This window comes from Bombina bombina, chromosome 2 (assembly GCF_027579735.1).
Source record: "Bombina bombina isolate aBomBom1 chromosome 2, aBomBom1.pri, whole genome shotgun sequence".
In the NCBI taxonomy this organism is placed as follows: Eukaryota; Metazoa; Chordata; class Amphibia; order Anura; family Bombinatoridae; genus Bombina; species Bombina bombina.
The window spans coordinates 417,119,757-417,408,114 of NC_069500.1; the positions used below are offsets into that span (position 1 = coordinate 417,119,757).

General features: G+C 40.6%; 1 protein-coding gene across 1 annotated transcript; it reads right to left on the reverse strand.

Moving 5' to 3' along the window:
* Positions 1-10,556: 10,556 nt before the first annotated feature.
* On the reverse strand, positions 10,557-200,357 carry TOP3B (DNA topoisomerase III beta). The gene is made up of 18 exons (XM_053701943.1): positions 200,240-200,357; positions 198,531-198,667; positions 194,172-194,303; positions 179,382-179,488; positions 133,375-133,449; positions 131,106-131,302; positions 130,815-130,971; positions 129,801-129,914; positions 103,008-103,098; positions 92,554-92,708; positions 85,996-86,101; positions 31,485-31,631; positions 26,009-26,182; positions 25,548-25,676; positions 12,773-12,922; positions 11,854-11,954; positions 11,319-11,520; positions 10,557-11,068 (listed from the first exon to the last, which is right to left on the reverse strand). The coding sequence occupies exons 2-18, from the start codon at positions 198,598-198,600 to the stop codon at positions 10,599-10,601; spliced, it is 2,577 nt and encodes an 858-aa protein (XP_053557918.1). The 5' UTR covers positions 198,601-198,667; positions 200,240-200,357; the 3' UTR covers positions 10,557-10,598.
* Positions 200,358-288,358: the final 88,001 nt, after the last annotated feature.

Genomic DNA, 288,358 nt, shown 5'->3' on the forward strand with positions numbered 1-288,358 from the left:
AGGAAGGCAAACCTTAGAAACAGATGATGATCCTTGTGGATAGGAATATGAAGGTAAGCATCCTTCAGATCCACGGTAGTCATATATTGACCCTCTTGGATCATTGGTAAGATTGCTCTTATAGTCTCCATTTTGATGGGACTCTGAGAAACTTGTTTAGACACGAGGTCTAAAATGGGTCTGAAAGTTCCCTCTTTTTTGGGAACCACGAATAGGTTTGAGTAAAATCCCTGTCCCGATCTTGGAACGGGACAAATTACTCCCATAGTAAAAAGGTCTTTTACACAGCGTAAGAACGCCTCGCTTTTTATCTGGTCTGCAGATAATCTTGAAAGATGAAATCGTCCTCTTGGGAGAAAATCTTTGAATTCCAATTGATAACCGTGGGTCACTATTTCCAGCGCCCAGGGGTCCTGAACATCTCTTATCCAAGCCTGGGCAAAGAAAGAGAGTCTGCCCCCTACTAGATCCGGTCCCGGATCGGGGGCGGCCCCTTCATGCTGTCTTTGTAGCAGCAGCGGGCTTCTTTGATTGTTTACCTTTATTCCAGTTCTGGCTGGGTCTGCAGACTGACTTAGATTGGGTAAAATTCCCTTCCTGCTTTGTGGAAGAAGAGGAAGCAGAGGGTCCTCCTTTAAAATTCCGAAAGGAGCGAAAATTATTTTGTTTACCCCTCATCTTAACAGACGTATCCTGAGGTAGGGCATGGTCTTTACCTCCTGTAATGTCAGAAATGATTTCCTTCAATTCAGGCCCGAAAAGGGTCTTACCTTTAAAGGGAAAAGCTAAAAGCTTAGTTTTTGATGACATGTCAGCAGACCAAGATTTGAGCCACAACGCTCTACACGCTAGAATAGCAAATCCTGCATTTTTCGCTGCTAATTTATCAATCTGAAAAGCGGCATCAGTAATAAAAGAATTGGCTAGCTTGAGAGTCTTAATTCTATCCAAAATGTCATCTAACGGGGTCTCAACTTTAAGAGACTCTTCCAGAGCCTCAAACCAAAAAGCTGCTGCAGTAGTTACTGAAACAATGCAAGCCGTAGGTTGTAAAAGAAAACCCTGATTAATAATTTATTTAGAAGACCCTCTAATTTTTTATCCATAGGGTCTTTGAAAGCACAACTGTCCTCAATGGGTATAGTTGTACGCTTAGCCAGGGTAGATATTGCTCCCTCTACCTTAGGGACCGTTTGCCACGAGTCCCAAATGGTGTCTGATATGAGAAACATTTTCTTAAAATTAGGAGGGGGAGAAAACGGTATACCTGGTCTATCCCACTCCTTTTTTATAATTTCCGAAATTCTTTTAGCAACCGGAAAAACATCAGTGTAAGTAGGTACTTCTAGATATTTATCCATCTTACACAACTTCTCTGGTGGTATTACAATAGGGTCACAATCATCCAGAGTCGCTAAAACCTCCCGAAGTAACAGGCGGAGGTGTTCAAGCTTAAATTTAAAGGACATAACGTCCGAATCTGTCAGAGGTAACACATTCCCTGAGTCTGAAATTTCTCCCTCAGACATCAATTCCCTGACCCCAAACTCAGAGCACTGTGAGGGTACATCGGAAATAGCTAATAAAGCATCAGAGGATTCAGTATTTACATTAATACCTGACCTACTGCGTTTACCCTGCAACACTGGTAATTTAGATAATACCTCTGTAAGGGTAGTTGACATGACTGCAGCCATCTCCTGCAGAGTAAAGGAATTAGACGCACTAGAGGTACTTGGCGTTGCTTGTGTGGGCGTTAAAGGTTGTGACACTTGGGGAGAATTGGATGGCATATCCTGATTCTCTTCAGACTGAGAATCATCCTTAGGCACACTTTCTTGACCTAAAATATGGTCTTTACAATGTAAGGCCCTTTCAGTACAAGAGGTACACAATGTTAGAGGGAGCTCCACAAAAGCTTCTAAACACATAGAACAATGAGATTCCTCAATGTCAAACATGTTGAACAGACTAGTAAAAACCACAGAAGTCGTTTAAACACTTTATTGCTTTAAATAAATTTTTGAAAAACGTGTACTGCGCCTTTAAGGAATAAAAAGTGAAATTTTTTTCCAAAACTGCTAAAATAACGTTAATTTGTCTCAAAAATTAACTTAAACTCGTTGGTTTATCCAAAAATTACTGCACCCCCGTAGTAAGGGGAGAAATAAGGCTCTGAAGTAACTTAAATCAGAAAAATGTCAGTTTATACCCAAAATACCCCCTGCCCCCAGGGTACTTCGAAACGACTTGCCAACACTCCGGACCAGAGATACCCAGTCCAGGAGCAACCCGAGTTACTGCTTGCTGCTTCTTAGAAGAAAGTGCGCATCGGAGCGCGCAAAACCAAGCCCCGCCCCTTATGGCCGATGCCGGAGTAGGCCCAAACACAACCGCATGGTGAAGCGGTTTTACACACAAGCTAAGTGAAACAATATACACCCCAAAACACATCCCAGCAAGTCATACTGGTTATATGCAAAAATAAAAACTCTATGAGCCGTTTTTCTTTGTGCCTCTCCCATAGTGTCATATAATGCCCTTATAATGTCAACTAGCAAAAAATAAAAAACAAGGGACTCCAGTAACACCCCTCTGTATAACAGGTCTACTGATTACCCCATTCCCATACAGGGAAATAAATGCCAGTCAGTTTTGATATATCAAGTCTCCTCAGAAATAAAGGGCTGCACATACCTTAAGGCTGCTAGTAGCATGAACCGGTCTCCACACTGAAGACGTCTCATGTGTTACCTTCAGAAGTCTTGTGGGAACCAGCGTGGATCTTAGTTACAGCTGCTAAGATCATCAACCTCAGGGCAGAAAACTTCTTCCATAACCCCCTGAGGAAAATAGTACACACCGGTACCATTTAAAAATAAAAAAACTTCTTGATTGAAGAAAATAAAACTAACACCTCACTTTATCTCTTCCTAGTATAACACAGGCAAAGAGAATGACTGGGGGTGGAGGGGAAGGGAGGAGCTATATATACAGCTCTGCTGTGGTGCTCTTTGCCACTTCCTGTTAGCAGGAGGATAATATCCCACAAGTAAGGATGAAATCCGTGGACTCGTATCTTGTAGAAGAAAACATGTAACTATACATCTGTTAAAACACCACATCTAACCCATAAGTAGTACAGAGGGACACCAAACCTATGAGTTAATAAAGCAGCCTAAAAAAACTACTTCATCCCCTCTTGTGCACAAACAATAAAAAAAATGACAAAACAAACCTTAATAATGGGATACGTCCTCTAGTAAGGGGTGTGGGAAGCCAATGGCACTTACTAAGTACAGATCCTTACAGCCTTAGGGATCTAAGGGCTTGAGTACTTACCCACCCCTCCATTCCTCTCCATTGCTCTGCATCAAGTTATTAATCCAACTTGCAGTGAAGATCCCTCCTGTGCTTTAACTTACAGTGTAGGACCTTGTTGGGAAAATACATATACATGGTCAGACAGCAGAATGCTAAGGAGCTGCTCTGTGACACCAGTGGCTTGCTTGTGACTAAGACTCCATAGAGGAGAATTACATTGCACTAGCAGTACCTGAATGCCTCTCTTCCAGGAACTATCCACTGAATGAAAACTTGATTGAAGATAACCATTATTATCCTAAAATTACATAAGGGGCTTCATACCCAAATGTTGAAGCACTTTGAAGTGATGCAGCATAACTGTAAAAATCTGACTAGAAAATCTCACCTGAACATCTCTATGTAAAAAAGGAAGATATTTTACTTCAAATTTCCTAAGTATTCTGTAAAGAGAAGCAGACATTTAGGATACTGGTCCCAGGAATTGCAAGGAAGTGTGCATCTGGCATGTGCAGATAGTCATGTTAGTTTCTTATTTAGTTTAAGAAAGTTTACTATGAAATCTCAGATCATCATAGCAAAGGCAAAGCATGACCTCAGCACTGCTGATTGGCTTTTTTTCTTCAACTTGCAGCTGGACAGCAGCTGAAGTATAATTGTTCACAGAGCAATTACCCTGGTGAGCTGAAGAAATTGAGGTAAAATATCTTCCCTTTTTACAAAGATATGTTCAGGTGATATTTTCACATCAGCTTTTTACAGTTATTCTGCCTAACTTTCAAGTGATTTAGCATACGAGTAGTATGTCCCTTTAACAGTAGAGATGTGCATTTGGCAGTTTCGTTCACTGCAGAATGCGTAAGTAAGAGGCTATTTTCGGTATTTGGCTCTTTCCGGAGCCGAATATTCTCTTGTGCAAGTGAAACACACCAAGATCTGTGTAAAACCAGGCAAAGAATGACTGGGAGGGAAGAGGAAGTAGGAGGGATACTTAAAGCTCTGGTGTGGGGTATCTTTGCTTACCCCTGGTGGCCAGGTGATGTAATTCCCAAGAGTAAGGGTCTTGTGGGCTCTCACAGCCATTAGAAATAAAGTTAGCTTTTAAAGCAATATATTTGGAACACTGCCACAATTATTTCTCCAGGTCATATATGAAAGATTTTATGCTTGGAAATAGCTGAAGATTTTGTTACTTACCCCCGAGAAGTGTTCAATGATGTTTAACCCTGTCCAGATTAAGTTGGTTTAAGTTCCAGCATTATTTGGCTTAAAATTGATTTGGATAATGCACTAAAAAATGCAAGTAGCAAACCAGATGCATTTTTTACATGCAGTGTACATCTTTGTCCTGAATATCAAATTTGAAATGTTTTACAAGGTTCAAGAAAATAACGTAAGTGTTCATATTTTTTTCTTATACTAAGGTACTGCAATTCCAAAACCTTTAAAGAAAACACAAAAGGAAAAAACACTGGGTATATCAGATACTGTCTAAAACGTAACTCATGGATAGCCTGTACTGCCTGTAACAGCTGCTTAGAATCATTTCATTACTTCTTACTGCATATAGAGCAGGCCAAGGCTCATTCTTGAGCTGTGGCTCTCAGATTCTAAGTAGCTCTCTGTTACAAGTAGCTCTCTGTTACAAGTAGCTCTCTGTTACAAGTAGCTCTCTGTTACAAGTAGCTCTCTGTTACAAGTAGCTCTCTGTTACAAGTAGCTCTCTGTTACAAGTAGCTCTCTGTTACAAGTAGCTCTCTGTTACAAGTAGCTCTCTGTTACAAGTAGCTCTCTGTTACAAGTAGCTCTCTGTTACAAGTAGCTCTCTGTTACAAGTAGCTCTCTGTTACAAGTAGCTCTCTGTTACAAGTAGCTCTCTGTTACAAGTAGCTCTCTGTTACAAGTAGCTCTCTGTTACAAGTAGCTCTCTGTTACAAGTAGCTCTCTGTTACAAGTAGCTCTCTGTTACAAGTAGCTCTCTGTTACAAGTAGCTCTCTGTTACAAGTAGCTCTCTGTTACAAGTAGCTCTCTGTTACAAGTAGCTCTCTGTTACAAGTAGCTCTGTTACAAGTAGCTCTCTGTTACAAGTAGCTCTCTGTTACAAGTAGCTCTCTGTTACAAGTAGCTCTCTGTTACAAGTAGCTCTCTGTTACAAGTAGCTCTCTGTTACAAGTAGCTCACTGTTACAAGTAGCTCTCTGTTACAAGTAGCTCTCTGTTACAAGTAGCTCTCTGTTACAAGTAGCTCTCTGTTACAAGTAGCTCTCTGTTACAAGTAGCTCTCTGTTACAAGTAGCTCTCTGTTACAAGTAGCTCTCTGTTACAAGTAGCTCTCTGTTACAAGTAGCTCTCTGTTACAAGTAGCTCTCTGTTACAAGTAGCTCTCTGTTACAAGTAGCTCTCTGTTACAAGTAGCTCTCTGTTACAAGTAGCTCTCTGTTACAAGTAGCTCTCTGTTACAAGTAGCTCTCTGTTACAAGTAGCTCTCTGTTACAAGTAGCTCTCTGTTACAAGTAGCTCTCTGTTACAAGTAGCTCTCTGTTACAAGTAGCTCTCTGTTACAAGTAGCTCACTGTTACAAGTAGCTCTCTGTTACAAGTAGCTCTCTGTTACAAGTAGCTCTCTGTTACAAGTAGCTCTCTGTTACAAGTAGCTCTCTGTTACAAGTAGCTCTCTGTTACAAGTAGCTCTCTGTTACAAGTAGCTCTCTGTTACAAGTAGCTCTCTGTTACAAGTAGCTCTCTGTTACAAGTAGCTCTCTGTTACAAGTAGCTCTCTGTTACAAGTAGCTCTCTGTTACAAGTAGCTCTCTGTTACAAGTAGCTCTCTGTTACAAGTAGCTCTCTGTTACAAGTAGCTCTCTGTTACAAGTAGCTCTCTGTTACAAGTAGCTCTCTGTTACAAGTAGCTCTCTGTTACAAGTAGCTCTCTGTTACAAGTAGCTCTCTGTTACAAGTAGCTCTCTGTTACAAGTAGCTCTCTGTTACAAGTAGCTCAGTTACTCACTGGAGTTAGAAACTGGAGGTGGAAACTGCAGTCCCAATAACAGGTAAACTTAATAACTATACTTCGAAACAATGCTCTCTATGACTTTTCTGCTCTCTCTGTCTTCCCTTCTCCTAAAAATCGCTACATGTCCCTATAACAACAATACCAACACTATCCATATCTCACCATCCCCTATGCTATCCTCTCATGAACTACTTTATTTCCTTAGAAACACTTCCCCCTCTAACTCTCCTGTTTATAATCATTCCCACTCCTACAAGTCTCACTCTCACCTTCTGTCACTCTCACTACTACTACTGCTTGCTGCAGGTGATGTCTCTCCTAACCCTGGCCCTGCAGCAATCACCACACTTCAACATTCTTGCTCCATCTCCCACTGCAAAAATTCTAGGTCACGCAATACCAACAATCTCATCTCCATTAGCACACAGCGCCTATCCCCTCCATTTTCTTGCGCCCTCTGGAATGCTCGCTCCGTCTAACAAACTTACAACTGTTCACGACCTGTTTGTTTCCAATGCTTTCAACCTTTTAGCAATCACTGAAACCTGGCTATCTTCCTCTGACACTGCTTCCATTGCTGTTCTCACACACGGTGGTCTCCACTTTAGCCACACACCTAGGCCAGGTGAGAGACACAGTGGCGGTGTTGGCTTCTTACTCTCCCCCTCCTGCTCCTATCAGTACCTATCCCCATTTCCATCTCTCTCCTTTTCTTCCTTTGAAGTCCACTGCATTCGTCTGTTCTCCCCTCTCTCTCTCTCTCTCTCTCTCTCTCTCAGAGTGGCAGTTATCTATCGCCCCCCTGGACCAACCTCCCAATTCCTTGACAACTTCGCTGCCTGGCTTCCTTACTTTCTCTCTACAAATACACCTGCTCTAATCCTAGGGGACTTCAACATCCCTATTGACAACCCATCTGCCCCTGCTGCCTCTAAACTCTCACTCACAAACTCCTTCGGCCTCTCACAATCCACCATATTCCCTACCCACCGCGATGGACACTTGATTGATCTCCTATCTCTGATCTCTTTCTGATGTTGCCTGTCGCCCATTTCCCATCTCAGACCACCATCTGCTCACCTTTAATCCTAATATAGATACTAAACCTACTTCCCCCTCTCGCCCCTGCACCAGTAGAAATCTACACACTGTGGACGCTCCCCAACTCTCCAATCTTATTCAACTTCGCCTCCCCCACACTTCCACGATATCCTGCCCTGACCTTGCTACAACCCACTATAACAATACTCTCTCCGCTGCACTTGACACTCTCGCTCTGCCCCAACCTTGCAAAGCCCCACGTTGTCAGCTCCAACCCTGGCACTCCCAACAAAACACGTCACCTACAAAAATGCTCCCGCACTGCTGAACGTGCCTGGAGGAAATCCCGCTCCGAACCTGATTTCATGCACTATAAGTTCATTCTTCACTCTTACACCTCTGCCCTTCGCTTAGCTAAGCAAACCTACTTCTCCTCTCTTATATCCTCTCACTCCTCAAACCCTAAAAGACTCTTCTCCATTTTCAACTCTCTCCTCCACCCACCTGCACCACCCCCCTCATCTGCATTCAGTGCTCAAGACCTTGCTATTTTTTCAATAAAACACTTGCAATCCGAGGAAACAAACCAACACAAACATGCAATCTCCCAACTCTGCTCTCAGTCACCCCCTCTCCCACTCTCTGCACCCTCCTCCCAACCACTGAGAGTGAAGTGGCTTCCCTTTTGTCTTCCTCACACCTCACTACCTGCCCACTTGACCCTATTCCTTCACATCTTATTCCTTCTCTGTCTCCCACCCTCACTCCGGCTCTTACTCACATATTTAACCTATACCTTTCTACCGGCTCATTCCCTGCCTCCTTCAAACATGCGAAGGTCACCCCCATCCTCAAAAAACCCTCCCTTGACCCTAACTCCCCTGCAAACTACCACCACATATCACTGCTCCCGCTAGCTTCAAAATTCCTTGAAAAACTAGTTTTCAATCGCCTAACCCACTTCCTGTACTCCAACTCATTGCTCGACCCCCTGAAATCTGGCTTCCGTCCCCAACACTCAACTGAGACTGCCCTCACCAAGGTTACTAACGATCTCCTTTCTGCTAAAAACAAAGGCTACTACTCTATACTCATCTTACTTGACCTCTCTGCTGCCTTTGACACTGTTGACCATCCCCTTCTCCTACAGACTCTCAGCTCTCTTGGTCTCTGTGACACTGCCCTCTCCTGGATTCCCTCTTATCTCTCTAACAGATCCTTCTCCGTCTCCTTTGCTGGTGACTCCTCCTCTCTATTGCCCCTGTCTGTTGGAGTACCTCAAGGCTCCATCCTGGGTCCTCTACTCTTCTCTATTTACACTTCTTCACTGGGTAAACTCATTAACAGCTATGGCCTCAGCTATCACCTCTATGCTGATGATACCTAGATCTACCTTTCCACCCCTGCACTCTCCCCCTTCTGCCAACTGTCACATCAGCGACTGCTTATCTGGCATTTCCTCCTGGATGTCCTCTCACCACCTAAAAATAAATATGTCCAAGACTGAACTACTTCTTATTCCCCCCCTCTAACTCTACTCCAGTTTCTAATTTTTTTATCACTGTTGGCGGCACCACTATCTCCCCATCACCCCAAGTCCGCTGCCTCGGAGTCACGCTCGACTCAAATCTGTCCTTCATTCCCCACATCCAACTGCTCTCTTCATCCTGCCACAACCACTTACGCAATATCTCTAAAATTCGTCCATTTCTGAGTGCTGAAACTACTAAACAGCTAATCCACTCCCTGGTAATTTCCCGACTAGACTACTGTAACAACTTACTAACTGGCCTCCATCTCTCCCGCCTCTCTTCCCTCCAATCCATCCTAAATGCATCTGTCAGGCTAATCCACCTCTCTCGACCCTTTGTTTCTGCTGCGCCTCTCTGTGAGTCCCTTCACTGGCTCCCCATTCACAACAGAGTTAAATTCAAAATTCTCACCCTGATCTACAAAGCCCTTACCAATGCTGCCCCACCCTACCTGTCCTTACTCATCAACAAATATACTCCTGCCCGTCCCCTAAGATCCAACAACGACCCGCTTCTTGCGTCCTCTACCATCACTTCCTCTCATGCCAGACTACAGGACTTCTCTCGTGCGGCACCAACCCTCTGGAACTCACTTCCTCGAGCTGCCCCTAACCTCGCCTCTTTTAAACGTTCCCTAAAGACCTTTCTGTTCAGGGAAGCTTATCACACGACTTACTAACAAACTAACTTCACTTAACTAACAGTTGCCCTCTATCTCCTCACTAATATCATTCTCACCTCTGCAGCCCCCACCTCCTGTTTCCCATCCTCCTACCCATCTAGATTGTAAGTTCCCACGGGAATAGGGCCCTCAATTCCCCCTGTATTTGTCTGTAAAATGTTGTCTTTTATCGTATTGTTTATCCATTGTACTGTTATCCTTGTACCCATGGACAGCACTACGGAATCTGTCGGCGCTTTACAAATAAAGAATAACAATATCAAAACTGATGTATTGTGTTGTACTCTAATTCATGACTTTTCTTAGAGAAAGTGTTGTTGTTAAAGAGACCATCTACTCCAAAATTTGTATTGTTTAAAAAGATAGACAACACCTTTACTACCCATTCCCCAGCTTTGCACGACCAACATTGTTATATTAATATACTTTATAACCTTTAAATCTCTGCCTATTTCTAAGTCTCTGCAGGCCCCATTTTTTAGCTTTTCCCAGCAAGACAGTGCTAGTTAATGTGTGCCATAAAAATAACACTGTGCTCACTCCTGTGGAGTTAGCATTGATTGGCTAAAATGCAAGTCTGTAAATAGCACTGAGATAAGGGGGGCAGTTTGCAGAGACTTTGATACAAGGTAATCACAGAGGTAAAAAGAATATTAATATAACCGTGTTGGTTATGCAAAACTGGGGGTAAAAGTATTATTTGTCTTTTTAAATAATAACAATTCCGTCCCTTTAAGGCATGAAACACATTAGATAGTTATATGTGACACCTGTATCTTGACGTTGGCATTATATAAATTATGATTTCAACGGAAAAACAGTTTCAATATCACTATTTTAGGATTTAATCTTATTTAAATTAAAAAAGGTACATTTTAGTATATAATCTTAATAATCACTTTGACTAAATACTATTAGGCTCAAGTTATTTTGCTTCAGTCGCAGGACACGGTGGACTCACACACTTTATAATAAGAAGCTTTATTAAACAAGCTTAAAAGTGCACATCATACAAAGTATGCAGCCAGTGCAGCCATTTTGTCCTTAGGTTTTTTAGGGTTTCCACGCCGACCCCTACCCCTCCCTCTTCCCTGCCTCCTCCCCTGTCCGCCTTTATGCATGGGGTGTCTCATGGTGGCATGTTTGAGTTCCACCAAATCTTGGAAAACTGGGTCACAAAACACACAGCCTGAATGTTGTGTGTGGTCTGCAGGCAAGGGGCTTTTGGCCTTGTTAAAGTCTACATGCACCAGGGCAGCATCGCACACATCACACATCTCTCCAGATACTCGGACACGATGTGCATTCTCAAAGAAGTGGACAATGACATTACACTTGTTGCAGGACATCTTCCACTTGGGACCTGATGTGGAGTCTAGTACCATCACTCCGTTGTCACACTCTACACACTGAGCAATACCCAGCATGCTCAGCGAGTGCTGGCAAGTGGGATGAGTACACTCATTGCAGCCCATCCCTGCAAAAAAAAAACATAAGAAAAAAAAACATTAATACGCCTTCTGCCCCTGATTATATAAAGAAAGGAGGCAAATAAAGGCTTGGTTAAATTGTTAAGGTCATGAATGAAAAAAAGGCAAAGCAAAGTAAGAAGGCTGAATGATATACTTGAAAAATGTATGAGAAAACAAAATAAAACAGCATAACAAGAAAAAAGGTGGAGAATGAGTAGTAGGAATTCACATGCTATAAAGATTTTTTAGACATACCTTTCTTCATATCTCTAAAAGGAGCATGGTTATAACAGTATGGGCATAATGGATAGCTCTTCCCTCGAGACCCTGATGACCATAGAACCAGTTCAAAATCATCAAGAGGGCAGCGTAACTCCTTGTACAGTTTGATGGTGCCATTCTGTGGCAGGCTGTATGTATCATCACAGTGGGAACAGTGAAGGCGGCTGGGCTTAGCCTGGAGCAGGTGAAAGATAATTTAGTGTTTATATACAAAGTGTACCAATGGAACTTCTCTCCAGAATATGCAATAGATTCATTCTACAGTTTTTCAAAAGTATAAAAAAATGGATTAGAATGAGCGAGTGAATATTATCATCCAGTTTCCCTCTTTGTGTTTACTCAATAAAATGATTTATATAAAAAAGTATTTGAAAAATAAATCTCCACAACTCATAGCATACAGTAACCAACCATCTATACATACAGTAATTCAGAATATATAATCTATTACTGACTGGCTTCTGATTTTTTCCCCCACAATAATTATTCTAAGACCCAAGAATTTTACCTGGATATATTTCATGAACCGGTGACACTTGCCACATCGAGACAGAGGTTTTCCGGTGGCAGCCAAAGGTGAGAATGACACTTCCATCAACTCGTCCATACCTAGGTGGCAAGTAAAGGTGAGAGATCAGGCTAATGTAGCAATCAAAATCACACTAATAAGGATAAAAAAACAACCTGTTGTTAGATTGCTCTAACTGTTCTCCTATTTTTAGCTTGTGGCAACTGCCTAGATGCAGAGTTAAAGAGATATACAGAATAACGGTTCATTCTATTTGCAGAGTAAAAGTATAAGGTAATAAACAAAACTGCAGTAAAAAAGTACACTAAGTATAGTGTGGGCATAAACTCCAGGTAAAAAATCCAGTAGCCCAAGATGCTGCAGCACCTAAGAGCATTCCTTTTGTCTACACCCACAAAACAAATGTCCCACAAAGTAGCCATATTGAGAGTCACAATCATATATTCAAAAGCTAAAAAATAAAAAAGCATGCGCTGCCTTATTCTAACAAAGTTTTGCCAGCAAAGGCATCTATAGAAGACGTCTGATACGCTTCTACCTACTGGCACAAGTTTAGTGCTAAATAGGATAGAGATTACAGGAGAAATAAAGTTAGCAAAAATATAATAAAATTATCTAAACTAACTTGGCCTTACAATAATACATACTATTTAATTATTAAGATTCTTTCATACTTATGACTTAAACAAGTTTCTGTTAAAAAGTATATTTATATACGTATGTGATACATTAGTGTTACTGCATCAGGTCTGTGTACCTATAAAATGTTCAAATTTAATGGCATTAATTGTGCCTTTACATTTCTTTTCAATTATCAAACACCCTACATGCAAAGTATTAAAATGTTAAATGTCAAACAGTGCAGTATGTGTAGAGGACTTCATGTACATGGTCTAACCTGCAATGGAATCCACAAAGTAGTGGAACTTCCGCTTGAAGATATCGAGAGTGTGATCAAGAACCTGTTGGAAATTAGCTTTTCCCAGAGCAATCAGATTTAGTTGTTTCTCCACTGCACTGCGGATGGTCGGCAGCACAAGCTCAGAATCTGAGTTACAAAGACATAAGCAGGACAGCAATACATGTTAGAAGGATAAGTAAAAATTTGCTTTAATTGTAAGCAACCCTAAAAAACTGTATTAGTAAATGATTATGACAGATCTGTCTCTTATAGCAATATGAATGTGCCTGGTTTACACTTAGGTACATGTATAAAAGAAACACAATACTTACAAATGAAATCAGACAGTCCTAGTGATAGCTAAAATGTTTAAGAGATATCTATTTAAAGGAAAACTAAACACAAATTATAACAGTCACATAGTAGATGAGGTTGAAAAAAGACAGGAGTCCATCATGTTCAACCTATACAAATCTTAATATACTTACAATAAAAGCTCGGGTTGAGCTTAAATTAGTCCCATTTAAAAAATAAAATAAAAAAGGGACCCATTTAACACAAGCAATCATATCCCTAAATTCTGTTTCTAGCCAGAAATGTATACAAACCGTTTTTCAAATGTGTCTATGGTATTGGCATTTACTACCTCCTTAGGTAATGAGGTCCACAATTTTATTGCTCTTACAGTGAAAGAAAGTTTACGTTACTGGAGATTATATATCCTTTCCTCCAGCCTTAAATTGCTACCTCTTGTCACAAACTATTTTATTGGAATAAATAGAGCTTCTCCTATCTCTGTATATGGGCCTTGAATATATTCATATAAAAGTAATCTTGTCATAGCTCAAAGGCCTGTTTTCTAGACAAAACAGACCCAGTTTGTCTAACCTCTCCTCATAGCTTAAATTCTGCATTCTCACTAGTTTTGTGGCCCTTCTCTGAACTTATTCTATCTGCAATGAATTTTTTTGAGATTGGTCCCCAGAACTGCACATCATACTCAAGGTGAGGTCTTACCAGGGATTTATATAGTGACAGAATAATGCTCTGCTTCCTTGCATCAATTCCTCTTAATACATCCTAGTATCTTATTAGCCTTAGAAGCCACCGCCCTGCATTGAGCATCCATCTTTAGCTTGTTATCTATAAGTACTCCCAAATCCCCTTTCTCCTTTGTTTTGCCAAGTCTATTCCCATTTAAATAATAGGTTGGCTGCGTATTTTTACTTCCAAAATGTAGAACCTTGCATTTTCCAGTATTAAATCTCATTTTCCATTTACCTGCCCACTCATCTAATTTTTGTAAATCCCACTGTAAAGCAATTTCATCCTGCACTGACCTAATGACCTTACACAACTTTGTATCATCTGCAAAAATAGAGATGTTGCTATTTATTCCTTGCTCCAAGTCATTAATAAAAAATATTAAAAAGAACAGGGCCCAGTACTGATCCGTTTACCACTACTCATTGCTCCCGTTCTTTTATCCAGTTATTTATCGATGAGCTAACATTTTCAGCTATTCCCAGTCCCTTAGTTTTAACCTCTCATGTAGGACAGTATCAAACGCCTTTGCAAAATCCAAGTATATCACATCAACTGATTCCCCTTTATCTATATTTATACTAACTTCCTCGTAGAATCTAATTATATTAGTTTGACATGATCTATTTCTCAATAATCCAACACAGTGAAAGATGAACAGCAACCAAAGGCTCCAAGAAGCTGTAGCACCTGGGTGTGACGTATAGTGGGTCACATTAACACAGCTCCCAAGATTCAAACCGGCTACTCCCTGCTGTATGTTTTGTCCGTTGGAGACAAGGATAAATAACAGGACTCTACACTAATGCAGGGAGCATCATCGGACCATGAACCGCAAGTTACTGACTTCACTACCTCCGCTCCCATTTTTCTAGAGTGCGAACACAGATTTCTGCGAGGATCCTGAGTTGATTGAGCTAAAAATTGGGGTAGCGGAGGAGCAGTGAAACTGCTGTGATACTAATCGTTAATTGTGGGGCCAGAGAAGGGAGATTCTCTGTGCTCCGATTGAGGATGTTAGTATATGCATTTGTTGCACGTACGATCCAATTATTATGTCTTAATTTACACATACTCAGAGCGAGTGATTGAACCAGGTTACCAGCTGCAGAAATTACATAAACTTTATGTGGGCCGGGACTTTATTGAGCCGATAAAAATACATCTATATTTCTTCTTTGGTAACTATTTCTCATTAAACCATGCTGATTTTAACTCATAATCTTGTTTGGACAAATATACTCATTAATATAATCCCTTCAAGTATCTTCCCCACTATTGATAACAGACTAACTGGTCTATAGCTTCCTGGATCAGCCCTGCTTCACTTTTCCTGGATCAGCCCTGCCACTTTGAAATGGCTGCCAAGCTCCGCCCACTGATGACATCAGGATCTGGGCTGCATATGGCATCCATTCTCAAAAGGCTCACTAGTTGGATTCAACCGACTGTCAATGCTATTCAGGAGAGTGCTTAGATGTAGCCCAGATCATGAAAAGATGCAGGAGCATATTTGCAGCTTACTCTAAGGTAAGACGTTAAACGGACAGTCTATACCGTCATCTTAAATTCTTATCTTAGATGAAGCTGCAAATAGCCTGCTGCACCCTTTCTATATCATGCAGCAGGAACAGTAAAAAAAAGTTATTTTAAAATGAATATTGTTTCTGGACACTTTGAAATGGCTGCCAAGCTCAGCCCACTGAGGACATCACGATCTGAGTTGCATATAGACACTCTGCTGAATAGAATTGACAGTCTGTTGAATCCAACTAGTGAGCCTTTTGTGATTGGATGCCATATGCAGATCATGCTAATATCAGTGGGCTGAGATTGGCAGCCATTTCAAAGTGGCCAGAAACATTATTCATTCCTCCCCTCAGTTAAATTCTTTATTTATAATCTAACTGTGTAGACAAATTAAACAACTCACATTTACATTGGGGTATTTTTAAATAAAATAAAACAATCACAACAACAAAAATATATATAAATAAATAAAAATGCATCAATCATCAAGTACATCAGAAGCAGATATGAAGTAAATACAAGATAAAATGCAGCTAGTGCACAAGGCATGTTATGAGGAAAAATAACATTCAAAACAGTTGTACAATTATCTGAAGACGCAGCTCCCTTATTACAGTTCAAATTCACTGTTATAATGCACAAAGCATAATTAAGTTTCTATCCCCTTTTTGTTGCTCTTTCTTTGGGACCAAACACACATATAAACAAAACAAAACAAAAAAAAAAGGGGGAGTCACTAGAGAGGGAGGGATAAAAATAAAAAAAGCCATTTTTCGCTGAAAAATTAATCCACAACCTAAAATATAAGTTTATTCTCATGAATGAAAACTTAAACAGCTGCCTGAAAAATTTTTCAACCAAAAACTGCTTCCGAAGAAGCGAATACATCAAAATGGAAGAAATTAGTAAATGTATGCAAAGAAGACCAGGTTGAGGCTCTGCAAATCTGATCAACCAAAGCTTCATTCTTAAAGGCCCACGAAGTGGAGACTGATCTAATAGAATGAGCTGTAATTCTCTGAGGTGGGTCTTGACCCGACCCCAAATAAGCTGAATGAAACAAAAGCTGTAATCACGAAGCCAAGGAAACGGCAGAGGCCTTCTGACCTTCCCTAGAACCAGAAAAGATAACAAATAGACTAAAAGTCTTCCTGAAATCTTTAGTAGCTTCAACATAATATTTCAAACTCTTACCATATCCAAAGACTATAAGGATTTCTCCAAAGAATTCTTAGGATTAGGACACAAGAAAAGGACAACAATTTCTCTATTAATGTTAGAAGTCACAACCTTCGGTAAGAATTTAAATGTAGTCCGCAAAACCACCTAATCCTGATGAAAAATCAGAAAAGGAGATATACAAGAAAGAGCAGATAATTCAGAAACTCTTCTAGTAGAAGAGATGGCCAAAAGGAACAACACTTTCCAAGAAAGTAGTTTAATGTCCAAAGAAAGCATAGGCTCAAATGGAAGCGCCTGAAACGCCCTCAAAACAAAATTAAGACTCCAAGGAGGAGAAAATGAATTAATGACAGGTTTAATACAAACCAAAGTCTGTATAAAACAGTAAATATCAGGAAGCTTTAGCAATCTTTCTGTAAAATGAGACAGAAAGAGCAGAGATCCAAACCATCCTGAAGAAACTGCAAAATTCTAAAAGAATGTCCAAATTAATTTATTTGAAAGACACCATGAATATAAGTCTTCCAAACTCGATAATAAATCTTCCTAGAAACAGATTTACCAGCCTGTAACATAGTATTAATCACTGAGCCAGAGAAACTTCTATGACTAAGCACTAGGCGTTCAATTTCCATACCTTCAAATTTAATGATTTGAAATCCTGATGGAAAAACAGACCTTGAGACAGAAGATCTGACCTTAAAGGGACACTGAACCCAAATTTTTTCTTTTGTGATTCAGATAGAGCATGCAATGTTAAGCAACTTTCTAATTTACTCCTATTATCAAATTTTCTTTATTTTTTGGTATCTTTATTTGAAATGCAAGAATGTAAGTTTAGATGCCGGCCCATTTTTGGTGAACAACCTGGGTTGTTCTTGCTGATTGGTGCATAAATTCACCCACCAATGAATAAGTGCTTTCCAGGGTTCTGAACTAAACAAATAGCTTAGATACCTGCCTGAAGAACCCTGGACCTGGACAGGTACTTGGGAAGTTTCTTGTTTAGATGAGAAAACACATCTGGATAGAGAGACCACTCCCCCGGATGTAAAGTCTGATGGCTGAGATAATCCGCTTCCCAATTGTCTACACCTGGGATATGTACCACAGAAATTAAGAGCTGGATTCCGCCCAAAAAAGTATTCAGGATACTTCTTTCATAGCTAGGAGACTGTGAGTCCCACCCTGATGATTGACATATGCCACAGCTGTGATATTGTCTGTCTGAGAACAAATGAACGGTTCTCTCTTCAACAGAGGCCAAGCCTGAAGAGCCCTGAAAATTACACGGAGTTCCAAAATATTGATTGGTAATCTCGCCTCTTGAGATTTCCAAACCCCTTGTGCGGTCAGAGATCCCCAAACAGCTCCCCAACTTGAAAAGACTCGCATTTGATGTGATCACAGTCCAGGTTGGACGAACCAAAGAGGCCCCTAGAACTATACAATGGTGATCTAACCACCGAGTCAGAGATAATCGAACGTTGGGATTTAAGGATATTAATTGTGATATCTTTGCATAATCCCAGCACCATTGATTCAGCATACAAAGCTGGAGAGGTCTCACATGAAAACGAGCAAAGGGAAGTACGTTCAATGCTGCAGTCATGAAAACCTAAAACTTCCATGCACATAGCTACTGAAGGAAAAAATAGAGACTGAAGGTTCCGACAAGCTGAAACCAATTTAAATTGTCTCTTGTCTGTTAAGACAGAATCATGGATATTGAATCTACCTGGAAACCTAAAAAGGTGACCCTTGTCTGAGGAATCAAGGAACTTTTTAGTAAATTGATCCTCCAACCATGTCTATGAAGAAACAACAGTAGTTAATTTGTGTTAGATTCTGCAGAACTTAATGACTGAGCAAGTACCAAGATATCGTCCAAATAAGGAAACACCACAAAACCTCACTCTCTGATAACAGAGAGTAGGACACGTAGAACCTAGAAAAGATTCCTAGAGCTGTCGCTAGGCCAAAAAGGAAGAGCAATAAATTGGTAATGCTTGTCTAAAAGAGAGAATCTCAGAAACTGATAGCAATCTGGATGAATCAGAATATGAAGATATGCATCCTGTAAGTCTATTGTGGACACATAATGCCCTTGCTGAACAAAAGGCAGAATAGACCTTATAATAACCATTTTGAAAATTGGTACTCTACATATTGATTCAAAATTTTTAGATCCAAACTGGTTGGAATGAATCTTTTTCTTTGGGACAATGAATAGATTTGAATAAAACCCCAGACCCTGTTCCAGAAATGGAACTGGCATGATTACCCCAGATAACTCCAGGCCTGAAACACACTTCAGGAAAGTCTGAGCCTTTACTGGGTTTGCTGGAATATGTAAAAGAAAAATCTTCTCACAAGCGGTCTTACCATGAATCCTATTCTGTACCCCTGAGAGACAATATTCTGAATCCAATGATTTTGGACCGAATTGACCCAAACATCTTAGAAAAATCGGCTGAGCTGGAAAAGAGTCGCACCTTCATGCGGACTTGGGGGCTGGCTTTGATCTTTTAAATGGCTTGGAATTATTCAAATTTGACGAAGGCTTCCAAATGCAAATAGATTCCTTGGGGAAGAATAAGATTTCTGTTCCTTATTTAAAGGGACACTGAACCCAAAAAAAAATATTTTGTGATTCAGATAGAGCATGCAATTTTAAGCACCTTTCTAATTTACCCCTATTAGCAATGTTTCTTCGTTCTCTTGCTATCTTTATTTGAAAAAGAAGGCATCTAAGCTTTTTTCTTTGTTCAGAACTCTGGACAGCAGTTTCTGATTGGTGGATGAATTTATCCAGCAATCAGCAAGGACAACCTAGGTTGTTCACCAAAAATGGGCCGGCATCTAAACTTACATTCTTGTATTTCAAATAAAGATACCAAGAGAATGAAGAAAATATGATAATAGGAGTAAATTAGAAAGTTGCTTAAAATTGCATGCTCTATCTGAATCACGAAAGAAAAAATTTGGGTTCAGTGTCCCTTTAAGAACAAAAACGGTTAGAAGCTTTAGATTTACCCTTAGATCCTAATCTTGAGGCAAAAAAACTCCCTTCCCCCCAGTGACAGTTGAAATTATTGAATCCAACTGTGAACCAAATAATTTATTACCTTGGAAGAAAAGAAATAGCAATCTCGACTTAAAAGTCATATCAGCATTTCCAAGATTTAAGCCACAAATCTCTTCTAGCTAAAATAGCTAAAGACCTAGATTTAACGTCAATTATGATAATATTAAAAAAATGGCATCACAAATGAAATTATTAGCATGTTGAATCAAGTTAACAATGCTAGACAAATCATGAACCGATACTTGTTGCGCTAAAGTTTCCAACCAAAAGGTTGAAACAGCTGCAACAATAGCCAAAGTCATTGCAGGCCTAAGAAAAAGACCTGAAAATAAATAAACTTTCCTTAGATAAGTTACAAGTTTCCTATCTAAAGGATCTTAAAATAAATACTATTTTCCATAGGAATAGAAGTACGTTTAGCAAGAGTAGAGAGAACCCCAACTTTGGGGATTTTTAAACTCCAATCTAACTGCTGGCAAAGGATACAATTTTTAAAACCTTAAAGAAGGAATAAAAGAAGTACCAGGCCTATTCCATTCCTTAGAAATCATATTAGAAATAGCATCAGGAACTGGAAAAACCTCTGGAACAACCACAGGAGGTTTATAAACAGAATTTAAACATTTACTAGTTTTAATATCAAGAGGACTAGTCTCCTCAATATCCAATAATCAACACTTCTTCAACAAAGAACGAATGTACTCCATTTTAAATAAATAAGTAGATTTGTCAGTGTTACTATCCGAGGAAGGATCTTCTGAATCAGACAGATCCTCATCAGAGGAGGATAATTCAGTATGTCGTCGGTCATTTGAAATTTCATCAACTCTATGAGAAGTTTTAAAAGACCTTTGCATTTATTAGAAGGCGGGATGGCAGACAAAGCCTTCTGAATAGAAACAGCACAATTTTTTTATAAATTCACAGGTATGTTTTGTACATTAGATGTTAAAAGAACAACAACAGGCAATGTACTATTACTGATGGACACATTCTCTGCATGTAAAAGTTTATCAAGACAACTTATTACAAACCACAGCTGGAGATATAATCTCCACAAAATTACAACAAATGTACTTAGCTTTGGTAGGACTGATATCAGTCAGCAGGAATCCAACAGTGACTTCTGAAACAGGATCAGATTGAGACATCTTGCAAATGTAAGAGAAAAAACAACATATAAAGCAAAATGATCAATTTCCTTATATAGCTGAGGTGTCTTAAGTAATAAAAACATACTTACCAAAAGACAGCCATCCACATATAGCAGATAGCCAAACCAGTACTGAAACGGTTATCAGTAGAGGTAATGGAATATGAGAGTATATCGTCGATCTGAAAAGGGAGGTAGGAGATGAATCTATACGACCGATAACAGAGAACCTATGAAATAGATCTTCCGTGAGGAAAACCATTGCATTCAATAGGTGATACTCCCTTCACATCCCTCTGACATTCACTGTACTCTGAGAGGAACCGGGCTTCAAAATGCTGAGAAGCGCATATCAACGTAAAAATCTTAAGCACAAACTTACTTCACCGCCTCCATAGGAGGCAAAGTTTGTAAAACTGAATTGTGGGTGCGGTGAGGGGTGTATTTATAGGCATTTTGAGGTTTGGGAAACTTTGCCTCTCCTGGTAGGATTATATATCCCATACGTCACTAGCTCATGGACTCTTGCCAATTACATGAAATAAATATAGTACTTAGCAATAGGCACCCTATTACTGGAGGAATAGGGTAGGAAGCCAAACCATTACTTAAACATAAAAGCAGAGGATCTGGAATAGGAGTATATTGAAGACCCAACAGGAAGAAGTAAAGGACAAGTCCCTGGAACACCTGTCAAAAGTTTGTGACTAAATCCCAACAGGTGAAAAATATGCCACTACACATACTCCAAAATGCATCCCTCCTCCAAAAAAAGCTGTACTCTAAGGGGAAATGGGCCTTTCTCAATGAAGAATCAAACTGCATATATTCATTCTTCACATTCCTCTAGCAGTGGCAAAGACAAGACTGAGTTGCCAGTGAGGTGGGTGGGGTTGTATAGAGCTTTTGGGGTTTGGGAATCTTTGCCTCCTCCTAGTAGCAGGGAAGGGTAATTACCGGCAGTAATGGATTGTGGACTCTCGCCACCTGTATGAAATAAATAAATAGTCTCATTATTACAGAATCTATGATTTCCAGGAAGGAAACCATTGGGAGGTTGATTTTCCAACCATGAATATGAAGGAACTGAAGAACAACTTGTTTGCATATTCCTGAGTTATCTGGGGAGAAGTAGCCTGTGCCATCTAGGTAAGTAACTATTGCTATTCCTTAAAAGGACCACTCAATGCAGTAGTATTAAATAAGTATTAAGTGCATAATAAAAATACAATACAATAAAACTTACACTGAATTTCAACTAAGCAGTAGATTTTTTTTCTGACATTTTTTTCTCCTCCTATTTTCCGGCCCCAGTATACGTATACCCTGTGAGCTTGTGCACATGCTCAGTAGGATCATGTTGCCCAGAAAGTGTAAATATAGAAAGACAGTGCAACATTTAACAATGGAAGTAAATTGGAAAGATTCTTAAAACTGCTGCTCTATCTGAATCATAAAAGTTTATTTTGAGTTGAGTGTCCTTTTAAGCTCTCGCTACTGACAAAATAGCACAAAGAAACTTTGGGAATATTCTTGGTGCTGTTACCAGACCAAAAGGGAGCACCACAAATTGGTAATACTTGTTTATAAAAGCAAATCTGAGGAATTGTGTATGTTCCCTGTGGATTAGGGATATGGCAGACAAAAAATGACCCTCTTGCTCTAAAGGAAATAAATATATTGAGTGTTTTGAGATTCAAAATGGGCCTGAAAGTCCCTTCTTTCTCTGGAACAATGAAGAGGTTTGAATAGAACACTTGATTCTGTTAATCTAAGGGGACCAGAGTAATCACTCCCATAACTTCTAGGTCTGCTACACATGCAAAGAAAGTTTTGGCCTTTAAAGGATCTTTGGGAATATGAGACAGGGAATTATTTTTATTACCCAAGGATCTTAAATGGAAGATTTCCAAGCCTCCTGAAAAGGGTCCAGTTTGCCACCCACCAGAAATTTGTCTAAATTGTGGGCTACACTTTTATGCAGATTTGAAGGAAGGGAAAGGCTTACACTGCCTTCCAGGTGTCTGACTTTTGAGACACAGAAAATGAAGATAATTGTGTATCGGAGTGTCTAAAGGAGCGAAAACATCCAGCGGATTTAACCCTGCCTTAGCTTTTTGTTTTGTTGCAGGAAAGCTCATTTTCCTTCAGTGACTGTTGCAATAATAGCATCCAGTCCAGTTCCAAACAAAATATTTTCTCTGGAAAGGAAGGGAGAAAAGCAGACCATTACTTCAGCCAGAACAGTCTAGCAGCAATCTTTGCATTAATGCAACTTATTTTGACAGCTGCATCACAAATTAAACTGTTTGCAGTCTTCACCAACCTCAAGTGATCCTGAATTTCTGAAAGGAAAAACCTCTTGGGAAATAAGATCAGACTGCAGTAGCTGCAGATACACATGCTACATTGACAGCTAGACAAAACATATAGCCTGCGAGCTGAAAGGATCATCTGTAAAGAAAAAAGCTCTGTCCATAGGATCCTTTAAAGCGGTACTATATAGTAGCCTGCCTAGCCAAAGCAGAGATAGCACTGTCAACTTTTGGAATAATCGCTCATACCTTAAGTTTTTCGGAGGGTATATGAAGCATGATTTTGAATTTGGTGGAGAGAACAAAATGAAACTAAATCAGGAAGAGGGAAGGTAAATTGCTTTTTTTGGGGCTGCCTCAAAGAGCTTATTAATCTTTTCAACAGACTGGCTGCAGATGGAGGGTTCTTAACTTTCAAGGCAATTACATTTTTCTGTCAAAAGGACACATCATCTACCACTTAATAAGCAGGAGGTCTGGGTTTCTGAATAATTGTCCTCAGCATAGGACGAGAAATCTTTTTAAATTGTACTCTGGGAAGGTACAGGTTACCTATATGGGTTGCTCCTTAGGAATGTCTCAGATGAGCTTAGGGCCTACAAAGGGTTCTCTTCTGCCCTTTGCATGCATTTGTGCTTATCTGGTGGAGACATGACAGCTATAAGCTTTTAAATTACAGTAGAGCTGCCCTGGGAATGACCCTGGTGGGTAGTAAATCCCTGAGCAATCTGCTACAAATGCAATGCTGCATGACCCTGTCTAGCATACAAGCTAGTATGCTATTGTTCGTTCCCAAGTTGAGCGCTTCTCTCTTTTTATTTATGCAAATTATGACTCTTAGGGAAGTCTCCCTAAGCGTGATGTGGAAATCTAGACGTGAACCCGTTGCTCAGTGTGCCTAGAGGGATATGGCTGCACCTTACTGACGAGGCCTACAATAGGCCGAAACGTACGTCTGGGGTTTTGTCGTTTCTCTCATTCAGAGAGGGATTGCATGGTATTTCGTGGCTGGACTGTACTGATAAGTCAGGATCAGACTTATATGCTACAGGAAAGTTATTCTCTGTGAAAGGCACATGTTGAGCAAAAAGAGGCTGCAACTCGGGTGGTAACTAGCCATAGAACAAGCTATTATGCTATTGTTCGTTCCCAGGTTGAGCGCTTCTCTCTTTTTATTCCTGTCTAGCATTCAACATAGACTCAGAGTACAAGTGGCTTAACTGAGCGAGAGCGCACACCAACACATCCTTACATAGCAAACACTGTTGAGAAGGGGTTAAATTATCAGTAGATCACCCTTCTAAGGCATTAGCATTATATCCTAAGACATAAGCTGCACCAGTTTACTCCACAGGAACATGAAGGGTTAACCACTTAAAGGGAACACACAATGTAATACTAAAGTCCCTAGAATTGAATCAGAAGACAGGACAAAGATACCGTCTCTTTAAAAAGAAAATGTGTTTTACAATGTAAAAGTGTAAGGGTTACAGTAACCGTGTATCTGTCACTTTAAACGGTAAGACATGTTATTAAAATAGCTATTTTAAGCTGCATTTAATGAAGCCCAGCAAATAAGGGGTTAAAATAATTACATTTGCACCAGTTCTTTTAAAGGGACATGAAACCCATTTTTCTTTCTTTCATGATCTAGAAAGAGCATGCAATGTTAAACAACTTTCCAATTTACTTTTATTATCTAATTTGCTTTATTTTCCTGATATCCTTGGTTGAAAAGCATATCTTAATAGGCTCAATAGCTGCTGAACTGGTTCTAACTACCCGCTCTCAACTTCAATTTTTACCATTAGACAGAAGATGATCAAAAGAGCGCAGACCCGAAGGTAAGACAACACAATGCTACAAGCACAGAAATAGCCAAATATGCCTCGTATGATTGGCTCACCCATGTGCATTGATATTTCTTCAACAAAGGATATCTAAAGAATGAAGAAAATTAGATAGAAGTAACTTGGAATGTTGTTTAAAACTGTATTCTCTATCTGAATCATGAAAGAAATATTTGGGTTTTCATGTCCCTTTAAGATTGGGTGTGTAACTGGCCTTTCCCCTGAGAGCTCATGCTATGATTTACCAGTGGAACAAATAAAGGGGACTTTCAGTCATGAAGTATAAAATACTTCATGCTGAAAGTTCTTTTATTTGTCTAAAGCATTCGACGTGCTAAGCACCTCAGGCCGCCCGCAGCAGAATGCTATTTTTCAGTGAGGTGACGTTTTCACCTCTTAGCCAATAGCCGTGTGGGTCAGCTGGCATTATGCCGGATAGTTAGCAAGCTATTGGCTAAGATCACCTCACTGAAAAATATTGTATTTTATACTTTCATGACTGAAAGTCCCCTTGATTTGTTGCACTGGTAAATCCTAGCGTTTCAAAACCGCTAGGATTTACAATCACTTTAGGTCGTGTTTGTTTGTACTATGTATATTGTCAACTCACCTATCTTGTGATATCCATGCACCAACACAATGCCTAGACTAGTAGGTTTGAGTCTACGCCCACTCTCCACTGTCACGTAGTTACGCTGACAAATGTTATTAATGTGCACGGGAATGCTAGCATCCGTTCCTATGGAAGACATTAGCAGATAGTTATTGGTATACATACATATACTTTATTATGAACAGTATATGGGTAGGATTTCAACATAAACTAATCCAAAGTTTTGAGAACACAAGTGTTCAAAATGTCACCTTTCAAGCATATTTATATATTGAACCAGTATATTTCTCATGCTACACAATATGTATGATAGATAAGAATGTATTATATGATTATCCAAAATATACAAGAAGTAAAATAGAAAGTGAACTTTTTCCTTTACTAATGAGACAAACGTTGCCATGTACAGAGGCCATTTGTCACTGTGTATATGTAGCTTTCATGTGATTATCCCTCACCAATCCCATGCTTCTCCATCAGGGAGATGAGTTCTGCCTCTGTCAGATAATCTGGGGGGCAAGTCTGTTTCTCTAGCAGCTTCACTTCATCCACACTGAACTTATCTCCCTTCTGACAAGGCTTGAAACTCTCCTCTCGTGGAATACCCTGCCAAGGCATGATCTCTGTGTATCCTGAAGGATAAATAAAAAAATAAACATAAGGCAGTTACCGAATTTCACATAGCAATGCATGTTTCATGCATGTTGTTCCTTTATAAGTACAATTCTTAGGTTAATACTTCCATGATCTACTATAGGTAATAAATTGAAGCAGCAAAATATAAATCACATTAGCTCATACAAGGACATAGGGCTCTATTTATCAAGGTCTGTCGGACCTGATCCGACAGTGCGGATCAGGTCCGACAGACCTCACTGAATAAGGTGAGCAATACGCTCGCCGTATTCAGCATTGCAACAGCAGCTCACAAGAGCTGCTGGTGCAACGCCGCCCCCTGCAGACTCGCAGCCAATAGGCCGCCAGCAGGGGGGTGTCAATCAACCCAATCGTACTCGATTGAGTTGATTTCCGGCGATGTCTGTCCGCCTGCTCAGAGCAGGCGGACAGGTTATGGAGCAGCGGTCTTTGTGACCGCTGCTTCATAACTGCTGTTTCTGGCGAGCCTGCAGGCTCACCAGAAACACAGGGCATCAAGCTCCAATCAGAGCTTGATAAATATGCCCCATAGTATTAGCATAAAACAGAACTTAATATTACCTTTTGTTTATATTCAGAGTGGCAGCATATGATGGCAACATTCCATACTCGTGTGAACGCTCACACACACAATGGAAGATACAGAAATTTGGAGACAACAGCTGTCCAAGTCATAGAGGAACAGCCTATGTCTCCTCTATATTAAAGCACATGGGCATTGCTGGCTATGCTTTGCAAAAACTGGCTGATACTCAAATGACCCAATGTCCGTTATAGTTACAGTGCAGATAATGTACAAATCAGATTTGTGTATATTTTATTCAATTCTTTAATATACTTTTCTATACAGATGATTTAGTAGTTCAGTATCAAAGATGGTAAAGTTGCATCCAAATGAACCTTTTAAATAACTTGTTCTAACTACCCGCTCTCAACTTCAGTTTTTACCATAGACAGAAGATGATCAAAAGAGCGCAGACCCATAGGTAAGACAACACAATGCTACAAGCACAGAAATAGCCAAAGTAGTGGGCCTTGTTGTGCTAATGGTAAGCACAAAATCTAATTTCCATTATGTTCCTTCATCAAAGAACACGTAAGATAAAGAATAGAATACATAGCTAGGCTACTCCAGAGACTGATGGCTAAGTCCCAAATCCAAACTTTGGGAAAAGGGTACAATCATAGTTAGATAATTAATTACAGAAGTGGGGAAACAATTGCCACACTAACGCTTAACAAAGCATGAAAAGCTGTTTAGCAAAAGTGTACAGAGGGGGCACAAAACTTAGTGAAAATGCCCAAATGACAACTATGCACCCCCCACATTCCATACACACATTGAAGTGGTCATCCATGAAGCTTAACAGAATCAGCAGAGTGAAATTTCTTTGATAGCCTGAACAAAGGAACTTTGCCTGCTACAACGGTAATAAGCAAGGGAAGCTAGAGATGCAGGCAGACATTTCTTAGGGTCATATGTTACAGTAAGTCAGTTGCACATCGTAAATAGTCACCCATACAATATCAAATGTATACAAAAAAGCAACTTTCTAATTTACTCCTTTTATCAATTTGTCTTCGTTCTCGGTATTCTTATTTTTTCTTGGGTAGCGCTTGCTGATTGGTGGCTACATTTAGACACCAATCAGCAAGCAAAAACAAAGGGGAAAGGCAAAAGCACTACACTGATATTGGTGGGAATGCCCTTTAATTGAAAGTCTTATCTACTATTTATGTTAGGGCTAGAGTGTTGTGCCTTAAAGGACCAGTCAACACAGTAGGTTTGCATAATCAACAAATGCAAGATAACAAGACAATGCAATAGCACTTAGTCTGAACTTCAAATGAGTAGATTTTTTTTCTGACAATTTTAGCCATCAGCCATTCACAAATGCATACACACTTATTCTTGCACATGCTCAGTAGGAGCTGGTGACTCAAAAAGTTTAAATATAAAAAGACTGTGCACATTTAGTTAATGGAAGTAAATTGGAAAGTTTTTTTAAAATGGCATGCTCTATCTGAATAATGAAAGTTTAATTTTGATTGAGTGTCCCTTTAACAGAAAATGTGCACAAGAAAAAAAGAGGTCAGACAATACTGACCCAAAGTATGCACTATTAGCGCTTCTGTTTCCCAGTTATATAATCTGTCACATAGACAATAAGTTACACAAGACCTGCTGTGTTATAATTATCCACTAGTCTATCAGAGACTTATTATAACAAGGTCTGTAAGTATGCCAATAAAGAAGAGTCACTTACTATTGGAATAGGAAACTACGGAGTTACTGGTGATAAAAATTCAGAATTATAACTTTGTGTGAAATCTATACACACACATTATATTTGCATCAAATAATGCACTATGTTAGGAGTGCTAGAAAGTGAGACTGATATTTGTAGATCTCTATGCTTGAGATGTTTGAATCATGAAATTTTGTCTAGAATATCCCTTATTTTAAGATTGTAAAATAAAATATTGAATTAGCAGTGTAGTAAAACAATTGCAGTTTACTTTCATTATTTAGTAAATATGAAACTGTAGATATTATTTTAACAAAATAACATTTACAATCCTTGTTAACTTCAGTAACAAATCAAATTGGGTCTGTTCGTCACCACTTAGTAATTGTGCCTAGTAGACATCATAAGGTCATTATCTAGTGGGTACCTATGATTAGCTTGCACAATATGGACTCACTGAATTACAAAAAAGAGTCAGCATTCATCCCAGAACTCAAGTGTATTAAGCACTGTATTAAATAAAAAGAAGGCAAATATATAACCACTAATGCACATAAGGTGAGGATGATGATCAGTATGAATCAAGCACAGTAACCTGGTCAGGCAATTGAAAAAGTAAGAACTCTACCACACTATAAGCAGATTCTTTCAGGGAATTCCCTGTGTCATCCACCATCTTGGTGGGAAGATGTAGGAGATAGGAGGGTGTGTTTACTGTAAATGGGAATCAGAAAAAGCCTGGCAATTGCCAACATTGTGAATGTACTTGCAAACTATTGTACAATGCAACAGTTTAGCTGAAGCAACATGTTAGCCTTAGGATTAGGGTGTTGATTAGAGGGTTTCCCCCTTGGCTGCTGGAGAGGGCTGCTATCAGTTAAAGGGGAAGTTTACCCAAAAATGTTTTCACTTTTAATGTGTTCCCAATGGTCCATTTGAACTGCTGGAGTGTATTAAATTGTTTACAAGTAGCTTGTTTACCCTTATTTTGGTATCCCAAATAGCTGATTAAGCCTGCTGTATCCCCAACTATACTGAAAGTTTATATACTCATGTCCAGGCTATTGACAGGCAATGTAAACACAGCCAGCAGAAGAAATTACATGCCCAGTGGGATGTAGGATAACTAATAAAATCATAACTTTCCATTGTCCTCTCTAAGTATTGAGCTTTGGTTTACAGACAGATATAAGTTGAGAAAGCATGTGTGTGTACACAAAGTGATAGCATAATAGAATATGATATTATCTACAAGCTCAACCCTATGTAATAGGCTGTGGTTTCAAAGCACAAAACCAGATAATTCATATACACAAATAAACATGAAAATGCAATTTCTCATACATTTTATACTCTGCAGCTGGTATAACAAGTCATTGGAACTACATTAAGGGGAACATAATTTTACAGTATACCGTCCCTTTAATACAATATGACTGCGTCACTCATGCTGAAGCAATATTATTGATGAGAACCAGAAACACCAGTCCAAAGCTCTTTTGAAGAGAGATACTCCATAAAATATTTGCACCCACAGTCCAGCTATTTGTGAAAACACTCCCAAACACAAATCTCATCATTTATTCTGTTTTCAAGTTATTCCCCATTAGATTGCAAGCTTGGCAAACCAGTCTATTGTGCACTTTGTATAAAGGTGCATGTTTTCATTAATGGGATAGAAAGGTCAAAATTGAAATGTCCATGAATGCATTTACATATTAAATAACATATTTACAATATATTTCCATTAGCAAAAATACTTCCAGAAAAGGTTATCGCTGTTTCAGAGGCATATACATATACTCAGAGAGCTGGCGGGTTGTTTATGGCATCAGTGAAAACTTCATTTGTGTCATACAAGCCACTGCGGACTCTCTTAAAAGGTGTGATGTTCAAATGCTACTGCATGGGGCTCTCATAGCATATGTGCGTATGCTGCTAAAACCCCCCCCCCCAGAAATCTTTACTAGAAGCATTTTTGCAAAGAATACTTTAATTTCCAATTTAAATACACCCATGCACATTTTCATCTTTTTAAGCATGTATTGTCATTACAGCATGTATAACACTGTGTACATTTGATGGCATTGTGTGTGTGTATATATATATATATAATGGTAATATAAAACTTGTATTTACACATTCATATTTTTTGTTTTTGAAATCTGAAGGTTTGCCCAATATGAGCCATTCATGCTCTTCACAAGAACAAGTATTAACTCTACCAGATGGTAAGTGTAGTGACTTAAAATAGGCACAACACATTAGCCTTAATTACTCTATAAAAAAAGTGCCAGATCGGCGTAAAAAGTGTAAGACAACTTTCTGGATTTCATGTATGTACCTACAACTCCTCTCATAATGCCTTTTAAATCTATTACATAACTATATTGTTTTATGAAGCTTCTTCCGACACATGGCTATTTATAATCCATTGATTTGCATTTTAGCCAATTAGTGCAGTGACAGCCACAACCCCACAGGAGAGAGCACAATGTTTTCAATATGGCTCACATGGATTAGCAGTCTCTTGTTGTGAAAAGCTAATAAAAAGTATGTGATAAAAGGCTGTCAGTAGTGGCATACAAACAGGCAGAAATTTAGAGGTTTAAATGTTATAAAGTATATTAATATAACAATGTTGGTTGTGCAAAGCTGGGGAATGGGTAGTAAAGGCGTAATCTATCTTTTTAAGCAATAACAATTTTGGTGTAGACTGTCCCTTTAAGCCACTAACACTTAACGTTTGCGTGGAGTTTATACTTTTTTTTATTGTTTTATTGTGGTTTATGTGAGTTGCTCATATTGTGGAAACCTTCTTTTAGTTTGTTAAACATAGTTGGGTGGGTCTGGCTTGCTCACGGTCAGTGCTTGTTTTTGGCTGTGTTTGGACTACAGCGGTCTCTACTGAGCATAAGTTATGCTCTCCCTATTCTATTTATCTGGATATTGATTCAGGGTCTTGTTTATTTGTATAAAACAATATCTAGTTTCCTTTCAGCAACTAATCCAAAATCATGCTGCTTACCTTGAGATATCACCTCCTTGCAGGTGGCCGTGAATTGCTCCCGACCCACACTGAATGCAATAGTGGTCTGGAGGTATTTGCAGTCATGGCTGATGGTGGCAATAAAATGCCTAGTAATGTAGTCATACAGCCTCCATGCGTCACCACCTAGGGAGAAATGGACAGGATGCTGTTACATACAAGCAATATAGTTATCAAACTTGGATGCAATACATGGTATATCTTGCTTAGTAGTGTAGAATAAGAAACAAAATAAGGTTTGAGTGACTGACCCACTTTGTTAGGATGGAAACAATGTCACCTTGTGAGGAAAAAAGGGAAGGGGGGATGACGACATAATTTATACTTAAATGATAAATTCCTTTCTTTCATGGTGGTGAGAGTCCACGAGCCTTGATGTGTGGGATTGAATTGCAGATATGTGCATAATGATTTATTTGACACATGCAACACTACTTTATGTGTATTCATTTTTATGGCAGCACTGATTTCACGCATCATTTTTGCCAATTCCTTTCCATAATTTTCTCTGTAAACTAAAATCATATACTTTCTATTTGATAAATAACATAATTTATGTAAGAACTTACCTGATAAATTCATTTCTTTCATATTAGCAAGAGTCCATGAGCTAGTGACGTATGGGATATACATTCCTACCAGGAGGGGCAAAGTTTCCCAAACCTTAAAATGCCTATAAATACACCCCTCACCACACCCACAATTCAGTTTAACGAATAGCCAAGAAGTGGGGTGATAAGAAAAAAGTGCGAAAGCATATAAAATAAGGAATTGGAATAATTGTGCTTTATATAAAAAAATCATAACCACCACAAAAAAGGGCGGGCCTCATGGACTCTTGCCAATATGAAAGAAATGAATTTATCAGGTAAGTTCTTACATAAATTATGTTTTCTTTCATGTAATTAGCAAGAGTCCATGAGCTAGTGACGTATGGGATAATGACTACCCAAGATGTGGATCTTCCACACAAGAGTCACTAGAGAGGGAGGGATAAAATAAAGACAGCCAATTCCTGCTGAAAATAATCCACACCCAAAATAAAGTTTAATGAAAAACATAAGCAGAAGATTCAAACTGAAACCACTGCCTGAAGTACTTTTCTACCAAAAACTGCTTCAGAAGAAGAAAACACATCAAAATGGTAGAATTCAGAAAAAATATGCAAAGAGGACCAAGTTGCTGCTTTGCAAATCTGATCAATCGAAGCTTCATTCCTAAATGCCCAGGAAGTAGAAACTTACCTAGTAGAATGAACTGTAATCCTTCGAGGCGGAATTTTACCCGACTCGACATAGGCATGATGAAATAAAGATTTCAACCAAGATGCCAAAGAAATGGCAGAAGCTTTCTGGCCTTTTCTAGAACCGGAAAAGATGACAAATAGACTAGAAGTCTTTCGGAAAGACTTAGTAGCTTAAACATAATAATACAAAGCTCTAACAGCATCCAAAGAATGCAATGATTTCTCCTTAGAATTCATAGGATTAGGATATAATGAAGGAACCACAATTTCTCCACTAAGGTTGTTAGAATTCACAACCTTAGGTAAAAAAATTCAAAAGAAGTTCGCAGCACCGCCCTATCCTGATGAAAAATCAGAAAAGGAGACTCACAAGAAAGAGCAGATAATTCAGAGACTCTTCTGGCAGAAGAGATGGCCAAAAGAAACAAAAAACTTTCCAAGAAAGTAAAATAACGACCAAAGAATGCATGGGTTCAAAAGGAGGAGCTTGAAAAGCCCCCAGAACCAAATTCAAACTCCAAGGAGGAGAAATTGACTTAATGACAGGTTTTATACGAACCAAAGCTTGTACAAAACAATGAAATATCAGGAAGATTAGCAATCCTTCTGTGAAAAAGGAACAGAAAGAGCAGAGATTTGTCCTTTCAAGGAACTTGCGGACAAACCTTTATCTAAACCATCCTGAAGAAACTGAAAAATTCTCGGTATTCAAAAAGAATGCCAAGAAAAAATGATGAGAAAGACACTAAGAAATATAAGTCTTCCAGACTCTATAATATATCTCTCTAGATACAGATTTACGAGCCTGTCACATAGTATTAATCACAGAGTCAGAGAAACCTTCTTTGACCAAGAATCAAGCGTTCAAACTCCATACCTTAAAATTTAAGGATTTGAGATCCTGATGGAAAAAAGTACCTTGCGACAGAAAGTCTGGTCTTAACGGAAGAGTCCACAGCTGGCAAGAGGCCATCCGGACAAGATCCGCATACCAAAACCTGTGAGGCCATGCTGGAGCTACCAGCAGGACAAACGAGCATTCCTTTAGAATCTTGGAGAATACTCTTGGAAGAAGAACTAGAGGCGGAAAGATATAGGCAGGATGATACTTCCAAGGAAGTGATAATGTATCCACTGCTTCCGCCCGAGGATCCCGGGATCTGGACAGATACCAGGGAAGTTTCTTGTTTAGATGAGAAGCCATCAGATCTATTTCTGGGAGTTCCCACATTTGAACAATCTGAAGAAATACCTCTGGGTGAAGAGACCATTCGCCCGGATGCAACGTTTGGCGACTGAGATAATCCGCTTCCCAATTGTCTATACCTGGGATATGAACCGCAGAGATTAGACAGGAGCTGGATTCCGCCCAAACCAAAATTCGAGATACTTCTTTCATAGCCAGAGGACTGTGAGTCCCTCCTTGATGATTGATGTATGCCACAGCTGTGACATTGTCTATCTGAAAACAAATGAACAACTCTCTCTTCAGAAAAGGCCAAGACTGAAGAGCTCTGAAAATTGCACGGAGTTCAAAATATTGATCGGTAATCTCACCTCCTGAGATTCCCAAACCCCTTGTGCCGTCAGAGACCCCCACACAGCTCCCCAACCTGTAAGACTTGCATCTGTTGAGATTATAGGCCAGGTCGGAAGAACAAAGAAGCCCCCTGAACTAAACGATGGTGAACTGTCCACCATGTCAGAGAGTGTCGTATAATCGGTTTAAAGATATTAATTGAGATATCTTTGTGTAATCCCTGCACCACTGGTTCAGCATACAGAGCTGAAGAGGTCGCACGTGAAAACGAGCAAAGGAGATCGCATCCGATGCGGCAGTCCTAAGACCTAAAATTTCCATGCATAAGGCTACCAAAGGGAATGATTGTGACTGAAGGTTTTGACAAGCTGATATCAATGTTAAACTTCTCTTATCTGACAAGGACAGAGTCATAGACACTGAATCTATCTGGAAACCTAAAAAGGTTACCCTTGTCTGAGGAAACAATGAACTGAATGGTAAATTGATCCTCCAACCATGATCTTGAAGAAACAACACAAGTCGATTCGTATGAGATTCTGCGAAAATGTGAATAATGAGCAAGTACCAAGATATCGTCCAAATAAGGAAATACCAAAACCCTGTTCTCTGATTACAGACAGAAGGGCACCGAGAAACTTTGAAAAAAATTCTTGGAGCTGACGCTAGGCCAAACGGTAGAGCCACAAAACTGGTAATGCTTGTCTAAAAAGAGAATCTCAGAAACTAAAAGTGATCTGGATGAATCGGAATATGCAGATATACATCCTGTAAATCTATTGTTGACATATAATGCCCTTGCTAAACAAAAGGCAGGATAGTCCTACAGTTACCATCTTGAATGTTGGTATCCTTACATAACGATTCAATATAGATAGATCCGGAACTGGTCTGAAGGAATTGACCTTCTTTGGTACAATGAAGAGATAGAATAAAACCCCAGCCCCTGTTCCAGAACTGGAACTGGCATAATTACTCCAGCCAACTCTAGATCTGAAACACATTTCAGAAATGCTGAGCCTTTGCTGTGTTTACTGGGACACGGGAAAGAAAAAAAAAAAACATAATTTATGCTTACCTGATAAATTCCTTTCTTCTGTTGTGTGATCAGTCCACGGGTCATCATTACTTCTGGGATATAACTCCTCCCCAACAGGAAATGCAAGAGGATTCACCCAGCAGAGCTGCATATAGCTCCTCCCCTCTACGTCAGTCCCAGTCATTCGACCAAGAATCAACGAGAAAGGAGTAACCAAGGGTGAAGTGGTGACTGGAGTATAATTTAAAAGATATTTACCTGCCTTAAAACAGGGCGGGCCGTGGACTGATCACACAACAGAAGAAAGGAATTTATCAGGTAAGCATAAATTATGTTTTCTTCTGTTATGTGTGATCAGTCCACGGGTCATCATTACTTCTGGGATACCAATACCAAAGCAAAAGTACACGGATGACGGGAGGGATAGGCAGGCTCATTATACAGAAGGAACCACTGCCTGAAGAACCTTTCTCCCAAAAATAGCCTCCGAAGAAGCAAAAGTGTCAAATTTGTAAAATTTGGAAAAAGTATGAAGCGAAGACCAAGTTGCAGCCTTGCAAATCTGTTCAACAGAGGCCTCATTCTTAAAGGCCCAAGTGGAAGCCACAGCTCTAGTGGAGTGAGCTGTAATTCTTTCAGGAGGCTGCTGTCCAGCAGTCTCATAGGCTAAACGTATTATGCTACGAAGCCAAAAAGAGAGAGAGGTAGCAGAAGCTTTTTGACCTCTCCTCTGTCCAGAATAAACGACAAACAGGGAAGAAGTTTGGCGAAAATCTTTAGTTGCCTGCAAGTAGAACTTGAGGGCACGAACTACATCCAGATTGTGTAGAAGACGTTCCTTCTTTGAAGAAGGATTTGGACACAAGGATGGAACAACAATCTCTTGATTGATATTCCTGTTAGTGACTACCTTAGGTAAGAACCCAGGTTTAGTACGCAGAACTACCTTGTCTGAGTGAAAAATCAGATAAGGAGAATCACAATGTAAGGCTGATAACTCAGAGACTCTTCGAGCCGAGGCAATAGCCATTAAAAACAGAACTTTCCAAGATAACAATTTTATATCAATGGAATGAAGGGGTTCAAACGGAACACCCTGTAAAACGTTAAGAACTAAGTTTAAACTCCATGGCGGAGCAACAGCTTTAAACACAGGCTTCATCCTAGCTAAAGCCTGACAAAAGGCCTGGACGTCTGGATTTTCTGACAGACGCCTGTGAAACAAGATGGACAGAGCTGAAATCTGTCCCTTTAATGAACTAGCTGATAAACCCTTTTCTAAACCTTCTTGTAGAAAAGACAATATCCTAGGGATCCTAACCTTACTCCAGGAGTAACCCTTGGATTCGCACCAGTATAGGTATTTACGCCATATTTTATGGTAAATCCTTCTGGTAACAGGCTTCCTAGCCTGTATCAGGGTATCAATAACCGACTCAGAAAAACCACGTTTTGATAAAATCAAGCGTTCAATTTCCAAGCAGTCAGCTTCAGAGAAGTTAGATTTTGATGTTTGAATGGACCCTGTATCAGAAGGTCCTGTCTTAGAGGTAGAGACCAAGGCGGACAGGATGACATGTCCACTAGATCCGCATACCAAGTCCTGCGTGGCCATGCAGGCGCTATTAGAATCACTGATGCTCTCTCCTGTTTGATTTTGGCAATCAATCGAGGAAGCAGCGGGAAGGGTGGAAACACATAAGCCATCCCGAAGTTCCAAGGTGCTGTCAAAGCATCTATCAGAACCGCTCCCGGATCCCTGGATCTGGACCCGTAGTGAGGAAGTTTGGCGTTCTGGCGAGACGCCATGAGATCTATCTCTGGTTTGCCCCAACGTCGAAGTATTTGGGCAAAGACCTCCGGATGAAGTTCCCACTCCCCCGGATGAAAAGTCTGGCGACTCAAGAAATCCGCCTCCCAGTTCTCCACTCCCGGGATGTGGATTGCTGACAGGTGGCAAGAGTGAGACTCTGCCCAGCGAATTATCTTTGATACTTCCATCATTGCTAGGGAGCTTCTTGTCCCTCCCTGATGGTTGATGTAAGCTACAGTCGTGATGTTGTCCGACTGAAACCTGATGAACCCCCGAGTTGTTAATTGGGGCCAAGCCAGAAGGGCATTGAGAACTGCTCTCAATTCCAGAATGTTTATTGGAAGGAGACTCTCCTCCTGATTCCATAGTCCCTGAGCCTTCAGAGAATTCCAGACAGCGCCCCAACCTAGTAGGCTGGCGTCTGTTGTTACAATTGTCCAGTCTGGCCTGCTGAATGGCATCCCCCTGGACAGGTGTGGCCGATAAAGCCACCATAGAAGAGAATTTCTGGTCTCTTGATTCAGATTCAGAGTAGGGGACAAATCTGAGTAATCCCCATTCCACTGACTTAGCATGCACAATTGCAGCGGTCTGAGGTGTAGGCGTGCAAAAGGTACTATGTCCATTGCCGCTACCATTAAGCCGATCACCTCCATGCATTGAGCTACTGACGGGTGTTGAATGGAATGAAGGACACGGCATGCATTTTGAAGCTTTGTTAACCTGTCTTCTGTCAGGTAAATCTTCATTTCTACAGAATCTATAAGAGTCCCCAAGAATGGAACTCTTGTGAGAGGAAAAAGAGAACTCTTCTTTTCGTTCACTTTCCATCCATGCGACCTTAGAAATGCCAGAACTAACTCTGTATGAGACTTGGCAGTTTGAAAGCTTGAAGCTTGTATTAGAATGTCGTCTAGGTACGGAGCTACCGAAATCCCTCGCGGTCTTAGTACCGCCAGAAGGGCACCCAGAACCTTTGTGAAGATTCTTGGAGCCGTAGCCAATCCGAATGGAAGAGCTACAAACTGGTAGTGCCTGTCTAGGAAGGCAAACCGTAGATACCGGTGATGATCTTTGTGAATCGGTATGTGAAGGTAAGCATCTTTTAAATCCACTGTGGTCATGTACTGACCCTTTTGGATCATGGGTAAGATTGTCCGAATAGTTTCCATTTTGAACGATGGAACTCTTAGGAATTTGTTTAGAATCTTTAAATCTAAGATTGGCCTGAAAGTTCCCTCTTTTTTGGGAACCACAAACAGGTTTGAGTAGAATCCTTGTCCTTGTTCCGACCGCGGAACCGGATGGATCACTCCCATTAATAACAGATTTTGTACACAGCGTAGAAACGCTTCTTTCTTTATCTGGTTTGTTGACAACCTTGACAGATGAAATCTCCCTCTTGGGGGAGATAATTTGAAGTCTAGAAGGTATCCCTGAGATATGATCTCTAGCGCCCAGGGATCCTGAACATCTCTTGCCCAGGCCTGGGCGAAGAGAGAAAGTCTGCCCCCCACTAGATCCGGTCCCGGATCGGGGGCTCTCGGTTCATGCTGTCTTTGGGGCAGCAGCAGGTTTCCTGGCCTGCTTGCCCTTGTTCCAGGACTGGTTAGGCTTCCAGCCTTGCCTGTAACGAGCAACAGCTCCCTCCTGCTTTGGTGCAGTGGAGGTTGATGCTGCTCCTGTTTTGAAATTCCGAAAGGGACGAAAATTAGACTGTCTAGCCTTAGCTTTGGCTTTGTCTTGAGGTAGGGCGTGGCCCTTACCTCCTGTAATGTCAGCGATAATTTCTTTCAAACCGGGCCCAAATAAAGACTGCCCCTTGAAAGGTATATTAAGTAATTTGGACTTAGAAGTAACATCAGCTGACCAGGATTTTAGCCACAGCGCCCTACGTGCCTGGATGGCGAATCCTGAGTTCTTAGCCGTAAGTTTGGTTAAATGTACTACGGCCTCCGAAATGAATGAATTAGCTAGTTTAAGGACTCTAAGCCTGTCCGTAATGTCGTCTAGCGTAGATGAACTAAGGTTCTCTTCCAGAGACTCAATCCAAAATGCTGCCGCAGCCGTAATCGGCGCGAGACATGCAAGGGGTTGTAATATAAAACCTTGTTGAACAAACATTTTCTTAAGGTAACCCTCTAATTTTTTATCCATTGGATCTGAAAAAGCACAGCTATCCTCCACCGGGATAGTGGTACGCTTAGCTAAAGTAGAAACTGCTCCCTCCACCTTAGGGACCGTTTGCCATAAGTCCCGAGTGGTGGCGTCTATTGGAAACATCTTTCTAAATATTGGAGGGGGTGAGAACGGCACACCGGGTCTATCCCACTCCTTAGTAACAATTTCAGTTAGTCTCTTAGGTATAGGAAAAACGTCAGTACTCGCCGGTACCGCAAAGTATTTATCCAACCTACACAGTTTCTCTGGTATTGCAACGGTGTTACAATCATTGAGAGCTGCTAAAACCTCCCCTAGTAATACACGGAGGTTCTCCAATTTAAATTTAAAATTTGAAATATCTGAATCCAATCTGTTTGGATCAGAACCGTCACCCACAGAATGAAGCTCTCCGTCCTCATGCTCTGCAAGCTGTGACGCAGTATCAGACATGGCCCTAGTATTGTCAGCGCACTCTGTTCTCACCCCAGAGTGATCACGCTTGCCTCTTAGTTCTGGTAATTTAGACAAAACTTCAGTCATAACAGTAGCCATATCTTGTAATGTTATCTGTAATGGCCGCTCAGATGTACTAGGCGCCATAATATCACGCACCTCCCGGGCGGGAGATGCAGGTACTGCCGCGTGAGGCGAGTTAGTCGGCATAACTCTCCCCTCGCTGTTTGGTGAAATTTGTTCAAATTGTACAGATTGACTTTTATTTAAAGTAGCATCAATACAGTTAGTACATAAATTTCTATTGGGCTCCACCTTGGCATTGGAACAAATGACACAGATATCTTCCTCTGAGTCAGACATGTTTAACACACTAGCAATAAACTTGCAACTTGGTTATAATCTTTTTTAGCAAAAACGTACTGTGCCTCAAAGAGGTACTAAACGATTAAATGACAGTTGAAATAATGAACTGAAAAACAGTTATAGCATCAAACTTTAAAACAACACAACTTTTAGCAAAGGTTTGTTCCCATTAGCAAAATAACAATAATTAAATTTAACATAAAAATTACAGAGCAACGTTTTTATTCACAGTTAATATAAAATTCTCACAGCTCTGCTGAGAGAATCTACCTCCCTCTAAAGAAGTTTGAAGACCCCTGAGATCTGTCGGAGATGAACCGGATCATGCAGGAAATATAAGAGTAACTGACTGGAAATTTTTGATGCGTAGCAAAGAGCGCCAAAAACGGCCCCTCCCCCTCACACACAGCAGTGAAGAGAAACGAAACTGTCACAATTAAAACCAAACAACTGCCAAGTGGAAAATAATGCCCAAATATTTATTCACTCAGTACCTCAGAAATGTAAACGATTCTACATTCCAGCAAAAACGTTTAACATGTTAAATACTTATTAAAAGGATTAGTGACTTTAACAGAGTAGTTCCGGTGAAATACCATCCCCAGAATACTGAAGTGTATACATACATGTCATTATAACGGTATGGCAGGATTTTCTCATCAATTCCATTCAGAAAATAAAAACTGCTACATACCTCAATGCAGATTCATCTGCCCGCTGTCCCCTGATCTGAAGCTTTTACCTCCCTCAGATGGCCGAGAACAGCAATATGATCTTAACTACTCCGGTTAAAATCATAGTAAAAAACTCTGGTAGATTCTTCCTCAAACTCTGCCAGAGAAGTAATAACACGCTCCGGTGCTATTGTAAAATAACAAACTTTTGATTGAAGTCATAAAAACTAAGTATAATCACCATAGTCCTCTCACACATCCTATCTAGTCGTTGGGTGCAAGAGAATGACTGGGACTGACGTAGAGGGGAGGAGCTATATGCAGCTCTGCTGGGTGAATCCTCTTGCATTTCCTGTTGGGGAGGAGTTATATCCCAGAAGTAATGATGACCCGTGGACTGATCACACATAACAGAAGAAATCTCTTTGCAGGAGGCCTTAACTGAAGCCAATTCTGTACCTTTCTGAAACAATGTTCTGAAACTAGAGATTGTGAACGGAATTGATCCAAATTTCCTTGAAGAAAACGTAAACTGCCCCATACCAGCTGAGCTGGAATGAGGGCCGCACCTTCATGGGTATTTAGGAGCTGGCTATAGGTTTCTATAAGGCTTGGATATATTCCAAACTGGAAATGGTTTCCAAACTGAAACCGCTCCTGAGGATGAAGGATCAGGCTTTTGTTCCTTGTTGTGAGGAAAGGAACGAAAAATGATTATTAGACCTAAATTTACCTTAGATTTTTTATCCTTTGGTAAAACAGTTCCCTTCCCTCCAGTAACAGTTGAGATAATAGAATCCAACTGAAAATCGAATAATTTATTACCCTGGAAAGAAAGGGAAAGCAAAGTTGACTTAGAAGACATATCAGCATTCCAAGTTTTAAGCCATAAAGCTTTTCTAGCTAAAATAGCTAGAGACATATACCTGACATCATCTCTAATGATATCAAAAGATGGTATCACAAATAAAATTATTAGCATGTTATAGAAAAATAATAATGCTATAAAATTATGATATGTTACTTGTTGCGCTAAAGCTTCTAACCAAAAAGTTGAAGCTGCAGCAACATCCGCTAAGGAATAGTAGTACGTTTAGCAGGAGTAGAGACAGCCCCATTAACCTTAGAGATTTTGTCCCAAAACTCTAATCTGCCAGATGGCACAGGATATAATTGCTTAAACGTTTAGAAGGAGTAAATGAATTACCCAAATTATTCCATTCCCTGGAATTACTTCAGAAATAGCATCAGGGAGAGAAAACACTTCTGGAATAACTACAGGAGATTTAAAAACCTTATTTAAACGTTTAGATTTAGTATCAAGAGGACCAGAATCCTCTATTTCTAATGCAATTAATACTTCTTTAAGTAAAGAACGAATAAATTCCATCTTGAACAAATACAAAGATTTATCAGCATCAACCTCTGAGACAGAAACCTCTGAACCAGAAGAACCATTATTAGTATCAGAATGATGATGTTCATTTAAAAATTCATCTGAAAAAAGAGAAGTTTTAAAAGACTTTTATGTATACTAGAAGGAGAAATAACAGACATAGCCTTCTTAATGGATTTAAAAAATAAAATCTCTTATGTTATCAGGAACACTCTGAAAATTAGATGTTGACAGAACAGCAACAGGTAATGTAACAGTACTAAAGGAAATTTTATCTGCATTAATAAGTTTGTCATGACATGCAATACAAACAACGGCTGGAGAAACAGATACCAAAAGTTTATAGCAGATACACTTAGCTTGGTAGCTCCAGCACTGGGCAGCGATTTTCCTGAAGTATCTTCTGACTCAGTTGCAACGTGGAACATCTTGCAATGTGTAAAAGAAAAAACAACATATAAAGCAAAATTTATCAAATTCCTTAAATGACAGTTTCAGGAATGGGAAAAAAATGCCAGTGAACAAGCTTCTAGCAACCAGAAGCAATAAATGAGACTTAAATAATGTGGAGACAAAAATGACGCCCATATTTTTTAGCGCCAAAAAAGACGCCCACATTATTTGGCGCCTAAATGCTTTTGGCGCCAAAAATGACGCCACATCCGGAACGCCGACACTTTTGACGCAAAAAAACGTCAAAAAATGACGCAACTTCCGGCGACACGTATGACGCCGGAAACAGAAAAAAAATTTTGCGCCAAAAAAGTCCGCGCCAAGAATGACGCAATAAAATGAAGCATTTTCAGCCCCCGCGAGCCTAACAGCCCACAGGGAAAAAGGTAAGAAAAAATGATTGAAACAAATGCATTTATCCCAAGTATGAAACTGACTGTCTGAAAATAAGGAATGTTGAACATCCTGAGTCAAGGCAAATAAATGTTTGAATACATATATTTAGAACTTTATAAAAAAGTGCCTAACCATAGCTTAGAGTGTCACAGAAAATAAGCTTACTTACTTACCCCAGGACACTCATCTACATGTTGCAGAAAGCCAAACCAGTACTGAAACGAAAATCAGCAGAGGTAATGGTATATATATAAGAGTATATCGTCGATCTGAAAAGGGAGGTAAGAGATGAATCTCTACGACCGATAACAGAGAACCTATGAAATAGACCCCCGTAGAAGGAGATCATTGCAATACTCTCCTCACATCCCTCTGACATTCACTGCACGCTGAGAGGAAAACCGGGCTCCAACCTGCTGCGGAGCGCATATCAACATAGAATCTAGCACAAACTTACTTCACCACCTCCATAGGAGGCAAAGTTTGTAAAACTGAATTGTGGGTGTGGTGAGGGGTGTATTTATAGGCATTTTAAGGTTTGGGAAACTTTGCCCCTCCTGGTAGGAATGTATATCCCATACGTCACTAGCTCATGGACTCTTGCTAATTACATGAAAGAAATATATATATATATATATATATATATATACACATATACAAATACACACACACACACACATATACATTTTCAAATAGGTAAATACATTTTCGGCAGCTATCACAACAGGTATATGTCTATCACTACATAAACAGTAGATCACTATGCTGACACAGGAAATGGTATACTATGTGCATGTATAAACTGTGAGTGCGCTTGGAACAGGGCTCATAAAAAACAAACAAAAAAAAACAACAACCCAGTGCAACCAGATAGAGCGTGTGTGTTTAGCAATGGCAAGATATGTAGGTAGCATGCGGCCCACAGGACTTGCACTTGTATGGAAAATGGCCCGCGACTCAAAAGAGTTTGACACACCTGCTCTAAGTTGTTGACTGGAAACCTCGCCTCCTGAGGAGACCAAACTACTTGCACTCTCCGAATTCCTCAGACCATGCCTCAGCATGAAAGACTAGTGTCTTTAGACACTATTGTCCAAGATGGGCAAAGAAAGGAAGCACCAAGGTCCCAAGACTGTTTGTCCACCAGGAAAGAGATTGCCTTACTTCAGAATCTTGAGTTGTGAGAAATTACCAGGTGCAGAGAACGAAGCCTGAACAAGAATATCGTCCAGGTCGAGATCTGATTACAGCCATCAGAGCTCCCAAAATCTTCATGAATATTGGGGGGCAGCGGACAACCCAAAAGGTTGGGCAACAAATATGCTTGACTTGAAAAACAAAACTGAAGTATTGATAATGTTCACTTTGAATGGGGATATGAAGGTATGCATCTTTCAAATCTATGGTGGTCATGAGCTGACCTAGTTGTACTTAAAGGCAAAACGGTATAAATAGACTCCATTTTGAAAATGAGAACCCTCAAATATGTATTTATGGTTCTAAAATCCAGGATACGACAGAAATTAGCCTACTTTTAATTGGACCAATAAACAGAAGAAATAGTCTCAGAGGAAGCCCGGATCGAAACCTATTCTGTACTACTGGAATACAAAAAATAACACCCAGGTATTGAAACCAAGCCACCTGACAAAGGCGTGTCTGCCCAGAACCAGAACTGAATCTGGACTTGGGCCACACCTTCATGCCAACATAGCGACGAAGGCTCTTTGTTTTGTTTGGATTTTGACCAAGAGAACCTAGGTTTCCAAGATGACTTGGAGGAGACTAACTTCTGGAAAGTAAAGAAATTCCGATTCCTGTAGGAAAGAAAGGAATGAAATAGATTGCCAGATCTCTTCCTTTTCTTGACATTTCCTGAAACAGTGTAAATAATATAATCTAAATCCAAACCAATGATCTTTTTAAAAGAATCAACAATCCATTTTAGGAAACCATGACTGTGCACCAAGATTGGAGCCCAAAAGATCCTCTTCATAAAATGAATAGAGATATATTCTTTACATTAATTTAAACAATATCCATAACCACATCACAGGTAAAGGTGGCAGCGGATCAAAGGATTTAAATGCGTTGCTGTAATTCCTTTATCGCAAACTGATCTGCACAAAGTTCAGATAAGGTAACACACCCTGCTATGCACTCTATACCAACAGCTGGATTAAAAGTACAAACTTTGAAGGAACAACTTTCTGAGCAAGGATTCTATCTTGCGATCCATGGAATCCCTGAAAGAAGTACTATCCCCTAACGGAATGGTGTTACACTTAAGTCAGCTCAGATATCGTAAGATCAACCTTTGAAATAAACTCCCAAATCTAAAAAATCTTAACAGGTAGGTAAAGGATATATCTGAATCGGAAACTGATTCTGAATCCTTTGGTGATATCTTGCCATCTGATGAAAATTCTGAATCCTCAGACGAGAAATACTGTAAGAGAAATGGTATGACTATGTTGACTAGTCGCTTGAGCCACTGAAACATCCTATGATGTTAAAACTACGGATTTAAGATTACTATGTGTCTGCATAGATGCCAAAACATCAGTAATAAAAAAGAGCATAAATTATAAATTCTGGAGAAAGATTCATTGGAGATCCCTGTGCAAACACCCATGGTTAGGGCGAAACCCTCAAAAGATTAAATTAGGGACAGACTGACCAGAGTGTATGACTTGGGATAACACAGGTACTGCAATACAGCACTGGGGGACAAACTAAAAACAGTTTTGCTGAGCAAACAGAACTTGAAAGAAATTATGGTCAGGGGTTATTTCCACTTTAAGAGATCAGAAAAAGATACTGCTATGGCAGAAATTATTTGGTTATGAGGCAGTAAATGAGTATCACACACACAACAAATTCACAAATAAAAGTAAACAGTGCTAAGCTGTAATAAAATTTTAGAGGGTTATGATAACAGTATGGAGTGACCAACCCCTACATCTAAAATGTGCATAAACAGCGATAACATAATTTATGCTTACCTGATAAATTTATTTCTCTTGTAGTGTATCCAGTACACGGATCATCCATTACTTATGGGATATTAACTCCTCCCCAACAGGAAGTGCAAGAGGATTCACCCAGCAGAGCTGCTATATAGCTCCTCCCCTAACTGCCATTACCAGTCATTCGACCGAAAACATGCAGAGAAAGGAAAACCATAGGGTACAGTGGTGACTGTAGTTTAATGGAAAAATTACCTGCCTTAAAGTGACAGGGCGGGCCGTGGACTGGATACACTACAAGAGAAATAAATTTATCAGGTAAGCATAAATTATGTTTTCTCTTGTTAAGTGTATCCAGTCCACGGATCATCCATTACTTATGGGATACCAATACCAAAGCTAAAGTACACGGATGACGGGAGGGACAGGCAGGCTCTTTATACGGAAGGAACCACTGCCTGAAGAACCTTTCTCCCAAAAACAGCCTCCGAAGAAGCAAAAGTGTCAAATTTGTAAAATTTGGAAAAAGTATGAAGAGAAGACCAAGTTGCAGCCTTGCAAATCTGTTCAACAGAAGCCTCATTCTTAAAGGCCCAAGTGGAAGCCACAGCTCTAGTAGAATGTGCTGTAATTCTTTCAGGAGGCTGCTGTCCAGCAGTCTCATAGGCTAACCGTATTATGCTACGAAGCCAAAAGGAGAGGTAGCCGAAGCTTTTTGACCTCTCCTCTGACCAGAATAAACGACAAACAGGGAAGACGTTTGTCAAAAATCCTTAGTTGCCTGTAGATAAAATTTCAGGGCACGGACTACATCTAGATTGTGTAGCAGACGTTCCTTTTTCGAAGAAGGATTAGGACACAAAGATGTAACCACAATCTCTTGATTGATATTCCTGTTAGTGACCACCTTAGGTAGGAACCCAGGTTTAGTACGCAGAACTACCTTGTCTGAATGAAAAATCAGATAAGGAGAATCACAATGTAAGGCAGATAACTCAGAGACTCTTCGAGCCGAGGAAATCGCCATTAAAAACAGAACTTTCCAAGATAACAACTTGATATCAATGGAATGAAGGGGTTCAAACGGAACCCCCTGTAAAACATTAAGAACTAAGTTCAAACTCCATGGTGGAGCAACAGTTTTAAACACAGGCTTGATCCTAGCTAAAGCCTGACAAAAAGCTTGAACGTCCGGAACTTCTGACAGACGTTTGTGTAAAAGAATGGACAGAGCTGAAATCTGTCCCTTTAAGGAACTAGCGGATAAACCCTTTTCTAAACCTTCTTGTAGAAAAGACAATATCCTCGGAATCCTAACCTTACTCCATGAGTAACTCTTGGATTCGCACCAATATAAGTATTTGCGCCATATCTTATGGTAAATCTTTCTGGTAACAGGCTTCCTAGCCTGTATTAAGGTATCAATAACTGACTCAGAAAAACCACGTTTTGATAAAATCAAGCGTTCAATTTCCAAGCAGTCAGCTTCAGAGAAATTAGATTTTGATGTTTGAAGGGACCCTGGATCAGAAGGTCCTGTTTCAGAGGTAGCGACCAAGGTGGACAGGATGACATGTCCACTAGATCTGCATACCAAGTCCTGCGTGGCCATGCAGGCGTTATTAGAATCACTGATGCTCTCTCCTGTTTGATTCTGGCAATCAATCAAGGAAGCATCGGGAAGGGTGGAAACACATAAGCCATCCCGAAGGTCCAAGGTGCTGTCAAAGCATCTATCAGAACCGCTCCCGGATCCCTGGATCTGGACCCGTAACGAGGAAACTTGGCGTTCTGTCGAGACGCCATGAGATCTATCTCTGGTTTGCCCCAACGTCGAAGTATTTGGGCAAAGACCTCCGGATGAAGTTCCCACTCCCCCGGATGAAAAGTCTGACGACTTAAGAAATCCGCCTCCCAGTTCTCCACTCCCGGGATGTGGATTGCTGACAGGTGGCAAGAGTGAGACTCTGCCCAGCGAATTATCTTTGATACTTCCATCATTGCTAGGGAGCTTCTTGTCCCTCCCTGATGGTTGATGTAAGCTACAGTCGTGATGTTGTCCGACTGAAACCTGATGAACCCCCGAGTTGTTAACTGGGGCCAAGCCAGAAGGGCATTGAGAACTGCTCTCAATTCCAGAATGTTTATTGGTAGGAGACTCTCCTCCTGATTCCATTGTCCCTGAGCCTTCAGAGAATTCCAGACAGCGCCCCAACCTAGTAGGCTGGCGTCTGTTGTTACAATTGTCCAGTCCGGCCTGCTGAATGGCATCCCCCTGGACAGATGTGGCCGAGAAAGCCACCATAGAAGAGAATTTCTGGTCTCTTGATCCAGATTCAGAGTAGGGGACAAGTCTGAGTAATCCCCATTCCACTGACTTAGCATGCACAATTGCAGCGGTCTGAGATGTAGACGTGCAAAGGGTACTATGTCCATTGCTGCTACCATTAAGCCGATCACCTCCATGCATTGAGCTACTGACGGGTGTTGAATGGAATGAAGGACACGGCATGCATTTTGAAGCTTTGTTAACCTGTCTTCTGTCAGGTAAATCTTCATTTCTACAGTATCTATAAGAGTCCCCAAGAAGGGAACTCTTGTGAGTGGAAAGAGAGAACTCTTCTTTTCGTTCACCTTCCATCCATGCGACCTTAGAAATGCCAGTACTAACTCTGTATGAGACTTGGCAGTTTGAAAGCTTGAAGCTTGTATCAGAATGTCGTCTAGGTACGGCGCTACCGCAATTCCTCGCGGTCTTAGTACCGCCAGAAGAGCACACAGAACCTTTGTGAAGATTCTCGGAGCCGTAGCCAATCCGAATGGAAGAGCTACAAACTGGTAATGCCTGTCTAGAAAGGCAAACCTTAGATACCGGTAATGATCTTTGTGAATCGGTATGTGAAGGTAAGCATCCTTTAAATCCACTGTGGTCATGTACTGACCCTTTTGGATCATGGGTAAAATTGTCCGAATAGTTTCCATTTTGAACGATGGAACTCTTAGGAATTTGTTTAGGATCTTTAAATCCAAGATTGGCCTGAAAGTTCCCTCTTTTTTGGGAACCACAAACAGATTTGAGTAAAACCCTTGTCCTTGTTCCGACCGCGGAACCGGATGGATCACTCCCATTAATAAAAGATCTTGTACGCAGCGTAGAAACGCCTCTTTCTTTATTTGGTTTGTTGACAACCTTGACAGATGAAATCTCCCTCTTGGGGGAGAGAATTTGAAGTCTAGAAGGTATCCCTGAGATATGATCTCTAACGCCCAGGGATCCTGGACATCTCTTGCCCAAGCCTGGGCGAAGAGAGAAAGTCTGCCCCCCACTAGATCCGTTCCCGGATCGGGGGCCCTCGATTCATGCTGTCTTAGGGGCAGCAGCAGGTTTCCTGGCCTGCTTGCCCTTGTTCCAGGACTGGTTAGGTCTCCAGCCTTGTCTGTAGCGAGCAACAGCTCCTTCCTGTTTTGGTGCAGAGGAAGTTGATGCTGCTCCTGCTTTGAAATTACGAAAGGAACGAAAATTAGACTGTCTAGCCTTAGGTTTGGCTCTGTCTTGAGGCAGGGCATGGCCTTTACCTCCTGTAATGTCAGCGATAATTTCTTTCAACCCGGGCCCGAATAAGGTCTGCCCTTTGAAAGGTATATTAAGCAATTTAGATTTAGAAGTAACGTCAGCTGACCAGGATTTTAGCCACAGTGCTCTGCGTGTCTGAATGGCGAATCCGGAATTCTTAGCCGTAAGTTTAGTTAAATGTACTACGGCATCTGAAATAAATGAGTTAGCTAACTTAAGGGCTTTAAGCTTGTGTGTAATCTCATCTAATGGAGCTGATTCAAGTGTCTCTTCCAGAGACTCAAACCAAAATGCTGCTGCAGCCGTGACAGGCGCAATGCATGCAAGAGGTTGCAATATAAAACCTTGTTGAACAAACATTTTCTTAAGGTAACCCTCTAACTTTTTATCCATTGGATCTGAAAAGGCACAGCTATCCTCCACCGGGATAGTGGTACGCTTAGCTAAAGTAGAAACTGCTCCCTCCACCTTAGGGACCGTTTGCCATAAGTCCCGTGTGGTGGCGTCTATTGGAAACATCTTTCTAAATATCGGAGGGGGTGAGAACGGCACACCGGGTCTATCCCACTCCTTAGTAACAATTTCAGTAAGTCTCTTAGGTATAGGAAAAAACGTCAGTACTCGCCGGTACCGCAAAATATTTATCCAACCTACACATTTTCTCTGGTATTGCAACTGTGTTACAATCATTCAGAGCCGCTAACACCTCCCCTAGTAATACACGGAGGTTTTCCAGCTTAAATTTAAAATTTGAAATATCTGAATCCAGTTTGTTTGGATCAGAACCGTCACCCGCAGAATGAAGCTCTCCGTCCTCATGTTCTGCAAATTGTGACGCAGTGTCTGACATGGCCCTAATATTATCAGCGCACTCTGTTCTCACCCCAGAGTGATCACGCTTACCTCTTAGTTCTGGTAATTTAGCCAAAACTTCAGTCATAACAGTAGCCATATCCTGTAATGTGAATTGTAATGGCCGCCCAGATGTACTCGGCGCTACAATATCACGCACCTCCCGAGCGGGAGATGCAGGTACTGACACGTGAGGCGAGTTAGTCGGCATAACTCTCCCCTCGTTGTTTGGTGAAATATGTTCAATTTGTACAGATTGACTTTTATTTAAAGTAGCATCAATACAGTTAGTACATAAATTTCTATTGGGCTCCACTTTGGCTTTAGCACATATAGCACAGATATCTTCCTCTGAATCAGACATGTTTAACACACTAGCAAATAAACTAGCAACTTGGAAATACTTTTCAAGTAATTTACTATAATATGAAAACGTACAGTTGAAAATTAATAAACTGAAAAGTTATAGCATCAAATCTTTGTAAAAAACACAATTTTAGCAAAGGATTGCTCCCATTAGCAAAGGATAACTAACCCTGATAGCATAAAAAAAAAAAAAAAAAAATACAGAAACGTTTTTTTTTTTTTTTTATATCACAGTCAACTACAATCTCACAGCTCTGCTGTGAGTGATTACCTCCCTCAAAACAAGTTTTGAAGACCCCTGAGTTCTGTAGAGATGAACCGGATCATGCAGGGAAGACAATAAACTTCTGACTGAATTTTTTGATGCGTAGCAAAAGCACCAAAAAAGGTCCCTCCCCCTCACACATAACAGTGAGAGAGATCAGTAAACTGTCATAAATTAAATAAAACGACTGCCAAGTGGAAAAAAATAGTGCCCAAAACATTTTTTCACCCAGTACCTCAGAAAATTAAACGATTTTACATGCCAGCAAAAAACGTTTAACATTAATAAATTGAGTGTTATTAAAAAGCCTGTTGCTAGTCCCTGCAAATTAGGCTAAAGTTTTATGCATACAGTATAATTCCAGTGAAGTGCCATTCCCCAAAATACTGAAGTGTAAAATATACATATATGACAGCCTGATACCAGTTGCTGCTACTGCATTTAAGGCTGAGTTTACATTATATCGGTATGGCAGAATTTTCTCATCAATTCCATTGTCAGAAAATAATAAGCTGCTACATACCTCTTTGCAGATTAATCTGCCCGCTGTCCCCTGATCTGAAGTTTACCTCTCCTCAGATGGCCGAGAAACAGCAATATGATCTTAACTACTCCGGCTAAAATCATAGAAAAACTCAGGTAGATTCTTCTTCAAATTCTACCAGAGAAGGAATAACACACTCCGGTGCTATTATAAAATAACAAACTTTTGATTGAAGGTATGAAACTAAGTATAATCACCACAGTCCTCTCACACATCCTATCTATTCGTTGGGTGCAAGAGAATGACTGGTAATGGCAGTTAGGGGAGGAGCTATATAGCAGCTCTGCTGGGTGAATCCTCTTGCACTTCCTGTTGGGGAGGAGTTAATATCCCATAAGTAATGGATGATCCGTGGACTGGATACACTTAACAAGAGAAAAATACATTAAGAATTATAGCCCCTCGGCCAGAGCATGTACCATGTAGTGAGAATATACCTCGAGTTCACAATGTGTCTGGGAATCATCCTCTCCACATCAATAACAAGGTAGACTAAAGCAGCATCGTTCAGTCTAGACGCTAGGAAATTGTGACGTCTTCAGAGAAGAGCTTGCAAAGCAGAGGGTGGGAAAACTGGATTAACCCTTATGGTTCCACAGCACATCCCCACCGCACTAAACAGCTAATCGGCGCGCCTCCCTAACTGTAGCATGCTAACAGAGCTGTTGCATAGGGAGCACACTCCCACTCAGTATATCGCTCCTAAGATAATTAGGAAAATAGCGGGCTTTATCTCAAAGACGCAGCACATTGACAGCCAACTATGTTATGAATATCATGTAGAGAGAGCGCGCAATTCCACACAGTATTTTGCTCCTCAAGTCGCAGCATGCTGACAGGACTGCTGAAACACACATGGATCCATGTACGAAGCAGTGTAAGCTGCTCCGGAGCCCTTGCGGGGCAGGTTTGCACATGTGAGCCTGCTTCCCACAATTTAAGAAGCAGAGGTCATTAGACTGCAAAGAGAAATCACCCCAAACTTGCGTGCTCGGGGTGATTGACAGACCCTTCTCTCATAAGATAGAAGGGGCAGGCATTACACACTCATTGTGTAATTATGCATACGGGCCAGTGGATGAACAGATCTGCTGCCCGTATGCAGCGAAGGTGTGCAGACAACTTCTCAAGTTGAGAAGCTTGTCCACACGTCGCTTAATACATGGGACCCACAAAGTCTGCACTAACTGACATAAAAGCAAGCGCTGCTCTTAATTAAAGTGAAAAACACCCATAATTTACATTGTCACAAATTCTGCTTTATCATAATACACCCCAGCTGAGAGATCACAAAGCACTGAATAAATGTACAGCACCAAGTATGTACAATTAACCCCCATTACTACTAAATGTGTATGTGTGTAGAATAGTGATCTCCTGGCTAGGCTATACAAAATTGTATCTACAAATTGCCTGCGGGCTATGTGAGTGCAAACACTTACCTGAAAGGAACCCAATCCAATGAATTTACCGGCTGAAGAAAAAAGCTGATCCCATTAAGGAGCCAATCCAGTGCTGTGAAGAAACAGCAAAGGATCTTGAAGAGGAGTATAACTATGACACAGCAGGGGTAGGCTAAGGACAGGTCCCTGTGACACCTTTGGAAGAATTGTGACTTAAATCCCATAGGGAAATATTGTGCCACTACCAAGTACTACTCTACCTCTGTATCCAGGTTCATTAACAAAGAGTGGTAATGGGTGTCGCATAGGTCTGAGAACCCCTTTCCACGTAGAATCTGGAGCATCTCAAATCTTCACATATTTCTAGGAGGCAAAGCACAAAAACTGAGCAATATAGGGAGGCGGGAATTTAATTCCACACGTCAAGGCTCGTGGACTCTCATCACTGTGTGAAAGAAAAAACGCTTTTATCCAGATGGTCCAGTGTTAAACTGAAATCATCAACCAAAACCAATGTACTTGACCATGCTACTTATCTATTATTTAGAAGCTATTCTGTTGAATTACAGAAAGTCAAGGTGCGCATCAAAGGCATGAAAATGGATATATATATGCATCCATAAACACAGTCTAAACATGATGTGGAAATGCAGACATTATGTGAAGGGAAACTAGTTTAAAAGATGCATGTCAACATAGTTTTCTGTAGTGCTAAAAAAAATAATCATACATTGTACAATATATAATATACAATAAATAGTGGTGACTCAGCTCTGCAAAATTCCTTTCTACAAAAAAATCTCAAAAGCTCCAAAGAAATTTTTTGTGTAGCCCCTCTGAAGAATTGGCGAGAAAAATAAATAAATAATGGCAAACTGCTCTACTAATCCCCCTACTGGCTTCCGTATGCATGGAAGTTATTACCTAAGTCATAAAAACTGAACAGTTCACATATAACAAAGTAAGAACATATTGTAAAATTAGTATTAGAGCAGATTTTAAAGGAAAAACGAGACACATAGCAAAGGAAAGGACTTTATATGGTTTTGCTACCAGTCAATTGATTTATTCCTAAGTATGAACCTGGGTTTCTCACACAACCATATCCAGGACTGATGCATTAGTACCAAAGCTACACATACAGTGGCAAGGTGTGGTTAAAATAAACCAAAACCTCCACAAGGTCTACAGGAAGTAATGTCTGTAAGCCATTCCTACCAATTAATGCATGCAGTGGGCACATTGAATCGGTAGATATTTGTAAAATTATACAAGGAAGATCAAGCAGCTGCGTTCTACAACTGTTCGATGGAACCCTCTCAATGACAAGACCAAAAGTGAAGGCTTTATCTAACCTCATAAACCTGAAGGAATTTCCAGAATAAATTTAGCTAGTAACATAGTTTTGGAAGTTCTCTGAAACATGAAAGGAGGACAAAGCGATGATCCATTTTCTTGATAGCAATAGCAACCGACAGAACCAAATTAATGCTTGTCAGCAATCAATTTTTACACTCTAACAGTATCAATATAACTGGTATATGGCCTCTAAAGTAGGTAGGAACACCTCCCTAGAGTCTATGGAGAGGATACCTTACCTACATAAACATAACCATATTTGAGAAAAGATACTGAAGCCATAGGTTCAAACCATTAGTCTGTGCCAAGTAGGGCAGGCCTTAATATGGATCCACTATCAGCGTAAAGAAATTGATTTATCGGCAAAACCTGTTTTTTTTCCTTGTGGAACAAACTTTATAAAAGCAAGAGTAGGAAGAAAACCTCTGCATAGGTTTGACAAAGCATAGTCAAGATGACTTTTCTATCAAGTGCTGCTTGCAGTAATACAAGCACATTAAGAAGAATTTAGTGAATTTAAAAATAGGAAAACAAATTATGCTTACCTGATAATTTTATTTTCTTCAGAAAGAGTCCACAGCTGCATTCATTACTTTTGGGAATTCAGAACCTGGCCACCAGGAGGAGGCAAAGACACCCCAGCCAAAGGCTTAAATACCCCTCCAACTTCCCTCATACCCCAGTCATGACTGGGAGGGGTATTTAAGCCTTTGGCTGGGGTGTCTTTGCCTCCTCCTGGTGGCCAGGTTCTGAATTCCCAAAAGTAATGAATGCAGCTGTGGACTCTTTCCATCTGAAGGAAAGGAAATTATCAGGTAAGCATAATTTAATTTTTTTTCATAAATGGAAAGAGTCCACAGCTGCATTCATTACTTTTGGGAAAACAATACCCAAGCTATAGAGGACACTGAATGCTCAAACGGGAGGGTACAAAAGGTGGCCCATTCTGAGGACAACAGGCCTGAAAAACCCTCACCCAACAAAAACCCTGCTTCGTCTGAAGCCGAGAAATTTTGAAAAAGAAAAAGCCCCAAGGACACTGACACGCAGATAGTCCACAAGCCTTGCTAGAGACCACAGAGAGGAACACAACCGGGTCAGCACACCTCGAGGAGACACTGTCACCCAGTAAACGGTCCTCTACAACACACCCCGTACCAGAGAAGGGATCAACCAAGATAAATTCCCAAAGGGGAAAGGATATGGAGGAACAAGCAAGTATTCCCGGAAGACCCTAAAAAGGGGTATAACAGTTTCCAAGAAAAAGGAAAACACCAAGAACCAAGTCAAGCTCACAGAGACCGAAACCAGTCGTGAGAAACAAGGGGAGGCAACGCCCAGACCACAGAATGTACAGAAACTGCAAGGTTAAAACCGGGAATCCGACACAGAGAAGAAGTTCTCCTAAAGATAGTGCAATCGCACCCTAAAAGAGTGCTCAGACGAAAGGAAACTCAAAATATTGAAGTCTTCAGAAACCGATATATATGTGCAGCAAACCCAGAAAGGTAAACCCCTGGGTCAACACCACACGCCACAGTCATACCAGGATGATTTTGAAGTAAAATACTTGCAGGCAAGTAAGAGTAGCAGAGGATAGGTCACACACAGTAACCAACAGACTGCAAAACATCCACTAAGCAGTGGACCCATCATAGGCTTAACCAAAAAGCCGCCAGTCCTACTCACATAGCTTGAACATGGAGAAAGCACAGAAACCTCAAAAAGGCTCACCGTATCACAAAGTACCCAAGGCGAACAATAGAGTCTTGGCAAAAGTCTGCCAAGACAGAGACAAGGTGCAAACGACTGCAACTGATTTCAAACCGCAAACCTTCCGCTTGCTAGGCAGCAAAGTAATCCACAGACCACTACAGCTGGCTGTCAGGACTGAAAGACAGGGGAACAGAAAAGACCCCAAACACCGGTCCCCTTGAAAGAGAAGGGAAAAGGATGGACTCAGCCACCCCAACGGAGCTCGGGTGCCAACCCAATTGCTCTACAAAAGGAACTCTAAAGAGAACCCCATAAGAGAGGAACAGAGAAAATGCAATCAAGCACTCAGAAGACCCAGCACGACACTCCATCTCCCCAGATTAAACAGAATCCCAGAGAGCGGATCGCTCTCCTCTAAAGAATAAAAAAAACCTGTTCCAACAACCTGCACAGAGGACATGACAACCAACCTCCAGAGAGAGGAAACCCCCACCCCCATAAGGAGAACCACTACCCCCCCCCCCTGAAGGGGAGAGTACAGAAAGAACAGTGCACAAGCCCATAAGACATGAAGCCATAGGCTGAGGAAACAAATCCAACTGAAAATCATCCAGACGTCATAGATGAACTTCGAGGAACTCCCCAAAAAGGGGAGCACACCTCAGTCAAAAGACATGGAAAACCTGGCCAAGCTGCTAACAGCTCAACTGTCTAGACCGAAGGTCATAGCCTATGTTCCCTGGAAAAACTGGATCGCACCGGACATCCAGAAGATTCACAACAAAAACTATAGGCCTGAGCCCCAGATCGTTCAAGGGAACGTCACAGGGAACATAACCAGACTAACCCGGAAAACTGGAATAAGTCAAAGGATATATCCTTATGGAGGTGCGCACAGATAATGGCCGGAACATGATTCAAGAACCAGTCTCAAAGGGGGCAAAGTACCGGGAGCAACCAGCAACCGGAACTAACGGCAGCACTCTTATGAAGAAATGAAGGCAAGAATCTGTAGGAGCAGAGAACAGAGAGGCGCCTTATGGGACAGTATCGTGGTAACACGGTAAGTACAGGATAGAGCAAACAGCACACACAAATGGCAGGGTACTCACAAGTAAGATGGCATAAACGTATGCCAGACTAGACAGGACGGAACCTTAGTCGTCCGCCAGACGGTCCAATGGGAGAATAGCTCCGGCACTCCAATGGTCCAATCCGCAGCAGCGGGAAGTCACAGTGTCAGAGGCCCACAGCGTCTGTGATAGGACTACTGGCTCAGAGCCCTTAGTGTGAATGGCAGGATGCCGAACCAAACAAATGATCGAATGATGATAGGCAGAGAGCGGGGGTATCGTAAAAGCAGTTTATTTAAAATATACTAAAAACTGTTTAAAATACTGGTAAATAGTAAGTAGTAGAAACAGCAACGCGTTTCTCGACCTTCCGGTCGTTTCATCAGGCTGATATTGAATTTGAAAACCCCGCTCTATTTAACATGATAATCGTCCAATCATAGACCGGTCTGTTGTCCACACCCATCATAGAGTCAATCATGAATTGTGATTGGTATCTATAATGACAGTTATATCTACTCTGTAATGAGAGATGAGGAATGTGGAAAAACAATACCGACTGTGATATGTATACATAGTAATCTTAAATTACATACAAGATAACCAAAAAATAAATACAATGTCAAAGTCCCATAACTTCATATGTAGTTCAGATCACAACATCAGATAGTACCTAAATTAATAGTTATTACTGACATCATAAAGTTTTGACTAGAGCCATATGGTTCAGACGCAAAACAGGGCTGTGTCTGTACTTCTCGTGTACGCAGAACAAAAGTCTACAGTAACAAGAGAGAGAATTTAGAATGTAATATAATCCATAAGACGTACCGAGACAGTGCTGCTAAACAAACTGTGAGCTAATGATAATCACAATAATTTCTCAGCCGTACGGCGTGAGTAAAAGTAGGTTAGTATCCATGAACATGTTGATGGTGTGATTGCCTGCACATATTTTAAAGGGACGATGTATTCTGACAGATAGATATCAGTGTGTATTTCTATGTGGATCATCTTATGTCTAAGTCAGGATTCAGATGACTAACAGAAGTTTCATTCCTAATAGTTAAAGTATTTTTATCTAGTTGGTCAGAGACTATAAACGTATACTCCAAAACGAACAGAAAATAAATAATGTATAACCTGCAGCAAGCTCAGGCAGAGGGACTCGAGGATCAGACCTATATGAGAAGGCGGCCAAATCAACACATAAATTGAGACCGTCTGGATGCATGCTTTTCAGCAGATGGATCCAATAAGTCTCCCTCTGTCTGAGCCTGAAAAACCGATTGTAAAGATGGGATTTGGGAATGAATTCTATGGGATTCACGGAATAACAGTTCAGATCTCCCCTATGTTCATCATTACAATGTCTAGATACACTATGGAGTCTGTAGTTCTTCTTCATATTCAGCAAATTATTGTTGTTAGCACCAGAATATGACTGTCTATGTTTGACAATCTTGCTCGGAGCCAACATTGTTTTAAGGGTCGGCTCCCTTCTATAAACTATTCTAGGTTTGTCATCCAAAGTTCTTTTCAGAATAGGGTCTTTAAGTAAAATTTGCCAATGACGTGTAACAATCTCTCTAATTAAATTATGATTATAGTTAAATTGAGTGATGAACAACGGATCTTTATGAAAGGTGCTGTTATTCATAGGTTCCAATCGTGCATTAGGACCAGTAAAATAAAATGTCCCTATTATCGTTTTTGGCTCTCAAAAAGCCATTTTCGATAATAGAGTTAGGGTAATGTTTCTCCCTAAAGCGTTCCTTTAGGATAAGACTTTGAGATTCGTAGTCGGCCATAGAACTACAGTTACGACGTACCCTTTTAAACTGGCCATAAGGAACGTTCAGTTTCCAGGGGTGATAGTGACAGCTCTTAAAATCAAGATAGCTGTTACAATCTACTGCTTTAAAGAAGGTGGTGCTGGTCAATTTACCCTCAGTAAAGCAGAGATTAAGGTCTAGGTACACTATTGATTATCTCTCAATGGAACTAGTGAACACCAAGCCTCTATTATTAGTGTTTAGATGTTCAACAAAAGATTCAGCGGTGGAGGGTTCACCCCTCCAGATGAAGATGAGGTCATCTATGTATCTGCCATAGTATACCAGGTTCGCCCTGTATGCTGAATCATAGATGTAGCATTGTTCAAAGGAACCCATGAACAGGTTCGCATAACTAGGGGCGAACCTGGTACCCATGGCAGTGCCCTTTGTTTGAATGTAAAATTCATCTTGAAAGACGAAATAATTATGTCTCAAGATGAAAGCAATGAGATCTAAAAGAAACTCTCTTTGGGTCTGTGGTAGATAGAAATCTTGTGCTAGATATTCAGAGATTGCCTGTAGGCCCAAGTCATGAGGAATGTTGGAGTATAGGGCCTGAACATCGCAGGTGACCCAAATCATATCGGATGTGATGCGATATGATTCCATTTTTTTAAGGAGATCAGCTGAATCTCGAATATAGGATTCTAGACCTAAGACATACTTCTGTAAGAAGTAGGTCACAAACTAATATATATTGCCAGACATTTTAATAATGTTATCTGTTAGTGAAAGGACAAACAAAAGGCTTATGCTAGTATCACATATAGAGTCGACTTGTCCCACAACAGCAAATGCAGAAAACAACATAGAGAATCTATCTATACATGCACTTTTCGCTAAGTTAGAAGATGCAATCAATGTTGAGTGCAGGCATTGGTTAGATGCTGAGATGCTGCAGAAATATATTGATAAAAAACAAATACCACGTGGCCTTAGATTACATAAAAATTGTTCATTTAAAGACAACATGGCCCTTAATACTAAATGGGAAGAAGCTATGCACGTCTGCTCCACTACTTTTATTAATATTCTTATATCACATAGAAAAACTTTGGTTGAACATGCATCCAAAGAAATTAACTCCATTCAAATCAGTTTGGAGAAATTTAAAAATTCGACATTGTATGATGAATTGAATTCTATGGTTTTGGAAAAAACAGAATGCTTCCAAAAAGAATTAATGGCCAGTAAAAATAGAAAACTGTTAAGAGATGATGATGACTATCAGAAAGGCCAAATATACACCTACAATAAAAATAAAGACAAGAAGTCTGACTCAATATACCCACAGTTGGGTTTGGACTCAGATACTCAACAAAGTGCAGATTACCCCAAAACTCCTTTAACAGGGGACTGCAACAATACAAATTTTGATTGGACAGTAGTTAATTACTCGAAAAACAAAGATAAAAATAAGAACATTGCCCCATATCAAAATAGGAATAACTTTAAGCCTCTTGCCCACAACTCCTATCATTATAGGGAGAATGGTGGTAGTTCCTATAATGGCTCTAGGCACTACCCCCCTAGATATCACGAGGGTTCCGATAGAAGAAATACCTATCATCAAAACTCTCCTAGACATCATGAGGGCTTTGATAGAAGAAATAACTATCACCAAGACTCCTCGAGACACTTTTATCAACATGATAAAAGGGATTTTCCGAATCGGACCTATCCCTCCAATAGACAAAATCATAATGATCACTCAGGTACTAGAAATTATTTTTATGATTATCATCACTCCAGACCTCACACTCCAAACGATGTACCTATGAACACCAAGTCAAATGATCCTAGGAATCATTACTATAATCAAAATGGCGAATACCATTCTTTTAACAACTATGATAAATCTAGAGGCCATTTTACGAGGAGTCACGACACAGGGTCCTACAGAAAAACACCCGGTTTGAATGACCAATACACCCATGATAGTCCAAGGGCCAACAATGAGAATGGTCGCCGGTTCCCAAATAATTAGATCACAAACAAACACAAATAATGAACAATATAGGGTTGAATCAACTCGCCATCCTAATTCTAATCCAGGCCCAAGTTATGATCAGGCAGGACCATCTTCCAATAATTCATCCCATTTTTTAGAATCTGGCCCCAGACCACCAGCGTGGAAACAAAAAACAATATCCAGTTACCTAGAACCTGTGATCTCCCTCACGGCCCCACAAAAAGGCAAAAGACCTCACGGAAACGAGGGCATAGAGGAAGAGGTACAGCCATCAAAGAGGCACTACTACAGACCCTGAAAAAAGGTATCTATAATCTATCCTCACATAATCTGACAAATGATGAGATACGGGTTCTGGGCAAAGGCCTTTCATACTGTCCTACTAACAAACATAACACGTTCTCACTCTTTGTTGATTTAAATCAATTCATGCAAAAGCTATCTATGCAAAAATACTTTGCTGAAAAAAACCTTAAAAAATGACATGATAAGGCCGATTCTCACAAATTCTATGGATGATAGGCTTAGACATGAAACAATTCCCATATATGACCCAGAGGCCTTGATAGACCACTTATGTGATGGTTATATACATACACCTTTCAAAAATAAGTCCAGTTTCATGCCACAGCTCAACAATAATTCACATATTGAGATATTCAGACAATTAGTGAGCGATGACTTTGAGAGAATATTAAAGAAGATCCCAAATACGGATAATTTATTTCCTAATGAAAAACGTGCATTGAACAACTTAAAAAACAATACATCTTTGGTAATAAGACAGGCCGATAAGGGCGGTGGAGTGGTCCTTCAGGATTTAACTGACTACCTATCGGAAGCCAGGAAAATCTTTCATGATACTTCCTATTATAAGAAATTGTGCTCAGACCCGACTGTGGAGTTTAAAGCTATATTAAAACAAATTATAGCATCAGCTTTTGATAAAGGCATACTCCTGAAAAAAGAGAAAGATTATTTGATCCCGACCGAACCCAATCAGGCCTTCTATTACCACCTTCCAAAGGTCCACAAGAACCTGGAAAAACTGGAATCATATCGCATCACATCCAATATGATTTGGGTCACCTGCGATGTTCAGGCCCTATACTCCAACATTCCTCATGACTTGGGCCTACAGGCAATCTCTGAATATCTAGCACAAGATTTCTATCTACCACAGACCCAAAGAGAGTTTCTTTTAGATCTCATTGCTTTCATCTTGAGACATAATTATTTCGTCTTTCAAGATGAATTTTACATTCAAACAAAGGGCACTGCCATGGGTACCAGGTTCGCCCCTAGTTATGCGAACCTGTTCATGGGTTCCTTTGAACAATGCTACATCTATGATTCAGCATACAGGGCGAACCTGGTATACTATGGCAGATACATAGATGACCTCATCTTCATCTGGAGGGGTGAACCCTCCACCGCTGAATCTTTTGTTGAACATCTAAACACTAATAATAGAGGCTTGGTGTTCACTAGTTCCATTGAGAGACAATCAATAGTGTACCTAGACCTTAATCTCTGCTTTACTGAGGGTAAATTGACCAGCACCACCTTCTTTAAAGCAGTAGATTGTAACAGCTATCTTGATTTTAAGAGCTGTCACTATCACCCCTGGAAACTGAACGTTCCTTATGGCCAGTTTAAAAGGGTACGTCGTAACTGTAGTTCTATGGCCGACTACGAATCTCAAAGTCTTATCCTAAAGGAATGCTTTAGGGAGAAACATTACCCTAACTCTATTATCGAAAATGGCTTTTTGAGAGCCAAAAACGATAATAGGGACATTTATTTTACTGGTCCTAATGCACGATTGGAACCTATGAATAACAGCACCTTTCATAAAGATCCGTTGTTCATCACTCAATTTAACTATAATCATAATTTAATTAGAGAGATTGTTACACGTCATTGGCAAATTTTACTTAAAGACCCTATTCTGAAAAGAACTTTGGATGACAAACCTAGAATAGTTTATAGAAGGGCGCCGACCCTTAAAACAATGTTGGCTCCGAGCAAGATTGTCAAACATAGACAGTCATATTCTGGTGCTAACAGCAATAATTTGCAACATGGGTCATTCAAATGTAGACGAGCCCGTTGCAAGATGTGCACTTTCATTGGTGATCAGCAGAAAACCTTCAGGTCTAGTATCACTCACAAATCTTATACCATCATTGGTCATGCATCTTGTGCTTCCACTTATGTAGTTTACCTACTAACTTGTGTCTGTGGGGCCCAATAAGTAGGGCGTACCTGTAGACACCTTAGTACCAGATGGTCTGAACACTATCGGAATATGAAGAAGAACTACAGACTCCATAGTGTATCTAGACATTGTAATGATGAACATAGGGGAGATCTGAACTGTTATTCCGTGAATCCCATAGAATTCATTCCCAAATCCCATCTTTACAATCGTTTTTTCAGGCTCAGACAGAGGGAGACTTATTGGATCCATCTGCTGAAAAGCATGCATCCAGACGGTCTCAATTTATGTGTTGATTTGGCGGCCTTCTCATAAAGGTCTGATCCTCGAGTCCCTCTGCCTGAGCTTGCTGCAGGTTATACATTATTTATTTTCTGTTCGTTTTGGAGTATACGTTTATAGTCTCTGACCAACTAGATAAAAATACTTTAACTATTAGGAATGAAACTTCTGTTAGTCATCTGAATCCTGACTTAGACATAAGATGATCCACATAGAAATACACACTGATATCTATCTGTCAGAATACATCGTCCCTTTAAAATATGTGCAGGCAATCACACCATCAACATGTTCATGGATACTAACCTACTTTTACTCACGCCGTACGGCTGAGAAATTATTGTGATTATCATTAGCTCACAGTTTGTTTAGCAGCACTGTCTCGGTACGTCTTATGGATTATATTACATTCTAAATTCTCTCTCTTGTTACTGTAGACTTTTGTTCTGCGTACACGAGAAGTACAGACACAGCCCTGTTTTGCGTCTGAACCATATGGCTCTAGTCAAAACTTTATGATGTCAGTAATAACTATTAATTTAGGTACTATCTGATGTTGTGATCTGAACTACATATGAAGTTATGGGACTTTGACATTGTATTTATTTTTTGGTTATCTTGTATGTAATTTAAGATTACTATGTATACATATCACAGTCGGTATTGTTTTTCCACATTCCTCATCTCTCATTACAGAGTAGATATAACTGTCATTATAGATACCAATCACAATTCATGATTGACTCTATGATGGGTGTGGACAACAGACCGGTCTATGATTGGACGATTATCATGTTAAACAGAGCGGGGTTTTCAAATTCAATATCAGCCTGATGAAACGACCGGAAGGTCGAGAGACGCGTTGCTGTTTCTACTACTTACTATTTACCAGTATTTTAAACAGTTTTTAGTATATTTTAAATAAACTGCTTTTACGATACCCCCGCTCTCTGCCTATCATCATTCGATCATTTGTTTGGTTCGGCATCCTGCCATTCACACTAAGGGCTCTGAGCCAGTAGTCCTATCACAGACGCTGTGGGCCTCTGACACTGTGACTTCCCGCTGCTGCGGATTGGACCATTGGAGTGCCGGAGCTATTCTCCCATTGGACCGTCTGGCGGAGGACTAAGGTTCCGTCCTGTCTAGTCTGGCATACGTTTATGCCATCTTACTTGTGAGTACCCTGCCATTTGTGTGTGCTGTTTGCTCTATCCTGTACTTACCGTGTTACCACGATACTGTCCCATAAGGCGCCTCTCTGTTCTCTGCTCCTACAGAAAACTGGAATAAGACTCACTCAAAAATCCCAACCCAAAAGGAAGAGAAAACCCTTGCAGGAGTCCAACACTCCAAAAGGAGCTAAAGTACGACAGAGTCGCACAAAAAGCCTAGAGCCCAAAAAATGTGTTAAAACAACACCCAGAGAATCATCAAGGACCCCGAAGAGTGAGTAAAACAAAGGCAAGTCTCCATAATCTCCTCAGGAGTACCAGAGGACCATACCCAAGGAAAAAGAATGCAGAGCATCCCAAACCCCGGTAGAAAAACCCCTAAGCGAAGATTAGAGAAGGAGACAACACGCCTATCGTCCCTTATAGGGAACGACTAAATTCTCGAAGTAGGAAAAAGGCCACAAGGCCCCCCATAAGGCGGCCAAGACCGCTAAGGAGAAACGGAAAAAGTTCCGAAATCTCATCCGAAGAAGAAAACCTCAAAAGAAAAAAATCCAAAAAGGACAATTCCAAGAGCCGCAGAAGGCAAGCCCGCCAGAAACGGCGGCAGGTACGTCCTAAATCCTCCCAACCTCCAACTCACGCAGGGAAGGAAACACTCCACATCCCAACGTAAAGTCAGAATCAAAGAGAGAGTGGCAGCAGAATTCCACCAAGTCCCAGTCGACCAGCTTGAGAAGCTAATAAGGACTGAACCAATCCCCCATGCCTAACAGACCCTCAGGTCCACTCAGATGCTTAGCTGGAACTTGTACAAGAAAACAAGAATAACACAATAATATGTGAGGCACTCAGCGCCCAACCGAACCAGCCAGGCAGAACAGGCACCACGTCTCTGAATTGGGCCTCGAGACAGAAGGATCTGAACCCAATCAGGACCAGCCAAAAAACCAAGGGTCATCCCCTGTCAAGGGCGCACAGAATCCCCCCTAGAGAGGAAAAAACAGCAGACACACATAGAACTAAACACGTCCATAACAAACTTCCTTAGAAGCAACAGTGCAAACAAATAATCATGAGTATCGATTCCAGACAAACTTCCTGAAGGAAATATAAAACCAACATGAGCTTAAAATCCAAATAAAATAAAAGATAAAGCAACCCACATGTTTATCGCCTAAAAAGAACAGACGAAACCGCAGGAACGGCCCAACAGGGACCCTGTTCTATCAAGCTCAAACTGGAAGGATTACTCGATAACAAGACTATAAGAAGATTACTTCATCCCCTTATGTCTAATTCTGCAAGCTAGTCGAAGAAGCCGACTGAGAAGTCTCAGATCCATTAAGGATGGGATCTTCCGACAAAGCCAATGCATGCCCCAAAAGAACACGTAGTCTTGTCAGTCTATACCGAAAAGCACAGCATACCCCCACCAGAGGGAAATACAACTCCGGCCCTGAAGGCTGAACCCCTGAAGCCTCAGGGACAGTCGTTCCCCCAGAGAGCTGAACAGGCCACCTCAAGCCTGAAGAGCCCTGGATAACGGAACACAAACAGTATCTAAAACCAACTTCTGGAAGTTGCATAAGCGCCAGTGCCAAAAACAGAATTTATGTTTACCTGATAAATTTCTTTCTCCTACGGTTAGTCCGGTCCACGGCTTCATCCTTACTTGTGGGATATTCTCTTCCCCTACAGGAAATGGCAAAGAGAGCACACAGCAAAAGCTGTCCATATAGCCCCCCCTCTGGCTCCGCCCCCAGTCATTCGACCGACGGTTAGGAGAAAAAGGAGAAACTATAGGGTGCCGTGGTGACTGTAGTGTACAGAAATAATTTTTTTTAAACCTGACTAAAAGCCAGGGCGGGTCGTGGACCGGACACACCGTAGGAGAAAACAGAATTTATGCTTACCTGATAAATTACTTTCTCCAACGGTGTGTCCGGTCCACGGCGTCATCCTTACTTGTGGGATATTCTCTTCCCCAACAGGAAATGGCAAAGAGTCCCAGCAAAGCTGGCCATATAGTCCCTCCTAGGCTCCGCCCACCCCAGTCATTCGACCGACGGACAGGAGGAAATATATATAGGAGAAACCATATGGTACCGTGGTGACTGTAGTTAGAGAAAATAATTCATCAGACCTGATTAAAAAACCAGGGCGGGCCGTGGACCGGACACACCGTTGGAGAAAGTAATTTATCAGGTAAGCATAAATTCTGTTTTCTCCAACATTGGTGTGTCCGGTCCATGGTGTCATCCTTACTTGTGGGAACCAATACCAAAGCTTTAGGACACGGATGAAGGGAGGGAGCAAATCAGGTTACCTAAACAGAAGGCACCACAGCTTGCAAAACCTTTCTCCCAAAAATAGCCTCCGAAGAAGCAAAAAGTATCAAATTTGTAAAATGTGGCAAAAGTGTGCAGTGAAGACCAAGTCGCTGCCTTACATATCTGGTCAACAGAAGCCTCGTTCTTGAAGGCCCATGTGGAAGCCACAGCCCTAGTGGAGTGAGCTGTGATTCTTTCAGGAGGCTGCCGTCCGGCAGTCTCATAAGCCAATCGGATAATGCTCTTAAGCCAAAAGGAAAGAGAGGTAGCAGTCGCTTTTTGACCTCTCCTTTTACCAGAATAAACAACAAACAAGGAAGATGTTTGTCTGAAATCTTTAGTAGCCTCTAAATAGAACTTTAGAGCACGGACAACGTCCAAATTGTGTAACAAACGTTCCTTCTTTGAAACTGGATTCGGACACAAAGAAGGTACAACTATCTCCTGGTTAATATTTTTGTTAGAAACAACTTTCGGAAGAAAACCAGGCTTAGTGCGCAAGACCACCTTATCTGCATGGAACACCAGATAGGGCGGAGAACACTGCAGAGCAGATAACTCTTAAACTCTTCTAGCAGAAGAAATAGCAACCAAAAACAAAACTTTCCAAGATAGTAACTTAATATCTATGGAATGTAAAGGTTCAAACGGAACCCCTTGAAGAACTGAAAGAACTAGATTTAGACTCCAGGGAGGAGTCAAAGGTCTGTAAACAGACTGAACAAATGCTTGAACATCTGGCACAGCTGCCAGTCTTTTGTGCAGTAAGACAGATAAAGCAGAGATCTGTCCCTTTAGAGAACTTGCAGATAATCCTTTCTCCAAACCTTCTTGTAGAAAGGATAGAATCTTAGGAATTTTTATCTTGTTCCATGGGAATCCTTTGGATTCACACCAACAGATATATGTTTTCCATATTTTATGGTAAATTTTTCTAGTTACAGGCTTTCTAGCCTGAATAAGAGTATCTATAACAGAATCTGAAAACCCACGCTTTGATAAAATCAAGCGTTCAATCTCCAAGCCGTCAGTTGGAGGGAGACCAGATTCGGATGTTCGAATGGACCCTGAACAAGAAGGTCCTGTCTCAAAGGTAGCTTCCATGGTGGAGCCGATGACATATTCACCAGGTCTGCATACCAAGTCCTGCGTGGCCACGCAGGAGCTATCAAGATCACCGAGGCCCTCTCCTGATTGATCCTGGCTACCAGCCTGGGAATGAGAGGAAACGGTGGGAATACATAAGCTAGGTTGAAGGTCCAAGGTGCTACTAGTGCATCTACTAGAGTCGCCTTGGGATCCCTGGATCTGGACCCGTAGCAAGGAACCTTGAAGTTCTGAAGAGACGCCATCAGATCCATGTCTGGAATGCCCCATAATTGAGTTATTTGGGCAAAGATTTCCGGATGGAGTTCCCACTCCCCCGGATGGAATGTCTGACGACTCAGAAAATCCGCTTCCCAATTTTCCACTCCTGGGATGTGGATTGCAGACAAGTGGCAGGAGTGATCCTCCGCCCATTGAATTATTTTGGTCACTTCTTTCATCGCCAGGGAACTCCTTGTTCCCCCCTGATGATTGATATATGCAACGGTCGTCATGTTGTCTGATTGGAACCTTATGAATTTGGCCTTTGCTAGTTGAGGCCAAGCTCTGAGAGCATTGAATATCGCTCTCAGTTCCAGAATGTTTATCGGGAGAAGAGACTCTTCCCGAGACCATAGACCCTGAGCTTTCAGGGATTTCCAGACCGCGCCCCAGCCCACTAGACTGGCGTCGGTCGTGACAATGACCCACTCTGGTCTGCGGAAGCTCATTCCCTGGGACAGATTGTCCAGGGTCAGCCACCAACGGAGTGAATCTCTGGTCTTTTGATCTACTTGAATCATCGGAGACAAGTCTGTATAATCCCCATTCCACTGTTTGAGCATGCACAGTTGTAATGGTCTTAGATGAATTCGTGCAAAAGGAACTATGTCCATTGTTGCAACCATCAATCCTATTACTTCCATGCACTGCGCTATGGAAGGACGAGGAACAGAATGAAGTACTTGACAAGAGCTTAGAAGTTTTGATTTTCTGACCTCTGTCAGAAAAATCCTCATTTCTAAGGAATCTATTATTGTTCCCAAGAAGGGAACTCTTGTCGACGGGGACAGAGAACTTTTTTCTTTGTTCACCTTCCATCCGTGAGATCTGAGAAAGGCTAGGACGATGTCCGTATGAGCCTTTGCTTTTGACAGGGACGACGCTTGTATTAGGATGTCGTCCAAGTAAGGTACTACTGCAATGCCCCTTGGTCTTAGAACCGCTAGAAGGGACCCTAGTACCTTTGTGAAAATCCTTGGAGCAGTGGCTAATCCGAATGGAAGTGCCACAAACTGGTAATGCTTGTCCAGAAAAGCGAACCTTAGGAACTGATGATGTTCCTTGTGGATAGGAATATGTAGGTACGCATCCTTTAAATCCACGGTAGTCATAAATTGACTTTCCTGGATGGTGGGTAGGATCGTTCGAATAGTTTCCATTTTGAACGATGGTACCCTGAGAAATTTGTTTAGGATCTTCAAATCCAAAATTGGTCTGAATGTTCCCTCTTTTTTGGGAACTACGAACAGATTGGAATAAAATCCCATTCCTTGTTCTCTTATTGGAACTGGATGTATCACTCCCATCTTTAACAGGTCTTCTACACAATGTAAGAATGCCTGTCTCTTTATTTGGTTTGAGGATAAGTGAGACTTGTGGAACCTTCCCCTTGGGGGTAGTTCCTTGAATTCCAGGAGATAACCTTGAGAAACTATTTCTAGCGCCCAAGGATCCTGAACATCTCTTGCCCAAGCCTGAGCAAAGAGAGAGAGTCTGCCCCCCACTAGATCCGGTCCCGGATCGGGGGCTATCCCTTCATGCTGTTTTGGTAGCAGTGGTAGGCTTCTTGGCCTGCTTACCCTTGTTCCAGCCTTGCATTGGTTTCCAGGCTGGTTTGGGTTGTGAGGCATTACCCTCTTGCTTAGAGGATGCAGAATTAGAGGCTGGTCCGTTTCTGCGAAAGGGACGAAAATTAGGCTTATTCTTAGCCTTAAAAGACCTATCCTGTGGGAGGGCGTGGCCCTTTCCCCCAGTGATGTCTGAAATAATCTTTTTCAATTCTGGTCCAAATAATGTTTTACCTTTGAAAGGGATGTTAAGCAATTTTGTCTTGGAAGACACATCCGCTGACCAAGACTTTAGCCAAAGCGCTCTGCGCGCCACGATAGCAAACCCTGAATTTTTCGCCGCTAATCTAGCTAATTGCAAAGCGGCATCTAAAACAAAAGAGTTAGCCAATTTAAGTGCGTGAACTCTGTCCATAACCTCCTCATATGGAGTTTCTCTACTGAGCGACTTTTCTAGTTCCTCGAACCAGAAACACGCTGCCGTAGTGACAGGAACAATGCATGAAATTGGTTGTAGAAGGTAACCTTGCTGTACAAAAATCTTTTTAAGCAAACCTTCTAATTTTTTATCCATAGGATCTTTGAAAGCACAACTATCTTCGATAGGAATAGTAGTGCGTTTGTTTAAAGTAGAAACTGCCCCCTCGACCTTGGGGACTGTCTGCCATAAGTCCTTTCTGGGGTCGACTATAGGAAATAATTTCTTAAATATAGGGGGGGAACAAAAGGTATGCCGGGCTTTTCCCACTCTTTATTTACTATGTCCGCCACCCGCTTGGGTATAGGAAAAGCGTCGGGGGGCACCGGAACCTCTAGGAACTTGTCCATCTTACATAATTTCTCTGGAATGACCAAGTTGTCACAATCATCCAGAGTAGATAACACCTCCTTAAGCAGTGCACGGAGATGTTCTAATTTAAATTTAAATGTCACAACATCAGGTTCAGCTTGATGAGAAATTTTTCCTGAATCTGAGATTTCTCCATCAGACAAAACCTCCCTCATGGCCCCTTCAGATTGGTGTGAGGGTATGTCAGAACAATTATCATCAGCGTCCTCTTGCTCTTCAGTGTTTAAAACAGAGCAATCGCGCTTTCTCTGATAAGTAGGCATTTTGGATAAAAGATTTGCTATGGAGTTATCCATTACAGCCGTTAATTGTTGCATGGTAATAAGTATTGGCGCACTAGATGTACTAGGGGCCTCCTGTATGGGCAAAACTGGTGTAGACACAGTAGGGGATGATGTAGTATCATGTTTAATCCCCTCATTTGAGGAATCATCTTGGGCAATATCATTATCTGTGGCATTACTGTCCTTACTTTGTTTGGACGCTATGGCACAATTATCACATAAATTTAAATGGGGAGACACATTGGCTTTCATACATATAGAACATAGCTTATCTGAAGGTACAGACATGTTAAACAGGCTTAAACTTGTCAACAAAGCACAAAAAACGTTTTAAAATAAAACCGTTACTGTCTCTTTAAATTTCAAACAGAAAACACTTTATTACTGAATATATGAAAAAGTATGAAGGAATTGTTCAAAAATTACCAAAATTTCACCACAGTGTCTTAAAGCATTAAAAGTATTGCACACCAAATTTCAGAGCTTTAACCCTTAAAATAACGGAACCGGAGCCGTTTTTAAATTTAACCCCTATACAGTCCCAGCTATAGTCTTTGCTGAGACCCAACCAAGCCCAGAGGGGAATACGATACCAAATGACGCCTTCTAGAAGCTTTTTTAGTGATTCTTAGATCCTCACACATGCATCTGCATGCCCTGCTCTCCAAAAACAACTGCGCAGTAATGGCGAGAAAATGAGGCTCAGTCTATAACTAGAAAGGCCCCCAGACTAAAAAAGGTGTCCAACACAGTGCCTGCCGTTTTTTAAACGTTCCCAAAGATTATAAATGCCAATTGTTAGCTAGAATCTGAATAATATGCCCCAATAAAGCAATCGATTTAGCCCATAAAAATGTCTACCAGTTTTTTAGCCCTTTTTAAGCCCTTTATTCTTTTATGTTTGACTAAGAAAATGGCTTACCGGTCCCCATGAGGGGAAATGACAGCCTTCCAGCATTACTCAGTCTTGTTAGAAATATGGCTAGTCATACCTTAAGCAGAAAAGTCTGCTAACTGTTTCCCCCAACTGAAGTTACTTCATCTCAACAGTCCTATGTGGAAACAGCAATCGATTTTAGTTACTGTCTGCTAAAATCATCTTCCTCTTACAAACAGAAATCTTCATCCTTTTCTGTTTCAGAGTAAATAGTACATACCAGCACTATTTTAAAATAACAAACACTTGATAGAAGAATAAAAACTACATTAAAACACCAAAAAACTCTTAACCATCTCCGTGGAGATGTTGCCTGTGCAACGGCAAAGAGAATGACTGGGGTGGGCGGAGCCTAGGAGGGACTATATGGCCAGCTTTGCTGGGACTCTTTGCCATTTCCTGTTGGGGAAGAGAATATCCCACAAGTAAGGATGACGCCGTGGACCGGACACACCAATGTTGGAGAAAGAAATTTATCAGGTAAACATAAATTCTGTTTTCTCCTACATTGGTGTGTCCGGTCCACGGCTTCATCCTTACTTGTGGGAACCAATACCAAAGCTTTAGGACATGGATGAAGGGAGGGAACAAGTCAGGTTACCTAAACGGAAGGCACCACAGCTTGCAAAACCTTTCTCCCAAAAACAGCCTCCGAAGAAGCATAAGTATCGAATTTGTAAAATTTGGCAAAAGTATGCAGAGAAGACCAAGTCACTGCCTTACAGATCTGATCAACAGAAGCCTCGTTCTTGAAGGCCCATGTGGAAGCCACAGCTCTAGTAGAGTGAGCTGTAATTCGTTCAGGAGGCTGCCGTCCGGATGATGCTTTTCAGCCAAAAGGAAAGAGAGGTAGCAGTAGCTTTCTGCCCTCTCCTCTTACCAGAATAAACGACAAACAAGGATGATGTCTGTCTGAAATCCTTTGTTGCTTCTAAATAGAATTTTAAAGCACGGACCACGTCTAGGTTGTGTAACAAACGTTCCTTCTTCGAAACTGGATTTGGACATAGAGAAGGAACAACTATTTCCTGGTTAATATTCCTGTTGGAAACTACGTTTGGAAGAAAACCAGGCTTGGTACGTAAAACTACCTTATCTGTATGGAATACCAGATAGGGAGAAGTACACTGCAAAGCAGATAATTCAGAAACTCTTTGTTACGGTACCAACAGTGTACCAAGGGTTAATACCAGATGAACAATGTCCTGCATAGGGAATCAGCAATTCACAACCCAGCCAGTTTCAGGTTTAAAACAGAATGTCATTTATTAAAGGCTAGATGCCTAGTATTTATACAGGTTTGACCCCAGATGGGGGGGTTGAAAGACTCTTGTACATTTAGATAAAAAGGGGAAGACGCCCTTTTATGAAACAGTAGAATTACATTACTTAAATACTTTACTTAGGCAGATAACAACTTAAACACATTTGGCTTGTCTTATCACCTAGCGTCTGCTCTCTGAGGGTGATTAAACAATGGCCTGTTTATTACTTAAATGTAATTATAGCACACAATAGCTGAGGCCAGAAAACCTGTCTTTAGAAATTAGATTCTTAGCTAAACACAATTAACTCCTTCAGTCCTGACAGAAGGGTCTGTCACATATCTCCCCCCTTGTGGAACACTCCGGCAGACCCGGCTTGACCCTTTGGCGGGTCAACCTGGGGATGACCGGACTAGGAGGTGGTAGGCATGTCAGTTTGCCAGGACAATCCATCTGTATTCCCGTTATGAGAGAGAATTCCTGTCCATACAAAGAAGGGTTCAACTTCCTCAGTGCCCAGACTAGGGCTAAACAGTCCTTCAAAATCCCATCAGCTTCTTTACGAGTTTTCTGTACCTGCTCTTTATAGGTATCCACAATCCCTTCATACTGACATAGGGTGCCCTTGAGTTGCTGCACCTCACTATGAGCCAGCGTCAGCTTCTCCTCAAGTGTCGCTAAGTTTGTCTTTAATGTTTCATGTCCCACTCTCAAGCTGGTGTTTTCTGCAGTCTGTCGGTGCAGCTTGTCTAGCAGAGATTCACGTTCTAAACGTGCTTTTTCCTCTGCGCTCCTCTTCTCCTTCATCAGCGCATTGTAACGGGACTTCCACGTATCAATAGCGGATAGAGATTTACTGAGCTCAGCGTCCTGGGGCTTAGCAGCAGGTGGGTCAGTCTCTGCTGCACGGATCTGGGCACGGGTAGTCACAGAGTTAACGTCAGCGGGACCCATAGGAGCGTAGGCAGAAACAAGGGGGGCCAAGTCATTTCCAAGAAGAACATCAGCAGGTAAGTCCTTCTTGACCCCCACATTCACAGGTCTAGCGCCCACTCCCCAATCCAAATGTACCCTGGCAACAGGTAGGCTGAACACATCGCCCCCTGCTACCCTCACAGCCACAGTGTCTACAGTGTACTGTTTCTCAGACACCAAGTTCTTTTGAAGCAAGGTCATGGTAGCACCAGTATCCCGTAGACCACTGACCTTCTTCCCATTCACTTTAACCAGTTGCCGGTTATTCCGGTGGGCAGCTTGCACAAGGTCTGCCTCATGTAGGATGCTCCAGCATTCTTGCGCCTCTACGTAGCGGGCCGCAGGCTGAGAGTTACGTGGGATTCCGCCGGCGGGTCTTCTCCAGGACTGTGCTTGGTTCGCTGCATTTAGGGGACACTCTGGTCTCTTGTGCCCTAGTTGCTTACATCCAAAGCACCAAATAGGTTGTGAGTAGCCCCGTGAATTGAACCGTGCTCTCTGAGGGTAGTTCGTGGCCGGAGGCCGTGTGGTATAGCGGTGCACCGGGGGTTGGTAACTGGCAGCTGCTGGGGTGACTGGGGGTCTGTACTCCACTCTAGCAGGGGGCTTAGTGGTAGCAGTGTCCAGTTTGCGGGCATCCATATACTCATCTGCCAGGCGAGCAGCTTCATGCAGGGTGGAGGGTTTACGGTCCCGAACCCACTCTCTAACTCCTGCTGATAACTTGTCAAAGAAATGTTCCAACAGGAATAGCTGCAGCACCTCTTCCCCAGATACGGCTTGGCACCACGCTATCCAGTGAGCTGCTGTGCGGTGCACCTTACATGCCCACTCAACGTAGGAATCACCAGCTAATTTAACAGTGTCTCTGAACCGCCTCCGGTATGCCTCCGGTGTAACCGCATACCTGGAGAGCAGAGCCTCTTTCACAGTATTATAATCCCCAACCTCCTCATCTGGAATGGCCCGAAAAGCCTCACTGGCCCGGCCGGATAATTTTCCGGATAATATCGTGACCCAGTCCTCTGCGGGTACCTTGTGTAGTGCACATTGCCTCTCAAAATCCGCAAGGTACCCATCAATCTCTCCTTCTGTTTCCAGGAAGTTTTTAAAAGCTGCAAAATTTACTTTTCTCTTTTCCACTTGGGCTGCTGCAGCGCTGCTTTGGCGAAGTAGGTTGGCTTCCACAGCTGCTATGACCCGGTCGATAATTTCCGCAGATGGGTTGGGGCCATAATATGCCAGTCTTATTTTAACCGCCCGATCAAAGCTTGCTTCTTCAGGGGTTCTGTCTGATATGCTGGGCCCATTGGTTCCTTCTGTCCCTGGTACTCTTTCCATCTTAGTCAGTATTGTAATAATCCCCCTCTTCCTGAGGTTACTGGCTTGTGTAGTTGCTCTTCTGGGCGATAAGGTTCATTCCGTCGCTTGCCACCAATTGTTACGGTACCAACAGTGTACCAAGGGTTAATACCAGATGAACAATGTCCTGCATAGGGAATCAGCAATTCACAACCCAGCCAGTTTCAGGTTTAAAACAGAATGTCATTTATTAAAGGCTAGATGCCTAGTATTTATACAGGTTTGACCCCAGATGGGGGGGTTGAAAGACTCTTGTACATTTAGATAAAAAGGGGAAGACGCCCTTTTATGAAACAGTAGAATTACATTACTTAAATACTTTACTTAGGCAGATAACAACTTAAACACATTTGGCTTGTCTTATCACCTAGCGTCTGCTCTCTGAGGGTGATTAAACAATGGCCTGTTTATTACTTAAATGTAATTATAGCACACAATAGCTGAGGCCAGAAAACCTGTCTTTAGAAATTAGATTCTTAGCTAAACACAATTAACTCCTTCAGTCCTGACAGAAGGGTCTGTCACACTCTTCTAGCAGAAGAAATAGCAACCAAAAACAGAACTTTCCAAGATAGTAACTTAATATCTATGGAATGTAAGGGTTCAAACGGAACCCCTTGAAGAACTGAAATAACTAAGTTTAGACTCCATGGAGGAGTCATAGGTCTGTAGACAGGCTTGATTCTGACTAACGCCTGTACAAACGCTTGTACATCTGGCACGGCTGCCAGACGTTTGTGCAACAAAACAGACAGAGCAGATATCTGTCCTTTTAGAGAACTAGCTGACAAACCTTTATCCAAACCCTCTTGGAGAAAGGAAAGTATCCTAGGAATTTTAATTTTACTCCAAGAGAATCCCTTGGATTCGCACCAACGGATATATTTTTGCCATATCTTATGGTAAATTTTCCTAGTCACAGGTTTTCTGGCTTGAACCAGAGTATCTATAACTGAATCTGAAAATCCACGCTTAGATAGAATCAAGCGTTCAATTTCCAAGCAGTTAGTTGCAGAGAGACTAGATTTGGATGTTCGAATGGACCTTGTACTAGAAGATCCTGTCTCAAAGGTAGCTTCCATGGTGGAGCCGATGACATATTCACCAGGTCTGCATACCAAGTCCTGCGTGGCCATTCAGGAGCTATTAGAATCACAGAGGCCTTCTCCTGTTTGATCCTGGCTACAAGCCTGGGAAGGAGAGGGAACGGTGGAAACACATAAGCTAGATTGAACGACCAAGGCGCCACCAATGCATCCACTAGTGTCGCCTTGGGATCCCTGGATCTGGACCCGTAGCGAGGAACCTTGGAGTTCTGACGAGACACCATCAGATCCATATCTGGAATGCCCCATAGTTAACTGGGCAAAGACCTCCGGGTGGAGTTCCCACTCCCCCGGATGGAAAGTCTGACGACTCAAATAATCTGCCTCCCAGTTGTCTACTCCTGGGATGTGAATTGCAGATAGATGGCAAGAGTGATCCTCCGCCCATTTGATGATCTTGGAAACCTCTCTCATCGCCAAGGAACTCTTTGTTCCCCCCTGATGATTGATGTACGCTACAGTCGTCATGTTGTCCGACTGAAATCTTATGAATCTGGCCTTCGCTAGTTGAGGCCAAGCCAGGAGCGCATTGAATATCGCTCTCAATTCCAAAATGTTTATTGGGAGAAGAGACTCTTACCGAGACCATAGACCCTGAGCTTTTAGGGAGTCCCAGACCGCGCCCCAGCCTAAGAGACTGGCGTCGGTCGTGACAATGACCCACTCTGGTCTGCGGAAACTCATTCCCTGAGACAGGTGATCCTGAGTCAACCACCAGCGGAGTGAGTCTCTGGTTACCTGGTCTACTTGAATCTGGGGAGACAAGTCTGCATAATCCCCATTCCACTGTTTGAGCATGCACAGTTGCAATGGTCTTAGATGAATTCGAGCAAAAGGAACCCCGTCCACTGCTGCAACCATTAATCCTATTACCTCCATGCACTGAGCTATGGAAGGCTGAGGAATAGATTGAAGAACTTGACAAGCGTTTAGAAGCTTTAACTTTCTGACCTCTGTCAGAAAAATCTTCATTTCTACAGAATCTATTATTGTTCCCAGAAAAGGAACCCTTGTGGACGGGGACAGGGAACTCTTTTCTATGTTCACCTTCCACCCGTGAGACCTGAGAAAGGCTAAAACAATGTCTGTATGAGCCTTTGCTTTGGAAAGGGACGACGCTTGGATTAGAATGTCGTCTAGGTAAGGTGCTACAGCAATGCCCCTCGGCCTTAGAACCGCTAGAAGGGACCCTAGCACCTTTGTGAAAATTCTGGGAGCAGTGGCTAAACCGAATGGAAGAGCCACAAACTGGTAATGTTTGTCCAGAAAGGCGAACCTCAGGAACTGATGATGATCTTTGTGGATAGGAATATGCAGGTACGCATCCTTTAAGTCCACGGTAGTCATATATTGACCCTCCTGGATTGTTGGCAAAATCGTCCGAATGGTTTCCATTTTGAATGATGGAACTCTGAGGAATTTGTTTAGAATTTTTAAATCCAGAATTGGCCTGAAAGTTCCCTCTTTTTTGGGAACTACAAACAGGTTTGAGTAAAAACCCAGACCCTGTTCCGCTGTTGGAACTGGGTGTATCACTCCCATCTTTAATATGTCTCCTACGCAATGTAAGAATGCCTGTCTCTTTATCTGGTCTGAAGATAAGCGAGAAATGTGGAACCTTCCCCTTGGAGGAAGTTCCTTGAACTCTAGAAGATACCCCGGAGAGACTATTTCTAGTGCCCAGGGATCCGGAACATCTCTTGCCCAAGCCTGAGCAAAGAGAGAAAGTCTGCCCCCTACTAGATCCGGTCCCGGATCGGGGGCTACCCCTTCATGCTGTCTTGGTAGCAGCAGCAGGCTTCTTGGCCTGTTTACCCTTGTTCAAGCCTTGTAATGGTTTCCATGCTGGTTTAGGCTGGGAAGCGTTACCCTCTTGTCTAGAGGCTGCAGAGTTAGGAGCCGGTCCGTTCCTGAAATTGCGAAAGGAACGGAAATTAGATTTGTTCTTAGCCTTGAAAGGCCTATCCTGTGGGAGGGCATGGCCCTTTCCCCCAGTGATGTCTGAAATAATCTCCTTCAATTCTGGCCCGAAAAGGGTCTTACCTTTGAAAGGAATATTAAGCAATTTTGTTTTGGACGACACATCCGCCGACCAAGATTTTATCCAAAGCGCCCTGCGCGCCACTATTGCAAAACCTGAATTTTTCGCTGCTAATTTTGCCAATTGAAAAGCGGCATCCAAAATAAAGGAATTAGCCAACTTTAGTGCGTGAATTCTGTCCATGACTTCATCATATGGAGTCTCCTTTTGGAGCGAATTTTCTAGTTCCTTGAACCAAAAAGACGCCGCCGTGGTGACAGGAATAATGCACGAAATTGGTTGAAGAAGGAAACCTTGCTGAACAAATATCTTTTTAAGCAAACCTTCCAATTTTTTATCCATAGGATCTTTGAAAGCGCAACTGTCCTCAATAGGAATAGTTGTGCGCTTGGCTAATGTTGAAACTGCCCCCTCTACCTTAGGGACCGTTTGCCATGCGTCCCTTCTGGGGTCGACAATGGGGAACATTTTCTTAAATATAGGAGGGGGAACAAAAGGTACACCTGGCTTCTCCCACTCCTTAGTCACTAAGTCTGCCACCCTCTTGGGTATCGGAAAAGCATCAGGGTGCACTGGGACCTCTAAGAATTTGTCCATTTTGCACAACTTCTCTGGAATCACCAAAGAATCACAATCATCAAGTGTAGCTAGCACCTCCTTAAGCAGGGCGCGGAGATGTTCTAGCTTAAATTTAAATGCCACGATATCAGGCTCTGCCTGCTGAGAAATTTTTCCTGAATCAGAAATTTCTCCCTCAGACAGACCCTCCCTCACTGCCAACTCAGATTGATGTGAGGGTATAACAGATAAATTATCGTCAGCGCCTCATCCTCTGTATATCACGCTTTCTGGGAAATGCTGGCAGTTTGGATAAAAGATTTGCTATAGAATTATCCATTACTGCTGTTAATTGCTGCATAGTAACAAGCATTGGCGCGCTAGATGTACTAGGTATCGCCTGCGCGGGCAAAACTGGTGTTGACACAGAAGGAGAAGATGATGAACTATCCCCACTACCTTCATTTGAAGAATCATCTTGGGCAACCTTATTAAATGTGACAGTACTGTCCTTACTTTGTTTGGACGCCATGGCACAATTTGCACATACATTTAAAGGGGGAACCACCTTGGCCTCCATACACACAGAACATATGCTATCTGAAGGTACAGACATGTTAGGCAGATTTAGGCAGGCTATTAATGCAATAAAAACGATTTTACACAAAACCGTTACTGTCTCTTTAAATAATAAAAAGAACACACTTTATTTCTGAATGTTCAAAAAACTATGAAGGAAATATCCGATCTTTCTGAAATTTACACCCCAGTGTCTTAATGCTTTGAAAGTATTGCACACCAAATATGAAGTTTCTAGACCCTTAAATAAGCAAACCGGAGCTAATTGTTCAAATAACCGGTTTAAACACACTACAGTCCCTGCCACAGACTTTGCTGCGGCTTTTACCTTCCTTAGGGGTTATTCACCACAGAAATAAGCCTTCCGGAGTCTGTTTCTCAGCCACAGAACCCTCTCACATGAAGTTGCATGCACTGCCTTTGGAAGTAACTGCACAACTGAGGCGCGAAAATGAGGCCTCCTCCCTCTACTACCAGAGTGAAGGGGCCTTTCTGACTATATTAGGCGTCTAAACCAATGCCAGGCATAATTAAAACGTTCCCAAAAGTGTTTCTAAGCTCATAAAACACTCCAAATGTCATAAGAATATGATATAAGCAAATCGATTTAGCCCACAATAGTGTCAACCAGCATAGAGTCTAAGAAAATGGCTTACCGGTCCCATAAGGGAACACTGACAGTCTTCTAGCATTACTATGTGTTGTTAGAAAAGAGACTGGTCATACCTGAAGCAGATAAGTCTGCAAACTGTTACCCCCAACTGAAGTTCTCTGGTTTCAACAGTCCTGCGTGGTAACAGCAATGGATTTTAGTTCTGGTGCTAAAATCATACTCCTCTTTTAACAGAACTCTTCATCACTTTCTGTTGTAGAGTAAATAGTACAAACCGGCACTATTTTAAAATAACAAACTCTTGATAGAAGAAATAAAACTACAACTAACACCACATACTCTTTACCATCCCTGTGGAGATGCTACTTGTTCAGAGCAGGCAAAGAGAATGACTGGGGGGCAGAGCCAGAGGGGGGCTATATGGACAGCTTTTGCTGTGTGCTCTCTTTGCCATTTCCTGTAGGGGAAGAGAATATCCCACAAGTAAGGATGAAGCCGTGGACCGGACACACCAATGTAGGAGAAATTATGGACATGAGACATTATGCCGAAAACCCTGGCGGGAAGAAGATACATTTCCGGAGAAGGATAAGCAAAGTCTGGGTTACCTGCATGTGTAGTAAGCGATGGTGGAAGGGAACTCGCCAATTGGAGGAGAGAGGCCCCAGAGGTGGATGGCTCAGAGGCCCCTTGATTCCCAGATACCGAGGAATTGAGCACTCTAATATGGCATTCAGAACATAACTGATAGGCTAGTATCATCCGGGGCAATACGCATTCTGCGCAAGGAGTAGAAACTGAAACAGAGACGTCCGTCTCCACAATATCAGACTTCTCCACAGCTAGGATATTGATACAAAAATTGGACCAAAAACTTAAACGGCACCTGACACCCACAATGGCTGGGGCACTCACCACATCCTAAGAGCCCGACACCAGCAGATCAGAATTTCTCCGTCGCCACACAGTCAGGAATGCGGAAATGGAGACTAAAAAACATGACCACGCCTGGTCACAAAGTGAACCGTACAGTCCAGAAAAAGCACGCTCTACCGTAAAGGGCGCGTCATTTCCAAAGGCTGTTATGTTCCACAAGCCTTGAGCCTAAGTAACACTACACATAAGCAGGTCGAATCACATAACAAACATGATTAAACCCCCCCTGTTCAATAACCCCCCTCAGGAGATATTAACCCTTGATTCCAAGATACAAAAGGAGCATCACTGAGACCCTGATTTATAGGTAGTCCCGCAAGGTGGTAGCCTTTCTGGAAAACATTTATAATACCATACAATCCTGATGAAAGTAAAATGAAACAATCTTAACGGAATCTACACCGTGGAACAGGAACATGGCCCTTCAAGTGTAACAGATAGTAGCATCTCTTCTGCCATGGACTTGAGAGAAGAAAGCAGGCAGCGAAACTCGTCAACGCCGATTGCTTGAGGAGCTGTTAAAATGAGTCGGGATGGTTTCGCAGACTCTCCCTGCATCTCCGGACTCTAACTTTCATCCATGCTTTCACTGAAAGGTTGACAAGACTACTTAAAACTCCAGTCCCATGCCGAAGAGTACTACCCTCCATAAGAGACTAATCACAATCTCTGACACTTCTCTGCCAACCTCCTGGGACGAAAGGCAAACAATGACTGGGGGATGAGGGAAGTGGGAGGGGTATTTAAGCCTTTGGCTGGGGTGTCTTTGCCTCCTCCTGGTGGCCAGGTTCCTAATTCCCAAAAGTAATGAATGCAGGTGTGGACTCTTTACATTTATGAAGAAAAAGCCTATCTAGATGAGCATAGTGACATAAATCCAGGTTGCTCATACAGAATCACACCAAATTGGTAAGAGTAATCAGTTAAGGGATAATGTTCAGAGTTAGACACAATTTGGGAATCTAGGAACTCCAGAGAAAACTTTGTTTGGTGTAACCACAATAGTCAGGAGTTTTTTAATGTTTGGATTAGCAAGTGTGCAGTATCAAAAAAGTGTAACAAATGCTTTAATTTAATTTATTTTTTACAAACCAAAGGCTAGATTACGAGTTTTGCGTTATGAGGGGTGCGGTACTAACTTGCACGTTATTGTCACAGCTCACTCTCCTACAGCGCTGGTATTGCAGGTTTTTACAAACCCGGCGTTAAAAGGCAAGAAGTGAGCGTAGAGCAAAATTGTGCTCCATACCGCACTCCAATACCAGCGTTGCTTAAGTCAGCGGTGAGCTGGTTGTACGTGCTCGTGCACTATTTCCCCATAGACATCAATGGGGAGAGCCGGTTAAAAAAAAGCCTAACACCTGCAAAAAAGCAGCGTAAAGCTCAGTAACGCAGCCCCATTGATTCCTATGGGGAAACACATTTTATGTTTACACCCAACACCCTAACATGAACCCCGAGTCTAAACATCCCTAATCTTACACTTTTTAACCCCTAATCTGCCGCCCCCTACATTATACTTATTAACCCCTAATCTGCCGCCCCCAACGTCGCCGCCACTATACTTAAGTTATTAACCCCTAACCCTAAGTCTAACCATAACCCTAACACCCCCTAACTTAAATATAATTCAAATAAATCTAAATAAAACGTACTATTAATAACTAAATAATTCTTATTTAAAACTAAATACTTATCTGTAAAATAAACCCTAAGCTAGCTACAATATAACTAATAGTTACATTGTATCTAGCTTAGAGTTTATTTTCATTTCACAGGCAAGCTTGTATTTATTTTAACTAGGTCGATTAGTTACTAAATAGTTATTAACTATTTAATAACTACCTAGCTAAAGTAAATACAAATTGACCTGTAAAATAAAACCTAACCTGTCTTACACTAACACCTAACCTTAAAATTAAATAAATTCCCTAAATTGAATACAATTAACTAAATTCAATACAATTAGCTAAATTACAAAAAAAAAACCAATAAATTACAGAAAATAAAAAACAAATTACAAGATCTTTAAACTAATTACACCTAATCTAATAGCCCTATCAAAAAAAAAAAAGCCCACCCAAAATAAAAAAAAACCTAGCCTAAACTAAACTATCAATAGCCCTTAAAAGGGCCTTTTGTGGGGCATTGCCCCAAAGAAATCAGCTTTTTTACCTGTAAATTTTTTTTTTTTTTACAAACAACCACCCCAACAGTAAAACCCACCACCCACACAACCAACCCCCCAAATAAAAGCCTAACTAAAAAAACCTAAGCTCCCCATTGCCCTGAAAAGGGCATTTGGATGGGCATTGCCCTTAAAAGGGCATTTAGCTCTATTGCAGCCGAAACCCCTAATCTAAAAATAAAACCCATTCAAAGTAACTGCAGGGTCACCTTTTCTTCTACCCCTACTGCCACTACCTCTTGATTACATAGCTTTTCTACAGGAAATATTGCAGTATTGACAAGATCAGTATAGATGGCAGTTTTGCAAGCAAAATCAGCTATTTAAAATTATTGTCCTATTTACCAACCTAAAGAACATTCATGGTTAGTTTTCCAGGTTACATCCCATGAAAAAAAAAAAAAAAAGAAAACTGGACATCAGAGAGACTTTTTCATGTCCCTGCTGCCTTAGATTGAACCTGCCCTGGTTTACACAACTTTGCATCATGTGAGAGGGAGATAAATGCTGTCTATACACTGTGCCAAATGGTTAACCTAATATCTATATTAAAAGAACTTAATTTGTTATGGTTTCAAATTGAAAAAAAAAAAAAAAAAAAATTACTGCACAATAAGGTGTTTCACAATTTCTAGAGATGGTGTGGGCGGGTGATGGATGGGATCAGTGACGAGTAACATTTTGGCCTGGCTAGTAACAAATTTAAAGGATGCTATACTAGACAAAGCCTAGCCTATAAAGAACAAGCAGGTTCAGTAATGCCCTCACTGTAATAAAAATTCTTCAATTTAATTTAGGCATATGCATTTGGCAAATGATTGTCTAAACTAATGCTCTTTTCGGAGCCAAATGTATTCCTGAACCGGATATTTGTGTGTTGCACTTTCACAGTAATAAATATGCTCCATAAAGAGCTGAATGCAGCTATCCATGGCCATATTTGGCACTTGTGTATAAAAAGAATTGTCAAATGCACATGCCTACTTCTATAATATATGTATATTGTGTGGAACAAGACACTAAACACATACACACACATATATATATATATATATATACACTGTATGTATGTATATATATATATATATATATATATATATATATTATATATATATATATATATATATACACACATACATACATACATACACACACACATGTGCTTCTCTCTGTGTGTATTTAGTCTCCCTATGGGAAAAAGGGGCAACCAGACGTGGACTCCTTCCTCAGTGTGCTTAGAGGAATATGGCTACACCTCACTGACGAGGCCCAATGAAGGCCGAAACGATCGTCTGGGGTTGCTGTGTTCCTTGTTCAGAGTGGAATTGCCTGGTATTTTGGTGCTGGACTGACCGTAATAGGTGGGATCAGACTGATATACTACAGGAAAGTTCTTCTCTGTGAAAAGAGCATTACTGGGCTAAAAGAAGCTGCACCCAGGTGGTAAATCGCCATAGAACAGATAGAATAGAATATATACACAAACATATATATATATATATATATATATATATATATATATATTTTGCCTATGGAGCAAAGACAAGGCTCAGGGAATGAGCCGTGCAAGTAATACCCCCAGTGCAATAAAATTTAAATGTTTTTTAAAAAATAAAAATAAATAACTGTTCCTCAAACTCAGAATTAACGTAAGAAAAACAAATTAATAAATTCCTGCCGTTGACAGAGAATAATAACAGAAATACTAAGGCAGTTGATGAACTGATGCTGTGTGCAGTACACCGCAATAAAAATAAAATTAGTACTCCTCCTGAATCTGATATGATTCAGCACACAAAGAATACAGAAGACTTTGCAAAATAAAAACAAAACAAAAAACATTGCATGGTCTCTCCTATTTCTCACAAGTACTAGCACTGGAACAACTATGACAAAAACAATAGCTGTCACTGACAGTATTTAAGGGCAATGACATATAGCTCACAGATGCACAGAACTGCACTTTCCAAAAGCTAAAGTCAAAGTAACTGGAAACAGCTGAGCTTCCTCTAGTCTCCCACCTCCCTATGCTAGGTTGGACAAGACTGTATCATTAGTAATACTATGGCAGGATTGGACAGAAGACGTTGGACACATGAATGTCAGACTCCCTCAGTATATCAATGCAAATGAAAGTGACGATTATTCAAACAACATCGGCTACTTTTCCCTTTCCTCCGTTTCCTGCCCCTTATTCAGGGCACCAAACTAAACAAACAAATGAAGAAATTGATCCATATTTGGGTGTCTGATGATGGTCTACATCTGCATAAATTTGGACAAATCTGCATTCATCTGAAGCTGAATGCACATGTCTAGTAATTCATATGTGAATACTGTAAAAATACACAATTTTGCTCAGAGGCTATAATAATTTACCCAACTCTGCCTCTGATGCTGAACGCATAGGGGTGATGGGTGGATGGTCTCCTGCATCATTCCCTTTTCTTGGACGGTTAATACCATCTGCAAGCAAAGCTTTAACCTACAAAGATAAGGAAAAAAATCCCATCAAACATCTGCATACACACATCATAGTGAAAGCAACTGAATATAGCTAGTATTAAATACACTACTAAACACATTACAAAAAGGTTAATTAAAAAACAGAAAACTATATCAATGCAAGTGTGAAACAGATTTTCACCCAGGTTTACACTTTCCCCTAAATGGTGTTTCCAACAACAATAAAACATAATTTATGTAAGAACTTACCTGATAAATTTATTTCTTTCATATTGGCAAGAGTCCATGAGCTAGTGACGTATGGGATATACATTCCTACCAGGAGGGGCAAAGTTTCCCAAACCTCAAAACGCCTATAAATATAAAAATAAAGACAGCCAATTCCGCTGAAAAAAGAATCCACAACCCAAATCAAAAAGTTTTATTCTTATAATGAAAAAAACTGAAATTATAAGCAGAAGAATCAAACTGAAACAGCTGCCTGAAGAAATTTTCTATCAAAAACTGCTTCTGAAGAAGAGAAAACATCAAAATGGTAGAATTTAGTAAAAGTATGCAAAGAAGACCAAGTTGCTGCTTTGCAAATCTGATCAACAGAAGCTTCATTCTTAAAAGCCCAGGAAGTAGAAACTGACCTAGTAGAATGAGCCGTAATCCTCTGAGGCAGGGATTTACCCGACTCCACATAAGCATGATGAATCAAAAGTTTTAACCAAGAAGCCAAAGAAATAGCAGAAGCTTTCTGACCTTTCTTAGGACCAGAAAAGATAACAAATAGAATAGAAGTCTTTCTGAAATCTTTAGTAGCTTCAATATAATATTTCAAAGCTCTTACCACATCCAAAGAATGCAAAGATCTTTCCAAAGAATTCTTAGGATTAGGACACAACGAAGGGACAACAATTTCTCTACTAATGTTGTTGGAATTTACAACCTTAGGTAAAAATTTAAATGAAGTCCGCAAAACCGCCTTATCCTGATAAAATCAGAAAAGGAGATTCACAAGAAAGAGCAGATAATTTAGAAACTCTTCTAGCAGAAGAGATAGCCAAAAGAAACAATACTTTCCAAGAAAGTAACTTAATGTCCAGAGAATGCATAGGCTCAAACAGAGGAGCCTGTAAAGCTCTCAAAACCAAATTAAGACTCCAAGGAGGAGAGATTGACTTAATGACAGGCTTGATACGAACCAAAACCTGTACAAAACAACGAATGTCAGGAAGATTAGCAATTTTTCTGTGAAACAGAACAGAAAGAGCAGAGATTTGTCCTTTCCAGGAACTTGCGGACAAACCCTTATCCAAACCATCCTGAAGAAACTGTAAAATTCTAGGAATTCTAAAAGAATGCCAAGAGAACTTATGAGAGGAACACCATGAAATGTAAGTCTTCCAAACTCGGTAATAAATCTTTCTAGACACAGATTTACGAGCCTGCAACATAGTATTGATCACTGAGTCAGAGAAACCTCTATGACTAAGCACTAAGCGTTCAATCTCCATACCTTCAAATTTAATGATTTGAGATCCTGATGGAAAAACGGACCTTGAGATAGAAGGTCTGACCTTAACGGAAGTGGCCAAGGTTGGCAACATTCGAACAAGATCCGCATACCAAAACCTGTGTGGCCATGCTGGAGCCACCAGCAGAACAAACAAACGTTCCATTATGATTTTGGAAATCACTCTTGGAAGAAGAACTAGAGGCGGAAAGATATAAGCAGGTTGATAATTCCAAGGAAGTGACAACGCATCCACTGCTTCCGCCTGAGGATCCCTGGATCTGGACAGATACCTGGGAAGTTTCCTGTTTAGATAAGAAGCCATCAGATCTATTTCTGGAAGCCCCCATATCTGAACAATCTGAAGAAACACCTCTGGGTGAAGAGACCATTCTCCCGGATGTAAAGTCTGGCGACTGAGATAATCCGCTTCCCAATTGTCTATACCTGGGATATGAACCGCAGAGATTAGACAGGAGCTGGATTCTGCCCATGCAAGTATCCAAGATACTTCTTTCATAGCCTGAGGACTGTGAGTCCCACCTTGATGATTGACATACACCACGGTTGTGACATTGTCTGAAAACAAATAAACGATTCTCTCTTCAGAAGAGGCCAGAACTGAAGAGCTCTGAAAATCGCATGGAGTTCCAAAATATTGATTGGTAATCTCGCCTCTTGAGATTTCCAAACCCCCTGCGCTGTCAGAGATCCCCAGACAGCTCCCCAACCTGAAAGACTCACATCTGTTGAAATCACAGTCCAGGTTGGACGAACAAAAGAGGCCCCTTGAACTAAACTGTGGTAATTTAACCACCAAGTCAGAGATAGTCGAGTATTGGGATTTAAGGATATCAATTGTGATATCTTTGTATAATCCCTGCACCAAAGGTTCAGCATACAAAGCTGAAGAGGTCTCATGTGAAAACGAGCAAAGGGGATCGCGTCCGATGCTGCAGTCATGAGACCTAAAACTTCCATGCACATAGCTACTGAAGGGAATGACCGAGACTGAAGGTTCCGACAAGCTGAAACCAATTTCAGACGTCTTTTGTCTGTTAGAGACAAAGTCATGGATACTGAATCTATTTGGAATCCCAAAAAGGTTACCCTTGTCTGAGGAATCAAGGAATTTTTTGGTAAATTGATCCTCCAACCATGTTTTTGAAGAAACAACACGAGTTGATTCGTGTGAGATTCTGCACAATGTAAAGACTGAGCAAGTACCAAGATATCGTCCAAATAAGGAAACACCGCAATACCCCGCTCTCTGATTACAGAGAGAAGGGCACCGAGAACCTTTGAGAAGATCCTTGGAGCTGTTGCTAGGCCAAAAGGAAGAGCAACAAACTGGTAATGCTTGTCTAGAAAAGAGAATCTCAGGAACTGATAGTGATCTGGATGAATTGGAATATGAAGATATGCATCCTGTAAGTCTATTGTGGACATATAATGCCCTTGCTGAACAAAAGGCAGAATAGTCCTTATAGTCACCATTTTGAATGTTGGTATTCTTACATAACGATTCAAAATTTTTAGATCCAGAACTGGTCTGAAAGAATTCTCTTTCTTTGGTACAATGAACAGATTTGAATAAAACCCCAGACCCCGTTCCAGATATGGAACTGGCACAATTACCCCAGATGACTCCAGGTCTGAAACACATTTCAGAAAAGCCTGAGCCTTTACTGGGTTTATTGGAATGCGTGAGAGAAAGAACCTTCTCACAGGCGGGCTTACCTTGAAACCTATTCTGTACCCTTGAGAAACAATGTTCTGAATCCAATGATTTTGAATTGAACTGATCCAAAAATCTTTGAAAAATCGTAATCTGCCCCTACCAGCTGTGCTGGAATGAGGGCCGCACCTTCATGCAGACTTGGCGGCTGGTTTTGATTTTCTAAAAGGCTTGGATTTATTCCAGACTGGAGAAGGCTTCCAATTGGAAACTGTTCCTTTAGGGGAAGGGTCAGGCTTCTGTTCCTTATTCTGACGAAAAGAACGAAAACGGTTAGCAGCCCTAAATTTACCCTTAGATTTTTTTTATCCTGAGGCAAAAAAGCTCCCTTCCCCCAGTGACAGTTGAAATAATAGAATCCAACTGAGAACCAAATAATTTATTACCTTGGAAAGAAAGAGATAGCAATGTTGACTTAGAAGTCATATCAGCATTCCAAGATTTAAGCCATAAAGCTCTTCTAGCTAAAATAGCTAAAGACATATACCTGACATAAATTCTAATGATATCAAAAATGGCATCACAAATGAAATTATTAGCATGTTGAAGAAGCTTAACAATGCTATACACATTATGATCTGATACTTGTTGCGCTAAAGCCTCCAACCAAAAAGTTGAAGCTGCAGCAACATCAGCCAAAGAAATAGCAGGCCTAAGAAGATTACCTGAACATAAATAAGCCTTCCTTAGAAAAGATTCAAGCTTCCTATCTAAAGGATCTTTAAAAGAAGTACTATCTGCCGTAGGAATAGTAGTACGTTTGGCAAGAGTAGAGATAGCCCCATCAACTTTGGGGATTTTTCCCCAAAACTCTAATCTATCAGCCGGCAAAGGGTACAGTCTCTTAAACTTTAAAGAAGGAGTAAATTAAGTACCCAAACTATTCCATTCCCTAGAAATTACATCTGAAATAGCATCAGGAACTGGAAAAACCTCTGGAATAACTACATGAGGTTTAAAAACTGAATTTAAACGTTTACTGGTTTTAATATCAAGAGGACTAGACTCCTCCATATCTAATGCAATCAACACCTCTTTTAGTAAAGAACGAATTAACTCCATCTTAAATAAATATGAAGATTTGTCAGTGTCAATATCTGAGGCAGAATCTTCTTAACCAGATAGATCCTCATCAGAGATAAATAAGAATGTTGGCGGTCATTTAAAAATTCATCTGATTTATGAGAAGTTTTAAAAGACCTTTTACATTTATTAGAAGGTAGTATAACAGACAGAGCCTTCTGAATAGAATTAGAAACAAATTCTCTTACATTAACAGGAATATCTTGAACATTAGATGTTGAAGGAACAACAACAGGTAATGGACTATTACTAATGGAAATATTATCTGCTTTTGAAAGTTTATCATGATAACTAACACAAACTACAGCCGGAGGAACAGTTACCACAAGTTTACAACAAATGCACTTAGCTTTGGTATAACCGACATCAGGCAGCAGCTTTCCAGAAGTAGATTCTGATACAGGGTCAGATTGCGACATCTTGCAATATGTAATAGAAAAAACAACATATAAAGCAAAATTATCAAATTCCTTAAATGACAGTTTCAGGAATGGGAAAAAATGCAAACAGAACAAGCCTCTAGGAACCAGAAGCAAAAAGAAACTGAGACTTAAATAATGTCATTGGCGCCAAAAACATCTGCAACAAACATGAGCGTCATAGATAACGCAACTACGTGAAAACTCTCGGCGACAACTACAACGCCGGAAATGACGTCATAAACGTCAACAAATGTAATTTTCGCGCCAAAAAAGTCTCGCGCCAAAAATGATGCAATAAATTCTAGCATTTTTTGCACCCGCGAGCCTAACAGCCCGCAATTTAGAAAGAAAAGTCAATTTGAAAAATTTTCAGGTAAGAAAAAAAAAATAAAAAATTATTCATATGCATTTCCCAAAAAATGAAACTGACAGTCTGAATGAAGGAAATATACTGATTATCCTGAATCATGGCAAATATAAGTATAAAACATATATTTAGAACTTTACATATAAAGTGCCAAACCATAGCTGAGAGTGTCATAAATAAAATAAGGCATACTTACCAAAAGACACTCATCTACATATAGTAGATAGCCAAACCAGTACTGAAACGAGAATCAGTAGAGGTAATGGTATATAAGAGTATATTGTCGATCTGAAAAGGGAGGTAGGAGAAGAGATCTCTACGACCGATAACAGAGAACCTATGAAATAGATCCCTGATAGGATGACCATAGCATTCAATAGGCAATACTCCCTTCACATCCCTCTGTCATTCACTGCACTCTGAGAGGAAAACCTGGCTTCAGCATGCTGCGAAGCGCATATCAACGTAGAAATCTAGCACAAACTTACTTCACCACCTCCATAGGAGGCAAAGTTTGTAAAACTGAATTGTGGGTGTGGTGGGGGGTGTATTTATAGGCATTTTGAGGTTTGGGAAACTTTGTCCCTCCTGGTAGGAATGTATATCCCATATGTCACTAGCTCATGGACTCTTGCCAATTACATGAAAGAAATATATATATATTTTACAGAGGCTTTACCACCTCGGAAAAAAAAATAAAAAAAAATACGCACACAGGCAAATGCTAAAATAGCTGATATGTAATGTTAATTAAAGGGACAGTCTAGGCCAAAATAAACTTAAATGATTCAGATAGAGCATGTAATTTTAAACAATTTTCCAATTTACTTTTATCACCAATTTTGCTTTGTTCTCTTAGTATTCTTAGTTGAAAGCTTAACCTAGGAGGTTCATATGCTAATTTCTTAGACCTTGAAGGGCACCTCTTTTCAGAATGCATTTTAACAAATTTTCACCACTAGAGGGTGTTAGTTCACGTATTTCATATAGATAACACTGTGCTCGTGCACGTGAAGTTATCTGGGAGCAGGCACTGATTGGCTAAACTGCAAGTCTGTCAAAAGAACTGAAATAAAGGGGCAGTTTGCAGAGGCTTAGATACAAGATAATCACAGAGGTTAAAAGTATATTATTATAACTGTGTTGGTTATGCAAAACTGGGAATGGATAAAGGGATTATCTATCTTTTAAAACAATAAAAATTCTGGTGTAGACTGTCCCTTTAAGTGGTTTGATTGATAACAATGTTTCAAGATCCTAAATGCACTACCTCTCTCTTGACATTGATAACGTGTGTTAGGAAATATCAGCAATATCTCCAAATAAGTGAACCAAGTGTAAAAAAAATAATGTAAGTTACCGTGTCAGCCCACAATGGGTTGTTAGCCTGCTGCCTCAATGTCCCTTTTAGGTCAAAGTTTTCAGGATAGTGAGTGGTTTCTGTACGGGGGTAGCTGATGTAGCCTTGCGTGTAAAGTCGTTCAGCAATCTGCATGGTATGCTGGGGGCCCATACCTGCAATAAAATTAAGTATGATAAACATTGGTTGGCTTTCAAAGAGTTGCAAGATCATATTTCAACACTCTCTGTCCCTCCTTCTGCTAACTGGCAAAAGGAAAATGTCCCCAAAACAGACGTCTTCAAACAAATAATATGACTAGAGATGGTTAAATACGATTGTCTCTTCACAATGTGGATATTTTGGTGCTGGTTATACTATGCAGGTAAAATAAATTAAGGGAGTAGCTGGGGAGAATCGAGCTCCTTGTGGGAGTGGGCTAGGTAGTCTTACATGATATGCAAAACAGAATGAGAAGCAGTCTGCCAGGAACGAACAGCAGCATCAATAGCTTGTTCTATGGCCCGGTTGCCACCTGGTAGTAGCTTCTTTCTGCCCAATTGTGCTTTTCACAGAGGAAAACTTTCCTGTAGTATATCAGTCTGATCCCGCCGGCATGGTCAGTCCAGCCCCGAAATACCAGGCAATTCTCCTCTGAACAAGGAACATGACAACCCCAGACGATCGTTTCGGCCTCGTCAGTGAGGTGCAGCCATATCCCTCTAAGCACATGATATGGGTAGGCAGGCTGAAGTAGATGAGTGTGGGCATCTGGTGCAGCTGCAAATATGCATTAACTTCCTTTAGCTTTTGTATTAACAGGTATAGTAATAAAATAAAGTAGATTTATCTTAGCATTCTCATATCATTCTCACTACAATACCACTGATATGAAGTTAAAGGGCCACTAAACCCAAAATCTTTCTTTCATGATTCAGATAGAGAATAGAAATTTAAACAACATTACAATTTACTTCTATTATTTATTTTGCTAATTTTTTTAGATATCCTTAGTTGAAGAAAAAGCAACGCACATGGTGAGCCAATCACACGAGGCTTCTATGTGCAGCAACCAATCAGCAGCTCCTGAGCATATCTAGATATGCTTTTCAGCAAAGAATATCAAGAGAATAAAACAAATGAGATAATATAAGTAAATTAGAAAGATGTTTAAAATTGCATTCTCTGTCTAAATCATGAAAGAAAAAGTGTGGGTGTCATGTCCCTTTAAGAGTCTTACATTATTTGTGTGTGCGATTTGCCTTATGCACCTGAAGATGGGTTGAAATAACTAAGTTTGCTTGCAGGTGCTGTGGTTACTGAGAGAGTGTGTAAGAGGGTATTTCTTTACTTTTTGACTTTTGTAAATGTCATAAACTCACCAATCATGCTGACATAATGATAATGTTTTTAATTTATTGGTATAGAAATCTGGGGAATTTATTATGGACCTTTAACACACATTTGGGTAATTTTATCGGAGAGCTGATGAGATCTACTTGGTCTGGATTAATCCAACAAATAAAAGCAGGCAGATAAATAATTTAGTCTTACTTTTTTTCTGAAATTCGATTTCCCAATACAATATTTAGAATGTCTAACAACCCATATATTTGTCATAAAGAAAAAAATGAAGGCTGAATAAATATCAGTTTTTTTTAACAACTGAATGACAAGATAAATGTTTCATGTAATATTTGTTCTACCATTCAAATACAATGAAAACACATTCAATACTTTTTCAACAGCATTATTTGATCTTGATACTTTCTAAGAAGCAAAGGCACCAAGACAGAGAGCCCTGAGGAACCAACTCTATTTCTAAAAAATCTCACAGATACAGTGCAGAGACATGTAAACAGACAGGGTCACTGAATAATGAAGTGTAATAAACAAAGGCAAAGTACAGGTACAAATTCTCAAATCCAAACAATCTGAAATTAGCACTTTTTTTTTTTTAAATTGAGGTTTACCATACTATACAAAGTAAACAAGTTACAATACAATACACTGTGTTTAGCTGCAAAATTAATACAATAAATTCTGTCATCTCATAACCTTATACAGCAAGAGATGATAAAATAAATGTGTATCACACGGATTATCAGTATTCAATTCTTATAACATAAGGCCTTCTAGTTGATTATAATGGATTATAATGGCAACTCTTGGACCTTTCTAAGACTTAAAACCTATAGAACAGTAATATAAAATTAAACTGCATTATCTACTTAAATATTCTAATTAGAGGAGGATTTGGACTGTAAGATAAGGTAACAATAAAACTTTGAACAGTTAAAGGGACATTGTACACTAGATTTTTCTTTGCATAAATGTTTTGTAGATGATCAATTTGTATAGCCCATAGCCCATCTAGGAGTGTTTTTGTAACAATGTATAGAGGGTGATTTATCAAGCTGAGGCGGGCAAGGGCGCACATACGCACATATGTCCGCCGCAGTTCGCCTCTGGCGGGCTGAATTCCCCTGGCGGAATTCAGCATGGCACGTGAGTGCTATTTTGCGCTCACTCGCAATCCCGCACACAGCCAATCACGCGCGGGCAGGAGATGTCAATTTCCCGGGTCAGACTAGACCGCGGAGATTGAATTTCGCCATATAGGGATCGCTGCTTGTTAAATACGACGTGCAGGTTCTCTTGTGAGAACCTGCAGCCGTAGTGGGTCGAAAGGCTTGCGAAGCCTTTGATAAATCGACCCCATAGTATCGCTTATTTGTAATAACATTGTGAGGATTTTCAGACTCCTAACCAAGCCCAACAGTGTCAGATGTATACATGCATTTACAGACTACTTCTGGCTCCTGTTTATGATTTTGTTTCATATGCAGGTAAGGGGCAGAGGGGGGAGTGTCTGCCCTTCTTGTTTTCTCAGCCCCTTTAAATGGGTAACTCAGCCTAATCTCATCAACAGTGCTAAACTGGGAGCTTCTAAATAAGTTTTTAAAAGGTTTTATACTGGATTTTTAGATCAGTATCTGTGCATATTCTTCTTTATAGTAGTGTCTATTACACGCAGTTATATGGAAATTGGTGTATACTGTCTCTAAGGTTTCCCCTCATGGCAAGTGGGTAGGAAACTATAAAATAGAGAATAATCGACCTGATTAAGGGTATAAGAATATATCCTCTCTGCCTATATATAACTTGCAAAACTCTCCACCTTATTCTATATAAACTCCCCCAAGGTTAGAAGCTGCCTCTGTACTGTAAGAATACAATAGCAGGCAGAGAAACAAAACAAAATAAATTTGAAAAAAATCTAGGGAAAAAAAATTATAATCAGTCCACAAAACAATTTTGGAATAGTGCCTAAGTTTTAAAAGATTATCCAATATTATCAAGGTGGGTTTATGTAACTGATCTAAAGATAAACCCGAAATCTATTACACAGGTAGTAAAAGAATAATATAGACAAATCCATAATGGCAAGCAAGCATATTCAAGCTGAATACATTCTGAATATGGTAGCTACAGGCAACTTGATAAAAAAGCACCCTAACCAATGAAAATATTAACAGCAAAGCACAGGAAAGCTATATCCAGAATCGGCTCACAAATATCACTAAAGGAAAATTACAATGCAAAGCATGTACAGTGCAAAAAAAAAATATTGACAATTCCAACTAGTAGCATTAAGTCCATCTGAACTTTAGGTATTCTAAAGTAAAAGCAAAACAATATGGTTTTCAAGGAAAGTAGCACATGCAGTTAAGACAAAAAAGACAGTCTATAAAAAATTCAAACTCATTAGCTCAGAAGAGGATAGGGAAAAATGGAGAACCCAACAAAGGATGACAAAGCAGTTAATGAAAAAGGCTAAAGCTGATGCAGAAGAGAAAATGGCACAATCTGTAAAAGATAGTGACAAAACCTTCTTTAGATATATCAGTGAAAAATAGAAACACTAACAGGGGGATAGTAAGACTCAAGACAGATGATAGAGTAGTGGAAGGAGATAAAATAGCAACCTGTCTAAATGTTTACTTTTTTGTTCAGCCTTTTCAACAGATGGTAAAGATAATAAAATTCTATTAAAGTAATGTGAGTAGCACTTTTCTTATTACAGATGAAGATTTTTCAAGGGATTTTTAAAAAATAAAAGTAAATAAGTCTGTGCATCCAGATAATATTCATCCAATGGTTCTAAGAGAACTTTGATCCATGATAGCTACTCCATTAGCTGATTTGTTTAATAAGTCACTGCTAACAAGAGTTGTTCCAAAATAATGGAAAATTGCCAATGTAGTCCCTCTTCATAAAAAGGGTAGTAGGGAAGATTCTGCTGACTATAGGCCAGCTAGTTTGACCTCAATTGCAGGGAAATTAATGGAAACGCTTTTAAAGGAAATACAATCATTTCAGACAAATTTTGTTGATTTCTTTGACCATGTAAATGTAACTAAATTAACAGACCAGGAAGGAGTCGTAGATGTTGCATATTTAGACTTTAGCAAAGTAGATGCTAAGATTGTTAAGTGGGTAGAATGCTGGCTTAATGATAGAAGGCAAAGGGTTTCCATTAATGGAGTACATTAAAATGAGGTGTCAGTTACTAGTGGTGTTCCCCAAGGGTCAGTTCTTGGGCCTATTTTGTTTAACATGTTTATCAGTTATATTGGAAGTGGGCTTCAGGGGAGGTTTGCTTGTTTGCTGATAATACAAACATTTGTATAAGGGTGGATCAAATGAAAAGTGATATTAAAAAACTGGACTACTGGGCAAATAAATGGGATCTGAAATTTAATATTACCAAGAGCAAAATTATACATATAGGATCCAAAAACCCAAAATCCAGTTATAGTCTCAATGGTACATTACTGACTAACTAAAGAGGAATAGAACTTGGGAATTATTATTTCAGATGATTTAAAATGTGGTACACAATGCAACAGTGCAGCCACTAAGGCCACTCAAATACTTGGTTGCATTGGAAGAGGTATTAGTAGCAGAAATAGCAAGGTTCTTATGCCAATTTACAGATCATTAGTTAGGCCTCATCTGGAATACTGTGTACAGTTCTGGAGACCATTTCAACAGAAGGTTAAAAATAAACTAGAAACTGTCCATCGGAGGGCTACTAAAATGGTACTTGGGCTAAAATACAAAGCGTACAAGTAAAAGCTCTATGACCTATATATGTATAGTTTAAGCCTTTAAATGCTAAGCACTTTCCCACCTGGGTGCTAAGCTTTTTTAATGGTTTTTATTATTTTTTAATTTTTTGAAGAAACATTTTTTTTTACTTTTTTTCTTCTTCTTCCAGATCCCCAACAGATCACTGTTGGAAAGGTTAGGCGATTACCATTCCAACGTTGGGTTTTGGGGGTCTGTAGCTGCTTAGATGTCTAAGTATAAATAAAGTTGTGCGGTGACGTCATTGCGCGTGACGTCAACGCGCATAACGTGAAGCCCCGGCTAGTGACGGCTCTGAGTCGTCATTAGCACTTGACTGAGACAATTTGTGACGGCTCAGAACCGTCATTAGCACTCAAGGGGTTAAAGTAGAGAAGGGAAAGAGGTGACATAATAGACACCTTCAAATATATGAAGGGACTTAGTAAAGTGGAAGCTGAAAGCATTTTCCACAAAAAAATAAATGTGAAAACAATTGGTCACAATCTTAAAGGGGCAGTCCTACTCCACAATTGTGATTGTTTAACCCCCTAACGACAGACGACGTACAGGGTACGTCCTACAAAAAACGGTTGTTAAGCTTCCATAGGCTTTCAAGGTATTGCCGTAATGCCTTGATATTGAGGCATCACTGCAATGCCTTTTTTCTCACACACTAATGCAGAGAGAGCCACTCTGTGACCCTCTCTGCTAATCGTTGGTGGGTGGGAGCCATTGCAGGGAGGCGAGGTCTGCCCATATGAGCACCTATGAAGTAGTGTGAGAGGGAGGGGGTGGGGAGCTACACTACAGAAAAAGTGGGAATAACTTTTAAAAAAAAGCCCAATTTTATTGAAAAGTGGGTACTGGCAGACAGCTGCCAGTACCCAAAATGGTGGCAAATAGTTAGTGGAGAGAGGGTTAAAGAGCTGTTTGGGGGGCGGCTCAGGCAGGTTGGGTGGTAAGGTGGGGATCCTACACTGCAGAAAATATATAATATAATTTAAAAAAAAAACAACAACAACAAAAAAAAAAAAAACCTTTTTATTTTTATACTGGCAGACAATCTGCCAGTACTAAAGATGGCGGTGACAATAGTGAGGTGGGGGGTGGCATGGAAGAGGGCTGTTTGAGAGTGGTCAGGGAGGGATGTGTCAGGTGGGAGGCTGATCTCTACACTAAAATGTAAAAAATAATCCTTTAAGCTCCCTACAAGCTACCTAATTAACGCCTTCACTGCTGGGCATAATACAAGTGTGGTGTGCAGGGGATTTAGCGGCCTTCTAATTACCAAAAAGCAATGCCAAAGCCATATATGTCTGCTATTTCTGAACAAAGGGGATCCCAGAGAAGCATTTACAACCATTTGTGCCATAAGTGCACAAGTTTAATTACAAGAAAAACGGTATATAATATGTGTGGGTACAGTAAATGAGTAAGAGAAAAATTACAGCTAAACACAAACACAGCAGAAATTTAAAAATAGCCCTGGTCCCAAACGGTCAGAAAATTGAAATGTGCTGTGGTCCTTAAGGGGTTAAAGGGACAGTCTAGTCAAAATTAAACTGCCATGAATTAGATGGGGAATGCAATTTTAAACAACTTTACAATTACATTTGACCAAATTTGCTTTGTTCTCTTGGTATTCTTTGTTGAAAGCTAAACATAGGTAGACTCATATGCTAATTTCTAAGCCCTTGAAGGCCACCTCTTTCTTATCTCAGGGCATTTTGACCATTTTTTTAGCTAAAGGGCGTTAGTTCATGTGTGCCATATAGATAACATTGTGCTCACACCCGTGTTACCTAGGAGTCAGCACTGATTGGCTTAAAAACAAGTCCGTCAAAAGAACTGAAATAAGGAGGCAATCTGCAGAGGCTTATATACAAGGTAATCACAGAGGTAAAAAGTATATTAATATAACAGTGTTGGTTGCAAAACTGGGAAATGGGTAATAAAGGGATTATCTATCTTTTTAAATAATACAAATTCTGGAGTAGACGGTCCCTTTTAAAAGATAGATAATCCATTTATTACCCATTCCTAGTTTTGTACAACCAACAAAGTTATAATAATATACTTTTTACCTCTGTGACTACCTTGTATCTAAGCCTCTGCAGAACGCCCCCTAATCTGACAGGAGTTGGTGGGGCTGCTGAAGACTGCAATCCTACCTCTCTATTGCCATCTAATGGATCATCTGCTACTGGATTGGCTGGAAGTCAGGAGGTCATACAGATGGCCAGAGGAAGTCTTTGGTGACAGATCCCATAAGGATAAGGCCATCAAGAACAATTGGCAAGATCTAGACCCGGCAAGGCCGTAGGCGCATACCAGCTTTATTTTATTGATTTACCATCTACCCAGCTGAACGCCCTAGAAACACCCAAAGCTGTGAGTAACATTGGACCTATCATTTATCAGATTACCAGGACAGAGTTGATTAGGGTGCCTTTCCTCCCAGAAGGATTGTTTTCCAAGGGCCCATGAGTTTCAGCAGTCTGGAGTGGGTTAAAACCCCCCATTTATTTTGCCCTATTACTTTTTTTTTTTTTTACGTATGAGTGACTTTGAGGGACTTTTCTTATGAAAACAATTTGTTTGATTGTTAAAGTCCTTCATTGGTGTAAAAAGTCTAAATTTGCAAGTTGGACTGCTGATAATCTCTGTTGAAAGCCTCCCTTTTATTTTATATTGTTCTATATTGTTAAGGTTGGGACTATAGGCACTGAGTTATGTTACTGTCTACTATGCAGTAATCCTGTATTTTTATGCTACAAGAGACTAAGCTGGGCACTAAAACTCTTGGATGATACATGTGAGATCTCTTGAAATAGTTGCCCAGCATCTCTTGTTGCTATTCTATAGTTTTAAATCTTCACTGTTGATCTACTAAATATCCTTGGTACTTTGACAAAGTGTTATCTTGGTAAAATGGATGTTTATGAGCTATACCCATGCTCCTTATTACTCTTGCCCCTATCTTTAGCATATATATGGCATTGCTCCTTTGCCAGTGGCCAGGACAATGGAGCATACGAAGTATAAGAATATATCATTGTAATCCTCTCTCCTACTGGATGGGGACCTTTTGTTGCTTTATAATCTAGGTACAATAAAACAATTGTACTTAATTGCTGCCATAGTATAATGTGCTATATATCTTACTTAATTGTTCATTGCTACCCTTCATTCTTTGGGCAAGAGTCAAGTTTTGTGAAATATATTGTTTCTTTGCTTTCTTATTTCTCTGGTAACCTGACATTTAGGGTTACCAGTTAGGGTATTTATAATAGCGGACTACTCACTAATTTATGGTTTATGTTCCTGATCTCACAGCATATCTCAAAGGAAAAATTGTACTCATACTAAGATAACCATTCATGTACCTTTATTTATATCAGGTATTTAAACTGAGGCTGAAGCAATCATTTATTATCTCCATAAGAAGCTGGGTCATCACGCTATAGATGTTGATATTTCCTTATGTATGATAGTCTTACCTAGGTTTGGTCTGGTTGTATAAGCCCTTTTGAAACCAGTGTAACCCTAAATAATACTATGTTGTAGAGGGACAGTGTACACCAATTTTCATATAACTGCATGTAATAGACACTACTATAAAGAAGAATATGCACAGATACTGATGTAAAAATCCAGTATAAAACCTTTTAAAAACTTACTTAGAAGCTCCTAGTTTAGCACTATTGATGAGGTCAGGCTGGGACACCCAGTGAAAGGGGCTGGGAAATCAGGAAGAGCAGACACACCTGGGTAGCGCTTGCTGATTGGTGGTTAAATGTACCCACCAATCGGCAAGCACTATCCAGGTTCTGAACCAAAAATGGTCCGATTCGTAAGCTTACAATACTGCTTTTTCAAATAAAGATACCAAGAGAACAAAGAAAAATTGATAATAGCAGTAAATTAGAAAGTTGTTTAAAATTGCATGCTCTATCTGAATCACAGAAGAAGAAAAAATTGGGTTCAGTGTCCCTTTAACAGGATTTTCTTTTTCATGTGGATTAATCTGTCTATTTGTCTGATAATATGGAGAGTGTTAAGCAGTATTTTGGTGTATTTGATATACAGCTGTTTTGTAACCCTTTTGCTTTTTGATCACCTGTATGTCTGATATTAAATCTCGATTAAAAATAATCTACTACTCATGAAGTTCAGACTAAAGGCAATTGCATTGCCTTTTTATCATGCATTTTTTGATTATGCAAATCTACTGTATTTACTGGTCCTTTAAAGGGTCATGAAAGGTCATGAAACCCAATATTTTTCTTTCATGATTTAGGTAGAACATACAATTTTAAACAACTTTCCAATTTACTTCTATTATTCAATTTGCTTAATTCTCTTGGTATGCTTTGTTGAAGGAGCAGCAATGCACTACTGGTTTCTAACTGAACACGATCAGTATATATATATATATATATATATATATATATATATATATGCAGCCACCAATCAGCAGCTAGAACCTGTTATTTGCTGCCCCTGAGCTTTCCTAGATAAACATTTCAGCAAAGGACAACAAGAAAAGGAAGCAAATTAAATAACAAAAGTACATTGAAAAGTTGTTTAAAATGGTTTGTTCTAACTAAATCATGAGAGAAAAGTTTTGGGTTTCATGTCCCTTTAAGTCTACTGAAACAATCCTGAGAAACAGGCAATCTGTTTATAACACTTAAAGTAAATGTGTTTAAAAAAAATCTATAAAGTGTTTAGTTATGCGTAATAACACAACTTTACAACATACTTTATTTAACCCCCATTTCATGCAATTACACTCTGAAAATTGTAGCTTTTATACTTCTCAGAGATAGAAATACACACAACGGGCTCATTTTTATTCCTAATTGGCTTAGGAGATAACTATAAAATAATTCACTTTATACTAACGTAATGACTGTGACTAGCCTTGTTGTCTGTTGACTCAAGCCCAGATTTGATCCTCTAAATAAGGAAAAATTTGGGTGGCATTAGGCAAGAGAGAAAAAGAAACTGCAGTAAATAAAGTGTTAATTTGTTTTGAAATGTCTAGACTTGGCTGGTATATTATTCTATAGCAAGACAACAGAATTGTCTTACAAGATTTTTACTGTCTCTTTAATGGAGATAAGAGCCAAACTTTAATGTGACATCCCATCACTGTCTACCAACACAATCCAGAGTCCCTGACCAATTAGGGATAAAATCCTACTTTTGTCCAGCAAACAATAATGTGTCTCCCAGTATTGAACTACATAATACTATATACTGCAATCTAATGATACAGTCCTACACCCTGTCATACCATTGACAACTGTGTGTTCTGATGTAATAAAACCGACCTAATGCTGAGCTGGCCACACGTAGCATCTCCACAGTGTTCAGTGCCTGTGGTCTCTGTTTGGCTTTCTCCTTTTTGCTTACAGACTCCACCTGTAGGGAGGACACACATTCAACAATAAAGTAAAGAAACAAGAAGGTGAAAGTTCAATACAGAAAAATAGGATTTCATGCATAGTTTCCATGTCTTAAGTAGCTCAAAGCCTAAACCCTCTAAGAGAGCTTGCCTCCTCCTGACAGATACCATTCATTTTTTTGTTGGATGTAAAATGGAAAGTTACACAACCCCATAACAATTATGTTATGCTAAGTATGATTTATTTTCTATTCAGTTCACTAGCCACAGTATCACTCACTGACAACCAACAACATTTAATTAAAAAAAAAAATTACTTGACTTAGTACAAAGAAAAATAAGGGAGATCTCTGTTGCATACAAAACCTAGCCACTGCTTTTTTTGTTTTAATATTTTAGTAAGTTATTTAGAAATCAGTAAAATAATGTAAATCCATTAAAAATTTGTCTTTCAGGATTCAGATAAAGCACATACATTTTTTAAAAAAATGCTATTTACTTTGGTTATCAAATTTGCTTCATTCTGTTGGTATCAATTGAAGAAAGCGCAACAATGCACTATTGGTAGTTAGCTGAACACATCGGGTGAGCCAGTGACAATATGTGCAGCCACCAATAAGAAACTAGGTCCCAGTAGTGTATTGCTGCTGCTGAACCTACCTAGTTATGCTTTGCAACAAAGAATACCAAGAGAATGAAGCAAATTACATAATAGATGTAAATTAAAAATTTATTTAAAATTGCAAGCTCTGCCTGAATTACAAAAACAAAATTTATGCTTAGCTGATAAATTATTTTCTTTCCTGGCATGGAGAATCCACAAATCCATTCTAATTACTAGTGGGAATTCAACTCCTGGCCACCAGGAGGAGGCAAAGAACACCCCAGCAAAGCTTTAAAGGGACAGTCTAGTCAAAATTAAACTTTCATGATTAAAGGGACACTGTACCCAAAAATTTTCTTTCGTGATTCACATTGAGCATGACATGAGCATGACATTTTAAGCAACTTTCTAATTTACTCCTATTATCAAATTTTCTTCATTCTCTTGGTATCTTTATTTGAAATGCAAGAATGTAAGTTTAGATGCCGGCCCATTTTTGGTGAACAACCTGGGTTGTCCTTGCTGATTGGTGGATAAATTCATCCACCAATAAAAATGTGCTGTCCTGTGTACTGAAACCAAAAAACAGCTTAGATGCCTTCTTTTTCAAATAATGATAGCAAGAGAACGAAGAAAAATTGATAATAGGAGTAAATTAGAAAGTTGCTAAAATTGCATGCTCTTTCTGAATTACAAAAGAAAAAATTTGGGTACAGTGTCCCTTTAAGATAGGGCATGCAATTTTAGACAACTTTTCAATTTACTTCTATTATCTAAATTGCTCAATTCTTTAGATATCCTTTGTTGAAGAAATAGCAATGCACATGTGTGAGCCAATCACACAAGGCCTCTATTGCAGCAACCAATCAGCAGCTACTGAGCATATCTAGATATGCTTTTCAGTAAGTGATATCAAGAGAATGAAGCAAATTAGATAATAGAAGTAAATTAGAAAGTTGTTTAAAATGATATGCTCTTTCTAAATCACAAAATAAAAAAATTGGGTTTCATGTCCCTTTAAGTATCCTCCCACTTCCCACAATCCCCCATTCATTCAGCCGAAGGAATGTGGAAAGAGAAGAGGACACAAAGGGTATAGAGGTTCCTGAAGTTAGAAAATGACAAAATAAGGGCGGGTCGTGGACTCCCCATGCTAGGAAAATTTTTTATCAGGTAAGCATACATTTTGGTTTTCTTTCCAATGGCATGGAGAGTCCACAAATCCATTCTAATTACTAGTGGGAACCAATAACCAAGCTAGAGGACACAGAATGGAAGGGAGAGAGAACAAGACAGGTGGACCTAAACAGAAGGCACCACCGCTTAAAGAACTTTCCTCCTAAAAGAAGCCTCAGCTGAGGTAAACACATCGAATTTGTAGAATTTGGAAAAAGTATGCAACGAAGACCAAGTGGCCGCCTTGCAGATTTGCTCCACAGAAGCCTCGATTTTAAAAGGCCCGGGAAGAAGAGACAGCCCTAGTAGAATGAGCCGTAATCCTCTCAGGAAGCTGTTGTCTAGCTGTCTCATATGCCAACCGAATGACACTTCTCAACCAAAAAGAAAAAGAAGTAGAAGCTGCAGTCTGGCCCTTACGTTTACCAGAAAACACAACAAAAGGGGCAGTAGATTGTTGAAAATCCCTAGTAGCCTGCAGAAAGAACTTCAAAGCATGCACTACATACAGATTATGCAACAGACGTTCCTTATGAGAAGGATTAGGACAGAACGAGGAACGGCAATCTCCAGATTGATATTGTGGTCCGAAACCACCTTAGGAAGAAATCCCAATTTGGTATAAAGTACTGCCTAATCCGCAAGGAAAATGAGATATGGGGGGTCATACTGTAGAGCCGAAAGCTCTGAGACTCTACGAGTCGAAGAAATAGATAGAAGAAACAAAACCTTCCAGGACAATAACTTAATATCAACAGAGTGCGTAGGCTCAAACAGAGCCTGCTGCAGAACCCTAAGAACAAGATTAAGACTCCAAGGAGGAGCAACAGGTTTAAACACAGGCCCGATTCTGACCAAGGCCTGAACAAAAGATTGAACATGTGGTAAGTCGGCCAGATGTTTACGCAAAAGAATCGAAAGGGCAGAAATCTGACCCCCTTCAGAGTACTGACTGACAAGCCCTTCTCCAGGCCCTCCTGAAGAAAGGACAGAATGCGGGGAACCCTCACCTGACTCCAAGGGAACCCCTAGATTCACACCAGAAAAGGTATGTACGCCACACCTTATGGTAAATCTTGCGAGTTACCGGCTTATGAGCCTGAATCATGGTATTAATAACCTTCTCTGAAAGCCCACGTCTAGACAAGAATAGGAGTTCAATCTATAAGCATTCAGCTTCAGAGAATCTAGGTTTGAATGTAGAAAAACATAATTTATGCTTACCTGATAAATTCCTTTCTTCTGTAGTGTGATCAGTCCACGGGTCATCATTACTTCTGGGATATTACTCCTCCCCAACAGGAAGTGCAAGAGGATTCACCCAGCAGAGCTGCATATAGCTCCTCCCCTCTACGTCACTCCCAGTCATTCGACCAAGGACCAACGAGAAAGGAAAAGCCAAGGGTGAAGTGGTGACTGGAGTATAAATTAAAAAATATTTACCTGCCTTAAAAACAGGGCGGGCCGTGGACTGATCACACTACAGAAGAAAGGAATTTATCAGGTAAGCATAAATTATGTTTTCTTCTGTTAAGTGTGATCAGTCCACGGGTCATCATTACTTCTGGGATACCAATACCAAAGCAAAAGTACACGGATGACGGGAGGGATAGGCAGGCTCTTTATACAGAAGGAACCACTGCCTGAAGAACCTTTCTCCCAAAAATAGCCTCCGATGAAGCAAAAGTGTCAAATTTGTAAAATTTGGAAAAAGTATGAAGCGAAGACCAAGTTGCAGCCTTGCAAATCTGTTCAACAGAAGCCTCATTCTTGAAGGCCCAAGTGGAAGCCACAGCTCTAGTAGAATGAGCTGTAATTCTTTCAGGAGGCTGCTGTCCAGCAGTCTCATAAGCTAAACGAATTATGCTACGAAGCCAAAAAGAAAGAGAGGTAGCGGAAGCTTTTTGACCTCTCCTCTGCCCAGAGTAAATGACAAACAGAGAAGACGTTTGTCGAAATTCCTTAGTTGCCTGTAAGTAAAATTTTAGAGCACGGACTACATCCAGGTTGTGCAGTAGACGTTCCTTCTTTGAAGAAGGATTTGGGCATAAAGAAGGAACAACAATCTCTTGATTGATATTCCTGTTAGTAACTACCTTAGGTAAGAACCCAGGTTTAGTACGCAGGACTACCTTATCCGAATGAAAAATCAAATAAGGAGAATCACAATGTAAGGCTGATAATTCAGAGACTCTTCGAGCCGAGGAAATAGCCATTAAAAATAGAACTTTCCAAGATAACAACTTTATATCAATGGAATGAAGGGGTTCAAACGGAACGCCCTGTAAAACCTTAAGAACAAGGTTTAAACTCCATGGTGGAGCAACAGTTTTAAACACAGGCTTAATCCTGGCCAAAGCCTGACAAAAAGCCTGGACGTCAGGAACTTCTGACAGACGTTTGTGTAACAGAATGGACAGAGCTGAGATCTGTCCCTTTAAAGAACTAGCAGATAAACCCTTTTCTAAACCTTCTTGTAGAAAAGACAATATCCTAGGAATCCTAACCTTACTCCAAGAGTAACCTTTGGATTCACACCAATATAGGTATTTACGCCATATCTTATGGTAAATCTTTCTGGTAACAGGTTTCCTAGCCTGTATTAAGGTATCAATAACTGACTCAGAAAACCCACGTCTTGATAAAATCAAGCGTTCAATTTCCAAGCAGTCAGCTTCAGAGAAGTTAGATTTTGATGTTTGAAGGGACCCTGTATCAGAAGGTCCTGTTTCAGAGGTAGAGACCAAGGTGGACAGGATGACATGTCCACCAGGTCTGCATACCAAGTCCTGCGTGGCCACGCCGGTGCTATTAGAATCACTGATGCTCTCTCTTGTTTGATTCTGGCAATCAATCGAGGAAGCAACGGGAAGGGTGGAAACACGTAAGCCATCCTGAAGTCCCAAGGTGCTGTCAGAGCATCTATCAGGACTGCTCCTGGATCCCTGGATCTGGACCCGTAACGAGGAAGCTTGGCGTTCTGTCGAGACGCCATGAGATCTATCTCTGGTTTGCCCCAACGTCGAAGTATTTGGGCAAAGACCTCCGGATGAAGTTCCCACTCCCCCGGATGAAAAGTCTGACGACTTAAGAAATCCGCCTCCCAGTTCTCCACTCCCGGGATGTGGATTGCTGACAGGTGGCAAGAGTGAGACTCTGCCCAGCGAATTATCTTTGATACTTCCATCATAGCTAGGGAGCTTCTTGTCCCTCCCTGATGGTTGATGTAAGCTACAGTCGTGATGTTGTCCGACTGAAACCTGATGAACCCCCGAGTTGTCAACTGGGGCCAAGCCAGGAGGGCATTGAGAACTGCTCTCAATTCCAGAATGTTTATTGGCAGGAGACTCTCCTCCTGACTCCATTGTCCCTGAGCCTTCAGAGAATTCCAGACGGCACCCCAACCTAGAAGGCTGGCGTCTGTTGTTACAATTGTCCAGTCTGGTCTGCTGAATGGCATCCCCCTGGACAGATGTGGCCGAGAAAGCCACCATAGAAGAGAATTTCTGGTCTCTTGATCCAGATTCAGAGAAGGGGATAAGTCTGAGTAATCCCCATTCCACTGACTTAGCATGCACAGTTGCAGTGGTCTGAGGTGTAAGCGTGCAAAGGGTACTATGTCCATTGCCGCTACCATTAAGCCGATTACCTCCATGCATTGAGCCACTGACGGGTGTTGAATGGAATGAAGGGTGCGGCAAGCACTTTGAAGTCTTGTTAGCCTGTCCTCTGTCAGGTAAATCTTCATTTCTACAGAATCTATAAGAGTCCCCAGGAAGGGAACTCTTGTGAGTGGAACGAGTGAACTTTTCTTTTCGTTCACCTTCCATCCATGTGACCTTAGAAATGCCAGCACTAACTCTGTATGAGACTTGGCAGTTTGAAAGCTTGAAGCTTGTATCAGAATGTCGTCTAGGTATGGAGCTACCGAGATTCCCCGCGGTCTTAGTACCGCCAGAAGAGCACCCAGAACCTTTGTGAAGATTCTTGGAGCTGTAGCCAATCCGAATGGAAGAGCCACAAACTGGTAATGCCTGTCTAGGAAGGCAAACCTTAGGTACCGATAATGATCTTTGTGAATCGGTATGTGAAGGTAAGCATCTTTTAAATCTACAGTGGTCATGTACTGACCTTCTTGGATCATAGGTAAAATTGTCCGAATAGTCTCCATCTTGAACGATGGAACTCTTAGGAATTTGTTTAGGATCTTTAAGTCCAGGATTGGTCTGAAAGTTCCCTCTTTTTTGGGAACCACAGATTTGAGTAAAACCCCTGTCCCTGTTCTGATCGTGGAACTGGATGGATTACTCCCATTAACAAGAGCTCTTGTACGCAGCGTAGAAACGCCTCTTTCTTTGTCTGGATTGTTGACAATCTTGACAGATGAAATCTCTCTCTTGGAGGAGAGTATTTGAAGTCCAGAAGGTATCCCTGAGATATTATCTCTAGCGCCCAGGGATCCTGAACATCTCTTGCCCAAGCCTGGGCGAAGAGAGAAAGTCTGCCCCCCACTAGATCCGATCCCGGATCGGGGGCCCTCAATTCATGCTGTTTTAGGGGCAGCAGCAGGTTTCCTAGTCTGCTTGCCCTTGTTCCAGGACTGGTTAGGTTTCCAGCCTTGTCTGTAGCGAGCAACAGCTCCTTCCTGTTTTGGTGCAGAGGAAGTTGATGCTGCTCCTGCTTTGAAATTACGAAAGGAACGAAAATTAGACTGTCTAGTCTTGGCTTTGGCTTTGTCCTGAGGCAGGGCATGGCCTTTACCTCCTGTAATGTCAGCGATAATCTCTTTCAACCCGGGCCCGAATAAGGTCTGCCCTTTGAAAGGTATATTAAGCAATTTAGACTTAGAAGTAACATCAGCTGACCAGGATTTTAGCCACAGCGCCCTGCGTGCCTGAATGGCGAATCCTGAATTCTTCGCCGTAAGTTTAGTAAGATGTACTACGGCCTCCGAAATGAATGAATTAGCTAGTTTAAGGACTCTAAGCCTGTCCGTAATGTCGTCCAGAGTAGCTGAACCAATGTTCTCTTCCAGAGACTCAATCCAGAATGCCGCTGCAGCCGTGATCGGCGCAATGCATGCAAGGGGTTGCAATATAAAACCTTGTTGAACAAACATTTTCTTAAGGTAACCCTCTAACTTTTTATCCATTGGATCTGAAAAAGCACAGCTATCCTCCACCGGGATAGTGGTACGCTTAGCTAAGGTAGAAACTGCTCCCTCCACCTTAGGGTCCGTTTGCCATAAGTCCCTTGTGGTGGCGTCTATTGGAAACATTTTTCTAAATATCGGAGGGGGTGAGAACGGCACACCGGGTCTATCCCACTCCTTAGTAACAATTTCAGTAAGTCTCTTAGGTATAGGAAAAACCTCAGTACTCGTCGGTACCGCAAAATATTTATCCAACCTACACATTTTCTCTGGTATTGCAACTGTGTTACAATCATTCAGAGCCGCTAACACCTCCCCTAGTAATACACGGAGGTTTTCCAGTTTAAATTTAAAATTTGAAATATCTGAATCCAGTCTGTTTGGATCAGAACCGTCACCCACAGAATGAAGTTCTCCGTCCTCATGTTCTGCCACCTGTGACGCAGTGTCTGACATGGCCCTAATATTATCAGCGCACTCTGTTCTCACCCCAGAGTGATCACGCTTACCTCTTAGTTCTGGTAATTTAGCCAAAACCTCAGTCATAACAGTAGCCATATCCTGTAATGTGATTTGTAATGGCCGCCCAGATGTACTCGGCGCTACAATATCACGCACCTCCCTCTGAGCGGGAGATGTAGGTACTGACACGTGAGGCGAGTTAGTCGGCATAACTCTCCCCTCGTTGTTTGGTGAAATTTGTTCAATTTGTACAGATTGATTTTTATTTAAAGTAGCATCAATACAGTTAGTACATAAATTTCTATTGGGCTCCACTTTGGCATTGCAACAAATGACACAGGTATCATCCTCTGAATCAGACATGTTTAACACACTAGCAAATAAACTTGCAACTTGGAAATACAATTCAATTAGAATAATATTAAAACGTACTGTGCCTTTAAGAAGCACAGAAGATCTATGACAGTTGAAAATTAATAAATTGAAACAGTTATAGCCTCAATCCTTGTAAACAACACAACTTTAGCAAAGGTTTAATCCCATTAGCAAAGATAACAAATTCTGAAAGCAGGAAACAAATTACAGAATAAACGTTTTTTATCTCAGTCAAACTATAATTCTCACAGCTCTGCTGAGAGAAATTACCTCCCTTAAAATAAGTTTTGAAGACCCCTGAGCTCTGTAGAGATGAACCGGATCATGCAGGGAATACAATGAGTTGCTGACTGAAATATTTGATGCGTAGTAAAAGCGCCAAAAAACGGCCCCTCCCCCTCACACACAGCAGTGAGGGAGAACAGAAACTGTCAGAAAACAGATTAAGCAACTGCCAAGTGGAAAAATAGTGCCCAAACATTTATTCACTCAGTACCTCAGTAAATGAAAACGATTTTACATTCCAGCAAAAACGTTAAACATAATCTCTAGTTATTAAACAGCTTTATGTATTTCTTACAGTGTAATTCTAGTGAAGTACCATTCCCCAGAATACTGAAGTGTAAAGTATACATACATGACATTATATCGGTATGGCAGGATTTTCTCATCAATTCCATTGTCAGAAAATAAAAACTGCTACATACCTCTATGCAGATTCATCTGCCCGCTGTCCCCTGATCTGAAGTTTACCTCTCCTCAGATGGCCGAGAAACAGCAATATGATCTTAACTACTCCGGCTAAAATCATAACAAAAAACTCTGGTAGATTCTTCTTCAAACTCTGCCAGAGAGATAATAACACACTCCGGTGCTATTTTAAAATAACAAACTTTTGATTGAAGACATAAAACTAAGTATAATCACCATAGTCCTCTCACACATCCTATCTAGTCGTTGGGTGCAAGAGAATGACTGGGAGTGACGTAGAGGGGAGGAGCTATATGCAGCTCTGCTGGGTGAATCCTCTTGCACTTCCTGTTGGGGAGGAGTAATATCCCAGAAGTAATGATGACCCGTGGACTGATCACACTTAACAGAAGAAAAGGACCCTGAAGTAGAAGGTCCTTCCTCAGAGGTAATTTCCACGGGGGAAAGGACCACATCTTCACCAGACCTGCAAACCAAATTCTGCAAGGCCAAGCTGGAGAAATTAGAATCACCAAAGCCTGCTCCTGCTTGATACGAGCTAACACCCGAGGAAGAAGGGCAAACTAAGGAAACAGGTAAACTAGCCCATTATATCCACTGAGGGAATTAACCCCCAAAAGTGCTGAATCCTTCTAAACTAGAAGGCAAAAGCACTTACCTTGTGGATCAGCTGTATGGCAGGTACAGAAACACAGATATGACAGACTCAGCCGACCTCTGACAGGGACCTGAAGAAAAAGAAAGGCAGAGTAACCAACCCTGTTTCTCTATATAGGAGTAGCATAAATGTTGGAAGGGAAGCAAGGACTACCTCGCCGTCTTCCAACTGCTAAAAGCCACCATTACTCTTACTAAAGAGGATTACATGGACACAGCATAGCCCCAAATCCTTGCTTGAAGGGAAAAGTACCCATTAAAGGATTAAATATCTTCAGACACCATCTTCGCACAGCTCCTGATGTACAAGGCAAAGAATGACTGGGGGATTGTGGGAAGTGGGAGGATGCTTAAAGCTTTGCTGGGGTGTTCTTTGCCTCCTCCTGGTGGCCAGGAGTTGAATTCCCACTAGTAATTAGAATGTTTTTATGGACTCTCTATGCCACTGGAAAGAAAGTTTAATACATTTTTACTTTAATTCCCCTTTAACCCCTTGCGCCATTTGGCCATATGTACTATGTTAAATGTTCCCTCTAATTTTTTTTCCCTGCGTAGGCTTGATACCACTTGTGTGCTGCACTATATATATATATATATACATATATATATATATACATATATACACACACATACATACACATACATACAAACACACATACATGTACAGTTTATCTGGGGGTCTGTGAATGCCCAGTATGCACATATCAGCAGGTAATACACATTATGCAAATATAAACCATTAGCATTTTAATTTTTTTAAGTAAATTATTCACTTATATAGGAGTCTCCTCATTTGAAATACAACTGGGATCATCCTACCGTTGTTGAGGGACTTCTCCTGCACTCATATATTAATTTTTGCAGGAAGATGAGGAGAGAAGCAACACTGCTGCTTCCAATCTGCCTCGTCTTCTAACAGCCTGCGCTGTTTTAACCCTTTTAGTGCCAACGACGGCTCTGAGCCGTCGCAAATTGTCCCAGTCAGGTGCTGAAGGCTCAGAGCCGTCGCTAGCACTCACCCACCTTGAGGGCATTCTGGGGGCTCCCATTGACTCCCACCCCGGCGATCTAGCCTGTATAGTGACAGGCATCCCTGGGGCTTCATGTTTTGCTCGGTGATGTCATGCGCAATTATGTCACTGTGCAACTTTATTTAAAAATTACAATAGACAGTATAGGGAAATGGGGGCATGCTGCTTAGAAGCCTGTATCTCAGGCATCTAAGCATCTACAGACCCCCAAGATCACCTAACCTTTCCAATGGTATAAGTCTTGGGGATCTGAAAAAAATATATATATTTAAAAAAATAAAAAAACTCAAATCCAACTTAGCACCCAGGTGGGAAATTGCTTAGCACTCAAAGGGTTAAACTTTGAAAAAATAATCTGTGCCACCCATTCTAGTACCTCCTACCTACCTTACTATTAATCCGCCCACTGAGTGTCACTAAACTTTTATAAAATCTTTAAAAATGTGCAGGGCCAAGCGGTTGTTACAGATTACATCAGCACCACTTGGCCCTGCACACTCTGAAAGATTTTATAAAAGTTTAGTGACCCAGTAATGAAAAAGACGTACCATGGCGAAAGCAGGCAGGGAAGAAGTCCAGTCCCCTCGCTGAAACTACCACTGAGAGCCCAAAAATTTATAAATAATTTGCCAAGTGCCGCCCGCACTGCACATTGGACCCAGCAATCTGTCACTCATCCAGCCTGCTTCTGCGTTCCTGTATACAGCGCTACAGAAGGCACCGAGCTAATGTACTTTTAAGATGTCAGGCATTTTCCTCTCTCTGCTTCTGCTCACAGCCCTGCATTAAACACATCAGAAAGGACTGTGAGCAGAAGAGAGGAAATGCCTGAGACTGCAGTTAGATCAATCGAGTGTCTGAGATGGTACTGTTAGTGCAACACACCCGTCCCTGATGGATTTGAGCCTTGCATGCACCTAAAAATGACCCCTGGCGATATCTCACTTTCCGCAGCACTCCGGTGCTGCGTAGCCTGATATTCTGCCTGCGCTACACCGGAAGGGAAGGTGCGCTGCCGCGCACCTTAGAGGGAACATTGACTATGTCACACAGTACTTTGCCCAGTATACTGTGTTAATGTAGTACCTACATCCAACACAGAGGCGTTTGTTATGGTCCCCACTTTCAGCTTATACAGCTGTAGCAGCAACCAAGGGGCAGAATGCATCTGCCTTCATATTATAACGGAACACTGATCATGCTCCCTTAGCATATGAAGCCAGATTGCTGATAGCTACAGAGAATGACACTGTCTGTGTCTTTCTCTGTAATGGTCATTGCTGGTGCCGAGTGGGAGAAGTAGGAGGGAGGCACGTGGATTGGGGAAAGAGGGGCGGGGTTTTCTACACAACAGAAAATGTTTATGAAGGGAGAGGGAGGGATGGGGCCCTACACTATGAAATGGAGGGGGGAGAGGGGAGAGAAAAAACAAAATGTATGTTTACCTAAATTAAATTTCTTTCTTTCTTGACACAGTGAGTCCACGGATCATCATCAATTACTGTTGGGAATATCATTCCTGGCCAGGAGGAGGAGGCAAAGAGCACCACAGCAGAGCTGTTAAGTATCACTTCCCTTCCCACAAACCCTAGTCATTCGAAGGAAGGAAAGGAGAGAAAGGAAATAACACAAGGTGCAGAGGTTTCTATAAACAAAACTGCTTGAAAAAACAGGGAGGGCCGTGGACTCACCGTGTCAAGAAATAAATAAATTTATCAGGTAAGCATAAATTTTGTTTTCTTTCTAATGACATGGTGAGTCCACGGATCATCATCACTTACTGTTGGAAATTAATACCCAAGCGAGAGGACACAGATGATACAGGAGGGACAAGACAGGTAATCTCAACAGAAGGCACCACTGCTTGAAGACCCTTTCTGGCCTTTATGCCTATCCAGAAAGACAACAAACAATACAGAAGACCGACGAAAGTCCTTTGAAGCCTGAAGATAAAATCTAAAGGCCCGCACAACATCTAAGTTGTGCAACAGATGTTCTTTATGAAAAGAAGGATTAAGATAGAGATAAGGAACAACAAGTAACTGATTAAAATCTCTGTCCGACACAACCTTAGGAAGAAAACCAAACTTGGTACGAAGAAACTGCCTTATCTGCCTGAAATACGAGATAAAAAATAAAAAAACACACTGCAAAGCTGAGAGTTCGGAAACCCTCCAAACAGAAAAAATAACCTTTCCAAGATGATAACTTAAAATCTATGAAAAACATTAGGAACAAGGTTAAGACTCCAAGGAAGCAACTGACTTAAACACAGTCCTGACTCGGACCAGGACCTGATAAAAGGATTGTACATCCGGCACGTCCGCCAGACACTTGAGCAGCGGAATATAAGTACCGAAATCTGACCCATGAGGGTACTAACAGATAAAATTCTCAAGGCCTACCTGGAGAAAAAATAAGATCCTTGGGATCCTGCCATATCTTATAGAAAATCTTTCTAGTAATAGGCTTAAAGGGACAGTACACTGTAAAATTGTTTTTGTATGAATGTATTTTCAATTACTTGTTATATCAGCTGCAGAGTATAACATTTATGAGAAATTGCATTTTTTGGTTTGTGTATATGAAGTAACTGGTTTTGTGATTTTAAACCACAGCCTACTACAATAGGTTGAGCTTCAGGTAATATCAGATCTTATTATGTTATCACTTATGTACACAGACTTACTTCCTTATCTTATATTTGTCTAGAAAACCAAAGCTCAATACTTAGAGAAAACAATGGAAAATTATAATTTTATTACTTAACTATCATGCCCCCACTGAGAGTGTAATCTCTTCTGCTAGCTGTGTTTACTTCAGGCTATTCAATAGAATATACTCCAGTATAGAAACTTTCAGTATAGGTTGGGATACCACAGGCTAATCGGCTATTTCAAATGCCAAAATAGGGGGTAAAGAAGATACTTGTAAATAATTTAAAAACACTCCAGCAGGTAAAATGAATCATTGGGAACAATTTAAAGGGGAGACATTTTTTGGGTGAACTGTCCCTTTAACAGTCTGAATCGTGGTCTCAATAACCGATTCGAAAAACCCACGTTTAGCTAACAACAAGCGTTCAATCTCCAAGCAGTCAGCTTCAGAGAAACAATATTTGGATGAAAGAAGGACCCCTGAAGAAGAAGATCCTTCTTCAGCGGAAGTTACCACGAAGGTAGAGACAACATCTCTACTAGATCCGCCTACCAGATCCTGCTATGCCATGAAGGAACTAGGAGAAAACCAATGCACTCTCCTACTTAATCCAAACGATGAATCGCGGAAGGAGAACAAACAGAGGAGGATATGACAACCTGAAGTTCCAAGGAACTACCAGAGTATCTACTAGAAAAGCTTGAGGATCTCTTGACCTTGAACTGAACTAGGGAACTTGAAGTTCTGACGACCCCCTCAGAACCAATTCTGAAAACCCCCATTTGGTAGATAACCTGGAGAACACTTCTGGATGTAGTTCCCACTTCCGGAATGAGAAGTCTGTCTGCTCAAAAATCCGCTTCCCAGTTGTCCACTCCAAAAATGTGGATGACAGATAGACGGTAACTGTGAGCACCCGCCCACAGAAAAAAAATCTAAAAACTTCCTTCATGACTAAGGAACTCAGAGTTCCTCCCTGGAGGTAAATGTAAGCCACAGAGGTTATGTTGTCTGAATGGAACCCGATAAACTGGGCTAAACACAACTGAGGCCAAAACCTCAGTGCATTGAAAATCGCTCTCAATTCCAAATAAAGAAAGGGAGAGCAGACTTCGCCCAGGACCAGAGTCCCTACGCCTTCAACGAGTCCCAGACTCCTCCCCAGCTCAGCAGGCTGGAGGCCACGGTCCCAAATGCCCTGAGACCGAAGATCCAGATAAAGCCACCACGGGAAGAGACCCTTGTCGACTGAACTAGATTCTCTGAGACAATCCGGACAATCCCCATTCCACTGTCTGAATATGCACAACTGTAGAGCTCTGAAACGGTATCGATCAAGGGAATGATGTCCATGGAAGCTACCATTAGACCAATCATCTCCATACACAAAACCACTGATTGCCTAACAGTAGACTGAAGAGAGAGGCAAGAGAAAGTATTTTTGCTTTTCTGACCTCCGTCAGACAGATTTTCATTGATAAGGAATCAATTATAGTTCCTAAGCACACTACCCTTGTAGTTGGGACAAGGGAGCTCCTTTCCAGCTCCACTTCCATTCATGGAACTAAGAAAAACAAAAACCTCAGAATGAGCTCTTAATTTAATAGTATTTATTTTATCGACCTCAGAATGATGAAGGGCTGAGTTGGATTTGAACCTGTGACCTTGGATCTTATAAACAGGCTTTTTTTTAGTCAGGGCATTTACCAACTGAGCTACCACACCGGTCATTACTTGTAGAAAGATGGCGCCTAAACCAATAGGACGTCCAGGAGGGACGCCCCTGCAAATCCCGGAACCGAATTGCAGCCCAGAATGAGAAAACACTGGGAGCTGAGGCAAAGCCATTGTTGAACCACAAACTGAAAGAGTTTTGCCGGAAAAGCAAAACTCAGACATCTGAGATAATTGAATGGGAACCTAAGGGTACGCATCCTTAAAGTCTAAGGTCGTTATAAACTGACCCTCTTGCACCAAGAAAGAATGAAGCAAATAGTCTCCATCTTGAAGACCGGTACACTGAGAAACTTGGTTAGACATTCACCGTCTAAATTAGGACAAAAAGTTCCCTTTTTTTTTAACGAACAGCATGAAAAAGAAACTAAACCCTGTCCCAAAACTGGAGCTGAAACAATCACTCCCAGGGAGGAAGATCCTGAACACATTTCATAACGCCTCTCTTCTTATCTGGTCTACAGATAATCTAGAGAAGGCGGAACCTGTTCCTGGGAGGAAGAAGTTAATTTCCATGAGAGTTTCTTTAATTACTTCCCCCTGATCCAAGACTGACTGGGTATCCAAGAGGACTTGAACTGCTCCTGCTTAGAAGACAAAGGGGAAGACTTCCTGAAGTTATGAAGGAAGCAACAGAAATAAAAGATTAGTCTAACAGCTTTCCTTTCCTAGATCTCCTCATGGAGACCTTCAATGGAATTAGGCAAGATGTTGCACCAAAAATATGTCACACTTGTCCATAAAGGCTTTCATCCTTAAAAAAGCATCTATCCTTTATATGGATTGAAGATCTCTTAGCCAGAATAGCAATGGCCCCTACTACTTAAATCACCATGTGCCATGAAATTTAAATAAGACAGCTTATTACTGACAGGAGAGGGTGAAAAAGGAATCCTCGACTTCTCCCATACCTGAAGAAAATTCTCCTAGCACGGTTGAGAACAGGAATTTTTTTTACAGATGAATCCTAGTATATCTCTAAATTCTGAGGATTGTCAACGACAGGGGAGCCGAGGTCTATCCAGCAGCCAACCCAAATAATACCCTCTTGCGATTTCCCTTTAAGATAGGAAAGGCAGATAATGCCACAGATACCTGAAGATACCTGGGCAGACAATTCTGCAAGCAAATAACTCCTCCAGGAGATTGAGAGGAACTGCAGGGCACTGCATGTGACACCATACAAAGGCTTGGGACATTTGAGAAGAAAGCTGTGGCACAGCCTAACAGCATCATCCAGGAGACATGAGGCTAAAATAATCTTTGGAAATTAAATTATTTAAAAACATATACAAACATTTAAAATGACACTGTCACTTTAAGATTGTAGAGACTTATATACCTCAGGGAGGGTATGTACTGAAAAGTTGAAACAAACTTATAACTGAGGGAGTAGCCTCACTAACATTAGTGGGCAAAAACTCTACTTGTGAATACAATACTAAGTTTGCAGAAAAACAAACTTATAAACTGCACTTTTTATTGCAAAATTTAGGGATTGAAATTCATTAGATATTATGTCAAAAACTGTAGCGCCTTCTAAAGGCCACCAGATTATGTAAGGTACCCAGGACCGTGTCCCCTGGGGATCTCTTCGGCAACACGTGGGGGAGATTATATAAAGAAGACAATCCATTATATCCAGCCCATGTGCTGCAATACATCATTCAGTTAATATACATTCAAAAATAAATTTTTACAGTGCGATCTGAACTTTTTTTTTTTAAAACAGTAGAAATTATCAACCCCCATCTGCACAAAATCTCGACCCCTGGTCTGTGAAAAGTCATAGATAGACAGCATTAATGTCCTCGGCACCTCCATATTTATGGTGAAGCATTACTATTAGGCTGCATACAAACAAGAGTGTACTATTAGCAGTTCAGGACCCAGCAACATAAATACCATACGTTCACTCCTTGATCTTACCACTATCTAGGTTACGTAACTACAACCATGGGAAACTCTGATAAATTTGTCAAGACTATGGTGCCATGCTTATTACATCTTTGTGTGTGGCTAGATGAGGATCCATCAACCCAACTGCTCTTGTTGTGAGGTATAACTATTTTGATGCTTGTATCATATTAGGAAGGTGAACTAAGATGAACATTAAAACATTACTAAATTCTATAACTTGAGAAACAAACTATCTAAACTTGTATTTACCACCATCTACCGTTACTTGGTTATGGCTGAAAGAAACATTGATCAGTCCCCAGGTCTTTTCTGTCTGCGAACCACAGCTGTGGGGAGCCCCCCGTAGAGCTTTGTTTGTGCCTGAGTATAGCTTGTACATTGAGGGGCCGGACTCGGCTGCAGCTCCCCTTGCCATAGATCTACATGAGTCCCATGTGATGTTGCCCTATGAATATTGTAGAGGCCACTGTTGCAGGCCTCCCGTGTTGTAGGAGTATATTCCTTTTTACCACATTTCAGTCCAATGAGTCCGGGCTTTAGGGAGCTCACGCCCGCCTTCATCTCAGGATCACCATGTGTCAGGATCTGATTCATGTACAGGAGCTGAGCCGAAGCCGTCCCCGTTATCATGAAATACTTTGTGATGATTGTCGGGTGGCTGCCTCCGATATCAATATTCATAGGGACTTTGCTACTTATTTTCTTGTTCTGCATATTACCCTGCTCGTTTAACCCCTTAACGACCGAGGACGTGCAGGGTACGTCCTCAGAAAAAAGGCAGTTAACGCCTGAGGACGTACCCTGCACGTCCTCGGTGTGGAAAGCAGCTGGAAGCGATCCTGCTCGCTTCCAGCTGCTTTCCGGTTATTGCAGTGATGCCTCGATATGGAGGCATCCTGCAATAACCTTTTACGGCCATCCGATGCAGAGAGAGCCACTCTGTGGCCCTCTCTGCACCGGACATCGATGGCCGGTATCGTTGGTGGGTGGGAGCCGGTGTGGGAGGTGGGTGGCGGCCATCGATGGCCCTGGTCATGTGGAGGGGGGCGGGATCGTGGGCGGGTAAGTCCGGGGGCGCGCGCGGGCGCGCGCACATGCACGAGGGGGCGGCCGCGTGCACGGGGAGGGAGCGGGTGGGAACCGCTACACTACGGAAAAAATGTGTCCCAAAATAAAAGTGGGACAAAATTTAAATATATAAAAAAAACCCTTAGGTGTCATTTAGGTGGTGGGGGTTGGTCATTTTGTTTTTTAAAAAAAAACAAAAAAACTTTTATTTTAGTACTGGCAGACTTTCTGCCAGTACTTAAGATGGCGGTGACAATTGTGGGGTGAGGGAGAGAAGGGAGCTGTTTGGGAGGGATCAGGGGGTGGGATGTGTCAGGTGGGAGGCTGATCTCTACACTAAAGCTAAAATTAACCCTGCAAGCTCCCTACAAACTACCTAATTAACCCCTTCACTGCTAGCCATAATACACGTGTGATGCGCAGCAGCATTTAGCGACTTTCTAATTACCATAAAGCAACGCTAAAGTCATATATGTCTGCTATTTCTGAACAAAGGGCATCCCAGAGAAGCATTTACAACCATTTGCACAAGCTGTTTGTAAATAATTTCAGTGAGAAACCTAAAATTGTGAAAAAATTAACGTTTTTTTTACTTTGATCGCATTTGGCGCTGAAATGGGGGCATGAAATATACCAAAATGGGCCTAGATCAATACTTGGGGTTGTCTACTACACTACACTAAAGCTAAAATTAACCCTAGAAGCTCCCTACATGCTCCCTAATTAACCCCTTCAATGCTGGGCATAATACACGTATTGTGCGCAGTGGCATTTAGCAGCCTTCTAATTACCAAAAAGCAAAGCCAAAGCCATATATGTCTGCTATTTCTGAACAAAGGGGATCCCAGAGAAGCATTTACAACCATTTATTCTATAATTGCATAAGTTGTTTGTAAATAATTTCAGTGAGAAACCTAAAGTTTGTGAAAAAATTTGTGAAAAAGTGAACAATTTTTTTTATTTGATCGCATTTGGCGGTGAAATAGTGGCATGAAATATACCAAAATGGGCCTAGATCAATACTTTGGGATGTCTTTGAAAAAAAAAACATAATTTATGTAAGAACTTACCTGATAAATTCATTTCTTTCATATTAACAAGAGTCCATGAGCTAGTGACGTATGGGATATACATTCCTACCAGGAGGGGCAAAGTTTCCCAAACCTTAAAATGCCTATAAATACACCCCTCACCACACCCACAAATCAGTTTAACGAATAGCCAAGAAGTGGGGTGATAAGAAAAAAAGTGCGAAGCATATAAAATAAGGAATTGGAATAATTGTGCTTTATACAAAAAAATCATAACCACCACAAAAAAGGGTGGGCCTCATGGACTCTTGTTAATATGAAAGAAATGAATTTATCAGGTAAGTTCTTACATAAATTATGTTTTCTTTCATGTAATTAACAAGAGTCCATGAGCTAGTGACGTATGGGATAATGACTACCCAAGATGTGGATCTTTCCACACAAGAGTCACTAGAGAGGGAGGGATAAAATAAAGACAGCCAATTCCTGCTGAAAATAATCCACACCCAAAATAAAGTTTAACAAAAAACATAAGCAGAAGATTCAAACTGAAACCGCTGCCTGAAGAACTTTTCTACCAAAAACTGCTTCAGAAGAAGAAAACACATCAAAATGGTAGAATTTAGTAAAAGTATGCAAAGAGGACCAAGTTGCTGCTTTGCAGATCTGGTCAACCGAAGCTTCATTCCTAAACGCCCAGGAAGTAGATACTGACCTAGTAGAATGAGCTGTAATTCTCTGAGGCGGAATTTTACCCGACTCAACATAGGCAAGATGAATTAAAGATTTCAACCAAGATGCCAAAGAAATGGCAGAAGCTTTCTGGCCTTTCCTAGAACCGGAAAAGATAACAAATAGACTAGAAGTCTTACGGAAAGATTTCGTAGCTTCAACATAATATTTCAAAGCTCTAACAACATCCAAAGAATGCAATGATTTCTCCTTAGAATTCTTAGGATTAGGACATAATGAAGGAACCACAATTTCTCTACTAATGTTGTTGGAATTCACAACTTTAGGTAAAAATTCAAAAGAAGTTCGCAACACCGCCTTATCCTGATGAAAAATCAGAAAAGGAGACTCACACGAAAGAGCAGATAATTCAGAAACTCTTCTAGCAGAAGAAATGGCCAAAAGGAACAAAACTTTCCAAGAAAGTAATTTAATGTCCAATGAATGCATAGGTTCAAACGGAGGAGCTTGAAGAGCTCCCAGAACCAAATTCAAACTCCAAGGAGGAGAAATTGACTTAATGACAGGTTTTATACGAACCAAAGCTTGTACAAAACAATGAATATCAGGAAGAATAGCAATCTTTCTGTGAAAAAGAACAGAAAGAGCGGAGATTTGTCCTTTCAAAGAATTTGCGGACAAACCCTTATCTAAACCATCCTGAAGAAACTGTAAAATTCTCGGTATTCTAAAAGAATGCCAAGAAAAATGATGAGAAAGACACCAAGAAATATAAGTCTTCCAGACTCTATAATATATCTCTCGAGATACAGATTTACGAGCCTGTAACATAGTATTAATCACGGAGTCAGAGAAACCTCTATGACCAAGAATCAAGCGTTCAATCTCCATACCTTTAAATTTAAGGATTTCAGATCCGGATGGAAAAAAGGACCTTGTGACAGAAGGTCTGGTCTTAACGGAAGAGTCCATGGTTGGCAAGATGCCATCCGGACAAGATCCGCATACCAAAACCTGTGAGGCCATGCCGGAGCTATTAGCAGAACAAACGAGCAATCCCTCAGAATCTTGGAGATTACTCTGGGAAGAAGAACTAGAGGCGGAAAGATATAGGCAGGATGATACTTCCAAGGAAGTGATAATGCATCCACTGCCTCCGCCTGAGGATCCCGGGATCTGGACAGATACCTGGGAAGTTTCTTGTTTAGATGAGAGGCCATCAGATCTATCTCTGGGAGCCCCCACATTTGAACAATCTGAAGAAATACCTCTGGGTGAAGAGACCATTCGCCCGGATGCAACGTTTGGCGACTGAGATAATCCGCTTCCCAATTGTCTACACCTGGGATATGAACCGCAGAGATTAGACAGGAGCTGGATTCTGCCCAAACCAAAATTCGAGATACTTCTTTCATAGCCAGAGGACTGTGAGTCCCTCCTTGATGATTGATGTATGCCACAGTTGTGACATTGTCTGTCTGAAAACAAATGAACGATTCTCTCTTCAGAAGAGGCCAAAACTGAAGAGCTCTGAAAACTGCACGGAGTTCCAAGATATTGATCGGTAATCTCACCTCCTGAGATTCCCAAACTCCTTGTGCCGTCAGAGATCCCCACACAGCTCCCCAACCTGTGAGACTTGCATCTGTTGAAATTACAGTCCAGGTCGGAAGAACAAAAGAAGCCCCCTGAATTAAACGAAGGTGATCTGTCCACCACGTTAGAGAGTGCCGAACAATCGGTTTTAAAGATATTAATTGATATATCTTCGTGTAATCCCTGCACCATTGGTTCAGCATACAGAGCTGAAGAGGTCGCATGTGAAAACGAGCAAAGGGGATCGCGTCCGATGCAGCAGTCATAAGACCTAGAATTTCCATGCATAAGGCTACCGAAGGGAATGATTGAGACTGAAGGTTTCGACAGGCTGTAATCAATTTTAGACGTCTCTTGTCTGTTAAAGACAGAGTCATGGACACTGAATCTATCTGGAAACCCAGAAAGGTTACCCTTGTTTGAGGAATCAAAGAACTTTTTGGTAAATTGATCCTCCAACCATGATCTTGAAGAAACAACACAAGTCGATTCGTATGAGACTCTGCTAAATGTAAAGACTGAGCAAGTACCAAGATATCGTCCAAATAAGGAAATACCACAATACCCTGTTCTCTGATTACAGACAGAAGGGCACCGAGAATCTTTGTGAAAATTCTTGGAGCTGTAGCAAGGCCAAACGGTAGAGCCACAAATTGGTAATGCTTGTCTAGAAAAGAGAATCTCAGGAACTGATAATGATCTGGATGAATCGGAATATGCAGATATGCATCCTGTAAATCTATTGTGGACATATAATTCCCTTGCTGAACAAAAGGCAATATAGTCCTTACAGTTACCATCTTGAACGTTGGTATCCTTACATAACGATTCAATAATTTTAGATCCAGAACTGGTCTGAAGGAATTCTCCTTCTTTGGTACAATGAAGAGATTTGAATAAAACCCCATCCCCTGTTCCAGAACTGGAACTGGCATAATTACTCCAGCCAACTCTAGATCTGAAACACAATTCAGAAATGCTTGAGCTTTCACTGGATTTACTGGGACATGGGAAAGAAAAAATCTCTTTGCAGGAGGTCTCATCTTGAAACCAATTCTGTACCCTTATGAAACAATGTTCTGAATCCAAAGATTGTGAACAGAATTGATCCAAATTTCTTTGAAAAAACGTAACCTGCCCCCTACCAGCTGAACTGGAATGAGGGCCGTACCTTCATGTGAACTTAGAAGCAGGCTTTGCCTTTCTAGCAGGCTTGGATTTATTCCAGACTGGAGATGGTTTCCAAACTGAAACTGCTCCTGAGGACGAAGGATCAGGCTTTTGTTCTTTGTTGAAACGAAAGGAACGAAAACGATTGTTAGCCCTGTTTTTACCTTTAGACTTTTTATCCTGTGGTAAAAAAGTTCCTTTCCCACCAGTAACAGTTGAAATAATAGAATCCAACTGAGAACCAAATAATTTGTTTCCCTGGAAAGAAATGGAAAGTAGAGTTGATTTAGAAGCCATATCAGCATTCCAGGTCTTAAGCCATAAAGCTCTTCTGGCTAAGATAGCCAGAGACATAAACCTAACATCAACTCTAATAATATCAAAAATGGCATCACAGATGAAATTATTAGCATGCTGGAGAAGAATAATAATATCATGAGAATCACGATTTGTTACTTGTTGCGCTAGAGTTTCCAACCAAAAAGTTGAAGCTGCAGCAACATCAGCCAATGATATAGCAGGTCTAAGAAGATTACCTGAACATAGATAAGCTTTTCTTAGAAAAGATTCAATTTTTCTATCTAAAGGATCCTTAAACGAGGTACCATCTGACGTAGGAATGGTAGTACGTTTAGCAAGGGTAGAAATAGCCCCATCAACTTTAGGGATTTTGTCCCAAAATTCTAACCTGTCAGGCGGAACAGGATATAATTGCTTAAAACGTTTAGAAGGAGTAAATGAATTACCCAATTTATCCCATTCCTTAGAAATTACTGCAGAAATAGCATTAGGAACAGGAAAGACTTCTGGAATAACCGCAGGAGCTTTAAAAACCTTATCCAAACGTATAGAATTAGTATCAAGAGGACTAGAATCCTCTATTTCTAAAGCAATTAGTACTTCTTTAAGTAAAGAGCGAATAAATTCCATCTTAAATAAATATGAAGATTTATCAGCATCAATCTCTGAGATAGAATCCTCTGAACCAGAAGAGTCCAAAGAATCAGAATGATGGTGTTCATTTAAAAATTCATCTGTAGAGAGAGAAGATTTAAAAGACTTTTTACGTTTACTAGAAGGAGAAATAACAGACAAAGCCTTCTTTATGGATTCAGAAACAAAATCTCTTATGTTATCAGGAACATTCTGCACCTTAGATGTTGAGGGAACTGCAACAGGCAATGGTACATCACTAAAGGAAATATTATCTGCTTTAACAAGTTTGTCATGACAATTATTACAAACAACAGCTGGAGGAATAGCTACCAAAAGTTTACAGCAGATACACTTAGCTTTGGTAGATCCAGCAGGCAGTGGTTTTCCTGTAGTATCTTCTGGCTCAGATGCAACGTGAGACATCTTGCAATATGTAAGAGAAAAAACAACATATAAAGCAAAATAGATCAAATTCCTTATAAGACAGTTTCAGGAATGGGAAAAAAATGCCAAACATCAAGCTTCTAGCAACCAGAAGCAAATGAAAAATGAGACTGAAATAATGTGGAGACAAAAGCGACGCCCATATTTTTTGGCGCCAAATAAGACGCCCACATTATTTGGCGCCTAAATGCTTTTGGCGCCAAAAATGACGCCACATCCGGAATGCCGACATTTTTGGCGCAAAATAACGTCAAAAATGACGCAACTTCCGGCGACACGTATGACGCCGGAAACGGAAAAGAATTTTTGCGCCAAAAAAGTCCGCGCCAAGAATGACGCAATAAAATGAAGCATTTTCAGCCCCCGCGAGCCTAACAGCCCACAGGGAAAAAAGTCAAATTTTTGAGGTAAGAAAAAATATGATAATTTAAAGCATAATCCCAAATATGAAACGGACTGTCTGGAAATAAGGAAAGTTGAACATTCTGAGTCAAGGCAAATAAATGTTTGAATACATATATTTAGAACTTTATAAATAAAGTGCCCAACCATAGCTTAGAGTGTCACAGAAAATAAGACTTACTTACCCCAGGACACTCATCTACATGTTTGTAGAAAGCCAAACCAGTACTGAAACGAGAATCAGTAGAGGAAATGGTAAATATAAGAGTATATCGTCGATCTGAAAAGGGAGGTAAGAGATGAATCTCTACGACCGATAACAGAGAACCTTATGAAATAGATCCCGTAGAAGGAGATCACTGCATTCAATAGGCAATACTCTCTTCACATCCCTCTGACATTCACTGCACGCTGAGAGGAAAACCGGGCTCCAACTTGCTGCGGAGCGCATATCAACGTAGAATCTAGCACAAACTTACTTCACCACCTCCCTTGGAGGCAAAGTTTGTAAAACTGATTTGTGGGTGTGGTGAGGGGTGTATTTATAGGCATTTTAAGGTTTGGGAAACTTTGCCCCTCCTGGTAGGAATGTATATCCCATACGTCACTAGCTCATGGACTCTTGTTAATTACATGAAAGAAATATATACATGTCAATGGATATTCAGGGATTCCTGAAAGATATTAGTGTCCCAATGTAACTAGCGCTAATTTTGAAAAAAAGTGGTTTGGAAATAGCAAAGTGCTACTTGTATTTATTTCCCTATAACTTGCAAAAAAAGCAAAGGAGATGTAAACATTGGGTATTTCTAAACTCAGGACAAAATTTAGAAACTATTTAGCATGGGTGTTTTTTGATGGTTGTAGATGTTTAACAGATTTTGGGGGTCAAAGTTAGAAAAAGTGTGTTTTTTTCCATTTTTTCTTCATATTTTATAATGTTTTTTATAGTAAATTATAAGATATGATGAAAATAATGGTATCTTTTGAAAGTCCATTTAATGGCGAGAAAAACGGTATATAATATGTGTGGGTACAGTAAATGAGTAAGAGGAAAATTACAGCTAAACACAAACACCGCAAAAATGTAAAAATAGCCTTGGTCCCAAACGGACAGAAAATGGAAAAGTGCTGCGGTCATTAAGGGGTTAAAGATGCCTTTGTTTGCCTTGTCTCTCCATATTCGTGTATGCTATTTTTCTGTATTATTGGAATGATGTGGTTTTCGGCCTCAGTTTTGGTGTGCGTCAGAGAATTCGTGCCATTTTGAAAGCAAAAATCTGTGGGATTTTCTCTGAGAGGATATATTTGCTCCTTAGTGCAGAGTTTGTTCATCAAGTAATCATATGGAGCTTTTTCTAATAGTGACTCAAACATTCTCTCTAATCGCTATATTAGGTGCAAGACTCCAGACACAGTTATCTCCCTCTTCCAACGTTAGCTTCTCAGTGTGTGTTAGCTGTTTGAGTATAGGCACTCTGACCTTTAATCTGGTTGTTGCGTTCAATTCGGGCAAAGTACCTCGGCGCAATTCGGGCTAAGTACCTCGGCGCACTTAATAGCTGCCGCTGCAGGTCTTCTTCCGTCCGATCTCGAGCAAAAACTTCATGAATACAGCTTAATTTTAATATATATTGCACAGTAGAGCTATGCAGTTGTGTAGGAAACAGTTCCTAAAATATAACTGTAAAATGCCTCCTGATTTCGGCGGAATATCCAGAGATCAGTTGGAGTTCTTAAGAATTGCGACCGCTCAGGATCGCTGTACGGACACGCCCCCCTGAATGAGGTTTTTAACCCTTTGAGTGCTAAGCACTTTCCCACCTGGGTGCTAAGGTGATTGAAGTTTTTTTTTTTTTTATTGTTTTTTTTTTAATTTATTTTTTTTAACTTTTATATATTTATTTTCAGATCCCCAAGACTTACACCATTGGAAAGGTTAGGCGAATACCTTTCCAATGGTGGGTCTTGGGGGTCTGTAGCTGCTTAGATGCTATATATATACTTTGTATTGTTACTTGTTAATAAAGTTGCGCGGTGACGTCATCACGTCATTGCGCGTGACATCACCGCGCAAAACGTGAAGCCCCGGTGATGCCTGTCACTTCATAAGCACGATCGCCGGGGTAGGAGCGGGTGGGAGCCCCCAGATCTCACTCAATGTGGGAGAGTGCTAGCGACGGCTCTGAGCCGTCGTTAGCACCAGAGTGGGAAACTCTGTGACGGCTCAGAGCCGTCGTTAGCACTCAAGGGGTTAATAGAGCTATATGTGTGCATCTCAATCATTAGGATATTAGCCTAGGATAGGACACCCTCAAATCCTGGCCTGTAAAAGAGCATTTCTTGCTTTTGAGTAAAATTTGTGATTTTTCCCACGCTCCCTAGAGTCGCCAAGAAGCAAAATCTGTAATCTAGTTTCTCAAAATGCAGAAAATTAGCTAAACCAGCTGATTGGCAGGTTACAGAATGTGCTTTTATGCGCAGCTCAGAAGCATGAGACAATCACAGAATTTGCACAAACACAAACATACAAAGAAAGGTAACAATCCCATAATAAATTGTGCAAATCCAATGTAAGACCCACAATACTGCTCAGAAACCATCACCTTGCTAGCGGACTCAATTCTGAATATTTGTAGTAAAGATATTCTTAATAATTATTAGAAGTAAAAAAGAAAATGAGCAGTGCAGTCTCTCTGAAAAAAAATGTATGCCAAATCACAAAAACATAAACTGGAAATTAAGCATAAGAATATATAGGCAGTTGCCCAAAATTTTATTATTGAGGTACTGGTTAGTAAATAATTAGCAGTATTAGGTCACTTTGCCTTTAGTAGAACACAGGACTCATATCTATCTGGAACAAACCTTTATTCATGGGATAAGTACGTGTTATTACCTGAGCATCTTTTGCAGTCTTGGTAATGTTAAGGAACATCTGTGCAATTTCACGGTCAAACACCCGTACTCGGTCCCAGTCTAGGGTCAATGGGTGCTCCTGTCCATGGCTCACCTGGGTGAATGGAGAGGAAATACTTTAAAAATAGAAGAAAAACACGTAAAACTCTTATAATGGTAGTGTTTAAAGGGACATTATACACTCATTTTTTCTTTGCATAAATGTTTTGTAGATGATCTATTTATATAGCCCATAAAGTTTTTTTTTTTAAATAAATGTGTAGTTTTGCTTATTTTTAAATAACATTGCTCTGATTTTCAGACTCCTAATCAAGCCCCAAAGTTTTATGTGAATACCGTCAGCTACCTTCTCCAGCTTGCTCCTGTTTGTGTAAAGGGTCTTTTCATATGCAAAAGAAGGGGGAGGGGGGAGTGTCTTATTTGCCACTTGCAGTGGGCTTTCCAGCTGCCTTTTCAACAGAGCCAAACTGACAGCTTCTAAGTAAGTTTTTAAACAGTTTTATACTGGATTTTTATATCAGTATCTGTGCATCTTATTCTTTATAGTAGTGCCTATTACATGCAGTTATATGAAAATGAGTGTATACTGTCCCTTTAAGTGGTAAGCATGGATCTCAGAAAAATACTACAAAGTATTAAACAATACACATCTATCTTTACTTCTTTTACCAAAATTTCCCTCTGTCTCTTTGTTGAAACTTAGCTTATTTATATGTGTGCATGTGTCTTGAAAAGCACAACTGCCATAAAGAGTTTAATATGTGTAAAATCCTAAGCATATCTAAATATACTCTCATGGAAAGAAGGTAAGTTTCAACAACGGATAACAAGAGAAACATATAAACTTGATAACGGAAGTATCCTAGAAAGTTTTTTGTATACTTGCACACTAAATTTTCTTTTGTCTTACATATAGGTTTAATTGTATGATCAATATCAGCAATGATTCTAGAACTCACAAAGCTCACACACTTCATGTTACACAATATCTAACCTTGACTTGCAGAACCCAGTAAGCTTCAGGCTTGAAGGATTGTATCTTATCATGTCTCTCTACACAGAATCCCAATGTAGGAGTCTGACATGGCCCAAAGGAAATCAGAGAACTGTCCAGGTTGCCATATTTACCTTGAAAATATTTTGTTTGAAACCTACATAATGCAAAATGGAAAACAGGTTTAAAATGTGGGAAATAATACTATGTGCCAGCAAAATATTGAAGAACAACATACAAAAATCAGCAAGGGAAAAATCAGTGCCCCCCCCCCCAATGAAACTTTGATACCGTGTGAATGCGCATCCAATCCTAAGGTCCAGCTCTTGCCTGGCGTCTACAGATAGCGCCTCGTTCTTATTAGGCTCTCCCAGCTTGTTCATGGCATTATAAATGTCTGTGTCTGTGATGGAACTGAACTTGGCACGGTAAACTGTACGCTCATTCCCATACTGTCTGTTCATCACTGGCAGGATGGCATCAAGGACCTTAAAGAATGTATAGACAAGGAAAATTCAATGTTTGCAGGATTTTGGGGATTAGGGGAAATGTAGGTTTCATGGTTGAGCCTGAACAAAATAATCTTATAACAAAGAAACATTGATATATTATTGTTTCTGCAAACAAGAGGGTATGTATGTAATAAATATATATATATATATATATTATATATATATATATATATATATATATATATATATATATAGTTGAAGAGAAGAAAGACGAGGAACTCCAGAGCTCTTGCCAAAGTTGGTAATTTATTGAGCAGACAGGTAGAAGACACAATCACAGTGTGCATGGTTAGATCTGACGCGTTTCCTGCATGCTCACATGCGCTTCATATATATATATATATATATATAGATATATATATATATATTAATATAATTTTCTTTACTTGTAGGCATGCCATCAACTCATGAAAAAATACAAGAAGCATGACGTCGCTAATGCATGCGCAATATAATTTTATTTTATTTTCTCGAAAAACATGCAAAAATGCCATGGCTATGATTGGAAGATAAAAAATTATGACTGATTAGAAAAAAATAATCTGTGTCGGGGGTTGACAGCGGACAACATAGTAAGGAAGCGCTAAGATATAGTTTAATATAGTAAGTTGTAAAATATGAGTTTTTGATGAATTAAACTCATATTATTTTTAAATTGTACATAGACTGGCGATTAGTATATAGCTTGAATTTACCATCACTTTAATTCATGTATCATTTTGACCAAAACGTGCACATACATTTAAGAAGAAAAGTGTTACATTTGGGCTTATAATGTGCAAATACACATGTCAATAAAACTAAAATATGCATTAACCATGTTTTGTTTTAACAGTGTCTTACTTTTAACAAACTTTTGCATAATATAATTCAAGCTGTTGTTGCTTTCAGGGTTGGATAGTGTTTTTTCTAGATTCACAGCACTGTACAGAACAGTAGTCGGACCCTGGCAATGGTATAATGAAACTTATTAGTATAGTTAACCTCTTTTCTATGCCCTTCTTTGTATTTCCTGAAACCCAGATGTCAATCATATACTGGATACAGGAATAAGCTGCTGTCACTGTTGCACCAAAGTGCCTTAGTGGCCAGTGCATGCTTAAAAGGACACTATACCCAAACATTTTCTTTCATGATTAAGGTAGAGAATACAATTTTAAACAACATTCCAATTTACTTCTATTACCTAATTTGCTTCATTCTTTAGATATACTTTAATAAAGAAATAGCAATACACATGGTGAACCAATCACAGGAGGCATCTATGTGCAGCTACCAATCAGCAGCTACTAAGCATATCTAGATATGCTTTTCAGCAAAGAATATCAAGAGAATGAAGCAAATTAAATAATAGAAGTAAATTAGAAAGTTGTTTTTAATTGTATGCTCTTTTTAAATAATGAAAGAAAAAATTTGGGTATCATGTCCCTTTAAGGGTACACAGTAATGTAAAACTAGTGTAATTCTGATTATACCAGATGCAGAGTATTACATGTATGGGAAATTGCTCCTTTAGGTTCATTTTCATATTTGAAAACATAGATTTTTGTCATTGAAACTGCAACCAATTGTGCTGAAGAACATGCACAGTTAAATGTATTGAGCCTGCAGGAAGAGAAGACCTCTAAGCAGGCCTCTGTATTCACAAAGGTCAATACTCAGGTATGGAAAGCTAAATTTTCAATTGCTAGAATAAACTTAAAGGTGGATTTACCATCACTTTAACTAATTTGCTTAATTGTCTTGGTATTCTTTGTTGAAAAGCATTCCTAGGTATGCTTAGAAGCAGCAATTCACAACTGGGATGCTTTTAGTCACGGCTCAACCTATAGCTTCTATAGTAGAGCTTTGTATGCTCCTTCAACAAAGGATAATAAGATAATGAAGCAAATGTGCTAATGTAAAGTTGTTTAAATGTGCATGCTTTATCTGAATCATGACAGAAAAATGTTGGGTTTCATGTCCCTTTAAATGAGGTGACCAATGAAAACACCTGTGTTTGCTTTTATAATAAATAAGTACTGGGGTCATACAAACAAGAGAGGTACCTCAAAACAAATGTTTTCTCCTTCCTTGTCACAGTCTAGCCAAAGGACCACAAAGTCACAACCACGTCCTTCCACCTACAGGAAATGAAATGTATTAGAGGGATCTCTGGATAGGCAAAGAACAGTGACAAAGTGTGCAAATGAACCCGTTGCCTTACATATAAACTACTAATTTGTTTAGATCTGCTCATTTTCTAAATTACTTTATAAATATTTTCACTAAAAAAGTACTCTGTTATAATGTTATCCTAATCACAATCACACGAAGATGGAAGCATTTGTATCACCAGGACAAATTTATATGGCAGACTCCATGGATGGGAGCCTATTGTACTTTCTGATTCAGCTCTGCTAGATTACAAAGTAACTCCCTTCAGCAAGTGATTCCCCTTTTTATCTCAGAGTAACACAATTATTTAATGCATGACTTTAAAGGGACAATATACACAAATCTTCCTATAACTGCATGTAACAGACAATACTATAAAGAAGAATAAGATGCTGATCTAAACATCCAGTATAAAACCTTTTATAAACATACTTAGAAGCTCACAGTACTGTTGATGAGATTAGGCTGGGACACCCAGTGAAAGATGCTGGAAAAGCAGACATCCCCTCCCCCCTGCATATAAAAATTACAGATTACACAAACAGGAGCAGTCTACAGTCTACATCTGATAATTTGGGCTTGGTTAGGAGTCTGAAAATCAGCACAATGTTATTAAAAAAAAAGACAAACTATACATTGTTACAAAAACACTTCCAGATGTGCTATATAAATGGATTAACTACAAAACATTTAAGCAAAAAAAAATCTAGTGTACAATGTCCCTTTAATATACATCTAGATTCAAGAAGACTCACTACTCATGGGAGTGCACACCTATTTTCCTACTATTCACATCCGTAATGATGAAACATGCACATATTGGGCTTATTCAAAAAGAAATGCAGCAAAAAAGGACTAATTTACACTTATAAATGCATATTGCACTAATAGAAAGCACAACACAAAAAGGAAAACCTTGCTTATTTCCATTACAACCACGAAAATTCTTGTTTCTTTCCGTAAACCACATTAACATTTGGAATTTATTCTGTTTTGTTTTGATTTGTTTAAACAAGACATTTCATAAATGAGGCAGTAAAAAAACATAATTTATGCTTACCTGATAAATTCCTTTCTTCTGTAGTGTGATCAGTCCACGGGTCATCATTACTTCTGGGATATTACTCCTCCCCAACAGGAAGTGCAAGAGGATTCACCCAGCAGAGCTGCATATAGCTCCTCCCCTCTACGTCACTCCCAGTCATTCGACCAAGGACCAACGAGAAAGGAAAAGCCAAGGGTGAAGTGGTGACTGGAGTATAAATTAAAAAATATTTACCTGCCTTAAAAACAGGGCGGGGCCGTGGACTGATCACACTACAGAAGAAAGGAATTTATCAGGTAAGCATAAATTATGTTTTCTTCTGTTAAGTGTGATCAGTCCACGGGTCATCATTACTTCTGGGATACCAATACCAAAGCAAAAGTACACGGATGACGGGAGGGATAGGCAGGCTCTTTATACAGAAGGAACCACTGCCTGAAGAACCTTTCTCCCAAAAATAGCCTCCGATGAAGCAAAAGTGTCAAATTTGTAAAAATTTGGAAAAAGTATGAAGCGAAGACCAAGTTGCAGCCTTGCAAATCTGTTCAACAGAGGCCTCATTCTTGAAGGCCCAAGTGGAAGCCACAGCTCTAGTAGAATGAGCTGTAATTCTTTCAGGAGGCTGCTGTCCAGCAGTCTCATAAGCTAAACGAATTATGCTACGAAGCCAAAAAGAAAGAGAGGTAGCGGAAGCTTTTTGACCTCTCCTCTGCCCAGAGTAAATGACAAACAGAGAAGACGTTTGTCGAAATTCCTTAGTTGCCTGTAAGTAAAATTTTAGAGCACGGACTACATCCAGGTTGTGCAGTAGACGTTCCTTCTTTGAAGAAGGATTTGGGAATAAAGAAGGAACAACAATCTCTTGATTGATATTCCTGTTAGTAACTACCTTAGGTAAGAACCCAGGTTTAGTACGCAGGACTACCTTATCCGAATGAAAAATCAAATAAGGAGAATCACAATGTAAGGCTGATAATTCAGAGACTCTTCGAGCCGAGGAAATAGCCATTAAAAATAGAACTTTCCAAGATAACAACTTTATATCAATGGAATGAAGGGGTTCAAACGGAACGCCCTGTAAAACATTAAGAACAAGGTTTAAACTCCATGGTGGAGCAACAGTTTTAAACACAGGCTTAATCCTGGCCAAAGCCTGACAAAAAGCCTGGACGTCAGGAACTTCTGACAGACGTTTGTGTAACAGAATGGACAGAGCTGAGATCTGCCCCTTTAATGAACTAGCAGATAAACCCTTTTCTAAACCTTCTTGTAGAAAAGACAATATCCTAGGAATCCTAACCTTACTCCAAGAGTAACCTTTGGATTCACACCAATATAGGTATTTACGCCATATCTTATGGTAAATCTTTCTGGTAACAGGTTTCCTAGCCTGTATTAAGGTATCAATAACTGACTCAGAAAACCCACGTCTTGATAAAATCAAGCGTTCAATTTCCAAGCAGTCAGCTTCAGAGAAGTTAGATTTTGATGTTTGAAGGGACCCTGTATCAGAAGGTCCTGTTTCAGAGGTAGAGACCAAGGTGGACAGGATGACATGTCCACCAGGTCTGCATACCAAGTCATGCGTGGCCACGCAGGTGCTATTAGAATCACTGATGCTCTCTCTTGTTTGATTCTGGCAATCAATCGAGGAAGCAACGGGAAGGGTGGAAACACGTAAGCCATCCTGAAGTCCCAAGGTGCTGTCAGAGCATCTATCAGGACTGCTCCTGGATCCCTGGATCTGGACCCGTAACGAGGAAGCTTGGCGTTCTGTCGAGACGCCATGAGATCTATCTCTGGTTTGCCCCAACGTCGAAGTATTTGGGCAAAGACCTCCGGATGAAGTTCCCACTCCCCCGGATGAAAAGTCTGACGACTTAAGAAATCCGCCTCCCAGTTCTCCACTCCCGGGATGTGGATTGCTGACAGATGGCAAGAGTGAGACTCTGCCCAGCGAATTATCTTTGATACTTCCATCATAGCTAGGGAGCTTCTTGTCCCTCCTTGATGGTTGATGTAAGCTACAGTCGTGATGTTGTCCGACTGAAACCTGATGAACCCCCGAGTTGTCAACTGGGGCCAAGCCAGGAGGGCATTGAGAACTGCTCTCAATTCCAGAATGTTTATTGGCAGGAGACTCTCCTCCTGACTCCATTGTCCCTGAGCCTTCAGAGAATTCCAGACGGCACCCCAACCTAGAAGGCTGGCGTCTGTTGTTACAATTGTCCAGTCTGGTCTGCTGAATGGCATCCCCCTGGACAGATGTGGCCGAGAAAGCCACCATAGAAGAGAATTTCTGGTCTCTTGATCCAGATTCAGAGAAGGGGATAAGTCTGAGTAATCCCCATTCCACTGACTTAGCATGCACAGTTGCAGTGGTCTGAGGTGTAAGCGTGCAAAGGGTACTATGTCCATTGCCGCTACCATTAAGCCGATTACCTCCATGCATTGAGCCACTGACGGGTGTTGAATGGAATGAAGGGTGCGGCAAGCACTTTGAAGTCTTGTTAGCCTGTCCTCTGTCAGGTAAATCTTCATTTCTACAGAATCTATAAGAGTCCCCAGGAAGGGAACTCTTGTGAGTGGAACGAGTGAACTTTTCTTTTCGTTCACCTTCCATCCATGTGACCTTAGAAATGCCAGCACTAACTCTGTATGAGACTTGGCAGTTTGAAAGCTTGAAGCTTGTATCAGAATGTCGTCTAGGTATGGAGCTACCGAGATTCCCCGCGGTCTTAGTACCGCCAGAAGAGCACCCAGAACCTTTGTGAAGATTCTTGGAGCTGTAGCCAATCCGAATGGAAGAGCCACAAACTGGTAATGCCTGTCTAGGAAGGCAAACCTTAGGTACCAATAATGATCTTTGTGAATCGGTATGTGAAGGTAAGCATCTTTTAAATCTACAGTGGTCATGTACTGACCCTCTTGGATCATAGGTAAAATTGTCCGAATAGTCTCCATCTTGAACGATGGAACTCTTAGGAATTTGTTTAGGATCTTTAAGTCCAGGATTGGTCTGAAAGTTCCCTCTTTTTTGGGAACCACAAACAGATTTGAGTAAAACCCCTGTCCCTGTTCCGATCGTGGAACTGGATGGATTACTCCCATTAACAAGAGCTCTTGTACGCAGCGTAGAAACGCCTCTTTCTTTGTCTGGATTGTTGACAATCTTGACAGATGAAATCTCTCTCTTGGAGGAGAGTATTTGAAGTCCAGAAGGTATCCCTGAGATATTATCTCTAGCGCCCAGGGATCCTGAACATCTCTTGCCCAAGCCTGGGCGAAGAGAGAAAGTCTGCCCCCCACTAGATTCGATCCCGGATCGGGGGCCCTCAATTCATGCTGTTTTAGGGGCAGCAGCAGGTTTCCTAGTCTGCTTGCCCTTGTTCCAGGACTGGTTAGGTTTCCAGCCTTGTCTGTAGCGAGCAACAGCTCCTTCCTGTTTTGGTGCAGAGGAAGTTGATGCTGCTCCTGCTTTGAAATTACGAAAGGAACGAAAATTAGACTGTCTAGTCTTGGCTTTGTCCTGAGGCAGGGCATGGCCTTTACCTCCTGTAATGTCAGCGATAATCTCTTTCAACCCGGGCCCGAATAAGGTCTGCCCTTTGAAAGGTATATTAAGCAATTTAGACTTAGAAGTAACATCAGCTGACCAGGATTTTAGCCACAGCGCCCTGCGTGCCTGAATGGCGAATCCTGAATTCTTCGCCGTAAGTTTAGTAAGATGTACTACGGCCTCCGAAATGAATGAATTAGCTAGTTTAAGGACTCTAAGCCTGTCCGTAATGTCGTCCAGAGTAGCTGAACCAATGTTCTCTTCCAGAGACTCAATCCAGAATGCCGCTGCAGCCGTGATCGGCGCAATGCATGCAAGGGGTTGCAATATAAAAACCTTGTTGAACAAACATTTTCTTAAGGTAACCCTCTAATTTTTTATCCATTGGATCTGAAAAAGCACAGCTATCCTCCACCGGGATAGTGGTACGCTTAGCTAAGGTAGAAACTGCTCCCTCCACCTTAGGGACCGTTTGCCATAAGTCCCTTGTGGTGGCGTCTATTGGAAACATTTTTCTAAATATCGGAGGGGGTGAGAACGGCACACCGGGTCTATCCCACTCCTTAGTAACAATTTCAGTAAGTCTCTTAGGTATAGGAAAAACCTCAGTACTCGTCGGTACCCGCAAAATATTTATCCAACCTACACATTTTCTCTGGTATTGCAACTGTGTTACAATCATTCAGAGCCGCTAACACCTCCCCTAGTAATACACGGAGGTTTTCCAGTTTAAATTTAAAATTTGAAATATCTGAATCCAGTCTGTTTGGATCAGAACCGTCACCCACAGAATGAAGTTCTCCGTCCTCATGTTCTGCCACCTGTGACGCAGTGTCTGACATGGCCCTAATATTATCAGCGCACTCTGTTCTCACCCCAGAGTGATCACGCTTACCTCTTAGTTCTGGTAATTTAGCCAAAACCTCAGTCATAACAGTAGCCATATCCTGTAATGTGATTTGTAATGGCCGCCCAGATGTACTCGGCGCTACAATATCACGCACCTCCCTCTGAGCGGGAGATGTAGGTACTGACACGTGAGGCGAGTTAGTCGGCATAACTCTCCCCTCGTTGTTTGGTGAAATTTGTTCAATTTGTACAGATTGACTTTTATTTAAAGTAGCATCAATACAGTTAGTACATAAATTTCTATTGGGCTCCACTTTGGCATTGCAACAAATGACACAGGTATCATCCTCTGAATCAGACATGTTTAACACACTAGCAAATAAACTTGTAACTTGGAAATACAATTCAATTAGAATAATATTAAAACGTACTGTGCCTTTAAGAAGCACAGAAGATCTATGACAGTTGAAAATTAATAAATTGAAACAGTTATAGCCTCAATCCTTGTAAATAACACAACTTTAGCAAAGGTTTAATCCCATTAGCAAAGATAACAAATTCTGAAAGCAGGAAACAAATTACAGAATAAACGTTTTTTATCTCAGTCAAACTATAATTCTCACAGCTCTGCTGAGAGAAATTACCTCCCTCAAAATAAGTTTTGAAGACCCCTAAGCTCTGTAGAGATGAACCGGATCATGCAGGGAATACAATGAGTTGCTGACTGAAATATTTGATGCATAGTAAAAGCGCCAAAAAAACGGCCCCTCCCCCTCACACACAGCAGTGAGGGAGAACAGAAACTGTCAGAAAACAGATTAAGCAACTGCCAAGTGGAAAAATAGTGCCCAAACATTTATTCACTCAGTACCTCAGTAAATGAAAACGATTTTACATTCCAGCAAAAACGTTAAACATAATCTCTAGTTATTAAACAGCTTTATGTATTTCTTACAGTGTAATTCTAGTGAAGTACCATTCCCCAGAATACTGAAGTGTAAAGTATACATACATGACATTATATCGGTATGGCAGGATTTTCTCATCAATTCCATTGTCAGAAAATAAAAACTGCTACATACCTCTATGCAGATTCATCTGCCCGCTGTCCCCTGATCTGAAGTTTACCTCTCCTCAGATGGCCGAGAAACAGCAATATGATCTTAACTACTCCGGCTAAAATCATAACAAAAACTCTGGTAGATTCTTCTTCAAACTCTGCCAGAGAGATAATAACACACTCCGGTGCTATTTTAAAATAACAAACTTTTGATTGAAGATATAAAACTAAGTATAATCACCATAGTCCTCTCACACATCCTATCTAGTCGTTGGGTGCAAGAGAATGACTGGGAGTGACGTAGAGGGGGAGGAGCTATATGCAGCTCTGCTGGGTGAATCCTCTTGCACTTCCTGTTGGGGAGGAGTAATATCCCAGAAGTAATGATGACCCGTGGACTGATCACACTTAACAGAAGAAATACAGAAACTTATACAATTTTTGTCTTAAATTTGCATTAATAACCATAATATCAAAACAACATAAATAATCATACTTGTCTAAATAATCAATTTAAAGTACATGTTCTGTATATATAGAGAAGAACTCCAATTAGCTGTATAAAAGTCCAAACTAGCAGTCAAATCCTATACAGATCCGTTTCTACCCCATAACTATTTAGATATTTCTTGTTTATTTGTTATGACTTTCATTTGTAAGAAAGTGTCTCTCCTCCCACTTTTCATATATGCATATTCTTCAAGGTTTAAAATATATTGAAATTGGGAATACCATATGGTCATGGTCGGGATGAATTGGAATTTCCAATTTTTTTGCTATCAGTTTTTTCAAACTATTACTGGCTATGAAAATCAACTTCTTGCATGATGGAAGTTTGTTAGGGACAATGTTGAGTAACCAGACACAGGGATCTGGAGGCATTTTAGTTTCAAGCATTGAATATGTTGCGTCAATTTTAGAGAGCCATATTGGGGAAAATAATGAGCATGCCCACCAAATGTGAAACATAGATCGCTTGTCCGTACCTCCAGCATATATTGGAGGCTGAAGGGAATAATTTATTAATCCTGACGGGAGTAAGATACCATCTCTGTATTATTTTAACGTTTAGTTCTATAAGGTTACTAGATACAGATACTTTAGTAACGTTAGAAAATATTTTTATGACATCTATTAAGGAGAGTTCAGTGTCTAGTTCCTTATTCCGCCTGTCTATAAAATAAGGGGTATAACCTTGTGAGGGTTTTTGTAATAATGAGTATATTAATGACAAAGTCTTTCTCTTAGGGGATTTAGAGTGGCACAGAGATTTAAAGGGGGTGAGTGTTCGGAGCAAGTTACTTCTGTCAGGGTGTTTAGAAATAAAGGAATAGTAAAAGTTCCAGAGATCCAGCAACTGGGACTTACACAGTGTGCAAACTAAGGGGCACTGCACAATACCCCCAAACAAGGTAATAGTGTAAAAGATACTCGCACCACTGAATTGCCAAAAAGTTCACAAATTTATTGAGCCAATTACCAAAAAATCAACAACGTTTCGGACAGATGTCCTTAGTCATGTATAGTTAGACAGACACTAACTCCATCCTTAAATACCTGTACAAACCCCACCTTCCAAGCTAACTAAATCACCTGTATATACTAAAATAGAACACCTTTACATAATACTACCACCTAGTGGTCATTTACAGAAATACAGTGGGGCAAAAAAGTATTTAGTCAGCCACCAATTGTGCAAGTTCTCCCACTTAAGAAGATGAGAGAGGCCTGTAATTTTCATCATAGGTTTACCTCAACTATGAGAGACAAAACGTGGAAACAAATCCAGACAATCACATTGTCTGATTTGAAAAGAATTTATTTGCAAATTATGGTGGAAAATAAGTATTTGGTCAATATCAAAAGTTCATCTCAATATTTTGTTATATATCCTTTGTTGGCAATGACAGAGGTCAAACGTTTTCTGTAAGTCTTCACAAGGTTGTCACACACTGTTGCTGGTATGTTGGCCCATTCCTGCATGCAGATCTCCTCTAAAGCAGTGATGTTTTGGGGCTGTCGCTGGGCAACACAGACTTTCAACTCCCTCCAAAGGTTTTCTATGGGGTTGAGATCTGGAGACTGGCTAGGCCACTCCAGGACCTTGAAATGCTTCTTACGAAGCCACTCCTTCGTTGCCCGGGCGGTGTGTTTGGGATCATTGTCATGCTGAAAGACCCAGTCACGTTTCATCTTCAATGCCCTTGCTGATGGAAGGAGGTTTGCACTCAAAATCTCCCGATACATGGCCCCATTCAATCTTTCAGGTACACAAATCAGTCGTCCTGTTCCCTTTGCAGAGAAACAGCCCCAAAGCATGATGTTGCCACCCCCATGCTTTACAGTAGGTATGGTGTTCTTTGGTTGCAACTCAGCATTCTCTCTCCTCCAAACACCACGAGTTGTGTTTCTACTAAACAGTTCTACTTTGGTTTCATCTGACCATATGACATTCTCCCAATCCGCTTCTGGATCATCCAAATGCTCTCTAACCTACTTCAGACGGGCCCGGACATGTACTGGCTTAAGCAGGGGGACACGTCTGGCACAGCAGGATCTGAGTCCCTGAAGGCATAGTGTGTTACTGATGGTAGCCTTTGTTACATTGGTCCCAACTCTCTGCAGGTCATTCACTAGGTCCCCCTGTGTGGTTCTGGGATGTTTGCTCATCGTTCTTGTGATCATTTTGACCCCACGGGGTGAGATCCTGTGTGGAGCCCCAGATCGAGGGAGATTATCAGTGATCTTGTATGTCTTCCATTTTCTAATTATTGCTCCCACAGTTGATTTCTTCACACCAAGCTGCTTGCCTATTGCAGATTCAGTCTTCCTAGCCTGGTGCAGGTCTACAATTTTGTTTCTGGTGTCTTTCGACAGCTCTTTGGTCTTCACCATAGTGGAGTTTGGTGTGTGACTGTTTGAGGTTGTGGACAGTTGTCTTTTATACTGATAACAAGTTCAAACAGGTGCCATTAATACAGGTAATGAGTGGAGGACAGAGGAGCCTCTTAAAGAAGAAGATACAGGTCTGTGAGAGCCAGAAATCTTGCATGTTTGTAGGTGACCAAATACTTATTTTCCACCATAATATGCAAATAAATTCTTTCCAAATCAGACAATGTGATTGTCTGGATTTGTTTCCACATTTTGTCTCTCTTAGTTGAGGTATACCTATGATGAAAATTACAGGCCTCTCTTATCTTCTTAAGTGGGAGAACTTGCACAATTGGTGGCTGACTAAATACTTTTTTGCCCCACTGTATATATAAAAATCACCTGTATATACTAAATAGAACACCTTTACACAATACCACCACCTAGTGGTCATTTACAGAAATGTATATAGAATATACAAGCATAGAATTTACACATAGTCAATATGCATATATAAAAAGTACAAACATATATTCACATAATACATAATGTATTTGAACATAAATTCTGTATTGTATGTTTTACCTCCCATAATCAAATATCCAACTATGTATTACATATTTTACCAAAAACTGTTACAGAAAAATTGACCAGTCTAGTTCCTTGTTCATACCCCCTGGAAACAACGTACCTAGTTCATAAATCCAAAACGCTTCACGTTTTTTTAATAATTTAATAGATCACCCCCTCTCCTAGGATATTTAACCTGCTCTAATATTTGGAACCTAAGTTGACTTAGGTTATGCCCTGCTGACAAAAAATGATGAGCTACTGGGGCTTCACTTTTTTTGGTCCTGCGTACACAACATAAGAGTAACATGAGGACCAAAAAAAGTGAAGCCTCAGTAGCTCATCATTCTTTTGTCAGCAGGGCATAACCTAAGTCAACTTAGGTTCCAAATATTAGAACAGGTTAAACATCCTAGGAGAGGGGGTGACCGTATTAAATTATTAAAAAAACATGAAGACGGGACTTCCGGTGGGCGGGCTTAGCAACAACAGCACAAGCTTGGAGCTCCGTAGTGGATCTCAATATAAACTACGGTGATTTCTACAAACAGAGCCCAAATTTATTGTGCCCTTGGCAGGGAGCGTGTCTGGGCGTCGGAGAGGTTGGAGGGTGTCGACCTTCCCCCACCAAAGTCCACTATAGCAGTTTGAAGTGGTGAAGTGGAGAGGCGCTGTGAACGGCAACGGCCGCCATCTTGGCTTAAGATAAGCACCACAGAGAGGTCTCAAATCACCCGGAGGGATCTACAGGTATCAGGCCGGTGGCTAGCTTGGAGCAGTCCCCTGAACCTCCGGAACCTTGTCGCTACATCTGCTTCTCTGACAGAGGAGGAGGTTCTCATCAAGCCCCAAGTACCGGGCTGCCACGTGGCGAGGGACTTGGCCTGCACGAAGTTCAAGTGGTCGCAGAGACACAGCAGCAGCCGAACGGAGACAAAGCTAGATCGGAACGCTCGGTCACAGCAGCTCATTACACTGCTTGGGGAAATCACAGGTGATCAGTGACCGGACAATTCTTAGCATCCCTACAGCTGTGTGAGGCAGAATCAACTACGGGTCTCAGCTGGGTAATCAGGCCTTGAGGACGCAGCCAGACCCAGTCTCGGTAGAGGGGTAAGAAAATCAAACAGAGAACATTAAACAATATAACAAGAGCTACTTTAGTCCCCCTCCAACTCCCCTCAGATACACAATAGAACCAGAAATGCTTTGCAGGGATAGCTTGACTACGCAGATAGGCCGCTTTTCTGTATTACCCCTAGAGGTCCTGGCCTTATCTACCCCGTGCATCTACCATTGCCTGGATGCCCTTTTGCAGCACCAACTCCCCGGGGGATATCTGTCAATTATAAGGCAGTGTGGCTTGGTACATCTACAAGGCTTTTACTGGAAAACATCACACGGTGACTAAGCTATAACTGATTTACAAGGGCCTGGATGGAGTTCAGCGTCTGGGCTTATAGTCAAAGACTTAGGGTTCAACGCAGCGAACTCTGTTTATTTATAAACCCACTCAGGTGATATCTGCACGGGACTTTTCTTTTCCACGTCTCTAGTGGTGGGTGCTGCATGGCCTGGGACTGCTTTGTGGCCTGAGGTAGCTTTGCGCCCAATACTTCTGCACACAGTAAAAACCTGCAGGAGGGAGTGTGTGATTCAGGGAACTGTGATCCAGGGATTTGGCCCTCGACGGATATATGTTCATCCTACATGCTTTGTGACTGCACCAGGGACTACAGGAATATAGTGTGCATTCATTTCTGCCTGCAGGATATGTCTTATTCTGTAGTATTATTTGTGTAATGTATCTTAACATGTCTAACCATTCACTTTTATCCACAGCACGCTGCACACTTTTTGGGGTTGCATTGGTATAGATTCAACTGTAATTTGTGTAGAGCTAAAAGCTGATGTGTGGTTTTCTGTACATTGATTTGAGATTTGTTGCATTTTAAAGTTTTTTGTTAACGTGTATGGAGAAATATTTTATCCAAGATCCAATGGCGAGCCGCAATAAAAAATACTGATTGCAGAGCCAAACAGAGCGCTGATACTGTGGGACAACCTCAGTCTTAAGAAACAACACAAGAGGGGCATATGATAGATCCACACCCCATTGTTAAGCAAATTTCCACTCTGTTTCTGCCCAAGATAGAAAACCTTCCAAAATTAATGGATACCTTGTCAGAGGATGTGAAACAGTTCTCGACGAGAGTAACAGAGGCAGAGACTAGGATCTCTGACCTTGAGGACACACAAATGGTTAATTCTGGTAAACTAGAAGCCCTAGACAGACACTCCCTCTCATTATAACAAAAAATTGATGACCTTGAGAATCGCTCTAGGCGAAACAATGTCCGCCTACTGGGGCTCCCGGAATCGGTTAAGCCAGCTGACATCTTAAAATTTGTAGAGCGCTCCCTCCCCTCCCTGCTAGACATACCAGCGGAAACTTTAGTGGGTAGTAGAGAGAGCTCATAGGGTGGGACCAGAGAGACCGTCCATGGACCAAAATGCGCAGGCGCGGCCTGTAATGATTACGTTTCTTCACTTTCAGACCAAACAAACTATTCTGAGGGCGTACAGGAAGGTCGAATCCCTAACTTATGAAAATTCTAGACTTTTGTTATTCCAAGACTACTCGGTGGATCTGATGAAGAGGCGTAGAGAGTTCTCCTCAATTTGTTCAAAATTACACAGAGGGCAGACAGGCTTATTTGCTGTATCCGGGTAAGCTGAAATTAGCAACCCCTAGAGGCCCTAAGTTTTTCGACTCCCCGCAGGTAGCACAAGAGTATCTAGATGCAGAAAATGGCTCCAGGAGCCCTGGCCACACTAGAGGAGGGGAGGGGTGATAGAATAAGCTGAATTGGAAATAAACATGATTTATCTTACATAGGTTGAGTAATGGCTTATATAGCCCAAACAAAGATTATAACTCATTTTGATAGGGGGGCTCCCCTCACCACTGTTCTATATGCTTACCACCCTGGTCTAATAATATGGTTAATGGTTATGATATTAAGTGATGAGCAGGGCAACACCAGGGGGTGGTTAGACTACCTGTTTAGAGAGACAGGAAAGGTCGGGGTTTTTTGTTTTTGTTTGAAAGTTATCTGTTGGTTTATACTTGGAACGAAACTGGAACAAGGGCGTAGTACGCAGGACGGAAGTTTATGTCACATTATGTTAAAATGTGAATGTTATGACAATGTGTCTGAGGGTAACAATATGACAAATGCTCTTTCCTTACAAATACAGAAAGTGAAGCAGAACGGACGGTGGGGTCTGGTGGCAACACAATGTAATGGGAGGCTGAACCGGGAGCCTACACATTGCGGTGAGATAAAAAAAAAAAAAATTCTCCCTTCTCTCCCCTCGCCATGCACCACACTCTCCTCTCAACACAGGTTCAGTTTAGAATTTTAGATTCAATTTATACTCGTGGAATGTAGGGGGAATACATTCCCCCATCAAAAGAAAAAACATTCTAACTCAGCTTAGAAAAAAGAGACCGACCATTGCTTTCCTCCAGGAGACGCACATCTCAGAGATAGAACATGAAAAGTTAAAATCGGATTGGGTAGGGAGGGTTGAATTTGCATCGTACAAGTCGGCTAGCAGAGGGGTGGCTATACTCTTTGGAAGACAGATGGAGTATGACATAGTTGAGGTACTTAAAGACCAGGAGGGTAGATACATTATAGTACAAACTCGTACTGCAGGGAAAATATACACTTTATGTAATATATACGCTCCCAACCAAAAAGATAGAACCTTCTGGGAGAATTTAATAGCTATACTCACTCCATACCTGGGCACTCATATTGTTATGGGAGGAGATTTCAACCTTGCCCCTAACCCCCATTGTGATAGACTTAGGGATCCGAATAAAATCAAATCTGGAAAGACCCCCAAGATCCCAGATAAATTTGAAAGAGAGACATTTGCTCAACTGGAAGGGTCTCTGGATGTTGTGGACATTTGGCGACAATTAAATCCTGATGGAAAGGATTATACGTGCATCTCAAGGGCTTCGCCCTCCATGTCGCGTATTGATCTCTTCTTGATTTCGAACACATTAGTTTCGCAGGTAATAGACACTAAAATTGGAGAGGTCGCTGTCTCTGGCCATGCCCCCATAGCGCTTTTCCTCAGCGAGGATACGCATATGAGCAATAGACGCACTTTCAGATTCCCGAAATATTCGGCCTCTTCTCAGGAGTTTCAGAACTATTTATAATACACTGCTGGGATAACTTTCGGGCAGATAACATACAACACCTTGAGACACCAGAATTGTTTTGGTCAGCGGCAAAAGCTGTTTTATCAGGCAATATTATTGCCTATTTGGCCCGACGGAAAAAAACAGTGCACAGAAAAAATTAATCAACTACAAGGTAACCTTGCGGAAGCTTATCTCCTGTACTGTACTACTGCCGATACTCAGAAGTACCGGAGATATATAGATATAAAAAAAGAATATGATGCTCTACTAGCGCATCAGGCCTCACAGTCGCTTCTGCGTACCAGAGGTAACCACTATCGATATGGAGATAAATCAGGGAAGCTGTTAGCATCCCTAGTTAATATAAATACATCCACTAAACATATAGCCACGCTGAAATCCCAGGGAAAAATTGTTCGGGACTCCAAGTCAATATCTGAAGCATTCGCTTCTTACTATTCCTCCCTATATACTAGTGAGCGCCACATTGGGAATGAGGTGCAGGAGAGATTCTGGGATTCCATTAAGGTCCCGCAAATTTCAGAGACCCAATGGGAAAAACTGAATGCCCCCATAGTAAGAGAGGAAGTTGAAAAGACCATTATGTCTATATCACTGGATAAAGCACCAGGTCCTGATGGGCTGCTGATTGAGTTCTACCGTTTGCTCAAACCCCAGGTGTCCCCGATACTTACTGAATTATACACTGACTACTTTGGAGGAGAAACAACTCCGGTGTCTACATTCTCGGCAGCTTACATCACACTAATCCCAAAACCGGGAAAGGATGGTCTGATGCCTGAGTCGTATAGAGCGATTTCGCTACTGAACTCGGACTATAAGATACTGGCAAAACTGTTGGCTGAAAGATTGAAATTTATTTTACCCAGCATAGTCCACGAGGATCAAACGGGTTTCATGTATGCAAGATCGTCTGTGGTTAATGTGCGAAGAGTTTTACAGGTGGTTCAGCACTTCTGGACCAGGGGACAAGAATCCGCGAGAAAGACGAGCCCAGAGGCCTTCCTGCTGTCCTTGGACGCAGAGAAGGCCTTTGACCGGGATGAATGGGACTACCTTTTCTCGGCCATGCGCAAAGCAAACTTTTCTGGTCCTTTTTTGACATTTATACAAAATCTATATAAATCACCCTTGGCGAATATACTCATTAATAACATGTTCTCATCAGACGTACACCTACACAGGGGCACCAGACAGAGTTGCCCTCTGTCGCCCCACCTCTTCAACATTGCCTTGGAGCCTTTGGCCATTAAACTGCGGCAAATATTCCCTGGCATAGATATAGCAGGGGCACCCCAACACTTAGCACTATACGCGCACGATATGCTCCTGTTTGTCCAAGACCCACGGACGCATATCCCTCGCATTATGGATGTTCTCCAGGAGTTCGGCCTTTTCTCTGGCTACAAGGTAAACATGCGAAAGTCTGAAATCCTGTGGCTCCATACGAGGGCGGGCTCACCCAAAGGGTACCCATTCACTGTAGCTAAAAATGATATCACTTATTTGGGAATTAAGATATCGGCTAACCCCAACAAGCTATACTACAATAACATAACGCCAATCTGCACCAAGCTACAAGCACAGATGAGGAGTTGGAAACTCTTACCCCTATCGCTCTCGGGCGGATCAGCCTTATTAAAATGGTGGTCCTCCCCAGGTTGCTATACCCCTTATTGATGCTTCCCCTGATTTTGACTAAATGCTTAATAGCGCGGCCAGATGCTTTATATGGAAGGGAGGGAAACCGCGTATCGCAAGGAACAAACTATGTCTGGGCTTGCTGAAAGGAGGGTTGGCCCTCCCTGACCTCAGACTATACAATTGGGCAGCACTGATTCGCTTAGTAATTGATTGGCAGGTGGGCTCCCACCACTTCTACAGACCCACGCTGGAACAAGCAGTTCTGGGGAACATATCACTGGCTTACCTACCACATATAACTAATGCGCGGGCTATCAATACCCTGGGTCTGAGTCTATTGTACAAAGACCCCTTAAGAGCTTGGCAACAAGCACATACATTTCTGGAAAAATCATGCCACGCGTCATGTTATCTACTTATAGTCAACAACCCAGATTTCCCAGCGGGTTCTGAGACAAGACCTTTCCTGTTGTGGGAGCAGAGGGGGCTAAAGTCCCTTAAACACTTACTGGATCCTCTCTCCAGAACGGTGAAAACATTTGGCTCTTTACAGAGGGAATGTAACCTACCCAGGACACATTTTTACGCGTTCCTGCAGGTGCGCCATTATGTGGGGGTATTGGTCAGGGACAGACCGGAATTTTGGGAAGGATCTCCTTTCCGTCTCACACAATCCCTATACCACATGGGCAGATTTACACTCTTGGGGATATATCAAACACTTCTGCATCAACGCTTAGTGGCCTCTCAAAAAGCCATTCAATCTGGATGGGTCCGAGAGGGGCTTGGGGAAACCACTTGGGAGGTAATACGGGATAGCATGGAAAAGACAAGGAAAGTCACTTTGTCTGCAATGTTCAGGGAATCCCAGGTGCGCATCCTACACATGGCTTATCTTACTCCAAAAGCAATGGCTAAATGGGCAACCGATTGGTCTAATAGATGTACTAAATGTTCAATGGAATCCCCAAATCTCCTACATTGCATGTGGGCATGCCCACTAATTAGACAATACTGGGGTAGAATACAATACTGGATTAATAAAACACTACATATACCAATAACACTGCTTCCCGAGACTATCCTGTTTCTTCAATGGGATACCCAATATAAACAAGATGAGCCAATACTGAGTCTCATAATACTAGTGGCTAGGAGGTGTATACTACAACACTGGATAAAAAAGACAGGCCCCTCTTTTAATGGCTTCAAAAACCTACTGAAACTACAAATATTCACGGAGCAAATGGATGTCAGAATTGATGTTCAAAACAGACTGAGCCTTTTCTTACGGAAGTGGCGTAGACTTATTCTAACATTTGAGTTAGAAATACAGAGACTGATTTTAGTACCATTCAGGGATTCTGTGATACTCACAGAGGCCAGATTGAGGGGAGAATGGGAACATTTGTTTAGAGAGAATTAATAAGACTAATTAGACAATTGGAAGTCCAAATTTGACCACTTTCCTCCTTTTTCTTTTTTTTTTTTCTGCCGCCGGACCCCACGTACGTCCGCCCAATGATGTCTTCGATCCTCAGGTTATAGGTAGTTAAGGTTTGTGTTTTGTTTTTGGGGTTTGTTTGTTTATGTTAAGTTATTTAATTAATGGAAAAATAGGAAAATTGAAGGTTGGGATGATATGTACACACACTGAAACAAACGGTAATCCAGTGTATGACGGACAGTTGACAGGTTTTGCAGGTTGTGAGATCGAACCGAGAAGAGTAAAGTGTAACTTTTTTTTTTATTTTTTTTTATTTTTTTAATTTTTTTATTTAAACATTTTTTATTTGATTTGAAAAAATAGAAGTAACAATTGGGGGCACGCAGGACCCCTAATCCAAACGATACAAACATGAAATTCGGACACGCAGGTCCGAAATAATACACAAACTGAAAAAACAAAATTTATGCTTACCTGATAAATTCATTTCTCCTGTAGTGTGGTCAGTCCACGGGTCATCATTACTTCTGGGATATTATCTCCTCCCCTACAGGAAGTGCAAGAGGATTCACCCAGCAGAGCTGCTATATAGCTCCTCCCCTCTACGTCACCTCCAGTCATTCGACCAAAGGACCAACGAGAAAGGAGAAGCCCAAGGGTGTAGTGGTGACTGGAGTATAATCCAAAAATTTTTTAAGCCTGCCATAAAAAACAGGGCGGGCCGTGGACTGACCACACTACAGGAGAAATGAATTTATCAGGTAAGCATAAATTTTGTTTTCTCCTGTTAAGTGTGGTCAGTCCACGGGTCATCATTACTTCTGGGATACCAATACCAAAGCAAAAGTACACGGATGACGGGAGGGACAGGCAGGCTCTTTATACGGAGGGAACCACTGCCTGAAGAACCTTTCTCCCAAAAACAGCCTCCGAAGAAGCAAAAGTGTCAAATTTGTAAAATTTGGAAAAAGTATGAAGAGAAGACCAAGTTGCAGCCTTGCAAATCTGTTCAACAGAAGCCTCATTCTTAAAGGCCCAAGTGGAAGCCACAGCTCTAGTAGAATGAGCTGTAATTCTTTCAGGAGGCTGCTGTCCAGCAGTCTCATAGGCTAATCGTATTATGCTACGAAGCCAAAAAGAGAGAGAGGTAGCCGAAGCTTTTTGACCTCTCCTCTGACCAGAATAAACGACAAACAGGGAAGACGTTTGACGAAAATCCTTAGTTGCCTGTAGATAAAATTTCAGGGCACGGACTACATCTAGATTGTGTAGCAGACGTTCCTTCTTCGAGGAAGGATTAGGACACAAGGATGGAACAACAATCTCTTGATTGATATTCCTGTTAGTGACCACCTTAGGTAGGAACCCAGGTTTAGTACGCAGAACTACCTTGTCTGAATGAAAAATCAGATAAGGAGAATCACAATGTAAGGCAGATAACTCAGAAACTCTTCGAGCCGAGGAAATAGCCATTAAAAACAGAACTTTCCAAGATAACAACTTGATATCAATGGAATGAAGGGGTTCAAACGGAACACCCTGTAAAACATTAAGAACTAAGTTCAAACTCCATGGCGGAGCAACAGTTTTAAACACAGGCTTGATCCTAGCTAAAGCCTGACAAAAAGCTTGAACGTCCGGAACTTCTGACAGACGTTTGTGTAAAAGAATGGACAGAGCTGAAATCTGTCCCTTTAAAGAACTAGCGGATAACCCCTTTTCTAAACCTTCTTGTAGAAAAGACAATATCCTTGGAATCCTAACCTTACTCCATGAGTAACTCTTGGATTCGCACCAATATAAGTATTTACGCCATATTTTATGGTAAATCCTTCTGGTAACAGGCTTCCTAGCCTGTATTAAGGTATCAATAACTGGCTCAGAAAAACCACGTTTTGATAAAATCAAGCGTTCAATTTCCAAGCAGTCAGCTTCAGAGAAGTTAGATTTTGATGTTTGAATGGACCCTGGATCAGAAGGTCCTGTTTCAGAGGTAGAGACCAAGGCGGACAGGATGATATGTCCACTAGATCTGCATACCAAGTCCTGCGTGGCCATGCAGGTGCTATTAGAATCACTGATGCTCTCTCCTGTTTGATTCTGGCAATCAATCGAGGAAGCATCGGGAAGGGTGGAAACACATAAGCCATCCCGAAGGTCCAAGGTGCTGTCAAAGCATCTATCAGAACCGCTCCCGGATCCCTGGATCTGGACCCGTAGCGAGGAAGCTTGGCGTTCTGACGAGACGCCATGAGATCTATCTCTGGTTTGCCCCAACGTCGAAGTATCTGGGCAAAGACCTCCGGATGAAGTTCCCACTCCCCCGGATGAAAAGTCTGACGACTTAAGAAATCCGCCTCCCAGTTCTCCACTCCCGGGATGTGGATTGCAGACAGGTGGCAAGAGTGAGACTCTGCCCAGCGAATTATCTTTGATACTTCCATCATTGCTAGGGAGCTTCTTGTCCCTCCCTGATGGTTGATGTAAGCTACAGTCGTGATGTTGTCCGACTGAAACCTGATGAACCCCCGAGTTGTTGACTGGGGCCAAGCCAGAAGGGCATTGAGAACTGCTCTCAATTCCAGAATGTTTATTGGAAGGAGACTCTCCTCCTGATTCCATAGTCCCTGAGCCTTCAGAGAATTCCAGACAGCGCCCCAACCTAGTAGGCTGGCGTCTGTTGTTACAATTGTCCAGTCTGGCCGGCTGAATGGCATCCCCCTGGACAGTTGTGGCCGATAAAGCCACCATAGAAGAGAATTTCTGGTCTCTTGATTCAGATTCAGAGTGGGGGACAAATCTGAGTAATCCCCATTCCACTGACTTAGCATGCACAATTGCAGCAGTCTGAGATGTAGGCGTGCAAAAGGTACTATGTCCATTGCCGCTACCATTAAGCCGATCACCTCCATGCATTGAGCTACTGACGGGTGTTGAATGGAATGAAGGACACGGCATGCATTTTGAAGCTTTGTTAACCTGTCTTCTGTCAGGTAAATCTTCATTTCTACAGAATCTATCAGAGTCCCTAAGAAGGGAACTCTTGTGAGTGGAAAGAGAGAACTCTTCTTTTCGTTCACCTTCCATCCATGCGACCTTAGAAATGCCAGTACTAACTCTGTATGAGACTTGGCAGTTTGAAAGCTTGAAGCTTGTATCAGAATGTCGTCTAGGTACGGAGCTACCGAAATTCCTCGCGGTCTTAGTACCGCCAGAAGAGTACCCAGAACCTTTGTGAAGATTCTTGGAGCCGTAGCCAATCCGAATGGAAGAGCTACAAACTTGTAATGCCTGTCTAGAAAGGCAAACCTTAGATACCGGTAATGACTTCTGTGAATCGGTATGTGAAGGTAAGCATCCTTTAAATCCACTGTGGTCATGTACTGACCCTCTTGGATCATGGGCAAAATTGTTCGAATAGTTTCCATCTTGAACGATGGAACTCTTAGGAATTTGTTTAGGATCTTTAAATCCAAGATTGGCCTGAAAGTTCCCTCTTTTTTGGGAACTACAAACAGATTTGAGTAAAACCCTTGTCCTTGTTCCGACCGCGGAACTGGATGGATCACTCCCATTAATAAAAGATCTTGTACGCAGCGTAGGAACGCTTCTTTCTTTATTTGGTTTGTTGACAACCTTGACAGATGAAATCTCCCTCTTGGGGGAGAGGATTTGAAGTCCAGAAGGTATCCCTGAGATATGATCTCTAACGCCCAGGGATCCTGAACATCTCTTGCCCAAGCCTGGGCGAAGAGAGAAAGTCTGCCCCCTACTAGATCCGGTCCCGGATCGGGGGCCCTCGATTCATGCTGTCTTAGGGGCAGCAGCAGGTTTCCTGGCCTGCTTGCCCTTGTTCCAGGACTGGTTAGGTTTCCAGCCTTGTCTGTAGCGAGCAACAGCTCCTTCCTGTTTTGGTGCAGAGGAAGTTGATGCTGTTCCTGCTTTGAAATTACGAAAGGAACGAAAATTAGACTGTCTAGCCCTAGGTTTGGCTTTGTCTTGAGGCAGGGCATGGCCTTTACCTCCTGTAATGTCAGCGATAATCTCTTTCAACCCGGGCCCGAATAAGGTCTGCCCTTTGAAAGGTATATTAAGCAATTTAGATTTAGAAGTAACATCAGCTGACCAGGATTTTAGCCACAGTGCTCTGCGTGCCTGAATGGCAAATCCGGAATTCTTAGCCGTAAGTTTAGTTAAATGTACTACGGCATCTGAAATAAATGAGTTAGCTAACTTAAGGGCTTTAAGTTTGTGTGTAATCTCATCTAGTGTAGATGATTGAAGTGTCTCTTCCAGAGACTCAAACCAAAATGCTGCTGCAGCCGTGACAGGCGCAATACATGCAAGAGGTTGCAATATAAAACCTTGTTGAACAAACATTTTCTTAAGGTAACCCTCTAATTTCTTATCCATTGGATCTGAAAAAGCACAGCTATCCTCCACCGGGATAGTGGTACGCTTAGCTAAAGTAGAAACTGCTCCCTCCACCTTAGGGACCGTTTGCCATAAGTCCCGTGTGGTGGCGTCTATTGGAAACATTTTTCTAAATATCGGAGGAGGTGAGAACGGCACACCGGGCCTATCCCACTCCTTAGTAACAATTTCAGTAAGTCTCTTAGGTATAGGAAAAACATCAGTACTCGCCGGTACCGCAAAATATTTATCCAACCTACACATTTTCTCTGGTATTGCAACTGTGTTACAATCATTCAGAGCCGCTAACACCTCCCCTAGTAATACACGGAGGTTTTCCAGCTTAAATTTAAAATTTGAAATATCTGAATCCAGTCTGTTTGGATCAGAACCGTCACCCACAGAATGAAGCTCTCCGTCCTCATGTTCTGCCACCTGTGACGCAGTGTCTGACATGGCCCTAATATTATCAGCGCACTCTGTTCTCACCCCAGAGTGATCACGCTTGCCTCTAAGTTCTGGTAATTTAGCCAAAACTTCAGTCATAACAGTAGCCATATCCTGTAATGTGATTTGAAATGGCCGCCCAGATGTACTCGGCGCTACAATATCACGCACCTCCCGAGCGGGAGATGCAGGTACTGACACGTGAGGCGAGTTAGTCGGCATAACTCTCCCCTCGTTGTTAGGTGAAATATGTTCAGTTTGTACAGATTGACTTTTATTTAAAGTAACATCAATACAATTAGTACATAAATTTCTATTGGGCTCCACTTTGGCATTAGCACATATAGCACATGTATCTTCCTCTGAATCAGACATGTTTAACACACTAGCAATAAACTAGCAACTTGGAAATGCTTTTCAAGTAATTTACAATAATATGAAAACGAACTGTGCCTATAAGAAGCACAGAAAAAATTATGACAGTTGAAAATAAATAAGTTATAGCATCAAATCTTTGTAAGAAATATACAATTTTAGCAAAGGATTGTTCCCATTAGCAAAGGATAACTAACCCTGACAGCAGAAAAAAATACACAAATAAACGTTTTTTATCACAGTCAACTACAACCTTCACAGCTCTGCTGTGAATGATTACCTCCCTCAAAACAAGCTTTGGAGATCCCTGAGTTCTGTAGAGATGAACCGGATCATGCAGGAAGAAAATGAACTTCTGACTGAGTTTTTTGATGCGTAGTAAAAGCGCCAAAAATGGCCCCTCCCCCTCACACATAACAGTGAGAGAGATCAGTAAACTGCTTTAATTTAAACAAAACTATTGCCAAGTGGAAAAAATAGTGCCCAAAACATTTTTTCACCCAGTACCTCAGAGAAATAAACGATTTTACATGCCAGCAAAAAAACGTTTAACCTCAATAAATTAATTGTTATTTAAAACCTATTGCAAGTCCCTGCAAAATAGGTTAAGTCAATGCATACAGTATAAATCCAGTGAAGTACTATTCCCCAGAATACTGAAGTGTAAAATATACATACATGACAGCCTGATACCAGCTACATCTACTGCATTTAAGGCTGAGTTTACATTATAACGGTATGGCAGGATTTTCTCATCAATTCCATGTCAGAAAATAATAAACTGCTACATACCTCTTTGCAGATTAATCTGCCCGCTGTCCCCTGATCTGAAGTTTACCTCTCCTCAGATGGCCGAGAAACAGCAATATGATCTTAACTACTCCGGCTAAAATCATAGAAAAAACTCAGGTAGATTCTTCTTCAAATTCTACCAGAGAATTAATAACACACTCCGGTGCTATTATAAAATAACAAACTTTTGATTGAAGGTAATAAACTAATTAAAATCACCACAGTCCTCTCACACATCCTATCTATTTGTTGGGTGCAAGAGAATGACTGGAGGTGACGTAGAGGGGAGGAGCTATATAGCAGCTCTGCTGGGTGAATCCTCTTGCACTTCCTGTAGGGGAGGAGATAATATCCCAGAAGTAATGATGACCCGTGGACTGACCACACTTAACAGGAGAAAGGTACTATGTATAAGGCGTTTACCCTTGAAGCAAGAAACAAAAACAGTAAATGAAATAAATCAATAGGTGAGTCCCCAAGGGTCCAAATGGAGCAGATAGTTTCCCCGGAGTGTGTAGATAAACATAATATGTAGTCATATTTCCCTGCTCTGGTAATAAATAAGTTAAGACTAGTCAGTGGGGAAACTAATACTACTTTGGGATGGAAAATTTGCGGCGATTACCAGATTTGCCTAATTCAAATAACATAAAAATAAAAATGACTGGGTATAGCACATTGCAAGGGTAGTGATTGAGTCTATAACCTCTTTTATAATAGAATGAGCCTTAGACTATTATGAGTTGCGTAAACTTGGGCCTCCTCTCTAGACAACATGGGGCCTCGCTACATATCATCACTATGCGGAACAGACTGAGCCTACAAATATCCTGTGGGAATAGGTTATCTCACTATTAATACGTCATCCAACTCCAAATAGGGTTCCCAGGTTAATGGGAATCAACATCTTCAGGATCGCTACCTCACACTGTGTAATGAAGACCTAATCTAATTGTACGTATGTGAACAAATATATGGTTTGGGCTACCTTAGTGTAAACTCCCTCAGGACCCTGGCCACTGGACCAGAAGGAGAAACACAGGCTATGTGAAAATTGTCTCGGATCATAGTAAAAATGATAATGATGCATCAAAGTGTAATAATAACATATGATTGTCCCTGCTAGGGGCCCCCCTCAAACCCCCAGACCGGACGGGTACATAGGATTTATCAGTACTGTTGGATGCAATATATCAGTAACCCACGCCCAATACGGTAATAAGATGGCTGTTACAACCTCCACGACCCGACCCACATAAAGATGTCCCTCCTGGGGCTCCCCACTAACCCACAGGAGAGGTGAAAGGACATGGTGTCTGCAACCAATGTCACATGAGCCATCAGTAATCAACGTAATAATAGCAAAACAGCGAGCTAAATTAATATTAAGATCCCACTCCATAAATATCATACCCCCCTTCTAATGGCTTTGTATTAGTCTCAATGAAGTTCCATGCAGTAAGACAGCTGAGTGACCCAGATAATATAATTGAAGGTTTGGTTCTCCTAATTTAGGACCCTTGGTACCAACAACGACATTACGTTACCAGGCAATATGAAAGAATGGGATACTCCCCCTCTTGAAAATAATATGCACATCCCCTAAACTAATCTCCTAACACCTAAGCAAACAGATGTGTAATAAATATCCCAACAGGAAGTTTAGGTAGAATTAACAGCCCCACTAATTTTATGACATAGGAGACAAGGTGACTCAGTATTCATAAAGGCAATAGCTAACATAACAGTGGATTTGTACAGAAAGAGAAAAAAAAATTCTTTTCATTTAAAAAAAAAAGAAAATAAAAATAAAAAATTGATTCCTGACAGCCATTTCTGGCCAGGTTCTTTAATTTTTATGTTAACTCACTATATACTAGCAACTTGGCATCAATTCCACAGTAAACTATGTAGTCTTGAAAGCTAAAAGGAAATTCCTAAAGTAGCTTATGGTACAGTAAGCTAAAGTCAGGACAAATATTTGTGAACATTAATATACAACGTTTGTGCTTATAATAGCTAAATAGGTAGCACCTATCTAAAGACTATCTATATTCCCCAGCATTCATAAACTACAAGTATATTTACAATTACGGTGTGCTATTAGGGTCTACAAGCTAGCACAAACTCATTGTCAGGTAATACACATCACGTAGCAAAGATCTCAAATTATCAGAGGATGGACTATGGCTAAGACAAATAAGTCATTGTACTTGACGAGTGATAGTTCAGACCAGTGATCGTCATATACACTTGTCCCAAGAGTCCTAAAAATTGTAATCATAGCCACCAGTTTAAGGCCAAACCTGCAGCTATATCCAGTAAGAAACAATAAGTCTATTCGGGTGGTATCCGATTTTTACAAAGGATTAGTTCTTTGTTCTAAAAGATGCAATTCTAATAAAAAGTTCAAGGCTTAAGCCTACAGTTATATCCAGTGAGAGGCCATGAGTCCGTTCAGGAGACAGCCTGAGTTGACAAAGGGCTAGTACATTCACCCTACTCCAGTCTTATTATTAGGGCACCAGGCAGAAAAAACTATGGGACGCAGCCTTACCAGATCCAGAGGTAACAGTTCTTGTTTCATGTCGGCTGCTTCCATCTTTATGTCCACTCTCAGTTCCAAAGACAGCTGTCGATGAACCTCTGGCTTCTGCGTATAGCCCATGACACAGTCGGCTGCCACGGGCTTGTTCATAGGCACCTGAGTGATCAGTTGTACTGCTGCGTGGTCTCGATCTGCTGCTCTGTTGTCTCGACCTGCCCGTACCTTTACAGACAGCCCACTACAGGCCAAAGCGAGTGAAGGCGCTTTCTTCTTATTGTTCTCCCGATTTTTGGGGTCAGATACAACCCACTTGCTGGGCCTCTGGGTGGGGAGCCTATGTCTCCTGAATCCCTGTAGCGCAGTTGTTTTGTCTTCCAAGGTCTCACGCATGTGGGAGCCTATTACTGCGTTCACCGCTTCCTCAACTTGGGCGAGTTGCGCTGACAGAAGTGCCTGAAGGGTCTTATACGACACATGTGCCATGCTGTCGGTTTTCAGGGAAAGTACTCCTTGTAATCGTGTACAATGTTATGTAGAAGGGTCAAGTGCCAGTCTCCCAAGGGCTAAGACTTCTGAATCGTGAGCCGCTGCATCTGTAGTAATGGCGTCCGGAGTTAGCTGCCACATAACATTATCAAGGCCCTAGGAGTAAATACCGCTCTCAAGCTAAATTAAAAGTCATTTCACAAGAGGACACTGCAATCCTTGAATATTGACACCTAAATAAAATAGTTAGGTAGCCTTAAAATCTCCATTATGCCTTTTTTAATAATCAAAAACATCAGGATCTCTGAATGTTCATGTCTAGTCACTTCAGCGGTTGGCTCCGCCCCCAGTCAAGTGTAACTTTTAAAATGTTGTTTAAACATATATGTATAACAATAATAATTCTGGAACATGTTCACCGGCTGTATCTTGTACCTGGATGGAAACATCCGGAATATGTTGACTGATTGTAGTAATATTGTAATCATCTTTGTGTGCATATTGTGAAGCGTTTTGGATTTATGAACTAGGTACGTTGTTTCCAGGGGGTATGAACAAGGAACGAGACGGGTCAATTTTTCTGTAACATTTTTTGGTAAAATATGTAATACATAGTTGGATATTTGATTATAATAATAATAATAATAATAATAACAACTAGTATTTATATAGCGCCTTTCTCCCAGTGGGACTCAAAGCGCTTTTTCAGCGCTCGCTCTCTGAATTAACCAAATCTGCAGCTGAATAGTAATAGTTGTTATTATGGGAGGTAAAACATACAATACAGAATTTATGTTCAAATACATTATGTATTATGTGAATATATGTTTGTACTTTTTATATATGCATATTGACTATGTGTAAATTCTATGCTTGTATATTCTATATATATTTCTGTAAATGACCACTAGGTGGTGGTATTATGTAAAGGTGTTCTATTTAGTATATACAGGTGATTTTTATATATATATTTCTATAAATGACCACTAGGTGGTAGTATTATGTAAAGGTGTTCTATTTTAGTATATACAGGTGATTTAATTAGCTTGGAAGGTGGGGTTTGTACAGGTATTTAAGGATGGAGTTAGTGTCTGTCTAACTATACATGACTAAGGACATCTGTCCGAAACGTTGTTGATTTTTTAGGTAATTGGCTCAATAAATCTGTGAACTTTTTGGCAATTCAGTGGTGCGACTATCTTTTACACTGTTACCTAGAAATAAAGGAATGGCATTGATGAATAAAAAACACAGTTATTAATAAAATACCAGACCTTTGACTATTAGTTCTTTTTGGGTAAAAGTTTTATCTTGTTTCCAACATGGAATATCATTAGAGCTCTCATGGGTATATCAAGGTGTTTGATTCTTTGCAGTATAGATGGTAAGTTCTGTGTTTTCTGTGAGAGGTGTGAGTGGGGAAAATTGTGAAGTGAGACCCGGGTGTTCTATCATAATCTTAGTCCACACAGATAAGGTTTCCATTAAAATATTGTTCTGTTTAAAATCTGTGGCCAGGTATGGTTTTGTTTGCCAGCATATTGTACCTAGGTGGGATTTTCCTGCAAAATCATGTTCTAGGGACACCATGCTTTGTGCTGGTAATTATTAAAACCAGTCCATCACCCTATGTAGGAAGACTGCTTGTCTATACTTAATTAGGTTAGGGACTCCCAAACCCCCCTCAGAAACAGGATCTTATTTTGTAGTGAAGATAAAAAGCCCTTAGGTAAGGGGATGGGGAGGGTATGCAGCAAATATAATACTCTAGGGAGAATGTTTATTTTGATAGAATTGATTCTACTGACCTAGGAAACGTCCTTAGATCTCCAAGAGGAAAGATCTGCTATAATGGTTTTTTGCAAGGTTTCATAATTAGATCTAAACATCTTCTGTGTGGAGGGGGCTATAAAGACTCCTAAATAGTTTAGAGTTTTAACTTGAATACGAAAAGGGCACCTCTCTGTCAGGAGGGAAAGATGATGAGCATCACAATGTACGGTGAGCATTTCCGATTTAGATTTGTTAATGAGGAAATTTGAAGCATGATGGAATGCATCAAACTCTGCGAGTAAATGGGGTATAGAGGAGAGAGGGTCAGAGATAAAGAATAAAATGTTGTCTGCATATAGTAGTAGATTAAGCGTAGAATTGGGTATTTAGCTATTACTATAAGCTCTAACAATGATATATCAGAAATCCAAATTTTCAATTATGCATGCAAAAAGGAGTGGGGACAAGGGATATCCCTGTCTGGTGCCATTGGATATTTGAAACAAATCTGACATTAAGCCATTAATCCTAATTTTAGCAGATGGAGAGCTATATAGTGCCATAATTTTGGAAATTAAATGTTTTCCTATCCCAAACCCCTCTAAAGTGCCAACAGAAGCGGTCAAAAGCTTTTTCCGCATCCGTTGACACCACCACTGAGGGAATGTTGTGTTGATGAATGTAATTTAGGATGTGAGAAGCCCTGACAGTATTGTCACTTGCCTCTCTGGACTGAATGAAAGTCATTGCATATAAGAGATGGTAGAACCAAGGACAATCTGTTCGCGAGAATTTTCGCGTACATTTTAAGGTCCGAATTAAAGGGCCACTGTAAGTAAATATTTTCTATGCCTGTTACTAACTACCCCAAATACGCTTTTTATTAATAGCATTTCATTAACATATCTCTACCACATATCAGAAATCTTGTCTGCAAATTTAATTGTTTTCCAAACCCACTCCGTGGGTATCCTTTGCTCTGAACCAATCCGCTTACAATACCTAGGTTTCAAAATGGCGCTTTAAACACAAAGTTATTGGTTTAAGTATTTTGAACATGCAGTGCTGAAAATAGTGGGCAGGATAACGTGACATCATCGGAGAATAAAAGATATAACTTTTAGAACGTTATGAAACTTTGTTTTGGAGAAAATATAGGTCAGTAGGTTTTAATTCATGTTTATTAACTTTAATATGTTAGTTGTTTAGCTTAAAAATTATAACAGAAAGTAATCCTTTAAGGAATGAAATTGGTCTAAAATTTTCCACGCAATCTGGGGACTTCCTAGGTTTAGGGATGACTACTATATGAGCTTCTAGGGATGAAGGGGGAAATGGTTCAGTATAGGATCTCTCGTTAAAGAGCTTTAACAAGTGTGGGACAATTAGGGCTTTATATATCTTGTAGTAGTTATTGGTATAGCTGTCTGATCCAGGGGTTTTGTTATTGGGGAGGTTTTTGATAACTTTAAGAATCTCAGTCTGTGTAAAGGGTTCATTCATAGAGTCTTGTTGGTCAGAGTTAAGGTGGGGTAAGGAGATATTGTCTAGGTAATTTTTTATTAAAATAGATTTAGTCCCATCCTCCATTTCTTTATTTTTTTCCATTCTAATTTTCTTGCGAAAAGGGAACTGCTTTTATTATCGCTCTCAAAATAATAACGTTGTTGCAGCCTAAGGGCATATTTATTACAATCTTTATGGAACATTTCATTAATACGTGTTTTGCAATCTGCGATAGCTTGAAAAATAGTTAGTTCTGTCGGGTCTAGTTTACGCTGTACTTCAAAATTATTGAGTTTGTTAATTGTGTCATCCATTAGTTTCCTGGATTGTCTGTCGTGATGTGTTTTAATACTAATCATCTCCCCTCTGATAACCACTTTACGGGCTTCCCAAGTTATTCTAATGCCTGTGTCAGGGTTATTATTAAAGGGACATTATACACTCATTTTTTCTTTGCATAAATGTTTTGTAGATAATCTATTTATATAGCCCATAAAGTTTTTTTTTTTAATTAATGTATAGTTTTGCTTATTTTTAAATAACATTGCTCTGATTTTCAGACTCCTAACCAAGCCCCAAAGTTTTATGTGAATACGCTCGACTACCTACTCCAGCTTGCTCCTGTTTGTGTAAAGGGTCTTTTCATATGCAAAAGAAGGGGGAGGGGGGAGGAGTGTCTTATTTGCCACTTGCAGTGGGCTTTCCAGCTACCTTTTCAACAGAGCCAAAGTGACAGCTTCTAAGTAAGTTTTTAAACAGTTTTATACTGGATTTTTATATCAGTATCTGTGCATATTATTCTTTATAGTAGTGTCTATTACATGCAGTTATATGAAAATGAGTGTATACTGTCCCTTTAAAGAGGAAGTATTCTTGAAGTGCTTTCTCAACACGGATAGAATAAACTGAGTCAGATAATAGAGTGTCATCCATTTTCCACACATAGTGGTGTGGGGGAATATGGGGCCAATTCAAGGAGCAGCTGACTATCGAATTTATTTATTAGAACTTATTGTAATCTGTGTGACTCTAGCAAGATTAGTGACATCCATCATGAAATAATCAATTCTGGAGTGTCGGCGGTGGGGATTAGAGAAGAAGGTATATTCCCTAGAATCCTGATGTAATATCCTCCAGGTATCATGGAGAGTGAGGTCTTTAACATTTTGTTTTACTGAGTTAATAACTTTATGAGGACAAATTATTAGAGTTATCTAAATTTGGGTTCAAAATGAGGTTGAAGTCTCCGCCCATAACGATAGCGCCTTTAGCTACTTCTAGTGTAACGTTGGTGAGAGGTCTAAAGAAAGTGTCCTGCTTCAAGTTAGGGGCATACACATTAATCAGGGTGACTATAGAATTAACAAGTTTACATACTAATATGAGATAGCACCCCGATTTATTACTATATTTTTTAATAAGGGTGAAAGGGATGCCCCTTTTAATTAGGATGCCCACACTGTTTGTTTTTGCAGAATTTGTGGGAGAAAGTTTTAGGTTCTTTACAGTATACAAAATGTGTTTCCTGTAGGAAAACAATATCGCCTTTACGGCATATAATGTCACGTACTACCACATTTCGCTTATGTGGGCAATTCAGACCTTTAGAATTAGCTGTAATAAAATTTAGGTATTTATTAGTGTGCATCATTTGGGTGAGGTAAGATGGGAGTATCGCCTATTAGTGTTATAATGGTACGGAGGGATTGAGGGGTGTAAATCTTTGTGAAATGACTGGAGGACATGAGAACATGAGAGGTACTGGTTAATAAGAAGACACGTACCTTATTGTAACAATACGGAATGAATGTAATGAAGACGAGATGAAATAAAGTAGTGGTACAGCTACATAACTTGAAATGTAAAACAGATAATCTCACATATATAAATTACACTCAAACGAGTGAGTTAACCGTTTGCAAAGCATAGTCCAGAACTAAGAATAAAGTATAAAAGAACCTTAGCTTGATGGTGATGGATATGACCTGACTTCATAAATATGATAAGTGGAAAGATCTCACCCAATCAGATAGGTAACTAGGCTGTCAACTTGCAGAGTCAGTGTCTATTCATTCATTTGGTAAAGTAGGCTTAGCTTTGCTTTTCTTGTAGGTAACTTTCGTCCATCATGAACTTCTGGTCTTACATGAAAGAGTTCTCTGAAGTAAAACTCCTCAGTGAGACATCTGAGATTTGAGGGAATCGAAAAGTGATGTTATGGGCTTTTGAGATTATCTCCAGATCTTCCGAAGATTTGTAGGTATAGGACTGTCCTTCGTGCATTATGTGCAGGCTAAAAGGCAAGCCTAATCTATACTTTATAGACCTTTCCTAAGGCACTTTAGTAATGAAGCGGACATCTTTGCATTTCTGTACTGTGACAGGACTTAAGTTGACGAATACTTGAATACGGTGGTCTAGATAAGAAATAGTTTGGGATATCCTAGCTTGTTGCCAGACCCTCTCTTTGTCTGTGAAGTGTAAAAACTTCAGTATAACATCTCTGCGTGTAGAGTTTGGGGAAGGTAGAGGTCTAAGTGTGCTATGAGCTCTGTCCAATTCCATATCTGGTACCTGGGGGTCTTGGAGTAAAACTTGAAGAGGCCTTGTAGATATTGGTGTAAATAATTGAACGTAACGATCTCCGGAATGCCTCTTCTCCGCAAGTTATTACGTCTCCCCATGTTATCCAAAGCCTCTACTTTGTCTTGTAATGCTTCCATTTGTGAGCTAGTACCGTTGGCGTGTGTAGACAGATTATCATACATTGAATTGAGAGTCATGCAATTCCTCAACATATTCCATACGGTTTCCCAGATCTTTTATATTTTTTTTCATGTTAACCAACTCCGATGTGATTAAAGACTTAAGGGCATCAAAGTCCGCTTTAGTGGGAAGGTAAGCAATATTATCTTGGAGCTCTTTGATATAATCTTCAGACATGTTGATTGTTAATAATGTGTCTTCTGTAACGCTTTTGGAGTCTTGTGTATGATCTGACAAATTCAAAGAAGAAGCTGAGCCTTGAAAGAAACTAGTCACAGATTTGAGGTTTGAAGGTTTTCTGTGTTTTTATCAGGCCTAGTAGACCTTCTGGACATGATACAGCTGATAGAATGGTCCAACAGCGATTAGGAGTAGGTTAAATTTAGGGTGGATGTAGCATGGCAATATAAGTTCGCTGCTTTATAAAGCATTTTGCATATATCAAAGTCAGTGAGAATCATACACAACTTGTAGTGTGTGCCCTGCAAATTTTTATTTTTTTTTTTAATTATTTTTTATTCAGAGAGAAAATAAACATGCAGGTACAGACATACATCTTAACAGCATATCATGAGCCAGGTAAATGTCATTCACATATTACATCATCATATTTGCTGTACAACCAAGAGACAGTGAAGAAAAAAAAAAAAAAAATAAGTACAGGATGTCATTGAGAAGTTTCGATACAGATATTTCCATCTCTAACATAGACATATCGAATCCTGTATTACAATTCACCAGAATGTCTAGAGCCCACATGCCTACAACTCTCTCATTTTTTGCGCTACAGAGAGAATATAACTTCTCCCCTACCCACTTAAAACTAATCTAACCCCTCAAACTAACCCCCCAACATTTCTCCTTAGCAAAACTATCCTAACACATATAATGTTATCCTGTATGCAGGTAACTCCTCGGACACAGGTACTTTGGTGGCCGAGCAACTGAGAGGGTGAGAAGAGAGGGAAGAAGAAGAGAGAAAAAAAAAAAAAAAGGAGGGGGTGGGTGGGTTGGGGGAGGGAGATAAATCAATTAAAAAATGAGATGGTTCCACTCCCCTCTAAGGGAGTCTTCCAGAAATGTAATGGTGTTGCAAAAAGGTAGAAGAACCTGTCGCTGAATCTCCAACTCAAATGTCAAAATCAGCCTGCGCCATTTCCTTAGGAATGCGTTTAATCTGCTACCCACATCCACTCTAACGTCTATTTGTTCAATAAATAATTGCGTTCTCAGTATGTTTTTGAAATAGACCATTGTAGGTGCCCTGTTAGTCATCCAGTGATTAAGTATGCATTTCCTTGCCAGTAATATAAGTAAAGTCAGCTCTGAGTCTGCCCGTCTGTGTTGCTGTTCCCAGTGCATGAACAACACAACTTTAGGTGTCAATGTAATGGAGATATCCATTTTTGTCCTAACCCAGTATTGTAATTTACTCCAGAATTGATTGATCTTAGGACACTCCCAGATACAGTGTAGTAGACCAGGGGACTCCGCAGAGCATTTAGAGCATTTATTGGGCCAGTCAGGTATCCATTTAGCTAAACATTTGGGGGTCATATATGCTTTGTGTAAGAACCGTATTTGGATTTCCCGTAAATTTGCAGAGAGAGTGGTCTTTTTGACCTTCTCCAACCCCCCTCTGGCCTCATCCCACGTGACATCTTGCAATCCCTCTCTCTGCCAACCCCCCAAAAAGCCTGTGTGTGTTTGTGTCAAACGTCTCTGCAAGAGAGTTTGGTAAATCTCAGACAATGAGAATCTCCCCATTTTGAATAAAGCCTGTGATAAGCGAAATGGTGAGCCTTCCCAGAAGCCCGGTTCATCCTTAATTACCTTGTTCACATAGTGGCGCGCCTGTAGATATGCGTAAAAACATAATTTATGCTTACCTGATAAATTCCTTTCTTCTGTAGTGTGATCAGTCCACGGGTCATCATTACTTCTGGGATATTACTCCTCCCCAACAGGAAGTGCAAGAGGATTCACCCAGCAGAGCTGCATATAGCTCCTCCCCTCTACGTCACTCCCAGTCATTCGACCAAGGACCAACGAGAAAGGAAAAGCCAAGGGTGAAGTGGTGACTGGAGTATAAATTAAAAAATATTTACCTGCCTTAAAAACAGGGCGGGCCGTGGACTGATCACACTACAGAAGAAAGGAATTTATCAGGTAAGCATAAATTATGTTTTCTTCTGTTAAGTGTGATCAGTCCACGGGTCATCATTACTTCTGGGATACCAATACCAAAGCAAAAGTACACGGATGACGGGAGGGATAGGCAGGCTCTTTATACAGAAGGAACCACTGCCTGAAGAACCTTTCTCCCAAAAATAGCCTCCGATGAAGCAAAAGTGTCAAATTTGTAAAATTTGGAAAAAGTATGAAGCGAAGACCAAGTTGCAGCCTTGCAAATCTGTTCAACAGAGGCCTCATTCTTGAAGGCCCAAGTGGAAGCCACAGCTCTAGTAGAATGAGCTGTAATTCTTTCAGGAGGCTGCTGTCCAGCAGTCTCATAAGCTAAACGAATTATGCTACGAAGCCAAAAAGAAAGAGAGGTAGCGGAAGCTTTTTGACCTCTCCTCTGCCCAGAGTAAATGACAAACAGAGAAGACGTTTGTCGAAATTCCTTAGTTGCCTGTAAGTAAAATTTTAGAGCACGGACTACATCCAGGTTGTGCAGTAGACGTTCCTTCTTTGAAGAAGGATTTGGGCATAAAGAAGGAACAACAATCTCTTGATTGATATTCCTGTTAGTAACTACCTTAGGTAAGAACCCAGGTTTAGTACGCAGGACTAATTATCCGAATGAAAAATCAAATAAGGAGAATCACAATGTAAGGCTGATAATTCAGAGACTCTTCGAGCCGAGGAAATAGCCATTAAAAATAGAACTTTCCAAGATAACAACTTTATATCAATGGAATGAAGGGGTTCAAACGGAACGCCCTGTAAAACATTAAGAACAAGGTTTAAACTCCATGGTGGAGCAACAGTTTTAAACACAGGCTTAATCCTGGCTAAAGCCTGACAAAAAGCCTGGACGTCAGGAACTTCTGACAGACGTTTGTGTAACAGAATGGACAGAGCTGAGATCTGTCCCTTTAAAGAACTAGCAGATAAACCCTTTTCTAAACCTTCTTGTAGAAAAGACAATATCCTAGGAATCCTAACCTTACTCCAAGAGTAACCTTTGGATTCACACCAATATAGGTATTTACGCCATATCTTATGGTAAATCTTTCTGGTAACAGGTTTCCTAGCCTGTATTAAGGTATCAATAACTGACTCAGAAAACCCACGTCTTGATAAAATCAAGCGTTCAATTTCCAAGCAGTCAGCTTCAGAGAAGTTAGATTTTGATGTTTGAAGGGACCCTGTATCAGAAGGTCCTGTTTCAGAGGTAGAGACCAAGGTGGACAGGATGACATGTCCACCAGGTCTGCATACCAAGTCCTGCGTGGCCACGCAGGTGCTATTAGAATCACTGATGCTCTCTCTTGTTTGATTCTGGCAATCAATCGAGGAAGCAACGGAAAGGGTGGAAACACGTAAGCCATCCTGAAGTCCCAAGGTGCTGTCAGAGCATCTATCAGGACTGCTCCTGGATCCCTGGATCTGGACCCGTAACGAGGAAGCTTGGCGTTCTGTCGAGACGCCATGAGATCTATCTCTGGTTTGCCCCAACGTCGAAGTATTTGGGCAAAGACCTCCGGATGAAGTTCCCACTCCCCCGGATGAAAAGTCTGACGACTTAAGAAATCCGCCTCCCAGTTCTCCACTCCCGGGATGTGGATTGCTGACAGGTGGCAAGAGTGAGACTCTGCCCAGCGAATTATCTTTGATACTTCCATCATAGCTAGGGAGCTTCTTGTCCCTCCCTGATGGTTGATGTAAGCTACAGTCGTGATGTTGTCCGACTGAAACCTGATGAACCCCCGAGTTGTCAACTGGGGCCAAGCCAGGAGGGCATTGAGAACTGCTCTCAATTCCAGAATGTTTATTGGCAGGAGACTCTCCTCCTGACTCCATTGTCCCTGAGCCTTCAGAGAATTCCAGACGGCACCCCAACCTAGAAGGCTGGCGTCTGTTGTTACAATTGTCCAGTCTGGTCTGCTGAATGGCATCCCCCTGGACAGATGTGGCCGAGAAAGCCACCATAGAAGAGAATTTCTGGTCTCTTGATCCAGATTCAGAGAAGGGGATAAGTCTGAGTAATCCCCATTCCACTGACTTAGCATGCACAGTTGCAGTGGTCTGAGGTGTAAGCGTGCAAAGGGTACTATGTCCATTGCCGCTACCATTAAGCCGATTACCTCCATGCATTGAGCCACTGACGGGTGTTGAATGGAATGAAGGGTGCGGCAAGCACTTTGAAGTCTTATTAGCCTGTCCTCTGTCAGGTAAATCTTCATTTCTACAGAATCTATAAGAGTCCCCAGGAAGGGAACTCTTGTGAGTGGAACGAGTGAACTTTTCTTTTCGTTCACCTTCCATCCATGTGACCTTAGAAATGCCAGCACTAACTCTGTATGAGACTTGGCAGTTTGAAAGCTTGAAGCTTGTATCAGAATGTCGTCTAGGTATGGAGCTACCGAGATTCCCCGCGGTCTTAGTACCGCCAGAAGAGCACCCAGAACCTTTGTGAAGATTCTTGGAGCTGTAGCCAATCCGAATGGAAGAGCCACAAACTGGTAATGCCTGTCTAGGAAGGCAAACCTTAGGTACCGATAATGATCTTTGTGAATCGGTATGTGAAGGTAAGCATCTTTTAAATCTACAGTGGTCATGTACTGACCTTCTTGGATCATAGGTAAAATTGTCCGAATAGTCTCCATCTTGAACGATGGAACTCTTAGGAATTTGTTTAGGATCTTTAAGTCCAGGATTGGTCTGAAAGTTCCCTCTTTTTTGGGAACCACAAACAGATTTGAGTAAAACCCCTGTCCCTGTTCTGATCGTGGAACTGGATGGATTACTCCCATTAACAAGAGCTCTTGTACGCAGCGTAGAAACGCCTCTTTCTTTGTCTGGATTGTTGACAATCTTGACAGATGAAATCTCTCTCTTGGAGGAGAGTATTTGAAGTCCAGAAGGTATCCCTGAGATATTATCTCTAGCGCCCAGGGATCCTGAACATCTCTTGCCCAAGCCTGGGCGAAGAGAGAAAGTCTGCCCCCCACTAGATCCGATCCTGGATCGGGGGCCCTCAATTCATGCTGTTTTATGGGCAACAGCAGGTTTCCTAGTCTGCTTGCCCTTGTTCCAGGACTGGTTAGGTTTCCAGCCTTGTCTGTAGCGAGCAACAGCTCCTTCCTGTTTTGGTGCAGAGGAAGTTGATGCTGCCCCTGCTTTGAAATTACGAAAGGAACGAAAATTAGACTGTCTAGTCTTGGCTTTGGCTTTGTCCTGAGGCAGGGCATGGCCTTTACCTCCTGTAATGTCAGCGATAATCTCTTTCAACCCGGGCCCGAATAAGGTCTGCCCTTTGAAAGGTATATTAAGCAATTTAGACTTAGAAGTAACATCAGCTGACCAGGATTTTAGCCACAGCGCCCTGCGTGCCTGAATGGCGAATCCTGAATTCTTCGCCGTAAGTTTAGTAAGATGTACTACGGCCTCCGAAATGAATGAATTAGCTAGTTTAAGGACTCTAAGCCTGTCCGTAATGTCGTCCAGAGTAGCTGAACCAATGTTCTCTTCCAGAGACTCAATCCAGAATGCCGCTGCAGCCGTGATCGGCGCAATGCATGCAAGGGGTTGCAATATAAAACCTTGTTGAACAAACATTTTTTTAAGGTAACCCTCTAACTTTTTATCCATTGGATCTGAAAAAGCACAGCTATCCTCCACCGGGATAGTGGTACGCTTAGCTAAGGTAGAAACTGCTCCCTCCACCTTAGGGACCGTTTGCCATAAGTCCCTTGTGGTGGCGTCTATTGGAAACATTTTTCTAAATATCGGAGGGGGTGAGAACGGCACACCGGGTCTATCCCACTCCTTAGTAACAATTTCAGTAAGTCTCTTAGGTATAGGAAAAACCTCAGTACTCGTCGGTACCGCAAAATATTTATCTAACCTACACATTTTCTCTGGTATTGCAACTGTGTTACAATCATTCAGAGCCGCTAACACCTCCCCTAGTAATACACGGAGGTTTTCCAGTTTAAATTTAAAATTTGAAATATCTGAATCCAGTCTGTTTGGATCAGAACCGTCACCCACAGAATGAAGTTCTCCGTCCTCATGTTCTGCCACCTGTGACGCAGTGTCTGACATGGCCCTAATATTATCAGCGCACTCTGTTCTCACCCCAGAGTGATCACGCTTACCTCTTAGTTCTGGTAATTTAGCCAAAACCTCAGTCATAACAGTAGCCATATCCTGTAATGTGATTTGTAATGGCCGCCCAGATGTACTCGGCGCTACAATATCACGCACCTCCCTCTGAGCGGGAGATGTAGGTACTGACACGTGAGGCGAGTTAGTCGGCATAACTCTCCCCTCGTTGTTTGGTGAAATTTGTTCAATTTGTACAGATTGATTTTTATTTAAAGTAGCATCAATACAGTTAGTACATAAATTTCTATTGGGCTCCACTTTGGCATTGCAACAAATGACACAGGTATCATCCTCTGAATCAGACATGTTTAACACACTAGCAAATAAACTTGCAACTTGGAAATACAATTCAATTAGAATAATATTAAAACGTACTGTGCCTTTAAGAAGCACAGAAGATCTATGACAGTTGAAAATTAATAAATTGAAACAGTTATAGCCTCAATCCTTGTAAACAACACAACTTTAGCAAAGGTTTAATCCCATTAGCAAAGATAACAAATTCTGAAAGCAGGAAACAAATTACAGAATAAACGTTTTTTATCTCAGTCAAACTATAATTCTCACAGCTCTGCTGAGAGAAATTACCTCCCTCAAAATAAGTTTTGAAGACCCCTGAGCTCTGTAGAGATGAACCGGATCATGCAGGGAATACAATGAGTTGCTGACTGAAATATTTGATGCATAGTAAAAGCGCCAAAAAACGGCCCCTCCCCCTCACACACAGCAGTGAGGGAGAACAGAAACTGTCAGAAAACAGATTAAGCAACTGCCAAGTGGAAAAATAGTGCCCAAACATTTATTCACTCAGTACCTCAGCAAATGAAAACGATTTTACATTCCAGCAAAAACGTTAAACATAATCTCTAGTTATTAAACAGCTTTATGTATTTCTTACAGTGTAATTCTAGTGAAGTACCATTCCCCAGAATACTGAAGTGTAAAGTATACATACATGACATTATATCGGTATGGCAGGATTTTCTCATCAATTCCATTGTCAGAAAATAAAAACTGCTACATACCTCTATGCAGATTCATCTGCCCGCTGTCCCCTGATCTGAAGTTTACCTCTCCTCAGATGGCCGAGAAACAGCAATATGATCTTAACTACTCCGGCTAAAATCATAACAAAAACTCTGGTAGATTCTTCTTCAAACTCTGCCAGAGATAATAACACACTCCGGTGCTATTTTAAAATAACAAACTTTTGATTGAAGATATAAAACTAAGTATAATCACCAGTATAATCACCATAGTCCTCTCAGTCATGAGAATGACTGGGAGTGACGTAGAGGGGAGGAGCTATATGCAGCTCTGCTGGGTGAATCCTCTTGCACTTCCTGTTGGGGAGGAGTAATATCCCAGAAGTAATGATGACCCGTGGACTGATCACACTTAACAGAAGAAAATGGGTTTGCGGAACGTTATAATCCCTTTGCAATACCGCAAAAGATTTTACAGTTTTCATCAGTGGATCTATCAGCGAGCTTATACTGTTCAGGCCAAGTCGTTCCCAAGAACGGAACGGTTTCATATCCATCCCTGCCGGGAAATCCGGATTGCCACTAAGTGGCAAAAAGGGGGAGCCCAGGTTCCCCTTACCTAAGTATTTATGAGCCAAGTGCCAAGCCTTTATAGGGTCTTGATACAGGAGATTCCCAGTCAGCAATTTAGCTGCCTCTGTTTTCGATAAGTGTGGTAGATATGCCAAAGATATGCCCTTTAATGCCGCTTTCTCCAAGTCAGGTCTGTAGAAGTGACCCATACTTACTTGCCAGTCTAGTACCAGGCGAATCATGGCTGCCCAGTTGTATAACCTGAAGTCTGGTAATGCCAGTCCCCCGTTGAGATAGCTCATGGATAATCTTTCCGCTGAGATACGTGGTCTGCCTCCACGCCACACAAAGTAGCGCGTTGCAGAGTTCAAAGACTTCACATCATTTTTATTAAGCAGGAGAGGCAACATGAGCATAGGATATAGAAGACGGGGTAGAATCACCATTTTAAGAAGGTTGATCCTACCCAGTAACGATATAGGCAGTGACTTCCAACTTCTCATCTGACAGCACAGCTTTGTGCACAAGGGGGTCAAATTAATGGAATATAGCTTGTTGGGGTTTACATGGATCTGGATGCCCAGGTAGGTAATCACTTGGTTCGCTACAGCAAACGGGTACCTTTGCGTCTGATCTCCTTCCGTATGCAGCCACAAAATCTCAGATTTTTGCATATTGGCTTTATAACCCGAGAAGGATCCAAAATCTTGTAATGTTTGGACAATAGTTGGTGTATGAGTCTTAGGATCCTGCACAAATAACAACATGTCATCCGCATACAATGCGAGATGTTGAGTGTGTCCAGCGATGTCAATGCCTGGGAATACTTGGCGCAGTTTAATCGCCAGTGGCTCTAATGCCAGGTTAAACAGCAAAGGGGACAGCGGGCACCCCTGCCTTGTACCCCTCTGCAATACTATGTCCGACGAGAAGAGGTTGTTAACACAGATATTAGCTATAGGTGAGTAGTATAAATTTGCAATAAAGGAAACAAAGGAGCCAGAAAAATTGAACCTGGACAGGGTGTGCATCAGATGCCCCCATTCCACCCTGTCGAAGGCCTTCTCTGCGTCCAAGGACAGCAGGAAGGCCTCCGGAGGTCTTCCTCCGTCCCTCGACTGCTTGAGACTCCAAAAGTGCTGCAGCACCTGCAAAATTCTACGCACATTTACCACTGAAGATCTTGCTACCATGAAACCAGTCAGATCTTCGTGTATCAGATCCGGCAAAATAAATTTGAGACGCTCCGCTAACAATTTAGTTAGAATCTTGTAGTCGGAGTTTAGCAGTGATATCGGCCTATAAGATTCCGGAAGAAGCGTGTCTTTGCCCGCTTTAGGAATAAGGGTGATGTGAGCGGCAGTAAAAGTCCTAGCCGGTCTATTGGCCTCCGTAAAGTAGGTCTGAAAAAGATCAGTGAGCACTGGAATCACCCTATTTTTCAATACCCTATAAAATTCTAGTGGCAACCCATCTGGGCCTGCCCTGCAAATTTTAAATCTGCTATACCGCTATAGATCTATATGGCGTTAGAGTGAAACATATGGCTTCTAAATTAGAGCACATTAGAGCACATGCGGTTAGGTTATTGCAATATATTAAGCAAATCATATGTCCTGTATGTAAGGATATATCCCTGAAGGACCATTATAACTGTTGTTATAGAGCGTATGGTGTTGTTGCAGCCTGGATTAATAGATCATTGTGGCACACTTTTCAACTGTCTGTGTATTGCTTTTAGGTAAAAATAAAACTAAATTAAATAAAGTGACAGCGCTCCTAAGCTAGGGTCAAATATCAAATAAGATGGAACACCACTGTTTGCTTTTAGGAAAAGCAGGTAATGTCAGAAAAAGGGTGTCTCCCCTTAGCTTAACTTTTATTAACTTCGATAAGGATCGTACCTCAATCCTCGCTGAGTCGGTGAGTATGTTTGTCTGGCATGAATAACAACGAGGCTCTGTCTGGCTTCCAGCCAAGATGGCGTCGGGAGAAAAAGTTTTGCAAATAAATTACTGCAACTTGCCGTATCAGGGTCCGGTCTTGAAGTAAAGAGGACCTTGAGGCTTCAATTTGGGTCGAAAACAGTGATTTCCATCCCTTAGACGATAAAGAGAAGTCTCACACTAGCTCAGAGCATTAGACTCCAGCGGCCATTCACAAGCACGGCCAGACTCCGCCCCAAGGGGGTGGGGCGCTATAATGTTTTATGTGAAATTGCTCCTGTTTAGACTTTGGTTATAAGTGTATAGGGTGGGGTGTATAGGTGCCATACAACACACGTAGATACTTTTTCGGTGTGTGCTGCTGTCTTGGCTCTTTTTACCACATTGCTTACAACAGAGTTTGTCAGCAAGCAGATGAATAACTTTTGTAGCCTGATTAGACACAGATTTGTGTAGCCAAGACAAGCCTGTTTGGTTTTTAAATAGCTACTTCACATATTACACAGTACGGTTTCTGGCATCAATCTATGCATCTGGTAAAGAGTAGTATAGTATGTGACAAACTACACCTGTTAGTTATGTTGTTTTGTGTGATATTGAATAGTGGGTGCTAATACTGTCTCTCCCATTCTGTTGGCAGATTGGCACCTACATATAAGGCTTTTTCCATTATTCCAGACTGCCAAATAAAAATAAATACAGGGAGTGCAGAATTATTAGGCAAATGAGTATTTTGACCACATCATCCTCTTTATGCATGTTGTCTTACTCCAAGCTGTATAGGCTCGAAAGCCTACTACCAATTAAGCATATTAGGTGATGTGCATCTCTGTAATGAGAAGGGGTGTGGTCTAATGACATCAACACCCTATATCAGGTGTGCATAATTATTAGGCAACTTCCTTTCCTTTGGCAAAATGGGTCAAAAGAAGGGCTTGACAGGCTCAGAAAAGTAAAAAATAGTGAGATATCTTGCAGAGGGATGCAGCACTCTTAAAATTGCAAAGCTTCTGAAGCGTGATCATCGAACAATCAAGCGTTTCATTCAAAATAGTCAACAGGGTCGCAAGAAGCGTGTGGAAAAACCAAGGCTCAAAATAACTGCCCATGAACTGAGAAAAGTCAAGCGTGCAGCTGCCAAGATGCCACTTGCCACCAGTTTGGCCATATTTCAGAGCTGCAACATCACTGGAGTGCCCAAAAGCACAAGGTGTGCAATACTCAGAGACATGGCCAAGGTAAGAAAGGCTGAAAGACGACCACCACTGAACAAGACACACAAGCTGAAACGTCAAGACTGGGCCAAGAAATATCTCAAGACTGATTTTTCTAAGGTTTTATGGACTGATGAAATGAGAGTGAGTCTTGATGGGCCAGATGGATGGGCCCGTGGCTGGATTGGTAAAGGGCAGAGAGCTCCAGTCCGACTCAGACGCCAGCAAGGTGGAGGTGGAGTACTGGTTTGGGCTGGTATCATCAAAGATGAGCTTGTGGGGCCTTTTCGGGTTGAGGATGGAGTCAAGCTCAACTCCCAGTCCTACTGCCAGTTTCTGGAAGACACCTTCTTCAAGCAGTGGTACAGGAAGAAGTCTGCATCCTTCAAGAAAAACATGATTTTCATGCAGGACAATGCTCCATCACACGCGTCCAAGTACTCCACAGCGTGGCTGGCAAGAAAGGGTATAAAAGAAGAAAATCTAATGACATGGCCTCCTTGTTCACCTGATCTGAACCCCATTGAGAACCTGTGGTCCATCATCAAATGTGAGATTTACAAGGAGGGAAAACAGTACACCTCTCTGAACAGTGTCTGGGAGGCTGTGGTTGCTGCTGCACGCAATGTTGATGGTGAACAGATCAAAACACTGACAGAATCCATGGATGGCAGGCTTTTGAGTGTCCTTGCAAAGAAAGGTGGCTATATTGGTCATTGATTTGTTTTTGTTTTGTTTTTGAATGTCAGAAATGTATATTTGTGAATGTTGAGATGTTATATTGGTTTCACTGGTAAAAATAAATAATTGAAATGGGTATATATTTGTTTTTTGTTAAGTTGCCTAATAATTATGCACAGTAATAGTCACCTGCACACACAGATATCCCCCTAAAATAGCTATAACTAAAAACAAACTAAAAACTACTTCCAAAACTATTCAGCTTTGATATTAATGAGTTGTTTGGGTTCATTGAGAACATGGTTGTTGTTCAATAATAAAATTAATCCTCAAAAATACAAATTGCCTAATAATTCTGCACTCCCTGTATATTAAATAACAGCATAGGGACTATGCATTTTTTTTTAATATATATTTTAAGAACATATATAATTTCATTTATTACATCCGTTTCATGACTATGGATTAAAATTATTAATTTAAACTATGGTGGAATTAAAATTGTGGGATAAAATCTTCCATTTCATAAAACTAAGAAGAAAAAATGTACTGTATAGCTAATTACAGTGGATATAAAAAGTCTACACACCCTTATAAAATTTTGGGTTTTTGAAACCTGTAAACAGCAATTTGAAGAAACATGAACTTTTTAGCAAAAAAAGAGTAGGATACAGAGAAATGGGAGAAAGAGCTGGGCTCTCCACTTGCAGAAAAAGATTGGCTCACCATTATAAAACATATGAACTACTCTTCCACCACCATTGAAATTTAGGGAAACAAACATGAAGTTACTAAGTAGATGGTACCTAACACCGCACAGATTAGCACAAATTTATCCAAACACACAAGTTCAATGTTGGAGAAATTGTGGTCACATAGGTACACTATTTCATGTGTGGTGGCATTGCCCTAACATTCAAGAATTCTGGAAACTTGTGACCTCTGAGATTACTAAAGCTACCCACTATGACATATCCCTAGATCCCCTGACATGCTTATTTCACAAACCAACTAAAATTAGATGTCGGCTTAGAGCGGCACTATTGAATATAATGTTAAATTGTGCTAAACAACTGATTCCAAGATGTTTACCCCATCTAAGGAGAATTGGATAAATTTGATATCTTTAACCTTATCCCTAGAGAAATACCACTATGGTCTGATACACAAAATGGAGGATTATTATTCAATTATGTTTATATGGGAAGAATATCTGTTTGCTAGACAACAGTGAGTTTACGATGTATCTGTTCCCTGGAAATGTACAATGCCAAACCTGTATATGTATTAACACGATCATGTCAATGATGTCATTTATATGTAACAATTGAGACCTGAACTATACTATATGTGTTAATGTTTTGACTTGTTTAAATAAAGAAAATTTTCCACAAAAAAAAAAAAAAGGATAAAATTACTAAGTCTAGATGTGCAAAAAAAATGCAAAAGTTGCTTCCACAAAGTATTAATGCAATCAGGGATTTATTTTTGTTTTTTTATATTATTATTATAGCTGCTAATAAAAATGAACTAATGATTTTTATCACATCTGGGCAGAAGTATTGTGTATGTTTTGTTTACAATGCTAGGTTTTTAATTTAAACATGAATATATATAATTCTTCACTCAGAGCTTTACACAATTTCCTACATACTGATAGTGATTGGCCGAGCAGCTAATGTTGACCCTTGTGGGAAATTCCCCAGGTCACATATAACACTATGTGACACATATTGACAGAGAAGAGCTCTCTCACCTGCAGAAACTTCACCATATTGAGTTTAGGGTTGGCCTCCTTCTTCTCTGTAGGTGCTTTGCTGAACAATTCTGCGGGGTCCACTTTATCCCAGTTGTTGTATTTCCCTAGAAAGAAACCCATGATCACATTATAGCATCAATAAATTAAAAGGCTTACACATCCCTAAAACGTTAATTTGTAAAAGCTACAACAAGACTTTATTAGATGATGACTTTTAGGTATAAAAAAACAAACACCTTGTACAACAGCATTATTGTGCTTAGTGAGCCAGAAAAACTGAATGTTATTATTTAAAGGGACACTCAATTAAAAATAAACTTTTAAGATTCAGAAAGAACATGCAGTTTTAAGACACTTTCCAATTTACTTCCATTATCAAATTTGTATATACAATACAAATATTTTTATACACACACTTTCTGGGGAACAAGCTCCTCTGAGCATGTGCACAGGCTCACAGGGTATACGTATATACAAGTCTATGATTGGCTGGTACAGGTGGCCGGAAAAATCCTTTTGCCAGAAAAAAAAAAAAATCAGCTTATTTGAATTTCAGAGTAGGTGATGTTGCATTGTCTTTTTTTTTTTTTTTTTTTTTTGTTTTAAATGCTTTATTGTAAATAACATAAAAGGTATAACATACAAAGCTACCAATCAATCCGTGTTGCAACACAGTGATCAGAGCTTAATTGTTTCATATAAATTTTGGTATAAAACATATAAATTATTACAATTCTTGTATCCAGATGTATATAAAAAAAAGAAAATCAGTTAGATCAAGAGGTAAACATCTATACAGACTTGTACATATACACAAAGTAATGAGTTATCCTCAGTGGTATCGTGTTACATTGCATCGGGAGCAGGTATGCCCCTTAGTAGAATATGGAAGAGTATCAGAAAGTGTTAGCCAGTGGCCGACACACCCAGGGGTGGTGTATGTAGGGTGGATGGGATGGTATGGTTTTGGGAAGAAGGGGGTGCATTGTCTTTTTATTATGCACTTGATAATTATGCACTTCTACTGCATTTAGTGGTCTTTTAAGCAAAATGACACTTCCCTCCCTAGTAAATAATATGTTCTGTCTCACAGCAGCATACACATTGTAAAAGGATACTGACCAAGTTTATTTTGAAAAGTAAAAAATAAAAACAACCTATGGAGTGTTTTTATTAATTACAGTCAGTATGTATATGATCTTAGAAAAGCAGCTTCCCTACAAAGCATGATGTTTGACAATCTTGTGTGCCAATGCCAGAAATATATATATATATATAATAAATAAAAGAGAGGCCAGCAGAGGGAGCTCTAAGCATCTAGAAATGTTCATTTCCAGACACGCAACACGTGGCTGAGAAATCTGGGGAACTCAGCTCCTTCCTTTTTTATTGAAACCTCATGCAGGGCCCTGCCGCATGCTGCGCTACCTCATTAAACCTCTTCCTGTGCTTCCAGCTCCCGGGACACTGAGAGGTAGTTGGGAAGTCTTGGTAAAGACGATGTCTAGGAAGTGAGACCTCATTTCAAACACAAGCCCTTCATGAACTTTAAATAGAAAAAAAGTCTTTCATACAACATAACACTGTAAAATTAGATCTTGCTTCCTTGCTACATCAAGGTAAGATCAGACTGTACCCATTTTGACCATATTCCAAAAACGTATGTACATGAAGACACACTGGGGAACTATTTATATTTTAAGGAACGCAATGTTTGACTGAGTCTGAGCAATTTTAGGGTTACAACTGATTTAAAGGGATATGGAACCCTTTAGTTATTCGTTCTCTCTGTATCTTTTGTTGAAAAGCAGGTACATAAGCTTTGGAGCCAGCCCATTTCTGGAGCACTATAGCAAGAATGTTATCCATCTCCAAGAGCACTAGATGGTAGCACTATTTCCTGCCACGTAGTGCTCCGGTTGCTTACCAAAGTATCTCTTCAACAAAGAATCCTATGGGAAGGAAGCAAATTTGATAATAGGAGTAAATTGGAATATTTTTTAAAATTGTATTCTCTATCTAAATCATAAAAATACATTTTAGGGATTTCATATCCCTTTAAATTTCAAGATGGCCAAACTAAAATGACACGGTTTCATTTGCACCCATTCCATTGTGTGCATTGCATTGTTTCTCAAAGGTTTTTAATATGCAACACCTCTAAATGTTGTAAGGCTGATTTATCAGATTAAAAAAATAAACAGAATAAATAAGGTTTAATTCTAGCCGATCTCATTTCAATTCTAACAGAATTGGGAGGTTGGATACAAAAAAGTATAAACATAGTCACTGACTAGTGAGGTGTCTCCAGTAAGTATATATAGACGGCACACAGGTTTCCCCAATTAGTAGGGGGATCACTAATAACTAATGCCAAACACCTACTAATTGAAAAATGAACCATTCACACACACATTATACAATATATATATATATACTGTATTTATTTTCATACACTAACTTATGAAAGGTCATCTAAAAAATATTAATATGTAAAATCCACTTGCCAATATATAGTCAGTGCACTTAACTATTAAAGGAACCACAAACCACCTTTAGACATTTCTGTAGTCTTGCTATAGAATAACATCAGCCAAGTCAAACCATTCTTAAAACAAATTGACATCTTGTTTGCTGTAATTGTTTTTCAATAGCCAAACTTCCCTACCATTTATTTACCTCATCTGGGCTCAAGTCTGCATTTGACAATGCTAGCAATGGTCATTATTCTAGTATACAGTACATTGTTTTGAAGTTCTTATATGTTAAAGCCAATTAAGAAAAGATATGTAGCAGGGTTAGCCATCAGTATGTGTGCATTGCTTTTTAAATTCTGATAATTTGAAAATCCTCAATTTCATAGCTACAGTATCTCACAAAAGTGAGTACACCCCTCACATTTTAGTAAATATTTTATTATATCTTTTTATGTGACAACACTGAAGAAATTACACTTTGCTACAATGTAAAATAGTGAGTGTACAGCCTGTATAACAGTGTAAATTTGCTGTCCCCTCAAAATAACTCAACACACAGCCATTAATCTCTAAACCGTTGGCAACAAAAGTGAGAACACCCCTAAGTGGATATGTCCAAATTGGGCCCAAAGTGTCAATATTTTGTGTGACCACCATTATTTTCCAGCACACACACACACACACCCTCTTGGGCATGGAGTTCACCAAAGCTTTACAGGTTACCACTGGAGTCCTCTTCCACTCCTCCATGACGACATCACAGAGCATTTCCCCCACCTTCTGTTTGAGGATGCCCCACAGATGCTCAATAGGATTTAGGTCTAGAGACATGCGTGGCCAGTCCATCACCTTTACCCTCAGCTTTAGCAAGGCAGTGGTCGTCTTGGAGGTGTGTTTGGGGTCGTTATGTTGGAATACTCCGCTTCAGTATGTCACAGTACATGTTGGCATTCATGGTTCCCTCAATGAACTGTAGCTCCCCACTCATGCAGGCCCAGACCATGACACTCCCACCACCAAGCTTGACTGTAGGCAAGACACACTTGTCTTTGTACTCATCAGCTGGTTAACGCAACACATGCTTGACACCATCTGAACTAAATAAGTTTATCTTGGTCTCATCGGACCACATGACATGGTTCCAGTAATCCATGTCCTTAGTCTGCTTGTCTTCAGCAAACTGTTTGCTGGCTTTCTTGTGCATCATCTTTAAAAGAGGCTTCCTTCTGGGACGACAGCCATGCAGACCAATTTGATGCAGCGTGCGGCGTATAGTCTGAGCACTGACAGGCTGATCCCCCACCCCTCCAACCTCTGCAGCAATGCTGGCAGCACTCATACGTCTATTTCCCAAAGACAACCTCTGGATATGACGCTGAGCACGTGCACTCAACTTCTTTGGTCGACCATGGCGAGACATGTTCTGAGTGGAACCTGTCCTGTGAAACCGCTGTATGGTCTTGCCCACCGTGCTGCAGCTCAGTTTCAGGGTCTTGGCAATCTTCTTATAGCCTAGGCCATCTTTATGTAGAGCAACAATTCTTTTTTTCAGATCCTCAGAGTTCTTAGCCATAAGGTGCCATATTGAACTTCCAGTAACCAGTATGAGAGAGTGTGAGAACGATAACACCAAATTTAACACACCTAATCCCCATTCACACCGGAGAACATGTAACACTAACGAGTCACATGACACCGGGGAGGGAAAATGGCTAATTGGGCCCAATTTGGATATTTCCATTTAGGGGTGTACTCACTTTTGTTGCTAACGGTTTAGACATTAATGGCTGTGTGTTGAGTTATTTTGAGTGGACAGCAATTTTACACTGTTATACAGGCTGCACACTCACTACTTTACATTGTAGCAAAGTGTCATTTCTTCAGTGTTGTCACATGAAAAGATATAATAAAATATTTACAAAAATGTGAGGGGTGTACTCACTTTTGTGAGATCCTGTAAATGACATGAAAAAAGCCAAAAAAAATAAATACGGCAAAGTTGAATGCTTACTATCCTTTTAATCTAAAAACTTCATCTTCCTCCATTAACAGCAGCTTCAATTGCTCAACTCCAGTGGGAGGTGATGCACCAGCAGTTATGCTTTAGATCACTTTTTTTTTTTTTAAAGGAGCACTATTTTAAATCCCTTAAAGGGACAGTCAAGTCCAAAAATAACCTTTCATGATTCAAATAGAGCATGTCATTTTAAACAACTTTCCAAATTTACTTTTATTAACAATTTTGCTTTGTTCTCTTGGTTTTCTTAGTTGAAAACTAAACCTAGGAGGTTCATATGCTAATTTCTTAGACCTTGAAGGCCGCCTCTAATATAAATGCATTTTGACAGTTTTTTCACCACTAGAGGGCGTTAGTTCATGTGTTTCATATAGATAACATTGAGCTCATGCACGTGAATTTACCGGGTAGTGAGCACTGATTGGCTAAAATGCAAGTCTATCAAAAAACTGAAATAAGGGGGCATAGATACAAGCTAATTACAGAGGTAAAACGTGTATTATAAATGTGTTGGTTATGCAAAACTGGGGAATGTGTAATTAAGGGATCATCTATCTTTTAAAACAACAAAAATACTGGTGTTAACTATCCCTTTAAAACACCTTCGGCTAGATTACAAGTCTTGCGCTATGAGTAAAAAAGCAGCGTTAAGGCTCATAACGCTGCTTTTTCACTACCCCTGGTATTACGAGTCTTGCAGATTTAGGAGCATCGCACACTTTTTTGGCCTTACCGCAAATCAACTTACGCAATTTGCGTATAGTCTATATTCAATGGGACTTTCATAGCGCCGGTATTACAAGCTTGTCCTGGGAGGCCAAAAAGTGAGGGGTACAGCCTATACCATCAAGATTCGTAACGCATTCCAAAGTCAGTATTACACTACAAAGCCGTAGCATAAAACTCATAACTAAAGTGCTAAAAAGTACACTAACACCCATAAACTACCTATTAACCCCTAAACCGAGGCCCTCACGCATCACAAACACTAAAATAAAATTATAAACCCCTAATCTGCCGCTCCGGACATCGCCGCCACTATAATAAACATATTAACCCCTAAATCGCCGCACTCCCGCATCACAAACACTAGTTAAACATTATTAACCACTAATCTGCTGTCCCTAACATCGCCGCCACCTACCTACATTTATTAACCCCTAAATCTAAGTCGCTGAAACCAACGTCGCCGCCACTATATTAAATTTATTAACCCCTAAATCTAAGTCTAACCCTAACACCCCATAACTTAAATATAATTAAAATAAATATAAATAAAAATTACTATCATTAACTAAATAATTCCTATTTAAAACTAAATGCTTACCTATAAAATAAACCCTAAGCTAGCAACAATATAACTAATAGTTACATTGTAGCTAGCTTAGGGTTTATTTTTATTTTACATGCAAGTTTGTATTTATTTTAACTAGGTAGAATAGTTACTAGTTATTAACTATTTACTAACTACCTAGCTAAAATAAATACAAATTGACCTGTAAAATAAAACCTAACCTGTCTTACACTAACACCTAACCTAACCCTACAATTAAATAAATTCCCTAAATTAAATACAATTAACTAAATTCAATACAATTAGCTAAATTACCAAAAAAAAACAAACAAACACAAAATTACAGAAAATAAAAAACAAATGACAAGATCTTTAAACTAATTACACCTAATCTAATAGCCCTATCAAAATAAAAAAGCCCACCCAAAATTAAAAAAATAAATAAACCCTAGCCTAAACTAAACTACCAATAGCCCTTAAAGGGCTTTTTGCATGGCATTGCCCCAAAGAAATCAGCTCTTTTAGATGTAAAAAAAAAATACAAACAAGCCCCCAACAGTAAAACCCACCACCCACACAACCAACCCCCCAAATAAAACCCTAACTAAAAAAACCTAAGCTCCTCATTGCCCTAAAAGGGCATTTGGATGGGCATTTAGCTCTATTGCAGCCCAAGCTTCTATCTTCATCCTTCCGACGCGGAGCGGCTCCATCTTCAAGACATCCGGCGCGGAGCATCCTCTTCAATCGACGGCTTCTTCTGGAATGAAGGTTCCTTTAAATGACGTCATCCAAGATGGCGTCCCTTAGATTCCGATTGGCTGATAGGCTGATTGGAACAGCCAATAGAATGCAAGCTCAATCCTATTGGCTGATTGTATTTAATTTAGGGAATTTATTTAATTGTAGGGTTAGGTTAGGTGTTAGTGTAAGACAGGTTAGGTTTTATTTTACAGGTCAATTTGTATTTATTTTAGATAGGTAGTTAGTAAATAGTTAATAACTATTTAGTAACTATTCTACCTAGTTAAAATAAATACAAACTTGCCTGTAAAATAAAAATAAACCCTAAGCTAGCTACAATGTAACTATTAGTTATATTGTAGCTAGCTTAGGGTTTATTTTATCGGTAAGTATTTAGTTTTAAATAGGAATTATTTAGTTATTAATTGTAGGTTTTATTTAGATTTATTTTAATTATATTTAAGTTAGGGGGTGTTAGGGGTTAATAAATTTAATATAGTGGCGCGATGTTAGGGACGGCAGATTAGGGGGTTAATAATATTTAACTAGTATTTGCGATGCAGGAGTGCGGCGGTTTAGGGGTTAATAAGTGTAGGTAGGTTCCGGCGACATTGGGGGCGGGAGATTAGGGGTTAATATAATGTAGGTGTCGGCGATGTTGGGGGCAGCAGATTAGGGGTTAATAAGTATAATGTAGGTGTCTGCAATGTCCGGAGAAGCAGATTAGGGGTTAATAAATATAATGTAGGTGTCGGCGATGCCGGGCGGCAGATTAGGGGTTAATAAGTAAGATTAGGGGTGTTTAGACTCTGGGTTCATGTTAGGCATGTTAGGGTGTTAGGTGTAAATATAAAATGTGTTTCCCCATAAGAATCAATGGGGCTGCGTTACGGAGCTTTACGCTGCTTTTTGGCAGGTGTTAGACTTTTTTCAGCCGGCTCTCCCCATTGATGTCTATGGGGAAATCGTGCACGAACACGTACAACCAGCTCATCGCTTCTTGTCTTTTAACGCTGGGTTTAGGAAAACCTGTAATACCAGCGCTGTAGGTAAGTGAGCAGTGAGAATAACGTGCAAGTTAATACCTCACCCCTCATAACGCAAAACTCGTAATCTAGCCATTTGTTATTTATAATACTTGCAACACCAATATTTTGGCTAGTGCATTAGGGAATAAAGATTCTATATTGATAAAACATTTATTTCTAAAATTAGAAAATCACAGGTATTGGTACTTCAAAAGAAATAAATGAACAAAAAAAGATACCTAGATGTGTAAAATACAGTATGATTATTGCAAACCAAAAGAAGAAATGTTACAAACAAACAATTTCTAAAGTGAAATAACCAAAAATAAAAACAAACAGTGTAGGAATGCAGATAATTACAAAAATGACCATTATAGTGTCCTAATTTGCTAAGCATGCAGTTTTAACACTAGTCAACCTGCAATGCTATGCGTTTAACCCCTGTAAAGGGATTAAAACACAGTTCCAGCACTGCTCAGAAGCCACAGAGAACTGCTGGTCCCAAGCAGACACAGCTGTTGACCCAATCATCAGTAGTAGTCGCACAACCCAGATGTGCAACTACCGCTGCTGCCTGGCTCTGCCTCAAGTTTTCTTTGCGGGGGTTAATAGACACATAGCATTGTAGAATTGCTAGTGTAAAAATTACAAGCTCTAACAAATTAGCGCCTGTAATTTTTCCACTATAATGGACATTTAATAGAATTTCTAAGGTGCCCACAATGTAAGAACTAAATGCCAGGAAACAAGTAGCTTTAAAGATAATTGTCCTGGCTTTGGTAGTGAAATTGGACACTTTTTCATTGCGTGCTCTAAGTAGAGTATATTCAGACTGGGCGAATTAGCTGTTTGGGGCCTATTTTCAGAATGCTTCCTGAGTTTACAGCTGGTATAGTGCAGAGAGTGCAGTCTGCTGGGGGCCGCCAATTTTCCTAGTATGTGTGGCTAGGACCTGGAAGTCCTTCAGAGATGTATCATCAGGTCTATATTGTGCATGCTGTGGCGCCCCATTTATTTAATTTACCTTTGCTCTTCTGTACTGTGTGCGCCTGGTCACAACAAACCTTTCTTATACTTAATAGATTAAACTGTAAGAGAGGAGTTAATATAAAATAATTAACCTCCCAGGTAGGATGGATTTGATATAAATCACAATTTCAGTAAGACTCAATTTAAATAATGGTTCTATACATAAAGGTTTCATTTTTTTAATAACTTTTAAGATTAGTTTTACAGTTATATAAGACAATTACTGATTTGGTTATACACCATTAGGAATACATAAATAGATAATTGGAAAAAATTATTGGAAGGAGAACACTCTCCAGATTAATAGGTTATTCATTCATATATGGACAACATTTTGCTGTGCTATTTTGGAAGGAGAACATTATCATAATAATTTAAATAGTTTTATTTAAAGGGACATTCCAGTCAAAATTGGAATCCACATAGATGCATTTCAATTTTGAATAGAAGCATTTTTGTAATACACATGTATTAGCAAAAATGTTTCCAATAAAAAAATATAGCTGTTTCAAAGGTGTATTTAAGTATGCACCATGCACCAGTATTTTAAGCACAGCACTTGTTCAGAGAGCCTAAGAGGTTTTTATCATCTGGTAATGTCTGACTTTGTAAATTGCTGACATGATACAAGCCCCACTGGTGCTCTGAGCAGCTACAGTATTTTAAATGCTGGTGCACTGAGAATATCTAGATATACATCACACACACGTGCAGAGAAAAATGTTAACACTAAAACAGTGATAACTTTTACTAGAAGCATTTTTGCCAATACATGTATATTGCAAATATGTTTCTATTCAAAGATGTAATTCATCTATGTGCATTTAAATTTTGACCGGAATCCTATATTATAAAAGGCCAAGTGCGTTTGTCCGAAGCTGTCATGCGCAGTAGAGACAAACACACTTGGCCTTGAGATAGGGAGCGCGAGGTACACAAACAGCTGTGAGGTCTGGGGAGCGCGAGGTAAGCTACTCAACAGCTGTGAGGTCTGCTGCGTGAGAAGCGGCCACGCGCTCCCCAGACCTCACAGCTGTTTGTGGCCGACGGGAGCGTTGCGATGGGGGCGTGGCCGGGCGTCGCGAGCGGCGTGGCCGGGCGCCACAAAGGGGCGTGGCCGGGCGGGGTCCCGCGATGTGAAGACAGAGCCAGAGAGGGAGCAGGAGAGGGGGGGGGGAGAGCCAAAGAGAAGGGGGGGGGAGAGCCAAAGAGAAGGGGGGGAGCCAAGAGAAGGGGGGGGCAAAGAGAAGGGGGGGAAGCAAAGAGAAGGGGGGGAGAGCCAAAGAGAAGGGGGGGGAGAGCCAAAGAGAAGGGGGGGAGGGGGGGGAGAGCCAAAGAGAAGGGGGGGAGGGGGGGGGAGAGCCAAAGAGAAGGGGGGGAGGGGGGGGGAGAGCCAAAGAGAAGGGGGGGAGAGCCAAAGAGGGGGGAGAGAGAGAGCCAAAGAGGAAAAAGAGCCAAAAAGGGGGGGGGGGAGAGCCAAAGGGGGGGGGAGAGCCAAAGAGCAGGGGGGTGAGAGCCAAAGAGCGGGGGGAGAGAGCCAAAGGGGGGGGGAGAGAGATAAAGGGGGGGGGAGAGAGATAAAGGGGGGGGAGAGAGATAAAGGGGGGGGAGAGAGATAAAGGGGGGGAGAGAGAACCAAAGAGGAAAGAGAGCCAAAGAGGAGAGCAAAAGAGGGGAGAGAGACAAAGAGGGGGGAGAGAGAGCCAAGGAGGGGGGGGGGCAGAGCCAAAGAGGGGGGGGGCAGAGCCAAAGAGGGGGGGGGGCAGAGCCAAAGAGGGGGGGGGGCAGAGCCAAAGAGGGGGGGGCCAGAGCCAAAGAGGGGGGGGAGAGAGCCAAAGGGGGGGGAGAGAGCCAAAGGGGGGGGAGAGCCAAAGGCGGGGGAGAGAGCCAAGGGGGGGGGAGGGAGCCAAAGGGGGGGGAGGGAGCCAAAGGGGAGAGAGAGAGCCAAAGAGGAGAGAGAGCAAAAGAGGGGAGAGAGCCAAAGAGGGGAGGGGAGAGAGCCAAAGAGGGGGGGGGGGGGAGAGCCAAAGAGGGGGGGGGAGAGCCAAAGAGGGGGGAGGAGAGAGCCAAAGAGGCGGGAGAGAACAAAAGAGGGGGGAGAGAACAAAAGAGGGGGGAGAGAGAGCAAAAGAAAGGAGGGAGAGAGCCAAAGAGGGGAGAGAGAGAGCAAAAGAAAGGAGGGAGAGAGCCAAAGAGGGGAGAGAGAGAGCAAAAGAGGGGAGAGAGAGAGCAAAAGAGGGGAGAGAGAGAGCAAAAGAGGGGAGAGAGAGAGCAAAGGAGAGGGGGGAGAGAAAGCAAAAGAGAGGGGGGAAGAGAGAGCAAAAGAGAGGGGGGAGAGTGCAAGGGGTGGAACCGCTGTACTGCAAAAAATGGCCCGTGTACATGGGCTTTAGTACTAGTATATATATAAAATAATAACTATTGGTTTAACTTTTATTTTTATTGCTTGTCTATCCCTCTTCACACAGGTTCTTGTACAGATCGATTCCACTTTAAACAATCTTCTATTCATTGAGATTTTTGTAAAGGGTTGATTCTAAGTACAAAGATTTGCAGGGGAACAATAGGATCAATAGATTTTTCTCAACTTAACATGTTTGTTTTATAACATTTTGGCTGTTATCTCTGCAGACACAAATTCACATCTTTGAGAATTGCAAAACCAAGAATTAGTGATAACTTCTAGAGGGAAAAATTGCCCAAAGTAATCTTACAGCCATGAATATACAGCCTTATACAACATAATTAAAAAAAGAACCCTTATTTTAGGAGGAATAATCCTTGTACTATAATCTATCCTAGCACAAAAATTCCCTGCTCGGTTATATAATACATATATAGTTAGTCCATACATGTTTAAAACAACTGGGCACCTTAACTATTAAAATGTGCTATTCAGTTCACTAGGGCTTAAGAAAAGCTGCACATTGCGACCAAACTAAAAGTTGTCTAATACCGATAAGGTTGAAATACAATCATTCCAAATAAATGTTTTAACAACTTTTATCTTTGTATGTATATGGAATATAGTCACACTATATTTATATTGTATTTTTACTGTATTTTATCAATTGAAATATGTTTTGTTCCTTTATTATATATATATGCATTAGCGTCTATATGTTTGTACCTGTATGAGAATTTTGGAGCAATCTAATAGGAGCTCTCATACACACCCTCGAGTTCTGATTGGTCCTTTTCTGTTTAAATGGAAAGAGCGCTTGTTTCAACGTATTCATCATATTTCCTCTTGAAGAAGCCCGGCCGCTGACCGGGGGAAACGCGTCAGGAAAAACAGACTGACAATATAGTCGGATGCGCTAAGGGTATTGTTCCCCCACTCTCATACAAGCCACGGACTTAACTGACATGGCATCCGGATTAACCTGTCAGTCACTTCTGGTGTAGCAGTGTACGGCAATTACAACGAGCCGACGGTGAGAGGAGAAAGAACTGAACCACCCACGCTCCTTCTATTTTGCAGCTTTTTAACATTTGTCTAGTAAGTGCATAAACTGTATGTGTGTCACATTTTGGTATTAAACGCTTCACTTGAGTCTCGCCTCTCTGCGCCTCTTTCTTTTTGTCTCTACATGTTCCTCCATTCATAGCCCTGGTTTGGAAATACCGGGCTGGATCTAAGGCTGCATTGATTGGGCGCTCTGACTCCCCCTGTAATTAAAGGGACTGCACATCACAAGTACTCAATAAGTTTTCTAAACGCATCTACAGTGAATTCACAGGATTGTATATTGGACTCACTCTTAGCCTGTGGACTATTACTAAAGGTACTGTGTATCCATTGCCAGTGTGCTGGCAATATAATAACGGTTTTATTTTAATTAAATTGTATATGAATTAGGTTGAAATATTTATTTTTTTAATGCTTATTAATATTTATCTATTCATTATTTTCTAACATTTGTTCAGTGTATAGCGCATTTTATCACCACTGATCTATAATCTATCCTAAATAGATTATAATTAGAAAGATTTCTCCTCAAAAAGCATTTTATTTAAAAAAAATATCTGATTTAAGTAAAAACAAACAAATTTTGTTTTCCACCCTGCGCCTACACTATTGAGGTTGCATCATGACTAAAACTTACACTTAGAGAGTAATCAGGGGAACAAAGATGTCAGATATAAATTAAAGGGACAGTCAACACCAGAATTTTTGTTGTTTTAAAAGATAGATAATCCCTTAATTACCAATTCCCCAGTTTTGCATAACCAACACAATTATAATTATACATGTTTTACCTCTGTAATTACCTTGTATCTAAGCCTCAGCAGACTGCCCCCTCATTTCAATGCTTTTGACAAACTTGCATTTTAGCCAATCAGAGCTGTCTCCATGGTAAAGTCACGTGCAAGAGCTCAATGTTATCTATATGAAACACGTGAACTAATGCCCTCTAGTGGTGAAAAACTATCAAAATGCATTTAGATTAGAGGTGGCCTTCAATTAGCATATGAAACTCCTAGGTTTAGCTTTCAACTAAGAATACCAAGAGAACAAAGCAAAATTGGTGATAAAAGTAAATTGGAAAATTGTTTAAAATTACATGCCCTATTTGAAACATGAAAGTTTTTTTTGGACTTGACTGTCCCTTTAAACAACTAAACGCCAAGGAGATAATTCTTTGAACAGCAACTAAGGTACAAAAACATAATGTTACTGGTATTTGTGCATACATTTGCAGGGCCCTAGGGCCTTTTTAGTGGGCGCACCACCTGACTGATTTCACTGACCATCCAGCTGAAATTTGAGCAAATATTAAGCTAATCTTAGTTAATATTAAATACTTTCAATGTTTGTAGCAATCCAGTGCTTACACTACCTTTTTTCCTATTTGCTACACAAAATGTAACAGATTCCACATACACGTTTCTGGGATTATGTGATTAAATTTATTTGTGGTGCAAAGACGCTTCTTTTTTTAAATACTTACCATTGCATTATGTTAAACATACCGCCGTTCCTCCGCCCGCATCTCCTACTGTATTTAGCAGATCTATGACGAATCCGGCTTCCTCCAATAATTGGGTGCCCCCCCTTTGGCGTTCTGCTCATGTGGAACTCAACGATTGGAGGATTCTTCATTGATCTGCTAAATACAGTAGGAGATGTGGGGCGGAGGATCAGCGTTGTGTTTACCATAACGCAATGTTAAAGGGACATTAAACACTTTGAAATGGTAATATAAAATGATAAACTGTATAAATAAACTTTGCAATATGCTTTCATTATTTATTGTATCCCCTTTTCCTGTAATTCCATTCTAAAATTATGAGCTTTTTAGTTGCTGTTAGAAATGGAAGTGCAGAACACAGTTATTATATTCCACACAACCACTGGCTGCACACTTTAGTGACCTATTTATAACTGTCCCTAATTGATCACAGCAGAGAAGGTAACTTAAGTTACAATATGGCAGCTCCCATTGTTTTATTGACACTAAAACTTTACACTTATTTTGTCAATATTTAAACAGCTAATGAAACTTAAAAAAATACATCTACATGTTATTCTTAGACTAATCCTTTCTTTGAATGCATCATTCCATCTAGCATTTGTTAGTATTTACTGTCCCTTTCAGTATTTTAAGAAAAAAGCATCTTTGTAAATTTTAATAAATTAAAGTGCCCCTGTTTTAAAGATTATTTTTAGATACTGGGCACTAATTCCTTAAACTTTACAATCACTTTAATGCTAGAGCATCTACACTTGATGTTTGTTTATAAGAAAGTGTACATTTTATTTTGATGATAAGAATTTAAAAGTCTGTTTAAAGTGATTTTGTTGTAGCACTTTACTTCTGATCTAAAGTTTTTAAATTGTATTGCTAAATACAGTGCCATACAAATGATATGAAAACAAAAGTATTCTAAATCTCAGTCCACTAATTATACTGCACTTGTCTAATCTCTCATTCATAACTATAAAGATAATAGCCGTCATATAGTGAATTCTGTTTCACTTATTTTTTACTAGCACTTCACAAAATACATCTAAGCTTGGGTGAGTGAAGTTTGATCTGCATACAATAATAAAGTCAGCATTTGAGATTAGCAGAATCATAATACATGGTATGTTGGGGTCGGTCATAAGATGCGCCTTCATTGCAGGACTAATGTGTTTGGGTAGGTGAGGGCGCACAAGAAAACACGGTTAAACAAACATTTAAACATTACCTATGAAGTCCAAGCTCATGACATGGCCACACACAGATGTCATCTTAAAGCGCACATTTTGTCCCATGAAAGAACCGGTGTATTCATGCACAGAGCATGCGCCATTCAAGCCTTTCCGAGAAGTGGCACTGCCTGCAACATAAAAAAATGTTAATGTGATGGACGGATGTGTATGTTTCAAAAGCACACAATCTTATCTTGCAAGGCAATTATCCCAAGCTCTAGCAAAGGTGTCGGCTGGTTCTCAAAATGGAGGTTACAGGATTGAAAACATTTTCCTTATATATAAAGAAAGCATTTAAATATGTATTAAAGGATTTTTCTTGAAATTATATTCTGGTATTTATAAAAAAAATTATTCATATGATTATGATGTGTAACTGTCCACCAATAGAATTGTGAGAATCCTCCTTAAAGGGACAATCTAGTCAAAATTAAACTTTCGTGATTCAGATAGGGCATGCAATTTTAAACAACTTTCCAATTTACTTCTATTATCTAATTTGCTCAACTGTTTAGATATCCTTTGTTGAAGAAATAGCAATGCACATGTGTGAGCCAATCACACAAGGCCTCTATGTGCAGCAACCAATCAGCAGCTACTGAGCATATCTAGATATGCTTTTCAGCAAGTGATATCAAGAAAATGAAGCAAATTAGATAATAGAAGTAAATTAGAAAGTGGTTTAAAATGACATGCTCTTTCTAAATCACGAAAGAAAAAAAATTGGGTTTCATGTCCCTTTAACTGTTGTGTAAAGTCATAAACTTCCTGTTACTTTCAGAATAAAATGAAATAGCTACAACTTCTACAAAAAACATTTCCATCACTTTAATCAAAATATTATCTGGAGGAGGGACATGTTTCTCCAAGCATGGGAGAGGACAGCACTTTATAAGCCATTTGCATTCTATTAATAACCCACAGACTGGGTACCATGCTCTGGACACTATGGATGTTTTCTGGGTCATCACAGTTTACTAGGGAGGTAATTAAAGGAACATTAAATACATTTTATAAGCATAGTACTTAGGTTATTCCCCGCCTCCCTCTAGTCTTGGGTGTAGCCATGTTGAAATCTAGCTTTCACTACATTACAGCGCTGACCTGTGTGCACATGTGCAGCAATTCTCCTTCATATGCCTGCAGTTTAACCTAGGTTCTAAAATAGCAGCAGCCATGATTAGAGGGAGGTACATGAAATGTATTTAGTGTTAAATGTCCCTTTAATGTTTTACTTTTTTAGAAGGTCAAATGAAATGATATAAAAGAGGAGAAAGTTGGGAGGATTTTTTTCAAGGCATCAGGTCATAATTTGTAGAAGTCACCATGCGAACAAGTATATATCAGAATGAGATGCCTTGTCTAATAGTGACAAACCTTTACAGTAAGATTAAGAATGGTACCTTAGATTACAATACAGCTCTGATACCCTCCAAATGATGTAACTTCTAAAAAGCAGTTTTCAGTTTAAATTCCCAAAAAGAAGCAAAGAAGCTGATCTTGGTTATTCAAATAGTTGTAACTTTTCTAGGAAAGTTTTTTTTAAATGTTCTAAAAGTACATGTTCTCTTATAACTTTTCCAACTCACAAAGCTCCCCTAACATACACAAGTAAACTGTGTGCACACACACCTGCCACACAAGCATGCAGCAAGTGCCAGTCTCAACACAACAGATAACTAAATAATAATAATAATGCACTCACTCAATATTCCAATGTAATCACTGCATGTTATGTCTAAATAGGCTATTCCTACTTAACGTGATGGCAAATCCAAGCATATAACAAACGCTAGCCATCACTAAAAATAAAGTGGAGGTTAAAGGGACATTATACACTAGATTTTTCTTTGCATAAATGTTTTGTAGATGATCCATTTATATAGCCTATACTGTTTATAAAAAAAAATGTATTGTTTTGCTTATTTTTAAAAAATAACATTGCCCTGATTTTCAGACCTCAAACCAAGCCCCAAAGTTTTAAAGTATACTGATGTATACCTACTCCAGCTCGCTCCTGTTTGTGTAGAGTCTTTTCATATGCAGAGGAAGGGGGTGGAGGGGAGTGTCTGTTTTTTGTTGTTGCTATACACCCCCTTTTAGTGGGTTTTACAGCTAACCTTTTGAACAGAGCTAAACTTGGAGCTTCTAAGTAAGATTTTAAACGATTTTAAACTGGATTTTTATATCAGTGTCTGTGCATATTATTCTTTACAATAGTGTCTCTTACATGCAGTTATATGAAAATTGGTTTATAGTGTCCCTTTAAGTGATCAAATATGTAAAAAGGGTGCAAAACTCACCCTTTCTGTGCCATTGCACAGCGCTAGAGACTCCGGCCGCCCACGGTACATCGGACTCCTTCAATGAGGTGACGTTTGCACCTCTAAACCAATAGCCGTCCGTGTCAACTGACAGTGTTCTGTATACATGCACGGCTATTGGTTTAGAGGAGCAAGCGGTACCTCATTGGTAGAAGAACGATGTGCTGTGGGCAGCCGGAGCCGCTGAGTTTAGCACTGTGCAATGGCACAGTCAGCGTGAGTTTAGCACCCTTTTTTACATCTATGATCACTTAACCTCCACTTTATTTTAGTGATGGTAAATCAGGGCGTTTGTTAAACACTCGGATATACCATCACTTTAAATCAATTTTAAATGCTTCTCCCAAAAGTTGTTCACATCAATTATCGCTCATCTTCAGTTGCTCCTCTACAAAACACCATTCATTGCTTTACTATAGCCTCTGGGATAAAAATGTAACTTTTACTAACAGAGAGCCCTGCAATATTACTATATCTACATAGCTTGCTCTCCAAATACTCTGCCACCCAAACTCTTCACTCTGCTTTTGACATAAGCTTTTAAACCCGCCCATCTTCAACCTCCCTTCTCATGAACTTATAGGACTTCTCTCATGCTGCTTCTGCTCAATGGAACGCTCTGCCTCACTTTGTCAAACTCTTACACATTTTTCTAACATTTCAAAGGGACAGTAAACACCTTGAGATTTTTATAGAAAATATTTAATTATGAATAATGAAACAACTTTGCAATATATTTTCATTATTTATTTTGCCACTTTTCATGTAATTTAACTATAAAAATCGAGCAATTTCTGTTTCTCAGAACATGAAAAGCTGTTCTAACAGAATAGCAAACATATCAGATCAGCAAACAGAAGTGACGTTCCATCAGCTGTCTGAACAAAAATACACTCCGCGCAGGCGCTCCTCCAAAGCCTGCACGTTACAACCCATCAGATTCTATGATGTTAGTGTGGCCGCGAGCACTAACAACATAGCCATCAGATTGTTGGACACTTGCATGATCACATGCGTCTACAAACGTGTGTATATATATATTTTTATATATATATATATATATATATATATATATATATATATATACTGCCACAAACTGCAGCTACTGGGCATGTTTTTTTTATAAATTAAATATACATGGGCATGTATTCCAAAAAATAAAAAGTGTCCAACAATCTGATGGCTATGTTCTTAGTACACTTTTACACTTAGGACACTTTATTTTTGGAATAAATGCCCATGTATATTTAATTTATAAAAAACTTGCCAGGTAGCTGCAGTTTGTGGCAGGTTTAAAAATATATATATATATGCGCATTTGTAGACGCATGCGCTCTAACAAGTGTCCAACAATCTGACAGCTATGTTGTTAGTGCGCCCGGCCGCACTAACAACATAGAATCTGATGGGTTGTGACATGCAGGTATTAGAAGAGCGCATGCGCAGTGTGTATTTTTGATCAGACAGCTGACGGAACGTCACTTCCGTTTGCTGATCTGATATGTTTGCTATTCTGTTAGAAAACCCCCTAATGACTTCTCATTGCTTATTTTACTAATTGGCTTTAACTGATAACAACTGCAAAACAGAGTACTTTATACTAACTTTATGACAGTAACTAACCTTGATGTCTGGGAACTAAAGTCCAGATTGGCTGCTCCAAATAAGGCAAATGGTGGGTGGAATTTGGCTATTGAAAACTTATTGTAGTAAAAAGGAAGTTCATTTGTTTTTAAAAGTTAAGACTTGGATCATATGTTATTCTATAGCAACACAACAGAAATGTCTTGTAATTACATGGTGTTTACTGTCCCTTTAAATCATTCTTAAAAAAACCAACCAATAAAACAAATTACTTACTAAAGTATCTGACTTCTATTTGTGACCAAAGCCACTGTCATCAACCATGCATTTTCTCATCCTATTGTTTTAACCAATCACTACTTAGATTGCATTCGCTCTCTTTATTTGCATGTTAGTAACAGGAGTAAAAGAATAAAAAAAGACACTACATAAGTTTGTGATCCTCACCTCTAGAAAGGATTTTGGCAATAGACTGGGCTAGTGAAGGTTTTTCCGCTACCATCAACACAGTCTTCATTTTCAGGCATAAAGGAAATCGTAACAGTAACTCCTTTTGTCAAGAAACAACTCAAATCTCTTTTGACCTATACACATGGGGAAAAAAATATGTTAAATTAGCTTGGTAGCTGATATATACTAGAGACATGGAAAACATTGTAGTATGTAGCTTTAGATTTCTCCCAAACCATAAAATTTTTGCTATAACAATTGAGATGATCTGATCAGAATACTATTTAGGGACATCACGTGGCTGAGAAATTAGCAAGCTTCATATAGGGACCTAAAAACAATTTATGTGTTCTCAATATATTAGCAATTAGAGGGACAGTAAATATGAATATTTTTATGATACATAATGCTTGCCTTTAACAATGGAATGGCTCATGCAAATGGTATTCAAATCCGCACTCACTGGACTTACAAGTTAAAAGTTCTTGAATAAAGAGTGTGGATTTGAATACCATTTGGGGGATATATATATATATATATTTCTTTTTTTAACAAATAAACAAAGGTTTGTTAGTAACATGATTTATTCCTGAGTAGTTAAACTTGCACAACATGGTTCTCTTGAGCTCATTCTGGAGCATGACACAGACGTTGAGGGAGAGCCATGTGCAGATTCTGCTCCTGATTGGCTCACTCACTATGTCCTGCTCAGGAAAGGCAAAGCATTGTGATCTTGGAGCACACATTTCAATATGGGTTGGAGAGGAACATTTTTTAGTTACAACATGCTCTAATGAATTAGACCATTTTATAGCCACATTATAATGTCATTTTAAAGAGGCAGCAAAGTCAAAATTAACTTAAATGAATGGGATAGAGCATGACATTAAAAAAAACAAGTAATTTATTGTAATTGATTTTGCTTAGTCCACTTGGTATCCTTTGTTAGAGTAATCCTAGGTGAGCTTGGGAGTGTGCACGTGTCTTTAGCCATCTGGCAGCAGTCTTTGCAACAATATTTATAGCAATGTAACCTGTAGTTGCAAACACTGCTGTAATGGAATGCTAAAGACTTGTGCATGCTCCTAAGCTCCTATCAGCCTATCTTGATTTACTCTTCAACAAAATACGCCAATAGAACAAGGAAAATTTCATAATAGAAGAAAATTATATAGTTGTTTAAAATTGCAAGCTCTGAGTCATAAACATTTGAAGGGACATGGAAACCAAATAAACGTCTTTCATGATTCAGATAGAGCATGACATTTTAAACAACTTTCTAATTTACTTCTATTATCACATTTTATTCATTCTCGTGGTATCTTTTGCTGAAAACAAGCAAGGAGTTAGGCTCAGAGACGTGCACATATCTGGAGAGCTATATGGCAGCAGTTTTGTAAGCATGCTATCCATTTTCAAGAGCACTGGGTGGCAGCACTGTTTCTTGCCATGTAGTGTCCCTTTAAATTAGCCTGTAATGTAATAAAAAGGGAAAGTTTACTGACATTATGCTATTACCAAACAACATGCAGTCCAGTAAATATATTACAAAAACTATGATATAATTTACTTCACGCCTTAATTTCAGCGCACTACATATCTATTGTATATTCTCAGTATTAACATTTCTGCGTCCCTATTATAACTCTATTTCTGATTATTTTGCTACTTAAAGCTATCGCTAGTCCATTCTACCACTTCCCCACCTCTTCGCTGTTATTCTGCTATCTATCATGTAGTTAGCAGAAAAGCTCTCGCCTCAGTCCCAAAGCAAAGAAGAGTTTCGGTCAGGGGGCCGCCATACTGGAGAAACATCACTTCCGGAGCAGCACTTCCGGTGCGCGCATGATTGGAAAAGAATAGAAGACATTGGTTGGTTGATCACGTTTTCAGATAAATAAAATATGCATTATGTATATGGCAGCCATAGCGCATTCGCAAATGTTATAGAGTCGCATTAATAAGCGTATCCAATATTGTTGCACGTTCGCTACAGTTATACCAATCGTTAGATCGATGCCCGGAAGAACAGAGCATGCAAGTTATGTTTAATTTTAGGATCTCGCCGGTTAGACACGAAGTGTTTTTTATAATCATTTAGCGACATTGTTGGTAAAGAGATACAGGACCTGCTACACCACACATGTTATTAATCATGGCTGGAACCCATTCTAGTTCACGCGTTCTCATGAACATTTGTTTATCAGTTATACCTATGCTTTTGTATGTGCACAATCAGTAGTCTTGCTTTTTTATATTCCCTCTCTATGCATAAACACATGTTTATGCAGGTGGATATCATGTAAATATATATAGTTATGGCTCACCTTAGCCTGTTTTCTAATACTGGCAGTTGCCTTTTTATATCTTATGCCCCCTCATGATTTTACCACCCCTCTCCCGACCTCTGTAACTCTTTCTCTACTTTTAAAGTGATGGTAAACTATAACAACATGCAACATTCCATCTGATAGAAATAAAAAAGCCACTTAAATTCATGAAATTATCAGGTATTTGTAGAGGGCCAACATATTCTGCAGCGCTAATCATATACATTTCAAATTATTGAGAAATATTACTTGTTTAGATCTTTATATTTTGCTGCCGTTCTTTCGTCCGTACATTCAACGCCATTTTTTGGGGGGTCACGTTTTCTCATATTAAAATCAAAAGCCGGCCAGCCGGCATGTTTGTAAGACACACACACGCCCCTCTATAGCATAGCGCATGTGCTACATGTAAATTAGAATATGGCATGTCACATAACATAATATCCAGCAGAAGAAACCCAGCAAACTCAGGCTTAATAAAAAACGGGTGAGTTTTATTTTGAGTCTCAAAACATATATATATAAACCAACACACTGATATACGAAAAGAGGGGGATAAAATGATTAGCATTAAAAATCAAGAGAATGATAGTTACGCTGTGACCATCGGCTACCAGTCGGTCTTACGCGTTTCGGCTGGGAAACTTAGCCTTAATCATAGACCATAAAATGCAGCGCAAGATTTCCTGCATTCGATCCCTTACAATGTATCAATAACTTTGCAGCAATGCATATTGGCAGGCAAACATAAAATACTATAGGTTTCAATCAAGCTTTAAAGAACACAATGCCCATAGAGTACATGAATAGGGCAGGAAGTAATGCCGGGGCAGAGTAAACATCGAAAATGCAATGTAAGTTATATATTCATTTAAAAACAAACGGTTGAGTTAACCTTTTAACTCCGTTAGGGGGTTGTATTCTGTCCGAACTTTGCTGGGCTTTACAACGTCCTAACCGCTTAGCTTTCCTGAAGCCACTGGCGCTTCCCTGATGGGATCAAGGTCTGGAGGGCGTGCCTAGCATCATAGGGATGCCCCCTGACATGATCCCATCATTGAAATCTCGTGATCACGTGCACGATCGCGAGATTTCAATTTGTTTACATCGGAACACTTGTTCCGATGTAGACACGTTAACCCCGGCATGAAAGGGTTAAAAAAACAGCGATCTAGGTTGTATTTGCTTGAGGATTCATTATTTAATGTGCATTTGTATAAAATTTACCATCACTTTAACCATCCCCTGTCTCAAGATATAATATATCGGTTTCATCATAATGATCAGTATTGCTTCAGACCTGCAGAAGAAAGAAAGCACTCAAAAGCTTTTTTTTTTAATTCATAGTTAGTCCAATAAGAAATATTATTGCTTAAAGGGACAATCTGCTTAAAAATGTTTGTTTAAAAAGATAGATAATCCCTTTATTACCCTTTCCTCAGCTTTGCATAACCAACTTTGTTACAGTATCTCACAAAAGTGAGTACACCCCTCACATTTTTGTAAATATTTTATTTCTTTTCATGTGACAACATTGAAGAAATGACACTTTGCTTTAATGTAAAGTAGTGAGTGTACAGCCTGTCAAACAGTGTAAATTTGCTGCCCCCTGAAAATAACTCAACACATAGCCATTAAAGTGAAGGTCAATTTGAAGCAAATGCACTGCACCCATTTAAACATGATCATATAAGTATTAAAGTCGCTAACCTTATTTTTCCAAAAAGTTATTCATTTTGTAATAAAAGATATATATATATATATATATATATATATATTATACCTCCGTTTCATATATTGACTCCTCCCCTCTCACACTTCCTTCTTCAGCACTAGTGAAGTAGCGAGCGGTCCCACAAGCTCACTAAGTCACTTTCAAGCTCGTGCACAACAGCCGATTGAAAATGCACATGCGTATGTTAACCGCAATCGCGCATGTGTAAAAAATTATTGTCTAATACATAACTAGTGTTCTGTAAATAAATTTGCATTAGGTGTATATAATCTGATCGTAAAAACAATAAGTTTGTTAAAATAAAGATTGTCTCATATAACATATGTTGGCGAAAGTGATAATTAGAATTCTTTTGCGTGCCATAACATTTACCCGTTATTAGTATTAGAACGGATAGTATAATTTCCTTCTGTTGCGATCGATAGGAGTGAGTGACTCAATGTATCTAAAAGAATCATGCATGTCTCATGCACGAGCATGAAGTCGATGACGCTTGCCGGGATTACACGCATGCGCAGAAGTTAGTAATGACGTTGGTAAAAAGGGGCAGAACGCCCCGGGGGTAAAAAAGGGATTGGCTATCACATCTTGAAAAAATGTTAATCAATTGCGGCAAGATGTCGGGCGGACAATAGAAGTAAAACGGAGGCGATTTAGAAGGTGAAAATTAAAATGTTCCAATGATTTGTCAAGATTTTGATGAATGAACATCAACCTTATTTTACATGTACAGTCTAAACCTGTTAGCGAGTAAGCCAGACTTGACCTTCACTTTAATGTCTAAACCGTTGGCAACAAAAGTGAGTACACCCCTAAGTGGAAATGTCCAAATTGGGCCCAAAGTGTCAATATTTTGTGTAGCCACCATTATTTTCTAGCACTGCCTTAACCCTCTTGGGCATGGAGTTCACAAGAGCATCACAGGTTGTCACTGGAGTTCTCTTCAACTCCTCTATGACGACATCACAGAGCTGGTGGATGTTAGAGACCTTGTGCTCCCCCACATTCTGTGTGATGATGCCCCACAGATGCTCAATATGGTTTAGGTCTGGAGACATGTTTGGCCAGTCCATCACCTTTACCATCAGCTTCTTTAGCAAGGCAGTGGTAGTCTTGGAGGTGTGTTTGGGGTCTGACAGGCTGACCCCCACCCCTTCAACCTCTGCAGCAATGCTGGCAGCACTCATCATACGTATATTTCCCAAAGACAACCTCTGAATATGACGCTTTGCACATGCACTCAACTTCTTTGGTCGACCATGGTGAGACCTGTTCTGAGTTAAACCTGTCCTGTGAAACCGCTGTATGGTCTTGCCCACCGTCCTACAGCTCAGTTTCAAGGTCTTGGCAATCTTCTTATAGCCTAGGCCATCTTTATGTAGAGCAACAATTCTTTTTTTTCAGAACCTCAGAGAGTTCTTTGCCATGAGGTGCCATGTTGAACTTCCAGTGACCAGTATGAGAGAGTGTGAGAGCGATAACACCAAATTTAACACCTGCTCCCCATTCACACCTGAGACCTTGTAACACTAACGAGTCGCATGACACCCGGGAGGGAAAATGGCTAATTGGCCCCAATTTGGACATTTCCACTTAGGGGTGTACTCACTTTTGTTGCCAACGGTTTAGACATTAATGGCTGTTTGTTGAGTTATTTTGAGGGGACAGCAAATTGACACTATTATACAGGCTGTACACTCACTACTTTACATTGTAGCAAAGTGTAATTTCTTCAGTGTTGTCACATAAAAAGATATAATAAAATATTTACAAAAATGTGAGGGGTGTACTCACTTTTGTGAGATACTGTATATTAATACACTTACCTCTGTGATTATCTTTAATCTAAGACTCTGCAGACTGCCCTCCTATCTCAGTTCTTTGACAGGCTTACATTTTAGCCAATCGTCAATGTTATTTATATGGCACACATGAACTAGTACTAACTGAAAAATTGTCAAATTGCACTGAGATAAGAGGCGGTCTTCAACGGCTTAAAAATCAGTTATGAGCCAACCTAGGTTTAGCTTTCTACAAAGGAATACCAAGAGAACAAAGCAAATTTTAAAAATAAATTTGAAAGTTGTTTAAAATTACATGCCCTATCTGAATCATGAACATTTTATTTTTACTTAATTGCCCCTTTAACCCCTTAAGGACCAAGGACGTACAGGGTACGTCCTACAAAAAATGTCACTTAATGACAAAGGACGTACACTGTACGTCCTCAGGGTTTTCAATAGCTGGAAGCGATCGTGATCGCTTCAGGACGCTTTCTTGTTATTGCAGTGATGCCTCAATATTTAGTCATCCGATGCAGAGAGAGCCACTCTGTGGCCCCTCTCTGCATCGACCAGCGATGGTGCAGATCGTTGGTGGGTGGGAGCCATAGCTGGGAGGCCGGTGGGTGCCCCATCGCTAGTTCACTTCCTTTTAGGTACTGGTAGTTGGGCGGGTGCGTGCCCGGGTGCACGGTAGCGGGTGGGTCTGGGACCGCTACACTACAGGAAAGTGTAAGGGATGGAGGGAGAGGGGGGAATTAAAAGTTTGGAAAGGGATTTGGGAGGGAGGTAGGGATATGAGGGGGGGCAGCTACACCAAAACAAATTGGGGATTTATTTGTATATGAAAAAAAAGCTTTATTTTTAACAAACTGGCAGACAGCTGCCAATACCCAAGATGGCGGCAACTAGGTAGAGGGGGGAGGGTTACAGAGCTGTTTGGGGGGGGGGATCAGGGACATTGGGGGCTAAGGGGGGATCCAACACTGCAGAATCAATATAAATAAAAAAAGCCTTTTATTTTACTACTGGCAGACTCTGCCAGTACTAAAGATGGCGGTGACAATTATGAGGTGGGGGAGGGAAGAGAGCTGTTTGAGGGGGGTCAGGAAGGGATCAGGGGGTGGGATGTGTCAGGTGGGAGGCTAACCTATACAGCTAAAATTAACCCTACAAGCTACCTAATTAACCCCTTCACTCTTGGGCATAATACAAGTGTGGTATTTAGCGGCCTTCTAATTACCAAAAAGCAATGCCAAAACCGTATATGTCTGCTTTTTCTGAACAAAGGGCATCTCAGAGAAACATTTACAACCATTTGTGCCATGATTGCACTAACTGTTTGTAAATAATTTCAGTGAGAAACCTAAAATTGGGAAAAAGTTAACAATTTTTTTTATTTGATCGCATTTGGCGGTGAAATGGTGGCATAAAATATACCAAAATAAGCCTAGATCAATACTTTGGGTTGTCTACTACACTAACGCTAAAATTAACCCTACAAGTTCACTACAAGCTACCTAATTAACCCCTTCACTGCTGGGCATTATACAAGTGTGGTGCGCAGCTGCAGTTAGCGGCCTTCTAATTACCAAAAAGCAATGCCAAAGCCATATATGTCTGCTATTTCTGAACAAAGGGCACCCCAGAGAAGCATTAACAACTATTTGTGCCATAATTGCACAAGCTGTTTGTAAATAATTTCAGTGAGAGACCTAAAATTGTGAAAAAGTTAACGATTGTTTTTATTTGATCGCATTTGGCATTGAAATTGTGGCATGAAATATACCAAAATGGGCCTAGATCAATACTTTGGGTTGTCTACTAAAAATATATATATACATGTGAAGTGTTATTCAAGGATTCGTGACAGATATCAGTGTTACAATGTAACTATCGCTAATTTTAAAAAAATGGTTTGGAAATTGCAAAGTGCTACTTGTACTTATTGCCCTATAACTTGCACAAAAAAAAACAAAGAACATGTAAACATTGGGTATTTCTAAACTCAGGACAAAATTTAGAAACTATTTAGCATGGGAGTTTTTTTGTGGTTGTAGACGTGTAACAGATTTTGGGGGTCAAAGTAAGAAAAAGTGTGTTTTTTTCCATTTTTTCATCATATTTTATTAAAAAAATTATAGTAAAATATGATGGAAAAAATTGGCATAGTTAGAAATTCCATTTAATGGCGAGAAAAACGGTATATAATATGTGTGGGTACAGTAAATGAGTAAGAGAAAAATTACAGCTAAACACAAAGATCATGGGGCTTCTGGGGGTGTCCCTAGCCTGCCTCATCATAGGGGCAGGCTAGAGTCATCCAATCTGAGCTTGTCCCTAAAATTTAATTTTTAATAATAAAATATCCAATTTGTCTGATCATGTTAATATTTGTAATTATTGACTCTGACCAGTGTGGATCTCCCTCCCTCTCCTCACTTGTGTTTTTGTGGGAGAGGGAGAGAGATATTTATCTAATATATTTGTAAAAAATTGTGAGATCTAAAGGTTCTTTTCAGAGCCATTAACCCCTAGCTTGCCAGTGATCACTATAAATCAATGGCAGTAGCAGAGCTGCACTTTTTTGCTGTCTGTGCATTTTTTTAGGGGTCCATTTTTTTTTAGTAATTTGTTTTGTGAGGGATAAAACTTAACTTTTAATACTAAAATATTAAAATACAATGAAAATTAAAACCACAGTGTGATAGAGTGAATCATTAATCAGGATAAATGCCCTGAGGATAATGGTATTCTACTGACTAAAACTAGAAAAAATGTAATGGAATGAAATGAACCAAATGTGTCTGTAGTAACAGAGACACTGACAAAATTACGTAATTGCTCTAAATTCCAGTTAGGTAAGTAAAGGATACTGGCCTCCTGGCCTTAGTATGGTTATTGACCTAATAAAGGAACAACCATTACTCTGGACAATTGGGGAATCCCCTGACATATTCAGTTTATTTTAGTATCCTTTACTTACCTAACTGGAATTTAGAGCAATTACGTAATTTTGTCAGTGTCTCTGTTACTACAGACACATTTGGTTCATTCCATTCCATTTTTTCTAGTTTTGGTGAGTAGAATACCATTATCCTCAGGGCATTTATCCTGATTAATGATTCACTCTATCACACTGTGGTTTTAATTTTCATTCAGTTTTAATATTTTAGTATTAAAAGTTAAGTTTTATCCCTTTCCCCTTCTATTGGATGATTCCCTTTCGGTTCTCCCTGTACCTTTAGGCTCCTATCCCCATTGGTGTTGAGTGCTATTTATGTGCATACTTTTTCAAATGTTTTCATATGAAATTTCTACTAAACCTCTATGACTAAGCACTAGGCGTTAAAGAACTAGAGGCGGGAAAATATAAGCAGGTTGGTAACACCAAGGAAGTGTCAACACATCCACTGCTTCTGCATGAAGATCCCTGGATCTGGACAGGTACCTGGGAAGTTTCTTGTTTAGATGAGAAGCCATCAGATCTATTTCTGGAAGACCCCACATCTGAACAATCTGAGAAAACACATCTGGATGGAGGGACGGCTGAGATAATCCGCTTCCCAATTGTCTACACCCGGGATATGTACCGCAGAGTACATATCAGAGCTGGATTTTGCCCAAGAAAGTATTTGAGATACTTCCTTCATAGCTAGGGGACTGTGAATCCCACCCTGATGATTGACATATGCCACAGCTGTGATATTGTCTGTCTGAAAGCAAATTAATGGTCCTCTCTTCAACAGAGGCCAAGCCTGATATTGATTGGTAATGTTGCATCTTGAGCTTTCCAAAACCCTTGTGTCAGAGATCCCCAAACAGCTCCCCAACCTGAAAGACTTGCATCTGTTGTGATCACAGTACAGGTTGGACGAACCAAAGAGGCCCCTAGAACTATACGATGGTGATATAACCACCAAGTCAGAGATAGTCGAACATTGGAATTTAAGGATATTAATTGTGATATCCTTGTATAATCCCTGCACCATTGATTCAGCATACAAAGCTGGAGAGGTCTCATATGAAAACGAGCAAAGGGGATCGCGCCCGATGCTGCAGCCATGAGACCTAAAACTTCCATGCACATAGCTACTGAAGGGAATGATTGAGACTGAAGGTTCTGACAAGCTGAAACCAATTTTAATTGTCTCTTGTCTGTTAGAGACAGAGTCATGGACACTGAATCTATCTGGAAACCTAAAAAGGTGACCCTTGTCTGAGGAATCAAGGAACTTTTTGGTAAATTGATCCTCCAACCATGTCTTTGAAGAAACAACACTAGTTGATTTGTGTGAGATTCTGCAGAATGTAAAGACTGAGCTAGTACCAAGATATCGTCCAGATAAGGAAACACTGCAATACCCTGTTCTCTGATTACAGAGAGTAGGGCACCGAGAACCTTCGAAAAGATTCTTGGAGCTGTCGCTAGGCCAAAAGGAAGAGCGACAAATTGGTAATGCTTGTCTAGAAAAGAGAATCTCAGAAACTGATAATGATCTGGATGAATCGGAATATGAAGATATGCATCCTGTAATTCTATTGTGGACATATAATGCCCTTGCTGAACAAAAGGTAGAATAGTCTTTATAGTCACCATTTTGAAAGTTGGTACTCTTACATAACGATTCAAAATTTTCAGATCCAGAATTGGTCTGAATGAATTTTCTTTCTTTGGGACAATGAATAGATTTGAATAAAACCCCAGACCCTGTTCCTGAAACGGAACTGGCATGATTACCCCTGATAACTCCAGGTCTGAAACACACTTCAGGAAAGCCTGAGCCTTTATTGGGTTTGCTGGAATTCGTGAGAGAAAAAATCTCACAGGCGGTCTTACTCTGAATCCTATTCTATACCCCTGAGAGACAATACTCTGAATCCATTAATTTTGAAACTAATTGGTCCAAGCATCTTTGAAAAATCTTAATCTGCCCCCTACCAGCTGAGCTGGATTGAGGGCTGCACCTTCATGCGGATTTAGGGTCTGGCTTTGATCTCTTAAATGGCTTGGATTTATTCCAATTTGAAGAAGGCTTCCAATTAGAAATATATTCCTTGGGGGAAGGACTAGGTTTCTGTTCCTTATTTTGTCGAAAGGAACGAAAACGGTTAAAAGCCTTAGATTTACCCTTAGGTCTTTTATCCTGAGGCAAAAAACTCCCTTACCCCCAGTAACAGTTGAAATTATTGAATCCAACTGAGAATCAAATAACTTATTACCTTGGAAAGAAAGAGATAGCAATCTGGACTTAGAAGTCCTGTCAGCATTCCAAGACTTATGATGATATCAAAAATGGAATCACAAATAAAATTATTAGCATGTTGAACCAAGTTAACAATGCTAGACAATTCAGGATCCAATACTCGTTGTGCTAAAGTCTCAAACCAAAAAGTTGAAGCAGCTGCAACATCGGCCAAAGAAATTGCAGGCCTGAGAAGATGACCTGAATATAAATAGGCTTTCCTTAGATAAGATTCAAGTTTCTTATCTAAAGGATCTTTAAAAGAAGTTCTATCTTCCGTAGGAATAGTAGTACGTTTAGCAAGAGTAGAGATAGCACCATCAACTTTGGGGATCTTTTCCCAAAACTCTAAAGTAACTGCTGGCAAAGGATACAATTTTTTAAACCTTGAAGAAGGAATAAAAGAAGTACCAGGCCTATTCCATTCCTTAGAAATCATATCAGAAATAGCATCAGGAACTGGAAAAACCTCTGGAGTAACCACAGGAGGTTTATAAACAGAATTTAAACGTTTACTAGTTTTAATATCACGAGGACTAGTTACCTCCATATCCAATGTAATCAACACTTCTTTTAACAAAGAACGAATATACTCCATTTTAAATAAATAAGAAGATTTGTCAGTGTCAATATATAAGGTAGGATCTTTTGAACCAGATAGATCCTCACCAGAGCAGGATAATTCAGCATGTTGCCGGTCATTTGAAATTTCATCAACTTTATAAGAAGTTTTAAAAGACCTTTTACGTTTATTAGAAGGCGGGATGGCAGACAAAGCCTTCTGAATAGAATCAGAAATAAATTCTTTTAAATTTACAGGTATATCTTGTGCATTAGATGTTGAAGGAACAGCAACAGGTAATGAACTACTACTGATGGATATATTCTCTGCATGTAAAAGTTTATCATGACAACTATTACAAACCACAGCTAGAGAAATAACCTCCACAAGTTTACAACAAATGCACTTAGCTTTGGTAGAACTGTTATCAGGCAGCAGGGTTCCAACAGTGATTTCTGAGACAGGATCAGATTGAGACATCTTGCAAATGTAAAAGAAAAAAACAACATATAAAGCAAAATTATCAATTTCCTTATATGGCAGTTTCAGGAATGGGAAAAATGCAAACAGCATTGCCCTCTGAAAGAGAAAAAGGCAAGAGGCATATAGGAATGGGGTCTTAAATAATGAAAATATTTGGCGCCAAGTATGACGCACACAAACAGAAAAAAAAATTTTGGCGCCAAAAACGTCCGGAAATGACACACTCACGTCACAGATGACGCAACCTTGTGAAAGACTCGGCGTTAACTAAGACGCTGGAAATGACGAATTTGCGTCAACGAACGTAACTTTGCACCAAAAAAATCTTGCGCCAAGAATGACGCAATAAACTTTGGCATTTTGCGCCATCGCGAGCCTAATTCTGCCCACGAATTTAAAAAACAGTCAATTGAAAAAAGAGACTAAACCCCAGGTAAGAAATACATTTTCCTAAAAAATGCATTTCCCAGATATGAAACTGCCAGTATGAAAAAGGAAATATACTGAAAACCTGAATCATGGCAAATATAAGTATAATACATATATTTAGAACTTTTATATAAATACATAAAGTGCCAAACCATAGCTGAGAGTGTCTTAAGTAATGAAAACATACTTACCAAAAGACACCACATATAGCAGATAGCCAAACCAGTACTGAAACAGTTATAAGTAGAGGTAATGGAATATGAGAGTATATTGTCGATCTGAAAAGGGAGGTAGGAGATAAATCTCTACGACCGATAACAGAGAACCTATGAAATAGATCGACGTGCCGAAAACCATTGCATTCAATAGGTGATACTCCCTTCACATCCCTCTGACATTCACTGTACTCTGAGAGGAATCGGGCTTCAAAAATGCTGAGAAGCGCATATCAACATAGAAATCTTAGCACAAACTTACTTCACCACCTCCATAGGAGGCAAAGTTTGTAAAACTGAATTGTGGGTGTGGTGAGGGGTGTATTTATAAGCATTTTGAGGTTTGGGAAACTTTGTCCCTCCTGGTAGGATTGTATATCCCATACTTCAAAAGCTCATGGACTCTTGCCAATTACATGAAAGAAATAAGGCCTTTTAGACCCCAGACAACCCAACACACCTATACATACATGGGTGTTATCTCTGTACTCAGGAGATGTTGCTGAACACATAATGGGGTGTTATTTGGCAGTAACCCTTAACACTCTCAGTACATGTATTCTTAAATTGCTATTTTGTCAAAAAAACACCACTTTTTTTTTAAATTTTGGCATAGATTGGTGGTAAAATGTTTGCATGAAAAGAGTCAAAATAGCCCAAGTTTAATACCTTAGGTTGTCTTCTTTTAAAAAATATATACATGTGAAGTGTTATTCAGGGATTCGTGACAGATATCGGTGTTACAATGTAACTATCACTAATTTTGAAAAAAATGGTTTAGAAATAGCAAAGTGCTACTTGTAACTTATTGCCCTATAACTTGCAAAAAAAAGCAAAGAACAAATGTAAACATTGGGTATTTCTAAACTCAGGACAACATTTAGAAACTATTTAGCATGGGTGTTTTTTGATGGTTGTAGATGTGTAACAGATTTTGGGGGTCAAAATTAGTAAAAGTGTGGTTTTTTTTTTTCATTTTTTTAATCATAGTTTATAAAACATTTTTATAGTAAATTATAAGATACTAGTCCTAAAGCTCGTTCACATGGGCCATTTTTTGCAGTACAGCGGTCCCACCCCTTGCTCTCTCCCCCTCTCTTTTGCGCTCTCTCCCCCTCTCTTTTGCGCTCTCTCGCTCCACCTCTCTTTTGCGCTCTCTCCCCCTCTCTTTTGCGCTCTCTCCCCCTCTCTTTTGCGCTCTCTCCCCCTCTCTTTTGCGCTCTCTCCCCCTCTCTTTTGCGCTCTCTCCCCCTCTCTTTTGCGCTCTCTCCCCCTCTCTTTTGCGCTCTCTCCCCCTCTCTTTTGCGCTCTCACCCCCTCTCTTTTGCGCTCTCTCCCCCTCTCTTTTGCGCTCTCTCGCTCCACCTCTCTTTTGCTCTCTCGCTTCACCTCTTTTGCTCTCTCTCCCCCCTCTCTTTTGCTCTCTCTCCCCCTCTCTTTTGCTCTCTCTCCCCCCTCTCTTTTGCTCTCTCTCCCCCCTCTCTTTTGCTCTCTCTCCCCCCTCTCTTTTGCTCTCTCTCCCCCTCTCTTTTGCTCTCTCTCCCCCTCTCTTTTGCTCTCTCTCCCCCCCTCTCTTTTGCTCTCTCTCCCCCCTCTCTTTTGCTCTCTCTCCCCCCTCTCTTTTGCTCTCTCTCCCCCCTCTCTTTTGCTCTCTCTCCCCCCTCTCTTTTGCTTTCTCTCCCCCCTCTCTTTTTTTCTCTCCCCCCTCTCTTTTGCTCTCTCTTCCCCCTCTCTTTTGCTCTCTCTTCCCCCTCTCTTTTGCTCTCTCTTCCCCCCTCTCTTTTGCTCTCTCCCCCTCTCTTTTGCGCTCTCTCCCCCTCTCTTTTGCGCTCTCTCGCTCCCCCTCTCTTTTGCGCTCTCTCCCCCTCTCTTTTGCGCTCTCTCGCTCCACCTCTCTTTTGCTCTCTCGCTTCACCTCTTTTGCTCTCTCTCCCCCCTCTCTTTTGCTCTCTCTCCCCCCCTCTCTTTTGCTCTCTCTCCCCCCCCCTCTCTTTTGCTCTCTCTCCCCCCCTCTCTTTTGCTCTCTCTCCCCCCTCTCTTTTGCTCTCTCTCCCCCCCTCTCTTTTGCTCTCTCTTCCCCCCTCTCTTTTGCTCTCTCTTCCCCCCTCTCTTTTGCTCTCTCTCCCCCTCTCTTTTGCGCTCTCTCCCCCTCTCTTTTGCGCTCTCTCCCCCTTTTGTCTCTCCCTTCACATCCCTCTGACATTCACTGAATCGGGCTTCAAAAATGCTGAGAAGCGCATATCAACGTAGAAATCTTAGCACAAACTTACTTCACCACCTCCATAGGAGGCAAAGTTTGTAAAACTGAATTGTGGGTGTGGTGAGGGGTGTATTTATAGGCATTTTGAGGTTTGGGAAACTGTGCCCCTCCTGGTAGGATTGTATATGCCATACTTCACAAGCTCATGGACTCTTGCCAATTACATGAAAGCAATAAGGCCTTTTTGCCCCCAGACAACCCGACACACCTATACATACATGGGTGTTATCTCTGTACTCAGGAGATGTTGCTGAACACATAATGGGGTGTTATTTGGCAGTAACCCTTAATGCCACTTTTTTTTAAAACTTTGGCATAGATTGGTGGTAAAATGTTTGCATGAAAAGAGTCAAAATACCCCAAGTTTAATACCTTAGGTTGTCTTCTTTTAAAAAATATATACATGTGAAGTGTTATTCAGGGATTCGTGACAGATATGTGTTACAATGTAACTATCGCTAATTTTGAAAAAAATGGTTTAGAAATAGCAAAGTGCTACTTGTACTTATTGCCCTATAACTTGCAAAAAAAAAAGCAAAGAACAAATGTAAACATTGGGTATTTCTAAACTCAGGACAACATTTAGAAACTATTTAGCATGGGTGTTTTTTCATGGTTGTAGATGTGTAACAGATTTTGGGGGTCAAAGTTAGTAAAAGTGTGTTTTTTTTTTTTCATTTTTTTAATCATAGTTTATAAAACATTTTTATAGTAAATTATAAGATACTAGTCCTAAAGCTCGTTCACACGGGCCATTTTTTGCAGTACAGCGGTCCCACCCCTTGCTCTCTCTCTCCCCCCTCTTTTTTGTGCTCTCTCCCCCTCTCTTTTGCACTCTCTCCCCCTCTCTTTTGTGCTCTCTCCCCCTTTCTTTTGTGCTCTCTCTCGCTCCACCTCTCTTTTGCTTTCTCGCTTCACCTCTCTTTTTGCTCTCTCTCCCCCACTCTCTTTTGCTCTCTCTCCCCACTCTCTTTTGCTCTCTCTCCCCCCTCTCTTTTGCTCTCTCTCCCCCTCTCTTTTTCTCTCTCTCCCCCCCTCTCTTTTGCTCTTCCCTTTCTCTTTTGCTCTCTCTTCCCCCCTCTCTTTTGCTCTCTCCCCCCTCTCTTTTGCGCTCTCTCCCCCTCTCTTTTGCGCTCTCTCCCCCTCTCTTTTGCGCTCTCTCTCTCCCCCTCTCTTTTGCTTTATCTCCCCCTCTCTTTTGTGCACTCTCTCCCTCTCTCTTTTACGCTCTCTCTCTCCCCCTCTCTTTTACGCTCTCTCTCTTCCCCCTCTCTTTTGCATTCTCTCTCTTTTGTGCTCTCTCTCTCTCCCCCCTTTCGCGCTCTCTCTCTACCCCTCTCTTTTGCGTGCTCTCTCTCCCCCTCTCTTTTGTGCTCTCTCCCCCTCTCTTTTGTGCTCTCTCCCCCTCTCTTTTGTGCTCTCTCTCTCCCCCTCTTTTTTGTGCTCTCTCTCTCCCCCCTCTCTTTTGTGCTTTCTCTCTCCCCCTCTCTTTTGTGCTCTCTCTCTCCCCCTCTCTTTTGTGATCTCTCTCCCCTTCTCTTTTGTGCTCTCTCCCCCCCCTCTTTTGCGTGCTCTCCCCCTCTCTTTTGTGCTCTCTCTCTCCCCCCCTCTCTTTTACGCTCTCTCTCCCCCTCTCTTTTGCACTTTCTCTCTCTCCCCCTCTTTTGCGCTCTCTCTCTCCCCCTCTCTTTTGCACGCTCCCTCTCCCCCTCTCTCTCGCGCTCTCTCCCCCTCTTTTGCGCTCCCCCTCTCTTTTGCGCTCTCTCTTTCCCCCCTCTCTTTTGCGCTCTCTCTCTCCCCCCTCTTTTTTGTGCTCTCTCTCCCCCCCTCTTTTTTACGCTCTCCCCCTCTCTTTTGCGCTCTCTCTCTCCCCCTCTCTTTTGCATTCTCTCTCTCTCCCCCTCTTTTGCGCTCTCTCCCCCTCTTTTGCGTTCTCTCCCCCTCTCTTTTGCGCTCTCTCTCCCCCTCTCTTTTGTGCTCTCTCTCCCCCTCTCTTTTGCGCTCTCTCTCTCTCGCTATCTCTCCCCCTCTCTTTTGCGCTCTCTCTCTCCCCCTCTCTTTTGTGCTTTTTCTTTCCCCCCTCTCTTTTGTGCTTTTTCTTTCCCCCCTCTCTTTTGCGATCTCTCTCTCTCCCCCTCTCTTTTGCCCTCTTTCTCTCCCCCTCTCTTTTGCCCTCTCTCTCTCCCCCTCTCTTTTGCCCTCTCTCTCTCCCCCTCTCTTTTGCCCTCTCTCTCTCCCCCTCTCTTTTGCCCTCTCTCTCTCCCCCTCTCTTTTGCGCTCTCTCTCTATCCCCCTCTTTTGCGCTCTCTCTTTCCCCCCTCTCTTTTGCTCGCTCTCTCTCCCCCCTCTGTTTTGCTCTGTCTCTCTCTCCTTTTTTTTGCTCTCTCTCCATCCCTCTCTTTTGCTTTTTCTCTCCATCCCTCTCTTTTGCTCTCTCTCTCCCCCCTCTCGCTCTCCCCCCTTCTCTTTTGCTCTGTCTCTCTCCCCTCTCTTTTGCTCTCTCTCCCCCTCTCTTCTGCACTTCCCCCTCTTTTCTGCTCTTCCCCCTCTCTTTAGCTCTTTCCTATCTCTTTTTGTCTCTCCCCTCTCTCTCTCGCCGACCAAGCCCCGACCACGCCCCTATCCAGTCACGCCCACGCTCCCGCCGACCACGCACACTTTCACTGCAAACAGCATCGATTGTTAGGTAAGGCCAGGTGTGTTTGTCCTCGTGATGTCTCTACTGCGCATGACAGCTTCGGACAAACACACTTGGCCTTTTATATAATAGGATGATAAAAATAATGGTATCATTAGAAAATCCATTTAATGGCGAGAAAAACAGTATATAATATGTGTGGGTACAGTAAATGAGTAAGAGGAAAATTACAGCTAAACACCGCAGAAATTTAAAAATAGCCCTGGTCCCAAACAGAAATTTATGAATATTACACATTCCAATGTTCTTCACAAAGAAGAAAAATATATTTTTACTTTTAAATATATATAGATATAGCTATATACAGATATATATTATTTAAAAATACATTTTCTTCTATGTGAAGAACATTGGAATGTGTAATATTCATAACTACCTTTGGGTTTAGTGCTGTAGGCCTAATGCGGTGGCGAGTTAACGAATGAGCGATAAGTATAGGAGACGATGTTGAGATTGTGGCGTCGGACGATGGCGGCGAGAGGGGCCATGTAGATGTTGAAAAGGGGGTGGGACTCAGCGAATAGCCTTGCGGTACACCGCAGTTGACTGGCTTTAGTGTCCCTTTAAGATCAGGATTTAAACATAATATACCATTAGGAATTTCGTCTAATTCAAATATATCATTAGAAAATATTCTATTTGTCACTTTTTTTGAAGGAACAGCAATGTTATACTGCTTTATATAACTGAACATATGTGGGAGATAATCACAATACATACATATATGTACAGAACACACATCACACAACAACAAAACACACATTTATGTTTTTAATCATCACACAATAATAATTTTGCACACAAAAAAAATGATTTCGTCAGTGATTCTATTTTTTTATCAATTTCTAACTAACTCAACATTGATCACATAATTTTCCTTTGTGCACCCCAAATAAAACTTTTTCCATTAAGGGAATTTTTTTGGAAGAGGACATTTGATATTTCCCATGATGATATCTCCTTTAACTGTGTTTCTAACTAACCATCAACATTTACCTATTCTCATATTAAGAATCAAAGTGGTAGAAAATAGATGTAAAGACACAATCATGGGTATATATTTTATTTACATATCATTATTTACATATCAGAATAATACAATTACCATATATACATATACATGTTTACTTGCCAAAAAATTGGATACTCAACCAAGTGAACATATGCTGTTATCACAAGCTCTATTAAATCCATCTTAGATCTCGATGCTGAAAAATAAACACTAAATAAAGATCGTTGATTGGTTCTCTACTTACCCGAATGACATCACCATACCTCCTGTGTCAATCGGACCAAGGATGCTTCTGATTTGCTTAGGATTGTAAAAGGGGGCGGGGCCTATGCTATATACACACGCAGACTCCGGCGCGTCACCTTTTGAGAAAGCCGTAACCTACACGGCAAAACATGTTAAAGGGACGGTTGTTAGATGGACAACACGCTTTAACTTTTTAATTAATGCAAAGAGATTAGATGCTAACCGTTATTTAGATAAACTTCGTTTTTAAGATATGGACTCTGTGGATCAATATGCAAATATTCCTCACGATATATCCTAACGGAGCTATTTAAGCCTAGGTGTATGTATCCGGTTAATTGTGAAACAATCTGCAGCAGAGGACTGATATATATATATATATATATATATATATATATATATATATATATATATATATATATATATATATATATATATATAGTTATACTATACCCCTATTCTTAATAGCTGAATATAAAACAATTCAAACACCCACTAAATCTGTGCTTGCTTATACCGAGGCACCCACAGTATCGGATAACGATAGTGAGGAAAGTATATAACAGTAACACTAAATTAACCTATGATAGATCTATTTACTCATTCATTAGCTCCTATTATCATTGTTTTGTGGGTCCGCACAGCGTTGCATACTAATCATCAGTACAAAACACTCACTCTGTTTGCTGCAATTTACTGTGCAACAATATTACAATAATATCTAAGACATATCAAACAATGTAGATATTTGAGTGACTGAAGTTGTAGTTGCACAACCACAAACAAAAGTCTAACACATATTTAACTGGGATTACCACCCAAACAGTGATCATCCTGCTGCAGGCAGTCACAGTATTATTAACCCTGTCAGTATTATTAACCCTGTCAGATAATCTATTGGGGCAATAGGGGAACAATACAATGCTGATCTATATATTTACCAGCCCCCAATTTCTGCAGGCTTTTTTCAATATTATATACTCATTCTATGAGAACAATACCAATCTGCCTACTGCAATTTACTCTGTAATAACTGCACAATATTGTCAAACAATCATCTATTTATTAACCCTTTATTGGGTCAGACGTATTTTACTGACATAATACAGGAATTTGATTGGTCTAGTGTTGACGGTAATTCCACTCATAGGACAAATATGTACATACACCTTTAAAAATACTACTTGATAATCCGTTATAGGTATTATTTGCGAAAATAATATCTTAATAACGCATCTTAGAATCTCATTTGTGTTTTTAACTTCACACATATATTTTAATTTAAGCAATAAAAGCTAAGTTGTAATTATAGACTAGGGCCTAGATTTGGAGTTTGGCGTTAGCCGTGAAAACCAGCGTTAGAGGCTCCTAACGCTGGTTTTAGGCTACCTCCGGTATTTGGAGTCACTCAAAAAAGGGTCTAACGCTCACTTTTCAGCCGCGACTTTTCCATACCGCAGATCCCCTTACGTAAATTGCGTATCCTATCTTTTCAATGGGATTTTTCTAACTCCGGTATTTAGAGTCGTGTCTGAAGTGAGCGTTAGAAATCTAACGACAAAACTCCAGCCGCAGGAAAAAAGTCAGTAGTTAAGAGCTTTCTGGGCTAACGCCGGTTTATAAAGCTCTTAACTACTGTACTCTAAAGTACACTAACACCCATAAACTACCTATGTACCCCTAAACCGAGGTCCCCCCACATCGCCGCCACTCTATTAAATTTTTTTAACCCCTAATCTGCCGACCGCCACCTACGTTATCCTTATGTACCCCTAATCTGCTGCCCCTAACACCGCCGACCCCTATATTATATTTATTAACCCCTAACCTGCCCCCCACAATGTCGCCGCCAGCTACCTACAATAATTAACCCCTAATCTGCCGACCGCTAAGTGCCGCCACCTACGTTATCCTTATGTACCCCTAATCTGCTGCCCCTAACACCGCCGACCCCTATATTATATTTATTAACCCCTAACCTGCCCCCCACAACGTCGCCACCAGCTACCTACAATAATTAACCCCTAATCTGCCGACCGCTAAGTGCCGCCACCTACGTTATCCTTATGTACCCCTAATCTGCTGCCCCTAACACTGCCGACCCCTATATTATATTTATTAACCCCTAATCTGCCCCCCTCAACGTCGCCTCCACCTGCCTACACTTATTAACCCCTAATCTGCCGAGCGGACCGCACCGCTACTATAATAAAGTTATTAACCCCTAATCCGCCTCACTAACCCTATAATAAATAGTATTAACCCCTAATCTGCCCTCGCTAACATCGCCGACACCTAACTTCAATTATTAACCCCTAATCTGCCGACTGGAGCTCACCGCTATTCTAATAAATGTATTAACCCCTAAAGCTAAGTCTAACACTAACACCCCCCTAAGTTAAATATAATTTACATCTAACGAAATTAATTAACTCTTATTAAATAAATTATTCCTATTTAAAGATAAATACCTGTAAAATAAATCCTAATATAGCTACAATATAAATTATAATTACATTGTAGCTATTTTAGGATTAATATTTATTTGACAGGCAACTTTGTAATTATTTTAACCAGGTACAATAGCTATTAAATAGTTAAGAACTATTTAATAGTTACCTAGTTAAAATAATTACAAAATTACCTGTAAAATAAATCCTAACCTAAGTTACAATTAAACCTAACACTATACTATCATTAAATTAATTAAATAAAATACCTACAATTACCTACAATTAAACCTAACACTACACTATCAATAAATAAATTAAATACAATTCCTACAAATAACTACAATGAAATAAACTAACTAAAGTACAAAAAATAAAAAATAACTGTTACAAAAAGTAAAAAAATATTTACAAACATAAGAAAAATATTACAACAATTTTAAACTAATTACACCTACTCTAAGCCCCCTAATAAAATAACAAAGACCCCCAAAATAAAAAAATGCCCTACCCTATTCTAAATTACTAAAGTTCAAAGCTCTTTTACCTTACCAGCCCTGAACAGGGCCCTTTGCGGGGCATGCCCCAAGAAGTTCAGCTCTTTTGCCTGTAAAAAAAAAACATACAATACCCCCCCCCAACATTACAACCCACCACCCACATACCCCTAATCTAACCCAAACCCCCCTTAAATAAACCTAACACTAAGCCCCTGAAGATCATCTTACCTTGTCTTCACCTCACCGGGTATCACCGATCCGTCCTGGCTCCGATATCTTCATCCAACCCAAGCGGGGGCTAGACATCCACTGAAGAAGTCCAGAAGAGGGTCCAAAGTCTTCATCCTATCCGGGAAGAAGAGGCAATCCGGACCGGCAACCATCTTGATCCAAGCGGCATCTTCTATCTTCATCCGATGACGACCGGCTCCATCCTGAAGACCTCCACCGCGGACCCATCTTTTTCCGGCGATGTCCAACTGAAGAATGACGGTTCCTTTAAGGGACGTCATCCAAGATGGCGTCCCTCGAATTCCGATTGGCTGATGATTGTTCCGATCAGCCAATAGAATGCGAGCCCAATCTGATTGGCTGATTGGATCAGCCAATCGGATTGAACTTGATTCTGATTGGCTGATTCCATCATCCAATCATAATATTCCTACCTTAATTCCGATTGGCTGATAGAATCCTATCAGCCAATCGGAATTCGAGGGACGCCATCTTGGATGACGTCCCTTAAAGGAACCGTCATTCTTCAGTTGGACGTCGCCGGAAGAAGATGGGTCCGCGGTGGAGGTCTTCAGGATGGAGCCGGTCGTCATCGGATGAAGATAGAAGATGCCGCTTGGATCAAGATGGTTGCCGGTCCGGATCGCCTCTTCTTCCCGGATAGGATGAAGACTTTGGACCCTCTTCTGGACTTCTTCAGTGGATGTCTAGCCCCCGCTTGGGTTGGATGAAGATATCGGAGCCAGGACGGATCGGTGATACCCGGTGAGGTGAAGACAAGGTAGGATGATCTTCAGGGGCTTAGTGTTAGGTTTATTTAAGGGGGGTTTGGGTTAGATTAGGGGTATGTGGGTGGTGGGTTGTAATGTTGGGGGGGGGTATTGTATGTTTTTTTTTACAGGCAAAAGAGCTGAACTTCTTGGGGCATGCCCTGCAAAGGGCCCTGTTCAGGGCTGGTAAGGTAAAAGAGCTTTGAACTTTAGTAATTTAGAATAGGGTAGGGCATTTTTTATTTTGGGGGTCTTTATTATTTTATTAGGGGGCTTAGAGTAGGTGTAATTAGTTTAAAATTGTTGTAATATTTTTCTTATGTTTGTAAATATTTTTTTATTTTTTGTAACTTAGTTCTTTTTTATTTTTTGTACTTTAGTTAGTTTATTTCATTGTAGTTATTTGTAGGAATTGTATTTAATTTATTTATTGATAGTGTAGTGTTAGGTTTAATTGTAGGTATTTTATTTAATTAATTTAATGATAGTATAGTGTTAGGTTTAATTGTAACTTAGGTTAGGATTTATTTTACAGGTAATTTTGTAATTATTTTAACTAGGTAACTATTAAATAGTTCTTAACTATTTAATAGCTATTGTACATGGTTAAAATAATTACAAAGTTGCCTGTCAAATAAATATTAATCCTAAAATAGCTATAATATAATTATAACTTATATTGTAGCTATATTAGGATTTATTTTACAGGTAAGTATTTAGCTTTAAATAGGAATAATTTATTTAATAAGAGATAATTAATTTCGTTAGATGTAAATTATATTTAACTTAGGCGGGGTGTTAGGGTTAGACTTAGCTTTAGGGGTTAATACATTTATTAGAATAGCGGTGAGCTCCAGTCGGCAGATTAGGGGTTAATAATTGAAGTTAGGTGTTGGTGATGTTAGGGAGGCCAGATTAGGGGTTAATACTATTTATTATAGGGTTAGTGAGGCGTATTAGGGGTTAATAACTTTATTATAGTAGCGCTCAGGTCCGCTCGGCAGATTAGGGGTTAATAAGTGTAGGCAGGTGGAGGCGACGTTGTGGGGGGCAGATTAGGGGTTAATAAATATAATATAGGGGTCGGCGATGTTAGGGCAGCAGATTAGGGGTACATAGGGATAATGTAAGTAGCGGCGGTTTACGGAGCGGCAGATTAGGGGTTAATAATAATATGCAGGGGTCAGCGATAGCGGGGACGGCAGATTAGGGGTTAATAAGTGTAAGGTTAGGGGTGTTTAGACTCGGGGTACATGTTAGAGTGTTAGGTGCAGACGTAGGAAGTGTTTCCGCATAGCAAACAATGGGGCTGCGTTAGGAGCTGAACGCGGCTTTTTTGCGAGTGTTAGGTTTTTTTTCAGCTCAAACAGCCCCATTGTTTTCTATGGGAGAATCGTGCACGAGCACGTTTTTGAGGCTGGCCGCTTGCGTAAGCAACTCTGGTATCAAGAGTTGAAGCTGCGTTAAATATGCTCTACGCTCCTTTTTTGGAGCCTAACGCAGCCTTTATGTGGACTCTCAATACCAGAGTTATTTTTATGGTTTGGCCATAAAAAAGCCGGCGTTAGATTTTCGGGTCGTTACTGACAAAACTCCAAATCTAGCCGTAGGTTTTCTACCCCTTGCACAATGATGTATTCGACATAAGGGGAGACATAAGTGCTACATATGTGCATACTTTTTTGTCAAACTTTTGAATTAACTCTGTAAACTTTGTATATGCACGAGCACTCTAGCCTGAATGTACACTATAATATAAACTATATAGGGCATCCCCATATTATCTGTGTGCAACCCATTGTTTGTGCACACTATTATAAATACATAGAATTGAATTTTCAAATTCGAATATTGCATAATTTGAATCGAATTATTAGAAAAATTCGAATTGAATATTACATATTACATTTAAAGAAAGCATTAGAAATACTATTACAGAAAATGAATGCTAGAATGTTGTACAAACATTCGTAATTCAAACTAACGAACAAATGTGTTAAAATCTGTTTCAGTATTCGAATGTTGCTTAACCTTCATCCATCTTTAGTTACTGGTACACCAAACACAATCGTAAAGACAATCACATTTATAAGTCGGAGATATGAGAATCCCATTTGTTAACCATTTTCCCCTTTAGAATGGACAAGTTATTTATTTTATTAATGTTTGTATAGTAACAAGACAAACCTAATTTATAATATTGGCTTACTTTATTTCCTAGTATGTGATTACAATTCTATAAGTTTATTTGAGTAATTATGCTTAATATGATTCCTCATTTTGTTATAAAATCTTCTCATAAATTGCATACAAGAATTCTGGAGACTGGGTACCCGAATTCTTTTCTGTCCTTCACTTTGGTTTTTGACAAATGCTTGAAATTTGTTCCTTTTGCAAAGCTTTTGGAATGGTCTGTTCCGCATTTTGAATTTTAAGGAGCTGATTATTCAAACAAGTTTAAAGGGACAGTCGACTCCAGAATTGTTATTGTTTAAAAAGATAGAGGAGAATCCCTTTATTACCCATTCCCTAGTTTTGCATAACTAACACTGTTAGATTAATACACTTTTTACCTCTGTGATTACCTTGTATCTAAGCCTTTACAGACTGCCCCCTATCTCAGTTCTTTTGACAGACTTGCATTTAAGCCATTCAGTGCTGACTCATAAATAACTCCACAGGAGAGAGCACAGTGTTATCTATATGTTAGACATGAACAAGCGCTGTATAGCTGTGAAAAACTGTTAAAACGCACTGAGAAAAGAGGTGGCCTTTAAGAGCTTAGAAATTAGCATATGAGCCTACCTAGGTTTAGCTTTCAACAAAGAATACCAAGAAAAAAAAATGATGATAAAAGTAAAGTGGAAAGCCCTATCTGAATCATGAAAGTTTAATTTTGACTTTACTCTCCCTTTAAACCTGATATTGTTCTCCTTTTTTTGTTTTGTTATTTATTTATTTTTCTTCTTTACACCTTTGTACATTGTTTGATGAGAATTAAAAAGAACAAATAGAAAAGTCCTAAATTTAGAAGCCGTTCTATGGGGATTCCAAGGGTGCAATGCACCTCCAAATGCATGTGTAGCACGCCTATTTAGTTGAAAAGGGCTCCATATAATATGTGTGCTGTGTCTTCACCTTTGTTAGCACCCCAATATTAGGTTCTAGACCCACCCGTGCCTACATTAAGCAATCAGTATGGCTAAATTATACTACTAGTATTTTTGATGTTAGATTGGGGTGGATCTGAGCTATTCAAACCATAAATGAGTGTGGCTCTGCTCTTAGGTGTCCCTGTGGGGGGGTTTTCTTTTCAAATTTTGGCAAATATGGAAATGTCTTTCAATTACAAAAATATTCAAAATTCACTTTTGTGCCAGCCTTCAGTACATACAAACCCTGTGCCTAGGGAAGCAGCATTTTGAGGGCAGCCAGTTCTGACAGATACGTTTCATGAGGCCTTGCCAATCACATGCTTTCTAAATAGATAGAAATTTTTACAACAGATAATCACTTCTGCATGGTTTTCTTTGTGTCTGGCAGGAATGAGTTAATAATATGTCATAGATCCGATCATCGCCGAGGGTCCCAGATCTGTCTGCTCCTCTCGATAGCCTCATGTTGCCTAGCAACGGGACACAGTCTCTCTGGCCGGACGAATCTTCTGGGCCGTTTGTTAGATTCTTCCTGTATCCTAGTTACGTGTTTTTTGTCTTGTGTACCTTTGTGCCTGCTTACCTTTTGTCTGCCATATAGTGCTACTGACCTCTGCTTTGCCTGACCACTCTCTTGGATTACCCTCTGCCTGCCATAAAGTGATACTGACCTCTGCGTTGCCTGACCACTTTCAAGGACTAAACTTTGCCTGCCTTAAGGATTTATTGTTCTCTGCTTTGCCTGCTCTCAGCTTCCTGTCTCATAGAATTCAGTACACAGCTCCCCTGTATTCCTCTGCATCTTCTGTAATCAGTTCTGCGTATTCTGCATTATAGCTTTCTTATTACTGAGTGGGTCACGTCCTGGGTTTTTCTCACTCAGTGTGCTAGTGTGTGTGTGATATATTCACTCTAGCAATTGGGTCTAGTCCAGGACTGATTCTATATGGCTGAAATAATAAACTGCTCAGTATATGAAAAGTGACAAAATGTCCGTCCAGGATGTACATATAAACACTTGCCCAACGCACTGGTTAAGGACCAGGACAAGACTAGTAAGTATAACTCCAGGGGAAAAGTTCAGAGCGAGTTGTACTCTCCAAGGTTTAAGCAAAAGAGTAGTCAGGAGCAGGCAGTCGGTACACAATATGGCTGGTAAGGTACAGAATCAGCAGGCAAAGGGTTAAACAGGTGATGCTTTTTAAGATATCAAGAGCTATAATTTAGCAGGGTAAGAAGGAAACCTCCATCTTTACATGGCCTGTACTATGCCCAGGGCAGAAAGAGAAGAAAATCTGTAAAAATTTGATTTAAATAAGAAAAGAAGGATCAAGTAGCAGAAAATGATGACGCCGTACTGGTCCTACACTTAATCCTTAATATGTATCGTAAAGGGACATTTTAATGTAACAGTTTCTCCCTTTTAATGTTACTACAGATTTACTTGCTGAACTGTAATAACGCATTAAAAAATAACTCTTTCTCTTGTTAGGTGTATCCAGTCCACGGATCATCCATTACTTGTGGGATATTCTCCTTCCCAACAGGAAGTTGCAAGAGGATCACCCACAGCAGAGCTGCTATATAGCTCCTCCCCTAACTGCCATACCCAGTCATTCTCTTGCAAGCTCTCAACATAGCTGGAGGTAGTAAGAGGAAAGTGGTAAAATATAGTTAGTTTTTTCTTCAATCAAAAGTTTATTGTTTTTAAATGGTACAGGAGTTGTGCTATTTTATCTCAGGCAGCATTTCGAAGAAGAATCTGCCTGCGTTTTTCTATGATCTTAGCAGAAGTAACTAAGATCCACTGCTATTCTCACATATGTCTGAGGAGTGAGGTAACTTCAGAGGGAGAATGGCGTGCAGGGTATCCTGCAATAAGGTATGTGCAGTTAAGTTTTTCTAGGGATGGAATTTGCTAGAAAATGCTGCTGATACCGGATTAATGTAAGTTAAAGCCTAAATACAGTGATTTAATAGCGACTAGTATCAGGCTTGCTATCAGAGGTATATACTCTGATTAATGTGCAATTTAAAACGTTTGCTGGCATGTTTAATCGTTTTTATATATGCTTTGGTGATAAAACTTATTGGGGCCTAGTTTTTTCCACATGGCTGGCTTTATTTTTGCCTAGAAACAGTTTCCTGAGGCTTTCCACTGTTATAGTATAAAAGTTATAGTTGGTGCAGTTAAAATTACAAACTGTGACATTCAGCTTCCCTCAGCAGTCCCCTGCATGCTATAGGACATCTCTGAAGGGCTCAAAAGGCTTCAAAAGTAGGAGCTGTGGCAGTTGTTATGACTGTTTAAAAAACATATTTTTCGTTTTGTTAATCTGTTTTTTGTATTAAGGGGTTAATCATCCATTTGCAAGTGGGTGTAAAAATTTCGTTAGTTTAACTGCCTTTTTTCACTGTTATTTCAAATTTTGGCAAAATTTATTTCTCTTAAAGGCACAGTAACGTTTTTTTATATTGCTTGTTAACTTGATTTAAAGTGTTTTCCAAGCTTGCTAGTCTCATTGCTAGTCTGTATAAACATGTCTGACATAGAGGAAACTCCTTGTTCATTATGTTTAAAAGCCATGGTGGAACCCCATAGGAGAATGTGTACTAAATGTATTGATTTCACTTTAAACAATAACGATCAGCTGTTATCTTTAAAATAATTATCACCAGAGGATTCTGACGAGGGGGAAGTCATGCCGACTAACTCTCCCCACGTGTCGGACCTTTTGACTCCCGCTCAAGGGACTCACGCTAAAATGGCGCCAAGTACATCAAAGACGCCCATAGCGATTACTTTGCAGGACATGGCGGCAATCATGGATAATACCCTGTCAGCGGTATTAGCCAGACTGCCTGAATTCAGAGGAAAGCGTGATAGCTCTGGGGTTAGACGTAATACAGAGCGCGCAGATGTTTTAAGGCCCATGTCTGATACTGCGTCACAATATGCAGAAGCTGAGGAAGAGCTTCAGTCTGTGGGTGACGTCTCTGACTCGGGGAAACCTGATTCAGATATGTCTACTTTTAAATTTAAGCTTGAGAACCTCCGGGTGTTGCTTGGAGAGGTTTTAGCTGCTCTGAATGACTGTGACACAATTGCAGTGCCAGAGAAATTGTGTAGACTGGATAAATACTATGCGGTGCCGGTGTGTACTGACGTTTTTTCCAATACCTAAAAGGTTTACAGAAATTATTACTAAGGAGTGGGACAGACCCGGTGTGCCGTTTTCCCCTCCCTCCTATTTTTAGAAAAATGTTTCCAATAGACGCCACCACACGGGACTTATGGCAGACGGTCCCTAAGGTGGAGGGAGCAGTTTCTACTTTAGCAAAGCGTACCACTATCCCTGTCGAGGACAGTTGTGCTTTTTCAGATCCAATGGATAAAAAATTAGAAGGTTACCTTAAGAAAATGTTTATTCAACAAGGTTTTATCCTGCAGTCCCTTGCATGCATTGCTCCTGTCACTGCTGCTGCGGCGTTCTGGTTTGAGTCTCTGGAAGAGGCCTTTCAGACAGCTACTCCATTGACTGAAATACTTGACAAGCTTAGAACACTTAAGCTAGCTAATTCTTTTGTTTCTGATGCCATTGTTCATTTGACTAAACTAACGGCTAAGAATTCTGGATTCGCCATCCAGGCGCGTAGGGCGCTATGGCTTAAATCTTGGTCAGCTGACATGACTTCAAAGTCTAAATTACTTAACATTCCCTTCAAGGGGCAGACCCTATTCGGGCCTGGTTTGAGGGAAATTATTGCTGACATTACTGGAGGTAAGGGTCATACCCTTCCTCAGGACAGGGCCAAATCAAGGGCCAAACAGTCTAATTTTCGTGCCTTTCGAAACTTCAAGGCAGGTGCAGCATCAACTTCCTCTGCTACAAAACAAGAGGGAACTTTTGCGCAATCCAAGCCGGCCTGGAAATCTAACCAGGCCTGGAGCAAAGGCAAGCAGGCCAGAAAGCCTGCTGCTGCCTCTAAGACAGCATGAAGGAACGGCCCCCTATCCGGCAACGGATATAGTAGGGGGCAGACTTTCTCTCTTCGCCCAGGCGTGGGCAAGAGATGTTCAGGATCCCTGGGCGTTGGAGATCATATCTCAGGGATATCTTTTGGACTTCAAAGCTTCCCCCCCACAAGGGAGATTTCACCTTTCGAGATTATCTGTAAACCAGATAAAGAAAGAGGCATTCTTACGCTGTGTGCAAGACCTCCTAATAATGGGAGTGATCCATCCAGTTCCACAGATGGAACAAAGACAGGGATTTTATTCAAATCTGTTTGTGGTTCCCAAAAAAGAGGGAACCTTCAGACCAATTTTGGATCTAAAGATCTTAAACAAATTCCTCAGAGTTCCATCGTTCAAAATGGAAACTATTCGGACAATCCTACCTATGATCCAGGAGGGTCAGTACATGACCACAGTGGATTTGAAGGATGCTTACCTTCACATACCGATTCACAAAGATCATCATCGGTTCCTAAGGTTTGCCTTTCTAGACAGGCATTACCAGTTTGTGGCTCTTCCCTTCAGGTTAGCTACAGCCTCAAGAATTTTTACAAAGATTCTGGGGTCTCTTCTGGCGGTCCTAAGACCACGGGGCATAGCAGTGGCCCCTTATCTAGACGACATCCTGATACAGGCGTCAAACTTCCAAATTGCCAAATCTCATACGGACATAGTGTTGGCATTTCTGAGGTCGCATGGGTGGAAAGTGACCGAGGGAAAGAGTTCTCTATCACCCCTCACAAGGGTTTCCTTCCTAGGAACTCTGATAGATTCTGTAGAAATTAAAATTTACCTGACGGAGTCCAGGTTATCAAAGCTTCTAAATTCCTGCTGTGTTCTTCACTACATTCCGCGCCCTTCGGTGGCTCAGTGCATGGAAGTGATCGGCTTAATGGTAGCGGCGATGGACATAGTGCAATTTGCGCGCCTACATCTCAGACCGCTTCAATTTTGCATGCTCAGTCAGTGGAATGGGGATTACACAGATTTGTCCCCTCTGCTAAATCTGGATCAAGAGACCAGAGATTCTCTTCTCTGGTGGCTATCTCGGGTCCATCTGTCCATAGGTATGACCTTTCGCAGGCCAGATTGGACAATTGTAACAACAGATGCCAGCCTTCTAGGTTGGGGTGCAGTCTGGAATTCCCTGAAGGCTCAGGGATCGTGGACTCAGGAGGAGAAACTCCTCCCAATAAATATTCTGGAGTTAAGAGCAATATTCAATGCTCTTCTAGCTTGGCCTCAGTTAGCAACCCTGAGGTTCATCAGATTTCAGTCGGACAACATCACGACTGTGGCTTACATCAACCATCAAGGGGGGACCAGGAGCTCCCTAGCGATGTTAGAAGTCTCCAAGATAATTCGCTGGGCAGAGACTCACTCTTGCAATCTATCAGCGATCCATATCCCAGGGGTAGAGAACTGGGAGGCGGATTTTTTAAGTCGTCAGACTTTTCATCCGGGGGAGTGGGAACTCCATCCGGAGGTTTTTGCTCAATTGGTTTATCGTTGGGGCACACCAGAATTGGATCTCATGGCGTCTCGCCAGAACGCCAAGCTTCCTTGTTACGGATCCAGGTCCAGGGACCCAGAAGCGACGCTGATAGATGCTCTAGCAGCACCGTGGTTCTTCAACCTGGATTATGTGTTTCCACCGTTTCCTCTGCTCCCTCGACTGATTGCCAAAATCAAACAGGAGAGAGCATCGGTGATCTTGATCGCGCCTGCGTGGCCACGCAGGACCTGGTATGAAGACCTGGTGGACATGTCATCCTTTCCACCTTGGCCTCTGCCTCTGAGACAAGACCTTCTACTACAAGGTCCTTTCAATCATCCAAATCTAATTTCTCTGAGACTGACTGCCTGGAGATTGAACGCTTGATTTTATCAAGGCGTGGCTTCTCCGAGTCAGTCATTGATACCTTAATACAGGCACGAAAGCCTGTAACCAGGAAAATCTACCATAAGATATGGCGCAAATATCTTCATTGGTGTGAATCCAAGAATTACTCATGGAGTAAGGTTAGGATTCCTAGGATATTGTCCTTTCTCCAAGAGGGTTTGGATAAAGGATTAACAGCTAGTTCTTTAAAGGGACAGATTTCTGCTCTGTCTATCCTTTTGCACAAGCGTCTGGCAGAGGTTCCAGACGTCCAGGCATTTTGTCAGGCTTTGGTTAGAATTAGGCCTGTGTTTAAACCTGTTGCTCCTCCATGGAGCTTAAACTTGGTTCTTAAGGTTCTTCAAGGAGTTCCGTTTGAACCCCTTCATTACATTGATATCAAACTTTTATCTTGGAAAGTTCTGTTTTTGATGGCTTTTTCCTCGGCTCGTAGAGTCTCTGAGTTATCTGCTTTACAATGTGATTCTCCTTATCTGATTTTCCATACAGATAAAGTAGTTCTGCGTACAAAACCTGGGTTTTTACCTAAGGTAGTTTCCAACAAGAATATCAATCAAGAGATTGTTGTTCCATCATTGTGTAGTAATCCTTTTTCAAAGAAGGAACGTCTTTTACATAATTTGGACGTAGTCCGTGCTTTAAAGTTTTACTTACAAGCGACTAAAGATTTTCGTCAAACATCTTCCCTGATTGTTGTTTACTCTGGACAGAGGAGAGGTCAAAAGGCTTCGGCAACCTCTCTTTCTTTTTGGCTTCGGAGCGTAATATGCTTAGCCTATGAGACTGCTGGACAGCAGCCCCCTGAAAGGATTACAGCTCATTCTACTAGAGCTGTGGCTTCCACCTGGGCCTTTAAAAATGAGGCTTCTGTTGAACAGATTTGCAAAGCGGCGAGTTGGTCTTCGCTTCATACCTTTTCAAAATTTTACAAATTTGATACTTTTGCTTCTTCGGAGGCTATTTTTGGGAGAAAGGTTCTACAGGCAGTGGTCCCTTCCTTTTAAGTACCTGCCTTGTCCCTCCCTTCATCCGTGTACTTTAGCTTTGGTATTGGTATCCCACAAGTAATGGATGATCCGTGGACTGGATACACCTAACAAGAGAAAACATAATTTATGCTTACCTGATAAATTTATTTCTCTTGTGGTGTATCCAGTCCACGGCCCGCCCTGTCCTTTTAAGGCAGGTCTAAATTTTAAACTACAGTCACCACTGCACCCTATGGTTTCTCCTTTCTTGGCTAGTTTCGGTTGAATGACTGGATATGGCAGTTAGGGGAGGAGCTATATAGCAGCTCTGCTGTGGGTGATCCTCTTGCAACTTCCTGTTGGGAAGGAGAATATCCCACAAGTAATGGATGATCCGTGGACTGGATACACCACAAGAGAAATAAATTTATCAGGTAAGCATAAATTATGTTTTTTGCTTTTAAAACAGTTTATTTTTCCTGTTGAAACTGTCACAGATAATGAACATTTCAGTACTGCAGTATTAACTTAAAATAAAAAACAAGAGGAAACAGCAGAAGTCAACCACTTGGTGAAGGGTGGGAGAGAGAGAGCAATCTCAGAACTTTTGAAAGGGTGTTCCTGCACCATCTGTGAATACAATGAACACTTATCAGCTGTTTGCCAGAGTACTTTGCACATAATGTACAATCTTTGTTAGCATTCTCCATACTTTAGGGTGTAGAACCATAAAGGGCCAGTAAACCTAGCAAATAATGTTATATAATTCTGCACATAGTGCAGAATTATATAACATTAGCTTAGCGCCAGATGTCTAAAGTGATGGGTTAAATAGATATCTCGCAAAGAAAACAGAACGCTGCTCCTGGCTCTACTGAGCAGGTCTGTTTTCTTCTCCTAAGCTCATCTGGGCACGCTGTCTAATCACAGCCGGCCCGATCACGCTATTAAACTCAATGTAGCCCGCTACCAGACCAGAGTGGGAGCGATCTAAATTGAGTTTAATAGCGCGATCGGGCACGCTGTGACTAGACAGCGTGCCCACGATGCACTTTGGAGAAGAAAACAGACCCGCTCAGTAGAGCCAGGAACGGCGTTCTGTTTTCTTTGCAAGATATCTATTTAACCTTTCACTTTAGAAATCTGGTGCTAAGCTAATGTTATATAATTCTGCACTATGTGCAGAATTATATAACATTATTTTCTAGGTTTACTGGCCCTTTAAGATACCTAATTATGTCATAATGGTATATAAAACTACTTAAACCACTTATCTAGCATTCATGTAGCTCAGGAGACATAGTACCTCACTGCTGTGTTAAAATTTAAAGTCAGATCACATTTAAGGCACATTTTTGTTATTATTATTGTAATAGTTTTTTTATTTTATTTTTCTATATTTTGTGCGTAGTGGAGAATTTTAAACTCACCTTTTATCTCCCCCTTATATAAAATGTTGTTGTATTCTGCCCGGAATCAACTTCACCCAGCAGTGATTCAAACCTCCCAGCTGATGAGTAGCAACAACTACGAAACAGTCTGTCCTGGGATGGTTATGAATCACTGCACTAACCCTAGCTAAGTTTATAAGCTGTGTGAACAGCTATACTTTGGCGTAAAGGGAATCTGCTGAAAAGCAGACTGAAGTAAAAAGGTGTGTCATTGTGTACTTAATTTGCATATCTTACCCAGAATCCTTTGCTGCATTGAAAATAATGTAATTTAGAGGTTTTCTGTGGGAAAACAAGCCTTCGGGCCTGTCTAGATTTGTTAATGAACTACACAATGAGTTATTTTTCTATATTTTAATAGTGATATAGTTGAGCTCATATAGAAATGACCAGAGCTCAAATAACTTTGCTGCAACACATTGCTATTTTATTCTGTTGTTCAATGGACAGCAAAACCTTGTCATTATAATATTTGTCTGTGTCTTTCATTAAAGACACTGAACAAATGAACACCTTGTTTTCTGATTTTCGGCTAGATTACAAGATGTTTGTTATGACTCAAATTGTAGCGTTATGGCCCATAACGCATCAATTTCCATAACGCATCCATTACAAGGTTTAAAAAAACCTCCATAGCGCAACAAAAATCCCCATTTACGCACAAAACCATAACGCTATCCAAGACCAGTAGTTATTGATATATCGCAACCAAAATCTTTCACTAATCACTTCAAAAATATTATACAAAGTACACTTAGACTCATACAAACACTGTACAATAAATTAATTTTTAATAAAATATTTCAAATAAAAATTATAACAGATCAAAGATATGAGATCTCGGGTGTTAGAAAAAAAATGCACACAAATCCTTTTTACATTGACTGACATAGATACATACATGAACATACACTCATTTAGCTAGATCTCTGTACAAATATCATCACATACAGTACATACATAAAGCAGATTACGTACACAAATCATTTTTGCAATATGAAATTATCACGATTTCATGTACTATTTCACAGAATGACATGTCACTAAGTGTTTGAAGCTTTTTTTTTCTATTTCTCTCCTCCATTGGCTTCTACGTGGAATACGTGCTTGTGCACGCGATCGGCCTCTTTCCGTAATGCACGCAATAATTTTCTATATTTAAACTCTTAATACGGGCGGCCTACGGTTTGCAATAATTTATAAATTCTTGCGTAGGTCCCGCAATGACAAATAGATCACAAAATATACTATTTGGCACTATAGCTATGTGTTTTACATGTGTGTACATCAGTACAAGGTCAAAATCATTTAGGAAATTACATGACATCAAGTATAAATCACGATCAATTGTATCATGACAAATAGGAAATCATTTTCAAGAATTAACGCATATTTAAAGGGACATAAAACCCATTCCATTATATTCCATTATTCAGAAAGAATATGCAATTTTAATCACCCGTGAGGGTCTCAAGGGAAAGCGGATAGGAGGAGGGGGAGGGGATCAACGTTCAGTCAAAGAGCCAGGTTTTAAGGTCCTTTCTAAACTTTGTAGAGGAGGTGGATTGTCTGAGGTTCAGCAGGAGGGTGTTCCATGTCTTTGCTGCCATGTGGGAGAATGATCTTCTGCCCGCTGTGGATTTGCTGATGCGGGGGATGACTGCGAGTGCTCGGCTGATTGGAGTTGTCTGGCGGGGGTGTAGAAATTTACGCGATGGTTGATGTATTCGGGTCCGATGTTGTGTATGGCCTTGAACGCATGGTTTAGGAGCTTGAAGGTGATTCTCTTGTTGATAGGGAGCCAGTGAAGTTTCCTTAGGTGTTCGGTGATGTGGCATTGGTGAGGGATGTTGAGGATGAGTCTGGCTGAGGCGTTCTGGATACGTTGGAGTCTCTTTTGGAGTTTTATGGTGGAGCCGGCGTAGAGTGCATTCCCGTAGTCCAACCGGCTGTTGACGAGGTTTTGGTAGGGATCCACTTGAAGTTTTTTTGTAGCAGGTGAAGAATGTGGAAGCATGTTGAGGTGATGGCATTGATTTGTCGGTCCATGGAGAGGTAAGAGTCCAGGATGAAGCCTGGATTTCGTACATGGTTGGTTGGGGTTGGAGGGTGACCAAGGGCTGTGGGCCACCAGGAGTCATCCCATGTGGATTTATTGGGTCCAAGGAGGAGGACTTCGGTTTTGTCTGTGTTCAGTTTGAGCCGGTTGTCATTCATCCAGGCGACGACTGCTGTCAGGCCTTCGTGGACGTTCCTTTTGGCGGTGGTGGGATCTCGGGTGAGTGAGATGATTAACTGGGTGTCGTCAGTGTAGGAGACAATGTTGTGGTTGTGGCGTCGGATGATGGCGGCGAGAGGGGCCATGTAGATGTTGAAGAGGGTGGGACTCAGCAAATAGCCTTGCGGTACACCGCAGTTGACTGGCTTTAGTGTCCCTTTAAGATCAGGATTTAAACATAATATACCATTAGGAATTTAGTCTAATTCAAATATATCATTAGAAAATATTCTATTTGTCGCTTTTTTTGAAGGAACAACAATGTTATACTGCTTTATATAAATGAATATATGTGGGAGATAATCACAATACATACATATATGTACATAACACTCATCAGACAACAACAAAACACATTTATCTTTTTAATCATCACACAATAATAAACTAACAAACTAGAACAAGAGAACGAAGATTTGGAAAGTAGACAGGCATGTAGCTAATATGCTATCATTCTAAGCTTCAACCATAGGGATTATATCATTAGGACTTTACTGCCTCTTTTATCAGTTTCTCACTCAATCTTACATATACGTAGACGACAGGTTTGGAAGATCTTCATTATTATTGCGATTTCAATAATACACGTAAAATATTTAAATCTCGACAATCATATATATATATATATAATATTATATGTCAACCATTACTTTATCGTTTTGCAACAATATTGCAGCAACATTGCTCAATCCGATTATATGCCATGTCTATGCACACATTATAGACAAGTATGTACTTTGAATCATTTGAGCGTGGACTTGTGGTTTTTAATATAACATCGCGTTTACTATTTGTTACGTATATGAACAAACATGAAGATACACTGTATATGTTATATTTTACACTTTAACACTTTCACATTACGATCTATTGGGGAAAAACTAATTTTCAACAAACACACAAAAAAACGCCCACTTTGAAAGCATTTGCGCCGCTCAGATACAATCAAGTGTATACAATCAGCAATCATTACAAACACGCTACCATTGGACATTTTGCACTATAAATCACCCAAACACCATGTCCAATACGTCCCTTATGACTGACATTGTATCAGATCGCTTTTTTGTGTTTGAATACCTTGTTACTCATTGCTTGTTTGCTCTGCTATTTGGCTTGTGATGCTTGGCTCTACAAATATGGACAACCTCCAGTTAGATTGTGTTGGTGTTGTTGGACAAGTTATCTACAACAGACTCAGGCGTGCCCAGCGTCTCGAAGAGGAGCATGTGGAACGCCTGAGAATTATAGGGCTCCTCCTGTTCACAGGGTGAGGCTCACCTTGGATAACATGAGTGATGCAGAGGTTTTTGACAAGTATCGACTCACTAGGCAGCAGCTATTGAACCTTTACATTGTACTTAAGCCTTATCTGGAGCCACGCAGACATATGAGCACTGCAATTCCTGGCATGTCCAAGATATTTTGCTGCATACATGTCCTGGCCTCCGGAGGCTTTCAATCCACAGAGGGTTACTTGTCCGGCTTCTCTCAAGGCACCTTCTCTGTGGTTTTTGAAAGGTTTCTGAATGCCATGAAAAGAATTTGTAGGCTTTTCATAGGATTCCCTCAAAATGAGGACGATTGGAGACACCTCAAGAGGGAATTCTATCAAATATCTGAAATGCCCAATGTTTTGCGAGCAATAGATTGCACCCATGTTGGTCTGCGGGCTTCAGCAGAAGAGGGTCCTTTCCGAAATCACAAACACTTTGATCGTTTGAACGTATAGTTCATTTGCGATGCACGGATGCGAATTATGAACATGTTTGTGAATTTCGGGGGCGCTAGTCATGATGCCCCTATCCTCAGGCAGTCCTCACTCTAGCAACAGTTTGAGAACATACAGTTTCCCTATGGGTGGCTCGTTGGTGAGTACTTGTGCACAGCATGGTTAAGAAGTTAGACAGTTGTTACTGTAATGTTTTCAAACAGTTGTGTTTGTGTAATGTGCAAAATGTGCAGCTATAGAATGTTGTTTAACCATTTAATTGTCTTTCAGCAAATGTCTAGGTTTAGCTCAAAGCAGATATGTAGCAGGTCATAGCTAAAATGTGCAGACATTGCAGCGTATCATGTCCGACAGTCATTGCTGAATCTAGTGAACTGCTTGTACAATGCTGCCCCCTGCAGATTCAGTTGCTAGCAGGGGGTGTCAATAACCCGATTGTATAGGATCGGGTTGATTGCTGTACGCCGCTCAGAGGCGGCAGATACAGTTAAGGAGCAGCGGTCTTAAGACCGCTGCTTCTTAACTGCAGTTTCCGGCGAGTCTGAAGGCTCACACGAAAACATGGCGATATGGCCCCATTCGGGTCATCATAAATCGGCCCCATAGAATGAGGTTTAACCATTTACTTTCAGCAAATGTCTAGGTTTATATAAACAGATATGTAGCAGATCATAGCTAAAATGTTCAGATATAGAATGAGTTTTAACCATTCACTTGTCTCTTTCAGCAAATGTCTAGGTTTATATAAACATATATGTAGCAGGTCATAGCGTTGACAATACTTTTAAAGGGACGGTGTAGCTAACTGACGTAGACGACAGTTTAGCAGTTTGAAAGACTGATTGCAGTCCCCTATACAGGTTTTATAAAATGGGCTGGCATATAACATGACATTTCTTAATGAAACTGAAATTCAAGAGAAGGAAAAAGAACACTGAAAATCGCAAGACAGTAAAAAGGTAAATTTAATTTCTGCTGCATCAGGTTCATGATAGGTAGACTATCCCTTTGAGCTGTCAGTTTAAGATTATATTGAATCAAACATCATTCGATTTTTAAAATCATTGTCAGAAATATTACGCTGTGTTTCCTAATGTCATCCCTTGTGGGAGACTAATAAACCTGTGATTTCAAATTACCCTGAATTTGTGGCCTCCTTTCGAATGGTATTTAATGTTCCAGTTTGCTCCTCCTCTGCTGCTAAACGACTCATGTCTATTCAGCAATGTACGCAAACTGTTGCTCAGTATGCCATTGAGTTCCATACATTTGCCGCAGAGGTAGGTTGGAACAATAAATCCCTTGTTGATGCCTTCTTTCATGGGCTCTCTGATGCGATTAAAGACGAAGTTGCTGCCAGAGATTTACCAGAGGATCTCAAGGCATTGGTGTCTTTTTTGATCCTAATTGACATCAGACTCAGAGAGAGGCCCTTTTTCAAGCAGCGCTTGCGGAAGCCTCCTGTTTCGTTGTCTCCTATGTGTTTGTTCTCACCCATGCCTCCATCTCCTCCCATGCCTCCTGGTCCAGAGTCACCAGGTACTACTAAACCGATGCAACGTTCACGGAGTTCCCTGTATGGGTTGGACCGGACATACCCCACGGAGCAATTTTGACACAGAACTGTGTTCTTTTGGACGTTCATGTTCAGTCCGCTTTTAGGCTGACAAGCTACGCTACATTATACTTTAAAGCTCATCCAGTGATTGACAGGCAGGACGGCCTGTAGCATAGAGGTTTCTGTACTCCATACAATCAGAGAAGAGGTGTGTTAGGATATCAAGCACACCCACCTCCTACGTCATTTTCATCAGCCTGACACTGTGAGTAAAGTGATGGAACGCCGCTATACTGGCGTGTTGCTCTGAGAGGTATACCTCGGGACTTTTTCATATGCTAGCTAGCTATATCTCTTGGGGACTTGATGGCAGGCCCTTTCAGCCTGCACTTGTTACTCGTGAAACAGCTCCGTTATCCATGACTGTTGGGGCTCTCCATTTTGAAACTCTCCAGTACCAGGTGATAAACTCTCTGCATTTTCTGGTTGTTCTGGGTTATCCCTGGTTCTAAAAGCACAATCCCAGTGTCGACTGGCGCAGGTCCGAAATTTTGTCATGGTCTCTGCAATGTATTTCCACTTGTCTTTGGAAACCAGTCAAAGTCTTGTGCACTTCTTTGGTATCTCAATTGCCAGAGGAGTACCGAGAGTTCCTAGATGTTTTTGACAAGGTGCGTGCCAGTAGGTTGCCTCCTCACCGGTCTTACGATTGTGCCATAGACCTGCAACCCAGAGCCATTCCTCCTCGGGACCGGGTGTATCCTCTGTCTGTTGCGGAGAATTGTGCTATGGAGGAGTATGTTGCCAATGCTCTGTCCCGAGGGGATCATCCGCAAATCCTGCTCTCCTGCAGGGGATGGCTTCTTCTTTGTGAAGATAAAGGGTGGCGAGTTAAGACCATGCATCAATTATAGGGGTCTTAATCGTCTTACCATTAAGAATGCTTACCCTATTCCGCTCTTTACGGAACTCTTTGACCGCCTCAAGGGAGCTACGGTCTTTTCTAAATTTGATTTGAGCGGAGCATACAATCTCGTTAGTATCAAAGAGGGCCACGAATGGAAAACAGCATTTAACACCAGGAGCGGGCATTATGAATATCTTGTAATGCCCTTTGGCCTATGTAATGCTCCTGCTGTTTTTCAGGAATTTATTAATGATGTCCTACGAGATATGTTGCAACAGTGTGTTGTGGTGTACTTAGACGACATCCTCATACACTCACCCACACTTGAGGCTCATCGTTCTGATGTCACACGGGTACTTCAGAGACTACGTGAGAACGGCCTGTTTTGTAAACTCGAGAAATGTGAGTTTCATCAGACACAAGTAACCTTCCTAGATTATGTAATCTCCGTTGCAGGGTTCTCCATGGATCCTGACAAGTTGTCTGCAGTTCTGCAGTGGCCTCGCCCAGTTGGTCTTCGCTCTATTCAATGTTTTTTGGGCTTCGACAATTACTATAGAAATTTTATTACTGGCCATAATTTTGGCACTCAAGGAATGGATGCATCTTCTTGAAGGGTACTAGCGTACCAGTGCTCATTCTTACTGACCACAAGAATTTAACTTATCTATCTGAAGCTAAACGTTTGTCGTCCCAACAGGCCAGATGGGTGCTATTTTTGTTTCGGTTTAATTTTGTGCTCTCCAACCTGCCTGGTAGTAAGAATGTTAGGGCTGATGCCCTCTCTCGACAATTTTCGCCTCTGTCCAAGAAGGAGTCTGTACCTACTCCAGTTATACCTCCTGACCACATTTTGGCTACCATACGTACTAATTTGACTTCTCCCTTGGGGGAGGAGATCCTGGCTGCACAAACCAATACACCCCCTGAGAAACCTAGTGGTAAGTGCTTTGTTCCTGAGAATCTTCTAACTAAACTTTTGCACACTTACCACTATCCTAAAGCCGCCGGTCACCCAGGCAATAACCAAATGATTTGGTCTGTCACTCGACAATTCTGGTGGCCAGGTCTTTTTTCTGATGTTGCTGCGTTTGTTGCCTCCTGCTCAGTTTGTGCACAGAATAAGACTCCTCTACGTCTTCATGTGGGTCTTCTTCAACCTATTGCTAATGGTGAGTGTCCTTGGACACATCTTTCCATGGACTTCATTGTTGAGCTCCCTGTTTCCAATGGCAATACTGTTATCCTAATGGTGGTTGACTGTTTTTCTAAAATGTCACATTGCATTCCTTTGAAGAAGCTGCCTACTGCTCAGGAGCTTGCTTCAATTTTTGCCCGGGGGGGTCTTCCATTTACATGGGTTACCCAAGGATATAGTGTCGGACAGGGGTAGCCAGTTTGTCTCCAGATTTTGGCGTTCCTTTTGTGCTCAATGGGGATTCAGCTTTCCTTCTCCTCGGCATATCACCCTCAATCCAGTGGGGCTGCGGAACGGTCTAATCAAGCCCTGGAATAGTTCCTCTGTTGCTATGTCTCAGATCACCACAATAATTGGTCTGAACTGTTACCTTGGGCAGAGTTTGCTCGTAATAGTGCTATTAATGCTTCCTCCCAGTTATCCCTGTTCATGGCGAATTATGGGTTTCAACCATCCTTGTTGCCCGATTCATTCATGTTTCAGGGTATTTCGGCTTTGGAGAAGCATCTCCATCAACTCCGTTCCATGTGGGTGCAGATTCAGGATTGCCTTCATCATTCTATGTAGTGTCAAAAGTTCCAGGCTGATCGTAGGCATCTGCCCGTGCCTTCCTACCAGGTTGGTGAGAGGGTTTTGCTGTCCTCCCGCAACTTGAACCTTTGTGTGCCTTCCATAAAACTGGGTCCCCATTATGTTGGTCTTTTTCTAATACTCTGACGGGTCAATCCTGTGGCCTACGCTCTTGACTTTCCTCCTGCAATGCGTATCTCTAATGTTTTTAATGTCTCCCTCTTGAAACCATTGGTTTGTAATCGGTTTACCATTGTGTTGCCTCGTCACTGTTCTATCTCTGTTGACAACCATGAAGAATATGAGGTCAGCAGCATTATTGACACTCGTATGTCCAGGGGCCATGTACAGTATTTGGTTCACTGGAGGGGCTACGGTCAGGAGGAGCGTTCATGGGTTCCCTCCTCTGATGTTCATGCTCCGCCCTCCTCCGTGCCTTCCATGCCCGTTTCCCCAATAACCCTTTTGTCCTCCCACGGGGATGGGTCGTTGAGGGGAGGGTACTGTCAGGGTTTTTTCCCTGCTTTGTTTGCCATGTGCTGCTGGTAGCCATTTTACTCACCTCTCTTGCTGAGTCTGGTGCAGAGTGTGTGATGCTGCTCATTTCTTGCATGCCCTCTTACGGCCAGACTGGTGTACATCATCCATGTGAGACAGGTTGCAGTCTCAGAATTGTGATATCACTTATTATTTAAAGGGCCTCTGTTCAGTATGCTTTGCCCTTGCATTGTCTCAGACCTGTTTGTGAGTTCCTGTGTATTACCTGGCTGACGTCCCTCCTGGTTCCTGATCCCTGGCTTGTTCCTAACTCTGCTGTTCTCCTTGTTCCTGACTCTGGCTCGTCTGACTACTCGCTTTGGCTCCTGACTCGGCTTATATGACTACTCGCTTTGACTCCTGACTCGACTCGTCTGACTACCAGCTCTGGCTTTGACTCCTGGCTTGTTATTTGACTTGTGGACTTTTTATTATTTTTTGTTATTAATAAAGGTGTAATTATTTTTGCACTTCTTGTCTCCTGATTCCTGGCACCCTGACACAGTGATTGGGAGGAGGGTGCAGAGAGTGGGGTGACTGGGAGTGATGTTGGGAGATTGCAGGCTTGTGTTGGCATGTTTCTTTGGATGATGTTTTATTAAAAAAGTAGTCATCCAGGTTTTGAGCACTGAATGCAAATGAGGGGGGTGGTGCAGGTGGGTAGAGGATAGAGTTGAAAATGGAGACAAGTCTTTCAGGGTTTAAGGAGTGAGTGGATATAAGAGAAGAGAATTAGCAATATAAAAAAATCAGTGCGCCAACAGTGTGTATAATAACCAAACTACAAAAGTTCCTGTTAATCACACAAAAAAACTCCTATTGCAGAGTGTAGTGAATATTGTTAACGTGTATATAAAAGTGTATGTAAACACCAGTGTGATGGGTATAGGTTAACTCAACTTGCAATGATATTGAGGTGATATACACATTTGCATTATAAATACAAGTGTATAGTGGCAGAAAGTAACAAACAAATGCGATGAACAAAAATAATGTCCAAAGTTAGTGTCAATCTGGAGTAAATTACTCTCTCTCCCAAACCGCTAATAATCGGTTAAATGAGCAGTGGCAGGCAGCTTCTTCACAACTCTTGTTGGTGGCCCAAGATGAACGAATCTACAGAAAATGCTAAAAACAAAGAAGGCGCCACCATAGTGCGATGTCAGAGGTAAAAAACACGCCAGCCCAGCAGATAATAAACTACTTACAGGGTTTCAGACACTTGAGAAGTGTCACAAGCGCGTCCTTGACTCTTAGGAGTCGTCCAGCTAACTCACACTCACAGGTGCATATACACACAGGTGCATATACATATACTAAAGGAAACGGTCACTGAAGACCGAGAAACATTGTGTTGTACATGAATGAAGTCTTTTCAACTTTTTAATCTAGACTTTGTGCCACAAACTTTTATTCATTCATTTGCACCCTTGCGCTCTGATCCTGTGCTGAAGGATTGTCCGGTGTAGTATTCGGCTACAGCCTTTTGGAGAGCTTGGCGGCAAGGAAATTACACCAGAGACGCTGTCTTTCGTCCAGTTTAAGACTTGACTCATTGATAGCTACTGGAGATCGAGACTGCAGGAGTGTGAGTTAGCTGGACGACTCCTAAGAGTCCAGGACGCGCTTGTGACACTTCTCAAGTGTCTGAAACTCTGTAAGTAGTTTATTATCTGCTGGGCTGGCGTGTTTTTTACCTCTGACATCGCACTATGGTGGCGCCTTCTTTGTTTTTATCATTTTCTATAAGAGAAGTAGGTTTGCTTAGCTAAGTGAAGGGCAGAGGTGTAAGTGTAAAGAATTAACTTATAGTGCATGAAATCAGGTTCAGAGCGGGATTTCCCCCAGGCACGTTCAGCAGTGCGGGAGCTTTTTTGTAGGTGGCGTGTTAGCTGGCAGTGCCAGGGCTGGAGCTGACGACATGGGGCTTTGCGAATTTGGGGTGGAGCGAGAGTGTCAAGTGCAGAGGAGAGAGTATTGTTATAGTGGGTTATGGCAAGGTCAGGGCAGGATATTGTGGAAGTGTGGGGGAGGAGTATTTGAATAAAGTTGGAGAGTTGGGGAGGGTCTACAGTGTGCAGATAGGTAGGTTTAGCCTGTATATTAAGATTAAAGGTGAGTAGATGGTGGTCTGAGATGGGAAATGGGTGACAGGCAACATCAGAGAGAGAGCAGAGATATTAGAATACCAGATCAATCGAGTGTCCATCGCAGTGGGTAGGGAATAGGGTGGATTGTAAGAGGCCGAAGGAGTTAGTGAGCGAGAGAAGTTTAGAGGCAGCAGGGGCAGATGGGATGTCAATGGGGATGTTGAAGTCCCCCAGAGTTAGAGCAGGTGTATTTGTAGAGAGAAAGTAAGGAAGCCAGGCAGCAAAGTTGTCAAGGAATTGGGAGGTTGGTCCAAGGGGGCAATAGATAATTGCCACTCTGAGAGAGAGGGGGAGAACAGGCGAATTCAGTGGACTTCAAAGGAAGAAAAGGAGAGAGATGGAACCAGGTTTCAGTAATTGCTAAAAGGTTGAAAGCGTTGGAAACAAACAGGTCGTGAACAGTTGTAAGTTTGTTACAGACAGAGTGAGCATTCCAGAGGGCACAAGAAAAGAGAGGGAATAAGCGCTGTGTGTTAATGGAGATGAGATTGTTGGTATTGCGTGACCTAGAGTTTTTGCAGTGCAAAAGAGAGTGTAAAAGTGTGTTGATTGCTGCAGGGCCAGGGTTAGGAGAGACGTCACCAGCAGCAAGCAGTAGTAGCAGTAAGAGTGACAGAAGGTGAGAGTGAAATTTGTAGGAGTGCGTATGACTAGACACAGGAGAGTTAGAGGGGGAAGTATTTCTAAGGAGACAGAGTAGTTCATGAGAGGACAGCATAGGGGATGAGAGAAGGGAGGGTGAGATATGGATAGTGTGGGGATTTGGGGATTGTTGTTATAGGGACATGCAGTGAGTTTTAGTAGAAGGGCAGACAGGGAGAGCAGAAAAGACATAGAAAACATTGTGTAGGTGTATAGTTAGTAAGTTTACCTGTTAGTGGGACTGCTGTTTCCACCTCCAGTGAGTAACTCTGCCACTTCTAACAGAGCCACTTAGAATCAGAGAGCCATGGCTCAAATGAGCCTTTGGCCTGCTGTATGTAGCAGGGAGAGTAATGAACTGATTCTATGCAGCTGGTTGCAAGCAGTCTAGCTAGCCAGACAAGAGTTACACACTTGCAAATTAGAGGGGGGTGGGGAAGGCAGGATGCATTAAAGTTATACAGAGTATCTTATAAGATGATTACAGGTAAAATGCATACCAGAGATTTCTAGCAGGAATTCAAGGGACGTTTTAAAAGCAGCCAGGAGACACAAGCAGGGTGACATACCAGATATTTCTAGCAGGAATTAAATAAATATTTCCTAATCTTACTATTCTAATGAAATATATATTTATTAACAACAATGGATTATATTTCACATATCATATTATGTAATCTAGCGTTACATTATGTGAAATACAATTGTTATTGACATGCAAAGGTGTAAATTCCATAAATTGATTGGATCAAGTTGTTCCACGACATTGGATGCACCATGTTGCGTAAGACGTCACATGCAAAGATGTAAATTCTGTAATTTGATTGGATCACGTTGTTCCGCGATATTAGATGCGCCATGTTGGCGAATGAGAACACAAGTTTAAAACCATGATTTTCTGAGTTTATAGATTGTGTCAATCTTTTACATTGTTGAAACATAGATGATTAAAGATCTAAAATATTTAAACTGATGACTGTCTTGTGGAAGAAACGAATAAAGTCAATGTGTTGTTGATCCTGAATATATTTTGAGGCACGTGATAATCCATGAATGTTCTGCGAGGAATATACTCCATCTTGTTTGATATGTTTGTCAACAACATTTTCTCCTTAACAAATAATTTATGTGTTTAATTGTATACATTGTAATTTTCGAAACATGAGCATTTGTATTTGAAGTAATTTTTCAATTTGCATTCACCTATATCATATGCTATATAATGTATATTTTAATTGTGTAACATATAATAAATCATGTATACTTTTTAGAGATGCTATGTCCTAAAATGTATTATTTATTTAAATGTTCAATATCGTGTCAAGTATCGATTCAACATTGTTGTTATCCAAATAATATAGCACTGTGAGCATGAAATTCAAATTAAAGGGATATGAAACTCTAAATGTATCTTTCATTAGTTATGTAGAACATACAATTTTAAACAACTTTCCACTTTACTTCTATTATAAAATTTGTTTCATTCTCTTGGTATAATTTGTTGAAGGAGCATCAATACACTACTGGTTCCTAAGTGAACACATGGGTGAGGCAATGACAATCGGTATATATATGCAGCCACCAATCAGCAGATAGAAGCTAGGTTCTTTGCTGCTCCTGAGCGTTCCTAGATAAACCTTTCAGCAAAGGATAACAAGATAATGAAGCAAATTCCAAAAATACACTTTATTTTCTGTATTCAATGTTGTCAACACATCAAATAAAATATGGCATACAGGCTTTTTAAATAAATACAATATTTGCTTTAATTAACAAGCACATGCAGATATACCAATAAGCCATAAGGATTAGTATATGTTAGCATATGTTCTTGTTTAAGCTATGTTGTTTGCATCAACACAGTGATATGCCATCAGGTATAATTGTAATGGTCGTTGGTTTGTATTAGGAGAACACGTTTGGACATCACATCACAAAAACAAATCAATCTAATCAACAAGGACAGCGTGTGATGATGTTGTCTCAACACACTTGTAAAACACACTCTGCAAACAATCTGCCTCCATGGACCAGGTCCCATAGAAGCCTATTAAATACAGAGTGTGCTCCACAAGTGTAAGAAGACAACATCATCACATAATTATCCTTTACACATTAACTTTAAATTAAAAACAATAATATATAAACATAATTACTTCTTTCTCCTTCCCTCCCTACATGAGGCTCTGGAGTGGTCAAATGCCTTCTCAGAAGTGTCCTCATTGGAGATGGTTGGGGAAGAGGGGGAGGAGTACTGTGAGTGATTGGGGATTGACTAGGCAGAGTAGGAGATGGAGGAGGCACAGGAGATGATGGTCCAGGAGCTGATAGGTCAGACTCTTGTGGTCTTCCCATTTCTGGATATGGTCTGCTTGCCACCTCCTGGAGGACCTGAAATAACATAAATTATACTTACCAGATAATTTCCTTTCCTTCTATATGAAGAACCTATACAGAACCTGGTCACCAGGAGGAGGAAAAGACCCCAGCCAAAGGCTTAAATACCTCCCCCACTCCCCTCATCCCCCAGTCATTCTGCCGAGGGAACAAGGACCAGTAGGAGAAATATCAGGGTATAAAAGGTGCCAGAAGAATAACAAAAATGTAGGTCCGCCCAACGGAGAAACCGGGCAGGTGCCATGGACTCTTCTCATACAGAAGGAAAAGAAATTATCTGGTAAGCATAATTTATGTTTTTCTTCTTAATATGAGGAGAGTCCACGGCTTCATTCATTACTTATGGGAAACATATACCCGAGCTCTAGAGGACACTGAATGAAAACGGGAGGGTAAAAAGAGAGGTGGACCCTATTCTGAGGGCACCACAGACTGCAAAACCTTTCTCCCAAAAGCTACTTCAGCCGAAGCAAAAACGTCAACTTTGTAAAATTTTAAAAAGGTTTGTAAGGAGGACCAGGTAGCCGCCATACAAATCTGCTCCATAGAGGCCTCATTCTTGAAGGCCCAAGACGAAGCCACAGCTCTAGTTGAATGAGCCGTAATCCTCAGAGGAGGCTTATGTCCCGCTGATTCATATGCCAAATGAATAATGCTCCTCAACCAAAAGGATAGGGAAGTGGAAGAAGTCTTCTGCCCTCTACGCTTCCCAGAATAGACAACAAACAAGGACAAAGTCTGTCTAAATTCCAGTGTAGCCTGAATATAGAATTTCAAAGCCTGAACCACATCCAAATTATGAAGTAATCCTTCCTTCAAAGAAGAAGGATTGGGACACAAGGAAGGAAACACAATCTCCTGATTTATGTTGTTATCAGACACAACCTTAGGGAGAAAACCCAACCTAGTATGAAAAATAGCCTTATCAGCATGAAAAACCAGGTAAGGAGGCTCACATTGCAAGGCAGCCATCTCAGAGACTCTGCATGCCGAAGCAATAGCCAGTAGAAAAAGGACCTTCCACAACAGTAAGTTAATGTCAACCGAATGCATAGGCTCAAATGGAGCCCTCTGCAAAACCTTAAGAACTAGATTTAAGCTCCAGGGAGGAGCAGTAGGTCTAAACACAGGCCTGATTCTAGACAGAGCGACAGAGCCTGAACAAAAGACTGTACATCAGAAAGCTCAGTGAGCCTCTTGTGCAATAACACAGAGCCGAAATCTGTCCCTTTAAGGAACTACGGCTGACCAGCTTCCTAGCTTGAATGAGAGTATCAATCACTCTCTCAGAAAAACCTCTCTTGGATAGGGCTAAACGTTTAATCTCCACAGAGAATCTAGATTCTGATGAACAAAAGGACACTGTTCCAGCAGATCCCTGCAACAAGGTAACCTCCATGGAGGAGATGAAGACATCCCCACCAGATCCGCGAACCACATCCTTAGCGGCCACGATGGAGCAATTAGAATAGCCGAAGCTTGCTCCTGCTTGATGCGGGCCTCTACCCGAGTGGTAATGGTGGAAAAATGTAAATTAGGCTGAACCTCCAAGGCACTGCTAATGCATCTATCAGCTCTGCCTAAGGATCCCTGGACCATGACCTGTATCTGGGTAGCTTGGTATTGAGTTGGGACTCCATGAGATCTATCTACGACATCCCCCATCTGTTGCAAATCTCTGCAAACACCTCGGGATGGAGAGACCATTCTCCCGGATGAAACGATTGTCTGCTGAGAAAATCCGCTTCCCAGTTGTCCAGAATGTGGATGGCTGACAGCGAGCAGTTGTGGGCCTTCACCCTTTCCAGAATCCAAGATACTTCCCTCATTGCTAGGGAGCTCCTCGTTCCCCCCTGATGGTTGATGTAAGCTACCGAGGCTATGTTGTCTGATTGGAATCTGATAAACTGGAACGAACCCAGACGAGGCCAAGCCTTCAGAGCATTGAAAATCGCTGGAAGTTCCAAAATGTTTATCGGGAGGAGAGATTCCTCTTGAGTCCACAGGCCCTGTGCCTTCCTGGCACCCCAAACAGCTCCCCATCCTGATAGACCTGCGTCCGTAGTCACAATCTCCCAGGATGGTCTCAAGAAGGATGTCCCTTGGGACAGGTGATCTGGACAGACTCACCGAGAGAGTGATTCTCTCGACCGGTTGGCCAGAGAAATCTGTTGAGACAGATCCGAGTGGTCGCTGTTCCACTGCCTCAGCATGCACAGCTGAAGAGGTCTGAGATGGAATCTGGCGAATGGGATGACATCTATGCTGGACACCATAAGTCCAATTACCTCCATAAACCAGGCCACAGAGGGCCTTAAAGAGGTCTGGAGGGCAAGACAATTGGAAGGAAAAATTGCAACGTCTCTGGTCTGTAAGAAATATCCTCATGGATATGGAAACTATTATCGTACCCAGGAACTCCACTTTAGTACTGGGAACCAGAGAACTCTTTTCTATGTTTATCTTCCATCCGTGATCAAAGAAGAAATAGAGGAGCTCTTGAATGGTCCTCTGCTAGCCAATAGGACAGAGCCTGAACCAGAATGTTGTCCAAGTATGGCGCTACTGCAATACCTCTGGATCTCGCCACGCGAGCAGAGCCCCCAGAACCTTTGTAAAGACTCTTGGGGCAGTGGCTAGCCCAAATGGAAGAGCAACAAACTGGAAGTGCTGGTCCAGAAACGCGAATCTTAAGAACTTGAAGTGATCCTTGCGTATTGGCACATGAAGGTAAGCATCCTTCAAGTCTATAGTAGTCATGAACTGTCCCTCTTGAACTAAGGGTAGAATGGACCTTATCGCCTCCATGGGACCGGCAGGAACTTGTTTAAGCACTTTAGGTCCAGAATCGGGTGAAATATACCCTCCTTCTTTGGTACCACAAAAAGGTTTGAGTAGTACCCCAGACCACTCTCTGCTAGAGGTACTGGCACAATTACTCCCAGGGAGGAGAGATCCCTCACGCACCCTAGAAAAGCTTCTCGTTTTTCTGGTGTTGAAGACAGGTTTGTCCCTCGGTGGATGAGATTTGAAACCTATCCTGTAACCTTGTGCGATGACCTCCAGAACCCAAGGGTCTTCCTTTAGGTTTATTCTTCTTATCCTGCGATAGAAAGGCACCTTTGCCCCCAGTGACCGTGGATATGATTGAGTCCAGGCCTGGACCAAAAAGAATCTTCCCTTAAATAGAAGGGAAAGTAATCTAGATTTTGAAGTCATGTCCACAGACCAATACTTCAGCCAGAGTGCCCTACGTGCTAGAACAGAAAAACTTGATGTCTTGGCATTCAGGTGAATGATCTGCATATTGGCATTGCAGATAAAAGAATTAGCTACCCTCAAGGCCTTATTTCTTTCCTGGATCTCGTCAAGGGGAGTTTCCACCTCGATCATTTCCGACAGAGAGTCGCACCAATAGGTAGAGGCTCCGGCCACCACAGTAACCGCCGCAGCAGGTTGAAACAAATACCCAGAGTGCTGAACATCTTTCTTAACAGAATTTCAAGCTTCTTATCCATGGGCTCCTTAAGCGACAAACTATCCTCAAGCGGGATAGCTCCATCCACCTTGGGACGGAACCCCACAACTCCAATTGAGAGTCCGGAACCGGGAACAATTTCTTAAAGGAAGAAGAAGGGAAGAAAGAAGATTCAAGTCTCTCCCATTCATTCTTAATAATATTTGCCATCTTAACGGGAACCGGGAAAGTCTGTGGCACCACCCTGTCCTCATAAACCTTATCAAGCTTAGGAATAGAAGGTTCCTCTGGTAATTTAGGTTCTGGAACCTCTAAAGTAGCCATCACTTCCTTTAACAGAAAGCGTAAATGCTCAATCCTAAATCTAACGTCTGGTTCCTCCACAGCCGGAGGTTTAGAGGCCGCAGATTCCGACCCAGAAAGAGCATCCTCTGAAGTATCAGAAGCGTCATCAGTGGATAATCTTGTATCAGATAAATCCAACAAGTTGGTAGATGACCCCTGGGAAGGATAGCAATATTTGACCTTTCCCTTGTGCTTAGCAGGGCGAGGTAAAGCACTGAAGGCCGCAGACACTGCTGTTTGTAGCTGATCAGTAAAGTCTGACGGTAAGAGGGTCCCTCCCAAAGGAGGATTAGCAGTGCAATGGGAAGCTGCATGTGTAATAGGAGATGACAGCAGGAAACGCACATCATGGGACGGAGACCCCTCAGAGGTGGACAGCTCAGTGGTACTAAACATCTTGCTTTTATTAGATATAAGTATTTTATCAAGGCATGTGGAACATAATTGATCAGGCGGGTATACCGTAGCCTCCACAATAAAAATAGGTATTGGATTTCGGTAAAGATGGAGTACCCTCTAACGTATCAGAGTCCTCCATAGCTTGCGCTTTTCAGATGGACTATAGAAAAAGATAAAAGGCACCTTTATACCCCCAATAGCTGGGGCACTCACCACCTCCTATGAGCCAGGCTCAGGATAGAGGAATAGAGAAAATCAATGAGACCACATTTGATCACATGTTGTGCCATGCAGGACCGCCCCTGCTCCTGGAATAAGCGTGCCAAAAATGAAAGTAAAACCTGAATGTTCCAACATCTGCCTGAGCTACATCTCACACATGTTGCAGCATAAAACATAATAAAGTAGGGAGGGGTGGAGCGTGCGGGCATCCATGATGGCCACACCACACTAGAGCTCCTGAAACGACGGGAACAGAGCTTTCTCCAAGGCCAGCGTATTGAAAGATTTGTGCCTGCAATCCACGGACAACAACCACAGGAGAGGTCATTGATCATCCGGACTCCACATCTGGGTCCCAACTTGTAAACGGAGACCTTTCTCCGACCTGCAGTGTAGACCGCAAACAAAGCCTGTCTCACGGGACGTGCATATACACCGCGATGTAGAGCCATACCAGCACACAGCAAACAAGGCAGGATAGTTTACATCGGAGCCCAGATTTCTGATCCCAGGTACCTCCGCAGCTCCGAATTGGATAATCGCAGTGGATTAACAAGCTGCATTGCTGGGTGACGCAACTTCTCCACGGCCTTCTATTGTGGGCTGAGATTTATGTTTAATGCCTGACTGCTCATTTGCACATAGCCCTAAACACAATCCCATACCTAAAGCACACAAATTAAATGGGCTGCAACCTTTTGAACATTAATGCACAGACCTACCATATATACTCAGCACCAAATGCTTCGGCTGCAACCTTTCGTATATGCTTTATGCCTCTAACGCCTAAGCTGATAACATTCGCCCACGAATATAATCTCCAGGAATAGCATCTCTACTTGCTTGGAGAGATACAGGTATATCCTGTTGGAGCTCTTTCATAGCCGCCTTACACATAAAATCTGAAATAAACTGCAATGTTTTGCCTTCCCTGTTCAGGAAAACATTGAGTGGCTACCAGCAGTTATAGTAATACTTTAAGCATCCATTCTGCTAACAACAGTTTGCATAGCCAAACCCTGATTACAGCTATACCGAATTATTAACCTGCAGCCCATGTGGGCACTTAAATTTCAGGATGGCACTGCGTAGAAATTCTAAAGCAGATAAAAACTTAAAACCCGGGGGCGGAGCCTAGCCACGCTGGGAGATGGCTGCTGCATGTTAGAGCTCTGTAAGCCCAGGTGCTAAAAGATAAAGTTACGTGTAGCTAAAACCTTTTTATTATTTCTAAAAATAGTGCCTTAACACCTTTTAATATGTTTAATCCAATCGGTGAGACAGATCTTCAGTCGGAGGCTTCAACCTGCTGGTCGGGACTGCTCGTTACAACGCTCCCGGATTTACCTGCAAAAAAAAAAAAGACCACACACACGAAGATCACAGCAGGGCTCTCCGCCCTATTAATCCTTAAACAGTCTGCACTGCAGCCACTGCAGAGGAAGGAGCGCAAGCACTGAAACTGAAGCACATACAATCAGTTGCAGGGCCGTACTACAACCGACATCGTGCTTAAAGGATCTGATTAGCCTGACCCCGACTCACCATATGGTGGCAGCAGAAGCCTATTTACCCACCACGCCGATCGCATTTACAGCGATCAGAACAACAAAGGTCCAACCATCCGGACCAGTGGAGAGGAAATACCCGCAAGAGGAATGGCAGAAGAAGCAACAGGCCTTAAGTGCGCAGCTGATATTCACGCCTCAGGGCGGTCTACACAACCTGACATGGAGAGGTAATGCTTAGCCGGGAGCAGAAAACACATCTGGTACCACAAGACCGGCCAACAGGTAGCATCAGTTTTATGTAAGGTGGGATACGAATAAAAGGCACACCACAGAATAACAGATTGAGACCCAGGACACTGAATAAATAAACTACACCCTCATTTTGCCAAGAAAATCCCCAGAAACATCAGATCTGCAAACTAGGGGAAGGGCATAGAGATTTAGATCCTCCAGCACACACAAAGTATGAACAGCACCTAACGTATAAAAGACTTACCTATACCTTAGAGGCCACTATCAGGGAAACAGACCTACAGACCTGAATTAATTAAAAGCAGACAACATTTAGAGCTCCTCAACTGTACACATAGATCAGTCGCTACCTAGTTAAAACAATCTTATAACAGAATACCTGCACAAGCACACCTATTATTGCCACGCAGGCCCTGACACAGCCTAGTAATTGGGTAAACATACTAAATTAAACTCCATCACCCGGGACAAACCATAACAGGAAAGCGGTTTTAGCAGAGAGCCTATATATCCTGGTATGTCAAATAAAAGAACCACAAGGCGGGTAAAAGGCTTGCAACCTTCAATAATGGAGAGTTACCTACTTCCCTCTAAGACTACACCAAGCACTCCTAAAGAACAGCAAGAAGGAAGAAGACAAACAATGTCTTCACAAATTCATAACATAGAGCCAATGCAATGCAATTTTGTCACTAAAGAAGATATTAAACACCTTTCCTCAAAAGAGGATATCACAGAAGCAATGAATGATGTCAAGAACATGTTTACTGAACTAAAAAAAGATATAACTGCAATGGTTTAAAGAGTTGCCCAGGTTGAAGAAAAACAAGAAAAACTGTTCTCAGATATGCAGCAGCAGGCGAGTTACTTGCAGGAAGTAGCTGTACAAAATCTCACCGAACGCCTAGAGGACCTTGAAACAGGAGCAGGAGGAACAACCTGAGGCTGAGGGGAATTCCTGAATCCATAAACCGAACTTCCTTACAAAAATACGTTCAAGATCTTTTCAGACACATAAAGAATTCTCCAGAAGCCACAGATGTCCAAATTGAACGGGCGCACAGGGCGTTGCGTCCCAAACTGCCTTCCAGAGCACCGCCCAGGGATGTGAAAATTAAGCTGCTATCTTTTAAAGACAAAGAAGATATCCTCAAGCATGCAAGAACAAAACATCCACTTGTATATGAAGGTACGGATATTCAAGTCTTCACCGATCTCTGCCCTGCAACGCTCCAGAAGAGGAGAGATCTAAGATACATCACTGCGGCACTCAAAGAACATCAAATTCCTTACAGATGGGGATTCCCAACAAGCATTATTGCCAGCAAAGACAACAGCATGGCAGTTTTCAGGAACACCACAGACCTTCCAAACTTCAATCAAGCTTTGGGACTAAAGATAAAGTTCCCACAGATAATATCTAGCAATGGAGATTGCCCGGCTGGGGTTGCCCATCCAATGGACGTGAACTTTCATGGCTGAAGGGACAGAAAACAGGGACTCACCTATACCTTATGTGCTTGAATAATCTGAGCCATAAGAAGCGCAAGGACCTTAGCCTGAACTTTGAAAACTTGCACCCCAGGAAGGCTGGAAGCCTATACAGATAAGTTCTTGTTTTATGTTACTCACATGTTTATATTGTCCAAAATGACTGTATTAGGTCTTAGGCATACTGTTCATTTTCTCTTCTCTAGGCTATAAGATATATAAAAGGGTTTACACTTAATTTTTTTTTTTTTTTTTACATATCATTGACTTGTATTTAAAATGTACTTTTATAACCAATTCACTTGTCAAATAGGGACATTTTCAGAGGTATGATAAAGTACTGCCTGCATTCCAACAAGCATATATTTTCTTCTTTTCAATTTTATATTTCTAACATGCTATGAGGTTTAGATGGATTATTAAATGCATCTTTTTTTTTAAATATTTTTTATTGAGGTTTTACATGACAAACATAGTACATAATATGCCTCTTATGAAAAAAAAAAAGAAAAAGATACAAACTAGATTGAACAAAACATTTTGACAGTGATAAAAAGCATTAATGGTAGGCTAATGAAACCTCGATTTTTCAATAAAATAGCATACCTGACTGACCAGATGGAAACACAGTTTTAGGTCCAATGGACCTGAATTGTAAAAAAAAAGAAATAGCTAATGGTCAGATAAACAGCTCTTCAGGAGCTTCCAGAAGCGAAGGAATATGTATATAGTAAGGGGGGGGGGTATATTCAGTGGGTAAGCACCGCTTTAAATATGGGGGGGTGGAGGGCGGAGCCATAAGATATATTGAACCTAACATACTTCCCAGGCTGCTACCTTTATAGCTGCATTTTATGAGTATCCTTGTGTAGAGACCTAATAAGGGTCTCTAGGCATTTGTGTGTATAATGAGTAAGATTAGTTCCTAATACAGTTATGCTTAAGGAGGGATATTAGTATATATGTTATATGAAATATAAGATATAGGAGCATTCTGGATGGGCTCCTCTCCTAGGGAAATGCCAGCTATAGGCGATGTGGGAAAAGGGAGTAGGGATATGACCCGCAGGCAAAAAGTACCGGCGGGAAAGGGAGGAGAGGGGCCCAACAGGAAAAGATGGTTTGCTCTTGTAACGAAATCAACATAGGGAGCGCCCTTAACTATAATAAGGCTGACAAGGTCACCCTCACATGTAACTATGGCATGTACAAAATGGGGGTCGTGTATGGGAATATCACAACAATAGAAAAACAATACAGACTATCTCTATAAGATCTTGTATGGCATAGTATCAACTAGTCTAAGCGTTATGTAGCAACTATTCCCACGGCACAATAGTGATTGAAAAGTTAACATTTATAAACAGCGCAGTGTTAAGGCCTTTAAATAATGAAAAAGATAATTTGTACTAATATGAAATTCAACGTGGGTAATATCATTTCCTAGGAGCATAAATATGATAAAGCTTGCAATGCAACTATCGCATGTATCCTTGGTATATCGCTTAAAGTTTAAACTGTATTGGATCTGCTTGGAATTAGGTATTGTATAATACCAAACCCATTACTTCAGTGGAGTTGTGAGAGAACAAAGAAGCACTAGTAAGTCTTAACTTAAGAGGCACTGAGATAGTACTGAAAGCTTACGGGTCATCTGGGAGCTTATTATGTGAAGTCTACGTGTAGTTTTGAGCTCATAGCGGTATATGGGATAAAAAGCGAGCTTAGCATCTCTTTGCAGGGGGTTGTGACTAGTCTGCAAACATATATTATACATGTCACTAAGGTACAATAGCATGTAATAACAATAACAATATATCTGTTTAACACATCTGCGTCACTTTATAAACAATTGCTATCAGTATAATAGAGTGCAACGTTAAGCCTATATCGGAGTTGTCTCATATGTAGGATATAATAGATAAGAAAGCTTTAAAAGATATCTAAATTTTGACATATTCTTACTATCTATATATACAGAGGTAGATGGGCAGCAGAGGATAAATATGATATACCTCCAGTGAGCTAGCGCTAGGAAAGAAGTCGCCTAACAAAATAACCACAGGTACTTCCAAAAACTAATATATCTCATTCCTACGCGTATAGTAAACAATATATTGGGAATCCTTTAAATGTGCCTTCATAATACAAGGAAAGCCCTAAACGTGTGCCTGTATCAACTATTATGGAAATTATGGTTACAGGGCAAAAACGTATAGAACATAGTAGATAGACATATACCTTATAGCAAAACCATATCTATTGTACTTTAGTATATTATACATAGCAGATATGTAAACCTAGCCTATGTAAACTTTAGTATGACAGAATATATCTCAGAAGATTCTGAATCTTCCTCTAGCAGCGATAGAAAATAAATAAATAATGGCTTCAAAAGTCTTATGCAATCTTATTAGGTAGTAAAACTATATAATTATAGCCATTTCATGGTGAGTAGAGACCTGAGCATCATACGGGTAGAAAATTAGTTACTCAACACATTTAATAATAGGCACTGTGCATGTAAGATAAGGCACTATTTGGGTTGAAGTTATAAATGTTCTATGGAGGTGTTATTGATATAATATTGGCAATCACCATATATGGACGGAGTCTGAAGCAAGATGACAATTTTAAACCCTGTCAGGGACTATCTAGATACACATAGAATCTTCAGCAAATGTCGTGCATTCTGATGTTTCAAGTGATACAGCAAGATCAAAAAGAGTATATTGTGTGAAAAACAAACAGCATTAGACATATATTCTATAGGAGAGTAGAACTAGATCTCTGCTTATAATGTGGATAGAGGACGGTATAAGCTTACAAATACTGGATATGAGTATTTTGATAATACAACTACCATAGGCAACTATACAGAAGAGTAATTACTAGTCCAGATATGTAATATTAGAGGTCAGTAGTCTTTAATAGTGTAGGATATATTCTCAGTTATCAGGCTCTGCCTTCATTATAAGTCCAAGTGACTGTCTCTGAAGGAGATATGGAGAACACAGACACAGACAACCAAGCTGACCGCAGCCTCACTCCCCAAAATACATCTCAGTCAGGTGAAGGACGATCAACTAAATATGTGTCTGTGAGGGGTTGGTGAGTTAGCCTATTCTGACTCTGCGTGGGGCAGAAGAAACCTCTACTCCTGCGGTGTGGGCCAGGTCAAAATCTAATAGTGAGGTATGAGCTTCAGTGAAACCCCATATCTGGAGGCTCTGTGCACATAGCGGAAGATTCAAGTTAATTAAGTTCTCTAATGAAATTCTCACCAGACAGCCTGAGAAGTGTACAAGAGATTCAGGGTAAGTATGCAGAGGTGAAATTGGCCTCAAATCTGTCTCACATGCTCCCTGCATGGGCGTGAGTATGATATACAGCGACCGTAGCTGCTTGTCTGTCTCCGGTAGGCATGTGATGTAGTTTGTTCCGGCAGTAGTTTCTATAGCCCCCAAGGCTAGTTCAGAACCAAGGATCCATCTCTCTGCAGGGGGGTGCAACACCCTCGCTAATGGTAAGGCGTTATCAGGTTGCGGTATATTGCTCTTTGAGCTAAAACTGTTGCCCGGCAAAGCCAGTAAAACTGAGCTCCTCTTCACTGCTATACTCGCCATTGTACTCGGAGGTTCATCATGGGAAGAGGACCCTGTGTGGCAACATAGCACTTTCAGCGCTGATGCTGAAGCTCTTACTTTAAGCTGGGGAGACTCGCTGTGCTTGCTAGCATCTATTGTAGCGGCCGTTTTAGGAGTTGAATTGACCTCTCTTCCACACTGACTTCTGATTGTAAATAGCAGGTCGTGGAAGCAGTGGTCTAGCTTTTCCTCAAATTTGCAGAGTAAGGCTTGCATCTGTTCGCAGAGATCTGCCATATTTAGGTAGATAGCCGTGTGCTTAGAATGAATTATGTCACAACTGCAGAGAAGGAATTGCTCCTACCTCGTGGTCATATCGGTCACTATAGATCCAAATCGTTATCGTAGATGAAGATTAAGTCCTGTTGAGGTATGTAATGACACTTCGTTTTGATGTCCAAAACTAGGCAAAACAGTTTAAGGTGAGCTGTGTGCAGCGGCGGATCTTATAGCCGGCTTTTAATTTCAGGATTCCCGCTGCCACGGTATTTACCTCCTCCTATTGTTGGACACTGTGTCCTCTGAGTTTATCATGGCCCCCTTTGCTTTTGCATTTACATTCATTGTGACTGTGGAGATAACGTTACTACTGCAATTAGCACGACATAAAGGGACATAAATACCCTGGATAGTTTAACACTCACAGCGGGCAAAGTGTGTCTCTCTCAGTGGGACAAAAGCAGTTTTGGAATACTCTGCATATACATTTATCAACTGTTTTGCCTAGTTTTGGACATCAAAACGAAGTGTCATTACATACCTCATATGTTTGAGGGTGAAGTCTGTAAGTGTACATCTTGATGTTTTTTCTGTATGAATAAAGTGGAATATTTGTTTTAATCTGCACTTAGTGTGTTTCCCCTGGGCTGCGCTCCATCCCCCTTTCTGTTCCTACAGATTTCTTCAAACAAACTTTTATTTCACGGAGATCACACCAGTGATTGGAAGGGAGCTGCACGGTGAACACACACAAAAAGACAGGAACTCTCTAAAAGGAGAGTCAACAATATATATTTATTTTTCAACACTGAAAAAAACTTTTTTTCCTTTTATAAGGGGACTATACCTATGTGCTTTACTGAATATTTTTATACCAAATTGTATTCGTTTTTTTGCCATACAGGTGATACTGTTTGATGACTTTTTAGTATTAGCATATTTGTTTTTAGCTTTTACTTTTCTATATTTCGTGTTTTTATTGCATATTTACTTTACTTATTTATCTATTTGTGGCGCTACCTTAATATTGTATTTTATACGGTATTTTTTTCTTTCAAAGATTAAGTCCTCCCATAGTAATTTTAGGAAGACTCTTTCCTTCTTACACAGGTACTGATTAGAAGTTTCAATAGATAACACCAGTTATACTTTATATTAGGCTAAATGTTTGTTGATATTGCAGGAGCCCTTGTGCTACACGTCTTGTCTCCTCTGTTGCTGGCTCCGCCCCCCCGGGTTTACACTTAATTTTAATATATAATGAAAACTGACCCAAACTTGGGCACTTAAGAAATAAAATAACCGAAGAAGTCAGTAAGATCTAAGTTTCATAAGAGTTTATATTGCATTATCTTCTTGTACTTTGTTTGTTGTGCATTCATATAAATATTGCGCAGTTGTAAATGTTATGTCCAGGTTGAATGACACCCTGAGTATTAATATGTCACAAAGGCACTGTTTTTTTTTGTTTGTTTGTTTTTTTAATTATTTTTATTAAGGACAAAACGGTGAATTCACATATAATAAACAAGGTACAAATAAAATGTTAGATATACACATCATATCTGGTAATCTATAGTGTACTTGAGAGATCATAGTCCTAATTTTTCGTCCCTTTAACTGAACAGTCGCTCTTGGACCTGTGATAATATAATAGTCTGCAAGCAGGGGTTATCTGTAAACAAAGAAAAACATAAATTACATCTCATAAAAAAACTGATACAGCATTTACATGATTATTTATGTAAAGGTTAAGGATGCAAATGCCAAAAATGTATACATTTATAGTGTATTAAACAATACTACACAGTGAAAAATATAACGTACCTATTGTCAAATTTAGCCAACATAAACAACAGAACGATCATGACTATGCAGTAAGGATTTGGTTTTCATAGTATGGACTGTAAATTAGTGTCATAGAGGGTTTAGATTGCGACACAGATCGGTGTAAGTCAGGAATCGCTAAATCATATGCTGTGCTATGAAAGCCATCTAGTGACCTTTCAAGAGAAAATAGTCATGTATATATTTAAGCATTGAAAGACCTTCCTATAATTGTATATAGGGGACTAAGGGTAGGGATATAGAGGACATATTCATCTACTTAGCAATAGTTGTGGGGAGGTACAGGGTTGATAAGTGAGTAGTCCCCTGCTTATAGAGATATGCATGATTTTTAACAAGGCGCGGTTTTCAGTTGTTGCTCCGGCCGCAGGCAGCAATCCCAAAACTTAATTGGTGACAAGATGTGACGCTGAGATGGTAGGGCCAGTTACCTATAGCCAAAACCCAAAATATAGGTGGATAACGAATGCCCTATTACTGTATGTTAAGATCACCCTAGGGGATAAAGAGCATGTCTCTATGAATAGCTATATCCCTGCAATTGAAAGGATTGGTATCTCCATGATATACTGCAGGAGGTTTACATAGTATAATGTTGTCCCCCGTAGGCATAGAATACAACTTAGCTTTAAGCAGCTGTCAAAGGAAGGGGACCATAGGGAAAGTAATGTAAATGCAAGCATAATGACAGTAGGGTCATATAATAAAACTTTATAGTATAAGCTGCAGGTTGCGCTAAAATGATTGTGTTGATCCATCCTCTGCAAAAGCGGGCGTAGATCTACCATATTACCTATTGAGTAATTATATGTCCGGTATATCCGGTTTCTCAATGTATACTGGATGTAGATATGCGAGATGCCAATAAGGGGCATTCCAATGACCAGTTAGATAAATGAAAGATCCATGCACCCAATCTTAAAGGCCCACGATATACATCAGGAATTGCGATCTATTAAACAAGTGCATTTGTAAATATACTTATGTACCTGAACTTATCATTTTAACTTTAAATAAACAGTAAAACACTCTCTACAGGCAGAATATAGAGCTGACAAACAGTATTAAGTTTGTTTGTTTTTTTATTTACTATTAATTTAATTTTTCTCTCTTTTTGTTTTCTTTTTTTTTTTTATCATCCTAAAGCTACACAAGCTTACAAGGAAATGACAGATCTTTACCCATTAATATATAATAGCACAAGGTTTACTACCCCTACTGGTTTATTTTGGTATTGTTAAAGTGTTATACTATTGTTTTGACACTAGCTTGTTGTTTCTAGAGAAGACTGTGTACCTAAATCCTAAACTCGAACCGTCCAAAAGTGGTGTTCTTATCCCTAACCACTATCCCTTTCCCATCCTCGTCCACCCTATCTCAAACCCCGCTCCAACACCACTGAATTAAATACTACTTTCCCTCTCCCCTGCTCCTTTTCCCCCCTCTCAGACTGAATACTTCCCGCTTTTCCCTCTCTACCCTTTCCCCTCCCCTCTTCTCCTTTCCCCTTATATTTCTCTTGTTAAGTGTATCCAGTCCACGGATCATCCATTACTTATGGGATATTAACTCCTCCCCAACAGGAAGTGCAAGAGGATTCACCCAGCAGAGCTGCTATATAGCTCCTCCCCTAACTGCCATTACCAGTCATTCTCTTGCACCCAACGAATAGATAGGATGTGTGAGAGGACTGTGGTGATTATACTTAGTTTCATACCTTCAATCAAAAGTTTGTTATTTTATAATAGCACCGGAGTGTGTTATTCCTTCTCTGGTAGAATTTGAAGAAGAATCTACCTGAGTTTTTCTATGATTTTAGCCGGAGTAGTTAAGATCATATTGCTGTTTCTCGGCCATCTGAGGAGAGGTAAACTTCAGATCAGGGGACAGCGGGCAGATTAATCTGCAAAGAGGTATGTAACAGCTTATTATTTTCTGACAATGGAATTGATGAGAAAATTCTGCCATACCGATATAATGTAAACTCAGCCTTAAATGCAGTAGCAGAAACTGGTATCAGGCTGTCATGTATGTATATTTTACACTTCAGTATTCTGGGGAATTGCACTTCACTGGAATTATACTGTATGCATAAAACTTTAGCCTAATTTGCAGGGACTAGCAACAGGCTTTTTAATAACACTCAATTTATTAATGTTAAACGTTTTTTGCTGGCATGTAAAATCGTTTAATTTTCTGAGGTACTGGGTGAAAAAATGTTTTGGGCACTATTTTTTTCCACTTGGCAGTCATTTTATTTAATTTATGACAGTTTACTGATCTCTCTCACTGTTATGTGTGAGGGGGAGGGGCCTTTTTTGGTGCTTTTGCTACGCATCAAAAAATTCAGTCAGAAGTTTATTGTCTTCCCTGCATGATCCGGTTCATCTCTACAGAACTCAGGGGTCTTCAAAACTTGTTTTGAGGGAGGTAATCACTCACAGCAGAGCTGTGAGATTGTAGTTGACTGTGATAAAAAAACGTTTATTTCTGTATTTTTTTTTTTTCTGCTATCAGGGTTAGTTATCCTTTGCTAATGGGAGCAATCCTTTGCTAAAATTGTGTTTTTTACAAAGATTTGATGCTATAACTTTTCAGTTTATTAATTTTCAACTGTCATAACTTTTTCTGTGCTTCTTATAGGCACAGTACGTTTTCATATTATAGTAAATTACTTGAAAAGTATTTCCAAGTTGCTAGTTTATTTGCTAGTGTGTTAAACATGTCTGATTCAGAGGAAGATATCTGTGCTATATGTGCTAAAGCCAAAGTGGAGCCCAATAGAAATTTATGTACTAACTGTATTGATGCTACTTTAGATAAAAGTCAATCTGTACAAATTGAACATATTTCACCAAACAACGAGGGGAGAGTTATGCCGACTAACTCGCCTCACGTGTCAGTACCTGCATCTCCCGCTCGGGAGGTGCGTGATATTGTAGCGCCGAGTACATCTGGGCGGCCATTACAAATCACATTACAGGATATGGCTACTGTTATGACTGAAGTTTTGGCTAAATTACCAGAACTAAGAGGTAAGCGTGATCACTCTGGGGTGAGAACAGAGTGCGCTGATAATATTAGGCCCATGTCAGACACTGCGTCACAATTTGCAGAACATGAGGACGGAGAGCTTCATTCTGCGGGTGATGGTTCTGATCCAAACAAACTGGATTCAGATATTTCAAATTTTAAATTTAAGCTGGAAAACCTCCGTGTATTACTAGGGGAGGTGTTAGCGGCTCTGAATGATTGTAACACAGTTGCAATACCAGAGAAAATGTGTAGGTTGGATAAATATTTTGCGGTACCGGCGAGTACTGACGTTTTTCCTATACCTAAGAGACTTACTGAAATTGTTACTAAGGAGTGGGATAGACCCGGTGTGCCGTTCTCACCCCCTCCGATATTTAGAAAGATGTTTCCAATAGACGCCACCACACGGGACTTATGGCAAACGGTCCCTAAGGTGGAGGGAGCAGTTTCTACTTTAGCTAAGCGTACCACTATCCCGGTGGAGGATAGCTGTGCCTTTTCAGATCCAATGGATAAAAAGTTAGAGGGTTACCTTAAGAAAATGTTTGTTCAACAAGGTTTTATATTGCAACCTCTTGCATGCATTGCGCCTGTCACGGCTGCAGCAGCATTTTGGTTTGAGTCTCTGGAAGAGACACTTGAATCAGCTCCATTAGATGAGATTACACACAAGCTTAAAGCCCTTAAGTTAGCTAACTCATTTATTTCAGATGCCGTAGTACATTTAACTAAACTTACAGCTAAGAATTCCGGATTCGCCATTCAGGCACGCAGAGCACTGTGGCTAAAATCCTGGTCAGCTGACGTTACTTCTAAATCTAAATTGCTTAATATACCTTTCAAAGGGCAGACCTTATTCGGGCCCGGGTTGAAAGAAATTATCGCTGACATTACAGGAGGTAAAGGCCATGCCCTGCCTCAAGACAGAGCCAAACCTAAGGCTAGACAGTCTAATTTTCGTTCCTTTCGTAATTTCAAAGCAGGAGCAGCATCAACTTCCTCTGCACCAAAACAGGAAGGAGCTGTTGCTCGCTACAGACAAGGCTGGAGACCTAACCAGTCCTGGAACAAGGGCAAGCAGGCCAGGAAACCTGCTGCTGCCCCTAAGACAGCATGAATCGAGGGCCCCCGATCCGGGAACGGATCTAGTGGGGGGCAGACTTTCTCTCTTCGCCCAGGCTTGGGCAAGAGATGTCCAGGATCCCTGGGCGTTAGAGATCATATCTCAGGGATACCTTCTAGACTTCAAATTCTCTCCCCCAAGAGGGAGATTTCATCTGTCAAGGTTGTCAACAAACCAAATAAAGAAAGAGGCGTTTCTACGCTGCGTACAAGATCTTTTATTAATGGGAGTGATCCATCCGGTTCCGCGGTCGGAACAAGGACAAGGGTTTTACTCAAATCTGTTTGTGGTTCCCAAAAAAGAGGGAACTTTCAGGCCAATCTTGGATTTAAAGATCCTAAACAAATTCCTAAGAGTTCCATCGTTCAAAATGGAAACTATTCGGACAATTTTGCCCATGATCCAAAAGGGTCAGTACATGACCACAGTGGATTTAAAGGATGCTTACCTTCACATACCGATTCACAAAGATCATTACCGGTATCTAAGGTTTGCCTTTCTAGACAGGCATTACCAGTTTGTAGCTCTTCCATTCGGATTGGCTACGGCTCCGAGAATCTTCACAAAGGTTCTGGGTGCTCTTCTGGCGGTACTAAGACCGCGAGGAATTGCGGTAGCTCCGTACCTAGATGACATTCTGATACAAGCTTCAAGCTTTCAAACTGCCAAGTCTCATACAGAGTTAGTACTGGCATTTCTAAGGTCGCATGGATGGAAGGTGAACGAAAAGAAGAGTTCTCTCTTTCCACTCACAAGAGTTCCCTTCTTGGGGACTCTTATAGATTCTGTAGAAATGAAGATTTACCTGACAGAAGACAGGTTAACAAAGCTTCAAAATGCATGACGTGTCCTTCATTCCATTCAACACCCGTCAGTAGCTCAATGCATGGAGGTGATCGGCTTAATGGTAGCAGCAATGGACATAGTACCCTTTGCACGTCTACATCTCAGACCGCTGCAATTGTGCATGCTAAGTCAGTGGAATGGGGATTACTCAGACTTGTCCCCTACTCTGAATCTGGATCAAGAGACCAGAAATTCTCTTCTATGGTGGCTTTCTCGGCCACATCTGTCCAGGGGGATGCCATTCAGCAGGCCGGACTGGACAATTGTAACAACAGACGCCAGCCTACTAGGTTGGGGCGCTGTCTGGAATTCTCTGAAGGCTCAGGGACAATGGAATCAGGAGGAGAGTCTCCTACCAATAAACATTCTGGAATTGAGAGCAGTTCTCAATGCCCTTCTGGCTTGGCCCCAGTTAACAACTCGGGGGTTCATCAGGTTTCAGTCGGACAACATCACGACTGTAGCTTACATCAACCATCAGGGAGGGACAAGAAGCTCCCTAGCAATGATGGAAGTATCAAAGATAATTCGCTGGGCAGAGTCTCACTCTTGCCACCTGTCAGTAATCCACATCCCGGGAGTGGAGAACTGGGAGGCGGATTTCTTAAGTCGTCAGACTTTTCATCCGGGGGAGTGGGAACTTCATCCGGAGGTCTTTGCCCAAATACTTCGACGTTGGGGCAAACCAGAGATAGATCTCATGGCGTCTCGACAGAACGCCAAGCTTCCTCGTTACGGGTCCAGATCCAGGGATCCGGGAGCGGTTCTGATAGATGCTTTGACAGCACCTTGGACCTTCGGGATGGCTTATGTGTTTCCACCCTTCCCGATGCTTCCTCGATTGATTGCCAGAATCAAACAGGAGAGAGCATCAGTGATTCTAATAGCGCCTGCATGGCCACGCAGGACTTGGTATGCAGATCTAGTGGACATGTCATCCTGTCCACCTTGGTCGCTACCTCTGAAACAGGACCTTCTGATCCAGGGTCCCTTCAAACATCAAAATCTAATTTCTCTGAAGCTGACTGCTTGGAAATTGAACGTTTGATTTTATCAAAACGTGGTTTTTCTGAGTCAGTTATTGATACCTTAATACAGGCTAGGAAGCCTGTTACCAGAAAGATTTACCATAAGATATGGCGCAAATACTTATATTGGTGCGAATCCAAGAGTTACTCATGGAGTAAGGTTAGGATTCCGAGGATATTGTCTTTTCTACAAGAAGGTTTAGAAAAGGGTTTATCCGCTAGTTCCTTAAAGGGACAGATTTCAGCTCTGTCCATTCTTTTACACAAACGTCTGTCAGAAGTTCCGGACGTTCAAGCTTTTTGTCAGGCTTTAGCTAGGATCAAGCCTGTGTTTAAAACTGTTGCTCCACCATGGAGTTTGAACTTAGTTCTTAATGTTTTACAGGGGGTTCCGTTTGAACCCCTTCATTCCATTGATATCAAGTTGTTATCTTGGAAAGTTCTGTTTTTAATGGCGATTTCCTCGGCTCGAAGAGTCTCTGAGTTATCTGCCTTACATTGTGATTCTCCTTATCTGATTTTTCATTCAGACAAGGTAGTTCTGCGTACTAAACCTGGGTTCCTACCTAAGGTGGTCACTAACAGGAATATCAATCAAGAGATTGTGGTTCCATCTTTGTGTCCTAATCCTTCTTCGAAAAAGGAACGTCTGCTACACAATCTAGATGTAGTCCGTGCCCTGAAATTTTATCTACAGGCAACTAAGGATTTTCGACAAACGTCTTCCCTGTTTGTCGTTTATTCTGGTCAGAGGAGAGGTCAAAAAGCTTCGGCTACCTCTCTCTCCTTTTGGCTTCGTAGCATAATACGGTTAGCCTATGAGACTGCTGGACAGCAGCCTCCTGAAAGAATTACAGCACATTCTACTAGAGCTGTGGCTTCCACTTGGGCCTTTTAAGAATGAGGCTTCTGTTGAACAGATTTGCAAGGCTGCAACTTGGTCTTCTCTTCATACTTTTTCCAAATTTTACAAATTTGACACTTTTGCTTCTTCGGAGGCTGTTTTTGGGAGAAAGGTTCTTCAGGCAGTGGTTCCTTCCGTATAAAGAGCCTGCCTGTCCCTCCCGTCATCCGTGTACTTTAGCTTTGGTATTGGTATCCCATAAGTAATGGATGATCCGTGGACTGGATACACTTAACAAGAGAAAACATAATTTATGCTTACCTGATAAATTTATTTCTCTTGTAGTGTATCCAGTCCACGGCCCGCCCTGTCACTTTAAGGCAGGTAATTTTTCCATTAAACTACAGTCACCACTGTACCCTATGGTTTTCCTTTCTCTGCATGTTTTCGGTCGAATGACTGGTAATGGCAGTTAGGGGAGGAGCTATATAGCAGCTCTGCTGGGTGAATCCTCTTGCACTTCCTGTTGGGGAGGAGTTAATATCCCATAAGTAATGGATGATCCGTGGACTGGATACACTACAAGAGAAATAAATTTATCAGGTAAGCATAAATTATGTTTTTTTGGTAATTTTTTTTTTCTCTTCCTTTTTCCTAATCCTCATAACACACAAATGGCCCCACTACAAAGCTGTATAAAAAAATCTTTCAGTAGATTTAATCACTATAAATACTAAAGGCCTCAATAGCCCCAGAAAGTGCTCAATAGTCACAAAAGACCTGAATAGGATGGGGGGGGGGGTGATATCATATTCTTACAAGAAACACATTTTTCTAAACATCACGAGCCCAAATGGTCCAGCCACTATTATCCTACTGCCTATTTTGCTTCAGGCCCAACAAAAAAGAACAGAGTAGGGATCTTGTTTAGTAGCAGAATGTCGTTCCATCTGTCCCAAATAGAAAGAGATGTAGGTTTCTAATCATTAAAGGCACTTTGTATAGTAGACCGATAAAACTCGTAAATGAAATAAATATAAAATTGGCCTCAATTATGGAGGAGATGAAGAAGCAAAATGAGTGGCTTACAGAAATGGAGCAAAGAATTTCATACTGCGAAGATAACTTAAGTAGCCAAGAATCCAAATTCAGTTTATTAATAATGCGAAATCTTAAACTGGAAGCTAAAGTTGAAGAATTGGATGATAGAAGCAGACAAAACAACTTAAGGATAATTGGGCTAAATGAAGAGGTAAAACCAGAGAACCTGATACACTTCGCAGAAAAATTTTTGCCCTCACTATTGGAAATGGAAGGAGGAGGGGCTAGATTTGTGGTCGAAAGAGCCCACCGGGTGGGACGAATAATGGAAGCATCCAAGATGAGACCAGCTAGACCTAGAGCGGTGGTAGTGAAGTATTTATGCTTCCAAAGTAAATGGGCTAACCTGAGAGCTTATAGAAAGCTACACCCGCTTACTTATAAAGAAGGCAGAATCTTAATCTTCCAAGATTTTTCAAATGAGACTGCAAGTAAAAGGAAGGCGTTTTCATCTTTTTGCACTCGGTTGGTGAAGGAAGGGAAGAGCTTCTCCTTAATGTATCCGGCTAAACTGAAAATCAGAGCAGGGAACGATTTTTTTGTTTTTGAATCCTCTGACCAGGCCCAAAGATTTTTGGATATATCTCTATGGAGCCCAACTAGTTTTTGACTGATGGATTGTCTATCACTTCTCAGTGATGTTTTTTTCTCCCTGGAGGACTAAAAGAAAGAATATTTATATGTTTTTTTTTTCTTGTGTTATAATTGAATATGCCATATTAGTCACTTATAGAGTTTATATATTTACCTGTTTGATGAAAATGTGTGAAATATGGGTAAAACACCTAGGGTATGGAAATCTTTTTTTTTTTTTTTTGCATAAGTAGGTTAGCTCGCTTTAAATGAGTATGTTTTAATGGTTTAGATACTTAGGGAAAGTTTGTCAATGTATTATATAAGCTTGCTTATTGATAAATGTGAGACACGTATGTAAACTATGTTGATTTTTTAAAAGAAATCATGGGTATTTAAATGGGGGAACTGTAAATGGTTTATTTAGTCACTCACAAAGAGCCTATAGGAATGTTATAGTAGTTTGTTTGTTAAAATTATGAGTATGCACGTAAAACACTTAAGGCAAGGAAATTTTTGCATAATAAGGTTAGCTTGCTCTCAAATGAGTGTGTTATATTTGTATAGATACTCAGTGAAGGTTTAGAGGATAATTTATAAGTGTGATTATTGCAAAGGTGAGAATGTATCTAAAAAGAAGTTCAAATGGAATTTATGAATACTCACAATGAGGTTACAGCACATGGTAATGGGGATTTTTTTTTTTTTGGAGTGGCTTATCTTTAAATGAGTATGTTATATTGGTTTAAATTTTCATGGAAAGTTTATAGGAACAATGTAAAACTTAGTCCACTGAAGATATGTGAAATATATGTAAAAGGGAAATTAGGGATATTTATAATGGTGGTACCATACACTGTAATAGGGTTTTTTTTTGGGGGGGGGGGATTCTTCACTGAGAGGTGTTAGGAGTACAAAGTTGGGTAATGAGATGGGTAATTTTAGGATGGGTATTAAGATGAAATTAGATTGAAGGAAGATCTATGGAGATGATAAAAAGATGGGAACAATAAGGGAAGCGGAGGAGTTAGTTGCTCTGAGATATTTGTGCCTGTCCTTTCCCCTCCCTTTCTCTGCCCCTCTTCTTTTTTTGTTTTTCTTCTTTCTCCTGTTTCACTATTTTTGGTAGAGTTTAAAGAAATTTAATGGTTAAATTGCTATCTTGGAATGTGGGGGGGATAAACTCCCCAATAAAACGTAAAGCCATTGTGAATTTTTTGAGTAAGAAAAAAGTAGATATAGGCCTCCAGGAAACACACTTGCCTGAATGTGAACATCAAAAAATTAGGGCTGGTTGGGTAGCCGAAGTAATTAGTTCTTTGTATAAGAAATCCGCAAGGGGGGTAGCACTTGTATTACATCAGAAGTTGAACTATGTAATTAAGAAAAAAATAATTGATAAGGAAGGGAGATATGTGTTTATATATATATAAACATAGAAGGTAGGGGATATTTTATTGGAAATATATATGGTCCCAATAAACTAGATTGGAAATTCTGAAAGAATATTTTTAAAATCATAGATAAATTCTCAATGTATGAGACAATTATTATGGGAGATTATAATATTACACCAGATTATATCCTTGACAGAGGGAAATTGGGGGGCAATCAGAGGAAAACAACTCCAAATCGTAATTCAAAATACGAAAAAAAAAATATTCTCAACTCTACTAGATTTATATAATTTGAGGGATGTATGGAGATTTTTCAATCCTAATAATTTAGAATACACATGTCTATCCAAAACTCATCTGACTTTGGCTAGGCTAGATTTATTTTTGATATCAGGAACATTGATCAATAGAATTGAGGACACAAAAATCTTGGAGCTAACATTATCAGATCATGCCCCTATAGTTTTGGTAATAAAGGAGCCCAATAAACCAAATTATAATTAATTTGACATGCCTAGTTATTTGAATAACTCAATAACGTTTGTTCAGTTCTTAAAGGGAAAATGGCAGGAGTTTAAGCACAATCATCTGAATTACTCGGGTAAGGTAGATATTTACTGGGAAGCAGCAAAGGCTACGCTGAAAGCAGACTTTACAACATATGTAATTAGAGAAAAAAAAGAAGCCCAAATTAGTCAGGAGAAATTCTCAGCAGCTCTATCCTCAGCATATTTGAGAATGAGAAGCTCACCGACAAAGGGGAATAGAGAGGCTTATTATAAAATTAGAAAAGAAAGAGAGGAATTTTTGCTCTCTACAGCAGGGAGAGCCCTTTTGAAGGGCTCAGTATATTTTGAAAGATTTGGCAATAAAGGCAGCAAATATTTAGCGAACTTGATAAATAGAACAAAAAAAGGAAAACAATAGGTTTGATTAACTCAGAGGGCAAAATACAGAATAAAGTGGAAGAGATTACATTATTATCATCCAGAGGTTCTTAACAAACATTAAGCTTCCAAAAATCTTAGAAGAGGATAAAATAGAGCTTAATGCACCTATTACTGAGACAGATATCTTAAATACCTTAAAGGCTATGAGTAAAGGGAAGGCTCCTGGGCCAGATGGCTTGCCATTAGAATTCTATCTATGCCTCAAGGAGACTATTGTAACAATCTTGGGGGAAGTATATAATCACTTCTTTATTCATAGTCAAAAGATCTCTGCACAATTTAAGTCAGCTAATATTATTCTCCTTCCTAAAGAGGGAAAAGATGTTACACAACTTTCTTCCTATAGGCCAATCTATCTCTTGAATCTTGATTACAAGATACTGATGAAAATAATGGCTGATAGACTTAAAACTATCCTTCCAAATTTACTTTATATTGATCAGACGGGCTTTGTAATGGGCAGAACCCCAGAAATGAATATAAGGAAGATACTTCAAGTAATATGCAAGTATAGTGATCATAACTATGGGGAGGGGGACTCGGCTCTGCCGGAGGCCTTCCTGCTATCTCTGGATGCAGAGAAGGCCTTTGACAGAGTTGAGTGGGCCTTTATGATGGAAGTATTGGCAAGATAGGGTTTTGAGGGTGGGTTCCTGGGATTAATAGCGAATGTATATTCTGATTCAGAAGCCTCGGTTTTGGTTAATAGTTATTTATCTTCCCCCTTTCCTCTAAAGAGGGGTACAAGGCAGGGCTGTCCTATGTCCCCATTGCTTTTTGATCTAATATTGGAGCCGTTGGCTATTCTTCTTAGAAGTTTTTTGGTAGGTTCTGAGATTGGTAAAGAAAGAGTGAAAATTTCGCTTTTTGCGGACGATCTCTTAATGTTTGTTTCGTCCCCAGATAAATATGTTAAGGGAATAATAGAAATACTGGATTTGTATGGAGAGGTATCAGGTTATAAAATCAATTATTCTAAATCTAAAATTTTGTGGTTAAAGAAATTGACTGATACTCAAACATATCAATTTATAGAAACACAGAAATTAAGTTATTTGGGAATTTATTTATCATCAAACCCAGATAAATGGTATGAACTAAATTTTACTCCGGCTCTTCAACAGAATATAGAAAGATTAAAACATTGGATTAATATGCCACTTTCATTATCGGGAAGGGTGGCAGTATTTAAATTGTTTATTTTACCCAGAATCCTCTATCTGATTAGAATGCTTCCAATGTTGATAAAAGATGTAGATAGTTGTAACTTCCTAAAAGAACTTCAACATTTTTTGTGGAAAGGGAAAAAACCGAGGATTAGATTAGAGAAATGATATCTTCCAATCTCTAAAGGGGGATTGGCTCTCCCTAATTTAAAAAATTATAATAATGCAGCTTTAATAAGATACTCACTAGACTGGTTAACACACTCGGATAACTTCTCGAACTGCAAAATGGAGGAAGCAGTTTGTGCGCCATTATCTTTGCCATTTATCTTGCATGCTTCAGATAGGGAACTCGGCATTAGAATTCGCACACACCCTTTGTATAAAGATATTATAAGGTCTTGGAGGGTGGTAATGAGATCGGTAGGTCATGGGCATATGATTACTAAACAATTACCCCTTTTGGGGAATCCTAGATTCATTCCAGGTTTAAGTTATGAGGCATTTCATCACTGGAGGTTAATATTATATATATAAATCAGTTGGTCAATCCTCTATTGTTATGCCCATACAATTTTAGGGAGTTTCAGATAAAATAGGAAGTTCCATCATCAGATAAGTTCTATTATTTTCAAGCAAAACACTATTAAGTTAAAAAGGGTCTCTTATCTATTTTATATGGTATATTACAAACTCCAGAGACGGAAAGAGCTAGTGAAGAATATACTAATAGGTGGAGTAAATATAACCTTAGTACTAGTGTGATTATTCCTAAGAGTTTCGAAATTATTAAGAATATTACAAAGTCATCTAAATTCAGAGAATCTCATTTTAGATTAATACACTTTGATTACATCACCCCAAGAAGGGCACAAAAGTGGAACAATTTAATAGTTAATAAATGTGTAAAATGTGGGGAGATAGATCCATTATTATTATTATTATTATTATCATGTATTTGTAGAGCGCCAACAGATTTGCAGCACTGTAAAAATAGTCGGTGTAGAGGATAGCTTTTGTAGGAGTCAAGTGGGTAGAGGGCCCTGCCGAGAGTTTCACTGTTGTTGTCGGCTCTTATGAAGCGATCTGTAAACAGCTGGGCCCATAGGCTTACATTCTAAGGGGTTCAAGGGGAAAGCAATGGAGTTAGGAAAGGTTAGTGTTGGTTTTGTATGCATCCCTGCATAGTAGAGTTTTTAGGGAGTGCTTGAAGCTGTTAAAACTAGGGGAGAGTCTTATGGAGCGAGGCAGGGAATTCCACAAGATGGGGGCCAGTTTGGAGAAGTCCTGTAAACGGGAATTTGAGGAAGTAACAAGAGAGGAGGAGAGGAAGAGATCCTGAGCTGATCGAATGGGACGGGAGGGAGAGTATCTAGAGACAAGTTCTGAGATGTAGGGGGGAGCAGTGCATTTGAGAGCTTTATATGTCAGGGTGAGGATTTTATGTTTAATCCTAGAGGCAAGAGGAAGCCAGTGAAGGGATTGGCAGAGAGGTGCAGCAGATGAAGAGCGACGAGTAAGGAAGATGAGCCCGGCAGAGGCATTCATAATGGATTGTAAAGGAGCTATGCGGCAGCTAGGTAGACCAGAGAGGACGGAGTTGCAGTAGTCGAGGCGGGAAAGGATGAGAGAGTGGATTAAAATCTTGGTTGTATCGTGTGTAAGAAAATGTCTAATTTTAGCGATGTTTTTAAGGTGGAAGCAGCAGGCTTTAGCCAAGGACTGAATGTGAGGAGTGAAGGAAAGATCTGAGTAAAGTGTGACCCCCAAGACATTGGGCGTGCGGGGTAGGGGTAATGATGGAATTATCAACAGTTATAGAAATTTTGGGGGTGGAGACATTGGAGGAAGGGGGAAAAATAAGGAGTTCAGTTTTGGAGAGATTTAGCTTAAGGTAGTGAGAGGACATCCAAGATGAGATGTGAGAAAGACAGTTAGTGACACGGGTTAGTAAGGAAGGAGGTAGGTCTGGTGCAGAAAGGTAGATTTGGGTGTCATCGGCATACAAATGGTATTGAAACCCATGGAACTTTATTAAGGAACCTAGTGATGCTTTGTAGATTGAAAAGAGAAGGGGACCAAGGACAGAGCCTTGAGGTACCCCAACAGAAAGTGGTAACGGGGCAGAGGATGCTCCGGAGATCCATCTATAATTCATATGGTGTTTTCATGCCCCAAGGTCAGGCAGCTGTGGGGTAAAATTTAATATTTACTTTTGATGGTAATAAAGAAGAAGATTCAATTGTCAGAAGAAAATTCCATCTTCTTAAATAAGGAGGCAAATTGGGGGGTAAACACTAAATTTATACAATGGGTTATAATTTTAACAAGATCTTTATTCTATGCAAATTGGATTCATGATAAGATTCCTTCTATAGGAGCAGTTAAAAAAAAGTTACTCAGACAAGCATTCCTGGAAGCTTATGATACTATATTTTACAATAAAGGAAATATCTTGAATTACAAGAAAACATGGCTGGAATTTATTAAGTATATGGGGGAAGACGTGGTGTTAAATATATCACAAATAGTCCCACTGTCTGAGGGAAGTGGGGAATAATGGTGTAGTTTGCTCCCTTCTTCTTTTTTTTGGGTAGGGAGGGGTTGGGATTGGACAGGTTTTACACCTATTCAAATAATAAGATACATGTATGAAGATATTTAGGGGCTTGATTATAGAATGGTGTATTTTGTGGAAGAAGAGTGAAGTGAAAGCAGGTGGAATATTGGGACATTAAATTAATGTAATGGCTAGTTAATCAATGGTTGTAACAATATTCTAGATGGCATTTTCTGTCTTATGAGTGTGATGCTCCGCTCATTTTTCCACTTTTTTTCTGTTTTCTTTGTATATTTTATATGTTTTGTCAAATAAAGAAATTTAAAAAAAAACAAAAAAACAGTCCACCTTTTTTTTAAAACTGGCCCATTAGCTACTCATATCTCAGGAGGGTATAACGTTCATTGGGGGGTTTCAACACCCCTTCGAATCCTAATTTACATACCTCAAATGGCATCTCCAGCACCCCCATCAAAATAATAAAGACCTTGGCCAACACTATTAAAGACCTAGCCCTCCACGACATCTGGCGTACCTTCCATCCCAATACTAAAAAATTTACATTTTACTCCCATCCGTACAGAAAGTATTCCAGAATAGATTATCTCTTTACAGACACCACGGGACTTACAGTGATTACTAGTAGCACCATCAAACCGATCACATGGTCAGACCATCAGTTGCACAATTAAGTGGCCCAATACACCGGTTACTCCATACATATGGAAGCTAGACGACACATTACTTGACAATCCTACTATTAAAACTGACTTGCAAAAAACACTTACAGAATACTTTAGTCTAAATTCTACAGACACCATACAAAACACGACCATATGGGAAGCGCACAAGTGCGTTGTGAGAGATGAACTGATAAAGCACAAAGCTATATTTACAAGACAGCACAAAGAGAGCTATCAGGCACTCCTCACACAAGTCACAGAAAAAGAATACGCCCACAAGCTAAACCCAAGCGACGTGACACTTCAAAATGCGTAACCCAAGCTAGGACTAACCTCCTGCATTTTTTACAGGAGGAACATCAGAGGCAAGCCTTAATCCGGAGGCAGCAGTTTTTTGAGCAGGGCGATAGGGTGGGGAAGCTACTGGCCCGTGTGTTGGCCTGCAAAAAACTTAAAGCATACGTACACAGTATAACAGATAACCAGGGAGTCATTAAAGCAAATGGTGCATCAATTGCGATCTCCGGGCCCTGATGGTTTTGGCCTGAAATACTATAAAGTCTTCTCAGACATCTTAGCACCGCGTTTACTAACGATATTTAACGAACTTCCAGACTTTCCTACTCTCACTAATACCATGTTGGAGGCACACATCACTGTGATACCAAAGCCAGGCAAAACAACTGACAAACCAGAGAATTACCGTCCCATATCCTTGCTAAATTGGGATGTTAAAATATTAGCTAAAATTCTGGCCCATAGAATGAATAAACTTTTACTCCTCCTGATATCAACGGACCAAGTGGGGTTCATCCCTGCTCGAGAAGCCTCGACAACACACTCAAAGTACTGCAATTAAACACGCACGCTAAGGTCAACACCGTCCCACTGGCTTTGGTGTCATCAGACGCAGAGAAGGTGTTCGACCGGGTAAACTGGTCATTTATGCGCCACATTATGATTAAATTCAGCTTCAGACCCAAATTCATCAACAGTGTATTCTCTTTATACTCCACACCTAATGACAGAGTGCGGGTAAATGGTACACTCTCTGACAAATTCCTAATTAACAATGGTACAAGGCAGGGCTTGCCCGCTTTCCCCGCTACTGTTCGCTATCACCATAGAAATGCTAGCCTGCAGAATCCGAAACAACCCAACTATAAAAGGCACCACAATAGGAAACACAGAACACACAATTGCGATGTATGCGGACGACATCCTCTTAACAATCTCTGATACAATTCCCTCACTACAATCAGCTCTGGCAGAGTTTGCAGAATACGGAACGGTATAAAATTTACTTTTAAACCCTTCTAAAACTGAAATATTAAATATATCGGAACCCAACAACACATTTAACAGACTAAAACAGAACTGTCCTATCAAAATAGCGCCATACTCTCTTAGGTATCTGGGCATCACACTCACACCACAGGGAGAGGACCTAGTAGACATTAACTATAGGGCAATCAGAAATGATGTACTAAGAGACCTCTCCAAATGGAAGAATAAAAGTATTTCCTGGTTAGGCCGCATTAACTTGGTCAAGATGAACATTCTTCCTAGAGTCATTTATGTTTTACAGACTATGCCGATCTCCACATCCTCCCATTTACTTCACCAAATACAGATGGCCATAGAGGCATATATTTGGAACGGGATTAAACCCAGAATCCAACGCAAAAAACACTATACCTCCCTAGAGAGAAAGGTGGAGTAGGAGTCCCCCACTTAGAGACCAACTGGAGGGCGATAGGCTTGCAAAGAGTTGTTGAATGGTGCCAAAACTCTAAGAGTAAGGCATGGGCACAGATAGATTGTGAGATACTATGTAGGGGGAATGTTGGATCACTGGCTTGGGTGACTCCATCCCACCGATCTGGCCTAATTGAGTAATACCCACTCCTGCAGGAAACCTTTTCAATGTGGGACAAAATGGTTCAAACTGAAGCCTTTATCTCCACTCAGCACTCATCCCTGACCCATGTTAGGGAAAATCCAGACATCGGGCTAGGATGCAGCAATATGGAACAAAGACACTTATATCCTTTAACAGACAATACAATAGCACACATCCTGTACCAAGGGAAACTTAAAACTCAGGCCGAGATTACTGAATGAGACAATCACATATTTTCATCATGGTATTGTATGGCGCAGCTTACTCACTACTACTCAACACATAAGCACAAAACAAGCTTTAACAGACAAAAACACCTTCGAATGCCTTTGTGTGTAGCACATCAACCTCCAAAACATTTAATTTCACAGCTTTAGAAATGCTCTTAACAAAAGGAGACTCCTGCCTACCTTTATACGTACACGCCGGGCACAATGAACTAGGACAAGTCATAGGGGGGTAGTTATCAAGCCGTCAACCTCAAATACGCTGGAATTCCGCAGCGTATTTGTGGCGAGGCTGATTCGCCTTAGTTATCAAAGGCTAGAGACCGGCAAAAGTAGAATTTTGTGACGTAAACTTTGATCCGCCGGACTCAGTCCGACACAGATCGATTCTTACGTCACTCCAGATGTTCCGCACACAAGTGCGGCACAATCTGACTACTTTTGCTAGTTATCAAAAAACTAGCAGGTACGCTCGGCACTTTTCCGGCCCAGTGTACCTGGTTTTCAAACCGCCACCCTGGAGGCGGCGGATCCCATAGGAATCAATGGGAGTCTGACCATAGCGAAAGTACAAGTTCGCTGCTGACAGACATCCCATTCATTCCTATGGGAGCTGTCTACACCTAACACCCTAACATGTACCCCGAGTCTAAACACCTCTAATCTGTCCCCCCTACACCGCCGCAACTAAATAAAATGATTAACCCCTAAACCGCCGCTCACGGAGCCCACCGCAAGCTACTCTATACATATTAACCCCTAATTAGCCAATCTGATTGAGCTCGCATTCTATTGGCTGATCGGAACAGCCAATAGAATGCGAGCTCAATCTGATTGGCTGATTGGATCAGCCAATCGGATTGAACTTGAATCTGATTGGCTGATTCAAATAGCCAATCAGATTTCTCCTTCCTTAATTCCGATTGGCTGATAGAATCCTATCAGCCAATCGGAATTGAAGGGACGCCATCTTGGATGACGTCCCTTAAAGGAGCCTTCATTTATCGGTAGTCCGTCGGGAAAGAAGGATGTTCCGCGTCGGCGGGATGAAGATTCAAGACCCGGCTTGAAAGATGACCTCGCCCGGATAGAAGACTTCTTCAGCGCCTCTTGGAAGATGACATCGCCCGGATGGAAGATTTCTTCAGCGCCGCTTGGAGGATCACTTCATCGGATGGAAGATTTCTTCAGCGCCCCTTGTATGATCACTTCTGCCGCTCCGGATGTCCTCTTCGATTCCATCGCTGCTCGGTTGAGTGAAGACGACTCAAGGTAGGATGATCTTCAGGGGATTAGTTTTAGGTTATTTTAAGGGGGTTTGGGTTAGATTAGGGGTATGTGGGTGGTGGGTTTTAATGTTGGGGGGGGTTGTATTTTTCTTTTACAGGCAAAAGAGCTGAATTCTTTGGGGCATGCCCCCACAAATGGCCCTTTTAAGGGCTGGTAAGGTAAAAGAGCTTTGAACTTTTTTAATGTAGAATAGGGTAGGGCATTTTTTTATTTTTAGGGGGTTTGTTATTTTATTAGGGGGCTTAGATTAGGTGTAAGTAGCTTAAAATTGTTGTAATATTTTTTTTAAATGTTTGTAACTTATTTTTTTTATTTTTTGTAACTTAGCTTTTTTATTTTTTGTACTTTAGTTAGTTTATGTAATTGTATTTAATTGTAGCTATTTGTAGTTAATTTATTTAATTAATGTAATGATAGTGTAGTGTTAGGTTTAATTGTAACTTAGGTTAGGATTTATTTTACAGGTAATTTTGTATTTCTTTTAGCTAGGTAGTTATTAAATAGTTAATAACTATTTAATAACTATTCTAACTAGCTAAAATAAATACAAAGTTACCTGTAATATAAATATAAATCCTAAGATAGCTACAATGTAATTATTAATTATATTGTAGCTATCTTAGGGTTTATTTTACAGGTAAGTATTTAGTTTTAAATAGGAATAATTTATTAAAGTATAGTGTAGTGTTAGGTGTAATTGTAACTTAGGTTAGTTTTTAGTTTACAGGTACATTTCTCTTTATTTTAGCTAGGTAAGCTATTAAATAGTTAATAACTATTTAATAGCTATTGTACCTAGTTAAAATAAATTGAAAGGTACCTGTAAAATAAAAATAAATCCTAAGATAGCTAGAATATAATTATTATTTATATTGTAGCTATATTAGGGTTTATTTTATAGGTAAGTATTTAGTTTTAAATAGGATTAATTTAGTTAATAATAGAAATATTATTTAGATTTATTTAATTAATATTTAAGTTAGGGGGGTGTTAGGGTTAGTGTTAGACTTAGGTTTAGGGGTTAATAATTTTATTACAGTGGCGGGGGTGTAGTGGGGGGCAGGATAGGGGTTAATAAATTTAATATAGGTGGCGACGGTATAGGGGGGGCAGGATAGGGGTTAATAAATTTAATATAGGTTGCGGCGGGTTCATGGAGCGGCGGTTTAGGGGTTAAACTATTTATTTGCGGCGAGGTGCGGGATCAGCAGGATAGGGGTTAATAACTTTATTATAGAGGGCGACGGTATAGGGGGGGCAGGATAGGGGTTACTAGGTATAATGTAGGTGGCAGCGGTGTCCGGGAGCGGCGGTTTAGGGGTTAATACATTTATAAGACTTGCGGCGGGGTCTAGGAGCGGTGGTTTAGGGGTTAGTAACTTTATTTAGTTGCGGGGGGCTCCGGGGGCGCCGGTATAGGGGGCTTAGTGACAGGCAAGCAAGAAAGCTGTCAAACAGCCGAAGAGCAGCGAGATCGGATGAGTGATAACTCTCACAGTCCGCTGCTCATCGCCCCGTACTTGGTGCGCGGCTTTTTGACAGCTTTACTTGATAACTTAGGCGAATTTTTTCAGGTCCGCGGCGGCGATGTGAGGCGAGCTTAGGCGGGCGTATTGGGCCGGCGAAGGCATGAAAGTTGACACGTTGATAACTACCCCCCATAGAGTTTAAAGACTGGTATACAATATATATATATTTTTTTTCTTTTTATGGTATTTTTTATTTTTTCAGCACTTGTATTTTTTAACACATTTTTTATACATCCCAAGACATCTGTAACAAGGTGTTTATATATTTGGAGCAGCCCATATTTGGCATTATCACATGTGGCAACCGTGATCATAATTATTCGAACACAAGCTGGTTTCATCTGCTGTGCAGGTCCTAGTCACCTCTCAGAGTATTTCTTAGTAGAGTGGGAGGTAGCAAATCAAACATACATCTTTATACCCATTAACAATCAAACATACATCTGTATACCCATTAACAATCAAATATACATCTCTATACCCATCAACAATCAGATTGTGAGCGAATACCTCACATATCATCATTTTTAAGAAGTTTCTTTTTTTTTTTTTTTTAAATAATTTTTTTTGAGATTGTTGGTGAATACATAACATAACATATGTCCATTTACATCATCAAAGAATAAACAGAGTACATAACAAATGGGGGTGGATATTGTAGGTAAGTGAATATTCAAGATGTCTGTAAGCTTCTTTTGACAGCGACAAGATAGAAAATTATTTTCCCTGAAACATGTAGTTCTATGATAGCACCTGTAAGAAAATAGTGAATAAGTCATGGAATAAGTGGTTAATAGTCATGTTCTATGACATGAGAAGCTATGGTTGTGTGCTAAAATGTAATAAAAAGGAAATGTTCACTTATAAGTTTTCTAAACACCTATTTGTTCTACATCTCGGAGCTCCACTAATAAATCCATAAATGAACGTAATATTAAGGGAATCTCATTTTTTGATAAGGTATGGAGCTAATAATAAATAGTATGAGAAGCGTTGGGGGGTTGATCAGTAGACAAAAGCTACTTTAATAAGGGGGTGGAGGAGGCGTGTCCGGGAGGCTTAATGATATAGTAATAATATTATTATGTGGGCCAAGATGGATTTAAAATGGATACGAGCTCCTGTAATCAGTGGAAGATACAAAAGATCTCACTTATGAAGATTGGGGAATATTTCTATATGCAAATGATAAAAGATGGCTTTTATTAAACTGTTAGACTAGGGGTAACCATGAGGGAAATTATAGTGAGGAATGAGTTACTATGCGGCATATGACAATAGAAAGCTTGAGTATGTGGTACCATATTATGGAAAGGTACACTGTATACTAGCAATTGGGATGTGATGTCAGTAAATAAGTATGTCTCTGAATAAGTATCTCAGAGTGCATAGGAGTTAAAAGATAGGATAAAGGACCTTCATAAAATGCTTATGACATGTGAGTACACTAAGTTGAATTTGTGAGTGTAGCAGACATTCTGGATGTCTTATACAATTAATTCTGTCGCCCTTCACTATGCATCTGTGTAGCTCCATGGACCTAAGAGGATCACTAATGTCATGGTACTGCAAACTCACAAAATAACGTATAGAAGTTCTACCTATACAGCAAAAAGTCTACTATAGTAAGGACACCTGAACAGCTTTAGATACATGACCAACTTTGATACCCCCATAGTTATGAGCAGAGCATAATACAACCATTACATTTGGATTATTCACACACATAACAGCATATAAAAAGACCCTGCTGGCGTGGAATTAACTCAGAGCCTATGCCACCTAAATAAGTAATAGTAGTGAAATGATCACACCCTTATACTCTAAAATATTATGTAAGAGAAACACTTATGAAATATATGTCAGAGAATGTGACTTAACTGTTTCATTAGTCTAAATCTGGGACATTGGTCTCTGAGGAACCATTGGAAATAAAATGCACTGTGATTTTGAGGAAGCTTAGTAGGGGTCTCTAGATTTAAGTCTCCTTGTAATATGTTATATTAAGCCTAGCGATGAGCATAAGATAAGAACTATTAATCATTGGATAGATATATATTTAAGAAGAGCTAAGAGAAAGACAACATTTATGAAGCACAATTCACCTTTAAAAATCGGATGGTAAAACTTTACACTATAGTGCAGGTAGGCGTCTCTCACAAATTATAGTCTCAATGCCTTGGGATAAGTGGAGCACAAGAAGAAAAAAGGTTAAAATAACAGATAACTGCAGGGCGCAAAGTATTAAGTGGGGCAACTATAAGGTCCGAATATGACACGTGACAGTACAATACAGTTAGCTAGTATCACAAATGCGGTACAGCTTGTAGGGCTTTGTTTACGAACTAGAGAGTCACCCAATTCCAAGAGCTATATGGCCATGTTGACCTGGAAAGTTTATCGACAGGTTAGCCATCCTCTCAGGTATATTGCTAGCGGGTGTATCTTGCGTACTTACTCTCCATATACAAAGGGATCCTCCATCTTGTTTTACATCTGTGGTGGGATGGTGTTGTAGAATCGTGAGCCAGCTTTTGAGGCAATGGTTAGGTGCCGACGGGACACCTCCTTCTTGGCCACATACACTTTTCTCAGCCTTGTGGGGAGAGCGATCACCGCAATAGATTGACCTCTGAGGATCCAGCGAGTCTGCTTCCCGGAGCAAGGGGCCAGCCGCATCTCCCTGGCCGGTATCAACAATCAGGCAATAGGGGTCCTCACCGGTAGTTGGTGAATGAGGAGCGCACATGGCTGCTATATCAGTCTGGGCAAGGCATAAAAGTGAGCATACACTGCGGTCTGCCGTCATAGAGGTGATCACTACTGCCTGTGCTGAGCTGCGATGCTGCGTAGTGCTAGTTCTTATAATGTGTGACAAAGATTCAAATGAATTTTCCAGTTTGAGCTCAAACTCCTTTAGACAAGTAAGGATAGAAAAGTAGGTTTCCTCCTCATACACAGCCATTCTAATGTGGTATAACCTGGATTACCAGGATGAGAGGTTATCAGAGAGTCTTAAAAGAAAAAACAGGCTGCCACCTATAGTTGTAATGGTCCGGAACTGGGCTAAACAGTCATAAATACAGCTATAATGATAGATATGAGCAGAATTTTGGAGCTCTCTATCTCACCTAACCCACACTATCTACTATACTTTGAGCTCCCCTAGGTATGCAGAGAGGCGAAGTACCTTTTGCTGCTGATGATGATCAGTGCGGCCAAGGGGCTAATACCAACACACTGGAAAATACAACAGACACCTACCCTACAGGAATGGAAGGCCAGAGTCGAGGATCTGCTTCGACTTTAGCGCTACCATTTCCAGAAAATAGGCAAAATTGGAACACACAAACTCATGCAGCTGACATGGGAGGGTAAGGGCCTCTAAAAAGACAGGCTGACATAGTAGATCATGCATTTTTGGTGCCCAGGGTCTTAATCTGAATCTCTTCAAATCCATCCCTCCCTACCCCTAATACCCCCTCCCTCTATTTTCTTCCCTCTTTTCTTTCTTTCTATACAAACAATACCAATGTTTTGTTTTATGTTCATAAAATGTAAACTAATGTATAACAAGCTCATATAGGTGGACTTATCCCCACCTCGCCCTTAATAATTACTGGACTATACCATGATGCATTTATCAAAGACTATAGCCGTGCGGAGCAGCAGGGTTAACACCGTCTTCTACAGAATATCAAATTGAATGTTATGCTATTCGTTTTATTTGCCCTTGTATTTTATTTCAATAAAGTTGTTTTTAAAAAAAAAACTTAAAAACCAATAGTACTTCTAACACTGTGAGCACTTTCTTTAAGATTACTGATAAAAAAAAAATGTATACCCCACAAATAAATAGTGAGGAAGAATACCTATCAGACAACCCGGACGTTTCCAAAGCGACACCACCCTCACCAAGTTTAACACGAAGCTGAAGATGGCCCTGTAATGCTGAAAGCCATGGAAATCCTCATAAGCCAAGTCAAATCTTGCATCAAGAATTCATGTGCTGAGCTGGAAAAAGATATCAATGACCTGGGCTTTCGTGTTGAAACACTAGAAGACGACAGGGAAGAATTAGTAAAGGAAATGTCTGACATGTCTCATTCCATAGAAACTCAACAAGTACAGATCATAAATCTGGAAAACAAACTGGACAACATTGAAAATAGAGCGAAAAGGAATAACCTCTGCATTTGTGGCGTCCCTGAGTCGGTGAAAGGTTGGTTATAATCTTTAGCTATTGCTAACCAACGTGTGATAGAAGTCATTCCTCTAGAAAGAGCCCACCATTCTTTACAACCTAAGCCAAGCAACAATCAACCACCCAGAGACATTATCGTATGCTTCCAGAGCTACAGAGATAGAGATAAAATATTTAAACTAGCAAGAACACAGCCTACCTTCTCCTATATGAGTGCAAAAATTAAAATATACCAAGACCTCTCTGCAAAGCGCTTCAACTAAGAAAAGACTATGCCTTCTTCACTACACACCTGTGTTCCCTTAAGATCCCTTACAGATGGGGTTTTCCCGTCTCTCTACAAATCATTAAAAATGGGAAACGCTTTGGATGTACGAGCCCAGTCATTGTAATGGACTTTTGCAAACAATTGGATCTTCCTTTCCCAGAAACATCAAATTCCTCTTCAGCGAAAGATGCGCCCATACCACCTAAACCACAGAGAAGGCTATGGTCTGAAGTCACCAGCAAACAGAACAAGAAGAAACAATGGCCTCTAGTTAGTAACGTGTCTACTTACCTGCCTTCGCCGGCCCCAATACGCCCGCCTAAGCTCGCCTACCATTGCCGCCGCGGACCTGAAAAATCTCGCCAAAGTTATAAATAAATCTGTCAAAAAGCCGCGCACCAAGTACGGGGCCATGAGCAGCGGACTGTGATAGTTATCACTCATCTGATCTTGCTACTCTTCGGCTTTTTTACAGCTTTATTGACAAGCTGTCACTAAGCACCCACACTAACTATACTTATACCGGCACCCCCGAAGCCCCCCGCAACTACATAAATGTATTAACCCCTAAACCGCCGCTCCCGGAGCCCACCGCCACTCTAATAAACTGATTAACCCCTAAACCGCCGCTCCCGGACCCTGCCGCCACCTACATAATACCTATTAACCCCTATCCTGCCCCCCCTACACCGCCACAACTATAATAAAATTATTAACCCCTAAACCTAAGTCTAACCCTAACACCCCCTAACTTAAATATTAATTAAATACATCTAAATAAATATTATTCTTATTAACTAAATTAATCCTATTTAAAACTAAATACTTACCTTTAAAATAAACCCTAATATAGCTACAATATAAATAATAATTATATTGTAGCTATTTTAGGATTTATTTTTATTTTACAGGCAAATTTCAATTTATTTTAACTAGGTACAATAGCTATTAAATAGTTAATAACTATTTAATAGCTACCTAGTTAAAATAAAGAGAAATTTACCTGTAAAATAAAAACTAACCTAAGTTACAATTACACCTAACACTACACTATCATTAAATTAATTATTCCTATTTAAAACTAAATACTTACCTGTAAAATAAACCCTAAGATAGCTACAATGTAATTAATAATTACATTGTAGCTATTTTAGGATTTATATTTATTTTACAGGTAACTTTGTATTTATTTTAGCTAGCTAGAATAGTTATTAAATAGTTATTAACTATTTAATAACTACCTAGCTAAAAGAAATACAAAATTACCTGTAAAATAAATCCTAACCTAAGTTACAATTAAACCTAACACTACACTATCATTAAATTAATTAAATAAATGACCTACAAATAACTACAATTAAATACAATTAAATAAACTAACTAAAGTACAAAAAATAAAAAAACTAAGTTACAAAAAATAAAAAAATAAGTTACAAACATTTCAAAAATATTACAACAATTTTAAGCTACTTACACCTAATCTAAGCCCCCTAATAAAATAAGAAAGCCCCCCCCAAATAAAAAATGCCCTACCCTATTCTACATTAAATATTTAACAGCTCTATTACCTTACCAGCCCTTAAAAGGGCCTTTTGCTGGACATGCCCCAAAGAATTCAGCTCTTTTGCCTGTAAAAAAAAAATACAATCCCTCAACATTAAAACCCACCACCCACATACCCCTAATCTAACCCAAACCCCCCTTAAATAAACCTAACACTACCCCCCTGAAGATCATCCTACCTTTAGCCGTCTTCAGCCAGCCGACCACCGATGGAACAGAAGAAGACATCCGGAGCGGCAGAAGTCATCATCCAAGGGGCGCTGAAGAAGTCTTCCATCCGATTGAAGTCATCATCCAAGGGGCGCTGAAGAAGTCTTCCATCCGATTGAAGTCAACATCCAGGCGGCGTCTTCAATCTTCATCCATCCAGAGTGGAGCAGAGCCATCTTCAGACGAGCTGATGCGGAGCCATCTTCTTCTACCGACGACTGAACGACGAATGACGGTTCCTTTAAGTGACGTCATCCAAGATGGCATCCCTCAAATTCGGAATTAAGGTAGGAAAAATCTGATTGTCTCATTAAATCAGCCAATCAGGTTGAAGTTCAATCGGATTGGCTGATCCAATCAGATTGAGCTTGCATTCTATTGGCTGATCGGAACAGATTAGGGGTTAATACATTTTTTATAGGTGGCGACGGTGTAGGGGGGGCAGGATAGGGGTTAATAAATGTATTATAGGTGGCGACGGTGTAGGGGGGGCAGGATAGGGGTTAATAAATTTATTATAGGTGGCGACGGTGTAGGGGGGCAGATTAGGGGTTAATTCGTTTAATATAGGTGGTGGCGGGGTCTGGGAGCGGCGGTTTAGGGGTTAATAAGTTTATTATATTTGCGGCGGGGTCTAGGAGCGGCGGTTTAGGGGTAAACATATTTAATATAGTTGCGGCGGGGTCTAGGAGCGCCGGTTTAAGGGTTAAAGGGACAGTTCACCCAAAAACTTTCTTCCCTTTAAATTATTCCCAATGATCCTTTTTACCTGCTAGAGTGTATTAAATTGGTTGCAAGTAGCTCCTTTACTCATATTTCAGCATTTGAAATAGCTGATTCAGCTTGTGGTTTCCCAACCTATACTGAAAGTTTTGATACTGGCGTATACGCTATTGACAAGCCTAAGTAAACACAGCCAGCAGAAGAGATTACACTCCTAGTGGGGTGCAGGATAGTTAAGTAATAAAATTATAATTTTCCATTGTTCTCTCTAAGTATTGAGCTTTGGTTTTCTAGACAAATATAAGATAAGGAAGCCAGTCTGTGTACATAAAAGTGATAACATAATGAGATATTACCTGAAGCTCAACCCATTGTAATAGGCTGTGGTTTCAAAGCACAAAATCAGCTAATTCATATACACAAATAAGCATGAAAATGGAATTTCTCAAATATTTTATACTCTGCAGTTGGTATAACAAGTCATTTAAAATACATTTATGGGGGGCGGAGCCGAGCCAAGGACCAGCATGGCCGCAACTAAGTGTAGCTCCGAGTGAAGTTCCCCATAAGGGCTTATAAACAGGGGTTCCCACCACTCAAAACACCCCACAAGATGTCCGGACAGACTTCTAATACCCAGGGGCATCAAACTGCTTAATATAGAGAGCAGCCAGATCTCACATAAGAATTTAGCCGCCGGCCGCAACAACGCAGCAGGGTAAAGAGAAGCGCCATCTTGGACCAACCGTCCACACGCCACAACACAGTTAGACCCGA

Excerpts from the sequence above, each read along its gene's own strand:
- TOP3B (XM_053701943.1), bottom strand. The coding sequence starts at position 198,600 with ATGAAGACTGTGTTGATGGTAGCGGAAAAACCTTCACTAGCCCAGTCT. Across the intron at positions 194,304-198,530 it reads TGCCAAAATCCTTTCTAGAG|GCAGTGCCACTTCTCGGAAA; the intron begins GTGAGGATCACA and ends TTTATGTTGCAG. Across the intron at positions 86,102-92,553 it reads ACCCATTGTGGGCTGACACG|GTTAAAGCTTTGCTTGCAGA; the intron begins GTAACTTACATT and ends TTATCTTTGTAG.